Source organism: Lonchura striata, chromosome 1 (genome assembly GCF_046129695.1).
Source record: "Lonchura striata isolate bLonStr1 chromosome 1, bLonStr1.mat, whole genome shotgun sequence".
Classification (NCBI taxonomy): domain Eukaryota; kingdom Metazoa; phylum Chordata; class Aves; order Passeriformes; family Estrildidae; genus Lonchura; species Lonchura striata.
In genome coordinates, this window is record NC_134603.1 from 14312586 (window position 1) to 14556378 (window position 243793).

The window sequence follows — 243793 nt, forward strand, 5'->3', positions numbered from 1 at the left end:
TTCATGTTCCTCTATTTTAAGTAAAAATCCATGAACTACCAGTAATTTAGGCCATCTGGTTGCCCTTAGGTCTGAAATGTTTTCTTACCATTTCTTGGCTGGTTTGATTTTTTAGCCTTTTCCAATTGAAAAATTATGGGTCCTGGTTTTTGTTTGGTTTGGTTTTGTTTGTAAAATATCTGATGATCTAACAAACAGAAAACCTTAACAAAATGTTCCTTGGAAAGAAATTCTAAAAGTCATGTCTGATTTGCCATAGGTTTCACCTTGATATAAATAATATTTCTTACAGCCAATAGGAATAAATACAGCAGATATTAGAGGCTGATCTAAAACTATATGATAATGACACTTGAATTCCTACTACTTTCATGGAAAGTCCTACTTTAAGTTTTGCTAATCAGGAAACAGGAAGCCCTACATACTTCTTTAAATGCCATGGTTGTTAAATTTCTGCTTTAAGTTCCCTTTGTTTTCATTTTTAGCTGTGAAAAGATACTCTGGCTTTTATGCACACATGGATGCCTTGCATTGCTATCCAGAGAATATGACAGAAACATCTCTTTCTGCTGAGCAGGAGCATCAGTCCTTCAGGTTTTAAATATAAAAGCAACTGTGTGGTATTATTAAAAAATATATTAAAACCAACTGAAAAATAGCAATAGATTCTTGAAGGGCAATGAGCATTATGGCTGATTTTACTGCTGCTCATTCTGTTAAGTACAGCTGTCAGCTGCTCCCCTCTAGGTTTTTGTCAGAACCTGGCCACAAGTCCAACTTGAAGGGCCCATCCTGGTTACTATAAACACTGACACAAGGGTGCTCAGCTTGGTATCTCACTCCCTCCCTCACTGCACAGGCATCTGAAATGTGCAGTAGATTCTGCACTTGAACAACTCCTGCTGTCTGGACCACTGATCTGAGTGGGTCCTAGTAGAAGCTGGAAGTACTAGATCTCTCTGTCATGGCTCTGACCTGGTTAAACACACACAAAATTCATCAGGGTTCATATTTTTATAAATATTTTGGGGCAACATAATTTAGGCCACATTAACTGAATCTCTGCCATGGTATTTCCCCCTTCTACTGAACTACAATTCAGTTATTCATACATGTTAATTAATAAACCTTCAAGAGCCAAAGCATAATACATAATTTATTCCTTGATGCCAGGAAAATTATACAAGAGACTTTGTATTCATTGCTCTGTTGCCAGTAGAACTGTACTCAAAAAACAGAAAATCAGGGAAAGACAGACTGCCCATTCTGTAATAGCATTGAAGGCATACATCAGACTTTACTTATCGTGTCCTTGAACAAAAATACATAGCCTTGATAGTCAAATGGGAGACTTCAACAAACAAAGCTCATATAAACTGCCAATTCATTTGGAAAAAAACCCAAGTCCTTCCCAGGTCACTTTTCTTTCTTATCTGATACTAGAACTTTTTAACAGGATGCTTTAACCACAAGCCTCCTTAAATGAGGACTACTCAGCAATGGCTACATCACAGCTTTGAGATAAAGTCTCCAGCTGTGATTTAAGGACGGCAAATACATCTCTCCTGCAAAGATAAACAAAGTGAAGCTTTCCCAGCAGTTTCTGTTCCAGTCTGGTGGAGAGGACATAACTCAGTGCCTATGACACTGCTCCTCTGCTGCAGCCACCTCTCTGACACAGCAGCTGAACTGAGCATGCAGCATCCAGGGTGGTCAGGCTTGCCTTCACACACAGGCCATGGAGCCAACAGTTAGGTCAGTTCCTTTAATTGTTCATATCTAAACATTCTCCTGTAGTGGTTCGCTGTTTTCTTACATCAATCTAAAGGACCTGTTTATTTTTTGTACATTTCTTCTCCCCATGTGTCAATGCAAAATTAATCAAATGGAAAACTTGCATAAACATTTATTAAAATGTTAATTCTCATTCAGCAAAGCTATTTATCAAAGTAATCTGTTCCTAAAACCTCTTTTTGAAAGAATTTTAACCTTTTAAAGGTTAAAATAAGGAATTCTAAGAGATAATGAAACATAATTAATGTAGTGGTTGATTAATTAAAAATTATATAAGATTCTTACCTGTCAGTGAAGAATGGCTCATCTCCATCCTAGGATGTTTATTTCTCCCTCTGTCCCCAGATAGGGGACAAAGATAGTATTTGTTTTGAGAAGGTTTTACATCTATGTCCAAGTGATGACTTGACTATATAAAGATAAGGGTCATTCCTCAAGAAAACAGTTTCTCCTACAAGACTGTGTACTATTTGGAAAGCACCCAAGTAAGATCTTAAACCTGTCTGGTTTTCTGGTGGTTTTGCCCTCAAACAAAACAGATGTGCTCAGGTTTTGCTGCCCTCCTCGACTGCAGGCACAAGTACTGCGGTAGGGAAAAAAAAATCTGGTAACCAAGCCTTTGATACAGAAAAACCACATGGAGTTGAGTCATAAACTGTGGACACAAGACAACTAATTATGGGTTGTGTTAGGCTTGAGGAACAGGTTAACTGCTACATAATTACAATTGAGATGGCTGTAGACACAGTCAAGGAAACCCAGTTAATAGAAAGTAAATGAAAATGCATTGGTACCTATGAAGGAAAGCAAGACCTGTCTGTTTTCATTAGCTTCTTCAGTGTTTTCAAATGTTCTTGACGCTTTATTGCTGCTTAAACATCATACTTATAAAGCCTAAACAAAAGTTTATATTTCACATTCTGCTATTTTTCATGTGAATGGCAGGAAAGGAGTTAGCAAAGATTTCTTTAATAAAGAAAGTTGAGTGAAACTCCAGAGATGAGTGGCACAATACAAACCGGGAATGTGTGAAATGGAAACTCCTGTGAAACAGATAATCAGGTGGTGAAAAGGAGATGGGTGGTCATTCCACAAGTGTGGGTAGTCAAAAGGCTGCGGGTGACGGAGGGGCACTGGGAGAAGGATGTGTTGCAGGACGCCGTGGACAGCAGAGCCTGTGGCTGCCCTGGGCCTTCCTGCCTCAGCAGCCCTCCCAGAGCCAGGCCACCGAGCCAGGCTGCTCTGAGGCCACCCCTTGTGGAGAAAAATCTTCTGACAACATCAAAGGAGAGAGGAAAGTGAGGTGAGCATCCAGACGGGCTGCTTCCCCAAGGTTTCCCTGAAGGCCTGACTCAGAGTAGTTTGAAGGCTTCCCCATTTCCTCCCAGCTTGGTGGAAACTTTTTTCCTGGTTCCTTGAACTAGCCCTCTGAAAGTACACACCATTTCTGGGTATTCACCTATATATAGCCTCCTTCTGCAATGACGCCTTCACCATCACAGGCTGCTTCCTGTTGACACCAGCTAAATGTGGCATTGAAGTCTGAGCCTGAGGGGTCTCTACCTGAGTGAGCAGGCAGGCAGCCAAATGGACATCCAGTGTGCTTGACCTTTCTGTGGTGTCCCAACTCGCGCAGTGGAGTTGCAATCATACACTGTGGCTCTCTGGGTTTCTCTGTTTGCCACAACGTTTACACTTTGGTACCACTGCGGGGATGCCGTGGGTAAGCCTGGGTGGTACTGTGCATGACAGCAGCACAGGGTATTCCTCTGCCACACCAGGCATTTCCTTCCAGCTCTTTGGCTGGGAACGTACTCTTGTGCAAGAGACCCAGGTGTGATCCTGGTCTTTCAAGCACCTATCCTGGTTTTTGATCTGTAGCTGTAAAGATACAGGTCTCTTCTTCAGATAATCAAGGAGGATGTTGCCATGTCCTTGAGCTTTTCCATAATTTTTTTTAGCAGTTTCTGGATCCTATATACAGAGAAGAAGGTTTTTCTGTTTAAAGTACATTGACAGCAATGTATTTACACAAGTTAATCATGTGGGAAATTTCCAATGTGTACAAATCATTTAGCATCTCACAAGCTTCCGTAGTTTTTATTACTGAAACAACTTAGTCATCTGCAGACTTTAATTAGCTGGCTCCCTGCCTCCTCCTGCAGGTCATCCATGCCTGAGATAGCCCCGTCCCAGAAACAACACCTGGCTTTATACCATGATTCATTTATTTTCTAAGCCGAGGAACAGGCTTCCACTGTTTAACCATTTCCAAGCCTTTGCCAAGGTTTCTTGCCCTAAGGTTACTTATACTGCAGCCATTTGTACTGTGGATATTTGGAGCATCTATTAAAGAATTATGAGGGATCTTCTGTGAACACTAGTCTAAATTGTATTTTCCAGATCAACTTTTCTGCAACTTGCCTTCAGGAGGTACTATTCCAGTCACTGACAAACTGCTGTTTCTCCCCTCACCAAACTCGTGACTTAGAAAGACAGAAGCATCTTCTGATTCCCCTCCACATAAAGAAACATCTCATTTCAAGAAGTCAGGAATGAGTTATGAGCCTAAGAATTTTGCAGCCACTGTGTATTAGAAATAACAACTAATTACAAAACTGCAAAGCGAAACATGATTACTAAGGAAGAGTATTTAAATGTCACCATAGTTTATTTTGACAGATGATCCTGTCTTGAATATAAGAGATTTCCCAGAGGAGAAATAAAGATTCTCAGGTTAGTTTTTTATCTAAAGGCAATTTCTCTCCTTTTCTTTTTATCACCTCCTTTAAAAGGAACCATGATGCAGTGAGGCACAGGGTTAAGGGTGGAATGAACATTAAAGGCTCTTGTCACGGCAACAAGACACTGGAAACCTGTGAATTTTTTGCTATTTCTCCCAGCAATAGCGTGATAGAATTAAAAGCAAATTTGGGCCCTGATGGATGACAACTTCAGCTTCAAGACAAAAAACAGAGATGATTTCAGAAAGTCTTTATATGACATCAAGCAAGGACTACATACATTAGGGTTCAGGGGTCCACTTCTAAGTATTCTGACTAAGAGGAAAAAAAAAGGTAAAAAAAAATGAAAACAAGAAAGCCAGCACTGTGTGGTACCTGGGAGATGTTAGTCACCCTGACTACTTCTTGTACATGAAAGTGAAGGCAACAACTTTGATGATGTCTGTAGTCATTTCTATAGCTGAAGTACATGCTTGGTTGGGTAAGTTACTCAAGATTTTGTGAAATGCAGGTGATCACTACCAGCTGTGTGCTCTGCCCCTAACTTCAATGCTTTTCTGGGAAATGATCTTGAAATGACACACAACCATAAACACATAGATTTTATGTAATTATTTTAGGGATGTGAAATTGTTTAGGCCATTCCATGTCTCAGCTAAACTAGTACATGTTGCAACACTAAAGCAACTGATTGAAATATCCATCCTTAAACAGCTCTCAAAACTGAACAGAGTATCTGTCACTCCTAGCTTAATGCCACAGCACAGCTCTCCCAAGACAGTTCACAGAAGTAAAGCTGGTAACTTCATATACGATTCATATATCCTTTCATATATGCTGCTTAAGTTCTGACCTCTCTAAGCATTGTCCTTCCTCTTTCTCCTTTTCTTTTTTTTAACTTTCAAGTTTCTCTCCTTTTACAGTCTTATTTTGGTTTCAGGCACCCATTTCCTTCATGTTCAATTTAGGTATGGGCCACTTTCCCAGAACTAAAATGAAGACATGAGTAAGGAAAATGGCATGCAGAATGTGAGCGCTGGTGAGGAGTAGATGCTCTCCATTACTTCAAGTGAAGCATTTATTATCACCATCACAAGCCAATTCAGAGATACCAAGGCAGCTTTAGTTTGGCATAGGAGAAAATAATTAGTCAGTTCTTAAACTGAGTTTCAATTTTATAGATTATCACAGGGAGTAAAAAAATTGCATCTTCATTTGGGCCAGACATGGAAGGACCATTCATCTGGGTATTACAGGTGTCTCATAGAGCATTGTTTAACTTTTAGGCTTCCTCCAGAACACCTAGAAATTTGTGGGATTGATCTGAGCACTGTTTTTGGCCTCAACACAAATGTGCCATTTTATGTGCATGGAGCTACATCACATGATCTTCACCTCTGCTGCCTTGATGAGTTCATCGCTCGGACTCCAAAGCCAGAGCAGCAGAGAAGCATGCACCCATATTTCATACTACTGGACAGAGAAGGGAGAACCTGGCATGTTTCAAAAGTACCATTGGTTCTGCATCCCACAAATATCTTCCTCTGGTGATTTGTTCTCCCTTTGGGATATTTTTACTTTTCTTGCCATTAACCATATCACTGGGTCCAACATATGCCTGATGGCTGTTTCCATGAAGTCCAGTAATGGCAAATGTTGGAATTATATCAATGAAACGAAACTGTAATTTTTAAGGAAGCTGAGAAATGTGTGCGTGCAAGTGCTTAGGGGCTGAACTGCTTTTTCATCCCATCATGGAGTAATATGTATCCCGTTGAAATTCAATTAAAAGGAGTCAGCATACATTTTTAAAAAATTTAAAAGAAAACCTAATTCCTTTTTCCAAATTCATTTGCTTATTTACTAAAACAAATGGGTAAAACTATCATCAGGAAAACACTGGTACATGACCATTGCCCAAAGTGTATTCTTACCACTGGATCATAATTCCCTTTCTTTCCATTCCTTAAAAGTTCATTCAGTTCTAACTTCTACAGTAATGTTTATCTAGGGTACCTAATTATATAGTGCAACCTGCATCTGGAGTGCTGGTTCAACATTATTATAGTTCTCCACAGACATAACAAAAATATTATTTTAAACTTATCCATTGAGGAAAAATGGCTGCATTTTACCACCGATAGGAGCATATGAATGTAAAATAAAATCATTGGTACTTAAGAAACATAACAGTTTTGTCTATTCAGATTAATTCTCTCCATGACACTTGCTGTCACAGAAGTATCTCTGTTTCTGCTGCAGACATAAGATCTGTCAAACTAAACTTAAAATAAGTAAATTAGATGTATAAAATTATGGATTATAGTTATAGGCAAATAAGAAATGTGAATTTTTTGAATGCTTGTCAGTACATATTCCTTGTTGGGTAGATTTGATAAGATTAATGAAATAGGAATAATGGAGTAGAATAATAGTTTGATAATTTCTCAGTACTCAGTAGCTGAAAAAGAAGCTGCTATTTGATCTATATCATACTGATTATACGCAGAGCACCATTACTTTTACTACAAAGAAGAAAACTTTCTTTGGCAACAGTAGAAGGAAAGTGGGTAGATAAAACAAACTCTTTAATTCATATGTCCTTACTCATAGGTTTCCCGTCAAGCATGGTTTCTTCTTTATTTAGAATCGATACTAAGTAAGGAAAGGATAAATATATAAATCGCAAAACTTTTTCTGTGGGTGTATTCGTAGCCAAAGTAAATTGCCTGAGGTTTGGAGAGACCATGGCCTTGTTCTTTATTTGTTCTAAAATTCAGAAGTGATGAAGAAATATTTTGCTTCAATCCCTAGAATGAGGGCCATGAGCCCTGCAGGAGCACTGGCCGTGTTTACAACATGCAGCATTCCCGACAGCATGCTCACTCCCATAGCATTCATGGCCTCTATGGAAAGGGTGAAGTCTCACACACAGCCAAAAATGGGAAGTCACGATCCTTTGGCTGGAGCTCAGTTATCATTTCTGCCATGCCAAGCACTATAGGACACTACAGAACACTATAGGACCTTCTCCTAAGGGGTTTAGAGTGTGGAAGTCTGATCTTGCTACCTCAGGTAGCTATTCAAGTGCAAAGGTAAAATAGTCCTTTAAAGTCAGCAATTACTTTAGTTAAAGAATGTGATTAAAATTATTTTACTGACAGTGGACTGAATTAATTGTACTCATACCAGCACCCCACCTCACCAAAAAAAATTACTGCTACCAGGCAAGTCACTTCTATTTTGTCCATGTCAGTGCCCTTATGTGAAATGGATGCAGTAAAACACCCAGGTGATGATGTGATAGAGTTGTGAAAGTTCATATTTTTGGCTTTTCCTATGAACTCCAGAAAAAGTTAAGCAACAAGTACAGAAACTCTGATTTTTAAAATAATGCTTCTGGCTAGTTGCTCAGGTAAGGCAGTCTTCAGATAATGAAGTCAGTTGGGAGGAATCACAAGTTTATTAAAGGTATGATTTAATGCTACTTGAAAGCCCCTGGGGCTTTATGTGTGTGCCAATATTTTTTATTCCTCTTAATGATCAGAAAGAGCTTTCACTTTTATTTGGGTAAAAATAGCATCAATATTAGAAAACGTTTGGGAACATGGGAATTGATACTTCAAGGTATTTGAAGTAAAGTAAATTTAAAAAATAAGGAAGTATGAAATACATATATATGGTATAGGTACTTCGCCCTTCCTTTAAAATCAGGCATGTTCACTCAACCAGGTAGATAAACCTGGTCAAGTCACTGCAAAAAACTCCATCACCATTCATAAAAGGTTTTAACATGAGAGGCTAAATATCACTTGAAAACATCTAAGTAGTCACCTACAAATTGTCAGAAATGGATCAATATCCTAAAGAATTATTGCTTGCGTTATGTTAACGTAATTTTTGATCAGTCTTCCTTCCTTCCTTCCTTCCTTCCTTCCTTCCTTCCTTCCTTCCTTCCTTCCTTCCTTTCTTCCTTCCTTCCTGCCTGCTGCCTGCCTGCCTACCTTCCTGCCTTCCCACATTTTGAAAATGGCAGGAAAATCATCTGAGCACACAGGATGACCATGAAGCTTTACTGGGTCAGCTCCAAAGGAAATTAAATTACTTTGAGGAAATTTCAAATTTTGAATAAAATTTGCTGGATGCCAACCCACCTGTTAGATGTGGGACAGATGAAAATTACTGTCACAGGAGATGTGGAACGTCAAACCAAGACAGAAATCACTCCTTGTGCTTGTGACCAACAATGACAAAAACAGGAAGGAAGTGGTAACATAAATGGGATAATCTATGATTACAGGCTGACAGCACTGGTGAAGTGTTTTTATTGCATATCTAGCCATAACTAAAAACATAGTTCAATTTTCATAAAGTTGGTCCTTACACTTGTACAAAACTTTCTGAAGTCATTTGGTTTCAGGGGAACTAACACTGATTTCACACAATAATTTCTTTATGAGAAAAAATGCTGGTGTAAGAATGGAGATGACATGAAAGCAGTATTAGGGGTAGCTGGGACAGAGAAGGGAGTGGCTCAGATCTTAGATGACAAATGTTCAAGAATTTGATTGCAAGTTATTGGAAGAAGGATGCAAAAAAACCTCAACCAAGATATCTTATGGAACAAACACAAGAAAAAAAGTCATCATTCTAGAGTGCAAATTCTGAAAGATGGTGACATTTCCAATCTTGTTTTCATTGTTTAGTTCAACTTTTAGAAATATATTAAGAAAACTATTTGCTCTCTACACTACAGCCCACTGTACACAGAATAGGGCAAATAATAAGTATGATGATGTTTAGTCTAAAATAATATTAACAGTGGTCTCTTATTTGACATTTAAGACCACCCCCTCAAACCCTTAAGAGCCCTATGGATCATAGGACAAAAAAAAAAAAAAACTTAGAAAGTGTTTGCTGCAGCAAGATTAGCAGGCAAAAGGTGGAACGGGTCTTTTTGAGCTTGGGACACAGTAAGTGGATTTCTTGGAGCTGAGGAAGTGCCTTATTAGAAATGCCAGGAAAGGAAGGAAATTTTACAGCCCAGACACAGAGTATGGCTAGTGGACACATGCCAGACTGGAGCACATAGGATGCAGGAGCTAGGGATGAATTTTTGAGTGCAAAGGGATACATGAAAGAAAACATTTCAGGCTGTTAATCAAAAAAAGGTGGGAGAATTTCATCCCCACCAAATAAATCGTAGGAGACCTTGTGGTGAGATCATTATTTACCTAGAAGGTGTGGTAGGACCTCAACTAAGCAGAATGCTTTCAGCCTAGGGCTCCATCCACAGAAAGTTTGCCACAAAGTCAAATTTTGAAAGCAGCCAAGCTGAGGCCAGACAGGTTCAAATTTGATAAAATAGCTTAAATCCAAAGACACCCCACATTTTTTCCAGACTTCAACAAAGCTGTTACAGAGGTGATTGCGAGAACTGGCAAACTGCTGCTATGACATGAAACTCTTCCTGAGCCCACGTTAAAGGAAAATAGCAATTAAAATTTTTTAAAAATCCTTTCCTACATTCACAGTACAGAAATCAGGGAAAGCTGAAGAAATCAATCCAATGCAGTACAATATCAAGCATTCCTCTTAGTCTGAGACAGAGCTCTATAATTCATACACTGTATAGCCATCAGTATTTTTTAAATTACAAGGAAAATGGTTTTTCATATAAGACTTGCACATGAGATAAATGTTCACATGACAGCAAAATACTCCCAACTACACTAGGAAGGCTAAAAATAATTGCTTATTATCTGAGCTACCATAGCTCTTCCAGGCCCTCCTGCCATGCTAGCAGAGTGCAATAGATGGGGGTGTTTTTTGAGAGTTGCACTTTGGGCTCTATCTGGCAGGTTTTAGAGTGCATTCCCTTATTGTCCTTTTCAAACCTACAGTCAAAAGCTCCTGAAGACTGTCACTGAATTCCACTGAGAACAAAGCAAAAAGAAAGAGACGAAAGGGATGAAACACCAGCCTTTTGTTTTCTTTGTTTTTCTATTTCCAATAATATCAAAATATGTGAGAATCATTTGTTCCAAATAAGAAGTAATGTAAATGATTAATTTTGTTCTACTTCAAGCTAGGGGACAATGGGATTACTGTGGAAAATTTGTCCCAGTTCTTTATTTTTTCTTGAATTCCACTAGCAAAAAATAAAAACATATTGGAACTTGTTTTTTCAATTTCAAATGCTTGAGAAATTTTCATTCAAAAAACACAACACAAACCATAAAGCATGTGGGTACACTGGCAACCTGTTTGGGTTTTAATGAGCATTGTGTATATTTTTACTGGGGAGAAAGAAGTTCCTGTGTTTTTTTCCAATATACCATGGCTTTAGTGGCAATCAAATGTGAAATGAAACCATCGTGTTAACCAAGAGGATACCAAGATGATAGTGTTCTTTGGTTGTTCCCAGCACTAATACCCACTTGAAAGCAGTTAGGAGACCTTATTTCCTTTTCAGGGGGTTTATTTTAGCATTTGAAATATAGTAGATAGCATAATTGGATTTTAAATATCTGATCCAAATTTATTTCAGGGGACTGAGTCAAAACAAATACAAATTCAAGTTTGTGTAGTGCATCTAAAAACTGGCAGCACACACTTTTCAGGACCTCACCAATTACAGCACTTCACTTATTTCTGAAATAGTTGGCTGCATATTATTTCTATCTGAAACGTGGTCCCACACTTTCAGGGCTTACTTGTGGATTCGTAAGTGTTTGTTCTATTATTCAATCAAATTATAAAATGAACCACATTTTCCAATAGCTACTTCATGTTCCCTATTTAATTTTTAATTGCGGCGTTTCTTCAAACATCAGTTCTCCCACAGGATTTCAGTTTTGGACCACTTTTGCAAGCCACAAAAAATTATGAATTCTTGAAGTTTGCAATCTGAGCTCTCTTCAAGTCCACAAACCAAATTCTTATCCAAAACCATGTAAAAGAAGCCAGAACAACCATACCACTTCCTAGGTCTCAGTTGCATAACAAATAGGTCTGAGCCCTCCCAAAAAATAACACAGGTCCCCTGGCCTACTGCATTTTTAACAAACAGAGAGTTATCTCAATATTCATAGTGCATTGTCTTGCAGCATGTAAAGATGAGCCTTTTTCCATTGTATCTGGTTTTTATTCTTGCATTTAAAATAATCTGATTTCCTGTGATCTGATTACATTATTTGTCCCTCAAATACAGAAAAAAAGGTTTTGTGATGAGTGACAGGGTAGTTTTTGTCAGCTAAACCACCTTCTAATCTTTGTTTTAATTTCTGAGTGTCCAAAACTACCCAGATGCTTTTCCTTCCATACCCATACCCAGTCTTAAGAACCCTCCTCTGCCCTCTGTTGCAACCTCTAAGACATCCCACACTCTCTCAGGGAAGTATACGGGTCTTTCAGTGTAGTCCTAAAGGATTCACAGAAATACCTCAGGCTAGTAATTCAGCTTTCTGAGGAAAAAGACAGAACATTATTACAAAGTCCACATGTAAAGAGAACAATCAATCATCATTTTCTGCTGGAATAAAAAAAACAATGCTGGTGAGGATGAGGTTGCTGCCATATGACTTACGGTGGCTGGGATCCAAGCAGTCACCACATCTCAAGCAGGTCAGAAAGTACAGGCACCTCAGCTACACCGCCTATCACCATTCTGTTTGTAGCTTCTCATTGCACCACCAAAAATATCAAATTTTAGTTTTTCTTCTATGTCTTCAAAACACTTTGAGTAGAATTAGTTTTTTTACCTAAGTTCTCCTGAAAGATTTTCATTCTGGCACCAAATAATGAGTTTGTCACTGCATTGCATTTGAAAATTGACTCCAGGATAAGATGTAAAGTCAGCCTCACATGCTGCTGGAGATGCAGCAGACAGATCACAGAATCACAGAATAAACTAGGCTGGAAAAAATCTTTGAGATCATCAAGTCCAACCTATGACCTAACACCTCCTCATCAACAAAACCATGGCACTGATTGCCATGTCCAGCCTTTTTTAAACAGGCCCAGGCAGGGTGGCTCCACCTCCCTGGACAGATGATTTCAGTGCCCAATCACTCTTGCAGTGAAGAATTTTTTTCCTGATATAAGGAGATGCAGCCTCTTCCAGTTGCCACCAACCACTGTTGGTCAAGGGTCCTGTAACCCACTGAGCAGCATGTGGAGACATGTAGGGAGCACTGAGGTGGTGGCAGTGTTGCCCATCTCCAGTGTCTTTGAACCTAATGTTCTTCACATATCTGCCAGCTTCCTGCCATTATCCTGCTGTGACATGCATAGAGCCCATGTTTTGGTGAGATCCCCTGCATCCAGTCTGGGGAGAACTTGTGAACACTTGAAGAGAAACTGGGGAGATTTGCTGAAGCTCTAATATCCATCTAACTTGGTCCATATGGCAAAGCAAAAGCAAGCTCAGTTTTTGCTGAGCAAACTGAGTTTGCAGTTCATGTTTCCATACAGCACTTTTAAGCCCTAATCTGTATGTCCACTGCTTTCCTACATTATAGTTATAGGTTTCTTAAATTTCCCTTCTGTCACATAGTTGCTCACAATGCTTAGCTGCCTAAAACACAGATCATTCTTGCCTCTTTTAGGTCAGGAATCCTCAGATCTTTCAGGAAGATCAGCCAGAGCAAGATGAGACTGTATGTTTTGCTTTCATGTCCAGTAAGAGGCCAGATGCATTTCTTCCTACACTGTAATGAATAATCTGGTATCTTTGCTAATGGAAAGTCGTGGGCTAAATCCCTTTTTTTTTCCCATTGAAAAATATCTCTTTTATGATCTATAGTCCACAAACAGCAGGTAAATAAATGTGTCTATAAGGCATGAATGAAACATCTCAGAATATGAAAAAATTTTATGTCCATTAATCTCAGCAGCAAGAAGATCCATTTGCATGTCCTGCTCCCTCAGACAGAAATCTGTAGAGTTCCTTGGCTTGGGAGGGTCATGTGAAAAATTTGTAAATGGAAGTACAAAGGAAAAGCAAGAAAACTGCTGAGTATAGAGAAACACAGTTTCAGTTAAGGGTGGACCTACAATCTGGTTCAGCAGTTAGTTCATAAGCTTTTAATACATAGCTCCATTCTAGTCTCAGCAGCCTTCACAATCTTCAGTATATTTATGACTCCTCATCAGAAGAGTATTACAGCAACCTCCTTTTGGGTGGCCAAAATGTTGATTGTTACAGGTTTTTATCTGGCAGAAAAAGTCATATATGTGCCTTATGGGCCTTACATGACCGTAAAAATTGCTTCTGGATCGAGTTGCTCCTGGAGATTCCAGGAGCAAGTATGCAGCTGGAATATGCTGAATGCTGTATTTCACCATGCTACAAGAGTCAGCTATGCTTTCCCAAGGAGAAGTGCTGGTATAAATTCTGCTAACTCTTCTGGCTGCCTTCCCTATTCAATTCCTCCTGTGAGGAATGAGATCTTATGAGTTGTGAGATCTCAGCCAAGGCTTAAGCTTCCCAGAGTGGTCCCTTCACTCATCATCCATGTCAGAAATGACAGTGATGTAGGAACTGAAAATCATCCGTGAATTGAATGCACTAAAGTCAACATCCCTTTATAATCTTCTATATATATGTCTTCACATGAAAGCTAAGCTAGAAACAACAGGATATAATTTAATTGAGGAAAACAAATTATATAGGCACCAGTTAATCTCTTCTCCCAAAAGAAAGACTGGAGCTGCAGACCCTTATCACAGGTACTTTCCTAAGATTTCCTAATGTTTGCAGATAGTCACAGTAATTCTATGTGAGCTTCCAAACAGAGGTACAATGCCACACACTATAATGGACAGTACAAACTAGTGCTTAGCAAGATTGTTCTACCATGGAGTGCATCAGACACAGCATCTGGACTGTGTCCAGCTGGGCAAGGGAGGGACTGTCCTGCTTTGTTCTTCACTAGGGCAGCCTCACCTTGTGTCCTGGGCGCAGTTTTGGGCACCACATTATTAAAAAGACATTAAAGTATTGGAGAGCATCCTGAGAAGGATGGTGAAGGGTCTTGAGGGGAAGCCTTATCAGGAGCAGTTGAGCAGTTGAGGCCACTTTGTTCAGCCTGGAGAAGAGGAGACTGAGGGGAGACCTCACTGTGATCTTCAACATCCTCACCAGGTGAAAGTCAAGTACTGATGCCTTCACGTTCATGACCAGTGACAGGACTCAAGGGAATGGCACGAAGTTATATCATAGGGAGGTTTCAGTTAGATATTAGGAGAAGGTTTTTCATCCAGAGAGTGGCTGAGCACTGAAACAGGCTCCCCAGGGAAGTGGTCACAGCATGGAGCCTGCCAGATTTCAGTAAATGAATTCTTGGGGTGCTCTGTGCAGGACCAGGAGCTGAACTCAATGATCCTAGTAGGTCCCTTCCAAATTAGAATACTCTATGATTCTTTTCTTATTCTCTTTTTAATTATCTACAGTGCAAAGTACCATATGACTTCTATATGCATATCTATATCTGGTTGAAAATGTAGAAAATTAAAGCAGGAAAGTAAATTCCAAGGAGAGCCATTCTGCAAGCAGCTGCACAGAACTACATTAAATTAAGATTACAGTTGGTATCTGTAATTTTGATAATTCTTAGCCTCTAAGAAACTGTCTTGCAGCAAGCTTTCTTTATATGAAGACAGGTGGGAGTGTTGTTTGCAATTTTTAAGGTTTTTTGAAAAGCCAGCAAAATCTTCTCCTCTATTCCTATATGTGGAATCTTATTGATAGCATGGACCATTGGCAGGGCTGAAATTTCTACCCAGAGAAAGTAAGACCAGTCACCTTCTGGGTGGGCCAGCTTTCTAAGGGAACATGAAAGGCAGTCTGAAAGTGAATTTCACAGATACTTTTTACATGAAGACAGAGCAAGTCTCAGCTACTGGGTGTAATTTCAAGTCTTCATGGTCACAGATAATGTGTACCAATTAACAAGGCTTTTCTTTCTTGTTTTTCTTTTCTCCCTTGACACGTTCACGACCCTTTTTTGCTTTATTCCCTCTAATCCTTCTTATCACAAAGCTTCTTTTTCCTGTTTGTCTGCATGGGAAGTCCCATACTCAAACATTATTGAGCATAACACTAAACTTTCTGTTCCCATCCACAGACTCCCCTGTTTCTGCTATTTCTTACAATTTCATTATTCTTTGCTTTTGTGTACATGATCCTGGCTCTACACCCAGCCTCACCAAATTAGTTCTGTATCTAGTGAATCTGCTTTCCACACACTTTTTTCATCACCTAGGGTTCTTTTTTCAATCTTTCCTTTCCTCCAACCAGTTCTCACAAACTGCCATTCCTAATCCTCTCCTTAGGCTGCTCAGTCATCTCTCCCTAAGTCTCTCTTCATCCAGACTGACTTCTCATCTGCTCTGCTTTCTTTTGCAACTGGCTCTTCATTCTTACAGTGTCTAAAGGTGACATATGTCCTCGCTCTCACCCTTCTTTATGGCTTTTCAGGTGGACAGCAGGAGTTTCTTTATTCTTGTCTTTGTTCTGTTCTGATATTGCCAGTCTTACCAGTTTTTTTATATAGCCATTCTTTCCTACTGATTTTAGATTATGGTCTCCTTATCCAACAAGTTAATCCTTTTATTTTCTTTTTAACAAAATGTACCAACTCCCATGCTTTTCCAGCTTAAGCCCTTGGCTCTTCCTAGATATATATCTGAGATCCTGGTCTTTTCTCGCCTGGACTGAAGAGAGATGGTTTCTGCTCTCTGTGGACCTGGCAGTGTGCAGGCACAGGAGGCACCAGTCACAAGCCTTGCTGCAAATTTAAAAGTATCTGCAAGGAAATCCTGGGTTGGTAAGAATGCAGAAGGCATAAATTACTCTGTGAATATAATGCAGTTGGCCTGCAAAAGGTAGCACATGCTCAGGACAGACAGAAATTTTGATGAATTTATCTGCCAAGCTCCACCATATTACTAAAGAATAGGGTTTAAAACTCAGCCAAATATGGGCAAGTGCTTATGTGTCTGGCACCAGGGGGCCTCCAGCCTGCCAGCCTCCAAGTCAAACCATGGAGGAGCTAGCATTTCCAAAAAGGAATTCTTACAACCAATTCATTAACATTGGCAAAACATAATCTTTTTTCGTAATCTTTTTTCTGGGAAACAGTATAACCATTTTTGCTGAAACTTTCCAAAAAAAATTGAAACATAGGCAGACACCCAGCATAAAAATTCACAAAGTTATAAATATCCAGAATAGGATTTTATAATTAAAAGCATCGAATAAATTTGCAGTATTGGGTAGCATAGTATGGATAACAACTACTTTTACTACTGTAGCCCAAAAATGCTGCTCATGGACCACAGCTAAAATGCATGCAAACATGGAACAGGGATATGTCTGCAATATTGTGTTTCCAAATAGTTTATAATCCAAATTTTAGAAAACAGAACACAAATAGATCCAGAGACATGGAGAGTGCAAGAAAACAATAAGAAAATCCTATTCCATGTGACTGGCAAACCATCCCAAGGTACCATCAGTCTACGTATTTCCCACTTATCATTTGGAAAAATAAGAGCCTTTGAAGAAAGTGAGGCTTGATCAGAGGACAATGAGGTAGTTCTGCAGATACTTATAGAGGTGTGGGGTCAGGATAGGAAGAAGTATGGAGGAATTTAAGTGAAAGTAATTAGTCATGCTGTGGACCTGTGGGACAATGACATCCAGCAGTAAGAAAGAGCCAGTGGGTAGAGGGACAGGGGCCTGGAAAACAAGCTAGTCAAGGACAGCACCCAAGGAGTCATCCTAATGGGATTTCCACATGTCAGCATCCCTGTGACTAGAGGGGACTATACGACTTAAGGACTATTATTTCTCTTTCACTTTCTTGTGAGGGAACTGTCTGCTTCACTCTTGTGTGCACTGGAAGGATCCCGAAGGTCCTATTTTTTTGTCCCCCAAAGGAGACTGGTTGGAGGTAAAATAAAACCCATCTATAGCTCTAATTAAAGCGGGAGTCTTTGGGATAGACGCGACCTTATCAGCTTCACTCCGAAGTCTGGAACTCTCCATCCTAAGCTGTTCACAGGCTGTTCAGCGCGGCTGTCGCGGAGCCCGGGGGCTCTGGGCGCGCAGCTCGGCCCTTCGCGGCGGGGGCGGCGGGGGGCGCCGATGTTTGAGCGGCAGAGACGCCGCGCCGGGCCGCGCTCGGACCAGCGGGAGCAGCCCGGACACCGGCAGGCAGCAATGGGCGAGACCGGGGAGCGCGGGAGGATCCCGCGGGACGGGAGCGGGGGAGCGCGGGAGGATCCCGCGGGACGGGAGCGGGGCAGCGCGGGGAGGATCCCGCGGGACGGGAGCGGGGCAGCGCGGGAGGATCCCGCGGGACGGGAGCGGGGCAGCGCGGGAGGATCCCGCGGGACGGGAGCGGGGCAGCGCGGGAGGATCCCGCGGGACGGGAGCGGGGGAGCGCGGGAGGATCCCGCGGGACGGGAGCGGGGGAGCGCGGGAGGATCCCGCGGGACGGGGCCGGGGCAGCGCGGGAGGATCCCGCGGGACGGGGCCGCGGTGAGGCGGGGCGGCAGCGCCATCTGCCGGGCGGGGGCGGCGCGCGGCGCTCGGCACTGTCCCTGCCCGACACCTCCTGCCACCGCCCCGTGACACGTGCCTGGGACATCATTGGAATAATGATGCACACTCATGGGATTTGCACTCTTTGTACTAGATTAATTTCAGACTAAATTAAAGTTGCACCAAAAAAAAAAAAAAAAGTTGGCAAGTGGTAAAATATCCCACTGAGATTTTAAAGACTCTTACCAATGATTAACTGCTTTCTTAAAACCATTTAACTGCTTACTTCTAAAACCTTACCCTTCAGATCCTTCCCCGTACAGAAGACCAGTACCCAAATCTCCACTTGCAATCCTCTTTTATTAGTGTTCCTTGAAGCACCTTTTGGAAAACATATGAATGGTGGTTTCAGACCATTTGTAATGGTCTTTCTCTTCATCAGAGTCCCTCGATGCATCCTTCCACCACACTTTAAGAAAAAATTGTGTTTAAAATCACTTGCAAATAAAACAGTACAGCAGAGGTGAAACGGAGACCTTAGGCAAAGCATAAAAACTGGTGCTCACCTTGGTGGGACATTCCTTCCCAGTAATAGAAATTAAAGCTGGCATGTAAAAGCTTGCTTTTTTTCTGTTTTACTCTGCTTTTTGTATTTTTTTAAATGATGAGGTATCGTTGTTACAGCTAACACAGTAAGGGGTTAGGGTTGGCAGAGTATGAACACAGTTACTAACTGCTTGCTCTGGGCCTGCCCATTTCCAACTTCAGTAATGCAGTTTGAAATGCCTACTCTGGATCCTAGCTGTAATATCCCTTCCTTCAGTGAATCTGCACACCTAGAAATATGAAAGTGGGAAACCTTTCAAATGGGTGTAAAAAGATTGAAACCACAAGGTTGCTCTTCTCTTTCAAAACATATCCTTCTAAAATGTTACATGGAAGGCATTATCCAAATCATAAACAGGGTGAATTGACCTAGACTTCATTCTTGGAGAGAACCAGATCAATTATTTCATGTTGGGAATAGAATGTTTTCTTACATTTGTCCAGTTGCTCAGTGGTTTTGTCAACTTTGCTACATTTAGCCCAAGGCTATGGGCATAGGTGAGTGTAGAGGCAGCAATGCACTGCTTGATTCTGTTGAGTGTACTCTGACCTCCTAACGAGGTACAAGGAGACTCTCTACAGCTACTTGTAAGGCCAGTTTTGAAGATTAAAGCCTACACTACTTAGGAAAGTAAAAAAACTGCTGCTAATCGCTATGAAATTGTGTCTTCTCAACATTGGTGTAATCAACTAACTCAAATTTCTTCATTGCTGAGAACATTGTAATATTGTCCTGTAGGGAAAAGGATATTTCTGATCTTCATCCTGGTTGCACTTCTCCTCAAGAAATAATTGCTCTGCCTCTTTCTTCTCTTCCCCTTTCCTCCCTTTTCTATGTGTGTTGAGGTAGTCTACCAAGTTTATTGTGAATTGCTATAAATAGTAATGCTCAAGGAACCTTTCTGATTGTCATAATCCTGGTGCCCAGGACTCCCTGTATGCAGACTGCACCTACATTGACCCAAATAGATTAGTCTAAACTGGATGTAATGCATCTTTCAACATTTTTTTGATAGAAAAAACCACATGCTATTGTGGACCATGCCTAGGGTTGACAGGGGTGACTTTGAGTGGTAACCCCTACCAGGGCAAGGAGTGATCCGGGAGGAAGGAGCCATCCTGATGCTGAATGCTCTGCATTTTTGACTACTTGGAAGCATTAAGCAACCTGACAGGTTGTCCATAATTAAATTATTTACTAAGATACGTCTGTGATAGAGTGACTGCAATGCTGAGATGCAGCAGCACTTTTTCCTTCTGCTATCATTTATATTTACTCCCAGGGGAAAACCAGTTGTGCTAATTAGGACTTGTAAGTCTAAATGCCAATATGTAACTGCAAGGTAGAGTGGAAAAAGCTCTTCAGGAATGATTTCTTTCCTGTACAGAAGAACACACAGCAAAACATTTATGTAAAAGGTTAGTTTGAAGCCAGCGGAAAGGCAGGAAACAACCATTTTTAAAATATACTTAGTAACATTTATCTGTTGCAGAATGAATTTTAGACATTGCCTCTTCTTGAATAAACACTTGTTATTTGTTAATTCCAAAATATCCTGCAGTACATCTGAGTTGCTCTTGTTTGTATCAATGGAGAAGGGAAAGCGAAAGGAGAAGGTAAAAGATATTTTGTCTAATTCTAATGCTAAAGGTTAGACATTCAAGAACACAGAGATTTGCTTTTTTTAATCTCCCTGAACTCTTACCTTTCCATGCAATTGAGATATGAAATAAATTACTTAAGAATAGTGAGATAAAAATAATTTCCAGTAAACTGCATTTTTATTAAGTGGTTGGTTAGATATTGATGTTTAAACAACTGTAGAAAGAAAATCAATAATGAATGCAGCAGTTTTGAGGAAAGTCTTTAAAAATAACATTTCTTTTAATGTCCACGGTGAAGGAAAAAAAAAATCAGTGATACTATTACCTGTCTAAAATAGCCAACCTATAGCTAACTTCTTTTGTTTGATATAAATATGATCTCAAACAAGATATTTTTACTTTATTTGATACAACATAGCTTTAAATCAGTATTTATAGAGCATGACAGCCAAGAATTGGAGGCACTGATTAAAACCAGCAGCAACTAAGGCCCAGGAAACAGGGTGAACTGTGAAGTGCAGAGACTCCCAAAAGATGTACAACACAATATTATCCTTCTTTTCTTTGGTAAGAAACTGAGACCTGCAGATTACTTGCAACATTTTAATGCAAAGACTCATGCAACTAAAACAAATGTTCCTTTAGTGCTATGAAATTTGGGATATAGATTTCTCGAAACACGCCTGACATACATGAGTCTGCTCCTCATGCCCACCTTCACTGCCCACTGAATCCAGGCTCTCACCCATGTTAGTCTTAGCCATTAATTTTCTCCAGTCAAGCATACAAAACCCACTGACCCCAGCTTGGATATGCTTTAACTCAAGATGGATTTAACACAGAGAAGAACCTGCTAATATAGTTATAGAGACTGGGAAAATCCTAGTGTGTCTCAACAGATAACACACTTGGACACTCAAGGAATGCAAAGCCAGCCAGGTTATAGTAATACATGTTGTACTTTGTTGTCCATTCTAATCTGAGGTAACAGAGATTCTCAAAATTAGGTATCTGTCATACAAGCAAGAGCTAATACTCGTTCTCATCTTCTGCCTGAAAATAATGCATTGTGAAACACAACAAGAAAAAATTTTGTTAGGATATTTGATTTTCAAGAAAAATGCAGGTTTGAAGTCTGTATATATCTGTAGCTATGACCTAACAAACCTATAACTTGCCAGATAGAAGTTTGTAATAACAATTTGGGCCCTAGAAAAGTGATAACTTCCAGTTGAAACTATTTAGTAACAAATATTTTCTTGGCAAAATCAAAGTATTTTATGGTAAAAAATAACAACTTCATGAAAAATAGAATTTTCTACAGAGCAGAAATGAAAATGAAGTATTTAGTTTCAGGTTTACTTGGATAAAATTGTTTTGTTAACCAACAGCATGTTCCAGTATCCATGCCCAGGACACACAGCTGCCGACGTGCAAGCAGCAGCTCTGGTCATGGATGCCAGAACTCTGTCCCAGAGCAGAAGGGAGGTGTTTAATTCCACAGAGGAAGCACAGTGTTTGAACATGATGTTCTGATTATTGTTCCTGTTGTCTAGCTTGCGGTCTCTCAACCTCCTTCCTCCTCTATCCCATGCTGTCAATCCTATTCTTGGATTTTGGGCTGTTCCCAGCCCAAGTGCTCAAGCAACGCCCTTGGGTTTCTGAATTCCTCCCAGTGAATGGGGCATTCCTTGCCAGTTTGCATCCAAATCCCCTGATCTTTCCATTCTGTTTACTTACCCCAGGTTTTAATCTAACATTTTTTTCTCTTGCTCAATTTCCTGCTTGCACTTTTCCTCTTTCCTTGACTGGTGCTCTATTCAGTGCCTTCTGGGCATAGTTATTTCCTCATTCTGTTGACTAATCCTGCACCCATCTTTGTGCTATTGGAGAGCTTCACCCCGTGTATGTACATGCCTTTTTCCAGGTCATCACTACACACTGGAGGCAGTCTAGCTGGCAATATTAATCCTGGGTAACTGAAGCTGGATTCAGTCTGTCAGAACTTACAGGACAGAAGACTTAAAGAGAGAGCTGACAGCAAGAAAGACTGGAGAACAAAATATCTCTTGAAAATACAGAGGAGAAAAAGATGGAAAACAGTAGTGAAAGAATAATCAGTTTCAAACTGACTTTGAAACCATGGCATGAAATCTAAAGTAAAAAAAGAAAACACTTCCAACTTCCAAAATGACATGATATTTTCTATTAGGGAGCCCATTGGTCTTTAGGATATACACCCCTTTAATTACCTTGAGAGTCCCTGTCTTAGGAAGACATTAGAGATTTCTGAAGGTCTTTCTGTGCTCACATAAAGTTATTGTTGCCAAAATAATATCTTATATACACAACTACTGTCAGCACAAGAATTTTCAGCTTGCAGCAAATGCGTAAAATTTAATCTAGTTTAACCCTCTGCACTGAGGCTGACCTAATTCCAGTGGCTATGCATTTGTGGTGGGTTAAAATGCACACACAGCTGCTGTGATGAGGATGACACGGAGTACATCACCCCATGATTTACCATTTCCACAGATGTGTTTCAGAGAGTCTACAGCCACCTTGTCCAGGCCTTTTAGACTCAATGGTAACTTTTGCCTTCATGTGATTGATCCTCAGGATCAGTCCTGCAATGACAAAAGAGGCCACTTTCTGTCTAATTATCCCCTTGTCAAAATACTTAATATCTTCTTATTGCAAATGTGCAATCACTGGTTGGGGAGACTGCTTCCAGTGCTGAGGTGATTGATATCACTAAATGACTTCTGCACGCTTGCACTCTGCCAGCACTGTGCTGTCAATACAGGTCAATAACAGACTTATCACAGAGTAAATAAATGATATGTGCCTGTGGTAAGCTGCAGCTTCAGTCTAGGTGGAGCAAGTAATTACAGAGGAAAACAATTTCTCCTTCAGACAGTTTTTAAGAGCACAAAGGATAAGTCAACTCTGGCACTGCTGATTTAGCAGGATTCTGGTGGACCTCACTAGAGGAGAAATATTAGCCCTCCTGCCTCTGGGCTGGTGGTAGAATTTTAACAAGGAGTTCCCAATTGACCCCTCAAAGCACATCACTGCATATAATTCATTAGCTCAGCTGCACCTGAGGTCTTGGATTTTCTGGACAGGGTGTGCTTCTGCAAAGTGACTATAAAAAATAGACACCAGGCTCAAGCACAAATCTCCAGAGGAAGTCCAGATGGCTATTGTAAAAACTCCATCAAAAAAAGCCTCTGGCCTTGATAATTTGTAGACTGAATTTAATAAGAATTATCAGAGCATTTTCTCTCCCAAATTATGAGAGGATTTTTCAGCACAAAAATAACGTTCTGTCACTCAATTAAAATTTGTTTATGCAACAAACCACAGAGAAGTGGGATGGTGAAAGGTTGTCACTGACAACCCAATTTGTCAATTTTATTATTTTGGATTGGTTTATTCTCTTGTTTTTTCTCTAACATATTTAAAAATATTTGACTAAATATTACAATAATTGTGGGAAGTTTTGAGGAAGAATAAGTTTAACTAGATTTGAGGAATTCAGGGTCTGAGCAATTAACACTTTAGTCATGGCTGGCCAAAGATACAATTTCAAAAATCTTAGTAGGTGCAAAGTGATGCTACATGGGGAGGTGGTACAAGTCTCTGTTGCAACATTACAGCACTGAGCACTTCCTAATGAAGACACTGGTAACATTTGGAGGATATCAAGTAACAAGTGTTGGCATACCTTTTGAGAAAAAGTTGCACAAGAGCTTATTTTCTAATGTTTGTGCATACTGTGGCCAACAAGAACACTCTTAACCAAAAGGAAAAGATTAATAATTAATGTCTTATCTTTCACAATGTATAATTAAACTGTGACACTCATTTTTACACAATATTGAGGTCAAGAGTTTAACAGCATTGAAAGAAAGATTATATCTTGCAAGGATAATACTAAATCAAAAGGGTTGGAAAAAAAATTCAGGTAATACACAACCTCCCTGCTGCAGGCACAGACATCTCCTAATTAATAATAAGACAAATATTCCTCTTGGTAGGTTATCCTGTAAGTGATCACTATGGAGATTCTTGATGTCCTCTCCCTCTGCCAAAAACAAACTCCCTGAGACAATGACCACACCAGCAAACCACCAGTGCACGCCCATGTGCCCACGTACTTGAAAGGATTTCACCTAAAGAAGGGCCCATCAAAATTACTGTCACTTTATAAGAAAAACACTGTCTCAAGCATGACCAGGAAATTACTTTCAGTTCTTGTATTGCCTGTTTTGTCCGAGAAATCAATATTTTGTTCTAAAAAGGGCCAAACAAGATGGGTAACTACTGGTAGGGGATGGGATAAACAGGGCAAGGCATCTTGCCTGTACAAGGGGGCTAGCACAGAAACAGACAGAGTTCTCAGGTCTCTGAAGTGTTAATTGACACACACACACAATTTGTTCTTTAGCTTCTTCCACTGTCACCCGTAAGAAATTTGTGGTAATCTGAAAAGGCAGTGTTCTGCTTCAGATTGTCATAGAATAGTCATTCTATGGGAACAAAAATTAAAGCAATTATCTGTGAAATTTTATATACAGAAAGCATTGTGCAAAGGTGGACTCCCACAAAGAATGGCAAAGGGAGGACAGAACAGACACAGTACATAAAATTGTGCTTTTGTTAAAAGCATTTTCTAAAAACCAAAATAGCTGACCAAAACATAATTTACTCAGGCATAAAAAAAAGTAAACAAAATTTAAAATGGAAAATTCCAGTGAAATATTTCATTCAGCTCTATGCATAGTTATGCTCCCACATATAGTGACTAGTAATGAAGACTACAAACAAAAACACATACTGAGTGGGATGCATCAAATCAGTCTATGAGACCTGGTCTCATTTGCTACTCTGATCCATTGACTTCTCACATGAACACAACTCCTCCCTGGATGCCCAGGATGCTATCATGCCTCTAATTTACTTAGACTCCAGTTTCATACTTCCCCTATGAGAACAGCATTATACTAAATCCTAGGGATTGCAGTTTTAGCACGAGACTCACTGTGGAGCTGCCTGGGAGATGAAATTGTGACAAGTAGTGGAGGAAGCTTCATTGAAGGATGAGACCCTCCATGTGAGAATGAAAGCAAGGCCAGCAGCTACAGCTCCAAGGAGGACATTCAATGGGCTACATTATATGTGAGTGTGTTAAATTGGTTGCTAAGTGCATTAAGAAAGAAATTCCCCTCTCCCATTCAGCACATCCAAGGTGGAAGAATGAAGGAGCTGCCTACCAAAGATTGCTTTTCTCTGACTGCTTTTTTCTTCAGCACTGCCCATGAGAGAGGCAGGAGTGTGGCCTTGCTTCAGCGTCCAGTGCCATCCAGTCCCAAGTTCAGAGGAAACACATCTGCCTCTTCAGGATGTGCAGGGTTTGGGTCACGTCCACCAGCTCCATGCAGATATCTCTGATGCTTCATTGAAGACCCCTTTAAATGATATTCAGGCACCCAGACTGAGCCCTTAGCTCCATTGACTGAAATAGGAGCTCAGACACCTAAATTTAGATGCAAATGTCATTTTCTAGAGGTGCAACTGGAACCTGTAATGTATTTTCTGTGGCTGAGTGTTAACTGCTCTGTGATTAGAGGATATATGATGGTAACATAGTAAATCCTTGCAAACTAGAGTGCAGGATCTCAAATGTCCTTACATTTTTGTGAAGAGGAATTACAAATATTTGGTCTGTAAATGAGGTTCTGGAAGAAGAAATTACAGTGCTGCTAAATATATCCTTTTAATCTTATCCTGTGAATCTCAGAAGACCTAGGTAGGCAGTGTTTTCTCAGTCAGAATTTCCTCTGCTGCTGATGGGATGATGTACTGTGGCTGCAAGTACCACTGTGGGCAGAGTGGGAAGGAGAGGTGAGCTCTGCCCATAGGCATGGAGCAAAGCCAGTGAGCATGACATTCCTTCCATGCAATGATTTGGGCCTCCGGGCACCCTTTGGTCAAGGGGAATCTGCTCTCACCTTCCCATGCTGCAGAGACAAACTTTTTCTGCATCCTCTCCACAAGTTAATGGAGCACAAGGAATTGGATTACATTCACCTCTGTGTCCATACAAGGGAGGACAAAAGACTCACTCCCTTCTTCCTGGCTGCACAGGCCCAATGACATCCTTGCCCTGGGGTGCTGTCTTGGCTTAAGTAAACCCTGAATAAGCATGGACAGATCTGACTCAAACTACTACTACTTAAAACATTTTTTTTAAGGGTTAATGAGCAGTTTGAAAATCCCACATCAAAGACATAAGTCTATACATATGGAATAATGCAGAATGTTTCATTTTCAGATGGATTTGCTCCATTCTATTTAAATTCTGTGACCTTCAGGGAATCAAGTTAGTTCTAGCTTTTAGTTTATAGATTTTGTGTTTGGTATTCAAGGTTAACTTCTTGCTTGATTAGACACAGGGGAATTCTTGCAGCTGCAGTACCACAGCAGAAATGTGGCCATACACCACATTTAGTCAGAAATGTCAAGAACCTAGTAGTTATCTACAAAGAACTCATTTTGTCTTCCATTAGGAGTATTAAAGTAAATTTGGTACTGTTTTGAGTTTTTTTCCATGTTTTACAACATAAAAATATCTTAAAGTGGAACACATGAGGAGTATCAACAACAACAAGGAGTACCAAGCTGTTGTTAATTCATTATCACTATCAATACAGAAACAGCAAATGAAAGTTCAAACAATTTGGAAAAATATTTGCCAGCTAATGCAAACCATCCTGGCAACACTGTAAGTGGATGCTAAAACTTATAGAAGGTTGAACAAAATAAAATCCATATTATATGCCACAAGAACAAAAGAAAATAATCCAAATACAAAGAAGCAAGACAGATTCAGAAAAAACAGCGGTGTTGTGTTTGCCCCTGATCAGTTGCTTAAGATGCCCTGGTGCTGGCACAAGCTGGCCTATCCAAACAGTTGCCTGTGCCAGTGTCTGCACAGTCTTGTAGGACCATGGTATATGTCCTTTGGCCACCTAATATCTGCCATGATTTGTGAGACACCTTTTACAAATGCTGTGTCAGACACAAGTCTGCACCTCCTGTGATTATGAGGTGCTCCAGATGGAACCTGCTGCACTTGAAGCTGGCTGCTCCCAGGGGCTGCCAAAGCTGAAGGCAATCTCCAGTCCAGCTGAAGAAAGTATATGCTCAAGACTGTTTTCAGGCTGCTTCAGATCTCATTTGCCTTGGTAGCAGAGTGTAACAGGGCTCTCTGTTCTAGGAGGGGGCCATTGCTGTGTCTGCTGATACGAAACAGTGATATGAAGCCAGGCCAGAGGAAACGGGTGAAGGTGTCAGTGAGTGCCACATGCAGGCTGGGAGGGCAGCCCTCAAAGATGCTCTAGTATTGCCCTGGCAGGTATCATTATTTTGCCCCAGAGACATTTCCCAAAGCCTTGCCTATGAATTGGTCTCCATTGTATAGTCATGTCAGCATTTCTAGGGAAATATCACTGTTATACAGCTGTTTCATGCTCCCAGCTCCAGTGTGAGCATCAGCTTCAAGTCTGACCTTTGCCTTACAGTGTTTGGTTTACAAATATTACTGACTTTATATCTGAGTAAAGAGAGAAAAATTTAGTTTGCAGTCAAAGTAAACACCTTTGAAATGACCTTGGCTAGTACACAGCTGTTATGCATCAGTTTGAAATGAGCTTGACAAGAGAATACACATTGGCTGCTTCTTTTGATGCACAGTTCAAGTGAAGACTTGAGAGCTTGTTGACTGGGAACATTGAGATACGGATCAGGGAAAGAATGTTTTCACATGCAGCTTCCTCCTCCACCTTTTCTTTAGTTCCTCTAATATGATTTCCAGGTATTTCCCCAAGACATTGACAATAGTAGTTGCTACATGGCAAAGAAACCCTATTTAGAGTTTTTACAAGCCATTCTAGACACATAGTCAAAAGGTATTTTGATGCTACAGGAATATTACTATTTTTCTTCAATTTCTAAGTCAGGATTCAACCAGCTTTTTTTATTTTTAGGAGTTGCCAGTGCAAACTATAGTAAAGAAATATAGTTTAATGCCTTGGTATTTGAAGAGATCTGATCTTGCAGCATTGCTACTAAGGTATATAGTGTGCTGAAATTTCAGCAAGATAGATAAAAAGTACTCTTTGTAGGGAAGTTCCTAAAATTGTCATCAGAATTTCAACAGCTCTCATAGCTGTCTGTGTGAATACGCAAAGGATCTTCAGACTCACTTTGTTTTTTGAGGAAGATAAGGAAGGAAGATGTCATCTAGAACTCCACTGTGGCTGTCCACAAAATATCTGTAGCTCAAAATTGTCTGCAAGTGTCAGGGGGACCAAATAATATGCTTTTGATGCCATATCTGAGAGTGTCCTATACCCATCGGGGGTGGTCATCAGTGGGGTTGGGTAGGCTGTAGGCTCTGACATGTGAAGTACATGGCTCTCCTAAGGCTTGTTCTGCCTCTGTCTGTGGACACACCCGGTGCAACTGTTCCTTTCTCCTTGTACTCTTTGTCTGACAATGCCTTTCCCATCACTAAAGATGTGAGTACCTCTCAACTGTGGTGGTTGAGGGATTTTTCCCCATTCTGGGGACTGAAGGTCTGCTAGATCAGTCCCACCCTTGCAAGCACCCAAGGAGCACAGGCTGCTCCAGAGCAGATTGTAGAGCAAATGTAACCTGGTTATGTTGTAGTCTGGGAAAGGTTAAGTTAGTTTTGCTTCTGGGCTACTGTAACCAGCATTGGCCTCCTCACAATGCTCAGGAAAGCTGAACTTGCCAGTATTAAATCACTGTGCTGCTCTTGGTGGTGGGCTCAGCTTGTGCTCTGCTGAAAGCTGACAGCATGAATGGGGCTCTGACTGGGAGGGAGTGTTTGGACAAACTCCTGTAGGGTTGGCTGGTGCTACATTTGCTGAGCAAAGCATACAGTCCTGCTGCCGAATTGCCCCAGGAGGTTTTCCTCTGGAGCACCATGAAGATCCAGAGGAAGAAATACACCGAAACTTCATGTGATGTGGAAACTTCTCCCACTGGGCCATTTTTATCATTCCCTGTAGAAGGCCCATCTCCCCACCACAGAGGGTTGGCTTCTCCTCTGGGCAGCTGTCATGCACAAAGAGCAGTCACCTTCCTCCTGCCTGCTCATGACTGCCTTCTGACAGCAGTATCATACACAGTAGTTTGCAAGCAAATAAATCAAATAATTCTTTCATTGTAGTCTGTGACAACTGTGTTGAACATGACAGTATTGTAGGTAAAGCAAAGCAGCAGCTTCCTATCTTAGAGTTGTCTTAAATGATGGACAGGTGCTTTTAACCAGCATCAGCACAAGCTCATGCCACCATTCAAAACTGAGGACACTCAAAATACGAACATATGTGTTGGTGATCCTGAAGAAGAAATATCTCAGCAAAGTGAGGACTAGGAATAAAAAAGCTGAAAGTGATACAGTAGACACAAGGAAGTCCAGGGACAGAGTCAGGGTTAAATGTCTGGGTTTCTGAAAAGCCTAAAGGACCACGATTTGGGGCTAAAAGCTAACAAAAAAGGAGCACAAGAAGACACATTATGCTGTATCATTCAATCATTTTGGGAAAAGAAGCAGGATTCTAAGATCAAATTTGCCAATGAGACTATTTCATGGCATTGCCTAATCCATGGACCAAAATGTTTGGAGCTTTACCTTACAGTTGGTGGCCGATGATGCAAGTTCCCTGGATGGCCCAATCTACTGATTTTGTGCCTGGTAGTTCAACTGCATCTTGTTTAAAGCATGACATGCAGCACTTAGATCCAAGTGATTAGTGACTGATTCATATAAATGTTAATATGTACACAGAGGTGAGGTCTTTCCTTTCCCCAACAGAAGACTGCAAAATAAATTATAGATGTTAATGTTGATGTTTTGGAAGTGAAAGCTAAAGTAAACTGTCAATGAGACTTATGTAAATGGCTCAAATAATTTTGTTTTGAAGAGAACTCAAACTCTTAGCATCAGCCAGCTGGCATGTAAAAAGTCTGTAAATATTAAAAGTTTTCTTTGGCAAGAATACCAAAATATTACCGGTATCTCTGGCATGTAATTCAAATAAAAATGAAGTCAACTATAAATGTTAACAAACCTTAAATAGCTCTTATATCTACTAAATTGAGAGTTTCATTATGCCAGGCTGATGTGGCCTCAAGTAGTGCTTGAATCATAAGGAATGTGTTGGGTGATTCCTGGGTAGGTGCATGAAATGTTTAATGAGGCATGTTTTCTTAGACAGCTTGGTACCTTGCCTTTTATGTGGCTGGCTCTGCAGTGATAATCCCCCTCCCCTCTGGCTCTTTCTGCAGCAAGCCCCAGGCTGGACTGCTACACAGCCTAGTTAGGCTTTCCTCTTTCTGGTTCTTGATATTGGAGACATTTTGAGCCTTTTGCATAAGACTAAAAAGCACATGCACCCTTCAGAGAAGGTCAGCACAGCAGCACATGCACTGAATGCTGATGCAGTGCATGCACTGAGGATTTCTGGATGTGCAGTGGCCCTTGATGCACATGTCCAGCCTGATCTATGAGCACTTTGCGCTACTGCTTAGTGCATGGGATGAGGTCCAGACATTCAGGAAAGAATTTCAATTAGAAATCCTATAGAAATAGAGCAGTTGCCAAGTTATGTGTGGAGGAGAATTGAGGAAGATGATTCTGGAGGCAGCTGATTATTCAGTAGCCTTATCCATTCCTGACTCCTGGAAAGCACATCCCTTGCAGCCAAGTAAGGATGTCATGCTTGTTAGCTTCACTTGTGTTGATTAAGTCTGGTATGTTTGCAAAGATGGCAGTTGGACCATTAATGCACAGGTCATTTCTCTACTCTGAGCTTAAGAACAAGATGCAAAACACTGCTTGAAGGTTGCTTCCCAAATGTCCCTGTCAGCAGGAAGGAAAATCAGGAAATCTGATGGCTGCTGGCAGCCTGGGCTGTGATGTGTAATTCCTCATCAGCCCCAAATCTGCCTGTATACTACATGAGCAAGAATTTAAGTCCAAGCTAAGGTACTGTATGTTCCAAGGTTCCTCATCCTTCTCCCCTCCTCAGACGTCCAGAAGGGTAAAAGGAAAAACTTGTGGGTTGAGATTAAGACAGTACAATTTAGTAAAGCCAAAGCCATGTGCACAAGCAAAGCAATACAAGGAAGTGATCCACCACTTCCTATGGACAAGCAGGTGTTTGGCTGTCCTCAGGAATGAGGCTCCATCATGTGTAATGGTGACTTGGGAAAACAAGCAAGACTACACTGAGCGTCTTCCCCTTCCTCCTTCTTCCCCCAGCATTAGATGCTGAGCAGGATGCCATAGATTTGGAATGTCCCTTGGGTCAGTTGGGATCAACTGTGTGGGCTGTGTCCCATCTCAACTCCTTCTGCACTCTCAGCTCCTCACTGGTGGAGTGGGATGGGAGGAAGAAAAGACCTTATGCTGTGCAAGCCCTGCTCAGCAGTAACAAACACATCCCTGAGTTATCAACACTGTTTTCAGCACAAATCCAAAGCATAGCCTCATACCAGCTATGATGAAGAAAATCAACTCTATCCTTGCCAAAACAGAACAGTCTGGAACCGAGAACCATCAATCTAATAAAAGCATGGAGATGCCCCTTTGTTAGTAAGCCCAGAAACTGTGCCACTGTGGCTTATTGCATATGCTCCAACACACAAGCAGCTACATCTGTGCAGGAGCCTGGCAAACCCCAGCAGAGCTCTTCATGGCACAGCACTTAGCCTGGGAAGACCAAGACCTGCAGGATCTTTTACTTAATTTTTACAGCTCTGTGTTATGGAATGACGAATCTAGCAGACATTAAAATTTTGTATTATTGAAAAATAAAAAAAAAAATAATGTCCATGAAGCAGAAAGAATACATTGTCAGGTGCAATTATTTTTGTACAAAAAGCAATAGGAGTTGGTGTAAGAAGTAGACTTTCATTTTTTCTGTCTTTTCAAGAATCAACTTGGCAAAGGGTGAGGTATACATAATGCAATATTCCATGGTTGTGTAAAAGAGCAACCTGTGCAATATGGCATCATATTTTTCAAGGCTATATAATGAAAGAGGCCAAAACTGTGTCTAGATTATTTTTCTGCAAGTGAGTAATGTGGAGGATAATAAAATATTTATGTTACATAATGGGAACCCTCTGGTTATGCTTTATTTTTGGAAGTGTTAAAAAAAACAAACCAGGATTTCTCTGAAATGAGCATTTACTAACTTAATGGAAATACAGTGTGGATTTAGCAGAAACCATGAAAAAAGCAGAAGACTGAGGTATCAAGTGGAGTGCTCCAGAGTTCTGCGGCATTGTACTTGCTGCAAGCCCCTGTCACATGGAGGATTATGTGCTTACCACATTTGCCAGGAGGGCAGTTTTTTCTCTGTGTCCCCACACAAATGTGTCTCATGTATGCTCCTAAGGCTTTTAACTGAGATGAAGTATGTTCCCACCCTGCAATACCAGTGAGTAGTTTATACTCTGCCAGGGAGCAATGCAACAGAGGAAAGCAGAGCTCTGAGCACGCTGGTGATGCCCACACTTTCCAAACAGGGTTGGAGGCTGGTTTTTCTGAACTCCTGCAAACGAGGAGGTACAGGATCACCTGCTGCTGGTGTTGTTGAAGTGCTCTGACTGCAAAATAGGTTTTGAAATGTTCTCTGATAACATCAATCATTACAGGCATACTTGGCCTTTTCCAAAATGATGCAAAAATACCACAGAAAGATAAATACAATACCACACCATGCCATTATCTATCTCCTGACAGGATATTATCCTAGGTAAGTGCTCATGCATCCTGCTGATAAATTTAATAAGTAAAGAGATGCAGGGAAAAAAAAAAAAAAAAAAGGAGAAAAAGGAGGAAGGACCACTTAGTGGAAAAAAGGTTGGTAGAGAGCCAGGACCTCAAAATTTCAACTCTGTTGGTGATCAGGTTAGGAAGACTGGACTCACACACAGGCCTATGTCATGTTACTGATCTCATTTATTAAATTAACAGTACAGAAATTAAAACAGCCTAATGATTTGTTACAACAGGCTATGTGACACTCAGTGGTTTTTAGCACTGGCAGGATTTTTTCACCCCTAATTTAGCAGTTGTTTGACTGAGGACTGCTTCCACCAGCCTGCGACTGGACACACTGGCACTGGTCAATGGGAAACCCAGATTTTTCATCTTCTCTGGCCAAGTCTGTCATGCTGCGTTATGATAGCCAGGCTGTGCAGAGCTGCTTTTAGGGACAAAACTGGATAATGGTGGATAGACAGGGATTGTTGGTGACTGCTCGAGATTTATATTAGGTTTTCCCCCCTTCATCTGTGGAAGTGTGTTCCCCAACACTGATTGAGACAATGTGGTTTCTTCCACAGCTCCTGTGTTAGAAGTCAAAGTATGGGAAAGATGAGTGATTGGGACAGGAGGTTTTTATGGAGCCCTACACAGTTTGTGCTCACTGTCATCTGGAGAAGGTGCTGTTGATTTTCTGCTTATTCTCTGATATCTGTGAGAAGGAGAAATGTCTGCTGTAACCCAATGTTACACAAGCAACACAATACAAAGTAAACATCATCTTGGATCAGGAAAGTATGAAGTTCCCTGAGCCCATGAGGAGCAGAAAGATCAGTTATCAATATCTGCAAACTATTATTACAGATGAAACTCAGAAAATTCACTGCCCCTGGCTGTTGGCAGATGGAGGGTGTGTAATACAGGGACAGAGACAGAACAAGGATAAACCATCAGCTGCTCTACTGATGGGAGCCATCATCCCACATACCCTCACTTCTGTGCAGTCACTTACTGCACTCACTGTGGCATTGTCCCATGAAAATATTTCAAAGGCTGGCGGAACAAAAAAACCCCAAGTGTTTGACAAGCACAGGGATACAGGGAGGAATGGAAAATTTTACTAACATATCAGGATGCCACAAATCATGCAACTATTGAAAAGCTGGGGGGGCAAGCTGCAGAAGTGATTAGTAGCATATTAGGATATCTATGAGGATATCTATTAGATTCAGCTTTCTGTACAGCTCAAAGGCTGCTAGGCATCTGTGTCACCATGAATATGTTGTTTTCTGATAAGGATACCAGTATTTGAAGAAAGATTAAGGAAATGTGATAGCAAGATCCTACTTTAAATCTGCTACTACAATTCTGGGCAGCTAAGGAGAGGAGAGAGCCCCACTCTATCCAAATAAATAGTGCACCACGTGGAAGAAACATATACTTAATTGGCAGGTAAGAGACAACTCAAAAGATTTCCAAGCAGCTGAATTTTCTAAAATTTGCCAACAATGCAAAATCAGAACAGCTTAGGCATGCTCTGTCCTTTCCGCAGCTTTCTGCCCATTGCCAGTACTTTCTATTTAAGACCATTCACGTCCCAGTTCAGCCAGGGCTGTCTGTGTTCCTGTATCAGCAATGTGCCAGTGTATGGCTTGAGCTTTACACAATTAAAAGTTTTAGAGGCTTGTGATACAGAAGGCAAGTTCCTAAATCAAATAAAAATATTTTTCATTTGCTACAGACTGTACAATAATTTGTTCCAAATTTCATGCTCTCCATTGGTCCAATTTACACAAACTCACATTAATTAGCTGCAGAGATTCTTTTAAATTTACAAAAGCAATCATTCTCTGCAATATCTTGATGCTATGCCCAACTCCCTCTGAACAGACTTTAATGACACAGTAACCATGGCTACAGTATATAAAATATGCATCCATGAAATGGGGAAATGTAACAGCATAATATAATTTTCTCTGGAAAATAAAGGGGTTTGGCATTTTTGCATTAATTAGGACATCACATTAAGTATTTCATGTTTGCATTCATTAAGAAAATAAAGTCATAACAGGCAAAGTGATTTCTGAATTCTATTCAGTGGCATACAGTACCATTGGGATAGCATTTTCCCCTATAAAATGGGACATTTTAATTGGACATCTATAAGTGCCAGTCTGGTAAATTGAAGTCATAGCATGTTGGAAACAAGAGGAGAGATCCACTGCAACCGGAGCAGCCATATGTCACAGAGCTCAGGCTTTTAATCAGAGTGGCCACTGGGAGGAAGCAGCTAAACCCCTCGCCTGCACAGCTCAGCAGGTAGCAAGAAATCTGTGAAGCAGTACAGCAAACCAACTCTGGCTGCATTGTGTTTTCAGGCATTCTGCTTTCCTGATGCAATTTGCTATTACATCTGCTTAATTGGTATAAAATAATCTATAGCACACAAATCAAGACTGTTGCTAAATGATAATCTGTATATTTGAAAGCTGCAGCCCCCTTCATCAATGCTTGCATATATCACACGACCCTCTTGCATGGGGGTTGAGGATCCTGAGATCTCACTTCTCCTGACAATATGTCTCTGCAGCAGACTTCACTGTATTGGTGGGATGGATATAAACTACAGCATTTTATCCCTACCATCCATACCTTCAACATCTCTATTTTGGTGCTTTATTAGGAAAATGGGGGAGGATGGCCATCTCAGGGCAAAGGGAGAGGCAAAACACAGCCCTGCTCTAATTTTTGCTCTAGCTGTATTTCATGCTACCATATACATGAAAAATGCAACAGGTTGGGTGCATCCTTCACCTCTAGTTTGGAATTGTAGAGATACTTTGAACCAACTTAGCTGGTTAGCAGTGACTGAAACTCAAAATCTTACTTACAGCACAGATGCTACCTGTCGCTCTGTCCTGTCCAGGGGACAACTTCAGAGTGGTCCTGCAAGCCCATCTGCTTGCAGGAGATGCCACAAGGATTGGCAAACAGCCTTGAAGTGACAGTTTTTATTAATACAAAGGCAGTTACTTTATTTTCTCTTGAAGCATTCATCAAATGACATTAGATGAGGAATGTATTTATATAATCTGGTCTCTTCATGACAAACTGATTGCAAGAGAAAAGATTAAATTAATTGAAAAATATTGATTATGAGCAGGTCATTTAGTTCTTGCCTCAAGCAAACCACTTCCTTATGAGACAGGCATGGAAAGATGCTCTCAGTTCAGCTGTACCTCTTGTTCTCCCAGCTGCAGCCTAGTGAATGAATTACAAAGGAAGGAAGTTTAACCTTAGAAAATACAAAAGGATGAAAGGTTGGTGAAAATCCTTCAGTTCCATTTAGGTCAGGCTGGCATTCAGCAACTATTTCTGTCCAATTAGGCAACTGGAGCGAATCTGCTTTTTGTCCCCATATCTTGTGCAACATTATTGCAGAAACAGAAGCGGAAGATAACATTTTTATTTCAGTTTCAAAATACAGATATAATAAGATTCTGTTTAGGGAAATGAGACTAGGTTTCTCTTTTTTTAATTTTTTTTGCTAACATGTTATCTTTGTTTGTCTTTGATTACTTTTTTTTCCTACCATCCAGAGAAGAACACATAGAAAATGCAATTAAGATTGACATGTATATGTTCTTTAAAATCTTGTACTGGTGCAGAAGGGACAAAAAGAGCAGGACTCCTTTCTGAATCTTCTCTGTGTTGAAAGGATTTATGAAATAGAGTAATAGGATGGTTTGGGTTGGAAGGAACCTTAAAGATCATCTACTTCCAACATCCCTGACATGGGCAGGTGTACCTTCCACTAGACCAGGTTACTCAGAGCCCCATCCAACCTGGCCTTGAACATTCTAGGGATGGGGCATCCACCACTTCTCTGGACAACTTCTCTGTTTCAATGTCTCACCACCCTCACAGGAAAGGATATCTTCTTTAATTCCAAACTAAATCTATTTTCATTCAATTTAAAGCTATTCACCCTGTTCGATCACTACATGGCCTCATAAAAAGTCCCTCTCCAGCTTTCCTGTAGCCCCTTGATGTACTAGAAGCACTGGAAACTGCCATAAATTCTCCCAGAACCTTGCCTTCTCCAGGCTGAACAACCCCAATTGTATAAGCCTGGCTTCAAAGGAGAGGTAGCCCTCTTGTAGCCCTCCCTGGACTTATTCCAACAGGTACAAGTCCTTCTTATGTTGGGGCCCTTGGAATTGGATGAGGACTCCAGGTGGGAACTCACCAAAATGGAGTAGAGGGGCAGAATCCCCTCCTGGTCACACTGCTTTTGATGCAACTGGGGACACAATTGGCTTTCTGGGCTTCAAGTGCACATCATTATGAGCTTCTTACTCACCAGCATCACTAAGTCCTTCTCTTCAGGCTGCTCTCAATACTCTTTCTTCCCAGCCTGTATTTGCGCTTGGGATTGCCCTGATGAAGATGCAGCACCTTGTACTTGGACATGTTGAATTTCATGAAGTTCACACAGGCCCACCTCTCAAGGCTGCCCAGGTCCCTCTGGATTTCTCCTCACAGCACAGAGCATCTCCTTAAGATATTTGCAAAGTACTTAACCCTGTGAGATCAAACTTAAACATCAGAAAAGCAAAGGAAAAACTATTTTCTACTGTATGCATCCAAAGAAAAAGAGCTAAGTAGAGCACCAGCTCCAAACTTCATTCTAGGTTTGAGCTCATTTCTAGCAAAAAACACTAAGGACAACCATCTTCCTTCCTCCCTTTCTTTAATGAACATTACATCACCAAAGAAATCAAAGGACATTATTTGAGAAAGTAATGACTGTGTCCTGCTCTACCTAGTGTGATTCTGATAAGAACCATGGTAAAATCCTAATCTTCATTGAGTCAATACCAAAATTAGCATTGATTTAAATATTTTTCTTTTCATGTGAAAGGCAGATTCAACACTGTCTTCAACACTGACATTTGACATAAATACTTCATGACTCCTGGCCAGTAGTCACCCAGAACTGTTAGTCAGAGAGCCAGAACTCATGATGGTCAGGAGTTCACGGCCCTTCTGAAGTCTCAGTGACATACTGATGTTGGTTCCTGCTCTGTCAATACTGTCCCACTGTCCCAGTTCAGCTCTGCATCTCACAGAGGGTGGTGGCAAAGGCACCTCCCACCCCTCTCTTACCCAGACACACAGCACTGACATGCCCTGTTCACTGAACAACGTGTCCTCAAACCTCCTTCTGGTGTTCCCAGAATTCAAACCTACTAAAAATAGATGTCATTTTAAAGAGTAATTACACACTATTACTATCCTGTAGCAACTAGAGCCCTGCGAGGCCTCCCTGGTGGTCACTTGCCCAGGGTAAGAAATGCCAAGTCAGGATGGCTGTGCCAAAGGAGCCCCTCTTGTGCCCTCGGACCCTCCTTATCTCTCTGTAAGACCATAGGTCATACTCGCCTCGACCCTTACTATTGGACCATTTCCAACACCTCTGTACCCTATATAAACCCCATCTCTGCCCAGTTTGGCAGAAGAGCTGCCACTGAAACCCTTCGTAGGAGCTGCCAATAAAGACACGGCTGTGGAACCTCATACAGCCTTCTCTCTCATCCCTGCATCTGCCAAGACACTGAGCAAGCAAAGGGCTGAAATCACTGAAGAGGTGAATGTACAAAGAGCTGATTTCACCTAAGAGCTGAGCTGCTTGCTAAGATTGTCCATGGCTGGGAGCTTGCCTGAGGGACGTGGACAGGTTGCACTTATCAGCCCAGCGCTATCCAGAACACCTACAGCAGCCGGGGTCGGATGGACGCTGGGAACCCCAGGCCGTAATACTATCCTTTGAAACTGTGTAAGTATATCAAATTATAGCAAAAAGGGCAAAGATATAGAACTGTGAGCCCCTTCTTATTTTTTACTGCTATGTTTTTGGGCTATACATTTCCATATGCAATGGGTTCTGTACCAATAGCAACTTATGGTGTCATATGGTATCATGGTTTCTTCTCCAGTCCCATTTCCATGCAAAAATGTCAGCCAGGCACATCTCGGAAGCTGGTTGTTTGAAGACTAATACATGTTGTTTGATATAATGTACCATTAATAATGTATCATATACATAATGTATTATGCTCGTGTTTTATGGTCAAAACCAGCACTGACCTCATCCAAGAACATCTCCTTATTAAGGGCTGCCCCTTGTGAACAGGAATTGACCCATGGCATTACTAAGGAGACCCTAAGAAGATCAGGTGATGCAGTATATATCACATCCAGACCTGCAATAGTGCTCAGGTTCTCCCTCTTCCTCAGCTCATGTTGAACTGTATTTATGCTTTTTTTGGTTTTTTAAATAACTCTGCTGGTAGATCTTTTTCAGTTGCTTGGAATGAAGAAAGTCTTTGCTTAAAATTGCTGCATTGCAACATCGCTACTCCCAGCTATTAAACATCCCACAGCACGAAACCCCGAGTCCACACAGGCCTACCTTAGCAAGTGCTCCAGTCAAGCACAACATGAATCATCTTCTGAACTACATCTGGATGATTTGTGAGGAATTTGTAGGTGTGTGTGTTTGTTTGGATTACAAGGAGACTATTTCAAGTGGAGACAGAATGCTTAATTCCTGTTCCTCAGTCTCATATCCACATTGTATTTGTCACTCCTGTCAACAAACATTTGTAAACTAAAAATAATGAGTTAAATATATGTACTTTATTACACTGCTCTGGAAGCCATTTCTGCTTAGAACTTGAATTTCAGCATATGGTTGTCTCCTTTTTTCGGGAAAGCACTCTCACTGTGCCATTGTAAAGAAAGATCTGTCCCTCTCCCCCCACCCATTTTCAGTTTACACACCCTTACTTTCAAACTTCCTATTCAGAGAAGAGCAACATCTTCTAAAAGTCCAAAGAGTTTGTAGACAGCCTTGGGAAAACTGGCTTGAATCATTTTTCGGGGCAAATTTGTGAGACCTCATTTTCCACCAGTGGAAGTTACATGCAAGCAAATTACAGCCTAACCAGGACCCTGTCAGGTTAAACAAACATGCTCATCCTTTCCAGCACAGGCTTTCCATTTGCTCTGTGTCTATTTTGCTGGACAGCTCAGACTCTCCTGAAATAATTGTCTCATTAGGTACACAGGATACAATTTGTAAACTGCATTCTGTCACCTCACGGATGAATTATCCCCAAACAACTACTGAACAGTGAGTGAGAACACAGTCTGACACATCTATTTTGCATGATTTTTGGAACAAGCAATATCTATATGTAATCATTGCCATTCAGCTAGTAAGGTCAAGGTCAAATCCTTTGCATTGCCTGATCTCTTCCAAAGGCCATGCTAAAGGGGTGCAATCATTATTCAGCATCACCTAACAATGCATCCAAATATTTTTATGAAAATCAGATCAGATCTGATTATTCACAAGATCTCCCCAGTGGCCTTTCACAGGTGCATGTGACACAGGTAAGAAGAGAGGTGAAATGGGCAAAGTAGGAAAAGTGTCTTAGAAAAAAAGGCAAAATTAAGAAGGAAACAAAGAGAATTAGGTGAATGTTAACCAAGGATTCAAAATGAGATAAACAAATAAAAATTCAAGCCAGAAAAAAAAAAAAAGAAGTGAACAAGCACAGGATGCAAATATCCTAAATTAAATAATCTCAGATGGTTGTTATTATAGACAGCTGTCTTCCCTTCAGCAGATGCTCCAAGAATTTTGCTTCTGAAATTGTCTGACTGCAATTTAGTTGTACTTCAAGCATGCAACAAAGTGTCACAAGTGGAAATAGAATATACAATTATTTTAATTTTTCTTAATTAAAGCAAAATTGCATTCAATTTATACCCTTTTTTTTCTGTAACACTTACAGGAAAAGATGGCCAAAATGATTGGACCTTTTTGTCTTTCATTGCGTCTTCCCCTCTCAAAGAAGATAATTTGCCCCTCGGTGGTTTAAGTGTTTGATCGATGAGGAATCCCAGATGTAAAAACACACAAGAACTTCATTAACAGAACAGAATGAGAATGAAGTAATTTAGTTATGATTTTCCTGAAACGGACAGCATGAGCAAGTGGTCCATAGGCTGTAACAGGAGTGCTACATCTTTAATAAATGACAGCTGTGCAATCTCAGAAGTCATACAGTAATGTATCATTTTGCTCTGAGACACTAGTTCCACCTACCCAATTTTCTAAATGGTTCTGATAAGCCATTAAGACCTTCCCCCCTCTCCAGTCCTGCTCATCAGAAAATGTCACTGAGCTCCGATCACACACTACAACATGGCATGGGAAAATGTGTGGGCATCCTCTGCTCTTCTCTCATGGTGCCTAAGGCAGATGTGCTCTGATAGTGTGACTTGTCACCAGCTCAGTGCATATGTCATTCTTGGGAGGAAAGGGTTAAAACCAGAAGATTTGGCAAAGAGGATATAATATCTTCTCTCAAACTGACCTTGTCAGTGTGGGAAAACTCTATGTTTTGTGGCTAGTATTGTTCTTCCTCTGCCTGTTTTGAGAGGTGGAATTCCTGTGTGGAGATAACTCTCAGAGATACACTTGAGCTTCCTGTTGAGGGGGAGGGAGGGAGAGCAAGAGAGAGAAGCATCCTAAAGGCAGAGCCTTGTGATAAAGTGTGTGTGTGAGAAGCCCCTTGGAGCAGGCAGTGCCTACTCCACTGCTCCACTGCAGCGTGCAAGGATGACCTGAGCCTAAGGGAGCCCGTGTCCCCACGTGTCTCTGCTGTCCAACATTGTTAGCCAGGTAATGAAAAAATCCCAGTCTTTGTATTCAGCTGCAGTCTGGGGTCACCGTGGTTACCTGTATGGGTTGATTCACGCACTGGCACGGGTGCCCATTAAAATAGCCTCAAGATGTTTTCACTTGTTTAAACTCTCAAGGGAAAGTAATTTTAATTTGTTGCTTCTTTTTGCCTTAACTTGCTCTCTTAACACTTTTTTTTGTTAGGACAGGTCAGTTTGGGATAGCACTAATGGGTTCTTGATTCTAGCTAGACCACCGCTGTCAAATAAAGTGTTTATTTTTTGACAAACCAGAAGGCTGGTGTGAAGCTCCTGTTCCTTTGAGGGGTGTGCACATTGCAGAGCCATGGTCAAAATGTTCTGGCTCTTACAAGTGCTGCCAACAAGAGCAATGTGCAGCTGCAGAGATGCTTGTGTGATGCTCTTCACTGCAGCCCGTGCCCCAAAAGCCAGACTCCTGTTGCTGAATCTCTGCCATGGAGTTATTAGGGATAATGATAAGAAAATTTTTTCTTCAACTAATATCCTTCCACTTTCCTGAGATATTTCTGATCAAAGATGGTATGTAGGAGGAATAAGAGGAGAAAGCTCAGGAAATCTTTTTGTACCAAGCACCACTAGAAAAACACTTGCAGAAGATAATTTCTTTCAGCAGAAGACACATAATCTAGAAATAGTGGTTTGTAGAGCAGAATGTGCACATAGTTATGCAGAAAAAAAGAAAATTTTAGAAATGAAGGAATGAAACTCTAATACTGTGGGATTAATGAAAAACTCCAAGGAAACATTAACTCTGCCTGCAAGAGGGGGTAGACACGTAGCATGCTGAAAAGCATTTCTGTATTATTCTAAAGGAGTAGCAAGGGAAAAAAAGAAAAAAATAAGCAAAGGGAATTGAAGATTAACTTTGACATGCAATATTCATAGCCAGAGAAAATAGCTATTATTATTTATGTAGGAAAGATAGACAATATAGGATTCTTGTGGACATCCAGCCATTTGTCTAATAATGAAAACTAATTTCAATCTTGTTCTAACCATAGACAAAATAAGCCCAAGTATTTCTAATACTCAGATGAAATATCATGAGCAAACAACAGAACAACCTATTTCACACATACACACCTTCTTCTGTATCCTTGCCTCCAAGGACTGAAAAGGTTTTGGTTTGTGACCCAGCAGTCCAGCTGTATTTGGGAGCAGCCTGGGGCCACCCCAGGCTGAGCATTTCATCCTGCTGGTCTCCTCTCTGTGGGGCCATCAGATTGGATGGAGGGACACAGTTCAGCCAAGGAGTCTGGATCACAGAGGAGCAGCACAAAGAAGATGTCTAGAATTTAGATTCCTGGATCATTCTGTTCTAATATCCTCAGTCTTTTTTTTTTCTTTTCTTAAGAATTTGGAATTAAAAATTGATTCTTGACTTAAGGCATTTGCATTATTCCTGTTCAGTGGTATTGTTTTGTTTTGGTTTTTTAATTGGTTTTGGGTTTGTTGTTTTGGTTTTTTGTTGCTTTTTTTTTTTTTTCCCAACATTAGTATTTTCATTTGGGGAGAAATCTTTAGCTAGTGAGCTCTAATTAAATGTGAAAGTTGGTTTGTTTGGATGACTAATCAATACAGATGCAGGAATCTGGGAGTGTTGCAGATGGTCACACCATGAGGCAGCTTCAGGAATCCCAGCTGCTCAGGGTGATGTCGTTTTAGGATAATGCTAATCCCGTGATGAACAGTTCCAACCTTTGTGCAATTTACATGCTTCTGAAAATCAATATTGTCATTGAGGGACATTGTTTCCTTGAGGGAGACATGCCAGGTATGTGGCTGAGATGCTAAAAGGTTGCTGATGTTTTGCACCTGGGTGATAGGTCTTCTGTGTATCAGGAATTGAAATTAACTAGCTCTGCTCACAGGGAAGGTGTAAATCACCATTTCTGTGTTTGGGGTTTTATTAAATGCAATTTAAGCCCACAATGAAAACTACTGAACACTAGAAATGAAGACTGGCAGAGGCATACTTCATGGGTAAAGACCATCCCTGCTGCACTCATGCTGGCCCTTTGGCAAGCTGCTGAGAGTAAAGCCCTTGTGAAAATTAAGTCACTTTTTTGGGGGTTTAAAATAAAGTTTTCCTTTCAAATTTTCATTTCACACCTAAGTCTGTGATAGATAAGAATCTGGCTAAACATCCTTCCCACATAAGGACTCTCTGAAAACATATGAGAAGGGTTCAGGCAATTTTTTAATAGATTGGTATCTATATCACAAAAACAACAAAAAATTTGATAATTTGATTTTCTTAGAGCAACATGACTATGAAGTAAAATGGCTAGTCCATCTGAAAACATTTGTTACTAAAGCCCATCTATCCTGAAAAGAAAAAATACTGTGAGAGTCAATAAGGAATAGAGTTTATAAAACTTACAGAAAAATTCTAATAGAAAATGCATGTTATTTTATAATAAAAATCATAGATGATAACATCTTATGCCAAACAAACACCAACATTTATGTTAAAGCCTGAGAAAACAATGACTTAGTAAGCCCTTTTGTTATATGTGCTACAAAATAAAACACAACTATGTACAACAAACTAACACAGGCTTATAGCAACAGCAGGACTAGCAAAGTTCTCTAAAATTGGTGACATTTTGACTGTAAAAAGACAACAATGCAAGGCTATGGTTAAGCCAGAATATGTTTGGGTAAACATCTGTGGTAGAAGAAGTACTACAAATACAGGATAAGAAGATAAGGGATTTCCTTTGAAAAGGCATCTTTAAACAACAGTATCAATTATGTTATTTACAAAACAACAACTGAAATAACTAATAGTGCAAACTGTACAAAATTCTTGAATTTCGCAACATCAGTTGATTGGAAACTGCTAGCAGCAAAGGTCAGAACAGAGCAGAATAGTGATTTCTTTATTAAATGTTCAATGAAGGACCAGGAAGCAGTGGTGATATGGATTCTATTTCAGTGGGTGTGAAGCTCTTGTAGAAAATGTGACTATAAAAATAACTATGGATAAGTTATATTCTTCATGTTAAATGACAATATCCATAACTAAATTAGAGAGCTAGGGTTTCCAATGGAAAAAAAAACCTTAGACCATATGATATAATAACATTTAGGATGTAAGAAATTCCTCTTCCATACCATTAAAAGAACTGGAATGTCAACTGGCAAGTCCAGTAGAAGGCACTTGGTGAAACCATAAATGTTGTATGAAAGGCTGCAAGTGTAGTACGTATCTTCAGAGAAGACATGATTCTGAGCAACACCAGGCCTTTCAATGCAACTTTTACTGTGCAAAATTTTAGAACAGATTTTGGAGGAATGCATAAGTAAGAGCAGATAGGCAATACAAAGTAGACTAAATTGCAGCATGATTTTGTTAAAGATAACTCAAGACAGACTAATATTTTTTTCATTTCATGTCAAATTGGTGAGTTACTACATCGAAGTATACACCAGATATAATCTAGATAGATTTATGTGCTCCTTACAACACTTTCTAGGAAATTACTATTTAAGTTGAAGATATGAGGGATTAATGTGAAATGGATAAAGAGTTGTTTAAGGGAAAAAATTGCCCTAAATCATATTTTGGAAAGAGTTTTTAGGCTGACAGTGGTTACAACCTCAATGCTCAGTATTGGGACCTATGCTCTTCAGATTAATGGCCAAGGAGACAGAATCAAATTATTTGCTACTGGAATTTAGAGATGACACAAAGTTGGGAGATATTATGAACAGCAAGAAAGTAGAGAGACACACAAGAAAACCTTTTTGCAGAAGACACTGAAATACTTTGGAATATAGTGTTCTATTCTCACCTATGTTGAAGAAAAGCAAAGCAAAACAAAACTAAACTAAATTGGAATAAGAACAAAGAAGGCTTTGGAAAATGGAGTTTTCATTTTATAGGCAAAAATGAAAAGATTATGGTTTATTTATCTTAGGCAAGTGAAAGTTGGAAGAGGATTGACAGATTCTTATATTCAGGGGAAATCGCTAAAAAGATAGAAGAATTCCTTACATTAATTAAAAATGCTGGTTTAATATCAAATGCTATAAAACAATTATGAGTATTTATTAGCCTAGAAATTTAGAAAATTACTTCTAAATATAGCAAAAATTAAATTCAGGATGAGTTTTCCAAAAAAAAAAAAAAAATGCGAGACACAGAGTCTGAATTTATTTTCAGATGGAACCTGGCAAATTAATAGCACTGTTGTTTGGCAACCTAAGATGGCTTACTGAAAACTGAAGTTTTTCATATATATATGTATTAGTCTTTGGTACTGGAATTTTGGGATCTTCAAGAGACTATGAAGGATGGCTTGCTGGTTGTTTGCATTATATTTACACTGTATCTACATGACATACATGTTAGTCTATATTTAGATTTAGGTTACTTAAATTTAGATTTAGATTTATTCATATTTAGATTTATTTATAAGAGTCATTCTTAGCAGAAGAAAGGAAAATGTTGTTATCCTGGATAAATATCATCCAGCTTCTGCAGTGGAATGAATGTGAAAGGGGATTATGTCATGTTTTCATGAAACTCTGGATGTTGAACAACCTAAGAGAATGTAAATGAAAGACAGTGGTGGTTCTAGTGTCATTAAATTCTTAGATGATTGATTGATATATTCTGTTATAATCTTCAGTGGTAAAACAAACGTCAGATTTGGAGTGATACTGGTGCTCTAGGGAAATTGAAGTATTGCTCTTTCTTTTGTCTACTCTGCAACATATAGTAGTAGGCCACTTCCCAGTTTAAAGTAAGAGTCTTATTTAATATTTGCCTTCCAGGGACACTGATGAGATCTTGGGATTCTTTCATTTTTCCTATGGTCCATTATAATGGAGCTCATTCTTTATCTAATATAGGCTAAAAGTTTAAGATGCTGGGATGCATTCTTATACTTTAGGCTGTAGCCTTGTGCGGATTAGGAATTAGACAAATTAACAGCTGTTACATGGTTTTCCCAACTGGACAAAACAGAACTGAGTAACCCCTGTGGGTCATTATTATTATATTCCTATTCTTTATTATTATCAATTGTTATTATTATTGTTTCTTTGCACCACTCTTTTGTAATTGGACAGATGTTCAGTCAGTATTAAGGGAGACAGGTAGGTGGGTTAATCCCTTTTGTCGCCCTCTGCTAGACTTTCTCCAAGAACTCTTTGTCTCTTAAATCCTGAGGAAACCAGACCTGGACACAGCTCTCCAGATGTGCCTCACCAGGGCTGAGTAGAGGATCAGGACTACTCCCCTGACCAGCTGGCAATGCCCATCCTGATGCATCCCAGGATTGCATTGGCTGGCTCATGGATAACTTATTGTCCACCAGGACCCCCAGGTCCTTCTCCTCAGAGCTGCTTTCCATCAGGTCAGCCTTTAGGCTGTGCTTGTGCCCGGGGTTATTCCTCCCAGGGGCAGCACCCTGCAGTTGTGCATGTTGAATTTCAGGAAGTTCTTCTCTGCCCATCTCTCCAGCCTGTAAAGGTCCTTCTGAAGGGTTCACAGCACTCTGGGGTATTGGCCACTCCTCCCAGCTTTGTGTCACCAGTTAACTTGCTGAGGAACCATCTGCCCCTTCATTAAAGTAATTGATAAATAAAGGATACTAGGTCCAGTATTGGACTTTGGGGAAAACCACTAGTGAGAGGCCTCCAAGTAGACCCTGCATCACTGATTACAATTGAAACAAATAAAAATATTAGAATAATAATGATGATGATTATGATAATACCAGTAGAAATGATAATACTACTAATAATAATTGTGATTAAAAGGAGATGAAGACAGGGAGAGAAACCCCAAGAAATGTAAGTGATGAACAATATGGTTGCTCATTCCTCCTCCCACCTGATGCCCAGCCTGTCCCCCAGCAGCAGCTGGCCCCTTCCATGTAATTCCCTCAGTTTATACACTGGGTAAGACATCCTCTGATATGGAATATCCCTTTGGCCAATCTAGGCCAGCAGTTCAGGCCATGCTCCCTCCCAGCTCCTGATGCAGCTCCTCACAGGCAGAGCATGACAAACTGAAAAGTCCTTGACTCAGGGTAAGAACAGCTTAGCAGCAACTAAAACATCAACAGTGTGTGTGTGTGTTATCAACATTCTCACACTGAATCCAAAACACAGCCCTGTACCAGCTACTAAAAAAAATTATTTCTACCCCAACTGAGATCAGGACAGCTTGCTACACTAGGCGCTTTCCTTTCTGTATTTTCAGATACAGACTCCAGTTGTTCTTTGTCCCCAGACCTGTAATCATCAATGTTCTAAGCATGAAACCCACAGCCATGTGCCAGATGGGTGTGGTGAGATGTGTACCATTTAGGCTAGTTGCACACCAAGTCTCTTCACAGTTTTAACTGCTACTGTAGGCTATATACATGCAGATATTTGCTGATATGGTTAGTGAGAAAAACAATAATAGGAAGGTTAACAAAACTGGTCTTGATGCTCATGTTATTATTATTGAAGTGGACAATTGAGAGCCCTACTTATCTTAGAAATTGTCAATAGGTGTTGGCAGTATTTCAGGACAAACCAGCTGGACAAAATTCAGTATCATATTTTATACTCTCAAATATTTATTCCAGTAAACACATTATTGGATTTTACAAAAATCTAGTTTATAGAATAGGTTGTCTTCTGCCCACAGGTGAAGAAGGTGAGCTTTGTGTTTCCCTAAGAGTCCATGAAGATTTCTGCTGGAGAAGTCAGGAGCATAGTTCCTCTGAATCTTACATTATTTTTATCAGCAGGAGGTAATATGCTCTGCCAATCCCATTTTCATGTAAATCCAAAAGCCTAAAGGCAGAGATTTACAGTGGACTCTGTGAAAGCAACTTTGCAATACTTACCTGGTTCTGTACTTTATTAGCTTCTGCAGAAATGCAGCTCATAGTTACTGCAGTATTAAACTAAATAATGGATTTAATAACATAGCAAAATATATTCAGTGCCCTATGATGCAAAATATATTAGATTATTTCAAAGACAGGACAATCTGTGTCTCTGGAGAAAAACAAATGTAATTAAAATTATTTCTACTCCAAAAAATTCACTCCTCATTACAAAAGTTGCCATGAACTCTTCCCAATATAATTTTTATTCAGAGTTAGAGATATTAGCCTTCCTGAAAGCTACGTTATCTTACAACATAGTGCATGCCTTGCCCTGAGTGAAAGACAAATGGGAAATAGATGCTAGATTGTGTCAGATGACTTTCAGTCTTCACATTTACATGTTCTCAGCAGGAAAATGTAGTAATTGCTGATGCAGAGATGGGAGACAATCCCATGTGTCTTCAGAGTGCAATTATATGGCATTTAAGGAAGTTATTAAACATATGTGGAAAACATTACGTAAGAAACGAAGGAATCTAGTCATAAAAAGTGATGTCTACTAAACAAAATCCTCAGATTATGTACCTGAGAATACCTTATGATGTGGAATCAGGGCCAGCAGCGGCAGGCCATTTTATTTGACTTTCATTCATTTACACTTTATTTTCTTAATTTAAATTTTCAAAGAAAACTAAAATTAATTTAAGAGATTCATAGGGACTGTGAGTATAAAACATATAATTTTCACTGTTATAATGAAAGACTTTGCTGAGGAAGAAATGTACCTATACTTTTTACTTGGACAGGATACTTAGACAGCAGTAGCTAGAAACACCACATGAAAATACAGCTTTACAAACACCCACTCCTCCACAAATAATACATTGAAAATGCTTCCTCTGGGTGACAGGAACAAGATCATGATTTCTCTAAAAGGAGACTAGAAAAGGAGATGTTGATATAGCAGGGAAGAGCTACAAGGCAATAATTACAAAACAGTTGATACAACTATAATTGATATAGTTAAAATTACTTTGCCTGTGGGAACTCGGAATAAGCTCGAGATAGATATATGGTTATCTCTAAAAAACAAAACAAAAAAGTCAACTCCAACAGGTTCATATTTTTGATGCATAGCTGAAAAAACGAACTATATCCAAATGTACTAAAAATACAGTATATTGATGCAGAGTGATGTCACAAAGCTCCTTGATGGCAACTCACTGAAGAACTGGCAACAATCCAGCAGCAAATGTAAATATAGACATTAGCAAAAAGATTTGGTAGAGATCAAGTGGGATTTCTATTTTCTTGTTCCCCAGCCAATCTTGTCCCGTCAATCACCTGCTCTCAAATTCTGCATTTTCTGACCATTGTCATTTCACTGCTAAGTAATGACTAAGCACTGTTTACAACCACCTGTACAGTTTTTCAGTGAAACCCACAAAATTGCTTCCCCCCTTTCCACTTCTCCCTCATTCCCACGGAACAATATGAAAAGACACTCCATCACCTGTAGTGACAGATGACTCTCACAGATACTGCAACCCAGTAAGCACTTTGTGGTTCTACACTCCCAATATTTCCATCCTCTTTTCCTTTTTGGAGGAAGAGTGTGAGTGTGAAAGAATAGCAAATGAGAGCCCTCCACTGTGATTAGAATCAGCTGCCTTCAATAACAAGCAGAATCCTTCAGATCAAAAGGATGGAAGTAAATGTTGTCTGGGCTCATTCAGCTTCTTGTAGAGAGCCAAACATCCTCTTGCAGGAGAATCAAAGCCTATGTTACTTTCTGTTTTACTGTAGCTTTCTAATGGCTGCCGTTAGACATATAAATCAAATAATCTAGAAGAGAAGATAGCCCAGCAGTTCCAGTTCTATGTGGGGGAAAATACTCATCTACCAAAAAAAATGCAGTTGGTGTTCCCCTTGTGAAGGGCATTGATCAGGCACCCCTGGGCAGCAGGGGAAGGACAGACCCTTTCTCCTGACTGCCCTGTCTCTCGGTGCTTATTGTTAGTCTCTTTCTGTCATGCAATTGCTGTGACCATGTTACATCAGTACTTTTATACATTTAGAAGACGCACTATAAAATGTGGATTTATCTTCTGTCAAGATGCCAAATGATTTAGAAAAAAAGAACATCAGTGCACATGCACATGCACCATTTCTGCAAAGTCTGAGAAAATCTTCAATTTGTGAACATTTGAAAAATAGATACTTACAATACATAATATTAATCTTCCAACATAGAAAAAGAGACATTCTCTGTGCATTAAGCTGGAATGCAGAAAAGAGGCTTCAATCCCTTTTCTTGGTGATAAATGTGAAATGGTACTGGGGCTGTTAGAGAACCTGCTGCTTCATGCATTGCTGCTTTTATGGCAAGTGGTTACAGGTGAGCTTGCAAATGTGGCACACAAAACACTGAAAGATCTGCTTGCAGAAGAGTGTCTCAGCTTTGCTGCAGAGAGCTCATACTGCCTGAACAAGATGTGGCATGAAAGAGCAGTATAGTCATTGCCATCCAGAGAAAACTGACGGCTGCACAACTAAGTGGGCAGGTGATTCACAGCTCACACTGTTCAAGCTGTAAGAGCAGTACTTGTTCTTACATGTAAGCAGCAAGGCTTACAGTATGGCCAAGAGAAAATCACAATACTGCAAACACAACCCTCAAGCACTGGGGAAAACAGAGGCACAGCAGGAACCAGAGTGTTGCCAACATCTCAGAAAATCTTCTTTGTATGACTTCACATTCTTGTGAAGAAAATTTGATGGGAACACTGCAAAAAAACTGGTACTGACATGCTTGGGTGACACAGATCAGTTAATGTTTGGCATTAGCACAGAAACAAACTCAAATGCAATGAAGACACAACACCTCCTCAGTGTTTCTGTTGTGTCATCAGGCAGACAAGAGGTCTATTTAATTAACAATGGATGCTGATTATTCACTTCCTGTAACATGAAGCTGCTTACTTGGAATCTTTAAGACTTGCCCAGTTTATTTGTAGCTTGTTAACTGAAGATGAAATTCCTGAGTGTAGTTGTTTGCATGTAGATGTGCCAGTAGGTTTGATTTGTGTGCCTGTTGAATTCTTTACTAGAAAAGCACATAGGGACAGGTCCAGGACTACCACAATAAATAAGCAAACATGTAATGGGAACTGCACTTCTTTATCATGAGATGTTAATGCAATGCAGAGTCCAGTTATTTGAGTCACAGTTGAAGGAAATTCTGCCAAAGGATTTGTTCACAGACATAAAATTTATCTTAATCAGATACCATGTGACAGAAGTTATTTTAACAATATGTTACAGCAAAAGATGAGCAGTCAGAAAAACTTGTGCTATGTTTTATGAGAAATTGAGTCTTGTGAATGACAAAATATGATCTGCAATGATAACAAAGTCATAGAGCACCAGATGGGGCCTCTGTGAAACAGGGTTCTGGTCTGCAGAGCTTGGGCTAGGAGGGTTGTTTGGAAAACTCTATGGTAAAAAAAATATATTTCAGATTGAATGAGTAAAACCAAGATATAATGATGTTCATGGCAAAGGACTCCAGATGCTGCTGCTTCACCATTCGCTTTCACAAGCACCAGACAGAACCCAGGGTTTTCAGAGACAGTGGAATGGTAAAATCAGGAAAAGGAGTAGAAACTGGAAAATGTCTATATAACAATTTAAACTGTATAAAATCATCATCATCACTATTATTACTATTATCACCATTATCACTATTGACAATTCCTTTCTGTGTAAAATATTATTTTTAGTAGGTTTTCCTCCTTCTGTAATACTTAAATCTGGGCCAATAGTGATTCTTAAATGAATCTATTAAGATTTCTATTGTAAAAACATACATTCCTGACTTTACATAAAAGGTGTGTTTCCTCTTTGTCCATAGACAAGCAATTAAATTTAACTAATTGCACAGCCTTCTGGGACAATTGTTTGAGTGCTTCTCAGAAATAGTGTCCATGTTTTTCATTAAATTGTCTAAAATCCAGTATTTCTTGGATGCAAATTTAATTTAATTTTATTTTATTTTATTTCATTTTATTTATTTAATTTACTCAGAAGGAATACAGAAGAACAAGCAGCAGAAGCACTAATCATTTTATCCTGCACCAACTCAGCATTACAGAAGTTGAACTTCACCAGATAACACTTCAGATTGAGAGAGTAATCTTTTCTTAGGAATGTAATTTTTCCAGCAGGACAAGAACCAAACCTTGACATTACAAATAGTTTGCAGGTATCAAAATTTAGAACTGTCAGGAAAAATAACAGGCAAACTGTTTTTTCAGGCTTATTTCTTCCACGTTGTTAAAGAAACTTTGTCCTTAACTCTTCTTGAGGTGTAGATCAGAATCACTTCAGAGAATTTCAAGCCCACCCTGAACAGACCCATAGAAACAGTGAAATCCTGGATCATAAGTAGCACAACACTCACCTTATTTCATTTTGTGCAACTGCAGCTCTGATTCCTCATGCCTCATAGTACAAAGTCAGAACTCTGCTCACTTAAGCCCTTTGGGAGAATAGTAAGGCCATTATATTTGATGCAAGAACACTTAATAAAACCAAGAGAGAGCATGTTGCTCTTGAAAGACTCATGTACTTAAAAACAGACAAACTACCCCTCAAGCCATGGATGCGTACAGCATACAGATTATTTTCTTCTGTGAACAATAGAGGGATTCAAATGAAAGATTAAAATAGCTAATGGTCAGTGAGTTAACTTGAATTTACAGGCATAAATTCAGATCCTCACTGATATAAAAACCTCATCAGAAACTGAACACAGGACAGATGTCTCACACATCTTTATTTTTACTATGTGTCTGAACAATGAAACCTAATTGTTGACAGTACTGAATCGCTATCGCAATTATTTGAAAGAGAATCCTTATCACATCTGATTCCACAGAAGTTAAGTGGCTTTCTGGCAATAAAATGGCTTAACAACCTGAAGCACCTTAATTTAAGATTGAACAAATGCAGTTGTGCAGTGTTACTCAGTATCTTCTAATTTCATTAAATTGGTTCACAGAATATCTACTGTGTAGCATGAGATACACTTCATTTTCCCAAGAAAAACATGGCAGTGGATTGTGGATTTAATCCAATTCAAATTGGATTCTCTATTTGAATTAATATGAAATATTTAATTACTTATAGAATTCCTAAGAAGACAACAGTGACCAATATGCCCCTCTTGTGGCCTGACTGACTTAAAATGTTCATCAAGGCATGGCTGACATGATGGGCCTATGAGCTGATGCACCGCTGAAATGTGGCCCTGCTCTCCTCTGGCTAGGAAAGGACTAGAAATGGCTCTAAGAACAGAGAACACACCTGCTACTATAGCTCAATTTTCTTTCTGCTGTTTTCAGCCAGGAAGAAAATCTCAGAGAATCAACATCTGACCAAGGATCAACAAGTCACCATCTTAGGATGTGAATTTCTTCTAAAGGAAGAAAAGCATGATGCAGGGGCACCACTGGAAGCTTATCTACAGGAAAGCAGAGAACCTGAGAATGTCAGTAGAATTTTGAAAGAAATTATTTTCAGGAAGGCAGGAAGGTCTTCACTGGAGATTTTCTAAAAGCTTTTTATGGTATAATGGCAAGAGGCATGTTAAGATGTGGCTTGCCAAACATTTTTGAAAGACCTATTCAGCCCTCAGTCAGTGAAAGGGTCCTTGCTTCTGACATGGGGTGAACTCATTATGGGGTTGAAGGTCACCACAAGGCAACACTGACAGCTCTTTTGGAGGCTTGCCCAACAAAAGGGTAGTTTTAATTTTGTGGAAGATACCATGTATTTGCTCATTGGTGAAGCTGCAGCACTTTTCTCACACCATATTGCTGTGTACTGCATTGTCTTTCTCATACAGTGTCATCAGATAAGAAAAGAGATTTGTGTAACAGATACACCAGTGAGCATCACCCATGTTGTGGTAGGAATCTTGCATCTACATTCTGCAGCTAATAGGTATTTAGCTCTAAAGGCTTTTTAGTATAATTCTGGTATAGGCAGAGGTGAAATATAGAATAGAGGCTTTAAAGTTTAAATTACAAAGACTTAAGAATTCACTTGGAGTATAAACTGCAGCAGCAACAGAGGAGCAACTCAGAGCACAAAGGAAAAATGAAGCAGTCTTATGAGAGAAACTGAAGGAGGCAGATGGCAATTAGGTGTCAGTAAGTTCTCATTAAAAGTGGATGGTTTTCAGACTCAGTTAAAAGAAAACTCTTTCAAAACATTTTTTTGAGCAGTAGAAATAAAAAAGAAATATTAAACCCCTTACAAGGTAGTTGTGTATTACAAAATATTTTGTTTTCACTTTTATTTGGGAAAAGAGCGAAAAAGTTATATGTGGAATCTGTAGTTCTGTCACATAACTCAGATTTTTGCTGCTATAGGCTTAAAAACAGATGTGTTCAAACTAGTAGAAAAAAGGCAATAAAGTGGAAAAATAAAAGCATAACTAAAAGATTGTTCTTTGCTTTCTTCCTGTGTGTTAAAAATAATGAAGTCATTAGACCTGACGTTCCTAAAAATAACCTGCAGTAACAATCTTGTGGAGAAAACACAGATTTCTCACCTGTAAGACACAAAGTTAAAGACTCCTTTTGCCTATTATTCTCAACAAATAATGCTGTGAAAGCTGTTAGACTCAGAGCATGGTTGCTTACTGTCCTCAAAAATCATATCAGTAATGTAACACCAGCTCAGGCTACTATTTCTTCAGCTACATGAGCTGAACCAAGAGCATCCACATGGATGACTGCAGTTTGTGCCTGGTCTGCACACAAAATGTGCTCCCCAGAGGGCTGAGCATGGTCAGAACCGTGTCCCTGTGCACTGTGACCTCCAGTGGCTCTGGCTGACCAGTGGCCCCACGCTGAATGCACGCTGGGCATGTGCACGGCCACATCTCCTCTGTCCTGTGTGCTGGGAGGAGCACAGGCTGACCAGCTGAAGGCTACCAGAACCTTCTGAAGGCTACCAGCAGCCTCTGAAGGCTACCAGCACCTTCCACATGGGGTTGAGGAGGAGAGAAGTGAACAGTTCCCAGCTCTCTGTTGTTCCTGGCAGGCATTTCTGTGCAGCTGGGACAACAAATGGGAAGTACAGAACCACTGGGCACAGCTGCTGCCCAAGAGGACAGTCACACAGCTTCTGCTGCTCAGCAGGACACCAAACTGTGATGGAAAAGTCTACCACAAAGACTGCCACAGATGTCAATGAAAGAATCTCAAAGGATACCAAACACTTGTGTTTAGACAGCTGAGTTGATGCTGGAACCTCTACACACTAGAGTTACAAACACCACTTGAATTTCTGGGCTTATTGCATGTTTCAGAGCTTCTCTATTGCAATGTGTCAGAGAAGGGCACTTGGGGACACCTTCACTGGCTTTGGTACAGCTGCATCATGTCTGTAAGGGCACTTAAGTAATGTACTCAGCCTGCAGTGCTGCTTGGCAGTGCTGTATTCCATGATCTCCCCTCTCCTGTCCTCTTCCCCAAGGCTTTTCAGCCAAGACAGGCACAAAATAACTTAAAACTTATTTCTTGCTTATCTTTAGGATGGAAAAATCCAACTTTACATTAGAATGGTTTTGCAGTTACCATAAAATGCTGGGCTAAGGAAGCAAAATGCAGGGGATTGCAGGAGGTTTCACACTCATACAGATGGAAATGAAAGAACTTCATATTCTCTCACTAACAAGACTGAAGGAACCTTCTCTCCTGTCCCCAAATAGACCATGTTCATCTCCACATAGTCTTGGGGACAGAGAGAGACAGCATGCATCTTTGGGCACAGGGAATCTTGAAAAGGGGCCAGAGAGCTGGAGGGACAGCTCCAAAGGGCCTTGGTGAGCTGGGTTTGTTTCTTCTGCTGTTGGGCAATAATGGGAAAGGTGCAGTTCCTCCCCAGAAACCAACACCTCTCACATCCCAATTCCTGCTCGGACAGCAGCAGTGCCTAAGCTGGTCACATGGCTATGTGCTGTTTCCCAAACCAGTCTTTTCCCCTGCTAGAACAGGAACGTAAGTATCACAGGGCATTATTTGGGTGATTTCTATCACCCCAGCAGTCTGTAACCTATCCTTGGAACTGACAGTAAGACCCATGTACAGCCAATTCAGCCAGGCTGAACAGAGATTTCTGTTCTCCTGAGCTGTGGGTAAACTAACCTGTTCTAGATACTTCACTTGAATCCTCCTCTATCTTCTATGCCAACCTAATCTAAATCAACTCCATCTACTTTCCTGGGATGATGCTTTGTGTGTGTAAGTAGGAATTGAGGACTTGGCACTCTGAAAGCTTGTCTTATTTGCAATCATTAGTTTAACTTAATACACCTGAATGACTTCATTTGTACTTAGCCTAGCTTTAGGGAGCACTGGCATTCAGGAAGCACCACTCCAGCTACTGGAGTGATTTGATTAGCAGTGCTGGCTGATTAGATTAGCAGAGTGGCTGGACAGACCGTTAATTACTTATTGTCATTCCAGCTGATGTAGCCCCACAGCACCAGCAGCTCGAGCTATGCATTTACATAGGCAAAACCTGTGCTTATCTCCATAGCTTGTAATTCACAGCCTTGCCTGCAGCCACTGCTTCTGGTGCCTTAGCTTACATATCAGAGGTCTGTATGAGCTGCAAACTCCATTGTTAGCCAGGACTGGGATCATTGCATGGTGCTGAAAATGTCAGCAAGAGAAACTATTGGTTCTCTGTCATCACTCCAGCAGAGACTTATTTCAGATTCTCTGGGTAATGCTGTTTCTGGAGTGATGTTTCTTGACATGCAAAAGTGCCTCATTGCAGAATACTATAGTTTTTTGATGCTGTTACAAATGGCAGCTTTCACCATCTCTGAAGTTCTCCTATGTTCCACTTATTGCAAAAAAGCTTCCTAGGAAATAACCCCAGCTTTAACTTTGGGGTTCCAGAGACGTATGGGCTCACATTCTATTTATGATCATTTTTGTTCAAGGACAAATGAAACAAAAGTGAGTAGGAAGTGAAAGATTTCTCTCTGTGAACCTAGTCCCCTGTGAGCTACATGTTTAAAAGTTCATTGGTCACCTGGGCTGCTGAAGGCAAGCAAATTCAAAAGGCAGCATTCAAAAAAATGCTGCTTTTCCTCCATTTGGTATCTTCTAGGAAATGCAGCTTTATTGAGTGCTTGATGCTTTTGTAGCTGAAGTTCAGTGAGATGGAAACAGACCTATGCTGCTGCTCCTCTGCCAAGAAATAGCAGACATTATGTTTCTCCATATGGAGCAGCGCTCTGAATTATTGTGGAATTCCCTTTCTATTAAAAAGCAAACCAAAATAGCCTGTTCAGAAATAATTCAAAGATTTTTAAGAATGTGGAAGAGGTGTTTTTCCAGGATGTCAGAGCCAATTTCATGTTCTGTTAGATTGTTATAAATTTCCTTGTCTCTACAGGTAGTAAAAGCATGTAATGTACAAAGGTAAAACATAAAGTAATGCTCTCATAAGAAAAAGTAGCATAAGAAAAAGCAGCTATGCACTGCTCCTAGCAGTTGATTTTTGCACAGTAAAAGCATAAAATCTTGCAATACTGGACCTACACCTCCTCTGCACTGGGAATTTCACTATATGAGGTGTGAGGCAATGAAAAATCAGGGCCATAATATCCTACTGAGCTTCTGAGTCATCTTATTGCACTGAAGTAAAAGCACTTTAGAAAATACAAGCCATCTGTGATGTTAAATGCAATTATCTGATTTGCCTTAATAAATGCTCAGAAATCATTGCCAACCACTTCAATTTTTCAACATCATTCTGAGTCATTCATAAGCAGGTAAAGGTCATTGTGCTCAGACCTTATCAACTCTGATCATTATCAAGTTATTATTTTCTGCAATAACACAAATGCTTCCCTCCAAATCCAGCACATAAAAGACCTTAAAAGGAGATGTAATTTTTTTTTTTAGCTCTGTCCTGGTTTCAGCTTCAACCATGACAGGTCTGACATTCAGAGGATCACACTAGGTATATTACATCTAAATCAACACAGTATTGACTATTACTTATACCTTCTTCCTACTGGCATCAAGGTAAGTGACAAACATTACTGTTGTTAAAGGTCAGATCCCAAGCTCTGTATTTCAGATTCTTCATGACTGGAGCTTCTGTACATCGGAAATTATCCAGATATGTCCTTCTTCTATTTGCACAGTAATCCTGCCCAAGTGTGAAAGGGGCACTGTGATTATATGAATTATATGTTCTGATTATAAGTGCATTATGCTTGGGATGTGACAGCCCCATTGGGCATACACAGATCATGTTCTAGGCAGGCTCTGTACAGATGCACAAGTCCCACACTGCTCAGGTTCATGTATTTCTTGACAGGGAGACCTAGAAGAGCTACAGTGCCCTCTAAAGCTTTATTTCTCAGAAGTTATTTACACCTGTAACAAAAGACACAAGTATGAATAAAGCCATGTTATATAAGTGTAAAAGTTTTCAGCTGGTCATCAAGAAAAGCTGCATGTTCTACCCAAATCTGAGCACACTGAGCACAAATATCAGTGCACACACTAGCCAGTGTCTAATGTGTGAGCATAGCAGGAGTGGTTTGAATGCTCAACCAGTAAAAACAGTATAGTAGCTCCACTGCAGACCTGGTTCAGGTTCCTCAAAACAGCAGAGAAAATAATTGCTGTAACCAGCAGGAAACACTGTCCAAGCATGCAGAGGTGGTGTTAAGAATGCCAAAGCCCACCTGGGGATGTATCTGTATAAAGGACAACAAGAAGAGCTCTTCATCTATGTTAAGAGGAAGACTGGGGAAAAATATGGGTCTGCTACTGAATGGATAGCAGGCCGTAGTGACCAAGTACATAAAAAAAGCCATTGTACTCAATGCCTTCTTCACTTCATCTTTCCTTGTAAGACCAGCCTTCAGGAATGACAGGTCCCTAAGAGCTGTGAGAATTGACACAAGGAACACAAACCCTGGGGTGGGTGAGGATTAAGTCAGGGAACATTCAAACATACTGGATATATATAAACTCAGAGGGCTTGATGGTTTGCACCTGTCAAGTGCTGAGGGAGCTGGCAAACACCAATGCAAGATGACTCTCAATTATCTTTGAAAGCTCATGGCAATTTGGGAAGATTCCTGATGACTGGAACAGAGCAAATCTGGACAACTACAGGTCAGCTGGCCTCACCTTGATCCGTGTGAAAGTGATGGAGAAACTAATCTGGGAAACCATCTCCTGTATCTAGGACAGGAATACCACTGTACTGGAATCCATGGTCAAAAATGGATTTGCATGAGGGAAATCAAGCCTGACCTGACATTCCTGACCTGACAGCTTCCTATGAAGAAATAACTGGCTTTCAATTCTGTTCCAATAACACTGTCTTAGAAAACCAATAAAGATAGGTCAGTGGTTGGTGAAGTGGATCAAAACTGGCTGATATGCTGAGCTCAAAGGATTTTGATCAGCAGCACAAAGTCCATTTGGAAGCCAGACATTAGTGGTCTACTTCAGCAGCTCATAGTAGGGCCAATACACTTCTATCATTAATGAGCTGGGATAATGGAACAACGGGCACCTTCACCAAGTGTGTTGATAATCTCAAACGGGGAAGAGTGGCTGAAACACAGGATGGTTATACCACCATTCAGAGGAGCCTGGACATGCTGAAGCCTGTCCATTGAGGACCATGAATATGATTAAGTAGTACCATCTTCAGGAGTATCTTTTATTCAAGAAGAGGCTAAAAGAGATAGGCCTATTCAGCTCATAGAAGAAAAGTCTTTGGGGGCATCTCCTAAGTGTGTATAAATACCTGATGGTGGGGAGTAAAGAATGTGGAGACAGATTCCTCTCAGCAGTGTCTCAGACATAAGGCAATGGCCACAAACTGAAATAGAGAAAATCCCATTTAAATTAAAAACGAAACTGAGGAGAGATCAAACACTGGAGCAAGTTGCTCAGAAAGGCTGTGCAGTATCCACCCATGGCAAACTCAAACCGAAAAAGACATCACCCTGAGCAACCTGCTCTAGTTGCCCCTGCTCTGAGCACAGGTTTAAACCAGATGATCCTTAGGGCTGCCTTCCACCCCCAACAGCTCCATAATTCAGTACTTGCAAGTTACACTACTGAATTGTTCCAGGCCACATCAAGTTGCAGTTAAGCAAACAATAGCATTAGTCAGGATTGTTTAAACAAGTTATCCAACAGTTTGCCAGCTGGTCACATGGACCTGCTATAGTAGACTGCTCCTCTAGTTCTGTTTAAATACACATCCTCTGTTAGGCATAGTTCTTCCACTTTTTATGAGGAATGCTTATGTGGTAGAATTCAGTGATTCACACTCTCCAATCATGAGCAAGGAGGGCACTCAATGTGTTACTTTTCTCTACAGGAAAGCGACACAAACACTTCTCAGGAGAGCACAGATGTCACTCACTGCTCTCAGATCTCCAGTACAAACTAAGTTGTCTGAGGCTATCACTGAAACAGCCAAATTCTGAATCAGTGACACTACCCTCTCTTGTTCCCACCTCACACCAATCAATTCCTTGTGCTGCCACACTGGGCAGTCACCAGTGAATAAGAGCAGGTAACTCACGGGTGTAGCTCTTAACAGGCTTTGCACCAGATTTCAGAAGAAAGGAAGGCTGTTCAAGGTTAATGATAGCAGGAAGGTAAACCCACCACTTTAGACAGAACACACACACTTCCCTTCCCTAATCATCTATCAAATGAAGTGAAACACAAAATATTCTATGAATTTTCTGGGTATTTTAACACTCACATACCATTTTTCTTCCTTGAAATTGAGAACAGGGATCATGGATCTTTAAGAATATTTTAATTCTTTTTAAAAATAAATAAATGAAAAAGAGAATCAGAGAAAACACCAGATAATTATATAGTAATGATAAAACACACCTTCCAGACATCCCATAATTGTTTTTGAGTCTCCTAGAAATCCCTAAATGCACTTTCTGTAGCATTATGGATTATCATGCAAAATATTTTTGACAAATAGGAAATGTAGGTGTGCAAGATAAACAATACTCAAAGTATATTTCAGTAACAGTATGCACAAAGAATATTAATGACATAATTGGACTATTACACTAGTAAAACCCAAATTTAATAGCCTTAGTGACATTTAAAATCATATTACATGTATTTTAAACATGTTTATCTATATTTTCCTTACTAATAGCTCTTCTGAAGTCATTCTCAGACACCAGAATGCTCTTTCTGAACATTAGCCCTTACACTTTGACATCTACCATACTTTGAGTCTTTCTATGGTAGTAAGCCTGGTTCCACACTAGCATAAGAATCTGTTTCCATGGATCAGAGCATGGGATTTATATCAAAAGTCTGTTTCTCCCCTTTTCTCAGTATATGCTTACATGAGTTAAAAATTCAATTAAAAAAAAAAAAAAACAAACAAAACACAACCAAACAGCTATGCATCCAGCATTTTCTCTCTGTGCCTTTAATGTATTTGCATGAATCTCAGCACTCCTAGAGAAAAAAAGAGAATCCAGAAAAACTGCAAACCCTCCTCCTCTCACTCCAGACCTGGCACCCACTATTCCTCAGACTCTTTTTTCAGCTATGTGATTGACTCTGACAAGGGAGGGGAATTGTAAGGGAATTTTCTACTCACTGCTTCCACACCTGAATTTCCACCTACCTCCTTCACTGCAGTGTCCACAAAACTTTATTGTTTTTCATTAGCAAACAAATGCAGCTCCTGGCCTCGGGTGTGTACTGAGAGTGTGTGTGAACAATCTACAGCCCTTCCCTTTTCTTCTTCCAGCCCTCCTTACTGGCAGAGGCACTGCAGTGGAAAGCTCCACTTCTCCTTCCCTATCAGTATCAAATCTGTATAGTCCCACACCTCCCACACCTTTTCCCAATCTCAACATACTTTTCATCAGTTACCTTTGAAATACACACCCATTTCTACATGCTATTCCCCAGGAATATGCAAGGCAATATAAGAGTCCAGATACTGAAATTTTAGGCAGATGGTACGGTCCTGTTTCTGTCATACTTCAGTTTGATGACAAACTTTGAATGGTTTTTATCTCACCATCACAGTTTAGGCCCACTCAGCTAAGCAAATCACAGCCAAAAATATTCAGTCAGGGCTGTGCTGCTCTTCACTGCCAGAGACACGTGGTGCCTGACTTGAGGTCAACGATTTTCAGATGTTTCTTAAACTGTTCCTGAAGACTTCTCCTGTGCATGTGGTTTGGGCACCAAAAATAATTGTGTTTGAAAATCTTGGGTCACAATGATATGGCAGAAGTATCTCGTTAACAAGATCATCAGATGAAGATGAGTGAGAACTTCACTGTTTTACAGGAAAGACTTGGGAGCACAAGGGGTTGCTTAAAGCTAAATGACTGTTGAATTTCTGAAAGGTGAAAGGGGAAAAAAAGAGAAAAATGATGATAGATGATGTGAAGTATACAAGTCTAACATCTTGTTTATACTTCAGAACTCTTGCAGTAGAGCAATGCTGTTGATGAACATTAATCAACTGTACTTTCATCTGATGTTAGCTGGCAGAAGTCCTATTCAGAAATAATTAGAATGGCTAAGGAGCCTTTGGTCAGTATTGCCTTTTCATCTGGTGACCTAGGGCAAAGTAAACAGCAAACTGATTATGGCTGTGACAAACCAAGTCTGTTTAAAGGAGGTTTGCTACACTTTTAAGAGAAAGTTTAGAAGAAATCTCTCTGAAGTGAGGCAAGGTAAAATGAGAAGCAAGACAGAAAGGCAGAGAAAGCAAGAAACAGCTCTTTCTAAGCAGAGAAATATGGTCTATTTCTGCACTATAATTTAACAGGGCATTTTAACAAAGTTAGCTCACTCTCACCTGATGCTTCTGAAAGGTCTTCTCAAAACAGATTGTACTTTACCATAGATTAATTCAATCAATTCACACAACCCCTTGAATCAATTCACAGGCTCATTTCTCTAATGAACAACATACACTAAATTACAATTTGTCTACTTTTGACTGGAATTTGTTAAGTTTCTGATGGTTTTAGATATTGTTAAATATTATGTTTCCCTAGCTATTAGGTATCACACACTACGCCTTTAAACATCTGTCATGCCTTATTTGCTATCTAGTCACAGCCATAATTTTGCTGTTCTTCAGCAGGCATGAAGTTATAATTAAAAACTACAGGGCTGTTTAAAGGGCTTAGTAAAATTGATTAAATGATCCCCCCCATCACCGGGGATGTCCTCAGGGTCCAGAGCTGAAATGTAGTTACCAGTCAGAAATTCAGCATACTAATGGGGATAGGACTCCAGTGCTCCATGTCCATGCTACTTTTAACTCTGCACCTTGATTTATTCCCTCTGTGGCTCCCAACTCATTCTAAACAAGAAAGCACTGCTTCACATATGCATTAGCCAGGTAATTACTCCAACATATCTCCAAATATTGTCACAGTCAAATAAATTACTAATATTTGAATATATAAGCTTAATATAAAATGTTATCAAAATCACAGAAGCTTATTATGCATTGAAGGCTGTATGTGTGTATTACATATATTTGAGTATTACATATATTTGAAAACTGTGACATCTACGAATATCCTGTTTTCTCCACAGAAAGCATGTGAGCATCAGTCCATTCTGCCAGCTTATGGGATCAGGTATTGCACTCGGGAGGACCAGCATATCCTCTCCATTTTTTCACTTATAATGCACTGTGAGTACACCTGCCACTTTGCAAACAAATGAACGACAAGGCTACTGCTCCAGGACACTTGTATCTGCACTCATGTACAGCACAAAGGCTAATAGTTCAAGTGCTTATGAGAGCAAACAACGGATCAGGTCTTCAGGGCAAAGTTGGTTATTAAAAAGGTTTATGGAAAAAGTTGGGCTTCAAGACATTTCTTATAGGTTCTGAGATTCCTTCATAAAATAAATAATGAAGACATAGTTTTTAATTAATTTAGATATCTTAAGGATGCCAAAATTCTTGGGGTTTGTGAAGACCGTATTCACTTGCATTAGGTATAATCTTGCACTCTAATTTGAGGTTTGTTTTGCAGAAATAACCTGTCACAAATAACACTTATTAGCCACATTAGCCAGTGCTAACAAACAAAAAGAACACATGGCACTCTTTTTGTGCCCTGTCTGGGTTTGCTCTTGTATACTCAGTTCCTTTGCTGTTCTCTTGATTTTAATAATGATATAACTTTGGTGAATAGAGTAGACTGCTTGTGGGTTGTTAATATTTACTGATACATTAAAGTGAAAAAATATCTACTTCTGAATGAAAAAAAAAAAAAAATCTTCAAAACCTTTGTGATGTCTCAAGATAAAACTGAAAAGTGCACAAGCCCACAGCTGGTTTCCAGGACAGATCTGGGAGCAGCAGGCTGTTTGGTGTAAGATTTCTGGAGACCTGAAGCAATGGCTCTGCTACTGTGTCCCTATCTCCTTCGTTTTTGGGGTTTGTTGTAGGACCTGTCAGGGTGGGTAAGGCGGACAAAAACTGAGGGCCTGACTCGAGGGTGAGGTGCTGACTGATAGTTCCCGGTGCTGTGCGTGCCTTTTTCTTTCCCTGCGGACAAACTCCTCCGGCCGGCACCGGGGCGCGGTGGGGTGGGACAGGGACAGGTCGGACTAATCCTGGAGCCGTCAGCCTGCAAGTCTGAGATCACCGAAACCCCGGAGAGAAACATCCCAGCTGCGAATGAAGCTTCCTGAGGCAGGGTGCCGCGCAGTCCCTGTCCCAGAACGCCCGTGGGGGCCCCCGGCCCTGCCGCCCCGCAGAGCCACGGCCGGGCCCCGCGCCGCTCTCCGCGCCGGCGGGGACGCTGCCGGCGGCAGGGAGCGGCCGGTGCCCGGCGGGGCGCCCTTGCCCGGGACTACGTTTCCCAGGATCCGCGGCGCGGCCCCGCCCGCTGTCAGCGAGCGCTGCAGGTTGATCGCCGCGGCTGCAGATGAGCGGAGCCCGCGCGGGCGGGGGGGCGGCCGGGGCAGCGCCGCCGGGGCCGGGTCGGCGGCCGGCGCACTATGCGAGGCCGGGAGGATGGCGGTGGAAGGTAAGGGCTCCGCGTCCCCTGCCCGCCGCCCCCGGGGTCCCTCCCCTGTCTCCTCCCCCGGGCACTCACCTGCGCCGTGGCGGAGCCGCCGCGGCCCGGGCCGGCAGTGTCCGTGGCGGGGCCGCTCTGCCCGCTGCCCCGGCCGCGCCGCGGGGCATGCCCGGCCCCCGCGCCCCTCGGCCCGCCCGCCCGCAGCGCCGCGGTGCCCCGCGCTAGGTGCCGGGGAGCCGGGCCGCGGCTGCCGCCCCCGCCCGCGGCGGGGCCGGCGGCAGGAGCTGCCCGGAGGCTTCCATCGGCAACTTCCCGGCGGGCCCGGAGGTGCCGCCTAGCCCGGCAAGGGCGGCCGACCTGCGCCGCCTCCCTCCGGAGCGGCCCCGGCCCCGGGCGCCTTCCCCGCCCCGCCGCCGCTCGGTCTCCGCGGGCGCCGGACGCCGCCGTCCCTCGCTGCTGTCCACATCCTCCAAGTGCCCCGAGACCGCAATGCCCGCGAAGCTCCAGCGTGCCCCGCATGGGCGCAGAGCTGTGCTCGGCCCCTCCTTCCCTGACAGGGATGGAGAAGCCAAAGGGCCGAGATGCTCAGCTCCTGGGCAGCCGGGAGCTGCAAGGTGTTCATAAGGTGCTCGGCTCCTGGAGAAGCACCCGCTAAGGCGGTAGCTGCCAAGCCTGGGCAGGTGGATGCTTTGCTAGGGCTTCCAGTAAATGCTGGGCTCCCCTTAGTCTTCTAACATTGGCTGTGTGCTCCCTTTCCATTGGGTCTTTTGGGAAGTTGGAGGAGACAGGTGTATGAGGAAAGGCAAATATGCTTTCCTGCTATCTGCTTCCAAGATTCACTTGGTTTTCTAGTGCTTTAGACTGAGGCAGTGACAGTCCTGGGGTTTGTGCTTGCTTTATGTGATGCCCTTGAGAAAATTTAAGAATCCTGTGTAAACCAGCCACCTGACCCCTTCTGTGCTTAATTTAGTGTCTCCTGTGCTTAATTTAGCACGTCAGTATTTTTTTGTGTTCATCTTGTGACTACCATGAGTTTTGTTTCTTAGTTATACTGAAATCTCCAATTCTATCAGAGACATTTGCTTTATTGCTGAAGCTGTCTTTTGCTGAGTACCCAAGTCAACAGCACAAATGATAGTCCAACAAAAACTTAAACGTCCTGGTGGCAGTGGGGAGCTTAACATCCCTGAAAAACAGCTTCCTATCCAAATTCAAGTAAAGGCAAACAAGACCACGTATCTCCAAAGGTGTCTGTCAACATCCCAAGTTCTTCATTCCACGTGTAAGCCTCTTCCTAAGGCAAGCATTCCTTAGGCACAAGCTGCTTTACTGAATGGCAGTTTTGAAGATACAAAGAAGGAAGGTAGTGGTCCTGAATAAAAGCATTATTTTGGTGGCAAAAGCATAATGACGTGCACTGGGCATGCGTGGCCGGTAGTGGGTAAGTAAGTAAATGAAATGGACTGCCATGCACCAGATGGTTCATATGCCAGCAGCAACCCCTGTTTCAGTGTGCTCACTAATGTCATCCCACTTTATTTACTTGAAGTCCTTCTCAGTCTGTTTGCTAGGTCTTTTCAGGTCTGTAATAATTCCTGTCATATCTGCAGTGCCCTCCATCTGAGAATCTCTAAAAGCTTTGTAAATATTAATGAAGGAAAGCTCTGCTAAAGCTTTGGGAAGCAGTGCCTTTCCCTTCTCCTGAGATGGAATTTTTTTCTTTAACTCCTTCTTCCCATTTCCTTCCCCCAGGATGCATCCTGCTGTGGTGTGTCAGAACAGGCATTCTTGTCTGTTCTGCATTACTCCCATTTTGGTTTTTTCCTCCCTCAACTTTCTTGCCTTTGCAGGGTTCTGTTGCCCTCACACTAACACAGCACTATTTCTGTACAAGTAGCCATGTGGCCATGATTGCTTTGTGTGTTTTTAGTGCATTCAAATTTCAGGCCCTTTATTATCCATCATTTTCTGTTGGAACCATGTTTCTTTGTGTGATTATGCTTAAAAGCTTGCTTTTCTCTTAATGCATCTTCTGCCTTATTGGTGTGAGCTGTGTTCTGTTCCTGAACTGTGACTTTTGGCAAGGAACATGAGACATTACAGCTTCTCTTTGGAAAGCTGAGAGGTTACTTGTTCCTCATGACTCCGATCATCACAGTGTACAGACCCTGCTTTAGTCTAAAGCAGAGTTGCCATTGAATCTCCTAAACAGATAATTTTGTAGAAAAATATCCTGGACTCAGGAAGAGCAGACAGTTGGGATTTTTCTGTTTTCTGTTATTTAGATTTGTTTATTTTCTTTGGAAACATGCTTTCCTGGTTTGCAGCTTGCAATCTTGAGAGCATAACCTGCTGTACAACAGTTTTGGAAGCTTGGAAATAAGGTTTAAACTGAGGTTGTTCGGCCTTCCAATCTCTGCAGTAGTCATCTGGGACCTTGGCTAGGATGGGCTTCCTGGGCTTTCTTTTATGGAGTGTTGCAAGGCCTTTGAATGGTTGGGCCAATTGGCTTCTAGTGCAGACTTGTGAGTATCTGGCTCTGGGATGCAGCTGGAGGGGAGCGGGAAGGTCCCTAGGGCACCAGAGGGGCAGGGATTCTGCAGCACAAGAGTTCCTGACTGGAGGGAACATCCACTGCCCCACCAGCTCCACCAGGGCTGTTGTTCTATGGAAACTGCCTGTTTGTCAGCTTCAGCCATGAACCCAGAGTCTTTGATTTGTTTTTCCTTTCAGAAATGCTCTATGTGGCTAAGGTGAAAATAGTTTGTATCTTATACTTTTTGGAAAATCTTTGAAAAATTTATTTTATCTAAAAAATTTGCTGAATTCTTCCTCAAATCTGATTATTTTAAGCAAATCTGATTATCTTAGCATGGTGTGCTGGCATTTAGCAATGTCAATAAATGTCCATCGGTTTACTTAAGGAAAGTATCCCAGCTTTTTTACTGAGATAGCTGACAGTGATAGACTTGCATATTTGAAATAGGAATTTGGAGAATACTGCACTTCTTTGCCAGTTATATGTAATACATACTTTAGTGTCCCAAAAGAGTTTATGTGGGCTGGGAGGTCCTTTGGGCTGTGTAGTGCCAGTGCTTCCAGATTGATGAAAGGATTGGTGTGTGTGTATGAGGAAAGTAAGTTTGCACTCGTTAATATGAGCCCGTTGAGATGGCAGCAGTGCCAAGGTAAGTCTATTTTTAGACTCAACAGTTTTGACAATGTTCCTTTAAGTGTTTTTTCTCCTTCTAGTAAGAATGAAAGAACTAGGTCAGAGCCAGTAGAAAAAGGCTTTTGATCTCTGCAACAGTGTTCTCATTTTTTTTTTTCATTTGCTCTTGTGCAGCAGAGGTAAAGGGGAGAAGAGGGAAATGGTGATTTTTTTCCCTCCCACCTCTAGTGTTTATTGCACAGGAAACTGAGAGACTGACAGCACCCATCAGATTATGTCTGCATGCAGGTGATCCCACACAATTATTTGGATCCCCTGCAGCTCTGATTTGTGGTGTTTCTGAGATTCCTTTGCAAAGAAAAGTGCTAATTATATCTTGGACTTCTTTCATGGCAAGTGTTTAATGAAATTTGGTCTAACACCTTCCTTGCTGTGTATAGGCTTTGGAAAGTGCCACAGAGATTTGTTGCAGGTCTCCTCCTGGAAGTTTATGTAAACTTCCAGTCTGCTATGGCTCTTCTGTAGTAGGCTTATGCTATTGAGACCCTGGATCTTCCTACAGGATAGTACGTTTTACTAAGAAGTGGAGCCTTGCTGACATAAAATGACAATGACTGGCCTTATCCCTTGGTAATCCTTAAGGAGACTAAGACTCAGAGGAGGTTAGGGCATTCTGTGGAGTGTCATCCAGGTTAACTGCTGCAGGACTGAAGTTATTTGCAGCTTGTAACCAACTTCTATCAGAGTGATCCTGTGCATTTCAGCTATGTGATGTACCTTGGTTGAACGCCTGCAGTGCCTAGCAACTCCATGGATATTGAATGCTGCCATGTGTTTCTTCAGAGACTTGAAATATGGTGAGCTCATAGATGTGCTATGCTAACTCTGCCAAGAATGTCAAAGCAAGTTCAGGATCACCCAGAGGACAACTTTGAAGCAGCTTTCAGTGTAGGTACCTATCATGCTGTTCCAGGGTGTGCCCAAAAGTACAACTCTTCTGACAGGTATTCAGTTACTCAACTTCATCTTATTTCTACACCCACTTTGAGCTCAGACTGGGTATGTCTCCATATCTAAGTTTCCAGGGAATGTGATCCAATAGATGGTGTTACACCACACTTACTTGCCTATGGAGCAAAGAAGTAACAAGCCCTGTGATTCAAAAATAGCACATGCTTCCATCATGTTTTCAGTTTCTTCAGTAATTTCTAACCACTTCTTGGCTTGAAGGATTCGGACATGTGGCTTGGAAATAGCTACCAGTTGGAAGCAGGACTTAGAGAGACATCTCGTTCCAACTCTCTAGCTGAAACAGTCACATTGGGTCATAGCAGAGAATATGGATAAGACCAATGCTGGAGGTGTATTGTACAGTGAGGCATAAGATTTGAACAGCAGCCTTTGGTCTTGTGTTCTGTGTGTTACTTTCTGACCATTTATTGCAAAAATGCATCAGCAATTACAGGATTCCAGACTGGAAGATAGATCTATCCACATTTATGTGGCATCCTTCTTGCTGGACTGTAAAATCTACCCCCTTATTTCTTGCTCCACAACAGCTCGACCTCCTGCCCACCCCCACATTGTGCATACAGCTTGGTGGTTTTATGTGCCTCTGTGCTTTGAACCACTGCCTAGAGCTTTCCAATCTATGTTGCAACATTTGAAAGGGAGACTGTGAGCTGGAGTTCAGAAGGTGCACTCCATTGTGGAGATTGGAGAACCGAAAATGAAGGTGTGGCAACAAAGAATCACCCTGCAATAAAGTGTCTGTGGGTGTATTCACCTTGAGTGGAGGGTGGGTATTATGGAAGTTATGTGATCATTTTACCCTCCCTGCTTTTACAAATAAATCCAAATTAGTCAGGAATCAAAGTATCAAGTTACCAAGTACAGAACTTGATGTGACACTGTTTCCTTTGCTTGAAATTTGGTTGTAGGATAAGAGTGTTTCTAGAAACTCACAAGTACTTTCATGTCAACCCGTTTAGATACAATTCCTTGAGTGTTTGACCTTACCCTTTAAAATACTTGGAAGACTCAGAAGCTCAAGGAGGACACTGATTAATATAAATTTACTGGTTCAGTACAATTGAATACCATCATAAGGTTAAAACTTGTCAGATGGTGGTAATATGTGGGTAAGGAAGGAGTGATGCTTTGAAAGTTTGTGTGCTTTCTCCACCAAGAAGGGAATGCAAGTGAGCGAATTACAAGAGTTAGACTTTGGATGCATTTCCTAATGTACTACTGGAAAGTATTGACAAAACCTGTAGTAACATTTTAAGAGCTCTTGTTTACTGCTTATGTGGAAACTATAAATTAGAACTGTTCTCAAGGAGTTTTGGAGGTTTTTGTTCTTCTGTTATGTCCAAGCATGGCAGGCAACATCCAGGAGGTTGTGTAGCTTTGTTCCTCTTGTTTACAGCTGAGTGTATGAGGTCAGGGCAAGCTGCTTAGAGCCAGTCTCTAGTGCTTCCCAGTATTGCAAGGGCCATGGCAGGAGAACAGCAGGGACAGGCTCAGAGCAAGGACTGTAGCTGGATGGTGTTGGAGTTGCAGGCTGGTGCTGGTTGTTGAGCTGATAAGCATGGAGAGGTTTCTATCCAAAATACCTTGTGTGCAGGCTTGCTGATAGGTACAGAACTAGGTTTATCTTTTGCCCATTGGTCTCTGAAAGTAATACAGCTAGTTTGCAGAGGTAATAGAGCTGTTAAAAGGTTGCTTTTCAGTTCACTCAATATTGAGTTTGTGGGTCTGTTGGGGTACTGTGCCCGGTTTTGGAGCGATGTCTGTTGACCTGACTGAGACAGCTTTACCCTCTTGTGCCCTGTTTTGTCTCTTTGTCTCTCCTTTTGTCCCGACTGTGTGATCCCTAATGCAATGCTCCTTGCATTATGCTTGCAATGCTCCTAAAGCAAGAGATACTCAGAGCTTAAAACTGAGCAATCCTGTTGTGGGTTATTTCTCATGAAAGCTGTTGTCTTTGAATGGATACAGTCATTTACTTTTGCAGATTGACAATTTAACAGCTCAGCCCTCAATTATCTGCTCAAAACATGCAGAGAATGTAGGGAGTAATTCTGGAAGGTGCCAAAGGCAAAAGGGCTAAAAAATGGAGTAATTTTGAGGTTTGTGCTATCTGGTTGGTGCTGGTCAAAATAGCAAATAAGATATCAAGAACTATGAGGAGAGCTCTGAACAAGACAAGGGAGGTCTTTGTTTCTGTATCATTGCATATTACTCTTGTATTGTGAATGTTCCCTGCAGCTTTTGCTTGCCACACCCTAAAAGGAGGGGACTGGAAAAAATACAGAAAAGAACAGTGAGCTGGTCAGACACATGGTGTGTTCTCTGAAGGCAGGTTACAGATACTATCATTCTTTAGTTTGGAAAAGAGATGGGCAGGTTACAAAGATTCTGATTCTTTAGCTTGGAAAAGAGATGACCATGGAGAGAATCCTTAGGCCTTGATAAATGGTGTGGAGAAGGTGGAAAAAAGAACTAGGTCACAAGGCAGAACATTGAAGCCATAGGGTTTTGTGCTTTAAATTAAAAAAGGAAATAGTTTTTCATATAACACAAGAGTTCCCCAAGTGCACTTTTAACCTTGGGAGTTATTCCAAATGTGCCAAGGCTGGATCAATTCATGTATGCCCTGCTCTCAGGCTGTTCCTTAAGCAGTGGGCTAGACTTCTAGTCTGATCAAACTATAACACCCAGCTTGATGACTTTGATGACAAAGTCTAGCTCATCTGCTGTGTGTCCAGAACAATTCCACTCACCACAAAAGTTTGATTTGCGTTGAGTAGCTGAGAGGGAAATTTGGTCAGGACAACCCAGAAATAGAGAGGAAATGGGGAATTAGGCACTGAGCTATAAAAATATTAACAGGCAGGGTCATGATGCATAAGATATGTAGCTTTCTTTTTCTTAGTTTATAAGAACTGATACTGCTCTGTAAGAGGAACTGTGTGCCATTGTCTGGTCAATGGGATTTGGAGAAGGAGGGTCCTGGCATTAGGCTGCAACTGTAGAAATGCCATCCTGGAAAATATTGATTCTCCACAGCAGGTAGGGTTAGAAACACCTGTACTAATCTCTCTAAATGAGGTAAAGTATGGTCTGAGAGAGAGGTTCAGGAAAACCTGAAGCAGATTAGATCTATAGATGTCAGCCTTAGCGACTTCTGCCTTGAGTAGGTTTTGTGTTTCCTCACCTTTGAGTAGGATTCTCCTTCTCTCTCCACAATTGTCCTCTTGCAAAAGAACTACAGAAAGAGCGAAACAGTTGCTGTGAATAGTTGCATGTTCTGTGTGCAGCATAAGGTAAACTTGGCATTAAAGAGCAAATTTATTGCTTGAACCGGTAAGAATTCTCCCTAGTTTGTGCTCCTGGATGAAGCACAAACTGGGGAGTTCAGGGGTCTGAACTTGGGCTGAAGTGAACCCTGTATTCAATTACAGGATCTAATATGCTTGCATGGAGTATGTGATTGACAGAAATAAGAGTGTAAGGAAGACAGTGTGGATTTTAGCTGGTCTTTAGTACAGCCCTATCCATCTCTATATAACATACTAACTCCTGTTCTTCAGCTGAACATTCAGGTTATTACTTCCCTCCATTCCCTCACTCATTTGCTTGCCTCTGCCCTGTCTTTGTGGCTTTTTAAAAAAAATTTTATTGTCTTCCCCCAGAGGGGATTTTGCTTGAGTTGATTTGCTTCTCTGCAAATAACGTAGTAAAAGCAAGAAAGAGACTTTTAATAATGCTGTTTCATAAACATAAAGAGAATTGTAATGTGCATCAATAGAAGCTTTCTCTCAGACTGTCCTCTGCATTCTCTTGGCTATGGATTGTTGCTACACAAATCATCTGGGGTACTAGAGTGAGTAGGATACAGTGGTATGAACAAGCAGTAGGAGGTGAAGAATTTTACTGGGGGAAGGAAAAAAGGCATTTCCAGACTCTTCAGTTAAGTGTACAAGGGAAGGGACACCCTTGAACAATGATAAAGGAGGTAACATTTAGGCAGTTGAGAGAAAGCCAGGACCGAGAACAGAAGTCAACTGTCAGATTTCAAACTAGTTATGCTAGTGAGGATGAAGAAAGATATTTTCCTTTGCATTTTGATGACTATGTCTCATTCATGAGACAAGAAATAAAGCCCAGATCCACAGGTGAATTGCAGCATTTCTGTGCCACATGTTCAGCAGACAGCAGCTTTCATGAGTAGGATGAGGCAGGGATCTGTGATGCATGTGTGGGACAGTGTACCTCTGATGCCATAATAAAGACTTGTTTGTGTCTGAGCTGTTTTTTGTGTGCTGGATAGGAACGTTAGCATTTAAAAATTGTTTTTGATGTAATATTGGCTGATTATAGAATTGAATAGTAGTACTGTTAGGACTTGAGAAGAGGCAGTCTCAGACGTGTAGCTTGTGGTGAAGCATGACTATCCAACTTCCTAATCAGTGACTGCAAGACAAGTTTCTTCCAAGATCAGTGGAACTAATGAAGACTCATGGCATACCCAGGGGTGTTATTACTCTTTTTTATCTCCTGCAAAATCCTTAGGGCACCAGTGGTACCTAGTTTGAAGTTTGCCTAAGTTGGTTGGTGACTGACAGTTGTAATATATGGTGAATACTTTTCCTTATGAGAGAAAATTATTTTAGGTTTCTGCCTCTTTGTCTGCCAGTAGAGAGATTTTCTTTGTTTCTCATTCTTACAATTCTTATCTGTTGTAGCACCCTCTTTGCTTGTAACTTTGTGCGACTCACAATCTTGAAATCCAGAGTTCCTCACTATTCAAGAGAATCTCTGTAGAGGCTTGCACAAGACTTTGTATTGACTTACTAGTTTGCAAAACAAATGACCAATTATTTTGTATTTCAGTCCATTGCTTAAATTGTTTTCTCGTGTGCAGGTGATGCATGTTACTTACTGACCTTTATTACTTTATTCACTAAGATCCATTTTGCTCTAAGTTAATTGCATAGTTCTCTTAGTCCCCTTATGTGTCAGTATTCTCCTGTTCATCTCTACCTGTATAGGATTTGTGGTAACCTGGCCTTATTTATTCACTGAATAGGTTCATTTTTCAACGAGTCTCTGTTGCTAGCATGAATTCAAGAGCTGCTTGTACCAAGTGTACTTTTATTAAAACAGAAAGAGAAAATGCTTCAGAAATAATTTTGCTCTCCAATCACTGTGTCTGCTTTTTATAATGAAATCTTGTTGCTGTTATAAAGGCTGAACTTGCATTACTGAGACACCAAGGTCTGTCTAGCATAGTGATGACATACAGTCTGTCTCCTGAAAAGCAGGTGTAAAAGAAACTGTTTACAGCGTTTGCTAAAGTCTATAAGATAAGAGATGGTAAGTGGATATTGCCATATGTAATATAAATAGTTTCCAGTAGTAAAACTGTAAAAAATGGAATAAGGAAATTTTTTAGCTGAAGAAACTTAATTACATACATATTCTGGTGGGATGAGGGTCTCAGAAGGCAAACTCAACCCATAGAAGAAGATAATTTCTTATTCTGGGCTTAGTGTTTCTGTTCTGTAAAGAACTAAGGGGTCTCTTCTCTACACTCAAGATTTTTTTGGCCTTCAACCAAATTATGAGTTTAGTTTGATTCCAGATATGAAAGTTCTAAGTTACTAATTTGGATTTCTTGATATTATTTCTGTTGCTGCACAAGAGTTTACAGCTAAAGATTGTTAGAGGGATATATGTGAAGTGTAGTAGCTTGTCTCAGAAAACATACTTATCCTGTGTTCTTCTTTGGCTTTAGTTTTGGGTATTTTTTAATCGTTTCTGGAGAGAGCAAATGGCTTATAGTAATAATTGGCTTGATACCATGGGATGACACCCCATTGTCCAGCTAGAGATGTTCAGGGATAGTTGTCTCAGGAATGCCATTACCTTAAATTTTATTGGTAATAATAGTTCTAAGGAGGTTAAAAAAGCAAAAGCCCAGCAAGTCACAGGTACAAATTAAAATGGATGCTCCTCCTCTGAACACTTTATCCCCTTCTGCCTTTATCCACTTTTTACACCTGTGTCCCCTTTACTCTGCCCTTCCTTCCCTCTTGACCTGGCTCAATGTTCACTTCCTTGCTGCTGAGCTGTCACTTATCCTGCCCAGCTGTTGGGCATGTCCCACTGCTTTTCACAAAGACTTGATTGTAAAATTCATATCTTGTAATTAGCCAGGTTTTTTTTTAAATTTATTTATGATTAGTAGTCATTATAATGAGAGGCTAGAAAGACAAGCAGCTCACTGGAGGGTCCTGCAGGTACAGGTGTGTGTCTGTCTGCCAAACCTTGCTGCCTGTGTCTGTCTGAGCTTCGTGTGTGAAGCTCCAGGTACAGCTCATCAGTAGCAGCAGTTTACAGTGCACTCCACAGCTCAATACTGTCCTGCCTTTTGGCACAGCACCTTTGGAATTGCTTGATGGTGCTTTTTGATGCTGACCAACAGAAGCAGATAGCTACACAACTAATATTACTTCAGTTAAGTATTTTGGGATTTCAGCCTTACAGGAGGTTTGTGATAAATTGATGTGACTTGTACCGAAGTAGAAAAAGTCCTGACTGATTTGCTGGGCTTCTTTGCTTTGTGGGAGTGCTGCTGATTCAGTGGCCATTAGACAGACAGATTTGAGGAACAGAGTGGGCAAAATCTTGAATTTACTTGCTCAGCAGGTTAACAGCAGTATTTACTAGGTTGCAGCATAAGCAGCAGATTGTATTCAAGTGAAACTTTGCATTTTCAGGCAGTTCCAAGTGATGTGTTGGGGGAACTGTGCAAATTTACGTTAGGTGGAGAGAGGACTGTATGGAGAAGTACTTCTGGTAGGCAAAAGCCAGACAGTTTCTCAAAACTAGAAGCTGACTGATGAGGCAGATGGACCATCCATAGGAGTTACAGAAACTCATTACTGTGAAAGAAATTTCTGCCACAGAGTAGTCAAAATAGTCCTAAATTTTATAGTACAAATTTGAGCCATCTTTATTTGCTGTTTTTAATCTTGGTTTTTTTTTACTATTGTACAAGTGGCACTAACTGCTCAGGTCAGATATTTTTGAAATAATAACATTTTTTTTAGGGATATGCAGAGCTGCTAATGAAGTATAAGTTTCTTGAAATACAAGAAGGGCTTTGCAGTGCAGATCTGTCTTGTTCATTTGGTCAGTGTGAGGAGGCATCTCAATCTGAACAAGACTCCAGTGTTTTCAGTGTGAATGTTTCCTCTCTGGTCAACCCAGGTAAAGCGGGTTGACAAGGCAAGCAAAAAGCCTCAGGGGTTCTGTCTGATTACTCTGGATTGAAATGTAGCCTCTGGAAGTGTATAGAACTAATTGAAAATGCTGAGTGCAAAATTTGATGTGATTGGAGGTTTTATTTGCTTTTGACAAAGAAATGGGCAGCAATGGAAGGAACAAGTCCAATGAATGCTGCTGTCCAAAGGTCTTTTTCCTTAGAAATACTTGATAAATCTCTGTGACTACTGAAATGACTGAAAAGATATTTGGACCTTTTTTATAAGGTCCCTGCTATGTCCAACCTAAGTTTGTTAATGTTCAAGCTATACAGATGAACTTTGTCCTTTTCGACAATGTGACATTTTATGGTGGGAGTAGTAGGTGGATTGTATGGACTTACCTCTTAGCATTGTACAGCTAAATCTGTGGAATGAGTACATAAAATAGAGCTTGCAAGGTTGCCAGTATTTGACACATGAAAGTTTTGTAAGGATTGTTAGAGCTTGGGTGGGTATCTCCTGTGCCTGCTTTTTGTCTCTGAATAGCAAAAGCTAGCATATGACTATGATGCACACAGAACAGGGCACATGAGTAAGAAGATGCTATTTTTACTCGATCACTTTTTAGAATAGAACAATTGTTATTGCATGTAACTCAAGTACTTGCCAAATACGCTTTAATGTAGCCTTAATTGATCTGCTTAAAGTTTTAAGCAGCCAGCAGTATTCCCAGTGAAACATGTAGTTATGAAAGGTTTGACACAGAAGGCAGTGAGTGCACAGAGGTAGCAATTGATCATAGATTTATCTGCTAAGCCTTGAGACTCCAGATGGAGAGACAAAGACTTTCCATCTGCCCATGCAAAACTTTGGATATATCAAGGCTGTGTTTTGAAGAGTGCCTTCAGGCTTTTTTCCAGACAGGATTCACAGAGTACCCTCTAGGAAAAGACAAGGCTTGCCCCAGATGCCAGTAACTTAGAGTGTCTCTTGGTGACTTCTGTGTACCATCAAGCATGCTCAGACAAGCTGTCTCTTGGCTGCTTAGCATCTGGGAGACAAGCATGCATGGGAGTAAGGTGGGGGTGGCATGGGGCAGAGCATTCACCTTGCCCTGCAAGCTCTTTTGAAACTGCATGTGCACCCTGGAGAGATCTGTGTGGGCATGAACTAGCTCACATGTATGGGCCAGCTTCTGCAGGGCAACAAATTATCTTGCTCTATATACATGGAAAGACTTGGGCTTGTGTTCTACCATATATTAAAAGTACAAAATATATTGAATTCTAGTTTTTTAGGACAGATGTGGGGTCATTTTGACATTTTGGATGCACTGCTTACTACTTTTCTCACGAGCTTTTCACTCTCATAACTTGGCAGATCTCAGCAGTCTTTTTAGATTCTGAGAAAGTGGATATTTTTCATTAGATTCAGCTTTACCATTAAGTTAGGAGTACAAGAGCACTTAAGTACCTTTGTTTTGCATAATAGTTTGTTTCATAAATGTAATCTTTGGATCTATGTTATTGTGTCAGTCAGCACCATTCATTATGTACTTGTTGCTGTGCAGTCAGATCTCTATAGAACATCCACCCTCCTTCCTCAAAAGGAAATAAGTTCCCACCACAGAAAGCTTTCAATACAAGTTGAACAATTGTTGGGGGAGCATGAAGAGAGATTAATCAACTGAGGTGGAGTTTTCAGCATGGAAAGGAGAATATAAGTGATCTGAATCTGGATGAAGGGCTGTATTACTGAGATGAGGATGGTATATGAATATTGAGATTGTATGGAAGAATATTGGAAGAAGTTCTGTTTCAAAATCTGGTGATGCTGCTGATAGTGGTGTTAGGCTGATACTGTGAGCTGATTTGGAGGGTGTTAGTTGTCTTGATGTACTGTTAAAATTTGGGACTGATGAGGTTGACACAGTTTGGTAGAATGAAGAGGTGGTGAGGCAGCAGGGATATTGTCTAAGGAGCAGTGTGGGAAAATGGTCTGAATGCAGAGGACAGGGTGAGCTAGTGTTAGCCAATACCAGGGTAAGGAGGAGTAATGGTCTGAACAATATTTTAGCCAGAAACTATTTTGTCTGGAGAAAGATTTTTTTTTTTTTTTTTTTCCAGATGAATGCCATTATGTCCTAAAAGAAAGTCAAGATGTGTCAGCTAAGGGAGAGCGCATGGGCTGTGGTGAAATTAGTGATTTGTGATTATTTTCTAAGAGCTGTTTAGACTTAGTTCTATGGGATGTTAGCCCTGGGTGCTGTCAGCCTACCAAGCCCCATTAGGTTTGATAGTTGATCCTGGGTTTTGAGCTGACCGTATCTAGCTAAAATTATATAAGATGTAGATGTAAGGAGAGAATAAATTATTGACCAAACATTGACCTCTTTTACTGCCTTTAACAAATCCTGAAAGGGAACCATTTTGACTTGTATTGACATTTGAAAGGAGGCAAGAGCTCCACATCTATCTGCCACAAAGATGGATCTATGTATTCTGTGTGGTAACAGGAAATAACAGACCTATGCAAGGAAATATTCCTTGCCCCTATTCTCTGTGTAGCTGAGGGTTGGAGATAGCACTAGAAGAAAATAATAGAGCTGGCTACCTAAAGATCTGTCATGACAAAGAAAGATAAGCTTTGCCAAGTGGCTAAGATACTTATTCTTCTTAGGAGATTAATACCCCTACAAAATCAAAAAGTTTTCTCTCCCCACTTCCCCTCCTTCCCCTTCAATTTTAGCAACTATGGAAAAGTCCCCTAAGACAGCCTGTGTTTCTTTTAACCACTCACCTGTTTTCAATTAAAAGGCAGTGGGCATCTATGTAATTGCTAGCAACCTCTTCCATTTTTTCTCTTTTGTATCCTGAAGGAGCTCAGTAAAAGGCATTGCTGAAAAAGCACTAGCATTCATTACTCTTGAATGCATGATGGGCTAAGAGTCAAGCAGCATCTTGCCAAGTGACTTTTTTAATTTTTAAGCCATCCAGGTACTTATAGATTTGTAAAGCCATTGAAGTTGGAAAAGAGCTTTAAAATCAAGTCCTAACCTTAACCCAGTACTGACAAGTCCACCACTAAACCATGTCCTCAAATGCCATGTCTACATGTTTTTTTAAATTCAGGGATGTTGGCTGCCCTACTTCCCTGGGCAGCCTGCTCCAACGCCTGACAACCCTTTCCACAAAGAAATTTTTCTTAATATCCAATCTAAACTTCCCTTAGCCCAACTTGAGGAGTTTTCCTCTGATCCTGTTGCTTGTTACAGTGGGAAGAGACTGACCCCCCACCTGGCTACAGCCTCCTTTCAGGGAGTTGTAGAGAGTGGTAAGGTCTCCCCTGAGCTTCCTTTTCTCCAGGCTGAACACCCCCAGCTCCCTCAGCTGTTCCTCTCAGACTTGTGCTCCAGACCCTTCCCCAGCTCTGTTGCCCTTCTCTGGATGTGCCCCAGACCCTCAATGTCCTTCTTGTAGTGAGGGACACAGCATTCAAGGTGTGGCCTCACCAGTGCTGAGTGCAGGGGGACAATCCCTGCCCAGTCCTGCTGGCCACACTGTTTCTGATCCAGGCCAGGATGCCATTGACCTTCTTGGCCACCTGGGCACACACTGGCTCATGTTCAGTCCCTGCTGACCAGCACCTCCAGGTCCTTTTCCAAGGGCACCTTTTCCAAGGGCAGCTTTCCAACCACTTTTCCTCAGCCTTTAGGACTGCACGGGGTTGTTGTGACCCAAGTGCAGGATCCAGCACTTGGCCTTGTTGGACTTCCCACCACTGGCCTTGGGCCACTGATCCAGCCTGTCCAGATCCCTCTGTAGATCCCTCCTACCTTCCAGCAGATCAACACTCCAAACCAACTTGGTGTCATCTGCAAACTGTCTGAGGGTACCCTTGATCCCCTGATCCAGACTGTTGATAAATATTAAATAGAACTAGCCATGGGGAACACCACTTGTGACCAGTCACCAGCTTGATGTAACTCCATTCACTACCACTCTCTGGGCCTGGTCACTCAGCCATGTTTTTACCCAGTGAACAGTACACCAATCCAAGCCATGAAAAGCTATTTCTCCAAGAGAAGGCTGTGGGAGACAGTATCAAAGGCTTTACTAAAGTCCACATAGGCAACTTCCACAGCCTTTCCCTCATCCCCCAAGTTGTCATGTGGTTATACACAGGAGATTAGTCATCATGGTATTGAAACCTGTATAATTTGCTCCCTGTAATGCATGGTAAATTAGCGCTATAAACCAGAAGGATCTCCTTGTTCAACCCATGTCACCCTTCCCCCTAATCTCTATTGATTCAGGGTACTGGGAAGGGAGGAGTTGCAATTCACAGGAGACTTGCTGCTGGCAGTGTTCTTCCAGGCAGTTTATGTCCCACTGTGCTACTTAATTTCTATTTGGTGAGCACTGGAACTGGGCTGACAGTCAAAAACTGCCTGCTTCTGAATGTTGCTGTAGTGTGTTAGGGTTCCAAAGGTGTCTCTAGGAGCCTTCCTATTCAGCTAGGGAAAATCCTTGCCAAAGACAGAGGAATTTTTATGGATCATATTTGATATCAAATGTCTTTTTGCTGCTGATCTGCCCCTGCTGGAGCAGGGTGTGCTGGGAGTACTTTTTCAGGTCAGTTAAGATACATTTACATTTTTTGTACAGGGAGGAATTAATTAGGTTACTAACAAAACAGTTTTCATTCTCATTGTGCTGTGAAAACAGTCAGTCTTGGAGGATCACATCTGTCTTTCTGTGGCCTGGAGGATAGGCAAATAATTTGCTAGTAGTTGTTTCTTTCAGGTGTGTAGATATGATCTAGAGGAGCTAGATAATAGTAAGGGGATATAATCTATCCACAATTTTTTTCTGTGTGTCTTGAGGCACACTGATGTAAATATAAACCACAGAACAAATTTCTTTTTAAGTTCCTATAGGAGGTGTTCCTATCCTTGGCTTGCAGATGTATGTATTGTAGTGGTTGCAGAGATCACTTGTCTTTTAGAAATATTTGGATGTTTATAAAGATTCCAAGGGAAAATGGTCAACATTTTGGCCTCTGCTTTAATTCTGTATCAAGGAATTCCTGTAACTTAGGCTCAAAGTTGTCAATTAAGACTCTAGGATTTAACCTGAATAGATTTTCAAAAGGTGCTATAGTTAAAGAATCCTTTGCTTTTACTGGCAGCTTGAGCCAGTTTCCTGTGAGAGGCTTTTAAGGGCTGATCTGTAGCTGGTAGAAACTGGTAGTTCTGATTTCTTCCCCAGCTCCCCATCCTTTGCTTCTAAATCAAGCAAGAGTAAAAGGGCAGCTTTTATTTTGGCTGTACATTGTAGTTTAGGTTTCTATTCAGATCTGTCAAACATTGCACCACAATATCTGAGTGAAGTTCTTTTGTACATAGGGGAAGTTGGGACCATTAATTACAAGTAGTGCTAAAAGTAGCCCAGTTATGCAGGAACATAAATGCAAAAATCAGTCACATAAAGGGGAAGTTGTCTCAGGATCCACACATTTTTTAAATCACTACTATGTGTGTGAATGCTGAAACTGTGAAAATTTGGGTAGAAAACAAGCTATTCCCATAGTTCTAAATGGGCATTTCTCTTCTATGGTTTGCATTTGTTTTATTTTCTTCTCTGAAAGCTTTCCTTATTCTGCTGTCATTAGTCTCTACCTCATTATATACTCCCAGGGAGTACATCTCTCTTGCTTGTTAGGATAGTGTAGGTGGTAACTTGCAGTGGTACAAAGAACTGAAGGAGAGATAATCAGCTGAATAAGTCATTACTCTGTGCAGAGACTGACTTGCTGATTTTTTTTGTGCATGGCTTACTTATCCCACATTCTTTAAGACCTAGAATGTTGTAGGAATTTAAAATATAATAGAAAACCTTCAACTTGTTTTCCCAGTAAGGGAAAAAAGGTATGGTTGGATGATGAACATTTAATAAAAGCTCTAAGTTGAGGGTCTTGGATGCTCCAGTGAATCCAGCAGAGCACAGCTCCACAAGTTAGCCTGCACTAAATAAATTTATGCAGTGCTGCATTCTTCTCACTTTCTCAAATATCTCACCTTGAATGCACATCAAGGTGCAGATGGTTCATTTGCTTTGGTCTGACACAGCTCTGGTTACCACATGGCACTTCTCAGTAGTTAGTGCTAAATGTTTGAACCATTGGTTTCTTCTTTCCTAAAGCAATGTTTCTCATATTTTTTCCCAGCTATCCATTGCAATCTGAATCCAAATGGTATTGATCACCCTGTCCCCACAGAAGGTATTAACCTGCAGCTTGAAGGTGAAGGAGTTGATTCGCTGGCAGTTAAGAACACTGGTACTCCAAAAGGGCCCGAGTCAAAAGACACCCCCAAGAGACAAGTGGAGCCGGAAATATCTAAGGTAGGTAGGATTTCCTTCATATTTATTTTGGTGAGTCTTTCAGAATCCAAGCTTCTTGAAGTTTTGGCTTCTGCTTAAATAGAATTTATCATCCTGTTAAAGATATATAAAGGTGTAAAAATAGCAGTATGAGGAAGTGGGTGTTACAGAAGCAAGGTACTGCTGTGGATTTGTAGCATACACACTCTTGGATATTGCACTGTTCTGTTTTTCTCTAAATGAAGATAATTAAAGTAATGGGATCTCTCTTTTTCAGACACTGGGGAGACTGTTTTTTCCAAATGATTTGGGTAACAAGCAGAATGGGCGCAGAAATGTTTTTCTTGAGGTTTTGTTTGTTTGTTTGCATATTTATTTTTTCTTGGGGCAGGTAAAGGAGGAGAAAAGTTCTACGGATATATGAATATATGGATTTTTATATAGGGGACTGATTTTAATAATCTGTTACTTATTTTAGGTAAAATACCAGGCCAGTTTTTCCATGTGTGATATGACAGTAAGCAAACATAGTTTAGAGATGAGTTCCTGAAAACAAATGTGTCTGTTTTTACTCATAATCTTCTACTTCTTGTATGAGTGCAGCAGACATAACTACCAAGTGCAAGTGAATGTGTGTACTCAAGATACTCTGGTATAGGACAATAATTTGTCATATTAGATACATTTTTAACTGGAATCACAGAATATTCTGAGTTGGAAGGGATCCCACAAGGATCATCAAATCCAGCTCCTAAGTGAATGGCCCATACAGGCCACAAGCTTGGCATTACTAGCACTAGGCTCTAACCAAGGAAGGTGGTCTCAGGGTCAAAGGAAAGATAAGAGAATGTTACGAAATAATTGGGAAACATTCTTTAAAAGCCTTATCAGTATTTTTGGTTCTCAAAGGCCTAAAACCAGGAGTCTGGGGGTAATTTCTGCAGAGTGGAAAATTGAATCTTTATTGAATCTGACACATTGAGAGTTATTAGAGCAAATAAAATTAGTGTCTTTTTTTCTAACAGGTTCAAAAAGGCAAGAGAAATTATTTCAATGACTGAACAAATAGGAGTATTTCCTACTGCCAACAGTACAATAAACTTAAAATATAATACACATATGGTTGTGATGTATTTTTCTTTTAGAATCAAATAATATTAAATGTTTGGAGCAATTGCCTTGACAATAAAGGCTTGGTATGAATTCTCCATTCTAATTTTTATCTACAATATCTAGTTTAAATTTAATAAATTTAAATTAATACAATTTAACTCATTTCATTCTGACTTAATGCATCAAACTAGATCCTCCATTACAGGCTTGCAGCAATTAAAAACCCCCTGCTACTTGTAATCTGTTTGGTGGTCATTTATTACACAGAATCACAGGACCACTAGGTTGGAAGAGACCTTCAAGATCATCAAGTCCAACTCATGCCCTAAACACCTTAACTAAACCATGGCACCCAGTGCCATATCCAGTCTTTTTTTTAACACATCCAGGGTTGGTGACAAGCACCATTTATCAAGCACCTTGCTGATTTGTCATGAACCCTTAGAGAACAGGTTTGTGGTTACTGCTTTGAAATATCAATTTGATAACAAGACCACCAGATTTTGGATGAGTTTTGAGACAAAGCTCAGCTAATAAGGCATTTGTCCAGCTGTTTGCAAAGGCAAGATAACCCTGCTCATGTTTCAACATCAGCAGATGAAAATCTGCCCTGTATTGAAAGCTGAGGAGGTGTATTAAAATTTGGAGACATACAAGCTTGGGAGTGAAGAAGCAAAATGGTGCAACAGGGCTCCCAATTAAGAATGGGTTTGTGTAGTTGACGTGGAATACAGTCATTTCAAAAGACTTATCCTTAATGAAAAATCAGAGTGAAATACATCAGTGATAGTAAGGGAGTCTGCTTTCAATGTCTGAGCTGTGATTGTTGGACTGATGAATATGAAACAGGCTGTCCTTGCTGGAGATGGTGGGGGAAGAGAGGAAGTGTGCTCTCAAAGGGGAAGGTGCTCTCAAAATATTGAAATCCAGTATTGGTTTCCCACATCTGATTGCAGTAGCTTTATTTAGAAAACTGGGCATGCTTCAGATTTAGAAACAAACAAACAAATGGATTTTTTGCTTAATGGAATAAGCTTAGCATAAGTGAATCAAGCAAATGGAATGGACTTTTTTTTCTAAATGTATTGCTTTATTGCCTTGTTAGTAACTTTGTGTTTTATGTATGTAGTAATTTAGTGATGTTTTTCATCTGGATTCATACACTACAGCCTGAGGTGGCCTGTCTTTTCTGGCTTACTCTGCCTTAACTTTAAATGTTGTTTTGCTTTGTCCTCTAAAATGTGAATATGGAGTTGGACTTCAGTTTGTGTAGCTTTAACAGTTGAATTAAGCTGCCATTAAGAAACTTCATCCATGTAATCATATATGTGTAGTGGAAAGATGAGCAGGAATTTAGGAAAGTTTTGTAAATAAAACACTGTGATCAGAGCCATTTGTTTTATATTTCCATTGCACAGTTGTTATTAAAAGGATTTCTTTGTAGTTCTGTGTATTCAAATAACATCAACACATACCTCATATTCACACTAGTGAGACCTGTGTTGCACAAAGCAGTGCAATGTATTGAATATAATTTAAGATGCCTACTGTTCCTGCTTTCAGCTTTCTAATTTGTCATCAAGATCACTTCCAGCACTTTAAACATCTGGTTTTGCTGTCCAAAGAAACAAACAAAATCTCCTTTGTAATGAAGTATGTCCTTCCTTTTCTGTCCTCAGCTATGGGATTAAAGTACAGTAGTAACTCATGGGTTACAGACAAGTTTAAAGTTCCTTTTTATGGAACTACTGTAATGTAAATATGGGAGTACAAGTGTTTGATTCTATATTTGGGATGCAGACAACAGAAAGTGTAGCTCCAGTGAAGGTTCATTCATTTATAAGTTCCTGATTAATATGGAATCTAGTATTTATAGGCTGACTGAGGTAGAATTATAATGCAAAATGGAATAATGATCTTAGTCTCCCTCAGCTGGTTCCCTGAGGAACCACCTTGTTACAAATATGAGCAAGTCCAAAACCAGCAAGATTATTCAGAGCTAAACTAATGTCTATAATCTAGTCAGACTCTGATAATACACAGGATATAATACAAATTAAGGAAAAGATATGAAGTGTAAAAATGCTTCATTTTTTTATTCAGGTATATCAATATACACATTTTCTTGAGTAACTGATTTTTCAGCATTCCTGATAGATAAAAACAATTCAAACAGTTGAGTGGTCACTTTCACAGAGCAGTAAAAGTCACTGGAGAAAGCAAGAATGGTTTTTAATATATGTTTTACAAATAGAAATTCTTTCTTTACCAACTATATTTAACCACTGTTATGTGTTTTTTCTGGAATTCTTATATTTTTTTCATTGAAATGCTACTTCTGGCTCTTATGTCTCATCTGTTTGGTTCTAATGCCATAGTCATACAGTAGAGTTCTGTTAAAAACAAGCTAACAAAGATTCTGCTATACTTTTGGAATCCTGTACTTCTCTGAGTATAGGCTTTAACAGAAGGCAGCTTTTCTAAGTAGATTCAGAAAATGAACTTTTGCAGCAGTGTTGATTTGTAATCAAGTCCTCCTGCATGATGTACTCACAAAGCCTTGTTGATGGTGAGCATGAGACCCAAATCTGGGCTGATACTCATTAGGAGATTATTTATTCAGGGAGTTTTCTTTCCTAAGTAAGGTGTGCATACCTGGTGGCACATTTTGTCTCATTATGTGGTAGCAGCAATAGCAAATAATAGAGGCTTCTTAATGGCAACTACTGCTGTTAGGTTTTTTGTGTTGTGTTAGCAATTGCAGGTTTTTTTATCTGACTCAAGAGAAATTAACAGTCCTTTAAAATGTTCATGAAAACTATGAAAAGAAACTGGTAAAAGAAGTGAGAAGCTTTTACCTTGTCTTCTGTTGATAAGTGCTATATAGGGATCAGTAGACTATGTTTTGTTGCAGTGTAGCTCATTAGTTCTTTTGGTTGCTTTTGCTTTCTTAAAAATCCCCCTTTTTTTGAAATTATATTGAACAACACTGAAGGGCTGACTGAACTCAGTACCAAGAGGATAGGAATTCATCTCAGCTTACTGGGCTCTGTTCAGCACTGACTGGGGTGGAAACAGCTCCTCTGGCTTTCCTGGGAGGATCTGCTCTGATCAGCAAGTGTTTGGGAGGGGTGGGGGGTGTCAAGCATGTGATGAAAAGTTGAAGCATGGAAGAGTAAGGATTTTAAGTGATAAAGGTGTTACAGAATTCCTAGAAATATTAAAATTTTGTCAGTTATTTAAATTTTTTAAAAAGTCTTGGTACTGTTGTCTAACAAGAGACTAGGAAAAGTAATTTTCTAGAAGATTTCTCCATTTTTTAAATCAGTGTTTTCTGCTTCACAGTGTTTATCCTTTTTGGTCAAGCTTATCAAATGGGTTGGATAAGAAAGACTCTATTAGGCCAGTCTAGGTGAGGCTCTAAGCAATCTGATCTCATGGCAGGGGGGGTTGGAACTAGATGATCATTATAGTCCCTTTCAACCCAAACCATGCTATGTCCCCCTGCCGCTGCCCCACTTTTTTTTTAACCTTTTTTTGCAGTTGAGAAACACCAATGTCCACTGAAATGGGGCAATGAGGTTTTACCATTTTGAGTTGTCTTCCTATTGTCTTCCTCTTGTGAGATTTCTGGTGGCCACAGGATATGGGGAAAAACCCCCACATTGGACTGATTAAAGTTAAGAAGCATTTTTCTGTTGAAGTGAAGGTTCAGCAAAACCCCAGCTGGGCTGTTCAGTTCCTCCCAATTTTGCTTTAAAATTGTGTGTCAGGGTGTATGAATTGCATATCTCTGTGTGTTTCTGAGTGAGGTACTGACTCTGGATGGGGAAATGTTATTTTACTGATAGATAGTTTGTTTTTCTTAGCTTACTTTTGTGGAGAAGTAGTTAACAGATTTCCACTGTCCACATCAGATCACCACAATGAAAGTCAATAGATTAGGTGTGATTGTGAATTTTTTTCCCTCTCCCAACTCTGACTGTGATAGTGAAAACACCACTTACAGCATTGGGTCTTCTTTATGACTAATAAAAATGGGCACAGAATCTCAGTGTAGACTATATCTGAAATAGGTTTAAGAACATTTGGTAAATGTTATTATCACATAGCTGACTGAAATAATTGCACTTCAGGACAATGTGCCTTTCTAGTGTCTCATTCTGTGATTATTAGCAATGCACACTAATCAGTGTGCCTGCTTCTATCCTAATATTCAATGCACTTTTCATGTGTTGCATAGTTATAAGTATTCGTGTAAATCAGGGGCTGAAATGTTTGATGTGTGTGTATCCCTTCCTTTCTCAGCCTGTCATTCACAATTGTGACCTCTGGCTGAAGCCTGAAGTTTCAGAACCATGCAGTGAACAAAACTCTTATCCTGAGCTGTGAAACAGCAGTGCTGGGTGACTTTGTGCATTTCAAGCCACTGAGAATGATGTTTTGTTTATCATTCTGGGATTTCTCGGGAGAGAATGAAGTGCTGAAGTAATCCTACCTGTAGTGCAAAATACAGCTGCTTAGTTCAGAATCCACACTCTCGCAACCAAGGAAAACAAGAAGCACCTCTGTTGGGGTCCTGTAAGCCAGCTCACCACAGCAGGACAAATGTCTGATCCAAAATCCAAGTATATTCTTGTTGTAGCATGATTTTTGCCATTGCTGTATCATCCATTCTTGCTATAAATCGTTTAATATGAAGGCCCACATTTTAACAGCAAGGTTTCTCCATTCAGCATAAAATATCTGCCTTCTCCTGTTCATTCTATTGACAATGACTGCATGCCTGGGGAATCTGGAAAATGTCATCTCCTCTGCTGACAGCAACTGTTTGGAAGTGGGAGATCTTGACAAGTTAGTATGTTGTGTGTGCTCTGTCCAGCAGGTGGAAAGGACCATTTGAGTCTTTCTCCTTTGCCCCTCATCTCAAAGTGGGATTATTTTCTTATTGGTTTTCTCCCCACAGGAAATCAAAATAGTGAACTCAGACTAATTCTTAGCTCTTAGGTGGTATAAGTACAACAGGTGAAGTTTATTCACAAAGACACTGTTGATTGGCCTTCTGAATAAAAGGCCTTTATGAAGTTCACCTGTACAAGCATGCTCTGTTTATGACTTCAGTCCATCAGGTGATATTAGGAAGAACAATTTGTTAGGATTTTACAGCTAGATTTTTTAACAGTTGGACTGTGGGTTTCAGAAAAAAATCAAGGATTAAGACATTTTGGGTAGTTGCATGCACACAAGTGCTTGCATGTGGAGGACATCAAGGTGTTGGCCCCTGGGAAGTGGTGCAGTCTGTGACCCTGAGGTGTGCTTGGGGCTGCACAAACATGCAGCAATGATGTGGCTTCTGCTGCAGAGAGACAGTCCTTGCATAGGGCTGCCTTGAGCAGATGGTTACAAAGAGGCAGCTGAGAGAGCATAAGGAGGGAAGTATAGTCTGATCTGGCTCCTGTTGTCCTGTGAAAACTATCAATGTGAAATTTGTGTTCTTTCCCATTACAGTAGTGTGAAAAGGAGCAGAAATTGCAGTACATATTAGCAAACATAAGCAGTAAAATGCTGTGGTAGTACTCTAGAAATAAGTGGGATATCTAATACTATAGACACATGTAGAGACAGACATGTTATTCAAAACAACTCTGGGGAAAAAGAAATGTAGATAAAAAGGTGGAGAGGCTTTTAGAGGAAAAAGCAATTACATAGAGCATGTGGATGCATATTGTACTTACAGTGCCAGTTTTGCTGCTTGCCTCATTGTGCAGCTGTTTCACAAAGCCATCCAAACCCTCTACTTCCACTTTTAAGATACTTTAAGGGCTTCAAAACTAAAGTAGTATTTTAATAACACAGCTACCTTGTTGGGGATAGAAAAATACAGAATTGCCTGGTCAAGAAAATCATAGCATTGTGATTAGAGGGATTATAAAATGTATTATGGAACCAATTTAGCTTTTAAAATGGAAAATGCTCCACTGCTGACACCACAGGTCTGCAAATGGTGTATTTTGCCTGAGTTATAACTTATAAATATAATATAATAAAATAAGTTATTTTATTAATCTGCCTCATGTGTTTGCAGGCAGTTGCTGTAGTCACTAGGGAAACACAGAACCATTTGTTTTGGAAGCAACCATAAAGATGATCTTGTTCCAGCCACCCTGGCATGGGCAGAGACACCTTTCACTAGACCAGATTGCTCAGAGCTCCATCCAGCCTGGCCTTGAATACTTCCAGGGATGGGGCATCCACAGCTTCTCTGGGCAACCTGTGCCAGTGCTTTCCGCCCTTACAGTAAGGATTTTTTGCTAATGTCTAATATAAACCTATGGTCTTTCAGTTTGAAGCCATTCTCCCTTCTCCTGTCACTACATGTCCTTTTAAAAGTCTCCTTCATCTTCCTTGAAGGCTCCTTTCAGGTACTGGAAGGCTGCAATTAAGTCACCCAGAGCCTTCTTTTCTTCAGGCTGAATAGTCCCAATTCTCCTAGCCTTTCCTCACAGGAGAGGTGCTCCATCCTGCTAATCATCTTGGTGACCTCCTCTGGACTCCCTTCAACTGGTCCATGTCCTTCTGTGCTGGGGACCCTGGAGCTGGATACAGCACTGCAGGTGGGGCTTCACCAGAGTGGAGTAGAGGGGCAGAATCACCTCCAGCTTTCTTTACAAGTGGGAATTTTTGTCCTTTCCATTTCAAAAAAATAACATAATTGTGGAGAACTGGGAGTGAGAAGTGTCATAGTCACAAAAGGAGTGTGGGACTGATTGGTGACCTCTTGTGTGTTGCATCAATCACCCCTTCATGGAGTCAGTGCTAATTATTACCCAGCTGAGGGCCTCTGGGAGTGACAATTGGTGACCCCTCGTGTGTGGATGAACACGCTGCCTTGATTTTTTGATGACTCCTCTGAAGTGTGTCCGAACATGGGCCTGACATTGCTGACCCCTTCGGGCACAGACAGACTGGGGTGACTACTGCTGACCCCAGTCGTGTGTCTGGCATGAACTGGAGACCATCTGGACCTCTCCATCAGAGGAACTCAGACTGACCTCCAGCATTCCCTGCAAGATGGATTGGACACCTTCTGCCCTCCTAGAGAGGTAACTGTGATCTGTCTCCGGGGGTGACAGTTGGTGACCCCTCATGTGTTGCATTGATCACCCCTTCATGGAGTCGATGCTAATCATTACCCAGCTGGGGCCTGCGCCGACAGGACTGTAGTGGTCTTGATAGTGTGTGGAAGGAGTTTCTTGGGTTATCACCACTAAGAAGGAATTTCATTAGAAGAGCCTGGAAAAGGGTGGCCTGGGGCAGAGTGAGGTCTGTCTTTTCCTGAGTTTCTGTGGGTAGAGTTCAGTTTGCTGATGAGGGCAACTTAAATTACATGTCTGTATGTAAGCTAGGTGGAATCTTGTCAGTGTACTCAGAGGAACAGAGACTGATTAGGCTCGGTCTGAGGTGAGCACCTCTCACCTGAAGCTGTCTACATTTTGGGGATTGTTTTGAATTTAGATGTTTGGATCTCAAACTTGGTTCTTTCCTCTACCTTACTGGCTAACCAACCTCTGCATTTGATGTTGAAATGGTTATCCATGTCTGATGGACATGAAACCTTGCATTAGGAGACTGTTTCAGAAGCTGCATTTACCACATAAATCATACTTGGAATAATTAGGATAGACTACTCACATATATATGGTTATGCTCAAAATTATATTCTGGCAAGCAAATACCATGTAATCTGAAAACAAGTGTCTTAACTTTTGGATTAAAAGCAAATTATTGGAGTGTGTGTGTTTAATTTTTACCCTCTTAGTTTAATTGGTCTTGGACTTTTAGAAAGCTCTTGCTCCTCTCTAGAAGTGAAGCTTTTGCTGTCTGGCTCAGTTTACCCAAATATAGAAGAATGTTGATAACTAGAAGCAGTTAAAACTATTGTTTCAGTAGAAATCTGAGATATGGAATAAATTTGCTAAAAAAATTAGAAACCTGAGATATGGACTAAATTTGCTAACAAAATTTTGTCTCTTGCATGTGTATGTACATTTAATTGGTTGCTCAGGTCAGGTTGTCTGAGAGTAGCAAATGCAGCAGCACATTTGCTGTTGTTCCCATTCTTCTCTGTGGGACAGATTCTCAAGCTGTTTTCCACAGTAAGTAGTGGTAGAGGCTTCTACTGGCACTTTGTCATGCCTCTGATTTTGATTGGAAGTATTTGGTGGATGGAGACTGAGGTAAACTAGTGTTTTGCTCTGAGAGGCCTCTAGGCACTGTAGAAATGCCAACAATAATGACCTCTGATGTCAGGGAGGATTTTCAATATTCTCTCATGTCATACTTTTCAAATACCAGTTCTTTTTAGGTGTTTCTGAATGTGGACTTCCGAAGTGTTATGGTTTTATCTAAATTCTACAGTCAACTGCAGATCATTGTGTTGCTGATGTACCACTGCAGGGAGCAGGGAAACAACTCTCAAATGTTAAAGCATGCATTTTCTATGATGGTGTGTATCATCCGTGGGGCAAGCAGAAGATAAGATGAATGTTGTATTTAATGAGAGACAAGTCTTCCCTTTTCCTTTTTATTTTATTTTACCAACTCATTTGTAAGTAGCATGGGTTTTCCTTGGCTATAATACCATTAAGTGAAACTTTGATATAGTGATTCAGCCTGGGGATGGCTTTAAGTGCCTGTGTCCTACTTCTAGTACTTCTGTGCTTCTAGTAATGTTGATGGTGTGCTTTTATATTGTCATTAGCCGCTCTTGGAATTCACAGGGTTAGTTCAAAAATGAGAATGATGTCCAAGTATGACAGACTCTTGAACTGAAAGAAGCATTGCAAGTCCACAATGAGAGAGCAGCTGGAGTGAGGAAGCAGTACAATAGCATGTTTCTTTGAATTTGGGAGGTGCTAATGTGCAGCTGAGACCTTTGACACTTGTGGTGAAGAAACTTTCCTGTCTGGCCATCCAGGAGCCACGCTAGCACAGCCTGAGCTGGGACTGAGGCCCCTTCACAGCCACACACCCAACACTGAGATGGTCGGACCAGGTTTCCTTACTGCCTCTACCCTGTCTTTTCCATAGCAGAATCTCAGACTTTCATCATGGTGCAATAGTAAAACAACAACTCAAGCTGCTGCCTCTTAGGAAGCAGCCCAAACAAAGGAAACCCTGGGCTTCTGTATCCTTATGGTCTAAGCAGAGGAAAGTGTGGGCTCTTCCTGCTGAGTCACTGGCTCCTCCTGTGTCTCTGAGTCACCTGGCTGGTGCCACAGGTCCCTGGGCCCTTTGCTGTGCAAAGGGTCAGTGCCAGATCTCAGCCTCTTGCCTCGGCCTCCTGCCACCCAGAGCTCAATCTGTAGCTCTCACTGCAGCTGCTCACCGAGCTACCTGTGCTGAATGTAGTCCTGAACACTTGGAAAAGACAAATACTATTAGTGATAGTGTCATGAAACATCGCAAGTAAATTTCCTTTTAGGGATTAGGGCATGTGTATCCAATTCTATCAATAAATCAACAGTTTAAGAAAAGAGATTACATTTTAGGTTTTTTCTTTAGCTTTTGAACTGTCTCTCGTTCTGTTTGTGGAAAGTTGTGATGCTTTCCTATTCTCTGACTATTCCAGCTGCCATCTTCAGTCTGCCATCCCTGTCAGACTGTAGAGATTGACACAGAGCCATCTCTTGCCTGCCAAGCTGTCACCCCTAAAGCCTAGATGAGGAGTATCTTCCCTCCCTATATGATGAGTGTCTTGTCTCATCTATACCCTGTGGAGAGCAAAGGGTTCACGTGAGGCAGGGTTAGCTACAGCAGTTAAAACTAATGTAATATTCAATCTTGCTTTGCAAACTGTTGCCTGAAATGGGAGATGCTGATCCTCATCCCTGTGGTGCAGTGCTGCTAAACCCCACCACCTATGCCCGACTCAGAATGAATAACCAGAAGAATGTGCCTGGGGCTTCCCAGCAGTCTGTCTGTGTGTGTGCAGTGGGAGAAGATCAATGTGGGTTTCAAGAGGCAGCTGTGCCCATCTCATGTCCCTCAGCAGCTCACAGATATGATCCTTCCTTCAATCTCAAGAGCTGCAACAGTAGAAGCAGTGAGAGTTTGCAGCCTTGGCTGCTGCGGAGAGGCCAATTCTTTGGGTTACAGGAAACAGTTATATTGGGCATTTTTGCTAATGTAAGCATTTAATTTCCTGCTCACACAACTGCTAGCAGTCACTAAATGGTCTGGAGCATCAATTCTTCCATCTCCCTTACCTCCTAGTTCCTTACCAGAGATCATAGGTGTTACTGGTAGAGGCTGTTGCCAGAAGATTTACTTGATAGAATGAATATTTCTAATTCTAACAATGTCTAGTGAATATTTGAATAAGCTGCATTTCTGGGGTTAAATGTGGCTTTAATATGCATATCTAAAAATAGAAAACCTTCAGCACTGAACAAGGTAGAATTACTGCATATCTTGAGGCCTTTTTTCTATCTTTAACAAAGAAAATCTTGTAAATGGGTATTATGTTCTGCCAATTTTCCTTTTTCCTCTAAAGTCTGTAAGTGCATCCATCAGCTTGGCTGACCTAGACACCTTGACTTTTTTTGCCTTTTTTTTTCCTTGCTTTAAACAGAAGCATGACAGTAGAGTCTGTAGCTAATGGTTTTAGAACTGCTATTAATCCATCTTTCATTCAAGGATGATTGCTTTCAATCTTAGCAGCATGCTTTAGATTGTGAAAGATGTTGTGAATGTCTTTTCATTATTAAAAGGGTAGATATGACTGAACTTCAGCACACCTATGCTGAGAATACCGTCTTCTCTCTAAATAAAGTTTGTGATAGGTTTGAAGATGTATTTTTAAATAATCTATATTTTTATTGACTGAATAGAAAAACATTTCTGGAGGTAAAGACTATCACAATAGTATGTTCTTGTTCAGATATGACTGTTTCAAGCTTACTTCTCTTTTAGTAAGTTGGAACTTTTGCATTTTTTTTAGGTTTGTCCTGAAGAGTAAATAGCTTGTCAAAATTGCCAACATTTCAGCATTAGGTGGTAATATGTGAAGCTGTTGAGGAAAACTGATGAGGATAAAAAATGAGCTAACCTGCAAGTGTACTAAACCTTCCTGAAGTCTTTATTGTTGACTGTAGAAGAAGAATCTGAAGTGCTTGTTAAGGTTCATGCTCATTTAACTGTCACCATGGATTTCTTTTTCTGTGGGGAAGCTACTTTGTAGCTTGCAAACTGTAGTTAATGGTCCATAGTGACTGGCAGCAGATTATTTTGGAAAAGTTTTTTGCCTGAATAATTATCAGCTTTATTTTTCCTAGCTGCTGTTTCATGTTCCTCTACTTTCTCTTGAAATAATTCAGTACTGGAAGGTCTTAATTTTTAGAGTATTTTCTAATGGGAGAAAAAAAATAAAGAACAGTGCCAAATAAAATGCTTAGATCAGGTAGGTGTTCAGCATGTTGATTAAACTGCCAAATTCAGATGAAATTCATTTAGTTGTGTGCGTCCATTGTACATACTGCACCTTCTGCTTTTTGCTGTGAAGAAAACAGTATAAGATATTAACTATCTGTTTGGTTTTGGTTGCTTTTTTGTTTTGGTTTGGGTTTTTTCCTGATGACCTTTTATTCCCTGCTCTGATTTCCAGATTCCAAAGGACACAAGAATGCTGATATAAGCCAAAAAGATGTATAATTGGAAAGGAAGTAGTCTTAGCTTTTGATTCAAAAAGAAGACTGTACAGTGTAGTCAGGTTAAGTGAGCAGGGCTGACTTTTGTGAGGAAAAAGCCTACACCAGAGTACATGCTATTATTGCTCTACAGTATTTTATGCAAATTTCTAAAACCAGAAAATAAACTGAACAGATGAAATTGAATTTGAAAATTAAGCTAGCTTTTCTGTGCAAAGCACAGTGATGACAAAACTGGGTCATTGTTGATGAAATTCTTATTTAACGCTTTTCTGCATGTTCATCACCTTCTTCCTCCCAGAACCCTCTCCCATGGTTAGGTTTTTATTCTGGATTTGTGGATTGTTGTGTTGTCATGTGTTGCCACAAACCTGCTTCCCTTCAGGATCTAACAAAGGCTTCAACAAGGCCGAGAAGAGATGGCATGCAGTGGAAGTGGAAGTGTGTCCTAGCTCAACTAAGCTGATGATGGAGCACCCCATGTAATGATGTAGCACATTTCAGTCCCCAGCCCCTACTTGCTCTTAGTTGGCAGCTCAGCTCTGACTTCAGTGAGTTGATCAGTTTTTCATTCACCTGAATTATCTCATTTTGGCTTTTATTAACAATAGGGTACTCTGTACTGGTAGATCAAGAGTAACTAGTGAGAGCTGTCCCCTTTGGCAACATTTCCTTATTAATTTGGCTTATTTTAACCACTTTGCCATGCTGGCAGTAGTTAAGGAGAATACTGCTTTGCTGCTTTTGCTGCTGGGAGGAAACTCCATGGAAGTGCAATCTAAATAGAGCTAGTGGATGACTGAATCAGATTTGGAGGACAAACAGGGGATATCAGTCTTAAGAGAAGTAATGTTAATAACCAAATATATTTTGATTTTTCACTATTTCACCATCTTTACCAAATGCTTCAGTTTGTTCTAATGCAGAAGAGATGAGAAGTGGATGATCTTACAATGAAACTTTGCAAGTAATTTTTATGCAGAGAAATGTAGAAGCCCTCTGCATCCAGTGTTACAATTACGTTAACAATATAGTGGGAAACAGTGGAATATCCATCTCATACACTTCAATATATGATTGAGCTCAAAGTTTCAAAAGAAAAAGCCAAGGAAAGCATCAGCTGCCTGCAGGGATAGTGGGTGCATGATGGAGATTGGACAAGATAGCAGGTTATGGGCAGCAAGAGGGAATTTGTCTGCAGAGGAGAAAATGTAGTATAAAGGAAGAGTAATTTCTAGGATGAGTCTGAATATTCCACCGTATTTATAAATCTTAGAATTGAGGAGGAGGTAAAAACAGGAAATTGTTGCTGCTGCATACAAATACAGAAGAATAAGGCTGCTGTGCTGACATAAGCCAGTAAGACTATGAAACAAGGCAGAACTTGAAACTTTCCTACCTATTAGAAATTTCCTTTCATAGTTTTGTTAATTGTTGTTAATCTGCCACATATATAAACAGATTGACTGCAGCCTCTCCCTTAGCACAGCTCCTATCAGTTGTTTTTCTTTTAATCCTGGTCTAACTAGATTGACAAGGATTACTGTGTAAGAACAGTAACTTGAATTTCATTGACCTTTGGAATCAGCATGAAATATAAGAATGTAAGTGATGAGCTTGAGGTGTGTTATCAATGTTTTAATCAGTGAAGCAAAACAAAACAAAAACCATATAGGAATATTTCTTCTCTACTTTCACTTTTCATATTAATTAGCACACAAGGTTTTTATGATTATTAGTGAAAATCTTTAAGACCAGTGAATTTTGTTAGAAAAGTTACTCTGATTTCCTAGTTTTATGCTCTTGAAGCATATATATAAAGGATTTAGCTCTTACACTGTTGCAATGCAAATCTCACATAAGTAATTGCGACAGTGCTAGCAAGTACTTTCAAATGATGTGCAAGAGTACTTCAGTGCATCTTTACTGTGTTTTATGCCTGTGTTTAGAAGTGATCAAGATGTTAACATTCCTAGAGGTTTTTTCTGATAATATTAGCCAAGAGAATTTGTAGATTTTGATAATATTTTCTCGTGTGTCAGGAAGCAGCCTTTTCTTATGTGCATCTGCTAATAATTTTGTGTAGTAAAATAAAAACTGGTTGTAGTACAAAGAAATAAAACAGCAGCAGGATACAAGGGAGGAGGAAACATGCATCTCTATGTAATCTTCTCCATGAAAACATAGAAGCATATTTCATTGCATGAAGTAAACCTTCAAAGAGGGTGATTATTCCTCATCTAGGGACAGTTCAAAAGTTTTTGACTTAAGTGTGGAAAGCCCTTGTTGACTAAGGAAGTTTTGGAAATGTCCTCATAAACAGCTGGTGACATGCTAATTTATAATTGTAAGGTGGTATACAAGAGGTGATCATCTCCATGTGGGAAACTTCAATCACCAGGTGAAATGGGAAGCAAATGGGGAGGTGTGCTACTGCACCTCAGAGCAGCTGGGCTCTGGTGAGCCACGAGCAGAACAGCTTAAATATATTAGGTGAGACAGGGCAGGTGAGAAAATGTGAGAAGTACTGACACACCTCTTAGACAAAGCTGAATTCCCAAAAGCTGAAAGACAACAGAATGCAGTGCCTTGCAAAACTCCCTGGGGCTGTCAAAGTGCTGCCTGTCAGTAGATGGTGCTCTTTATATCAGCTATTTACTGTTGCTGCCTGTGTTTGGCCATGTTTTCATCTAAAAGGTCTGGTAACATTCTTTAACAGTTCATTTCTCTGAATTCTGATGCGTGGGAGATTAGAAAATTGAGTCTTTTGAGGCACTGCCAAAATAAACAAATCTTAAAAAGTGTTTTCTACGTGCCTTTGAAGCATCCCCCATCCTTGATTTTTTTCAATGACTTTTGCTTGTGTTTGTGTACTCTTGAATTTGGACAAATTCAGAAGCTTTCAGTATAAAACCCTTGAACATATATTGTGAATTGGAGAATATATAGCAGACTAACTCAATTTGGCAACTGACCTGTAAAACACTGCAATAGCATGGTCTAAAATAAAATTGCAAATCACATTTGTCAAGCCATTTGCAATTTTTAAGTTTTCTTTTGCATGTTTACTTTGTAGTTTCACCTGCTGTTTCTGGATAGATAGGAATAAGTTTATTTTTAAATGTAATGCTTCTTAGAAAAGGACTTAAATGAATCAGTACAACTGACCATTTTACCTGGAATCATTCATGCATCAGTAATTGGATGGATATAAAAACCTGCATAAAAATGAATATTTCCTTATTAATGTGGTTAGAATAATATTGGACCTGTCTGTATATTTTTTCATTCAGAAAATATGCCAGCTCTGAAGGAAAATATGTTACATGTGTTAATTGTTTAAAAATGCCACTTGCCAAAGGCTGCTGTTGAGACAAAAGCCCTGATCTGGGTGACAGAACAGTATGGCAGACCTAATGGGAAATTTGAGATGTTTAAAGTTAGGTGTGTCTTTATGCTGTTGTCTTACAGAACATCAGCTATTTAACCAAGAGTTAAATTTTGGCTTGTAAAATGGACTTGCCCCTGGAGTAAATCTTGAGAACTGCCTGCTGTTCACTGCCTGAACTACTAGTCTGTTTGCAAACAGAAACTGAAGAATTAGTGTGAATTTTTCATGTAATCTTAAACTGCAGTCAAATGGTCCAGGAAAGAGAAGGAACTGAGTTACTTTCAGAAGTCTAATTAAAATACTTCCAGTTCTTATTCAGGGCCCATTTGTCTTCCCTGGACATTCATTTAGTTATCCCTTCACAGTCTCTCTGCGGAAAAGATACATATGCAGTCAACACATTACAGCAGATGAATATTGTTCCTTATTATGCTTAATTTACCTTCCTTTAGCCCTTGTCTCATTTTCATCTGCTTATGACATAAGTTCCTCATATTGACAGGTGGGCATACAAATCTCCAGGAAGATGCTGGTGGTACATTTTGGGCATATATGGGCTTTATTTTTTCATGATACCTGGAACAGAAGATGCAAATATTCACTGGTATTCCTGCCCTGCTTAGCCTCCCTGAAGGTGCCTGCTGGATATTCCTGGGAATGTCCCATTTTCCCATGTGGGCTGGTTTTAACACCAGCAGGAAATCAAGCTCCAGATAAGCCATTCTCCTTCCAGTAAAAGAGGGGCAAAAAAGGAGAGACTATGGGTCTCCTATAGGAATTTGCTAAATGCTCAAAGCAATGGAATAAGACACACACAGTAACAACAGTATTAACAAAAGGTCCTGGGTTTTGTGTGGGGAATAAAAGGGTATTGTAGTGCTTAAGTTCTTTTTATGAATGTAGGACTTCATAAGGATGATAAGCAAATACAGGAATTCCCTTATTAGGGAGAGAAGATTAGTTTCTCAAAAGTAATTAGCAATAAATTACATTGACATCAGAAGTGCTCTGCTTGTTTTGAAAAATAAGTAATAGATCTACCTTCTAGATAATTTATTTGAGAAATCCATTATGACCTTCTCTACATGGGCATTGCAATGCTCTTGCATGAATCAAGGCTAATGCGACTCTTCTATCAACAGCTGCCTTTTTTTCCTCCTGTTTTTTGCTGGAATTCTTATTGGGGAAGCAAGAGATTGACCTGTCAAGTCAGGCTCAGACCTTTTCTTACTTGTACTTATGTACTATAAAGTCATTCTCCTCAAAATGTATTTGGCTCAAGAAAACATAGTTAAGAGTCAACTGGCAAAGATATCTAGAAAACTTTGATTACTGCTGGGGTCTAAAATGCCTTGGCTGCTGCATCTGCCTTCTGCATATGAATGAGCCTACCCATAAAGCCTGAAAGTTGGCATGGAAAGGTTATCCTACTTCTTACAGTGCAAACCTCTTAACTGGCACATCTGCTGGAAGCAAAAGTGCCAAAAATGTGATTCACTTGGAAGGAGTAGACCTTATAAGAAAGCCTGTCATTTAATCGGGATTAAGATCCTCTCAGGATACTGGATGTTCTCCTTGTACAGATGTACTGTTGAGCTAAGGGCAGAATTAACCTCACTTATTGCTAACACGGAAGTAACAGCTTTTATAGCTCTTCTCTCATAGAAATGCTTCAGTATTTGTGTGTTTAAGATGAAGAAATGAACCGTCTACCTCTGATATACAGCAGCTGTTAAAAAATACACAGTATTGAATATCTTCTCAACAGAATAATTATAAATGTAAGGAGTGAGGTGTGGTCTGTGCTGCACAGATTTGTTATGACAGGGAAATTCTATTAGTAGATCCCCAAAATAAAAAAATAATAAAAATTGCCAGTATCATTATGGCAACTCCCCAGAGAAAGGTAATACCACCTCAGCAAAAGCAATATTATGCCATTGGTGTGTATTTCTTTAAAAAGCATGTCACGAAAAGCAACATAACCCCCACTGACACTCTTAACTACATGTTTCTGAGGTCAGGCTTAGCCTGTATTTGAACAATCTTTTGATTAGAATACCCTGAACATTTTGTTTGCTAACAGTGCTATCTGAAATGTCTGGAAAGACTAGGGTACTGCTCTGTACAGCCTTCCCCCCCACCCCTGCCCCATTAAAGACCTATTTGTATTGTAGTTGAATCCCTAGTAAAGAAAATTACTTTTATAAGCCTTAGAAAATTCCACTATTAATCTACTCATCATAATTTTTAATTGCTACATTTCAGCCCATGTTAATATGGATAATGTGAATATGAAACAAGTATATTTAAAACTATCATGGTCCTGTCTAGTTCTTCTCATTTCAGGGCAGCTTGTTTTGTGATTCATACCACTAACAACTGGTAATTGAGCTGTGCTTGAAAGGATAGTTAGGTGACTGAAGAACTGTAGATAAGGTATCATCAAATACATGTACTTATTAGTCAAATGTAGTCTTATGATTTACAAAACAAATACTGGCTGACCAACTTCCTTTAACTCTTTTTACTGAATGTGCAAGTTTAAATTCAAGACTTTGTTCTGTCCTTCAGATCTCTACATTTTTAGCACTTGGTTTTAGCTGCTTATTTTTCTATAAATAAGTAAGTCTATAAGGCAATAAGATTTTAGTGTATTCTATCTAAGTTTGTGCTAATTAAGCATTTTTCCAGTCTAGTTTGACCAGTGGATTTTGTTGCTCTACAGGCTGTATTTTAGTTAATAAATTATTCTGTGTGACAATTTTTAAATAAGTTTGTGAGAAATTCTGAGAAAATCAGTGTACCTACTTATATACCTGTTTTGTATTTATCCTAATGGAATTCCTGATATGCAGTCTTCGTTTGGTTCAACTCTAGATATAGCTGCCTAAGCTGTAACTTGCAGAGGTGCCAGAATTGGCTTAAAAAAGGAAAAAGTGGGAATGGAAACTTATTTGTAATTTGTCCGTTTTGTAGTATGGGTAGATTTTGTGTGTAGTTATTTCTTTTAATTTTTATTTTAATCTAGACATGGAGAAATTATATTTTACAAATACTGAACTTCCTCAGAACTGGAATTTTAGTTGCTGGGAAAGTATTTCAGAATTCAGAAGAATCTGTTGAGAAATGGGGAGCTACATTTCATCACCATCTTAGTTATTGCATATTCCTGTTTTCTTTCCTGTATGCACCTGAATGGGTTTGAACTTACAGCTCTATCAAGATGGGGCACTCTCCTGTGGCTAATCCATGTCTGAAGAGAATATTCTGTGATGAAAACTTATGCCATGAATCTTCTTCACAATGGGTGTAGTTCTTAGTCCATGAGACAGGACAAAAAATGATCTAACCTGCGAGTTGCATGTGCCATGTCAAGGATGAATATCTCAGATTTTTATTTTTGTTGAGGTGGATGGTTAAGTGCAGTAAAAAAAATGTGCTAGTAGTTAAGTTAATTACTTGTTGTAAATTACTATTCATCCAACATCACCATTTAAAATTCATTCTGTTTCTTCTTTGGCTGAAGAGTTTTAGTAAGCACACTAGAGCAGGTCAAGGAGGAACCTTTGGTCTTCATAGCTGTACAAGGCAGGTTCGTTGGGCACCTCTGTGTAAGCAGAAATTGTTCTCCAGATCTGTGTAGGATACAGAGTAAGTTTCTGTTTGTAAAACAAGAAGGATTTGTATTTACTTGTGAAGACTGTAATTGGTTATATAAGATAGTGGTGTCAGAGCCAGATTTTGACAGGTGTGAATTATCTGAGGTAGAGAAGGGGAATCAGAACCACAGGAATGAAGAAGTGTCAAAGAACTGTTGTGAGGTAGCAACCCCCACCTCAACAGAGAAACTCTTCCTCTCTTTCTTTTTCATTTTCTCAGCAAATATCCAAAAGCAAATATTTCATTTTTGAACTGGAAAGAATCCACTGTGGTGAGTGAAAAGGCTCTTAAATTTGGCAAGATTAAAAATACAGGTTTTTTTTTTTAACATGAAGTGAATTTTAAAACATTAAATGTTTTGATTTGGATTTGGAGGACAAAACCTAAAATTGATGGTGCTCCTGGTCCTACTTATGATTTTAGTGTTGGCCTCTCTGTCCCAGATGTGGTTTTCAGGATTTTTGCTAGCCATTAGAATGATGTTAGGCTTTTGATGATGCTGAGGAGTGCTCTGTCTTCTCCTTTTTCATTCTGACATTTCAGTTCTTCACAGTTTGCTGATAGTGCCATTGCCATTTATATCAACACCTGCATCTGCCAGTCATGATTCTTGCTTTTAGAGTGGGATATTTCATGGAGAGAGAGAACTCTTGTGGGAAATGCATCATATTATTTATCTTTGCCTATTGTTTTGGTTCTGTCTTTATCCTGATGAGGATAACGCTCGGTGATATTAATTTGATACCTTTAGCCTTTCCTATTGGTGGTCATACTTGCAACAACCTTCAGAGGACTTGACTCGCTCTTACCAACTTCTTACTTTTCAGATGAGTTTCATTATATTTCATAAATTGTTTCTCCCCCCCTCCCACTTCCCTCCCTTGCAGTCTGTTTGTAGTATGCCTGTTTGTGGCACTGGTACAGAAGGTAGTCCTGCTGTTGCTTGAAGGGCAGGGAAAGCCTCCCTCTTTGTTCAGTCTTTGAACTAATGGTGGTGCTACATGGATTTGGGACCCTGGGGTAGAAGTTTCTGCTTGTGCAGAGCTGGCTTTAAACACCACCAAGGCATTGTCTGGGCAGGGGCAGCTCTTTATAATCCATAGTCTATATAGTCTTTATATAACTCTTTATAGTTGGAGGCAACAAAAATCAGCTGGTGAGTGAGTTGGGTCTTGGTGGTGTGAAAAGATGGGAAGAGACAGGAGGAAGGGAACCACTGCTGCTAATGTAGGAGGGAGTCCTGTAGTGTGGCATTTTTCCCTCTCGTTTTCATTCAAGAAGAGGAAGGATAGGAACAGAAAATCTACTTTACAGTACTTTTTCCACTTTTCTCCTACCTTCCATGACTTCCTTCCCAGTCTCCAGTCTTTCCCCTACATGGTCCTTTCTGGAGAGGGCTATCCTGATCCTGTTCACTGAGTGCTCAGTACCTTGAGCTGGTGCTGCCCCAGTGTCTTCATCTTCTTGTCTAACTTTCTTCTTTCCCCCCCAATACCAGAAGACTGTCACCATCTGTTCAGTGTCTGGATTTCTGATCCAATTCAAGTTTAAACATTCAGTCTTTTATCAGCAATCTTTTTAACATTCACTCTTATGAAAGATAAGCTGTCATACAGTATTTTCCTAGTTTGCTTGTTTGTTTTGTAATAAACACATTTCCTTTGGTTTGTTGTTTTCATGTCTTAGCATTAAAATTCTCAACAACATAGATGGGAACCCAATACAATGGAGATTTCAGTGGTTTTATGACATTTCTTGTTAAAGTAATTTTCTTCTGTCTTTGCTGGAAAAATCTGTAAGTATAAATGATCTGACTATATGAGAAAATGTATTTCTAAACAAAAATGTACCCTTTCCAGATTTTTCAGTATTTTAGATAACACATTCACAAGTGTGGCTCTTTTTTTTTTTTTTTCCTAGATGTAAAGCCACATTTATGTTAGCCATTGATTCTGAATTCTGAATAAGCAGTTTAATGTTGGAGAAGTAATTTGGAATATATGATTTTTTGTCAGCTTTAGAAATATAACTCCAGCATGTTTTAAAAAAATCATGGTTTTGAAATTCTTTCTTTCCATTGCTGTTCCTGCTGCTTCTTGTCATAAAAGGATGAAAATGAAGCTGTTAGTCTTGCTTCTGGAGCAGCCTGAAAGATTTCATAACTTAGATCGCTCCTGGAGCTGCGTAGAAAAGTTCCCTGCTTTATGTATCTGTGTCAGATAAACATAAAATTTTATTTTTATAATTGTTAAATATATCATTGGCCATTTGTATTTTGCTTGCAGGAGGCATTATGTTTTGGTTTAAGAAATATATCCTTCTCAACTTGATGTATGAAACAATCCCATTTCTTTCCTTCCAGTTTCTTCCTCTGAGCACAGACATGTCAATGTTTTTCTGACCCATTTTAATGTTTTGTGCCCCAGCTGACTGTATTATTCTTGTGACAGCCACCCATACTGCTCTTTCTGTCCCTGCTAGGTCATAATGACCTTACTGCTTCTTCCCTTTGCTTGTCTCATATCACCCCTCACAACTGAGTCCCCTTTGCCCTCAAACTGCCTGACTGGGATGACATAATAGTTCAGCATTGAGCACTTGTGTCTGAAACACAGCTGGAAGAACCCACACTGCTGGTCTAATAAATTGTGCTGCTTCTCCTTGTAGCTATGCCTTGTGTTCTGTTGTATTTTCAGCTGGAATACACTTGGTTTTCTTCTTAGTCACTGGTACTGTGCTGTGTTTTGGATTCAGTAAGAAAATAATGTTGGTAACACATGGATGTTTCAGTTGTTGCTAAGCTGTGCTTGCCCTGAGTCAAGGACTTTTCAGTGTCTCATGCTTTGCCTATGAGAAGCTGTAGCAGGAGCTGAGAGGGAGCATGGCCAGGACAGGTGACCTGAACGGATATGTTCCACACAGTATCCATTTTCAATATGACAACCTGGGTTTTCATACTAAAAATGAATAGCCTATGGAATATATTCCATTGGATATCATTTTTAGTATGAAAATCTAGGTGGGTGTTGGCCAGTGTGCTGGTTTCATCTGGGGTAGAGTTAATTCACAGTGGATAGTATGAGACTATATTTTGGATTTGTGCTGAACACAAAGTTGATAATATAGAGATGCTTTTGTTATTGCTAAGCAGGGCTTGCAGAGAGCAAGGGCCTTTCTGCTTTTCATATGGCCATGGTGATAAGGAAATTGGGGGTGCCTGGGAGGTTGGGAGGAGACACAGCCAGCACAGGTGACCCAAACTGGCCTAAGGGAAATTCCAAACCATATGACATCATGCTCAGGATATAAAGTGTGGGGAAGAAAGGACAAGGGAGGATGTTTAGAGTGATGGTGTTTGTCTTCCCAAGTCACTGCTGCATGTGATGGGGCCCTGCTCTCCTGGAGATGGCTGAACACCTGCCTGCCCCTGGGAAGCAGTGAATTAATTCCTTGTTATTCTTTTCTTGTGTCTGTGGCTTTTGTTTCCCCTATTATTTTTATCTCAGCCCATGAGTTTTCTGGCTTTTACCCTTCTGATTCTCTCCCTGACCCCACTGGTGGGAGAGGGAGTGAGTGGCTGTCTGGGGCTTGGCTGCTGGCTGGGGTTAAACCACAAAAGCCAGAAGGAGCCAAGCACTGGGGATAGGCTGAGTATTGCTGAGCAAGTGGTCAGCAACTGTATTGCCATCACTTGTTTTACTGGAGGGTTATTTTCTTTCTCATTTTTCCCTTCCTTTTAATCACTATCATTAGTATCATCATCATTATTATAATTGCTACTATTAACATTAATATTATTATTATTTTTTTTTTGTTTCACTTATTAAACTCTTCTTATATTAGCCCATGAGTTTAACTTTTTTATCTGGTTCTTCTTCCCATCCCTCTAGGAGAGCGAGTGAGTGAGCAGCTGTGTGGTATTTACTTGCTGGCAGAATCTAAACCGTGACAGTCCTTTGACCAACACAGCTGTAACAAAATTGGTTCTGCTTTGTCTTTTTCTAGTTAAACTCAAAATCCCAGAGCAGAGTCTTTCAAGATGATTGGATCAGAATCTGTCTTAATGCTTTCAGCAGTGTCTTTTTTATCCATCTGTTTCATAAAAGAAGTGGTAGGGTCTGACTTGGGGTAAATTTGAATGTAAGTACGCATTGACACTGCTTACATGTCAGGATCAGTATGTTGGCCAACTAGGTGTTGAAAAACAGTATGAGACAGCCTTATTCCACCAACCTGCAGCCCTGTTTGACTGAGCACCCTCATCTTCACAATCTCTGACTTTTGTAATCTGAGCAGGTTTGTAAATACACAAAATGTTAGAGTTGGAGAAGCACTTTCAAATAGCTTGTCTCAAAGTATGTAGAGTAGTTTAAATTATGCGACCGAATCCTTCGTCACTCAAAAATACAGAGGCCCTTTCTTTCTGGAGTAAAATATGGTAAATAAAGACAAAGAAATTCTGGTGAATAAATTGACCTTCAAAGCTGGCAGGCTTGGTAGAAATTGCACCTGGAAGGCTGAAGAGATAACTTGTCTGTCATTGCTTAGGAAGAGCGTGGCTTGGTAGCTGATGCTATTCTGAATACTGAATTACACTCTGTAGTAATGCACAGGCTGTAAGTTTGATTTGTTTATTTATTTATTCGTGAGTTAGTGATGTTGAGTACTATCTTCCCTGCACCGTGGAACAAAGAAAGCATGAAATTTTCTCAAGTAGTAAATATGGTTTTTATTCTTCTTGGCAGTCATTTTTATATTTTGAGATACATGTAACAAAAGCTGGGTTTGGGAAATATAGAAGAAAAAAATTATCACAAAATCCTGAAGAAACAGGTTTTCCTTAAAATATACAGGCAAAGACCAGAATACTGTAGACTTCTATTCTCATTAGATCTATATCTAACACAAGACTTGGCATAGCATTTGGCAAGATTAAAACTATTACAGAGTTGCCAGCAAAGGGTGATATTAGGATGAGTTTATGTCAAGAAAATTAAAAGGAAGGCCAGATCAAAGGTATTTTTTTTAATACATTATTTTATTTTAATCAGCTTGGGCCTATTCTTTGACTGAGCTAATAAACAGAAATAAAGTAAAACATAATATCTTTTTCACCTTTGTAGGTAGTTCATATGTAGTTAATGTCTTTTAGTAGGTATGTTTAGGGTACAGGTAATTTTTTTTTGGTTTACTGGGAGGTTTATTGTATGAGATCTAGCCTTCTCTTCTAGGGAAGACACAAATAAATGAATTTTGTGGGAGGAAAGCATATTTTTAGGAGCCTTTCATTTGGAGCATCTGGTTAGAAAATATTTTGGGTATGATGTTCCAAAAGTGAAAGCGAATACATGCTTTATTACCATTGCTTTAAACCCCATTTATTCTTCTAACTCATCAAGTCCTTATGAATTAGAAAACGAAACCTAACATTTGATGTCCATGTAGAAATGTCCTCTTTGGACTGTAGTTACAAGTTTTAATGTTTCTATCATGGTTCCAAACATTGTAGAAGTCAGCATGTATGCTTGCTGTGCAGTGATCTGTATATTGCACGGCATAAAAGCTACATTTGAAACGATCTTTCAGTTATGTAGGCACAGAGGGATGTGTTAAATTTGTGCTAGAATTATTAATAAACTTGTACTTCAGATATTTAACGTGATGGTGCTTAAACCTTTTAAGAGGACAATAGTTGCTGAAGTGAAAAGAACAGCTTCTTGGTTTAAACAAACATTGGCACTGCTTGTGTACTTTCAGCTAGGAATAAATAGATTGTAAGTCTATAGCTAGCTGTATATATTTGTATACAAATATTTATTATTTAAGTAATTTATGATGTACCAGAAAAACTATTTATTTTTCAAGGGCGGACAGACTTTTCTCTAGTCTTCAAAAATTCTAATGCAAAAAAAATATATCTTAAAATGTAAGTAGTAACACATAGAAAGATAGACAGTGAATTCTTGAGCCTGTTGTTCAGGGATTTCTATGGATTCAGAGAGACTGCTTGTGTCACATGGCTATTTTTACTTATTTCTTTGATGTAATTTGAGGAGGACACCCATTTATATTTGTGTATAACAAAAAATCAGCTAACTGATTGCATAATAGTGGACTCCTCATTGAAATTCAGTTTCTTCTTTGACTTAAATAGCAGTAACAAGAGGACCAGAGAAGTTGGAGGGCTGCTTAATCTCCAGAGTTGCATGAGGAGCTGGGAGTTACAGGGCAGTTGCTCTCCTTGCAGAGGTTGTGCCTTCTCCAGACCAGTGTAGGATCCTATGTGTGTAGAAGACTGATGAGCTGCTCAGAAAGTGTAGTGGTAGGGCAAGTGCTGTCCTGGTTTTTGTGTACCCTCAACACCTCTGGAAGTTTCTTTTTCTGTGAAGACCAAGTCTATCAGTCAAGCTTCTGTATTTTGGTAGGTGGCAGCAGCAGATGAGACTCATTTTGTGGTGGTTTTGTGCATTATTATTATACCTTTAAATATGGATGATGCCTATTTAGTGTGTTTGAAACAGGATTCATGTTTCTGATGAGTTTATTTTTCTTCAAACCACAAAAGGCTGAGCTAGGGGATGTACATTGTATTATATATTTAACCATGATTTTCCCACAGTTTTTTTTTTAACTTCTACACAGGCAATAAAAAAGAGATAGGGACAACTGGACATGAGAAATTCAAGACACATTTGCCTGCTGGATTTTTAGGTCTGCCATAATCCCTGGCCCTAATTTACTATCTTTGCATGACGTACTTTAGGGACTTGATAGGACATGCAAACACTAGCTTAAAACTGCTTTGGTCTTAAGGGCTTCTAGTAATTAAAAGTTTCAAAGCAACTTTGTGAAAGTCTGTCTGACAAAGTGCATCTGAATAAATGCTGGGATAAACTCTGGCTGGTGACATTGAGGGAGTCTGCCATGAGTCCTGATGGAGAAGATGGGTTGAGATGACATTCCCCTTCACCTCAAATTTGTGAAGAGAAACTTCTCTTGAAACTTTTACACCACCAGGGAGCTGGAGGACAGTATTCTGCATGTATAGCATTGAAACAGACACTGATTTTATTCTCTAGACTTACTCCTTGGCAAAATATGAAATAAATGTATACATGGATGTTCACACTCACTTCCATCAACAGTATCCAGTGAAACATTTATTGTTGCTAATACATGTCCATCTGTTTAAAGTTTCTTTAGTCTTCTGTGCAGATCGTGTTGCAGAAAAAAAAAATTAATCACTTAGAATTTTTTTTTGGTTTTTGCCTACTTTGACAAGAGGTTTTAAATCCCTGCAGTTCAGGTAGCTTAGAAATCAGCATTCTTACACAGTTAAAAAAAGTGTATCTGCAATGGTGAATTGTTTGATTAAATGAAATGTGACTTTATACATATAATAAGGCAATCAATTTATGAATATTTATTTATAAACCGATAATCTATTATAAAACTGAATTCTAAGAAAAGTACTGAATGGTGTTCTTTTTAAAAATTATTAGTCATTTATAAGGGATCAACTGATTAAAGTGGGAGTCCTACTTATTTCCTGTAAAAGTGATTGTAGAAAAGTTAAATGTAAAAATGAAGCAGAAAAACTATACCTGCTTGTGAACATCATTCAAATTAGGAATTTTGTCAGTTGAAATGCTCAGTATGAATCAATAACACCAGCTCCATGTCCATTGGTGTGTAGTCTCCTCTTCCCAGGCAAAACCAGTCTTCAGGCTTGTTGGCACTAAAGGCCTTTGTTGCAAGATCTATTGTCATTGTAGTTGAGGACCATGCCTAGCCAGAGAGTACTCCTGGTCTTCTGTGATTATATCCAGACTGGGACACAAATGTACAACTCACCTGTGAGTTTGAACTACTCAAAGTGTGCATCTGTTGTCCTTTGGCTATAGTCATTGGTCGCTCTTAAAACTATTTATTCAAGTGCAGTATGGTTCTCTGATGCAAGGAACGTGAATGCAATGGAAAGTAATGTTAAAGAACCTCCCACTGTGTGTGATTCCTGTGTGATGTATTTGAACAGCAGGGTCTTGTGTAATGGGTTGGCTATTACTGGACATCTGTCAGAGCAGTTCCTTTTTGCATTTAGTATTTTAATATCATATATGGAGGTCACAGATTAATATTTCTGAAATTTGTGTGTAGACTAAACATCATTTCTGTTCTTCATTCTTTTTTCCTAGTCTGGGACTGTGAAGCTGACTAAGCCTGTGGCGTTATGGACCCAGCAGGATGTCTGCAAATGGCTGAAGAAACATTGCCCTAATCAGTATCAAATCTACAGTGAGTCATTCAAAGAGCATGACATAACTGGTAAAGTATGCACTATCAGCAATATTTTACTTACTTAAAATGTGGTGAATTGTTTTACTTTGCTGTTAATAGATTGTGACTGTGCACTGAGGCTTTTTTGTTGAATGTGTGACTAGAGAGTTGCAAGGTTTAGAGCAGAGGGAGTATTCCAGCTTTCACAGGATATGGTAAGTGATATCCTCATTTCTTCAAAAGACAATTTCAGAGAGTTCAGGGTCAATATAATAAGGAAAGAAATCATTCTGTATGTGGGAAAGGCCTCATCCTGTTCATTCCAAATAAAAAAAACCAAAACCCAACCATTAAGAAACATCCTGTGAGGAAAGTGTACTTTATGTAAATTTTCTCTTTCATTGAGGTGTTTGACCTTGCATTCATATTCTTTTTTTGTGCCTCTCCCTACTCTTAAAAAAAAAAAACAATCTTTCTGTTCTTAACATGTTGGGTAGAAAGTGATCCCAACTGAGCCCCTTTCTTAGTCTGAAGTAGGATCAATACGCAAGTTCATTTTGCTGTACTGATGTACTTGCTAGACAGATGTTTGTCTAGCTTTGTTCTGGAAAACTTGCAATGAAGCAGATTTTTGCATCTCTCTATTCCAGTATTTTATGGTTCTTAAAGTCAGTATTTTCCTAGGATCAATCTAAAATCAATCTAAACTATTATTTCCAGCTAAAAAACCTGACTCCTGTCCCAAATGTGGCTTGAGTACAACCAACCTCTCTTTCGTACAGTCTTTCCTTCACCATATAGGGTGCTGCTTCTCAGTTACACATACTTTCCTTGCCTAGTGTAAAAAATATTTCTTTGTTCTATCATGGTTACTCCACAAATACACACAGGACCTCCAAACCTTCAAAACTGTCTCTCTTTTCTTAAAAGAATATATTGAATGTAAAATTGTATTGTTTTCTTATTTACTTTAGAAATTGATATTGATCCTGTTGTGATCCGCTTGACTTGTTAACTCCTACTCAGTTTGCTGTAGTTGTCTTTTGGCTGATTGCTTTGAATTGGCACGAGTTTAGCAAATGTAACTTGGGAGTTAAATAGCATCTTTGCTCATATACCAACTAGTAATTAGTCTGTAATTAATTGTAAGTTTAATATGGAACACTGATTTGTTCTCTGCAGTGGTGGTATGCAAAACTGGAAATTGGCATTCAGCCATTTAGCGTTAAGCAGGAATTTGAGTTTCACATACAATTCCCAGTCTTAACAATAACACGTTGTTAACTAATGTGTGTTTCAGTCAGTTTCTGATCACGTACATGTGTACTTGTGTTGTTTCCAATTTTGCCTTCATTCCTGTTGCTATTTTCTTTCTGATAATATGTGAATGATTGCAGACATGACAAACTGCCTATATTTGTTTACTATGTAGCCATGAGTACATGCACACAAATGTAAGAGGTGGTTTGTATTGGTTTGCTAAGTGTTAAGGTTTAGTACATAACCATTGTGCCCATTTCCTCTCAGTCACCATCTGCTGAATGCAGTCTGTGGGAATGTAGTCTGTGTCTCCACCCATGTGTGCAGAAATGACTGCATCCAGAGCACTACCAGAAGAAAATTAAGCTATTTTGAAATATTTTCTAGTACTGCTTTACTATATTCTCTTTCTAGAATTATTGCACTGTGAGATGAAGTTGAAAGGAAGACATTTTTATTTCAATATAAACACTGATGGAAACCTTGGAGTTTTGTTGCAGACATGCAAAAATTTGAACTTTATAGACCTCTATGAAAAGGAGGAATTGTGATCAATCTTTCTTACTTTACACAACAGAGGTATAGGGAAAATACTGGTATGAGTGTTAGAAAGTAAATCCACAGGAAAGAACTTAATTTCAGCAACTATCAAAGAAGAAACACAATCATTATCTGTACCTTGAGATTTTATGAAAGTATATTTGATAATATTTTGAGTGGAATCATTATCTCAGGAGGGTATTTCCAGTGTTGTTGGTCCCCGTGACTCTGATTTTTTGAAATCTAATCAAGAGAAAGAACAGATTTGTGAAAAAATAGAGCATGGAAGGAGCATGGAAACTAATGTGAAGATTAAGCCAAGGTAGTATAACTATTCCCAGATATGGCTGTAGAAAACTCATGTGATTGTTGAAAACTTCTCAGTGATTAATGTGACTTTACAGGCTGTTTTGATACAGAAAAATATGATGGAAAAGTTCTTAAAGAAAGTGACACGAAAATTATATTTAAACTTTATTTGAAGATAAAATCTAAGGCACGGTCGTAAGCCAGGAAAATAATCTTGAGCAAACATATCTAACAGTTGTTAACCATAGGTATTGAGAAGTGTGGCTTTTACTTGAGACTCTTGCTGATTACAGCTTATCAAGTTGTGGACAAAGACACAACCAAAACTATCTTTATCTTTGTGGAGATTTATACCTTTTTACCAGTTCTGACAAAGAGCAGCTGCAGATGTATAAGAAAAAAAAAATCTTCATCTGGAAACTTACCTAGAAAGAAAAAAGATCTTCATATTAACAGTGATCTTGAGGATGTTATGGAGTGTACAGAGTATACTCTCATCAGATTTGCAGATGACAGCAAATGGTGGGTACCAGTCTCTAGACTCAAGTAGGGACAATCCCTAGAATCTAGCCATGGGGACCAGACATAGGCAAGAATGTATTAATAGGATCCTTATGAAATTCAATGAGGACAATTGCTAAGTTGTGCTGCTGGGAAGGCCAAGGCTCTTGCATCCCACTGAAACTGGGGCTGATTGACTGGGAAGTGGCTCTAGTGAAGAGGACCTTGATAGTCAGGAAGGCAAAATGAGCCGGTGTTGTGCCTTGCAGCAAAGAATGCTGTCACTGTCAACAGGAGCATAGTAACCTAATCAAGAGTAGTCATTATTCCCTTTGCTCTGTACTTCTTAGACTACAGTTCTTAGATATCCAGTGCAAGTTAGGGTGAGGGCTGCAAAGATGCTCAGGGCTGGAGTGGATTGAAAGAGCTGGGCTTGTTCAGACTGGAGAAGAGGCAGCTTGCCAGCGTGGGATGAGGGCACTGGCAGCAGCTCCCACTGTGCAGAAGGATTTGTCAAAAAGATGGAACAGGACCCTTCGCAGTGATGTAGGAAAGACACGAGGCAGAGGCTGAAAATAAGGAGAAACTTTCTTCCCCTGTGAGAACTTTTGAGCTTTGGAATGGGTTGCTCAGTTTCTGTTCTGGGAAGGTTTCAAGCCCCAGCTAGAGAAAACCTTGAGAAACCTGATCTGATCTCATAGCTGACCTTGTTTAAAGCTGGAGGTAGGGCTAGAAATCTTCTAGGATCCCTTCCAATCTGAATTCTTCTATGGTCCTATGATTTGCTTACTGAGTACTTACTGAGTACCTCAGAACCAGCCAGTGGAATGAATTTTGCAGCCAGATAGGGCGAATTAAATATGGAATAGTCTAATAAGAAACTGTGAGACTTTTTAATACATTAAGTCCTTGGATTCAAGTAGTGGAGCATGTGGTTGAGCCTTACTCAGCCACAGGTGAGAAGTATTTTTAAGGTGTTGAACCCAAAGATAGAACAGAAAGAATTTGAAGCAGTAGTACTGAGCAAGATCTAAGGGCACCTGACAGGAATTAGCAGTGGTAGGAAAAATAAGAAAAGGGAGGAAAAAAATGACGGTGGCCTGTACAACAAAAAAGGCATTGCCATGGTAAGGTCCTGTTACTAGAGGCTCTACAGTGGGTTGTTGGCATTTACACCAGGAGGAGGAGCCATAAAAAGTTGCATTGACCTGCCAGTTTTTATATTGATATATTCCTGGAGATAAAACTGAGAAATGGACCTTGCTCTGTGTGTATTTGTTACTTCGAATTTGCTGGGCAGCAATACTTTTAGATGACTGGTGAATTTTATAGAGATGATTTCTTTGATGGTCTTATCCTGTACCATTGAAGTAAATGAAGATTTTTCCAATGTCTCAGCATTAACAGGAACAAGACTGGGCATAAAATGACTAAGGAATAACTATTTGGGGGAAATGGTCCATTGACAAAGTAAGAAAGCACATGTCTAAGTAATTTTTTATGGATGTATGATTTAGAGGGAGGAAGGCAGGAAGTCAGGCAGGAAGGAAGGAGGAAGCCCTGCTTCATGTTTTGTTTTTACACCATGTTCCCCAGTGTACTAGTGCATGTCTTCAGAGCAAGAGGTTTTAATGCTATGATCATTAAATAAACCTCATTCTGTCAAATGAATACTCAAGAGGTACCTTGGTCCGATTGAAGAAATTTGGTAGGTAGCACTTGAAAGGACTGAAGCCTTTTAAAATTAAACTTTTAAGAAGGAAAGGAACAGGATTCAAGAAAATATCATTTTAGTTTTAGAAGGGCCTAGAACTTCTGACTATTCGTTAATTCCAAACGGCACCTTGGAAAATGAAATATGAATTGAGACTGAAAACCTGCTACAAATAGTCTTAAAATCTGGCTAATTCTAGATCTTCTAAAGATGCTTTCATTAAATAAGGTTTATTGACATAAATAAGCTTTATGACATGAAATTAATATAAAATCATGCTTTCAAAATCAGCATTGATAATTTTTTTCACTTCAGTATTATATTCATAGATGTTAAGTTTATAATATCAGATGAAATGTTCAAGTTATTTAGCATTTTAATGAAGAGATAGTCTCATGGTTTAAGATACTACACTGGAATGTGGAGATTTTTTGTCTCTATTTCAGTTTGCTCTGGTAGTATACTGGAAGTTCACTTTGGAAGCATACTGAATCCTCAGGGTCTAAGTTATTCTTTCTCTATACACAGGAAGTTTTGGGGTTTTTTAAATCAAAGCATTTCCAGATATCTTTCTGGTTTTTAGAACATATATAATTTATTTCTGCCCTTTTTTCATGGGGCTCAGGTGAGTTTTGTGGTGCAACCAGTGCAGTGACTTGGAATGAAAGGTGTACAGTGGACTGCAGGGGCTTGTGTTTCATTCCTAGCTCCAGAGCAGGAAGGGTGACCAAAAGCTTGTGGTTCTAGCAGGTGTGGTGAGACCTCCTGAACATGTTCATAGAAAATTTTGAGTGAAAGTAATCTTCTCTCATGTCTCAGCAATAGTGTCTGGATCTGTCTTTTCAGTCAGATGATAGCTCATAAAACATTGGCAAAATTCCACAGCTTGGGACAAAGCTGTGATGGCTGCCGAGAGATCTGGTTTGGCCAGGAAGGCTCATCTGCAGCTGAGAAGGGGACAGTGAGGTGTTCAAACACTTCATGGGAGTTGTAACTTGAGTATTAACATAGTTGATTATTTTCTGATCCATTGTCTTTTCTGTGATAAATAATCTGTGGAGTTCATCAATTAGTAATGAAATAGATATTTTTTCTCATCTGTGCACAAACTAGTTGTGTTTGGTGCTCTTATTTGTTACATAAAATTCTGTGTGGAAAAAGTGTTAATATAATCTGTTCTGTTTGGTAGAAAAGGGAACTTGATAAAGGGCAATGGAGGCATTTTTTGCCTTGCTCATCAGTGATGTTAAATTCCATATCTGCTAAATTCAGAATGAAGTTTCCATGCTCCTAATCCATTATCAGATGTGAGATCTGCTTTGCAAGTAGCTGATGAATGTTTTGCACAGTTTCCTGTCTTAGTAGATATTTTTTGGGTCAAGCAGCTTTTCCTTGGTATGCTCTATCCACTTTACCTGGGAAGATCTCTCATGGTCTCAGTAAACAGTTGCTCTACAGCATATTTAGAAGTGAATTGTATTCTAGCTGCCCCTTTTTCTTTCCTTTGGTATTCAGTAAAGCTGTGGTAGCCAGATTTGCTGTAGCTGTTACTCCTGCCTGATGTAGGACACAGAATCCAAATAATCTTTGAACTAAAAAGCATCATTCCAGTCCTTCAGCTTCAGATCTGAAATTCCTTGTCAATTTAGCACAGATGAGTTCTTCTGTACTCTTAGAGTATGAGCATTTAGGGGAGAGAAGAAAAAGGTATATTGCTTTTCATTTGAAGCAGTGTTTAATTGTACCTTGGTACTTACTCTTCATATGCTGTCAGATGGGAAATTAATGTTTCATAATTATACATGCAATGATAATTGGATTATTCCTTCCCTCTAACATGAGGGTTTTTTAATTTTTAATTTAATCTTGTTATATTTACTTTAGTAATTTTTTCCTAACAACAGATCATATCATATTTTACTATGCTCCTTGGAAAGATCTTTTTTGTACAGTCCTTGTAAACCCAATTCACTGTATTCTCCACAGAACACTGATTCACATCAATATCGCATACAATGCACCACCAGAAACTCTCACCATGGCAGCCAGTTTCAAAATCAATTTCTGTTCCTTACTCAGAAGAGATCTAAAAATGTGAATTAGGGTGAGATATGGAAAAGTGTATCAAATGTCTTAGCAAAACCTATTTCAGGAATTCTCAAACTATATTGTAAAGCTTTGTGATATTTCCTAGTTTGCTGATAAGACTGCACAGTGTATCTGCAAGAAGAACTGAGCACTGACTGTGATCCACTGACAGAGCCAAAAAGCTTAAGAGCACTGATGTAGCCTTTGGGTGCTTAACTATCTATCTTAGGTAAGTCAGGCATCCACCTTCAGAGGAATTTGTAAAACCAAGGGTAAGAGGGTAAATTACTGAAGTAGTAAATGGAGAAGAAAGGACTGCCTCCAAGCAGATGAATTTAGTAGACTTAATATAGCTAAGAGAAGATGTTATGAAAACAACTCTTTTATGTTCACCCTATCCTTTGTTTGCCTTTTGTTTTGTGACCCTTCTCATGTTCTTGACAAAGCTTGCTTTTTATCAACTATTTCATCTTTAGCTGCTTTACAGGGATATTGATTACTTTATTTAAAGTTCTAACATTTTGGCCATCAAAACTCTCATTTTAATTCTTAGAATGTTTCTTTATTTTTAACATTTTTGGATCTATCACTAACTAGTTAGTTAGAGTTCTCATTTCCCATCAAGCTAGGCTTCTCTGCAACACTTCAGAATTTTGGATCACATTCTGGTGTACCAGGAAAAGAAATGGGAAATATTGCAGGGTCTCCTTTCAGGTAGCTTTGCTATTGTTTGGGAAGAAATATTTCTTGCTTTTGCTGTGCAACTACGATGCCAATTTATGGCTCAGATGTAGGTAAGGAACTCTTAGATGAGGAAAACTAGACTGATTAAGTGGAGGAGTTGTTAGAAGACCTTACAGTTCTTCATTTTGAAAAAGTGAATTAATTTGCTGCTTAGTGGGTGTGTGTTTGTGATATCAGTGAGCAGCTAGAGCTGATTATTTTTATTTCAGCTTGTTACTTGTCAGCATGTGCTATTCATGATACAGAGATTTAGTCTTAGTGTAATCTTAAAATTATTTAGCAGTGTTCCTCAGTCTAATAACACATTCAAAGTCATGGTGAATTGCAGAAGGAAGCTCCTGATATCTGAACCTGGATGAAGCCATGGCTGAGATTTTGACTTCTGTTTTGAACAACCAGAAGAATTTCTTCTCTGAAAGGGGTGGTCAGGCATTGGAACAAACTGCATAGGGACGTGTTGGAGTCCACATCCCCAGAAACATTCAAGAAATGCGTGCACACGACGTTTAGTTTAGTGCTGTATGGTTTTGTTGACATGGTGGTGTTATTTGCTCAAAGACTGGACTTGATCTTGGAGGTCTTTTCCAACCTTAGTGATTCAGTGATTCTAAGCGTGTATTTAATCTCTCTCATCTAGTTGGTTTGCAATAGCCTGTGTTCCTTCTCTCACCTCTGACTTGCTGTTGCCTCCAGATGCCCTCCGCCAATTATGCTGTGTTTCCAGCTTCCTCATGGGCTGTGGTTTATAATATATATGTTGACAACTACTCCAGTCTTGCACCAAGTCTCTGACAACTGGATTAACCACATCTGTCACAGCCCTGTGTTCTCAGCTGCGTTTTGTTTCCTCTGCCGAGACTCTAGGCACAGCCGCAGGAATTGGGCTGCCTTCTGCAGCTGCCCTGTCCCGAGCGCCCCCGGGGATTCCGGCCCCGCAGCCCGGGGGATTCCGGCCCCGCAGCCCGGGGGATTCCCGCCCGGCAGCCCCGGGGATTCCCGCCCCGCAGCCCGGGGGATTCCCGCCCCGCAGCCCGGGGGATTCCCGCCCCGCAGCCCGGGGGATTCCCGCCCGGCAGCCCCGGGCATTCCCGCCCCGCAGCCCGGGGGATTCCCGCCCCGCAGCCCGGGGGATTCCCGCCCCGGGGATTCCCGCCCCGCAGCCCGGGGGATTCCGGCCCCGCAGCCCGGGGGATTCCCGCCCCGGGGATTCCCGCCCCGCAGCCCGGGGGATTCCCGCCCGGCAGCCCCGGGGATTCCCGCCCCGCAGCCCGGGGGATTCCCGCCCCGCAGCCCGGGGGATTCCCGCCCCGCAGCCCGGGGATTCCCGCCGTGCTCCCGCCGCCGGCGGCTCCGGGCGGGCGCTCGGCCGGGCCGGGCCGGGCCGGGCCGCCCGGGGAAAGCCGCGCCTCCGCTTGCCGTGCGCAGCGCGCCAGCGCCTGCAGGGGGCGCCTCCGCACCGGGAACGGCCCGCGGGCGCCGCAACGTGCGGGAGCCGCGATCCCGGAGCGATGCCGGCGCGATCCCGGAGCGATCCCGGCGCGATCCCGGCGCGATCCCGGAGCGATCCCGGCGTTCGTGCAGCCCCGCGCAGTTGTGATCACTGCGATCGGGAGCGCCGTCCTCACCCGAAGCCTCCCCGCTCCGCTCATGAGCTTGTCGGCGCCTCGTTTTTCTTGTCCCTCCTTGATTCTGTTTTTGGAAATACCAGCCCAGCAACTGAGTCTTTTGCAGAGAGCAGAGACTGGGGGAGAAAGGATTTCTTCCTTCTCTACCTCCCCCATATTACAATAAAAATAAAATCCAGAGGCATTTGTGTTTTTTTGTTTGTTTTTTTTTTTCCTTTCTTTCTGGTTGCTGAAGTGCTAAAGCAGCTGCCCTCTACTAGTCGTGGTTTGCCAAAGGAATAGCTTTCACTGAAAAGAAGTGCCTCTTGGTGCTCCAGTGGAAATTGTTTGATTTGATAAAGTTAATTGAACAGGTTCAAAGTCTGACAGGGTCCTGGGCAGTGCACCTGACCCCAGGCTTCATCCTTGTTACAGCAGAATGCACAGTGCAGGGAGGTCACAAACACCTGTCTCTTCAGCAAACATGTAAGGACTCAGCTCCAGAATTTTCCTGTGGATTCTGTGAAAGGAGCTCTTGGAATAAAAACATTATAAAATAAGTCTGGATTCCGTCCAAGCCCTTACTGCATTGAGGAATTGATTTTCATCCCTTTACCCAGAAAGGATCTGCACACCCTGAGGAGTCTTTATCTGATTCCTCAAATCCCATTGGTAACCAACACTGAACTGATGCAGAAGAAGGCTTTCTGTCCTTCTGTGGGCATCCAGACAAATGTTCAGAAAGATGAACTAATACAATAAACTTGTATCTTTTAATTGATTCTGTTAACTGTGAATCAAAACCCCACCCTTAGAGATGTGAGTCTACTGACACAAAACCTTATGATTGGTCTGAAGCATGCACATATGGATTTATCTGTGAACCTTTTTAACAAGGTGGACTGAAGACATGGTTCCTTAAAAGAACTCATGACAGAATAGTCTTCCTTCCACTGAGGTTTCATTAATGTTACTGATCCCCAAAGAACTTGTTAGAGGCAAATTCTTGTTATACAGCAATCAACACTAAGTGTTTGGCCTCAGATAAAACTTGGGGGACTCCTATTCCGGTGGCATCTTGTTCACTACAGTTACTATCTAACTTAATCCAATATATGAGTGCTTTTATTTGATAGCTGTGTTGCTGCCGAAAATCAGGCGCTCTGTTCTTCAGTGGCTGCAGTCTGCTGTGGATTTTAGTCTTTCTTTAGTCTTGATTTTAGTCTTTTAACCCTGCAGAAAAGGATGAGGGAAAAACCCACAAACAAACCCAAATTAAAAAAAACCCAACAAAACAAACAAACCAAAGAAGACCAAAAATCATGTCAAAACATGAGCTGTCCCACAGAAGTTTTCAGAATCTCAAGAGCCCGCAATCCATCAGGCTGTGCAGACCTTACCCTGCTTCCCACTGTTTCTGGTTGAAGCATGAGGAGTTCATGCCTGTGAGGTTGGTAAGAGAAGCCCCCAAGTTCCACAGACAGAAGTGTTGCTTCTTATTCACTGAATAAAAAACCCAAATGTTTTCCCAAGGGGAATTTGAGGCTTTGTTCAGTTTTGTGAAATGCTGAACAATGATGCCCTTGAGGAAACGTGTATCTTTTGTCAGTGTGCCATGTGTTTGAGACAAGCTGTCAATGTAATCCCAGTCCTGTCATCTGTACTGACAGGGCACCTGCATTGCACAGGGCCTGGTGACATTGTGCTGCAATTACAGGGAGGTCTTTTACTTAAATGTTTGATCCTCAAAAGAAGTTTATGTGTATAAACCCCAGTCAGTCTCTCTGCAGGTTCTGTTTGGTGCAGGCAATTGCTGAATTGAGATTATTTACCTGTTTGCAGGTCAAAATAACCAGATTCTGTAACTATTTTGGTTTGAAGTGTCCTTTTGAAATAGTCCAACCTCCTTGCTCAAGCACGTAAAACTAGAACAGATTGTTCAGGAGTGTGTCCAGTTGGGTTTTGGATGTCGGCACAGTTAATCAAGGTTTAATCACATTTAATAAAGACTTTCCTTGACTACAACTTTGAAGTTGTAATTTTTAATGTTTGTTTTGCATAGGTTATGTAGATTTTATCTTACAGTACTTGTTCTTGATCTAAATATAACATCTCAGAACCTGAAGATAGATTAATAAGGTTATTCAAACAGTGCCAAATGTGCAATGATCGCAAATGGCCTGTAAGGAAATGTTGCGTGTTCCCAATTTTTGTTGCTGTTTTAAGGTATAAATGCTGTCTGGAGAAATGCCAGGAATGTGGCAATGTGTTATGAACATATCAAACCTACGAAGTACTGCAATCCAATCTGCTGTCAAGCTCTACTTGAAGTGCCATGCAAAATTGCTCATGTCCATTGGTTTATGGATGCTCTGTGCATATAGATAAAGCTTGTCATATATTGGCTTATCAATAACAAACAAAAGACAGCTTGATTGTGATAAATGTCACCTGTAACCATTATCCTAGGCTAATCTACTGCTGAATTTGCCATCCACAGCTGTGTGCAGCCCTTTTTATGTCCCATTAAGCCATATGCAGACCCACATCATAGTGACTCCTTCCAAGTCTGTCTCATGGAGAAAGCTTCTTTCTGTTAATAAATGATGGTCTGCAGTTTTTTTATTACTCTCAACACAAGGAGCTACAGACCTGCTAGCCTCTCACCAGTTCTGCCAAAAGAATGGAACAGTTAATTTGGGCTTCTGTCAACAAAGAATTGCATTGTATAGGTAATATCAGTTATCTTGATGCTCAGCCTGTCAAACTAACCTGGCAAATTTTTATTTCTTTCTTTTGGTTTTTTTTTCCCATTGGCAAGGGTACAAGTTTAGTATTTAACAGCTACCATGCAGACTCCATGCCTTTTTTTGCCCCGAAAGCATAGAGCTTAGGATCACATGGCATCTTAATTAAACATGTGCCTTTTAATTCCGTATGCTGCATGCTGGAATGAGGCCGGTCATTGATAGATGCCTGTTTGCAGCAGGGAGACACTAATGAAAAGGGCCTTTATTGCTGTCCCCTGGTTTAGCTGGTTATGCAGCATCGTTCAGCCTTTCTGTGTTGGTTGCCTAAGAGTAGCAGTTGATGTGGTAGCAAACAATCAGCAGGGTGTGTTAATGGTACAGGTGTGGTATAAATAATCCAGCTAAATGGTTCTGAGAAAATATGTTTTACTGAGCCAAATGTATCAAGATATATGAGAAATCCCTTTATCCTGTGGGTACAGCCTCTTCTCCCTTGGAAAACAGGCTGTCAAGGAAAAAAATGATTTGGGAGTTAGTGTAGGTAGACATATTATATGTACTCTAAATGAAAAGCTAATGGGACTAATGTAATCTCTTGTTATAAAAGTTGAATTGAGTAGCAGGGATTGTTGTCATGTACACAGGTCAGGCTGTGTAAGTCTGCAAGGATGCTGTGTCCAGTTGTGATGTTTTGATTCTAAGAGTAGTGTAGAAGTAGATAGAAAGCAGAGCACAGACTTTTCCCAAGCCTGGAAGGTGAGCCTTGTGTTGTTGTGTTACAGGAGATGAAGCTGCTGAAAGGAAGGTTGATAGGTGACTTGATAATTGGATAAAGGGGCTTAGCAGGACAACAGTGTGTGTTCAAAAGCTGAAATTGGAAGCTTGAGAGATTCAGTAATCAGAAAATGAATCCTGGCTTTGCAGGCCATTCAGCAGTGGAAGTACTTATTAGGAAAAAGGGTAGACTTTGACAAATTCAAGTTTTCAAAAGTGAGAAAGGTGGGTGGAAAAATACATGGTAAGCATGTGTACGTGCAGTACCCAGGCTGCATTGTTACAGGGATCCTTCAGCAGAAGTATCAGCAATCTCTACATTCCAGTATACTCTGCAACCTCATTTTGTGAATTTGGGTTGGGAATGATTTATATTTGCAGTTTTATTTTTCTGATTCTTGAGAGTCTATGCCTTTAGAAGCAAACACCCCTCAGAAGCTCACATGAGCGTTGAATTAGGCACCCAACATAGCAAGAGAAACTAGTTAGCAAACAATCTACCAATTATTCTTTCTGTGCTCTACACATGTTTTTTTCCTACTGGTTCAATCAGTATGTCAGACTAGGTCTAGGGTAAAACATCTGATATACAGGCATTTGCACTTCAGGCTGATTGTGAGCAGTCCTGCATACTCCTGAATAAAGCCCTGTTGTAACCATCATGTTTGGAATAATATTTGTACTTAGGGAGCTATATAGTATTTTCCTGACAGCTCTCTCCTATGGTTTGAATCTCTTATATTCTCCTGTGTTTGTCCAGAGAGGAAGCTAGGCTAGATGCACATACTATGGAAAATCTAAATCTGAGATTTGATGTTCTTGTCTGTCTACTCTTTGAATTCCCCTGTGACTTGCATTTTGCAAATATATCAAATATGATGTGCAAAGATGACATCTGTAAACAATCTATTACACATTTCTTAGGAACCCAGTTGGGTGCTGATGAATGCTCACATACCTGCCATTCCTTTAATTCTCCTCTTAGGCATCATTTCTGTACAAGCCTATTAATACCATCTGTTTTGCATGTCTATGTACACATTATTATTAGAGCAGATAAACATTTTTTGCTGAAGCTGTATGAGATACTCTTTTGCTAGGACAGGTAACAGAACTTGCAGTCTGGTAGGAGACTGACTTCTCGACTGTCACCTGGGAATTTCTTTACATTTGTCACTTCAGAAGTGGCTCTTGCACTGTCCTAAAAAGGATAATAAAAAATAACTATTGAAGACCATTTCTTCTGAAAGCACAACCGTTTGAGTATGTTTTCTGATTCAGAAATGTGTGGCCATCAGCTAATGTAGGTTGGATCAGATCAACAGAAGGATTTTAGCCATGGAACTATCTTTGGCCTCCATATGCTACATGCAGTATTGCTATCCTGTGTTGCTGGGATGGGACTTAGAGCTGCAAAGTGCAGACATCACATCAATGTGATAGAAAGCAAGGTTCACACTGGCTGTGTTTATTGCATTTCTAGGCAAGAGCATATTTTACTTGTGCAAATGCCCTTATCTTTTTTTTTTTTTTTCTTCCCTGGGTTTACAGCTTCTTTGGGATTAAATAGAGCACATAAACTCAGGGTCTGAGATTTTGCAAAAGCTCTTGAGGGATTCAGATTGTGAAGTTTGGGTGTTCTCTGATGTCCATTCAGAATAGTTCAATGACTGTACTCTTCCAGGAGATTTTACTTTGCTGTGTGAATTTTCTTTAACAAAAGCAGAAATAGTTACCTACTTAGGCCAGAGAATGTTATCCATAAACCTGGATGATATTGGAAATCTTGGAAATCTGTCCAAGATTTTTTCTTGGTAATAAGGCCAAATCTTAAACTACTGCATAAATGGTTCAAGGAGAGATGGAGTCATCTGAGAGTCTAATTGCCTGGACCTTGTAATTTTACATCTGCTTTACTACAGCATGGCACAGCTTTGCCTGAGCACAGCTCTCAGGCCAGTGAAGGAACACATGGAGTATTCATAAGCAGTCTTTTCTCTGTGCTGTGAGCAAGGTGGAGCTTTGAGGCAATGGTCTGTGATACTGCAGTGGAGGAATACATTCTTCAATGCACCTGCAGACTGCAGCTTCAACTCAAAATGTTGAACTGCATCAATTCCCACATTGCTCATTATCAGAGCTGAATTCAGTGGAGCTGTCCTTGACTGCTTACAGTGATTACAGATGTAGGTTATAGTTTCCAGTCTTCTACAGGGACCAGTCACTGGAGGACAATGAGGGCTTTATTTTGCCAATGAATTTCACAGCCACTGGCTGACAGTAGAGGAAGTATTAAGAGTCTTCTGTTTCAGATACTGATTAATGTCCATTTAAAGCACTGCAAATTCAGGATCTAACTAGGACCTTCCAGTGTTTTTTCATTCTAGACTTAGGGTTTTCTGCTTTCTGTTTCAAGACTTTTTGCCCTTCTGTTGAACAGTCTTTCTTTCTAGTAGTGGAAACCTTTAGAAGTACAGACATGACAGTTCTCTCATTGTATCCAGCTCCACAAAGGCACTACCTGGCTTGGATGACTCTGTCCCTAAGCCTGGGGCTGGAGCATGCACGGTCTCTTGAAATGACTCTTTGAGTGGGTCTGTTGAGTGGTTGCAGACTGACATGCTTTGAAGGTTCTAACATGAGCAAACTTACATTGATCTTGTGCTGAAGACAGCACACTGGCACAAAGGTTGACTATCACGTTGTACTTTACAGTTAGAAACTGTGGGGTATTTTTCTTTTTTCCCAACATTTACTTAATTCTTTTAACTGAACTGCAAGTATTTTCCCTGACTTGTATTGAAAATCACTGAAATTTTGGTAACAATAATTAAACCTAAAAAACCAGTCTGATACAAATAACTGACATGGAAATTTTCAGTCTCAGTGGTTTAAGCAACACTTAATGATTATGAAAGATGTCAAGCAGCTATAATCATAGTCATCAACACCTGTACTGTATGTGTGTCCCAAAACATGTATTTGGTCTCCTTTGTAAAAAATATATGTAATGGCTCATTGTTGCAAGTCTTTCTATTTGGCTGCATTGCACATTTCTGTCTGTAAAGGGAATATGCATTTAGAGAGACTGTTGCTAGTCTGTGGATCAAATGTATACTTTTATGGAAGCTTTCATTTTCTTCTCATATTGCTTTATTGAACAATGAGTTTTTCAAGCTAGAAATGCACTATCATTCCTTATGTTGAAAATAATTAGCAGTAAACTATATTTCTTATGCATAATATGTTATATATGCAGTTTCTGTGTGTAATGATTTTCATGGATTCTCTCTCAATACTAAGCATACACAGTTTTCAAATCTGTTCCATATGCATCTTTAAAGCAGTGACATAGCTGTAGTTATGAGTGTGCTACATCAGGCTGAAGATGCATCTAGAGTAGAATCCTCTCTGTCCAAAGGTAATGCTTAGGAAGGAGTGTGAATATGGGACAAACATATTTTCTGCTAATACCCTCCTGCCTTCCAACAGTTTGAACACATTATTCTTCGAACACATAGCCCAGATCTCTGTGGTAATATGTATGAGTAAGGGACATGGAACCCAAAAGCTGACATTTCCTGATCACTGAGATCTGAGCAGTGCAGCTTAACACTGACTTTGTGTGTGCTGGTGGTGGTGTGTTTTGTACTAGAAAAGAGGAATATTTAAAAATGCAAGGGAGTAATAAGAGTATTAAAAAAAAAACTTTAAAAAACCCACAAAAACAAACAAAGCCCACCAGGCTGATGAATTAGAAAACTGTGTGCTCCTTGAGCTTGTTGTTTTTTATTGCTATTTAATTAGTATTTTAGTTTAAAATTTTATTTCCTGGATTAGTTGATGGCAGATATACTCTAATGTCCAGAAAATTCCCTAAATGAGCAGAAAATGCAACCAAAGTCCTCCTGTGAGTGTCTTTCACTTTTCATACATGATCCAGGTTTGTAGTGCTTGATTCATACAATGGTTTTGGTCGCAAGAGCTCCTTAAAGGTCATCCCATAAGGATCAAAAGTCCAACCCCCCCTGCATGTCCAGGGACACCTTCAGCTAGATCAGGTTGGTCAAAGCCCTATCCAGCCTTGACCTTGAGTGTTTCCAGGAATGGGGCATCTACAGCATCTCTGGGCAGCCTGTTCCACTGTTTCACCACCCTCACTGAAAAAATGTTTTCCTTGCATCTAGTCTGGATCTATCCTCCTTTAGGTTAAAAAACAGGCCTTGCTAAAATGTTTGACCCTGTCTTTCTTATAGGCCCCCGTTAAGTACTGAAAGTCAGCAATAAGGTCTCCCTGGAGCCTTCTCTTATACAGGCTGAGCAACCAGAGATTGAGATATTTCTGTCAACAGTGATGGAAGTTAGTTTTGAAGAACTTGTAGTATTTACTTACAGATCCCTACTGCTGCAATACAGTTCTGACCTTCAGAGACACCACTTCTGAAGAGCTCACAGAGCCTTTTTATTTTGTTGAATTTGATGAATGATGCCTGGCTTTAATTTCCCTGACAGACTGTTTATTTTCACCAGGTGTGCTTCAGGGCTGACTCTCTCTTTGTTTGTTTGTTTTTCTCCTTTATTAGAGAGATAGTTAATTGTCAGTAAAATAACAATTACAGTATCTGAGCATTTATTACTTGTTCTGGAACGCCAGATGTCAGAATGCATCTTACAGAAAAAAGATGGAAACTTTATCTCTTTCTAGTCATAGTAGTCTTGAAAATATAAGGCAAAGTAGAATATGGCTTTTTTACATTCCATCTGAGTGAATCCTTCAGTAGTAAGCAACTATTTGCATACTCTTTATGTAAGCAAGCTCTAGCTAAACAGCATCCACTAAATCTTGTGCAGTCTATTGCTGACTTGCAAGAATTGCTGGGAACTGTTACACCAATATGATCATCCATCTGGCAGAAAAACGCTGTAAACTGCAGTGCCATTAACACTTTTGTATAGCAAAAGCTTTGATGTGCTGGATCCATTCTGTACCTCAATGAATTACCCACAGTAAAAGAACAGTATGAACAATTGAAGTCTGAAACACTCCCTTGTACAAACCTGCAGTTATAATTGGTAGTGAGAGACTGTGGGAAGCAGTATCTTTCAATGCTATCTCTCAAAAATATATCAAAATTATTAAACAGATTTCCCAATGAATTTAAGGACTTGCTAATACTAGACCAATATGTGATTTTCAAAAAACCAAGCATGCAGCTTGCTGATTTTCAATAATTAATGGCTTTCTTGAGTGCAGAAAAGTGAATTTGCCAAATTTTACCTTGGACCAAAATTATAGCTAGAATATTGGATTTGTTTTGTTTTATGTAAACCACAGTGATGAGTCATGTAATTGTCCTCTGTAGGAGTTTATTGGGAAGTCCTTAAACTGACTGCAATTGCAGTGGCCCAACATGGACAACAAATCAGTTTAACCCAACTTCAAATTGTTTTGCACTAGCAAGCCCTGTGACTAAACTTTGAGTGTCATCTAGCTGAGAGCCCACATTGGAAGTGGATTGATTTGGATGTGGGTTGGATTTGCCCTCCACAGTAGGCATGGATGCCCTTGTGTCCTCTTGCAATTCTTGCAAGCATACTAAGTGTTCTGAGTAGTTCCTTATAACTCATACAGCCACTAATGCAGTAACTCAGTGCAGATTGATGTGTTCTCTCCTGCACCAGGGTATCAAGGCAGGATTTCATCTCCACTTTTAAATATTGGTGTACAAATGTAACCATGCAATTCAAGTTTGTGGGGAGATCACGTCTTTGTGCTGATTGGTCCCAGTTGTGCCTCAGGCAACTGTATTGTGGTCATGTACTGGAAATGCTCGGTGTCACTGACCCCTGGAGAGGGGAATTTTATCTTTGCCAGGTGTCAGGCAGAAGTTTAACAGAGCTATAAAGTCAGGAGTCAGGTGGGTTCCGAACAAGGAGGCAGCCAGGGCTCTCTGCCTTTGTAAAATGGAATAGCTGTGGTCACACTCTATTGACTATTGCCTCTCAACAATGCAATGAGAGGTGTGATGCTCTAACTTAAAAATCTTCTGCATCTCTTGTTAGAGGTGCCATATTGCTTTTAAACCTTGTGGTAGTGTGAATAATATAACTTTTATGCAAACCCATGTGCTGCTGCAATGTGGAGCCATAGAAATCTTTAGTGAGCCCAAGTTAGAACAAGAAAAACGTGGACTGCAGCTCTCTACCTCAGCCAGTAATGTTTCCAATTCCTGTAAGTATTTAAGACCATGTAGAAATAGAACTTAATGGAAGAAGAATTTATGTACTTAGAGCCTTCCTGCCACACCACTGCTGGACTGAATGCACCATTTGGAGGGGATGCAAATTCTTTATTCTTCTTTTAGAGTGGTAAGAAAGCTCAGAAAAGCTATACTTGTCTTTCCATTGTGTGGGTTTTTACCACAATCCAAAAATAATAATAAAGATTAAAAAATAACAGTGTCATCTGATTGAAAGATTCTTAAGAAAGGTACTGGAGATGGCTCATGTGCTTTTTTTCATTGTAGAATCAGTGTGGGAAGATAGAAATGTAACTGATAGAGAAATAATTTAGTCTCCTTAAGCAAATACTGTTCTAGCTTTGGACAGCCTTAGGACTCTGCAATAAAAATGGTTTAATATGAACAACTATTGAGATTTTATTATTAAAAATAATAAAAGATATCCTGACATGTCTTTGTATTTGTCATTTAATGGTTTTATACTCCTCTCTTTCTGTTTTGAAGCACAACTGTCATAATATCCAAGCAGGCCCTATAACAAACAGAGAAGAATTATGTGAAAATAACTTTGTACATGACAGTTCATTAAAATTGAAGCTGTAAAATATGAGTGAGAGCATGAATGCCTCAGTTATGAGTAACACTTTGTATGAGTTCACACTCAGGTAGGTAAGTGTTGTCCTGATTTTGGCTGGGATAAAGTTAATTTTCTTTTTACTCAGTGGTACATTGCTATTATTTAGTTTCAGTGTGAGGGTAATGTTGGTAACACACTGATGTTTTGGTTGTTGCTTAGCAATGCTTGCCCAGAGTCAAGGACTTTTGAGGCTCTCAAGCTCTGTCCCTGAGGATTTGTACGAGAAGATGGGAGGGAGCATGGCCAGGACAACAATGAACTGGCCATAGGGATATTCCATACCATAGAACATCATGGCCAGTATATAAAGGGGGGAAATTTGCCAGGAGGGGCCTAGTATTTTACTTTGTTTAAATTATTAACTCATTCTTGTCTCAACCTATGAGACTTTTTCCTTTTCCTGCCATTCCACAGCTGAGCTGCCTGCTGGGGTTAAACCAGAACATTTTACTTTATCACCCAAGTAAAATTTCTTATCTAAGAACATGGATTTCCCATTAACACCTCCTGGATTTGAAATAGCAGTCTCTCTCTTTTTAAAATCACTTCATTTCATAGTGCCTGTTTCATGTAACTGAGATGATCTGATACTACATGTTGAAGTGCAGATCTCTCTTGCTTTCAGAAAACTCTTGATCTCTTGATTGCATTGCTGAAGTCAGCCATAGCAAGAAACATTTCTATGTTAAGAGCCTGGTTAGCTGCTCTCTAAAAAGCCATTTTCCTTGATTGTTCTGGGACTTCTTAAGGCAGACTTGAATTGATTCTCTTTCCTGGGCAAGGGTTCAGTGGAAGATTTTGCAAACTTGGGGAGTGCATTGAATACCTGGCAGACCCAAGATGCTGCAAGTCCATACTGATCTCAGGAGATGTTCCTCTCTGTAGATACAAATGTTCTTCTTGTCAGCATGTCTGTGGGTGTTAAGTCAGAATCTTTATAAAATCCCAGCATTGTGGTACTTTTTAACCTTTTTCATCATCTCTCCAGGTGATCAGAATGTTGCTTTAAAGCTTGATGAAAATATCTGTGGTGAATCTAATGAGTGGAAAGTGGCAGTGTTTCTTATTAACAGTTTTGTACCATTCAGGAGCTCTGAGAGACCAAACCATTAGGAGCTGTCTTTGTTTTGCCCACTTTTGTGACAGCAGAGTAGTTTTATTGTCTCTTACAGCAGTCCTGTAGCAGGTTTGCTGTTACCCAGCCACTCTTTAACAGGAGGAGGCTCTTGGTGCTTTCCAGTACTGGGGAAGTTACTTAGCAGAAGGTGTTCAGTCTGTGGATTGTAGGAAGGTGATTTACTTTGATCACATAGTGTTTATCCCAAGTCTGGAATGATATCCCAATAATTATTGTGCTTAGGTAAAAACCAAAACCTGGTGACTATCTCTAGAAGTAACAGATTTTTGTCAGACTTCCTTTCCTAGATCTTTTATTGTCCTTGCTATAAAGCTGTTCCTGTGGAGACTGTGCTAGTGGTCTAATTGTACTCATGGGTGGGAGGAAACCAATGGCATTTTATCCATGTGTTCTGACAGTGCTTGAGAAACAGTGCTGGCTTAGAGGTCAGGATTGCAGAAGACATTAAGAGTGTTCCAAGAATTATGAGTGAACTGACATAGGCACACCCTACAACTATAATTAATGGTCTCTGTGAATCAGGCAGAATATATGTGTAAAAATCCTTGACAGCTCTTCTGACTTGTGCTATATGATATGCAGCATGTTGCCCTTCAGAAGTAATCCAAAATTGGACTTGACATTACTGCTTTTTGGGCTCTTTTTCACACATTATCTCTTACAGGACTTCACAGAAGTAGCATTCCTTGAAGAAATGTGTTGCTTTCCTCAAACACAGTATCCCAGTCATTTACACCTCTTCTCTTTCTCCTTCTCATTTCCAGTATTTGAAAATGTTGGAGCAACTTTCTCATAAGTAAGACCTGAGACAAGGCCTAAACCAGCAGAGTTCTTAAAATGCTTAGAAGTGAAAAAAATAAAATTGCCATAGTCATTAAAATCAGACATATCTTTTCCATTGCTTTTCATAATTTTCACTGTTGAAAGAACCAAGTCAGAAAAGTTTAGAACAGATAGAAAGAACAGGTAAAAAACAGCAGAGTAAATCCCTTCCAGCTGTTCTGGCTTGTGCCAGTGGACACAGAATTCATGAGGAAGGAGGTAATTTTTTCTCACCTCTGATTTCTTAGAAACCAGCTTGTACTTTTCAGGAAGAGTGAATGAATCCTGGAAGTCTTCTTGTCTTTTAAGATTGAACAAACCTTTATGTAGCATATGTACTGTGTTAGTAGAGCTGGTTGGGTTTTGACAAGAGAACTTCTGGCTCTGTAATGTTGCCATGTTGATGTCAGTAGTGTTTTTCAAACATAATTTGACACTGAGGCTAATTAGTAAGCAATTACAACAACTTGTGCCCATGCTGCTAGGGGTTCTTACTCTTAAGGAGAGGATGGTTGTGTTATGCCATCTGTGGGAAATAGCCCCCAGTCTCTGCTCATTCCTGAAGTATACCTGGGAGTTTCTGAGGAACTGTTAGATGGCCAAGGTCAGTATCATCTCATGAAATCTCAGGGGTGATTTGATAGTACAAACAACTGAGTTCCAGCAGCTGAACCTTGGTGGCAGTGGTTAATTTAATGGTGTGGACAGCAGTGGAGAATGGGTGTTCTTGGAACCAGATGCAGTCCTCTTTTCAGAATGGGTGACATCAGGTGACCTTCAAAGGGCTGAAAAATCCCACATTTTATAAGCCTAATAGGGTCCATCCTTCTGCTCCTCTAACCTTGCTATTTATAGCATTTTCTTTAGAGAAATCCAGTGTCTGGATGCTACTACTGCTGAGGGATACTGCAGGTGGTGTACACTTGTATCTAAACAATTTTGAGGGTAGGTAGGTATTTTTTCACCTGACTCCTTGGTTTTCACATTTCAATTTAATACATTGATATACAAATTACGTAAGACTCTCGTATTCAGTACATGCTAGCTGTGACCTTGCTAACTCTGTTGAAGCTCAGGCTGCCTGATTTGCTACTCTGTACCTTCATGGAATAGAATCACAGTCACTGTGGTTAGAAGGGATTCTGAGGGTCATCTTGTCCAACCTATGCTCAAAGCAGGGCCCACTAGAGCAGATTGTCCAGACTCGTGTCCTGTCACTTGTATCTCCAAGAATGGAAACTCAGCAACTTTTCTGAACATTTGTTCTTGTGTTCAAGCACGCTCAAAAAAGGTTCGTTATGTTTAAATGGAATTTCCTTTGTTTCAGTTTGTGGCCATTATCTCTTTATTTCTTCTGTTAGGTGTTTACACATGTTGGAAAACTCCCCCTGAGCCTTCTCTTTTCCTGTCTGAGCAATCTCAACTCTCTCAGCCTTTCCTTACCTTACAAATGCCCCAATCTATTCATCATCTTTGTGGTCTTTTGTTGGACTTGCTCCAGTCTGTGTCTCTCTTGTACTGGGGATTCCAGAACAGGACAAAGTATTCCAGGTGTGGCCTCACCAGGGTCAAGTAGAAGCAAAGGATCACCTCCTTGTACCTGCTGGAAATTCTATGTCCTACTGCAGCCCAGGAAAGCCTAGAATTCTCAGTAACCAGGGTTCCAACAGCTGACCTTCTTGGCTGAAAAGGCACATTCCTGGCTTACATTCAGCTTGGTATTCATCAGGATTCCAGGTCTTTTCTTGCTCACTGAATAACAAAAATATTTCTTACACCATTATGAATAGATCTTATGTGATCTGATCCTTATCATGTAAGTAGAACATAACTGCTGAGAGCAGATACAAGGTCCTGAGGCCATGACTGGGATTACCCATGTCTGGCTGTATGTTGCAGAAAGAATCTGGTTTTGCCCATCTTCAAAGGTCATCAGAAAATTGCTTGGGAGTGGACAGGAAATAACTGGATTTAGATCAGCTTCTTATGCAACTGTGCCAAAGGATTTGTAATTGATACGTCAATCTATAGACAGCTGTGATCCTACATACCATCCAGCTGATTTAATTCAGGGGTATTTACAGGAATTCATACTGTCAGTGCTTACATATGGCTTAACCAGGGAATCTTTGTAGTCTGCAAAAACGGCAGGAAATAACTTGTTTCAGTAGGAAGAAAACAGAAAAAAGCTGGAGAGAAAAACCAAGCAAAATGTGTATCACAAAGATGACTCAAAGGAGAACAGTACAAAGAAATAGAAGTGAATTGAGTGAAGAGTATATACAAATCTGGATATTTGATTTAGAATTTTAATTATGCACTGGAAGATGAAGTAAATAATTTATTAGTATCTGTTGTCACTTTTTTTGGTTTATATTGCTGCTATTCACCTCTTGATATCTGAATATTGCTACTTGCTGGAGTTTCACAAGACATGTGTCTACAACTCAGGGAAGAAGAGTGTTAAGCCTAAATGTTTATTTATAACATAGAAACAAGAAATTGTCTTTTGTGCATAATCAAAATCACATTTGAAACTAACTCTTAAATTATTTGGCTTTTGTATTGAATACTGAGTGCAAGCTAATGAATGGAGATGAAAATAAAAAATTTAGTACTTGAGTGAGGATTTAATTTGTGGCTCAGTACTCAGAAAACATTCTCTAGACTCTTGTGGTTTAGGAAAGTTTTGCCAGGCTGAAAATGATGTTTTCCTTCTCTGTGTTCTTTGTATGGGTGTGTGGAAAAATTATTTTGCATATTTGTGTCTGAGCACTGATATGAGTGACAGCACCTTCATTCAAGCTGTTGGAATAGTCCCTCTCTGCATCAGTAAAGCATCTCACCCTGCACTAAACCAGTGTGCCACTGGCTCCTAATGCATATTCTGTGGGTAAAAGCACTGTGCTTAAACACTGTGACATCTGCTCACTGCGTGAGGGTTAGTCTGCAGAGTTACTGTAGGAAATTTCTGTGATAAGAGTTTCCAGTCTTTTCCTCTATATAAATTATTATAGGCAAATTGTTGATAAGGGGTATAATACACTCACTATCCACAGCTGTTGCTTTTTCTCTAATCTGATTTTATAGGTTGATTAGTGTTTGTTCAACTCAGTGCCTCTTTAAAGAAAGACTTAAATGTGGATCATGTCATTCATTCAAATGTTTCCTCTCCATATATTCTTTCTAAAAACAAGGTGTAACTGAAGAGTTATATATAGTACAGTGATTTAATGTTTGCTGTTCTGTCAGAAAGGAAAAATTTAATTGATAGTAGAAAGAAAACATGCTGAAGCTATCAGAAAGCTAATATAATATAAAGCAGAAAACCACCCCATTTTACCTGAGGTTTGGGAGTTTAGTGGTACTTGTTTGATTTATATAAATTTCCTTGTCTTCCTTTTACTCTTTCCCACGGTTTTTTCCCAAGGCCTTTTTGAATGTTAGATCTCATGCAGAGATAAAGAGCCCTCCACTTCTGCTGCCTCCCTCTTGTACAGACCCCAGTAACCTGAGCTCCTCTGAACAGTCTCTTCCAAAACCTCCATTTCAAGACCACAAAGACCTGAGAATCACCCATTTCACTGCTAGGTGGCTCTGATTGTGAATTAGCTTTATCTTTTAACTAGTGTTTCATTTTAATTAGTTTGGCTTTACCTTGCAGCACTTTTTTCCTTGTTTTGCCCCTTCCTGCTAAATCAAATCATATTGGAAATGGCAGAATTATCCTGCTGTTCTAAAGTGTTGGTGAAATTCCTCTCACAAACAGCTCTAAGTATTGCTATAGTCACTGGAAGCCATCCACTGACCTTAGGCTCAGCTGTAGCTAAAATTATCCAACTTTGTTTTTGTTAATTAGTTGCTAAATTACAAGCTTTTGGAGTATGAGAGAGTATTTTGTACCAAGCTCTTTTTTAGACATCTGCTGCTGAACAGCCAGAGTGAGTGAAACACACAGATCCCATTATGCCTAACTCAGGTCATAGGTGTGACGCTGTGGATTGAAAAGTGTACTCCTAAATTATCATCCAGAATAGTCCCTTTTGTGGTTTCTGAAAAAGCCTAGAGGCACCTAAACATCTTGTTTCCCTTTTTATTTTAGCCATGAATTTACCTCGGTGCCAGCAGTTGATTCTTTATGCGTGCCCAACATTGTCCCAGTCTGAACAGAAAAGCAGAAGGGAGAATAAGTCTGTCTTTCCCTTCAGACTGATGGCTTTCAAATCCTGCCATCAACCTATCCACCTGCCAGGACAGTTGGCCCTTTCTCTAGCAGGTAGGAAAGGGAGGCCTGTGTCTGTAAGACAGTGCCTATGATTGAGTAGAGGTAACTTTTACAAATGGAAAATTATTTTTCCCTGAGTTATAAAATGGGCAGCATAGACAGTAAGTTCAAGGCATATCAGAGATGATGTGTGCCACCTGACAGGTACCAGGCTTCTAATTAAAGCCCCCAAAGAGAAATGCTAGAGCAAACATGCATCTGGAGAAATGTGGCTGATTCCTCCTTCAGTTTAGGAGAGCTGAAGCAGTCTACAGTGCTTCACACTTATTGGCATGTTGCTTTAAATTTTCCATTTTTTTATTAGTATGAATTATTAACTACATGAATATTAAAAATACCTTTGTCAATTTTATTTTTATTTTAAAAATGAAAGATTAAGCTGGTATGGGTGTGGAAGAAAGCACCACTGCAAGCTGCTTGAAGATAATAATGTGGAACAGGAGAGAGCTAGGGATACAGACTGGGAAGTGTTTTAATACTCTATGTACCTCAGCTTTGGGATATGAAATAATATCTTAATATTCAATAAAATTTTAATTTTTCTCTTTCTCTTTTAAATAAAGCAGTGATTGAAAAATCTTATTAGAAAATGTAAGTTCTCAAATTTGGGTGTGCTGGAGCTTTGATGGCCCACAGACCTTCCGCAGTGCAGTACAGTAAGCTGTCTGTTCACATAATGTCGGTTCTCCTTGCTTCCCACAAGTTTGGCATTAAAAGAAACTAAGAAAATGAATTAAACATGTTTCAAATACTTCTTCTTTGAGTAGGTTTTTGGCTAAATGCTGTGTGCAGTTAGAGTAATCAGGAGGGAGAAGGGATGGCTTTCCCCAGCAGAATGAGTCAGATGGTCCCCAAGATCTCCTTCCGAGGCGTGACTGTGGTGGGTTGATCTTCACTTGACACCAGGTGCCCCCCAAGTCTCTCTGTCGCTCTCTCCTCAGCAAAGCGGGGGAAGAAGAGAAGATGGGAAAAAAACTCGTAGGCTGAGATACAGGCAGTTTACTAAAATAAAATGTGATGCTCACGAAAAGGAAATACTCCTAAGTTTTAATTCTCTACATCCCATCAGGAAGTCATGTCTGGTGACTTCCTGGGAAGCAGAACTTCAGCACATGTAGTGGTTGCTCTGGAAGGCAAACATTGTGAAATAATGAATGTACTCCCTTCCTTTTCCTATTTCTTAGCTTTTATATCTGAGCATATGTCATGTGGTATGGAATATCACTTTACTCAGTTGTCAGCTGTCCTGGTTATGTCCTCTCCCAAGATTTTGCCCATCGCAAGCATGCTGGTTTGGAGGGAAATGCTGAAAAGACAGCCTGGATTCTGTGGGAGGGAGCACTGCTCAGCAGTAGCCAAAGCACTGTGTTCTCAGTGGCTTCCCAGATACTGCTACGAAGCATAGGCTCTGAGAGCTGCTGAGGGGAAAATGAGCTCTACCTCAGCCAGACCCAATGCTTGAAAACAATGAAAGATTTTGCTTATAAATGAATTGTCTTCTGTGTGATTTCAGGGATTTTCCAGTTCCACTTGGGTTGGTCACTTCAAGAATGAGTGTTGGGGTCTTTTGGTGTGCATGTTTTTTTATGGTTATTTTTCTTGTGGTAATAAATGATCCCTTTTTTCTGCAAGAAATCTGATTTTTCTAAGGTCTACTATTAGGCGTTACAGCAAGTTCTTGTTCAAGTTTGCTTTAAAGACTTCAGTCAATTTTAATGCTTTCCAAATTGTCTTTCCCTTTCCTAATCTGCTGTGTGTAGAAGCTGTACATTATAATATATGAATGCATGTCTACTCCTGAGTAAATTGACAAGATTCTTGCTAGCAAGAATGATCTAATGTGATTTTTAAAAAAAGTTAATAAAGAAATGGGATATAGTGCATAATGTGATGCACAGGGATCAACATTATATTAACTAGGAATTGAAGAAATATGTGTCCTGCTGATGGTAAAAAAACCGAATGTGTTGACAGATTCACTCACTCCATCATGAACAGGAAAGACCTTGGGGATGTTTATTTGATTAGGGGGACCATAAATCTAGCATACAGGTACCAATGAACAATAGTCCTAGGGTTTTTTCTTAAAAAATATGATGTGCAATATAATAAAAGCTCATTATTATATGTCAGTATTATCTCTATATATAGCTGTAGATAATATATAATTTTATATGTTCAGGAAGGAGGTTGGCAGATGTATATACAACAAGCAATGTTGATTTATAGGCTGCCTGCTAAAGGTTTACATTTATCCTTAATTTACTTTGTGGGTCCTATTGGGTCCTTCCTAAGAGCACTAAAAATGGTTGTCTCACATTTTACAGTATGCTTGAAAAATGCTGTAATATGATTTGTGCCTGAATTTATATTTCAGAAGGGAATTCAAGTTATTACTATTTCCTCCTATTAAAATCATCAGGTGCTGAATATGTTCATCTGAAAAACAGGACCATCTAACAGTCTTTTACTCAAGACTTGTAAGAAATCAATATAGTTCCCATCAGTACAGTAAATTACCAACTGAACCACTTCCAGTAATCATGATGCACAGTCTCTCATTAACCCCTTCCCTTCTCTGTATTGAGATTTGTATTCTAATATTGTCTTAGAAAAAAGGTATTTTTGGATACATCTGTAAATCATTCAATACTAGAGTAATTGATTCATTAATTTAAAAAATTATAACTAAGGATCTTACATGTCTGTAACAGTTCTATTTAAGACCTTTATTGATGATCTGGACAAAAGGATTGTGGACATTCTTGGTAAATTTGCAGACAACACCAAGTTGGGTGGGAGTGTTGATCTGCTGGAGGGCAGGAAGGCTCTACAGAGAGATCTGGACAGGCTGAGTTGATGGTCCAAGCCCAAATGTATGGTTCAACAAGGCAAAGTACCAGGTCCTGCACATGGGTTACAACAGCCCTACCAGCGAGGATTTATATTGGATATTAGGAAAAATTTCTTCCCAGAAAGGTTTGTCAAGCACTGGAATAGGCTGCCTAGGGAAGTGGTGGAGTCACCATCCCTGGAGGTATTTAAAAGGCAGGTGGCTGTGCCTCTTAGGGCATGGTCTAGTGTTGGTCTTGACAGTGCTGGGTTAACTGAAAGGTCTTTTGCAGCCTAAATGATTCTATGATACAAGGATGTTTGATGCTCCCACACAAAGTATGCAAAGTACTTCCTTGGAAATGTGTAAGTCAAGGAGCAGGAATTGCTTGCTTTATATATGGGAAGAGTTGGGAATCAGAAGAATTTCACTTCTGGAGAGGGATTTTTGTCTTCAGCTAGTTTTCAAGGTACCTGGACTCTATTGAACTACTTGGCTGGAAGTATCCACCAGGGACAAAGAAGCATATTTTTAAAGTGCAGTTCCTAAATTGAATATTCTAGATCCATGTTCTGTTAAGTCACTATCTTTCAGTATTTTTACATGACTTCAGCATTACTGCAGGTGTTTTGGTTTTGTTCAATAGCATAAATCTGGTGTGGTGTGACTGAGCTGATGGGTGTGCCTGAGCCTCTGTCAGGAGCATAGCAGCCTCCAGGACTCCAGGAGAGTGGCCTGGGGAGAAGCAGCTGGGGGAAGCTACCTGGGAGACATCCTCTTGAAGAGGCAAGGAAAACTGAGTGTCAGAAAGACATCTCCTAACTTGAAATTTCAGAGGCCATCATTGAACAGGATTGAACATAGCTCAAAGGATGGTATCAGAATTAAGAGAATAGGAAATGACAGGGGTATATGATAGAATATAGATTGAATTGGGAAAGGCAGCACTAAGGTGAGAGGAAGTTACATTAAACTAAGTCATCTGAGTTAAATAGCTTGACAGATGCAACACTGACATCTTAGTAAGTTTGTCAGAAGCAAATTTAGAAAGAAAGCCATGTTGTGGTTATTGCTGGTTTTATATTTGATAATGCAGCTAAGTTAAAGATTCTGTTGAGTTACTTTTCTTTCATATTCTGTTCATGTTTGTGGTTTGGAAGTGTGGAGGAAGGATGGGATGGTGCAAGAAAACTGTGACCTGGGAAGGGCTTTATGGAAATAAATTTGTTGTATTCTAGATTTATTGACATAAATAAAAATAGTCATAATTTCATCTTGTCAGAACTATAAACAGACATAATGTTAACACAAGGAATGCAAATAATATTCAGAAAGTGCCTTTGTTTACATAGCTGCTTCTTTGAGTTTTATCAGATGTTTATTGACCAGTATGACCAGTATGAGTGTTTTCTTTGAGAAACTCTATTATAGAATGGGTGTCATCCAGATCCAGCAAATAATAAGTGAGAAGGATACAGAGAATCATCTTTGATGGTGTTAACAAATAAAGGCAAGTCCAAAGCTGGTTTGGTACATGAGCAAATTGATATGTGAGCCTTCCTAAGGTTTCCTGTGCTTCCTCTGGAGACATACTGGAGATGTGTCTTATCAGAAGGTAATTCCTATGGCCTCATGGAGGCTTAATGATTTTGTTAACAGGATGAGAAAGTAGAAGAATGCTGGCTCAGGTGTTGGAGAACTTCCTCAGCTGATCTTTAATATTCTTCAAGGTTAAATAGTCTTCTCTGCTCCTCCTGGTCCCTATCATTAGAAACTATTGTTCCTTCTTCTTTATTTCTGTACCAGAATCCCTTATGTCTCCTGTCTATTTAAGCTGGTCCTCAGCTGAGATTTTGTCATTACATCAGAAGTACCAGGTAGGTGCCAGTAGTAATTTTGGGAGCTGCCTAGGCTGGCAGCTGCCCTTATGCTAGGTAGATCAATAAGGTGTTTGCTTCTATGGTAAGTCTGATGAAAAATGAATCCATTTTTACTTTTAAAGCAAGTAAGTCTTCCCTGATTAGTGACATATTAGATATCTGAAGGGGGACAAAGAGGGTGGTAATGCAAGTTGCAGTTTACCAAGAGTCTGCATTAGTCTTAGGGCTAAAGTGATTAGTAAGATAAATCAGATCTAGCTGCCTTTGCAGGAAGAGCTGTAGATTTGCCGCAAGGCATTGATGACAAAGTGGCTGATGTGTCTGGTTGACTAGTGATGAGACAGGCATGAGAAGGAGAGACAGGCTCTTAAATTCTCATGGGAAAAGCAGAAAATGTAGGACTGTAGAAGATCTGGTAGATTATCCAGAAAAGCATCATGAAGTTATACCAAGTTTGCTCTGAAAATTGAATTGATTTCTGGTTTGCGCTGTTTCTTTTAAAGGGTATTTCTGAACTCAGCATCTTCAATTGTATTCATATCCATTTGTTTTATTTTCAGATTAGTTCCCTAATATATATAGTCAGGGGTTATATGTATTTTATATATATATATATATATATAGTATATATAATCAGTCTAATAGTTCTTCTCTTTTCCCAATATTCATCTCCCTCCACTGCCATCATGACGCTAGTCTCATTCTGTAGATGTCTTTTCTTTTTCTTGCCTCCTCTCATAATTTTGCCATTTCTCACTATGAAATTATAGTCTCTCTCTCTGCCCATTCTTGTTTGCATTCTTTCCTAAATATATGATGAGAGTTTTATACTTGTGTCTCACCAGCACCTGAACAATGATATTTATGCCTGTGTCTCTGTCATGGAAATTTCTTACATGATATGTTCAGGGCAGTCAAGAGCAGCCAACAATCAGCCTGTTTAAACAAGAGGAAAGCTGTGATCAGACTATTTCAAGTAAACACAAAAGCACCACATTTGAAAAACTAGAGAAACACACTATTATCTATTAATTAAGAATAAAATGGTAATTGCAGCATTTAAGTATAAACATAAATTAGGAGCTTAGTGAATCTCATCTTCCTATTTTTTCAGATTTTGCAGGTAAGTAAACTGAACATCTTGGCTAGATAATCAGGTATACCTTTCATATTGTACTTGGAAAGCAAGGTCATCTGTCTTGGCCATATTTCACACCATCATTTGTTCCCACTAGTGGTTTATCATTTTCACCAGCTTTAAATTACTCATAGTTTTCATCAGGGTTTTGTATCATATCAGCCTCTTACTAGCTATCTGTTCTTGTTTCCCTGTATTTCTTAAGTTCTTTCCACATGTTAAATAAGCCCTTTCTTACCTGTCCCTTCGACTGCACTGCCAGTGTTCTTCCAGGGCTTCTTGCAAGGTGTCCCTCTGTGTGTCTGTAAACTGGCAGCTGGGGGAAGAGCAGTAGGATATACCAGTGCAGGGCAGGCTGAGTATTTCTGATTAGGTACAGCAGTCTGTGCTGCCTTCCTTGCTCAAGGGCCAATGCCAGCCTCATTGGACCAGTGCTTATACTCATGCTAATATTCTGTGGCATGCAATGTTTCTCCCTCCGTTCAGATTTTCATCTAATCCCAGCTTGATTCAATGAGATCTGTAGCAGCTAAGTCATATTAGAAAGAATTAGGCCATCAATCTATTATAAAGCATTTTATATTTTGTGTTTGCCCTCTGGGTAGCTCAGAACATTCCACGGCTGATCTGCCCTGAGTATGGAGGGCTGGGGTTTAGGTGTTAAAAGATGTGTACAGATACTGAAGGAACTGTGAAGTTTTGTTTAAAAACATTTGGTTTCCAGCCTTGCAACTAGCTTGAAACAAGGCCTAGGTGTTTGTCAGTGGGACCTTTATGGTTCTCTTAGTTTCGGTGCTTTCGAAAAAAATGTCCTGTTGAGAAAAAATATACCTGCTGGGCAGGTAGCTCCTACATCTAGGAGGTAGTGTCTGTTCTGTAGTGTTGGGAGATTTTCCTGCAATGGTAGTTAAGTTCATTCTACTTGTGTCTGAGCAAAGATCAGTATATACTCTTGGAAAATGTATAGAATAGATCAGTGTATACTCTTAGAAATGTTCTGCTTTTGATAATGTATCTGCACTCTCTGAAAATTAAAAATCTACCCCCAGTTTTACTGTATAGCTGTCTCTCTGTTTGATCATGTTGCTAGATAAAATGGCCATCTTTTGTGTACTCTTATTAATTTCCTTTGTTAATCTTAGCTTTTTAAAAGAAAATAGGTATTTAGATCAAGATCCTTCATGCAGGTTATTTCACAGAACAGATGATGCTGGAAGACACCTCTGGCAATCATCTACTCAAAGCAGGGATGAGTGCAGCTCAGGACCTTGTCAAACAGGTTTTAAATGCTTCCAAAGACAGAGACTCCACAAGTTCTCTGGACAGTTGGTTTCAGTGTTCAATAACACAGAGTTCTTAGTACGAAGTGATTACTCTTTCAGATATGCATAATACAGGAAGACAGAGAAGCATCCAAAATCATTAGATGAATTGTCAGGATCTTGGCCTTAGTGACTAATTGGCTTTAGTGACTGGTCCAGGCACTAAAAATATCTTTTCAGAGGCATGATTTAGTATCAGAATGAAAATTATTCCATTTGTGGCTTGGATGTTGTTGTTCAAAGTGTTGAGAGGGAAGAAGGTATTGGGAGGGTTGAATTTTCACATTCAGGTCTCTTAGGATATTTTTGAAATGCCACATCTGGATGTTTTCTTTCTACCTCATCACTGCCCCAGCATGTCACTTTGGATTTGCTCAAGAAAGAGTTAATTTAAGGCAATTTGTGCAAGCTACTACAGACAGTATGAGCCAATAGCATCGTGCTTTGAGCCTAAGCCGCAGAAGAACTGACATACCAATAGTTGGAAAAAGACATCTCTGTTTTGTGCACATTCAACCTCCAAAGCCAATGACTGTGGTAGAAAAACCATTTGAATATGAACTAAAGAGTTGCCCAGAGGAAGGAAAGAGAAATTACTATATCTATGGCCAAAAAGAGGTGGAGGGCACTGGATGAGATGCATGGCCTCTGTCTGTTCTTTCATATTACTGTTGCTGACTCCCTGCCCTAGGATGACATATGTGTTGGCACTCTTTAAACTGGTGTCTTGTATTTTTATTTGCGTTCAGTTGCTAATTTGACATTACAGACCATACTCTTGAACTGTTGTACATCCTTTATAAATTGCTTTAAGATGTTTTAGTGAGATAAGACAATATAAAAATTGAAGTCATTATTGCTGCCTTTATCACCAGGAGAATTAGACAGCTGGCATTGATCTGTAAGAGATTTAATTTCCATAGTTTGTTATTACATTAACCCTTAGAATTCTTCTTGTTTGTGATTTCAAATAAAGGTTTCCTAGTCAAAAGGTCATCCTTTGTAGCGTGTAGTGTTTGAGAGACACAGAAGGGCAGAAAATCTATGGATGCTGTCATTTTTATCTGATCAATAACAACTTGCTTTATTAATAGTAATATCCCAGTATTTTACATTGTGTCATATCAAGATCCTATGGAACTGCTTGTGAGTAGCAGTCAAGGTCCTATGGAACTGCTTGAAATCTGGCAGTTTGTGAAAGGCATACTGCTAACTCCTTGGTTTAGGGCAGATATTCTGTGCCCCTTTAAATTTTTGGCATTTATCTTAAATTTTTAAATTAAAATAATTAGAAAAATTCTCTACTCCTTGCTATTTTGCAAGGAAAGATGTTGAATAAGGGCCTTATCTTTCTGTGTTGAGAAACACTTTCTAATGAGCTAAATTTTACCATTCATCCAAAAGCCACAGTAATGGTAGCACAGAGGCTGCTGTGCTGCAGAGGGAATAACTTGCTCTTTGCTATCTTCTTCTGGTTTCAGAATAAGGCCTGAGAAGTCAAAGAAGGGATTTTTCATAATGAAAAAACAGAGGAGGTAAAAAGTTGAACCTGTTTAAAAAAGTGAACCAAACATGTCATTTTCAAGGTAGTATCAATGTAGCTCCAGTTTGATTTGTTTTTATTGGCCAGGATACCTTTAGATAGGAAATGTATATAGGGAATCAAGAGTCAGTAGAGGGCTGCACAACAGTCCTCCCTGTACTACCTCACAGCAGTGGGCATGACCAAAGAATGTAAGTTTTCATTTTCTTCCTAGGGTAAAATTCTGCTTGATGCTTTGGTTCTCTGCTTGGTTCAAATACTTCCTTACTGTTGTCTCAGCCAGTGTACAGCCTTGCTTCTGTTATTTATAGCATAACCATGCCCAAAAGATGGAGTCAGAGTTCCACTAGCAAAATCAGGAGAATGTAGATTGTTTGATTTTTTTAACATCTACAGTCTGCCTGGGGCTGTGTTTTAGCATTAACCCAATACTAAAGATAAGTCACAAACTGGGAGTGAATGCCTGCAAAGACCATAGGCAGATGGTTTTTTATAGTCAGACAAAATATTCTTCAGGAATGGTTTAGATATAATTGATAGAGATCTCTGGTTTTTGGTTTTTTTTTTTTTTCCAATTTTGCTGTGATAGTTTGCTGTTAAGAGGGATTTGGAAGGCTGAACCATGAAGTACAAAGCCATCCTGGGAAATGGTGCTGCTAAACTATAGACATATCTGAATTGCAACAATATTCATCCTTCATATATCTTAAATTGATATAATTTGTAAAACCCACAGTCATAGGTTTTCACTCACTTCTTGACATGATGTTTGAAAATAGGTGAGAGTCTATTTAGGCACCTATGTCAGTTGTAGACTTATAGGGGTTGTCCTACCCATGGAAGACCAACTGGCCCTTAAGAGCAGTGATTGGTTGTCTAAAATGGCACAAGATACCTGTTTTACATGCCTGTATCTCACAAAGCACCAAAACAATACAGAAAAACAAGAGAAAAGGGAGGAGTAGCACGTAAGTTTCTAACAGTAAGGGAGTACCTAACAGATGGAACAATATAAGAATAAGGTATTTCAGGGCTGAGAATTTTTTCTGTAGTGAATTATCATGTCAGAGTGAGCCTATTGCACTAATGGAAATCCTTGGGTGATTTTTCTTCTTGGCTTTTTCTTCCAGGCCGTGCTTTGCTGAGACTTACTGACAAAAAGCTTGAACGAATGGGCATTGCCCAGGAAAGCCTGCGACAGCACATTCTGCAGCAAGTCCTTCAGCTGAAGGTGAGAGAAGAAGTCCGAAACCTCCAGCTGCTTACACAAGGTATGAAAAATATTTTTGACGTGGGCAGTTACTGAGATCAGATAGAAGAAGTTTGCCCGAGGGCATAAAAGGTGACTTGATGTTCCTCTACAAGAAATGATGCGTGAAAATGTCTCATAGATTCCACATGCTTTCCAAGGGGGGGATCAAAAGGTAAAACAATGCATAAATAAATAGAGATGTTCAGCTGCCTGTTTTGTGTGATGAATAGGCTCCAGCTACAATTTGATGGTGGTCCTTCTTAAGTGTCTGCTTACTAAGATGAAAATAATTATGTATAGAGGACCTACTGTCTTTAAAAGTATTGTCCATTTTGCATTAATTGTTTACTTTCAGATACACAGTGTTAGATAAAACAGTGTAGTTTTTGTCACCTGTTTTATGGTAAGAGCTGTCAGTGGAAAATTACCTGTTAGACTATTTTTTGCAGATGGCTGATTCCTTCTTCATGTTGCAATAATTTTATTGACTTGAATTGAGTTGCTTCTAATTTTTGCTGCTAAGAAAAAACAAAACTGGGCTTAATATTAAGTCTAGAATAGAAGACAGAGAAGAAGGAATAACAGAAAAGGTTATATATATTTTCCAAATCAGGTTTAGATGTTTTATGATGACTTTTGGAGTTAGCTTTCTAGTAATGGCTGTGGTAACATGGAAGAAAAGCAGTCATTGTGGCAATACTGTAAAGGAACTTTTAGACATCCTCTACTATATATCTGCAATACTTTCTCAATGTTAAATGTTGTTTGGTAGTCCAGTGGGATAGCATAAACCACGTACTTCTGTGGTGTTTTGGTTAGGTGCCCGTTGTATGTCACACTGTATGAGAAAAACTGAGTTCCTTCAGTACATGCAGTGTATTTTTAACAAAATGTCCTTCACACATTACATTCTGTTCCTAATTAAGCCTTGCTCACTGTGCTCACAGGGAAAACTTATTAGTTGAGTAAGCTGCATTTTATCTGAAAGAGCCGAAGTCTCAACTGAATTGTTTCTTCAAGCTTGGTGTCTGATTGTGATGCAGAGTTTTAGGGTTCCTTTGTTTTTCCATGGCCTGTTAATAGAAGCACACCTCATCTCGTGTCATGTCAAAGATGGGTGCACATGTTGAAGCATGAATGTTTTCCTCAGATGTTTAGAATTCTTCTTTTCCCCTTTATCCATTCATCAATTATTCCTACATCCTTTCCTTCAGTGTTGGCCAGGTTCTCTCTTCTACTGCATCTGGAATATTACTTAAGAGTCTGATGGACTGTGAAGGTCTGGTCATCCACCATCACTGTGATTGGCCTGCTTATGAAAGTTGGGATTTGACTGATATGGGACAATGAAGACTCATGAGCTATAAATTTGGATCAGTTGATCACTGCTGTCCAGATAGATTCCTGCATAGACTTGTATATGCCTTTGAGAACTATGTATTTCCTGTGCTGTGTATTGTTTCTCTCTGGTTCCCCTCTGGACACATAACTGGTGCATGACTTAGGCTCAGTCAGGCAGCAGGGACTCCCAATTCAAGGAATTCAGGCCAGAATCCTTTGATGCTGCAGTCTTTGCCTATGCAGTTGAGGATACAAGTTTGGACTTTGGTAAGAGAAGGAATAAACATGCTGGGCTGTGAAGGACAGATCAGCACTGAATGCATGGATGTGTGTTTAATGTAGTCTCTCTCTGGTTGTGTAGAGGGAATGTTCTTAGGTACTCTCATTCCATAAAGACAAAACATCGCGTGCTTTGCGAAAGGCAGCACAAGCTTGACAAAAAGCTGGAGGTCTGCAGCTCTGGCTGTCTTCCCCCACAATGGTGTTGGCCATTGTGCTGCACTTCAGAGCCACTCCAGTACAACCCTGGGGAAATGGCTCAGTCTGAGAACTTTTGTCAGAAGAATTTATTCCTTGCTTTGCTGGGGTCTGTTACAATATAACCATGTGGGCCAGTACCCACCGCTGGTGGTCGGGTGGGTTAGCTCAGAGAGACAAAACACGCTGCATTCAAAGCTATGGTTTTCAGGGCTGGGTGGCCACTGGTGTGACCACCAGCCACAAGAGCTTGTGGTTGCCCTGTGTTCCAGAGCTCAGCTGAGAATGGCTGTGTGAGGGAGCAAGAGCTCTCTGTCCTTGTGGGGAAGAAAACAGTGGCACTAATGCAAACTCATATCAGTAAAACAACACACAAATACCATTTTAATAAACCTATCTCTGAATGGACCTGGTGGATTGTAAAACTTCTTGTCTGAAAGCCAATAATCTTCATGTCCTATTGGTCAATCAAGAATAATATGAAAGCAGGCATCTCCCAGGTGAATAATAACAGTGCTTAAGCAGACTCTTAAAAAGCTAGGGGAACCAAAACTCTGTTTACTTTCATCTTCTTAAATAGATCTGAAGTTATGGGCAGAACAACAGTTTATAAGAATATCCCCCTGTGCAGTAAAGCTGTGTAAATTGTATGATTCCAGGGTGGGGGAACAGTGAGTGACAGGATGACAGCAGTGCTCTTGTCCCTTATCACATCATTTACACCAAGCTGGAGTGTGTGTCCACTGAAAGTGCTTGATGGTAAAGATATTATTTCTCGACCACAGTACAACTTGTAAAGCTCTTGGTATGTCAGTTGTTCTCCAAAAGTGGTTCTGTCCATTTTCCCAGTTTCTCCAAACTGTGTCCACTCATATTCTTATTATGATTTATATATTCCTGATCCAGGTTGTTACTGGAATAGCTTTCTGTAACTGTTTTGTTTTGTTTTGTTTTGTAGAATTTTTAGAGAACATTTTTTCTCTGTAAAGGTATTTTTGCCTTTTGGAAATTGCACTCACAAAGTCAAGATCACACTGTATCTATTGCTATGTTGTGCCTTGCTGTCCTCCAAAAAGAGGAGGGGGAAAAGCCCTCTGTCTCTCAGTGCACAGCTCAGGAGACTGTTAGGTGAAAGAAGCTGTTAAAACCCATTTCTGAATTAATGTAGCACACAAGCTGGGTTACAAGCAATGGGGTCCTAATTCAGAACCCATTGATGTCAGCAAAAGGACTTCCACTGACTTTAGTACATACCCCAGTTGAAGCTGGATCGAACACAGAAAGTTTTAAAAAAGCATTATATAATAGTTACCAGATATTTTAAGTGGCTTTGTGTTCTGTTGTCTGCAGAGAAAGCTAACCTCATTTTTAAAACTCAATAGCATTCTTTTCTACTCCTGCTTCAGAAAGTGACTTAAAACCATTTCATTCTTCTTCATTCAAGACACACCATCCAGTCTCTTAAAGTCAGAATAGTATGTGATTGTGTAATTGAAGTCTTGCCTTGAGTTTTAGGAAGACTTTTCTTTGGAGCAAAAACTGCCTGATTGCCTGATTGAGGCTATTATTGGTAGAAACACTATTCCAGCCTCCACTAGGATAGAAGGAGCACAGGCCCAGCTACTGATCTGTGCTTTTTTCCCAGACTTAGTGATGTTGAGGAACTAATTTGACAAAATATCTTCCAATGTCTACTGGGGAGAACTGCACACTGTTGGAAACACCATTATTATACTGTTATCACTGTAAGCCTGAGTTGAAAGATCATTTTTTAATAAAAAGCCTTACATAACTACACAGAGAAGAAAGAAGTTATTCTAAGATTTTTCAATGTGAGTCCTGCTTTGGCTAGCATAGAAGAGGCTGTCCTCAAAGTGGTACAACAGTGCTGTGTATGTTTCTGTGCAAAGTATCCACAGACAGCAATCTGCTCATATGACTGCACTTGAGTAGCATTTTTGGATTTGGATTAAATGATATTATGGTATTTAGGATAATGCTGGTCCCCCTTCTAAGTTCCTCTCTGAGTTTCATACAGGGCATAAGTGCTGCTTGAATATACTGCCAGGACAGTATTTCTCCTCCTAGCAAAACATGTTAAGATAAAGCTTTGTGCTTTGTTGAAAATTATCTCAGTAGTTGATACCTGTTGAAATTATTTCTTCACTAAGTTTTCTGCTCATCCTGTGCTGACACTCAGTTACTGAAATACATATGTGCCCAATGGGAGCCACATATGTTCTGGTTCCCTCCCTCCCTCCCTTCCTCTTATTTCCAGCATAGTCCTTTTCAAAACCTGTTAAGGAACTCTAGCACTGTTTTCTTCCAGGAGGGAAATTGGAGGGCCTTCAGAGTTGCATCTCATCTGCATCTAAATTCAGGAGTGATGCATCCTAACAATAAAGAAATCAGGCAAAAAATGTCATAAGGCCCACATGGATAAATGAGGAGCTCCTGGGCAAACTCAAACACAAAAAGGAAGCCTTACAGAGACTAGAAGCAAGAACAGGTAGCCTGGGAGAAAAACAGAAAGTGAGAAGCAGGAATCAGGTTAGGAAAGCTAAATCTCTGATAAGATTAAAGCTGGCAGAAATGTCAGCAGCAATAGGAAAATCTTCTATAGGTGTACCATTAATAAAAGGAAGACTAGGGTGAATGTGAGTCTTCTCTGGGAGAAAATGGGAGATATGGTTACCCAGGAAATGGAGAAAGCTGACGTACTCAACAAATTTTTTGCCTCAGTTTTCACTGGCAAGTTCTCCAGCCACAGAAGGCAAAGGCAGGGGCTGGGAGAATGAAGAACCAGTTGTAGATCAGGATCAAGTCCACCTAAGTAATCCTGAAGGTGTATCCACAGGTCCCGAGGGACAGATGAAGTGGCTATGCCACTATCCATCTTATTTGAGAAGTTTTTGCATTCCAATCAAGTTCCAGTGATGGGAACCCAAATTTTTTAAAACGGAATAAAGGAAGACTGGGGAAACTACTGGGTGGTCAGTCTCACCTCTGTGCCCAGCAAGATCATGGAACAGATGTTGAGGAAACTTTTCTGTCTGACCATTCTCGGGCAGTCACACTCTTGCTACCAGAGATCTCAGTGCTGAAGCAAAACCCCTCCACAGTGGGCAGCTCCAGGCTGATGTGTGCACAGCTTGACTCCCTACGCACACATGACTCTCACAGGCAAACAAGGTTTCCTTACCAGCTCAGCCCAGGGTTTCCCATAGCAGAGTCTCAGACCTCTGAAATCTTTAAATAGCTTTATCACGGTACAGCAACAAAATAACAACTCAAGCTGTTGCTTCAGAACAAAGGAAACCCTGGGCTTCTGTATCCTTATGGTCTAAGCAGAGGAAAGTGTGGGCTCTTCCTGCTGAGTCACTGGCTCCTCCTGTGTCTCTGAGTCACCTGGCTGGTGCCACAGGTCCCTGGGCCCTTTGCTGTGCAAAGGGTCAGTGCCAGATCTCAGCCTCTTGCCTCGGCCTCCTGCCACCCAGAGCTCAATCTGTAGCTCTCACTGCAGCTGCTCACCGAGCTACCTGTGCTGAATGTAGTCCTGAACACAGATCCTTCTGGAAATTATGCTAAGGCACATAGGAAGTAAGAAGGTGATTTGTGTCAGCCAACACAGCATTGCTAAGGGCAAATTGTGCATGACAAATTTGATGGCCTTCTACGATGGGCTGATGGGTAAGGAAAGAGCAACTGGTGTATTTAACTGGACTTGTGCAAAGCTTTGAGACTGTCCCACATGACATCCTTTTCTTTAAATTGGAGAGACATGGTTTGGATGGATGGATGGACATGGTCTTGATGGATTACTCAGTGGATAAGGAATTGGCTGGATGGTCACACTGAAAGAGATGTGATCAATGGTTCAATGTCCCAAGTGGAGACCAGTGGTGAGTGTCATTTACATTGGGACTGGCACTGTTTGACACCTTTGTCAGTGGCATTGACAGTGGGATCCAGTGCACCCTCAGCAAGTTTGCCATTGACACCAAGTTCTGTGGTGCTGTTGACACCCTGAAGGGAGGGGATGTCATCTAAAGAGACCTGGTCAGGGTGGAAAGGTGGGGCCATGCAATCCTCAGGATATTCAGTGAGGCCAAATGCAAGGTCCTGCACCTGGGTTGGGACAATCCAAAGCATAAATGCAGATTGGGTGGAGCATGGATTGAAAGCCTGGGGAGAAGGGCTTGGAGTGTTGGTTAATGAGATGCCCAATGTGAAGTGGCAATGTGCACTTGTGGCTCAGAGAGCCAAACATGTCCTGGGCTGCATCAAAAGCAGTGTGACCAGCAAGGAAGGTGATTCTGTCCTCTGCTTTGCTCTTATGAGAGCACCTGGAGTGCTGCATCCAGCTCTGGGGCCCTGAAGAAGAAGGACATGGACCTGTTGGAGTGAGTACAGATGAGGACCATGATGATGGTCAGACGATGGAGTACCTCTTCTATTGAGACAGGCTGTGAGAGTTGGGATTGCTCAGTCTGGAAAGGCTCTGGAGAGACAAGACCTTACAGCAGCCTTCTGTGGTACCTAAAGGTGACCTACAAGGAGCTGGAGAGGGACTTTTCAGGAGCTGGAGAGGGACTTTTCAAGGGCAAGGATAGGACGAGGAGTAGTGGCTTCAAACTGAAAGATGGTAGGTTTAGATAGGATATAAGGAAGAAATTCTTTGGAGGTGGAGGTGATGAGGCATTGGAACAGGTTGCCCTGAGAAGCTGTGGCTGTGCATCCCTGGAAGTGTTCAATGCCAGATTGGAACCTGGTCTAGTACAAGTTGTCCCTGCCTCTGTCAGGGGTATTGGAACTGGATGATCTTTAAGGTTCCGTCCAATCTAAAATATTCTATGATTCTGTAACTGAGCAAATAACAAGTGAGAGCCTTGTGTTCTAGTGTTGGATCATTGACTGGGTTTTAGATGATCTTTGTAACAGAAACATTGCCTTCAGGATATATGTGGTGAGTAAGTCAGGACCAGGAAGCCCTCCTTAACAGAAGTGTTTTACTAGGATTTTGGCAGCATTATCAGCCTGTTAGTACTAAAGGCAGGCTTAATGAAAATTTGGCATGGAACCCTCCCAGTCTATCAGAAACATGATGCCACTTCCTGTTCGCCCTATCTGCTTTGTCCATATGGATATCAAAGCTGGGAAGAACCTGAGCACTGTCATACCAGGTTTCATCACTCCATCTGAAATTTATTGTCATTTTCCATAATCAAAACTTTAAAGTACTAGACTCAGTCCCATCTTCTGATTTCCCACATAAGACCTTTCCTGCTGTGGTGGCTCCAGTAGACAGCATGAATGATTTGGAATTACACACCTGGCTGAAAAGGGGCTTGAGTGGTCAGAAATTTTGAGAACATGGGAACTTGCAAAGCACAGGTCTAGAAGGTCAACAAGTTAAGAGAAAACAATTGCAGCTTGCTGGCCCCCTCCTGTAGACTTGAGATCAGCACATTTCTTTCTCACCCCTGCAAAGAAGTACATTCTGGACTCAAGGTTTTGGCATCCAAGGAGCCTTGGTTTCATATACTTGTGGTGTTTCAAGGCCTGCAGCAAATCTTCACTGTCTTCCTACTAGACATCACTTCTTTTGTTTTAATTTTTTTTACTTAACCTTTTTCTTTCACCTAACCCTGAAGCTTCCAGCTAGTCAGGAAAGGCCTTTCTTCCCAAAGCACAGAGTACTATGCAACTGTTTCTTGCATATGCTGCATACATGGCATCTGTCTAAGGCACAGAAGAAAATACTTGCTCTTACAGAAGAGCTCCAGAAAGCTTAATTCTCAGCTGGTTTCCTTTGCTCTGTGCTCCTGTTATGCTCCAAAATGTCTGAGAGACCTTGTGAGTTGAAAACAAAGTGTATCGTGAAAGCACTGTCAGAAATTACCCAATAACAGTAGTTTATCCCTTGTCAGAGCATGAAAACTGTGTTCCAGAACTCAGCATGCTAAATTGCCTGATTACAGGTAAAGAAATCTTAACCTTCTTCTCAATATGGGTTTATTTTCACTAAACGTCCATATTCCTTTTACTCCTTTCTATTGTATGTCCTTTTTTCCTGTACAACTGCAGGAATCATTGCACTTGTTCTTAACACTGTTTTCCAAGACTGTAAAATGACTTTGCTACCACCCATTAGATTACAAAAGAGCAGTCTTTATTGTATTTTTCCCATTCCAGTCAAGGACAGTTTCAGCACTTAACAGAGGATGTAGCTCTGGAATCAGAAACTGTGGTTGCTCATAAGAGGCTTTTCAGACTTTAGGCATTGTAAAGATGTCTGAAAATATCTTTTTACAAGTATGCATTGAAGGGTTCTGTATGTTTTTAATTTGTTTTAGCTGAAACACAATATTGTATGTGGAATGTGTATCTGAGTAGAGATAAAATCTAATGTACATGCATCAGTGATGATAAACATAAAATTTCATCTATGGCTTCAGTTACTTGAATTTCAAGTGTCTGGCTTCTAACCTGAAGAATATACTTTCCAATGCAGTCAATGGTCCCTGGCCGACCATTGCATTGCTGTGGGACTGTTAGTTACCTTTAAGCTACTGCTGTGATGCTAATATATATTCATATCAAATAACCAAGTGATTCAGCTGACAGGTAAAATAAGTTCCAATACACTGGACAATACATTGTAATGCACTGTGGATAGGTTTAGCACAGAATTGTCCTTCAATATGTGTAGTGTATTCATTTGGAATATGAATAAGGAAACATGGGGCCTATGAAATTTGTATTGATGAACTTGTCTGGCAAGATTTTAGCTGTATAATATTATTATGTGCTTGCATTTTTATGTGTTTCTATAAATAGTATTGCAACTCAGTCTACTGCTAATGTAGCATTAGCTGCTTTGTATGACTGCAAGACCATGATTGCAGTTGTTTGCTTTTTTTATTATTTTATTGATGTTGATTTGGTTTTTTTTTTTTTTTTCATTCCTGCTTTTCAAATTTCTCAGAAGTCAGCCTACTGGTCAGTTTGGTCTGGAATGTTTAGTCCTTCTGAAATAATGCATACCCAATAGTGTCTTAGATGCTTGGTGAATATATATATTACATGTATATAAAAACATACATATATATATATATATATATATATGTCCTTTTTCACTCATGTGTAAATTGGAAAGAGAAAAAAATAATTTTTCTCAAAGTTTATTAAAAAAAGTAAACTATTGTTGTTTGTGCTGCAGCCAGCCATGAAAGACTTAGCTAAATAAGAAAGCTTTCAGCAGTCAGTCTGTTATTTAAAAACAGCTGTTTGTGATCAGTGCCAGTGGAAATCACTTGTTTTCACCATTCACAAAGAACAGGCTGGTAAAAGGGATTCCAGGAATAGGTACAGTCTTTCACACAAAGTTTAAATAAATCACATTTACAATGTAACATAATTTTCATTTCTAATGAGATTTTTCCAGAAATCAGACATAAAATAAAATTAGGATTGTTTATAGAATGGTCTGGGTTGAAAGGGACTTTAAGACCATCTAGGTCCATCCCTCCTGCCATACAGGCACACCCAGCCACCTTCCACTAGCCCAGGTTGCTCAAAGCCCCATCCAATGTGACCTTGAATAACTCCAGGGATGGGGCATTCACAGCTTCTCTGAGCAACTTGTTCCATTACCTCACCACCCTCACAGTAAAGAATTTCTTCCTTATGTTCAATCTAAAGCTACCCTCTTTTCAGTCTGAAGCCACTACCCCTTGTCCTGTTGCTACATGCCTTTGATAGTTGTTTTATAAAAGAACTGAGGAAATCAAAGCCCTAACTATGCTTCTGACCCCATAGAAAGTATAAAATTTTCACTGCTGTGTTTCTGTTTCAATCCTGACTGTCTCCATCAATTAACACTTTTTTTTTTGAGCGTATAGCATTGGGAATAAGAAGACAAGAAATGCCAATCTCAGTTGGATCCAGTATTCCTCTGTCTCACTACTTGGTGTCTAACAGTCGTAGGTGATGTTTAGGCAGATCCTCGTATCCTGTTCCCTCTCTGTGGTCCCATTTCCTTGGGCTCTCCAGCATTCAGAATTGGTGCATTTGGAAGAGTATTGCCCTGCCTAATTTTTAAGTATCCATTGAGAATCTGTCTCATAGTCTCTTAAGAAGCAAGTTATTCACAATAAGTTTTTTACTAACTAAAATATCATCACTAGAAGCCTCAGCAATGACGAAAGTGCCAAAGCCTAACTTGTCATGCCTTCAGTTGGGTTCTTCTGCCTTCCACAGAGACTCTAAGCAATCCTACTATCATGTGCATGCAGTAGCTGCACATCCTCTGTATTTGAGATCCAGTAGTCACACCCCAGATGCATCAGATGAATTATACCTGCAGCACTCCATTGATTATTACAGACAATTGGAATGGCTGGCAGATATATTTGTCTACACAGTAGATGACTAAATGTGGATTAGATAAATTCCGACTTGCTAAGCCTAGATGTAAACTCCCACGCTAGACAAAAATTGGTCTGAAAGCTGGATGAATTGCCCTCTTCACTCAGATCAGTTTTGCTAACATCATCTTGCTGATTTTATGAAACTGGTGGTGCTGTGCCTACACGAATGTGTCCTGTTTGTAAAGTGTTTGACAATATTGGCAGTTCCAACAAACATGAAAGTCACTTAAAGCTTTTTTGAAAATGTAGAATAAAGTTTTGCTGTTTTGAATCCCTGAAGGTGAGTGTTGCCAAAGAGTTCAAAAGCATTTTTCTTCCTGTTGTTACTAGCATTTATGGCCTGTGCAATAAAACTTTCTAATTACTGGAAAAATTCAAGTGAGGCAGGAAAAAACCCTCTCCTTTTTATGCCTTTATGAAGTTGCTTTCCTGTGTTGTGTAAAAAGAACCTGTTTTATTTAAAAGCTTCTCTTTTTCTTCATTCACATTCTTTAGAAGCTTTTCTGTATTGTAATTTTTAAAATGAATGTAGTTCTATTCAAATAAAAGTTTACTCTTAATGGCATTTATGCTTCATATGATAGAGCACCTTCATTTACTTAGTTATACGTAGGCAGTCAGCAGTGTTATGAACTGTTTCTTTTTACTAAGCAGTATGCAGATCTCTGGCATATTCCACAAAGGAAAGGGTGGGTTATTTTATTTGACTTGATCATAAAGCATGGGTACTAGCCTAGTGTTTTATGACATGCTCAAGTATGATTAATAATTTTAACTATGTTGGTTCCCCCAAAAGATCAATATTATAGAATTTTTCCAGTCACTATTTCAATGTATTTTAATTGAAATTGATTTCCTATAAAATAATAAATAGAAGTCTATTAACAATGGTCTTGTGTTCCTTGACATTCAAGTTCTGACTTCTAACAAAATTCCAAACAGTTTTTTAAAAATACATTATTTACCTCTCTACAGCATAAGTACTATGAAGCACCTGGAATTTTTTGGTGTTAATTCCAGTAGATGACAGCATAAATTCTGCAGCCTTAATTTGAAACAGGAATGTGAATGAAAAAGTGGCAGAGAATTGTTGTTTTTAAAACAGCTTATTTCTCTGTTGGCAGTTCGGCTGCAGCTCTATTGTATGATATTAAAATTGAAAAATATTTTTATCAGTAAAAGTGAATGCCAGTCACATGAATTATTAGAAGTTACCTGTACAAAGAAAAGATACATTGAGAAAATCTGCAGCGAGTAGCTCTGTAAGAATTTATTTTTTTCCAGAGGTATCATCTGGAGGGCATTGAGTCAACATTTGACTATTTTTCTCAGGGTCAGAGTGATAAGTCGAGTTTTAGGCAGTTTGTGCTTGACAATACCACAGTTCTGAAGCTCCTCAACCCCACTAAGTTTTTGTCCACATCTTAGAGCTTATTCTTGGTTAAGTTTATCCACATTGTTGGAATAGTTTGTTTATGTACATTTGGCTTAATCAGTGGCTTCCACCTGAAGACAACCTGATTAGAAAATACTCAGGGTCAGGAATGGCACAGTTTGTTATATCCAGCCAGCCTGGTATAATATATCTGGACTCTGACTTGGGATACTTGTTCAGCTACACAAGAGGGCTGGATCTCTCTCCCCAGGAACTGTAGAGATAAGCATGTTAGAGACTTTTGTATGTGAGCAAAAAGACATGTCAAGATTCCCTTGCAAGCTTGAGCACAGTATGAAGGCTTGTACATTGACATGATCTTGGAATTTTGAGTGCTCTCCACTAGAAAGAGGATTCACATCTTCCCAGTCCATTTGTCTGGCACACCCACCTGCCATCAGCTGGCAATTCATGAAAGGAGATGGAGTTGAAGGCTGTCCAACACCTGGACCTGGAAACAAGTAATTTTGTTATATTCTTTCTTTACTGAGACCAGTTAAGAGGCTTGCTTCTGGTAGCATCAGTCAGCAGACTCTTGCTTTTCCACATTGAAAGTACACTGTTGTGTAGGACTTGCAGGAGGTGGATTTTGAAAGAAAGATCTTGAAGAAGAAAAGGTCTTGCACAGCAAAAGGAGGAGATTCTTACTGATTTTGCTTTCAGCGATGCAAATCTTCTGTTCTTAAAGTTTACTCTCCAAAGCCCTCTAAGTCCTCCAAAGTCATATGGTTTTTGTTTTCTTTCCATTGTGGCATATTGTCAGAGGTAGAGATGGAAAGAGAATTGTGATCACATTTCTTTCATTCTTTAAAGTGTTAGGTAATTCCAGTCTTCCTTAGGAATAAAGAGAAAAGCCTTCTTTCTTAATTTCTTTTAGTTTTCATTCCTTTAAGAACTCCTGAGGAACTGAGGATTGTTGTTAAAGTTGGACCAAGAAATTAATATCTCCTGCTCTAGTTTTATTTTATTTATTTTCCTGTAGTCTAAATGTTTAGAGGGCTGATTAGACTACAGTTGTCTGCTGAAAAATTTCTTTACTTTGTTCCAGAGAGTGTAGCTATGTGAAACACTTTTCAGCAGTTCCTTGTAATTTTCTGTCATAGGCTGCCAGGATGGTCCAGCTGTATTTAATGAGTATTTAAAGAATGTTGAATGGTGGAAGGAGCAATCATCTTAGACAATGGATCAGATTTTAAAAGTATCAGGCCATTAAGGATGCAGATAAACCTTTGAAAATTCCCTACACTGATCACTCCCAGTATCACAACAGTTATAATTCTCAGTCTAAACTTGAAGGACTTTGAAGCAAACTGTATTTCAGAAGAAAGAGATAGGAAAGAGGAAGGGAAGGATACTTCTACCTCTAAAGCTCCACTGATAAATCAGTTGTCACCTGGGTAGTTCTGAACAGATCTTTCTTTAGATTCCAGAGATGCTTTAATGCCCATCTGTGTGGCTCCCATCCATTCTGTTACAGCAGTTGACTGTGGCACTAAATACTGATATTGTTGACTTTCGTGTTTCACTGCTTAAACCTGGAAAGTTCTGAGGGTCATCAAAAGGCAGCCAGCCCTTACAGCCCATCAAGGTAATGAATGTTTTTTTGCTGAGATGTATCTTCATACATTGAGACACCTGTGAGCTTTTTTGTCTTTTTCTAGAAACGTTTCCTTTAGGTGTGGAGGTTTATCTCAGATTGCATAATAAAAATTGTGGTTTATTTTCTTTTAATCCTAATAAGCTCTTTCCCAGTGAATTATTATTTTTTACTGATACTTGCCTCCTAGATCTGTTTGTTGATAAGTTTTCTCTCTCCCTTCTTAAACATAAGCTGCTGTGATAAGCACTAAAATGTGTGACTGTTGCTTCGTCAGCAACTCATGTTTTCCTTTATGATACTGTTACTGCTGTTCTTGACAACTTTTTGATTCTCTCTAGTAATGGAAATGTTACAGTGGGAATTTTACTTTACTTCTACATGGCTTAGCTGATCACAGGATAATCTGATGTGAGAATATGTGTTTTACAGATATCTACCATTTTCTTTTGATCCAGATGCTCAGAACCCAGACTGTTTAAGTGAGGAATGCAAATAGATGCTGGGACAAGAAGAAAACTCCTTTTATCAGGGATGTGTCTAGAAATTAGGAGCACCTAAAGATAGTATCTTCCTTAAGTTTCTGCTGCTTATAATTAATTTGACTAGAGTCTTTGGGAAAGTCTTTAGGTGACTTAAAACTGATCCTTACTTTTTGTGCACACATTCTGTACCAATTCTAGCACAGTAAACAAATAGCAAGGGTAGCAACTCTACTAAGAAGAATCTAAATTTATGTCTACCACCAGCTGTGATTTGGTTTTATCCCAATTATCTCCCTTTGAAAATTGGAGACCTCAACTTTGCTCTTGGTTCTTTGTGGGCAAATGAAACAGTAATGCTCCATTGATTTCAGAGAAATTGAAGCTAGTGAAAATGAGAAGAGGATCAACCCCATTTTTTCTCTACAGCATGAGACTGTAAAGACCATTCAAATCAATAACGGGTACCAATGACTTTGCTGACCTTTGAATCAAATCCATAAACCTTTTCATAACTTAAAACCACAAATACAGAAACATGAAGGTTCTACTCTCTAACCCAGCATAGTCTTTGTCAAATTGAAAAATGCAATCTCTTGCCAGTTTTATTGTATCAAAAATACAATTTTGATTTTTTTTTATATTTAGAAGTAGTTTCTTATCTATATAAGACTTATTTTTCACTTGGTCTCAGAATCTCCTTTGACGATGTGCACTGCTTATGTTATTTGCAATCCTAAATTCATAATCACTGCTGGAAATGAAAGTAAAAGCTGTACTTTTATCTTATATTTTATAGTCATGCTTAATGCTAAAATGCCATAATCAAAGATAAAAACAATTATACTGTCTTTTAGCTTAAGCAGTTTGAAGAGTCTTTGTTGCATCTTGCCTTATCCAGCTAAAACTTTGGTGTCCAGCTGAGCTCATTGTTCACATTCCTCAAATAATCAACAAAGAGCAAAACCCACCCCCGGAGATACTCTGTGCCCTTCTAAAACAGGTGCCTGTGATAGGTGGAATATATTGTCCTCTGGAACTTCCTTCCTCTGTAAGATGGAGGAGTTGCCATTTAATGCAGGACACTTGTAATAGCGGACAAATAGGCAGTAGCTTTTCCTACTTTTTACTTTTCAGCATCAAGCATGTAACAAGTGACGTTACCCACTGCTAATTTGACAGCAAACTTGCCTTAGTATAGTAATTTATTTCTTTATCTGTACCTGTTAGCAAAATCTGGCTATGCTATGCCATTAAATTGCACTTTTTTTCTGCAAGTGATAACATCATCTTTCATATTCTATTGCTTTTTATTAACTTTTTTTTTAATTGAGCCTAATTACTCTTCACTGGTAGTAGAGTTAAAGCAACACTTAGGTGTTCATAGGTGAACATTTAAAGAATTGCATGTTCTGGGTTAAAGGTTTTGAGATTCTTTTAGTTGTAATTTAAATAATTCTTTAGTCAGAAGCAGACATGGTTACATTTTATATATTGTCTTGGGGTAGGTTTATAGCCTACCTTCACTTCTACAATTTTTCTCAGACAAGAGTGCTTTAATAACTGCAGTTAGATCTTAGTCTTCCGAGTTCTTCTTTCATCTGGATATGGTTGAACCTGATATAAATATTAAATAAGTTTTGGGGGTTTTTTTGTTTGTGGATTTGTTGTCTCGGTGGAACTGATGCAGTCTTAGACAGGAAGGCTAGGACCAGGCCGAGAGCCCCTGGAATGCCCTCTAGGAATTGAACTTTTACCTTGTAATTCATAAAACTTACTGAAAACTTCTTCTGTTTCATATAATTAATTAATGCATAGTTTCAATTAACCAGAAAATCCAGTAAAACCTCTCAAAAATGGAATAGTGACACAGAAGGGTGACTGAAAAAAACAAGCTTCTTCATATGTCTTTTGTTTGGGCTTTTTGTGTCTTCTTTAAAGCTCTCTTGCATTCTCTTGCAGCTCATTCTTTTTATTGAATACTAAAGCCTTTACCATCTGCCAAAAGGTTTTATTTTGGGGTTTCCTCTTATGTGGGAGGGTGATTTCCTCCTTCCCTTCATGCTAGTTTCATTGCTATCTTTAGGACTCGGAGCCTACTGGAGACCTTCCTGTCTCCTTTTTATTGCACAGTCTCCTCCTTCCGTGCTGCAAGTTCCTGCTCCCGGGGGCAAAGAAGCAAACAAGAACTGAGGCTGTCTTTGAGCTGCCTGGCTGATGCCAGCAGCTTTTGTTTTGAACACAGGAGTGCAGGGCTGCACTGGCTCCTCACCAGCATCCCGGCTGGGTGTTTTTAGGAACAGTTCCTGTGCAAAGGCTGGGTGCAACTTCCCTGTGCTTTGGCTGCAGAGTGCAGTGGCTTCTGAAAAAGGGTGCTGTAATCTGTAGCAGTTACTCTAAAAGCAGTTTATCCCTCTCTATTTGTTAGTCTTTTACCTCAGCACATTAATCCAACCTGTTCTGCCATTGTTAAGACATCTATAGCTAGAGCCCTGTAGTTTCTTCCTCTTATGGGAACTTTAGATGTTTATTTTTTCTATGAACATATCGATTCCCTATCTTTACCTTCCTTGTGCTGCAGAGAAAAAGAAGTGAAATTGAAGGTATTATATTTGCAGAGGGATAGAATTACTTTTTTTTTTTTTTTTTTTTTTTTTTTTTTTTTTTTTTATTTCTGAGAGCAAAATAAAGCAGATGGCAGTCTGGGTTTTTCAGCATAACTCTCAAGGCTGCAGGGAATACATACAGCTGTAGAGGGATGTGAGTGTTGAGGTGTTGAGCCATGAACACAGCAGAAGAAGGCTATGAGCCCTGGTCATGTACCTCCATTTAAACCTTTGCTGTGGAGCTCTTCAAGGTCTCTGCCACCATCTCTCCTTGCAGGAGATGCTACATGGGAGAAGCAGAGGCTCCTGCCTTTTCTCTTACGCCTCTGCCTGCTCGGAGTGAGAGCAATCTCTGTCTGAGGATTGTGCTGCCTGTCCTAATTTGCTGTACAGCTGAGCCTTTGACTGGAGGCAGTGTGAATGTGGATGGCACAGGAAATTGTGCTGGGTGTCAGATCACCTCTTGAGGGCTCTGCCAGGATCCATATCAACCAAATTATGTCTCTTTTTGAGTGCATTTCTGGCACTTTTTTCTTTGATTTTTAGTTAATCACTGGCATAACACCAAACAGCATGTCAGGTAGTAATAGGAATGTAATATTATTTTATTTGTTATTAGCTCATCTCTTGGGCTCTGAGATGTTCTAATCTCTGTCCTTCCATCATCATCCAGGTTTCTTTGGAGCTCTATAATTTGGTTTATTTACTCTCTCTCTGTAATTGAAAATTTTATACTGTTGATCACCATGAAAAATTTTCCATGCTTAAAAGTAAAAGGTCCATTTTCCATCCCTTCAGTGCATCTAGTTTTTCTGACTGCAGGAATCTAATACAAGGTTGAAATGTGGATGAGAAGGATGAGGGTGACCCAGGGTGTTGCCTAAATGCCTGAGCTACAGATAAAAAGCAATGCTGGGATTTCTGTTCAAGAAAGTGCCATAAAAACTGCCTAGTTCTTATCACTGCCTATTTTAATGACATTCAGTTCCAAATTCCAGGTACAGCATTGCACAGAGAGGTCAGTGATGCCCATTTCTAACAGCAGAATGGTGCAACATAACAGCCTGAGATAACATTCTCCTGGAAAATAAGAGGGCTATGTGAAAAAATTTCAAGCAGGAGACACATGTATCTCATAATTTTGAGAGCAAGGCTTTGTACTTCTGATTAAATGCAGATTTCCATGTTCTCCCTGTCACAGATGCACACACATGCACATACTCTAATTGGATAAAACTGTAAACAGTAAATTAAGGATATGATTAAAAATTAAACAGCCACTGCAGAAACCATCAGTAGTAAATGCTTATTAACTTACACATAACAGCATGCTGGTTGTGGTAGCTTCAAATTGCTTGCTGAAACTGATTTGCAGCAAATAAGGCCAGCTTTCTAAAAGATATTTCTGGGTTTCAGTAATCAGACCCTCAGCTCTGATTGCTTGGTTTTTTTCCTTCACAATTTTTGTTAGCCTTTTTTAAGCAACTGACTTTCTTTAACTACAGTGGGTGAGGTCCTTAATTCTTTGCTTCTGCTGCTTAGCAGAATGAGTCAGTATGGGTCTGATCCTGCTTTGTCCTCATGCATTGCAAGACTTCTGTGGTTTGCCTGTGTTTTTGTAGGGCTTCACCAGAGCCTCTGTCCATTCTAGGACCCACCTTGCTAGCTGTTTATTTACATGCTGCATGATAAACTGGAGGGCAAAGCAGATTTATACAAATTCATTTGCCCTTCTGTACTAGTTTGAAAACAAACCAGTGGGAGATTCCAAGTCAGAACTACAATTAAGCAGGAAAATTAAAATAAAGGCACAAAACACTGTCTTAAACTGACAGACTCAGGATTCAACCTGACACCCTGTTTGTCAGGGTGGTGGTAGCCATCCAATTAAATATTGGCTGCTGTTCAGTTGAAGTGATAGATGTGGTTCTGTTGAAGCAGTGATCCTTTAGAAGGGTTTGGCCTTCCTCTGAAGATCCACTGGTGTTTATGTAGCTCTTGTCCTCTGGGAATCCAGTAGGTAAGGCTACTTGTGGTGTTCCAAACCACAGATTATAACCAGGTAGGAATGTTTTGTTCCTCCCCCTGGGCAGAGCATTTCAAATAGGATGATGTAATATTATGAGTCATGCAGTGAGACTCAATGGCCCATTAGTAGAAGATAACCCCCCCCACCAAGGGAGTTATCAGGGATGAGTCATGGAAGAGATAAAGAACACTGCCCCACCTGGTTTTAACAGCTTATGAAAATGGTGATAGAATACATATGTTTGGTTACATCTTACACTGTCACCTAAGACACCATCCAAGTGCCACATCCATGCATGTACACTTGGGATCTCCAGACTAGCTCTACCTGGCAACACGTGGCAGAGGCTGCAGTTTCTAGAAGGGCCATCCTTCCAACTCCATGGTCCCTTTCCATCTCATCTCACAACATCTATTTCCTACTCTCGTGTCTGGCATGTGGAGTCCATTGTGTTGGACGACAGGTCCTATTTTGTGAGAATTAGCATGTTCCCAGCCAGAGTAAGGAATTCTCATGAAAGCTTTTACAGCCTTTGTTGAGCACCAAGAGCTCAATGCTAGCTTAAAGTGTTTAGGGGAAAGTTGAAACAAGGTTTAAAAATCTCTCAAAATTGGGACTAATCTGGAGGGGCAGAGAAAAGCAGAATTTTTCCAGTGAGCTGTGGCTTCTTGGACATTTTCTTTTCAGGTAGGTTCTGTAATATGGATATTTAACCAGTATATGGTATAAAGTAGCCTTTGCATACTTATTTCTTACATTCATGTGACCAAAACTGGGGGCTGCTCTCTCCAGAAAGAAGCTGAACATTTTGCATTTTATCTGGGGCTCCTGTGTTCATTTGAGCTGGAGACCTACTTCCCTCTTTTCTTCTGCCAGTCAAAATCAAGAAATAAATGGGTGTTTCTTGAGTGAAAGATAATTATAGTCTGTCCAGTATCAGAGGTGTATATATCCTGTAAAAAAATCTTTAATTCTACCTTCCTGTGAGAAAGTAGCACATCCCCTAAATTGCTGCCAAATGCCTTGAATGTGGCTGCAGGTGGCTGAAATGTGACTTTTATTAAAGCACTGCTGGAAGATTATTTCTGTCATTAGCACCTCAGGCCTCTCAGCTGTTTCTGTGCTTGTTCTGCTCCAGCTGGTGTGGTCCATATTGGAGCCATGCAGTGGGTAGCTCTGTGTTAGCTGCCAGTGCTGCAGCTCAGCGCTGGCTTAACCACACTCTGGTGAGCTGGGCAAATGGTGGCACACACTGGAGCAGCTGTTGTCTGCTCAGGGTTGCCTTCAGGTGTTTAGACCACTGCCCTGGCACGTGAATTTACAGTGTGAGTTTCTGCAAATAGGAGGAAAACAGTGTGAGAAGGGATGCTGTGGCTCTGAAAAAGGAGAGGACACAAGGTGTGCAGACTAGGTCTGAGATGTCGAGTAAAGTGCCTGTGGCTACAGAGTGCCACAGCAGGAGCCAGGCTCCTGGGCGAGGTAGGTTCAGTATTGGCTTCACTCTCATTTTCTGGATTTTGTTTCTTCACTTTGCAAAGCCTTTCCAGTATAGTTACATCCTTGTCCCAACAATCAATTCTCATGACAGAGAGGAATCCACAGCTACACAAAATGCCCAGGTGGAACACAGGGAGCAAGGTTGGAAACCTACTGGCTTAGGCTGGTGGAGCTGAATTGCTGTCAGCAGCAGAGGGAAACCTCTCCAGAGTGGTCTCAAGTGTACAGAATACCACAGGGAGCCATTCTTTTTCTTCTCAATGTCCCAAAGAACAGATGGATCTGACATGTTTATTGCCATAAGCTGTCTTGTTTTATCAGCACATCAGATCTAGGTACTTGACAGATGTGCCAAACAGAAAATAAAACCCATCCAGCCCAGAGTTACGTATTTTCACATCTGTGTTTTCTATTCTGAACTGGTCTCTTTATTGTCCTGTGCAAAATTAGGAGGAATTTTTATTTATAATTAAGGTAAGATAGAGATAAATAAACTATTACAAGTACACATCAATTTGTGAGGTTTAAAAGCATTGTTTGGCACATTCAGTTTTTTGGTTCAGAGCTGTGTCTGAGATAGCAAAAATGTCAGATTTGATGCAAAGAGGTCAGGTTGAGCCATACTTGGCAGTAGTGAAGCAAGATGTATATATTACAGATTGAATAGCTTGATATTTTAAAACCTGTGTAACAATTGCAGAAACATGAAGTAAAAGCTTTTTGAGGCCATCAACATGTTTGCTCAATTCTGAATATTGAAAGATGATTTTATTCACAGCTATCCCATTAGTGTTTCTTGCCCTCAGCATGCACTTGGATTCTTTGAGGGATGAGGAAGAAAGTGCATGTCTGTCTTTTTTCACAGCAAGTTCTCTGTCATGGGTTATTTTGTAATTCCTCTTAACCCCACAAAAATAAGGGACTAAAAATTGTATTAACATTCTGCAGTATTTCCAACAGTTATGAACTGTGCAGTGCAAAGTGGGTATGGAATATTTAATGTGATTTTAAATTAAAACTGTGCTACATATTTACTTCTATAAGGAAAAGTATATTGGATTTATTTGAACTTTAGACAGCAGAGTGAAGTTAGATCATACAGGTTCTTGTAATTACTCAAATTTCTATTTATCCATGTATAGCAATGGCTTCTGCTGAAACACAGTCAGACAGCAGACTTGGTGAAAGTCACCGGTTAAACAACTGTTGTTGAAGAGCTAAACTTTTTCTACTTCTGCAGGTGCGGAGATAATATCTTTTTCATGTTTGTTCAGCTATTTCAGTTCAGTGACTGGTTCATTCAAAAATAAGAAACCACTTGGGAGGAGAAAAAAAAAAGCTGAATAGCTTGTTTTCTTCTTTGAGTCTATAAACAAAATCTGTGTGGTAGAGGATGAGATCTGCCAGTTCTACACTCTTGAGAAATATGGCAGCCAGAACTGACATGCAGCTCACCAAGGTAATGCTTCCTTGCTTAATGAGACTGGATACTTAAAAGTTTAATGATAAGCTTATTTTTGCCTTAATTTTGTAGCTTATTTGGAAACTACTGTTCTTCAGCATTTTTACTGGATTTCACTTTTACACTAACATCTATTTTATGACTGGAACTTAACATGAATCCCAAGTAATAAAAACATTACCTAGAATAATCTATCCTTACTCATGTCTAAATATAAAGAAACTGTAAGGAATGGAAATCAATTAAGAGTTGTGCGTGAAAGTGCAAATCATGTAAATAAATATGTGTGGGTTTTATTAACTGAATAAGAAATGCTGTGCATATTTATATACATGCTGTCTTTAAATTTATATCAGCAAGCTGAAATAATTACTAACATTTGTTTCCTACTGTCCACAAGCTTAGGACAAGTCAGTCACAGTCAGCATGGCTTCATGAGAGGAAAGTCCTGCTTGTCAAACCTGATTTCCTTCTAGGCCAGGGTAATCCACCTAGCTGAACTAGGAAAGCCAGTAAAATGTAATTTATTTTTAAAAAGGCAAAGCTTTTGGATACTGTCTTTGACAGGATCCTTCTGGACAAAATGTCCAGCACACATCAGAGCAACCATGTTATATGATGGGTGGGCAACTGGCTCATGGGTCAGGCACAGAGAGTCACAAGTGAATTAGGGTCACATCAGACTAGCAACCTGTCACTTGTGGGGCTCCACGGGACTCCTTCCTTGGCCCTGTGCTCTTCAGCATCTTCATTAATGACCTAAATGCAGGACTGGAAACAATACTAAGTAAATTTATTGAAAATATTAAATAGGAAGGAGTTGTTGACTCTCTCAAAGGTAGAGAGGCCCTGCAGACAGACCTGAACAAGTTAAAGGGTTGGGCAATCACTGTGAAGTTTAACAAGGGCAAGTGGTGGATTCTGTACCTGGGATGGGCAGCCCCAGCTGTGTGTTTGAGAGGCTGGAGAGCAGCAGTAAGGAGAGGGGTCTGGGTGTACTGGTTGATGGAAAGATGGACATGAGGCAGCAGTGCCCTGGCAGCCAGGAGGACCAACCCTGTCCTGGGGGCATCAGGCACAGCAGCCAGGCAAGGCAGGGGATTGTCCTGCTCTGCTCTGCGATGGCCTCACCTCAAGTCCTGGCTACAGTTTTGGTCACCACAATATAAAAAATGCATTAAGCTGTTGCATAGTGCTTTGCTGGAAAATACCTTGGGGTCTTGGTAAACAACAGCTTAAATACAAACAAGCAGTGTCCTCATTGCAAAGGGGGACAGGAACATCCTGGGCTGTACAAGCAGCAGTGTAGGCAGCAGGTCAAGGGAACTGATCATTCCCTTCTGTTTGGCACTAACATGATGGCTCCTTTAGCAGTCTGTGCTCACCACAGGAAAGACAATGACAAACTGGAGTGAGTCCATGGAATAGATCCCCAAGGCAGTCGGGCTCTGGAGCACATGATGAAAGAAAAGAGGGTGAAGGCTGGATTTGTTCAGCCTTCAGGATTCTGCAGGAAGGGTCTTATATCTGCAGCAGTCTGTTGGGAGAGTGGAGAAAAAACAGAACCAGACTCTTCCCAGATGCACACAAGACCAGAACAAGAAGTAATGGATCCAACTTGTAATGCAGAAAATTTGAACTGAATATAAGGTGGGGAGAAAGAGTGATGAAACAGTGGAACAGACCCAGAGAAGGTGTTGATTTCCATCCTTGTAGACATTCCAAACTTGACTGGACACAGCCTAGTACAACCTGCTCTACCACTACTCCTGCTTGGAGTTGGACTGGAGACCTCCAGATGTCCCCTCCATCCAGCACAGTTCTGTGATTGATAAGTGCCAGTGTGTGAGCTACTTGCCCACTGTGGGTCACTCTAGGAAAAAATATGAACCATTTGAGATGTTTCATATGATTTTCTTTAGGCACTTACTACATTGTAAGTTAAATCTCATTCTGGGAGAGCCTGGTCTCTTCTCTGGGGTGACAAGCTGAATACATGCCTACCGTTGGTCAAGTGAATCTTATCCAGGCTGCTTAACAAGTGTTAAATTCTAAAGAGGTTTACTTTTGTTTCTGAGGGCAAAGGAAATTAGTGAAAGAATTTACTTTACGCTTTATTCTGAGTCATAAGAAGAAAGTGGCTAGAAGACAATGTGAGTGAAAATGATCACAAAAGAGTTTCTGATCTGAAGGAAAGAAAGGAATGAGTAAAAGCAGCTGAATAATGTCAAAGGACTTTAAAAGAGCTTGTTTCTTTGAACTTTGGAATTGATAGGTAAGGGCTAGGAAGGTAGGGAAGAGAAAGTTCAAAGGAACTGGCAGATGTTTAGAAGCCAAGATTCTACAGACATGGCAGCAGACTGTTCCACTGAAGAAGGAAAACACAAAATATCACAAGTACTTCAGGCCCTCTGCAATTACTTGAAAATCAGGAATTCTCTAGCTAATGACAACAAAATGCACTGGTAAAGGAAAAATCTAAAAAGTAACACTAACAGCTTGTTCAATGAGTGACAACTACAATGGGTATTAAAATTCAGGTGTTTCAATGCTATAGAAATAAGGGAAAGATGTAGGTAGTTAGACTTCTGTTACTTCGTGGACAATGAGAGGAAAGCTGGTCATGAAGAAGAGGATGAACACCAGTCTTTCCTGGGCTCAGTTTTTCCTAAACAGGCTAATTGCAATGGGGTGCTTGGAACAGTTTAGGTTAACTTCTACTGAGGGAAAAGAACACAAGCTAGAATGGGGGACAGAGATGAAATAATGGAGAGAAGCTGGACACAATCAAATCATCAATGTCTCTTGAAAATGTCCTTTGTGTTCTTTAGATGAGACCATCCCTGAACTTTAGCTTTTAAGAACTTGTGAAGGATGAGGAAGGGCAAATTTAAACATGAAAATGAGGAAGCCTGTCAGCTAAACTTTGATACATGGTGAAATGCTCCTGAAAATTATTAATCAATTTGTAAACACCTATAGGGTAATAAGCTGATAGAAAAACAGCAAGTGTGGATTTATTAGGAAAAAAAAATTGTCGAACATTTCTAATCTCCTTTTGAGTAGAATAAGAGGTGTAGGAGATAGGAATAGTAGGTATGTCTTTAGTACAGCTTTTGGCAGTGTTGTGGAAAGCTATGTAGCCTTCTTACAAGTAAACAGGTTAAAAAATAATCCAGGTGAAATTACTGTGAGGCAAGTGAAGGACTCCTTGAAGTCCTTATTGTTCATTTGGCAGATGTGGAGGCAGCCTGAAGTGCAGTGCTGCTGTTGTTACATTCTACCCAGGCTGGTGCTGCTCATGGTTTTCATGAGTGTCTTGAACAATGAGCTGGAGAGAGCAGTATGCAAGGGACTAAAAGCTCCAGCAGGCTTTGGATATTGTGGAGATCAGGTTTAGAGTCCTGAGTGGTCTTCATAAAATGCAGAAATGGTTAAAATTAGTAAGATGGGAATTCAGCAAATATAACTAAGGCCTTCAATGAAGTGTTTTCCCCAGGAAGGGAAAACAAATGTGTGTATGTACACTAGGGATATCTGAGTAACAGTGAGAGAGCATGTGATGCTGGGATATCACAAGCTGAATATGAGTCATTCTATGATATGGCTGGCAGAGAAAATGGGGAAGAAACCAGACTCTAATCTAAGTCGGAGTCTGGTGTGTAAGCCATAGGACATCCTCCAGTCTTTTCTGCTGACTGGCTGTCGCTCTGCTGGGATAGTGTCCAGAGCTGGCTTCACACCATGAACAGTATAGACTAACTGGAGAATGCCAGAAAAAGAGCAGTAGGAGGGAGCAGAGATTTAGAAAAGACCAGTGAGAAAATATTGAAAGAGTTGGGTCCAGGATGTAAGGACAAAGATGGAAAGAGAGGCAACCTTTGAAGTATATTAAAGGTTTTTTAACATTAAATCATAGGGTGTTTTGCCATACCATCTCCACCTAACCAAAGGTAAGAGGAAAAGGAATTAGTTCAGTTTGCATTTAAAGAGGTTTAGTTTGGATATTTGAAACTTAGCATAAGCATATTATAATGGAATAATTGGGGAAACTGGAGTAGAGTGGTAGGTGTGAGGAATAAGTAGGAGTCCCCTGTGTGGATATTTGTCATTGCTTCAAGTGCAGGGGTAGACTAGATGATTTTTTGAAGTCCATTTCAGTTCTCTTTTGTGGTTTAGTCCACTAAAGGAGTATACAGATTAAAAATGTAAAACAAGAGTAAAACTGATTTAAACCAAGGGTTTCTTTGTGTTAATTTGAACTCTGATTATATTGAGCATTTCAAATATTCCTGGTTTAAATTAATCCCTTATGTTGCAGTATTAGTATTGTCTATTTATGGAGGTCTTTTACAATGCTTTTTTATTTATTACAAAAATACTCCTTGGTGTCATAATCTTTTTGAGTGTGAGTTATACAAGTAATGATGAAGAGACTGCAATGTTCTTAAAATTGTTCTCAGGTATTTGGTGAATGCCCTAGTATTTCAGTAAATTGGTTGAATCCATCCTGTAAAAACTAGACACCTTGTGAGACAATATGTACAAATAAATGCCAATTTCTTAAACATGTAACACTTGTATAAAGAAGTATCTGCCCTCTAAAAATGAGCTGCTCTTCAAACACACAGCTCATCCAGACAGTAGCCTTGTATATCTTCCTTAATTCAGTGTTGTACTGGTGACATTAATTCAATGAAGAGACCAAAATGGAAGCATGATAGTTATTTTTCATGTTTGATTTTTTTCTCTATGAATTTATCATAAATATGTTTATGTTAAATTAATTATGACGTGGCTTTTTGTTTTCTGCTGCTGGGTGAAATCATGTGGAAGGATTATTTTTTTCCCTTTTCCCTGAAGAATGGAACATTCAACCACAAATCCCATTTTGTACATTAGATAGAGAACCTTGCTGTCTATTACTGCAAGTGATTTATTACTACCTAGGTCACACTGAGGAAGAGTGACTAGCCAACAGGACACAGAAATCACACCACACAATGCCTGCAGAATAAAATTATGTTTGATCTTTGATATTAACCCAGACTGTAAAATAAGACTTAAACAAGAATCCTCAAAAAAGGAAAGCCAAAAAGAAAACAGAAACCAGAGAATTTCTGGGATAAATTTTCTTCTTACAGGAAATCTATGGTGAGCAGAGTGTCCAAAGCAGGGGAAGAGCTGCTTTTTGTCCTTCTGCATTCTGCTGTACCCAGCTGTCCTGCTTCCTCTGTCTCTCTCTCTGCACATATGTGCCACCCACCGAAGGAAACAAATAGAAATAACTGGTCCCAGTGTAGCACTTCAATCTTTCAAGTTGATTCTGGCCAGGAAGACTTCTTGTGTATAATAATAGTTTATTCACACTCCCAAAGCCTGTGCTTCTCTCATTGTGGGGGGCACATGCTCACCTGCTGGCACAGAAGCCCTGTCATCCACTGAGCTCCGTTTAGCCAGATGCCAAGCACCTTTCATCTGGGAATAAAGGATCCTTAACAGCCACAGCCAAGGATGTTACTGACTCGGATAATGTATTAAAAGCAGGGATGAAAGAGTTAATTCATTTTTCCATCCATAATTTTTTTCTTTGTAGAACTGATTTGACACAGTCTAGCAGGGTGCTGTTACTGAAAAATTGAAGCACCAGGTGTGATTAAATAAGACCACACGTTTCATTCTCTTTTTAATTTCACATCATCGTTCAGCAGCTGTACTCTTTCCTTTCTGCTAGTTGCAGAGCACATTGCTTTTACAGCAGGCAGCTTGCTGCATTGGTAGTGTGTACCATTGGGCTCTTGTGAATCAAATCTATTTGTGCACACAAATTATTTATTGTTTGATGGACCAAACTTAATAATCTGTTTTCTTCTCAAGTAGAAAATACAGAGTGCATTTGGGTAATGGAGACAAACCTAGCTTGGCTCCTTGGTATTTCCTGAGGTTCATACATGCAGCAGAATGTACTGTAAAGGGAGTAAAAAGGTAAAGATAGTGGTGGACTTGAGATCTTTCTTCTGTTTCTATGAATCAAAACTCTATATGATCTGATTAAGTCACCTGCTTTGCTGAGATTCTGTGGCCTGCCACTGACACAAGGAGACTGACTCACTTCTGTCTTGGCCACTGCAGGGCAGTAGTACTGGTACAGTGCAGAGATTGTACCCTTGTCCCTTTGCTGCTGCATCAGAAAGGTGGCACTGAGGCCACAATGGCTATTAGTGGTTAGAACATGATGCCACAAAAAGAAAACAATCACAGTTTTAACTGTCCTTTGCTTTAGAATAGTATTCCTATGTAAAACTGAATTGGATCCTTAGAATATTGCTGGTAGTTATTCCAGGCAATGTTTCCACTTAAAAACTTTGGCTGGCCACACTTGTCAGCCAAGAGCAGTTCAACACAAAACCATGTGTTTTGTTTTGTTTGTTTTTTTTCCTCAAAGGAATAGGGATTTTTCTGTAATACTGTGGCTGTTGCCTGCAGTAAAAAAAAAAAAAAAAAGTTGTGCAGAAGTGACACTGACCTGGTCTGAGATGTTCCAGTGCAGCTCTGCCATAACTAAACCAAAGAACAGAAGTGTGTGCTCTGTTGTGCATCAGTTAAATCTGATGTATTGTTGTCCTGTGGTGTCAGCTCCAAGGCATACAATTCACAGGAGCACAGGTCTGGGTGTTTCTAAAGAGGCCTGCTGCTGTAGCTTTGGCTGCAGCTTTCTCCTCCTGCATCTCTGGGTCTGCACTCCATTTATTTCCTGCTGCACTCAGTGGAGATGTTCACACAGCTGTGCAACTGTTCTGTTCCTGATACAATGTGCTGGCCCTTCTCAACAAGTTTGAGCAGCATTTGGCTGTTGCCTTTTTATAAATGTGACTGTGCAGCAGTCCTGCCTGTCCTCCAGCACCCTTAGCCCCCTGTGTAAACCAGCCAGTTTTGCTTTCTGAAGACTTGTCAAAAATGCACCCATCAAAATTAAACAGATGAGTTAAACAAGTAAAAGGGTGCCTGAATACTATAGCTCTTTTATTCCCAAGTAAACAAGGTTTAGTATGCTGTAGCATTATTCCAACATGAAAGAAAACAGATACCAGGGGACAGTGACAGAAGAATTTGGAGGTTCTAGAGATGCATCTGGGCCTGTGTTTCAGTATAAATAATGCCTGTGAACATCTGGCCCTTCTTAAGTTTGATCTTGGAAGGAGCACTGGGACCAGCTCATTCCATGTCTCTTCTTTTTTATATTGAACTCTGCAGATAAAACTGGCTGCCTGTAAATGCAAGAGTGTCCTTAAAAGTGAGCTGGCATCTGTGCAAACTTGACTTAAGTTACGCAGGAAAAAATACTCTTTTAAGAATCTGTGAGAAAACAGAAATTAAAACTGCATGGAACTCCAAAGGAAATTTTTTTTTCTTTTCATTAGTAGACCAGTCTTCATGGAGATGGAGAAAGGGGCTCTGACCTTTGATCCCCTTTGTGATAGAACATCACTGTTTCATCCTGAGTTGTCTTAAGTTTACTGGTGTTAACACAAACATTATTATTTCTTCACTGTGTATTCACACATACACAAAGAAAGTGTTTCAAAAGGTGAAATTATATTTAAGTAATTGTTTCTTTTTATGCTGAGGAATGTTTTAAATTATTTTTTGAGGTCATGATGAAGGGCTTAGGGGGATCTTTTAGATTGTGAAAGTTACCCAGTAATGTCAACCTAAAGTATTTAAAAATACAGTGTTGGCCCCCTTCAGAAATAATGAGGTTTAAAAGGAAGCCACATTTTGCTCTGGATGTTTTGGGAGGTGGGAGTCTATAACCTATTCTTGGTTTGAGGCTGAAGCATTAAACCTTTTATAAACCCAAAGTAAACATTTTCATGCCATTCCCTGTTTTGCAGAGCTGTTGATTTAAGGGAAATGCTAGATTAATACTGGGAAAGTCAGCAGTAGCCCTTGCTTCTCTTGCCAATGCAAAGCAAGGTGTTATTTTCCCTACTGCTTTGTCCATATCCCTTCTTTTCTTTAGGGGAATGAACTTCTTTCTCTACCTCAAAAAACTAATGCTTTTACCATCAGTGCTCCTTTTCCATCAAAGTCCTTTAATGCAGCTCTTTTCCTCTCCACATGCAAAGCAGCCTTCACTCACACCTGCTCTGTGATAGGATCCTTCTCCCTGAGGAGAGCACAACATCTGTTTTGTTTCCTTCATGGAGAAAGAGAGAGACACTCTCAATAATTTTTTCTCTTTTCCTACTTGCTTTCAACCAAAGAGATTTTTAAAGCTTTTGGTGTTTCTGGAAACAGGAAAAGACAGTAGAGTACTAGACAGGAAAAAACAGCCATGGAAAAGTAAATTTAACGTAATTTGAGCTATAATTAAAGGTCTTTAAAAGAAGTTGAACTGCCAAACTAGAAATAAAAATGTGCATCTTGAAATGAAGTACCTTTATGGAAGGATGTGCTTAGGATTGTAGTGTAGGACTGTTCTTTGGGACATCTTGGCTCTAAATCTGCTCTGAGCTTTTTGGGTGATACCAGACCAGAAACTTAACCCTTATTTGCTTTGATGGTCCATATGTAAAATGTGGTGGAATTGTGACTTTTGGTGTTTTGTAGCGCTTGAAAGCACAAGGAAATGAAGTTTCCTAAATAGAAGCAGCTGTGCCATTGCAGTGATGGCAGTTTTTTGTGTATTATACTAAAAAGGGTTTATATCCTTTCAAGTATGGGAAGCATTGTGGAACGGTGTATTACTGCATCCCTGGGGAATCAGTTTGTTGTTAGCATAGTGGGACCTGCAGCTTCAGCAAGGGGCCCACTTGAGAATGAGTTAAAAGGTGTAAAGTGAAAGAACTTCAGAAGGATCCTGTGCTTTGCCTGCTGCCGTCCGTGCACGCTGCACAGATTTTGGAAGCAGTGGATTGTGTTGCATACAATCTATTGCTAGTTAGAAGCCACACTGAAACCAAAGGCTCTGAGCTGAGCTGTTTGTGGGCTGGATGGGGGAAGATTTCATATCTCTGTGAGTGCTTCTGCTGTGGCACATAACAAGAAGCTGTGATCAGTGGGAGATAGGGCACTCTGGCTGCTGCCTGGAAAATCCACATGTGCAGCTTTAAGCTACTAAATAAGCATTGCAACCTACCGAAGCTCCCATTTGTGATATGGCTTGAGCTGGTGTCATACAGATGACTACTTCCATCATCCATAAATTCTTAAACACATATGAATAAATGAAAATATTTTTATCTTTTAAAGTTGAACCACAACTCCTTAAACTCTTTCATGTTTACAGTTTAATACTTCAACAACATTACCAATTTGAACCCAGCACATCTGGAATTTTTAAGACTAATGTCTGTAATGTGCTGCAACTTCCTCCTGCAGTAGCAATCAAAATAAACCAAAGATACTCTGTTTTTATTACTGATATCAAAACTGTCTCCAAATCAGTATGGAAGTGTGTTTGGAGAAAAAGTAAGATGTGTATTTCAGTGGCATCTTGGTTTAATATTTTTATAGTTACATTAGCAAAAATGCCCATTCCTTGGTGGTCATTGTGTGTTTGAAGGACCAGTACAAATAACATTTTCAGAAGTGTCAGAGTAGGATAAAGTTGTTTGTAGGGCCCTCTTAATTCACCACACATATTATTTGTACATCTTTCTGCAGATCAGTTAGACCAGTCTTCTCTTTTTAAAAAGTCACCTACCAATATCACAATTTAGAAGCAATCTTGCAACATGGTATTTGTCCTAATCTGATGAATTTGGGACACATGCTGTGGTTGAAAACAGTCAGGCTTTTAGGTCCATTTGCTGTAACATTTCCACAGCATAACATTCGGGCCACTGGTGGCAGTTCTGTCCTCTCTCCAATGCTCATTGTGATGGCTGTATACATTTCCCAAACATGCCATTCACTTCCATTGTTAGTTGTGTTTTTTACTAGAGAAAGCCACCAGATTTCCACCATCAACATCTACATGTCTATCACTGCAGACAGTATAGCTTGTGGATAACCAACATAAAACAGGGGAGCAGAAACACTTGAAAAAAAGAGTAAGTAACAAGCAAAGAAATTCTGACTGCTGGAAAGAGAAGATTGGTTGAGTTGTAGCAGAAGTAATGAAGTGTGAAATGTGCTATTCCCAACCAGTACGCCATGCTGCTTTAATTTACAGAATATATAATTATACAACATTAACATTCTGGTACATCAGTCTTTGACAAAAATTGAAATGAAAACAGCAAAATGCATGAGTCTATTTTGAAGACAATTATTGTAATAATGGTGCATAAGGCTACAAACTTAAATAATTTTTCTGATTTTAGGATTATGTCTTTAAGAATCTTTGATTTTGTGCCCTGATAAATCTTTGCATACTGTTAAAAAAACATTTAGTTTAGCAACCTTTACTGAATTCTTGTGGAAGTCCTTCCAGCATACATTGAATCCCCCCCCCCCAAGAATTAATCTGTTTTAAAAATCAGATTAACTTTTATCTTTCTGGTACTCGATAGTGATTTATACTAAGCCCATAGACAACCTAGGGGACACAGAGTGCATATCCACAGACCTGGCTGGGTCAGGAGCTGACCTTTCTGACTTGCTGTCTCCGGAGGAAGGAGCATTGTTTAGTCACTGAGATGCTAACAAGGCGGTGCTGAGAGACAAACCAATTTTGGTAGCTTCATGCAGAAAAAAAAAGCCCCTCTGAAACTTAATGACCTATAAGGGAAAAAGGCTTTAGGCATGAAGATACAAGCAGAATTCAACAAGGCTGTCATCTGGGAGAGAATACAGGAACAGAAACAACTGGAATTCACTGTATGTTCTAGTTAACTAAAAGTTATTATTTTGACATAAGAGCATAGTTGGCAGAGTAGGTAAGGTACAAAACCATCACTGTATTTAAAACACAGCTCTTGATCTTTAGCAAGGAATAAAGTGGGATTATGAATGAATGCCCAATGTCTAGATGTGTTACATGCACATCATCAAAGGCATTGAATCAATGCAGCACTAAATTCTCAGAATCATGAAATAGTATATGCAGGAGGAACCTGGGGAGCACAGTTAGAGGTTTTAGTGAATTTGGGGAAGAAGGATGCATTTCTGACAGGAACAACAGAAAACTCCTGTTATTGAGTTTATTTTGAGTCAGATAGCCAGACTTCTATGTTTTTGGACATATAATACTCAAAGAGGCAGATGGTTTAGAGCAGCTGTTCTGAGAGTGTTTAGACTATTTTTATGAAGAAATAGCTTTCTTACATGTTCAGATTATGTCAAGAGTGGATGGCAGCATGGCATGGGGATATTTCTTAAGAAAAATGTCTATAAAACAGATATCCAGGTTTTACAAACATGTAGTCCATCTCTTTGCACTGAAACAAAAACAGTGCGTAGAATTTGTAATTCTGTCTGGAAAATGGATAGAATTACTTTTAGTTGGCAATATTAATGGTTTGATAGTGTATCACAAAAGTCAGTTATACAATACTAAGTGATCGTCTCATGTAGCAGCCATACAGTTGTAGAAGGACACGATAATGGGATGGTGACTTACTCAAATTAATTGGTAGGTCACCAACCCTTGGCCATGCACTTTGGTGGTGACCAAGAGAAATAAGGACATTCTTATAGCAGCAACAACACTGCAGATCTTCAAGAATACAAGCCTTTGTGCTGATCCTGAGTATGTGACTCAATGACATTTGTCTTATACCACCGGGGGGGACTCTGATACTGGAAGCTGTCTTAATGCAGAGATTGGGATATTGTGCCAAAGCTGTGACTCAGAGAATGAGTTGCTATGGGACTTCTCTAGCTGGTATTCCACATTACACAGGTGGTGCTGGTCTCGCTGAAACTCCCAGTGTGCAAAAGGCTGAGAAATGCTTTGGACTGACAAAACAATAATGCCAACTTTTTGTAGTACATGTACCATAGGAATTCAACATATCCCTGAACTAGCTCAAGTCTTTCTATGTTCTATTTAAGGGATATTGACAAAACAGGCCACATTATCACTCAAGTGATTAATATGTAAGCTAGAAAAGGACCTGGACAAAAAGAATAAATAATGGAAAAACTCTAAACCAAACCTATTTTCTGCTCCTATGCTCCTACTGCTGGTTATGCAGAAGCAGTAAACAAGCCCTATTCCCAAAGCTGTGCTGACAGCACTGATGATGGTGGTGCACAAATTAGGAGGTAAACAAAAAGCCGTGTTAATTTCAAGCTCCATTAGAAACACAGGCGGTTAAAAAAAATCAATGTCTCCCAAACAGAAAAGGTCAAAATTAGTAGGGAAAGAAAGTTGGTTTTCTCGTAGGTGTAAGACTTTTTAATTGTTATTATTATTACCTATTTTAAATTGTGTGTAAGCAAGAAGAAACTACTGGTCAGTGTCACATTAGTGACTAAAACACTGAAAATAAACAACTAATATTTTTTTTTTTAAGAAAAATATACTCATCTTTGGCTCAGGTTGAAATTCTTGTATTTAAAAGCTGGTTTCTATTTTAAATTTTGCCTGTAGGTTCTGTGGATATTCAGTTACATTTATAGTCTTGGCATGACACATTTGAGGGATCATTCTTTTGAAAAGTGTAATCATCAGATTTCACTGTTTTCTCTTGGCATAGTATATTCCTGGATTCAAATCCTTGGGCCTGTTAATTTAAATTTTAGGTTTTGTTGTGCATCCAGATTAAGTCTGGAAATACATGTGTGTCATTTCGTTATCAAGTTGTCTAGCAGAGGATGACAGGAAGAACAAATACTGCTTTGTATGTTTTTGTTTTATGGTAGTGTGTCACCTTCAACTCCACTCACATTAAATCCTTATCACTTCATGTGATCTTTGCTTTGCATATTAAACTAAGTTTCATATGGCCATGTTAAATTATGTATGGAGATAGAGTTCTGTGGTATGGTGTTGGGAACCATTTCTTCAAACACCAATGCATATGTAAACACCTTGGAATATTAACATGACAGAGTTTGATCTTACAGAGCCAAGTTACTCACTAAGTGTTTGAGGAACTGGTGGCCTTACCATGGCCACAGATTTTCTGAAAATTGTTATTCTTACACTTATAATTTATAAAACTGCTATAGTTATACATATTTAGTAACCTCTTTTGATCAAGAGGAATGTTGTGAAAAAGGCTCCTAATGCTTCATCCTTTTGCACTACCAGCTAGTCACAGCATTTTTCTAACACAAATGTCCCTGTGTAGTGGACAATAATTTGCTCTACAGAAAAGGATCAAGATACAGGGAGTTCAAAAACCATGGTTTATTTACAAAAATGTATTAATGTGATAGATATTTAGATCGGTTTTTAACCATTTTCCACTAAAGTACAGCCAATATTTTTGTAGTAGAGTCAGGATCTCTGGTAGAAACCAAAGGTAAGATCCCAACTCAACACAATTTCCTTCCATACAACTGCATCTCCTCATTGTCTTTTCAGCTCATCCTTAAGACACAGCTTGCTCTTCTAATTGTCATTCCCTTCAGTGAACATTAGCATACTTGTTAAATTGGCCATTTGTGTCCCAGAAATCCCCTGCTTGTCCGGTGACTCACTCAGATCTGCATTTTGCACACCCTGGGGAGGCATGGAACAAGAACAAGTCATCTCAGTGCTTTTAGCTCCAGGTCCTAGAATTGTTGAGCATCAAATTCAGTCCTCCCTTTTTGCTTCATTAACTGGCGTTGTTGTTAGGGAAAAGAGAGGCTTTTCAAGAGGAAGAAGTCTGAAAGAATGTGTTCTCTCCTATGGATTGTTTCAACATCTTCTTTGGGGATTTTTGTTTTTACAAGTTACCATGGGCCTCCTTCCTCCCTGGCCGTGATGTCCTGCCAACCTTACCTGCCTGCCTCATGTTTCTTAACATAATCACCACCAAAAGAGACCTACTCTGTCTGGCAGTGTTGCAATTAAGGCATGAAGGTGACATACAAAAATCATGGAGGTGGCATATAGAAATCAGTTTGCCCATCCATGGTTGCACTGGGAATGAATTGCTAACAGCAGTCAAATCCTGTTTAGCCAGGAAAGGAAGCAGTAGTGTGTTGCGGAAGATAAATATAATTATTCACAAATAATACAGCCAGGATGAGAACAGTTCTTCCAGCTAGCCGGACAACACCCCTGCCTACGGATGGGTCCTGGGGTCAAGTGGACTGTTCCATCTCACCCTCTAAAATGTATGCTTCACTCTGCACCTGTATCCCTCCCCTAAAACATCAAGTGCCTGTAACCCCATTGGCCCGAGCCTTGTTCCAGCCCACCTTGAAGCTCCTTGAAAAGGGGGCTCTGAGGGGCCACACACCCTCTTGGAACTTCCTCCCCTCTCTTGGAACTCCCACCCCTCTCTTAAAACTCCCCCTCTCCTAGAGCATCCTTTTGTCTCTCCCCATCCCCACCCTCTCAAGCCCTGCCACGTGCTGCGTCTGGGAGCACGAGGCAGGACCTTTCTGCATCCCCAATAAACCTCATCCCCCGAGAGCAGCCTTGAGAGATCTCTTGTCTACATTCACCCAAACCATCCTGGAGGGGCAGCAATTTTCTACAGTAGTGATTTGACGCTGTAGAAAGCCGGTGTGTTCAGTGCCAGCTTTTAAAAGTTGCTGTGATAGGTTTACTTTCATGTTCATTCTAGCTCCCCAAGGTAATGATCGCTCATTTTGAGAACAGGACATTTATATTTGTTTCAGAAAATAATGAATTTGTTTTCCTAGTGACAGTGTTGTCTTCCATCAAAATTTTACACACAGCCTCCCATCCACATGTCTGAGGCCAAATACTGCCCCTTGGAATCATCAGAAGTTAATGTCAGTGAGTCTTGGGGCAGCTGGCTGGCTTTTGTCCCTGTCTGATAATAAATTAACATCATGTTGAAGACTTTGTGAAACTACCCTTCATGACATCTAAGAAGTAATGACTTCAGTGAAGCTTGAGGGCAAAGTGCTCACCATTTACTACTGCAGTAATTCTTTCATAAGGCTTTCCTCTCTTGCAGCACAATTAATTTTACATTTCATTTACTGACATTGGCATGCACTTAGCTTTATAATATTAGTTAAAATTGGTTATTTATGTCAGTTTCATTTTTAGCACATTTTTAGCACATTGAAAACAGGGGAATAATTAAAGTGTGCTATTGTACAATTTAGGGCTTGTGGTGGACTTGGAGAGGTGAGTATTGCCATTCCTGCTTCAACTGACCTAGAGGGAATAACTCTTCTCTTTAACATTTCATTGTTATCTTTCTGATGATACCTCAAAATGTCAGCTTGTGCCTCGTAGCTTAAGTTAAGGTCCCAAAATAACTTCTGATGGACCTAAGAAGTTTAAAAATTAAGTCTCAGTGATATATACCAATAATATTTTAATATGAAAGGCAATTGAAGTTCAGTGTATAATTTATATTAGTTTAGTTCTTTTTTTCAGTTCAAAGTTGTCCCTTGGAACTTAAGCTGTAAATTGTCTCTGTATGTTAATACTAACAAGTTGGCTTTATGGTCTGTCACAGGATACTCTGCTCATCAAGCTGAAAAGCTTTACCAGCCTATATTCTAATGAAGTCTTAGTAACTTTCTGGGATGAAAGGGAATGAAGACATATTTGGTCTGGAGTTTTCTTGCTTGCTTTACAGCATACTGCATTGGTTCAAAAATGCCTGTTTTTCTAATTCAAGTAATTTTAAGTTTTTCTATGAAGAAATTAATGCATTAGGAGGTCAGTCAAGTGCTGATTAAAATCTGGTTTGGGGCTCATACTGACTTCTACAACCTTCCTTAATTCTTGACCTGGAAGAAGGGACATTCATAAATGTTTCCTATAAGGAGTGATGTTTCATCAGGAGTTTGAAGGAGGAAGAATACTCTGAGATATCTCCATGTGAGTGGCATCCTACTTGACTTCCCTTCAGGGAAAAAAATGTATGTAGATCATAAGGTTGGTCGTATCTTTGGAGTTTATGGAACATTTGCCACTGTGTTTGCTTTTCCCTATGAGATAAAGCAACCACTGGAAGGCATGAAAACTCAGTGTGTTAAGAATGCACAACACACAGAGCTTGAAGAACAGGAAGACCTTCATCAGCTGATCAAAGCGGTCCACGTGCTGGGCTGACCTTACTCCCACTTTTTCTGTTAGAGGAGCAGGTTATTTGCCAGTAATTCTGAATCCTCACTATGAAACACAGTTTTGCTGCTGTGCTTGTATCTAAAAGCTATCTATTTTTATTGCTGTCCCCATCTGAAATATTTCAGGCTAATGAAACAATATGATTGTTTTTATCTGCAAAGTACTTCATTTCTACTGATAAATGTCATACACAAGAACTCAAATCTAAATCTGAGTGGTTATCTCTGCTAAGCTGCTTTTATAAAATGAATTTTCTTAGTAAAAAGCTGGCAAATACATGCCAAACGTTTTGTGAGGACCGCTGATGGTGAAGTTTTGTTAAACTGCGCTTTTTCCAAGCAAGTACAAAAATAGCAACTTTGGAAAACATGAAGCTGAGTCTTTTGCACAACTAAGGCTATTATGAGACTGCAGGTAGCATTCTTTTTCCCTCTTTCCCCTTTGAAAACTGAACATCATTTCGGAAGTATGAGAGAGAAATAAGGTTGATTTATGCTTAATGTGACTGACTGCCCAAGAAATAGGTACTATTTGCTAATTTAAGCATTAGCCAGTAATTAGGATCTGCAGCACTGAGTTTCATTCTCTTGTCATTAATGAGGTCATTAACAATATATGATACAGTCTTTTCCTCCTTTTAGCCATGTAACTGAAATAAGTGAAAACTTCAAATATTTTGAGGCCAGTGTTACAAATTTTATTAACCTGCTTCTGTGATGCCTGTCAGCACAAACAAAGTGAACTTCTGTAATCCTTGGGAAACTGCCCCCCAGAGCCATTTGAAATAATTTTCACACCTGAATCTTGAGTATATATTAAACACAAGATGCTTCTCTTTTATTCTTGGGCTACCATCCTCCCAAACAGCTTTATGGATTATGAGGCCATTCCCCATTGCTACAATGCCACCACCCCCCAGCCATGATATCACCTATGCTCTTCCTTGGGAAGAGCTCCCTACCACAAAGTCACCCTGATCTCCACACACCGTACCTGGTGACTGTGTCTTGCTGGCTGAAAGTCTGCCAGCATTTGAGCTACTGAAGAGTGCTGACTACCTGCTGCCTTGCCAACCTGTGGCTCACTGTTTTCTTGTGTTTCTGCATCTGTTGTTTGTCTTGTCTTTGAGTATGTCTGTACTGCCTTCTGCAGTATGTCATAAAGAAAGATTACCCAGGCAGGCAGCTTGGAGGTGCTTACTTGCAGGAGGGAAAGCTTTGTGCTCTGCCATTGTAGCTCCTTTTCTTGAGCCAGCTCATTTAGATTTGCGTCACTCTACTGTACATGAAACTCTAGTACACAAAGTCTCTGTTTTGCATTGGGAATGCACTTGACATGAGGAGTAGGGGAATAGTTCCAATATTAACAGATAAATATGTTTTCACATGAACTGGACAAGCAATATATTTCTATAAATTTCAGATATGCACTACAATGACAGGAAAAAACATAGAATCAAGAATAACAGGTTAGAAGAGACCTCAAGGATCATCTGGTCTAACCTTTCTTGGCAAAAGCATGGTCTAGACAAAAGGACCCAGCAGCCTGCTAAGCTAAGTTTTAAATGTGTCTGATGTTGCAGAATTCACCGTTTCCCTAGGGAGATTATTCCAACAGCTGATTGTTCTCATTGTGAAATATTTTCCTCTTGTGTCCAGTTGGAATGTCCCCAGAGTAACAAGTATCCATTACCTTTCCCATTTTCCCTGTGACTCCTTGTAAAAAGGTAGTCTCCGTCTTCTTTATAGCCATCCTTTAAATAATGAGATACAGTATTAAAGTTCCCCCTAAGCCTTCTTATCTTAAGGCTGAACAAACACTTATCTCAGCCTTTCCTTTTTTGTGTCCCTTCTCTGGACCCTCTCCAGCCTGTCCACATCTTTTTTGTATAGCAGGGACCAAAAGTGATGGCAGTATTCCAGGTGTGGCCTGAAAAGCACTGAGTAGAGCAGGATAGAGACTTCTTCATCCCTACTGGAGATGCACGTGTTGATGCAGGCCAGCATTCTGTGGGCTTTCTTTACCACTGTAGCACACTGTTCACTCATATTGAGCTTGTTGTCCACCAGGACCCACAGTCCCTTTCCACAGAGCTGCTCCCCAGACAGATCTGTCCTTGTTTAACTTTGTAAGGTTCTTGTTAGCCTACTGTTCCAGCCTATCCAGTCTTCTTGTAGGACACTTTTTTCAGAGTGTCCACCTCCCACTCAGTTTGGTATCATCAGCAAACTACATTGGGGCACAATTTATCCCATCATCCAGATCTCTTATGAAGATATTAAGCATTGAAATGCCCTTTATTTTTCCCTCACTGGTGTGCTTCTTGTGCCTTGTCTGATTTGCCTTGCCAGTCTTCAAGACACACATAGTGTATTGTAAGTGTAGCTTCCTGTCAGCCTTCCATATCTTACAATAATACAGTTACTAAGTGTATGATGTAAGAATTTTAATTTCTGATGTTGCTGCCCAAAGACCATTACAGAATGAACTCTTAAGGAAATGGCTTGTTTGGTGGTTCCCTGTCTTTTGTGTGTTTTAATAAATGTGTTATTATAGAGTTCATTTCCACTGTTTTTCTCCTTGATGCTGTTCACATTGGACCTAAGAAATTCCAAACTGCTCTGCAACGTTGATTTTTCTTACTAGCTGGCTAGAAAAGCAAGGGGGAGGGACAGAACACAAAAACGTGACATTTGAAGATATTTTCCAGCTCTTTTAGCTATTATTTTGTATTGCTGTTATACTTGCCACCTCCCGGTGAGAATGGCTGCATATGCATGGTAGAAGGCAGTGGGTGTCCTGCAGAGCTTACCTATTAACCAGGGCAAATGGTAGGAAGTGTCACCTGAGGGTTGCTGTGTGGGAAAGCAAAGGCTTTAGGTGCTGGAACCAGAACAGAACGGCAGCTCAAGGTTCCTCCAACCTCCATTCCTGAGGAAAAATCCTCCTCTTTATGGTTTTCAAAACCCCACCAGTGAAACTAATTCTCTGAGAGTCCATATGGGCGAAAGCAAGAGCAGTGCCAAGCCCAGTGGCTCCCTTCTTACCTTTGCACCGCTTGCAGGAGCCCCAGTGAGACCTACCAGCCTTTTTCATCCAACCTATCCACTGAAGACTTGAGGAAGATGTGATTTATTAGCCTGGACCAGGATGGATAGCATCATAAATCTCCCCCAGACAGCAACAATTAAAGTTGCCAGGGCTCTCTGCATTGCCACGTGGAGTCCAGGCAACTCTGTCCAGATTTGACTGGCTTATTTTGCTAAATGAGAGGGTTGAAATGACCATCTGGATTTTGTTAATAAGTGTATAAAACTGAACTATAAGGAGAAAGAAGATGAACTGGTGCTAGTATATCTGTGACATATACTTAATAATAAAACTTAAACTCTTATACAGCCTGATACAAATTACTTGCTCTACTGCGCCAGTTCTGCCACAGCCACACATTTCATTTTTGTGATATGCTCTGCGACTGCTCCACTAGTAAGTGCTGAGAAGGGAGAGAAATAGAAAGATAGATGCATCTGGTATTTATAGAGGACTGTTTTAATGGTGCTAAAAACTGATGTGCTCAGCATTCCTTGCAGCTGCAGTTGCGTTCGTGTCAGTAATCATATCAGGAGGGTTGCTGGTTTCCAGAGTAATTAGAACCCTGAAGCAAATAAACAGCAAATGCATTCTCTTCTTTTGAAGTTATCTTCTTTTTACCCCCCTTTTAAATAGCCATTCTCCTATAATTATGTACCATTCATTATAGCATTAAAAATAATTTTAAGTGAATGAGTGCTATTTTTATTGTTGTTGTTCATTGCTAATTATTATGAACTAATTGTAATTTAGGATAGTCTTCTGAAAATCTCATCTCATTAGAGAATGGCTACTGACTTAAATTGTTTCCTGCCTTGATCCCAGGGAGAGGCAGGAGCTCCAAGCTGGGTTCATGTAAGCTGTGCTGCTGGCTTACAGCACATGTGGGTAGAACACAAGTTGTTGCTCAAAGCCTTTTTGATAAAGTTCTGCTCTTCTAGTGCTTCAGCCATAGGTAAAATATAAATTCAGAATAGCATATGCTTGCCACCAGGGAGGTGATGACAGAGATACTACATGATAATATAGGGAGGTAATAGCCTTCCTATCTGCCTTTTTGTGACTTTGTTTGGGATAATACATTGTGCCCCAAATACTCGTTCCTGAAAAGTTACTGGTAGGAGTTCAGAGGACACTAACAACCGATGCAGTTGTCTAGGGAGGGTTTGACTCTAGACAGTGGTATCTTCACCATTTATCTGGGTTATTAATTTTGCAACATTTGTGGCTTTAGTCAGATGTTTTCGATTTGTGCTCACGTATGCTGAGTTACACAGTGTGGGCACTGTGTCATCGTTGTGTTAAGTCTCTAGTCCGGTTTGCATTTTTTGGCTCTTGATTTCTAACCAGTTTCAAGATTAAAAAACAGAATAATAAGGATTACTTACAGCTGCATAAGCAAGTATATATTAATTGATGTTTCCTGGTAATGAGGTATGGGAATGAAAAAAGCCCACTCCACCTCTGAGATCCCAGCTTGAGTTTTTAGGATGGCTGTTAGAAGAAAAATGTCTTTGTACTCACCAATTACACACATTCAGCCCAGAGTTATTAGCACATAATAAACATGGAAACATCTAGTGATGCTTTCTTTAATGGATTCATTCTTTAGACTAGAACCACAGCTTTTATAACTCAGATTCTTAAAATGCCTTTTATAATGTTGTGTCTTAAACAGCCTTAGCTTCTGTTGTCCTGTAATGGCAATTTTTTCCTACCACGAGGGCCAAGACAGCACAGTGCTCTGGCCATAACCTGGCAGGTTCAGAGATACCTGAGAAAGATGATGGAGAGACTAAAGCTTCTGGGGGTTCAAATATTTCTAAACTTCAGTTCAAAGTGGAGTTCAGGAGATATTTCTATAGCATTGACTGTGCTTTGGACTTCCCTCCTTTCCTCACCCTTCCTGCAATTATTTTTGGGTGAGAGATTTATAGCAACAGAGCAAATTGCCATGTTAAATCTGAGCTCAACTTTCAAATCAGTGGTCACTGAGCAGGACCATATATACCCAAATACATAGGGGAAAGATAAGCCAAATCTGCTAATGCTTTAAGTCAATGCATCTATGATAGAGCTCATAAAATTCTCTAAGGAGAATTATGATGTTGAGAGTTATAACTACTTTATGCTTGAATGAAAGCATCCCCTAGCTGGCTTGAGGGACACAACCTCCTACACAGTGACTTCATTCTTTAGGGTGATTTATCTTAATTCCCCTCAGTGTTCCCATATTTTGAATTTGAATTCATGTATGTTGAATTATAGTGTATAGACCTTGGGTCATCTTTTTCTGAACCCTATATTTTATCATGCCTTTTTTACCTCTTGGTTTTGAAAGGCATTGCCAGAGGAAAGAATGTAGTTTTGTGCTTGTGATACATCTCAGAGGCTTTTTAGATGATGGTTTCTTGACAAGGAGGTGCTTATGTTTTGGTTTTTTAGTTTTTGGTTTTTTTTTGGCTAAGTGGTTTTATTCCAATTGTGATAAATTTGTGATGTATAACAATGAAAATAAACTCCCTATAGTTTCTTTTAAAACGAGCTTAGGAGTGTGCCATCCAAATGCCTCATGCTGTCAGAAAAACCCTTAACACCTACTGTTGCTGACACATGTGCTGATCCAGGAGTTTCTAAGCCAGGAAAGCAAGCCAGGAAAGCAAGATTCTTCACAGATGTGTATCAGCCCCAAAATGAAGAGGGGATACATTTAAATGAGAAAATTTTCTCTCAAGGAAAGAAAATGAAATTACTGCAGAAAGTCTTGTGGTGGTCTGCCAAGCAGCAAATCCCGGAAAGATATCTGATGACAAATGGCACTGTATGTCTGGTACAGGCTTCTGATTGATATTTCAGTCAGCTAGATAGAAGTGAAGATAAAAGTGAAGCAGAGGTAAGGAATCTAATCATTCCAAAAACACATGCTCACACAACATTATCTCTCTTCTGAGGGAAAATGAACATAGCAGCTCACTTATACCCATGGCAGGCATGAGTAAGTAGTTTCCTAGTTCAGAGAAAAGTTAACAATGTAGAATAATATACTCTTAATAATTTTTACTCTTAACAACACAATAGAATTTGAACAATTTAGATGCAATTAATGGGACAAGGAAATAAATGTTAAAAACATAAGCAAGGCTGTGATACTGGGCTCCTTGCAATTATTTTTAATGCTAAAAACACAGTGGTGAGAAAATTGTAATTTGTAGTTATTGCACTAAAAAGAGCAGTGTGATAGCCCATGCCAGGTAAGTCCTCAATGAATAAACCAGTTTTTTATTGCATTGTGCAATGTTTCATTCTGACAGTGTATAAAAGGACTGAATTTCAGTGGTGATGTAGGTTCAGTAAAAGACAATCATTCCAACCTGTTCTGTACTGGTTTTTAGAAGATGGAGAAAGGGGAGGGGAGGAATAGCAATGTCTGTCATAGAGAAAAAAGGCAATGAAATGTGACCCTCTTTTAATTAAAGGGTCCCACAAAGTAATTTCCCCCTTTAACTTGTGATAATATGGTTTTGGCAGGAAGAGTAATGTGAACAAAACACTCTTCTTTATAAGCAAAATCAAGGAGGGCAGACAAATTGTATTCAGTTGCAATTTGTTGGGGAATTTGTCATTTGTTTTTGAAGAGTGCTTGGAAATGGACAGCAGGAGTGGGGTGTTTTGCTTGTGCCTTGTGAATGGCAGCAACAGTGGGGTTTGAAAAGCTTTTAGAGAAGTCAGGGGATATTTTCCCATGGGAAATTATAGAAAATACCTGTCAGTTTTAATGGAAACTCATCATTCCAAAAGGAGACTAATATGCTCTTTGGAAAGGTATTTTATCAGCTCAAAGTCCTCTTTGTGGTAACATAAAATAGGGTAAATATAGTCAAGGCAGGGAAATCTTATAAACATCTCTTCAGCTTGAGGAATTTAAAGAAAGAACTGTACAGGTTCTCACTGGATTTTTGAAGAGGGTGTAAATAAGTATAAAATTTGTCTTTTTTTCCCTCTATTTTGATAATGTCTGATATATCTATTCCTTATTTTCTGCCCATTTATGACCATACTGAATCAATATGCTTTATTTCCTTGTGAAAGGACTATTAAGGGCATATGGCCAGAAGAGGTGGGGGCTCTTGCTTTTCCCTCACTGGTTAGTTACACTTCAGTCTGTATCCTTAGAGCTTTTAGAGCAGTGCACCATTCTTTTATATGGGATGTAAGAAAAAATAAAACTGATGTAACTCAATTAGTATAGCATGTCTCTCATTGTAGGGTCTGGCCTAGGAAGGTTTTTTATTAAGGTGAAATGCAGCATCTTGTTGAGCAGAGAGGCTGAATGACCCTGAAGTGGGTCTGCAATTAGTGAGCCACAGACAGGAGAAACTGTGCTGCATCTGACACACAACACAGTGTTTTGCAGCCAGAAGAGACACATGCACAGTGCTAGGGAACAGCTGACAGCAAGCCTTTCTGGAAGAACAAGCTGTAACACAGCAAAACTTAATCAGTGCTGTCCTCCCTCTTTCCTGCTCTGTATGTCTTTATTTCTGCCTTGTGCATCTGCTGCTTCTATTGAAGACATTATTTTAGACATTAATGTCTAAACCAGGAATCCTACAGAGGAGTCTTGCAGGGAGATGGTTTTGGAAGGTTTTAGGAAATGGACAGAGGTTGGAGATGCAATAGTTGTTGTTACTGACAAATCTGTTAGAACCAGAAGGAAATGGAAATGTAAAGACATGAAGAAAGTATAAGTGCTCATACCAGATTTTACTATCATAATGATAATGGCAGGGTTAGGTTCAAATAGCCTACCTTAAAATAAGTGGCAGCAGAGTCCTTTCCTTTGATCTGCAGATCCATTTTGGCCCATTTTCTTGAGTAATCTCACCATTAAAACAAAATATAAGCATCCTACTCTTAATCTAGCCATTCCAGAGCAGGTGAGTTGCTGTTGTTGTGCTTGTCCTGCAGCCAGGTCAGAGAAGCAGCATACACTCCCACGTGAAAAGAGGGGCAGAGGCAGGCTGGTTCTGACAGCAACTGTAATTAAACCACTTCATCTCCCTGAGCCACAGCTCCATAACTAAGCAGTGGATGTGTCCCACAGTAATGCCAGCTGGGCTTTCCTCTAGTGCTCTAGACAGATTTTCACTGCAGAGATGCTCTTCTCTAGCACAGCTCAAGTAAGAGTGGTCCCTGTGCAGACAAAAATGGAGCTATTCTACTGGAGTCACACAAAACCATCTGTCACGTACTTACTGGGTAACTACTCAGATAACCCTGATGGAAGATGTACAGAGCTGTCTAGTTGTTTGCATATGTCACAAGATGATGGTGGGGTTGTGTTACATTTTTAGGGACTGCTGCAGTTCCAGAAGTCTCCAGTGTCTCCCCTTTAGTTTCCAGAGGACACTCAGTCATGCTGCCAGACTGAACTGTGGAAGGGGCACTAAGGTAGAGGTTGCTGCCCTTTTTTAGAGATTCTCCCTCTTCCTGGCCCTCCAAATGTGCTTAGTCTGGCAGTGAGGTGGCTGCATGTTTGGTGGAATGTGAACCAACCTTGAAGACAGGCAACAGTTGCTGCTTTCAGTGCTGCCCTGAGCCTGATGATCCCTTTGTGAATCTTTAATACTAATGCACAGTACTCAGGATTGTTTGGGTTTTCTTCTGTTGCATCAAGATGTATTCTGAGCCTCCTTCCCTTTCAAGGGAAGAGAGGACATGCAGCAGCTCTCCCATCCAAACCTTCTTCCCATTTGCTGCCTGTAGCTCTCTCACCCTACTACAATGACTGGATTTCTGGCCCAGTGCCTTTGACTTCCTGAGCATCTGAAGCTGTTACCTGATTCTAAGGCAGGATTACCATCTGCATCAGTCAGCATCTCCCATATTTTTTCCCCACATTTAAGGATGTTTGGCTTGCATCTGTTTTTGGGAAAGGTGTTTCTGTTCTGTCATTTATTCACATTTCAAATGTTCCTGGGACTGTTTCTCTTCACAAGTCCACTGGTTTCTTTGACAAGGGCAGAGGCATTTCTGGCTATCTACCAGAAATACCAGAGAAGAAAGGTAAATGGTATCTTCACTACCTGAACATCATCTTGCAAATTTTAAAATTTAATATCAGGTCTTCCATTAATAATAATAATAATAATAATAATAATAATAATAATAATAATAATAATAATAATAATAATAATAATAATAATAATAACTATAATAATAATGTTTATGCTTATATTTATGTTTATGTTTATTTATTTGGTTTCTTAGTTTTTTTATGAATCTCATTACACCTAATTTGTTCTGGTTTTTGTGACCCACCATATGGCATCAGTGGAAACCTGGTGAAAATGTATTTATCCTCTCACAAAACATATATAAAAATGTCAAACACGTAATTAAATTAGAAGAAGTCATTCTCTTTAAGATATAGTCTTTCCAATTAGTCATTGGGAGCTTCTGGACCAAGTCTTATCAGCTGTCTGGCAGGGGATATCGTGAAAATATGTGTCACGAGTCAGGATGCGGTATAGAGGAACTGTAAAAGTAGTGCTATTTCAGGTATCACAAACCAGTTTGAGCTCTTGAACATCTTCAGTGAAGTATTTAATTCTTATCACTTAGGAAAATCTCCCTTGGAATAGAGCAGCAAATAAGGCACAATGGAGAACTGTTTTCTTGGTGATGGAAGTGCACAGCAATGCCATAGTACAGCCTGGGGATCTCCCACCAGACTTGCATTTTACATCTGGAGTTGGGAGTCAACAAACCTCTTTTAATCCAGAGATTCAGATATGCTTCCAGAGGGCAGTTCACATTTGAGGAAGTATTATTCCTCCACTACATATAATCAGGTTCTAAATTTATGTAGTAATTTATTTAAATGTTTTCAGTTTTGTGGGATGAAGCCAGCCTGTGAGATCTATCTCTGCATCCTGCATTCTTTGCTTGGACAAGAATTTAGTTTCCAGGGAGTGAAGAGTTTATGGAGAAGACAGAGAGAGCCCTCTTTAGAAGAGGAGAGCTTGCTCCACAGCTCTCAGTTTATGAAACTGTTTAGTACTACTCCTCTGCCCAATACTTAGGTCAGTTGTTTCTCTGGTTAAACATTCTTCCTTAAAAGTCAATTACTTAATTAATTCTCCATGCACTAAACAGGAAAGTAATAGATTTATTTTTTTGTTTTTATTGCTGCAAATGTTACATAAATTCATCTGTGAAGCCAGGCTTGGAGCAGGTCTAGTAAGCATCTGCTTTCAAACGCTGTGCCCCTTCTGCCGTAGACATGACTGTGGTGGCAGCAAGATCCCCATCACAACTTTCCATCTAACACAACAATGGGAATATTTAGTACATTAGTTCCATTTTTGAGGTGTTCCTGTAGCAGTTTAATGTCATCTGATGGACACTGCTGCACCTTGTCCATCCCAGCTTCTGGCAGGTTTCTAACTCTTCTTTTGCAACTCATACAGCAGTGTGGAGTACTGATTTAATGAGTTGATCTAGGCAGAAAATAGCCACTGTAAAGACTAATGGCTACTAAAGCATTAGGGAGTTTGTGTACTGAAACATCTTTAGCAAGCTTTGCATCATGCAAGTTTGTTCTCATCTCCTGCATGCACACAGGCTTGTTCATGTCCCATTTGGAGTGTGGGACTGTAGGGTTTCTGGTCCATGTTCCCACTTTCCTCTCAGAGACAGAACTGCCAAAAGCAGAAAACCCTGTACTTTTTGAAAGGTGGCACCTTTTGTATTTGAGCTTGCAGGAATAGCTGCAGACATTCCAGCTCCCTTTCCAGACCACCCTGCTGTATGCACTGTGTATTTGTGGGAGAATGGTGCATGCTGGAGTTGGCCTTCTTTGAAAATCTGTGCCAAAATACTTGCCGTCAAACTGATCCAGACTCCAGCGGTGGAGTTGCTTACCCCTGTAGCACCAAGAGCAATGTCATTTCAGTTTGCTTCCCGAGTGTCCACTGTATCCTCTTGTTGCAGAGGCAGGCAGGATAGATCAGCTGCAGGTTCTGTCTGTGGTGAAACAGTGTTGGTCTCTTGCCAGGTGAAGGACAGGCAGTTCAGTGTTTCCCTCCATCCACAGCTGCCTCTGTCAGGTGGTGTGGATGAGAAATGATCAGGTGGGCAGAAGTAGTGATGGGATAACCCTGGGGTAGGTCACCAGACCTCACCTTCATGTGGGCCTCTTTTTGCACTCAGAAGACAAATAGGCAAAAGTTCATTCTTTGTATATTTAGCAGTTGTTTGGTGGTGTTAAGAGGACAGTTTAAAGAGGGGGCTGCTTTTCCTCATACCAAAGCTCTGCCCCATGACTTTAGTAATGGCTATTCACTGTTAAAAAGTGCCTTTCTTCTTTTGTGATGTTATTTAGCACAGGCTTCAATTAAAAGCAAGCCCAGGGAATATAAGGGGTAGTTGCCTAGTAACCAATTGCCTTAGGATCTGGAAAGATACAGCAGAAATAAGGGTTAATTTTTGCAGGTGAAAGTAGGAATGTCCAGGGATGTGGGTGGTGGAAGTTTTAAGCTAAAAAGATCTAGGACATGGTTCAGAGAAGCAGAGTTCCCACTGGGCTCTCTCTCCAAATAACAAGAGAAGATGAACGGTGTTTGTTTAGTTAGAATCCACACCCTTGGAAAGTTAGAGAGAACACAGGATCACTCTTTGAGGGTGCTTCCTTGTGTGTTTTATTTACATAATTTGCCACAGTATTACAAGGTTTTCTACCTCTGCATCTCATTCACAGTTCAAAGCTTGCCTTAAATAAGCAGCTGCACATGGCCGCATAGCCTACAAAAAAATAGTGACTGCTTTTGTACACATGTTCCCTGGGGTAGCCTTGTTTCCTCAAGATACCCACAAGTGTCAAAAGATCAGTGTTAAATACTTAGAGGTTTATTTTGAGAGAGTCAAGGCCTGCAAAGAGCTTCTGGAGGCTTCATACCTCTGAATATCAAGCAGCAACCATGCTTCTTCAAAACTTCCTATTCTGCTTGTTTTCCCTTCTTTAGTATATTTTAGGTAGTTTTAAAATAGGGTAAATAGAGAAGAGAGATGGTTTGTGTGACAGTTCATGCTGTTTATGAAAATATCCTTGACCTATGTGTCTAAATCATCTTGAACTGAAGAGCATGAATCCAGATGTGGAGCTGAGTGACCTTTTGGGATGCCCATGTCCCCACCCCCAGTGGAAAGAGCTGAAGTGAAGGAGCTGAGAATACAGGAAATCAGATGCGAAGGTACCTAAACTGTGCTTCAGCTTGGACTCTCTTTGATGGTGTCATCATGAGGTGTGAAACTCCTCTGCAGATATGCAGCTGATTCCCTGTGAAGGTTATCAGTCATCCTGTGAAATCCTTTGCACATTAACTGCTACATGTGCAATATGCAGTGGTTATTTTGTCTGGATATTAGAATCCTCTTTATCTCACTGATGAAATCAGAGGGTAAAATGAATCCTTTTCATATGCTGTTGTTATTTCTTTGTGCATAATTATGACAGCATTTTAGAAGCCCTCCTTGTGGGCCCTCCCTGCCACGCTTAGTGCTTTATGGGTATGGACTGCAAAGACTGCAATAGATTGCATGCTAACTATGTCAGAAATCATCAGATAAATGCAACAAATAGATGTGGGAGAAAAATAAGACAGTAGCTCTCTCTTAAAGTAAGTCATGATCCCAAAAAATCTGCCAGTTTTTTTGTAGACATCATGGTAAAGGGAAATATTTCTAGATTTCTTCCAAGATTTTTCAAGAAGACAGTAAGTTGTGGCCTTACAGGTGTTATGAACAAACTTTGCTCAGAAGTGGGACCCTCTCAGGAGAAGATCTGATTGTCTGATTGAGATTTCTTTGACTGGGTAGCAGAGACAGGTATTTCTATCACAGTTAGGATCAATAGCTTGGTAACAAATGAGAAATTATGGGTAAAGACAGGTTCCGCTCAGAGGGACCATGAGAGTCTTCAGACATTTCTGAGTTTGCTGTTGCAAATATGTATCCATTATTATCAAAGCAAGGAAACAGAAAATAGTCTTCATGGCAGTGTTTAGAATGGAGGGAAAGCAGGACCAGGAGAATATGTGAAGTGCTACAACACACAGTTCATGGACCTGGTTTCTCAAGATAGTCATAAGCTTGGACAAATCTCCATTTGGAAATGAAAAATATTGTAAGGCTAAGAGGGAAATACTGCCAAGACTTAAATATGTTTTTAATCTGCACAAGATTGCCCAGGTCCTTGCCAGAGCACTGTTTGAACTGTTAAAATGATGACTGGATTGTTGTTCATCAGATTTTACATCCTTTGGGCCAGGTACAGGTATGTAAAGACATCCTAATGCTATAAGCTTCATGTTGGGTGCACCCTGGGGAAGAGGAATATATGAGTTTGGAATTTTTTTAGTGTTTTGTAGTAAAATCCTTTGAAATATAATTTAAAATACTGTATCTCTTCACTCCTTCTCAGAGAAGGATATATGTGCTGGGATTTTGTGTGGTATCCCACTTACACCACAACAGCCACTCTGTAGAGAAGAGCTATCCTGTGGGACAACTGTATTTTGCATTGACATTTACCAATGGCAAAGCATTTCCCTGTTTCCCCATTTCCAGTAATTGAGGTTTAAAAGGAATCAACTTGTTCCTGAGCAAAGAAGCAACTTTATTCATGATCATATGAGCTTCTGAGCACAAGGTGTGCTCGAGGCTGTTTATGAAGGACCTACATGCAATACGTTTTTTTAATTAAATTACTTTGACCTAGAATGAGATTTAATTAAGTACTTTATTAAACAGACTTAAACAAAGAGGCATTTAGTAAACCACTATGCAAATTTAAAGGTAATTAAAATTTGAAATCTGTCGACTTTACGTTATCTTTATAATTTATGCTAAATATGAACAGATCAAATACATTTTTTAGTATTGTTTCTTTTTTTAATTTTATTTTGTGCAAGCTAGGATTGCTAATGATTCCCTTTGTATTATTAGTGTATCTATCTGATCTGTTGGATTCATCATTAGAGTGGGTTTCTTTGGGGTTGGTAGTTGCTAGTTGGTTTGGATGCACCAAAGGAGTCTTGCATAATACAGAGGTTACAGGGCACTCATTAGAGAAAATAAGCTGAAGTATTAACTGAAGACAATAATGAAGAAAGTACTTCTAATCAGAAATTTTGACTACTGACTCTCCAAGTTAGGCTGAAAAGAGAGGCTGAAATGTAAAAAGTACATTAAACCAGTAAAATAGAAAAGCATCTTCCAAGAGTTTCTAGAATTGGAACTGGACCAATTCCACTAGAGCAGGACTGTGTTCAGTCGACCCAAGAGAGCTGACTAATGTAATTTTTGAGACTAAGGTCAAGAAAGCACTGAGCAATATTCATAAGTTTCTAACCAAGAATGACCAACCCTTGCTTTGAGTGATAAATAAGCTGTGCGCATACATCAAAAGCCTTTAATTAATGGTCCCAGATGTTGAGAAACCTGGTTCTGCTGTTTGAACCCATAGATAGTATGAGTGGTGAAGGGAGTCCCTCTCCACTCAAACCTCACAGGGAGTCAAAAATGAGCGTGACGTGTGGGACCAGTCTGTGTCTGCCTCTGTAAAAGCCGAGGCTTAACTAAGCCAACATATTTCTGTACTGGTGACATCTGTTACTGCTGCTCCTGCTCTGCAGCAGCTGATGTGACCCAGCTGTGGATCAGCATTTATGAAGGAGCCGAGGATTATGCGCTCAATATCTTTTCAATACATCCTGCTGCAAACTCCGCTGATTTCCAGGGCAACCTCTGGAGAGCAATCCAAATGTTCAGAAAGCTGCCAGCTCTCCCTCTTGCTGTCCTCTGCATTGTCCTCCATTCCTGCTCCCCCGCCTGGCCCCCCTTACCTTGGGAATTCATCCATCCCCAACCACCTCAAGAAATGATTGTGGTTTTTGCTTTCAGAATTGAAGTGTGTGTCTCAGAAAATCATAAAATACCCACAGCCATTTGAACAGGCAGAATTTAAGATGACCTGCAAAAATCTGGGGAGAATAGAATATAACCATAGATAAAAATTACAATTAAACTTCTATTTTCTGAGAGTGAAAAACCACACGAAAACAATGGGCTCTCCCATTTACCCTCCAGATTACAAGGTAACAGAAATCAGTTCTTATTGTATCGAGTCCTTAAAAAAGATCTGCCTTTCTCAGCATATTTATAAATTAGTCTGACTTTGAAATCGTGGCATGTGAATGGTTTCAGAGGTGAAAAGATGAACATTATTTGCATAATAAAATCACAAAAGGAGTGAGTATGCAAAATGTAATTTATTTAAAATTCACCCATCCAACATGCTGGGCACAGGTGCAGAAGATTAATAACAAAAATAGTTACCTTCTGCATATAAATTAATGGCAATGTCCAGAACTAAGAGCTTCCTTTCCCACACTCAGAAAAACCTTTGGAGAAGGGATATTCAGCATGATTTGATGTAATAGATCCTGTTAGAGCAGGGAGGGTGAGGGCAGGCATTCCTATGCTCCCCTGTGCCAGCAGCAGATTTCCTGAATACTCTGTGGGGTTCTGGATATGAGCTGCCATGGGCCAGGGTGGCCAAACAAACAGGTCTGAGTGGCAGCAGTGCCTCTGTCAAATGAAGCACATTATAAGTGTTTTAAAGGATCTGCTCTTGTGTTCCAGAGACATTAGTTTGTCACTTTTTTTTCCCTTAATCAATGTCTGTGCGGTTGGTTGATGCAAAATGGATGACTGGAGGGTATTTGGTAGTTCCAGGATCCTGTAAAAATAATTTCTTTTTTCTATTACAAGCAAAGGTGACTGTAATTGTTTCAAGAATGACACTACATTTCTGACAAAAACTTGATTAAGAGATAGGGTTTTATTACAGTTTATTACAGTTTTTGTGTTACGTGGTTAGCGATGCGTTACACTTGAAAAGCCCAGACAGGGACAGCCTAAATTCCTCCTGCATGCCCTGTATTTTCTAGTAAATAGTTTCTGAAGCTCTTACCTCTAGGGACTACTTGGACAAGGCACAGGGAAGGATGTTTGAGCTTGGATGTGATAAAGAATAAGTTTGAGCTCTTCTCTCCTAACTGTAGACCTAATGATGTGACCTACATCTTGCCTAGTTTAAATGTCTACCTCCAGATGGAATGAGATGAGCTACACACCAGAAATGTCTGTTGCTGTCTATTGTGGAAGAAAGGAAGGTAGCCACTGACCTCTTGGCTGTTCTGCTCTGTGGAACGCTGCTGTTGGCTAAATGAAACCTTTCCTAAGGGGATTGAATGGTGGCCTGGAAATGGTCAGTAAATGGTATTGGAAATAAGTCTGTAAGGGCGTGTCCTAGGAGGCTTCATAGCAGAGATTAAAGCGTCAGAATATCAAAGTGTATGGGAAGAACAAAGCCTACTGTTAGATTTTAAATGGGTTTATGTTTTGAATATATGATTTGCAAATATTACTGCGTTTATTTCGGCTGAGGTTTTAAAATCAAGCCCATGCTAAAAAGTGTGTTTGAAAACTCCACAAACAGCTTGAAATAAACAAGGCTTGTCTGTTGATCACTGTTTTGTTTATTTTACTGCTGTGTCATCCATTGATATGAACCTCTCTGCTCAGTAATAATGTTGGTGGTATCCATACTGCATCTATACTGTGGGATCTGGTGATGCTTTTCAGCACTTGGGTCTTGGTACTTCTCAGCTCCACAGTGGTGGAAGGCTCTCATTTCCTTCTTTCAGTGGACCCAAAAACTTTAGTTTACATATAGAGAAAGCCCAAGTAGCAGAGCATCACAGGACACTCCAGTGGGCCTCTCAGGTTGGCCATCAGAGGGGAATAACTATAGAATCATAAGATTGTTTAGGTTGGAAAAAAATTTTGTTGTCAAGTTCTGCCCTTAACCCATCACTGCCCAGTCCACCGCTAAACCATGTCTCTAAATACCACATTCCACACATCTTTAAACACCTCTAGGGATGGTCACTCCACCACTGCCCTGTAAAGCCTGTTCCAGTGCTTGAGAGCCCTTTCTGTGAATAAACTTTTCCTAATATCCAGTCTAAACCTCCTCTTGCAACCTGAGACTGTTTCCTCTTGCCCCATTGCTTGTTGCTTAGAAGAAGAGACTCGCCTCCACCTGGCTACAGCCTCCATTCAGGTGGTTTTAGAGAAAGATAAGGTCACTCTTCTGCATTCTTCCTCCAGGCTAAACCCCCCAGCTCACGCAGCTGCTCTGCACAGAACTTATGCTCCAGCCCTCTCACCAGCTCCATTCTCCTCTGGACCAGCTCTAATCCATCAATGTCTTTCTTGTAGTAAGGGGCCCAAAACTGAACACGGGACAATTGTGGCCCAGGTACATTTTATAACATGATTCTGCCCTGTATTATCATCTGAGGCCTAGATCAACACAAAGGATAGTACTAATTTAATGTTTGGCTTTGCTCCCAAAGTCCATTGTTCAAAGGTTCATAGAACAAATCAGCTAAAGTTTTGTTACGATAAATAACAGGATAAATTTTCTTCCTTCTTTGCTTTCTTCACCTTTCCATTTCTTGTCCCTCTCCTGAACTGGTCCATATTGCCTCTTTCTGCTCTGCTTCCAGTTCTCCCCACAATGCACAAATGCCATGTGAGTGTCAGCTGTCCTTTCCTTCTCTGGTAGGGTTAGCTGCTACACAGGTGTTTGCAGCACCAGGCCAGGGGCTCTCAGTTTCAGTGACTGGAAAATCAGTAGATGGCAGCTGAAGTGAGTCTGCAGCTTGGAGGGAATCAGCTGAATGAGAACTGGGGAAAGAAGAGTTGTACCCTAGACATGGAGTTGTTCCACCCAGGGACCTACTCAGAAGCAGCAGCCAGAGAAATGGCAGTTACCATCTCCTGGCTATTATTAAATGGGACTGATCAACAGGAGCAATGGTTAATGCTAAAAAAGCCCTGGTTTGGGGCAATTGTAGATGTTCTCTCCATTCAGACTATGAGTTTCTAACTGGGGGACAAGCAAGCCAGGATAAAAGGAATGTGTTTAAGTTGAAAGATCTCTTCTGGGCACATTTTGCCTAGGTCAGAAGGGCATCCCCATGTGGGAAAGTCAGAGATAGGCTGAGGTGCTGAGTGTATGAGGGCAGGGCTGTCAGAGGTTTATAAAGATGATGGCCCCAGCAGCGACATTTGGAGTGCAGAAGCAAATCACTAGGCAGTAGGAGTGGAAGAGAAGCAGGCGGCAGGCAGAAAATGCATGATGTGGTCAGAGAATGAAGCATATATTTCAGTGTTGACAGCATATAGATAAATAGATCAGCAGGATCTGCACTGATAAAGCTGACACCAAATGCTGTCACTAAGAGAGCTGCACAACTAAACGAGAATTTAAGAAGGGAGGCAGCAGTAGGAAGAACTGACAGAGTAGCACACAGGTAAAATGAGGCAGAGAGACATCATTCAGCTTAATTCCTCTGACTTTGCTACCTTATTTCTACACCTAGGAAAAAAACCTTGAGGAATGAGACAGGAACAAAAACAATTATCATAATTTGCCATAAATCTCCTTTTGGCCCTACTTTCTCTTTCCTATGCCAATGGCATAATGGGAGATCATCTCCTGAGAGCCTTTTCTCTACCAGGTTTTTAGAGGGTGCAGAATAAATAATTCACTATGAAGTACGAAATGTGGCTGATGCCCTTTATAAAGGAAAATTGTTAAGGGAAGATTTGAGCTTTAATAGTGCTGGTAATACATAGCATGTGATGCTGTCCAGATGTGGAGAACGGCTTCTTATTTATTCTTGATCTGGAAAAAGTATGAATGATACTAAATACTGCCTGCTTCTGAAGAGATTTATGGTGTGAGCTTAATGTGGGCTTCTCAAGAAGGTACAAGAGGAGAACATGAAATGAAACATGGTTGTTTATAATTGAAGAACATTTTCCCCAGGGGATCATATCACAATTTTTTAAATGAAAATTCAGTCAACTATATATTTAGTTAGCCCAAGGAAATGTTTTCAGTTATCAATTAAAGGAAGTATGGGTGTTCTGTAGCTTGAAGATGCCATATCTTAAAATGAATCAGGATGCTGGATAATTATAATTTTACTCCTTATTAAATTGCTTTTTTTCCTCCAGCAGTGGCTGTAGCAGCTGTTTAGCCACATTCATTACACTTGTAGAGTAAAAGTTTTTATTTTAACCACAAATACTAGGACTAACATTAGTTTTTTAAAGTTAGTTTTTCAGCTGATAGTTGAGTACTGAATCAGTAAGAATTTAATCCATTTACTGTTAAAGTATAATTTAACATAAAGGCAAATTTCTGAATGTGAGTTAAGTTTGGAAAGGACTTAATTATGAAGCTGCTGTTAGTGCTGTGGTAAAGATCTGCATTTTTGAAAGTTTGCATTAAATATGCAAAATAATTTGCTTGCTTTTTAAAGAAAGTGAATTAGAGAAAAGGATTTGTACATGAAAGCTGCTTTTTCCTGAACATTAATAAGGCATGGATGAAAAGAAAATATGTATTGAGCATTCACTCAGAATTTAAGCCAAAGTACATTTCTGCTATAGATGAGAAGATGCTTCAATGCACTGGTCAAGGTGGGATTTCATTGATATTCACAATTGCAGGATGTTTCAAAACTTAGTGGTCATGGAGTAATGCACTGAAATAGTCCTGCAGAAAAGTGAAGAGCTACATATCATGCACAAGAAAAAGCCCTCAACTCTAACATTTGTGAGTATCTATGCGTAATAAGGACTAAAACAAACTAGTATGCACAGGTTTTGCAGGGGCTAGGTGGTAGCTCCAGTCACTGTCTTCCACATTCGCACGCTGACTCTTGGCCTTCTTTGTCTCAGGTCTTGTCCTGAGCCTCCTATGGGTCTCATAGGGTGTGTAAGTTCTCTTTCTGAATTTTATCTGAAGACATTTCTAAGCAGTTTGAGATCTGTAGATTGAGGACGACTACATGCCCTAGATGATGAAATTGAAGGATGATATGCAAAGAATAAGGACTTGAGGAAACTGTGCAACCATAAGGGCACAATTAGGTACCTTACGGGTTGTGTTTGCATTAAATGCATTTCTGCTTTAGTCCTGAAGTATCACTGCTTTACTTAGAAAATTAGAGGCTTTTGAGTAATGTACAAATCATAAACTAATTTGCATTGTCAGAAAAACCAGTTGAGAACAAAAATAGCTGAGGTGGGAAGGGATCTCTTGAGATTCTCTAGTCCAAGCCCCCTGCACAAAACATGGTCAGTACTTAGGACTATGCCCATTCAGGTATTAAATCTTTCCAAGCATTCAGACTCCATAACCACTTCAGACAATCTGTTCCAGCGTTTGATTACCAGCACAGTGAAAAGGTCCCCTATGTTTAAATAGAATTTCCTTTCTGTCAGATTCAAGCCCATTGCTTTTTGACCTGTCACTGGGTGCTGCCTAAAGGAAACTGGCTCCATCTTCTTTGCCTGAGTTGTGTCCTGGTGCCTGGGGTTATTCTGTCCTGGAGGCAGGATTTCATGCTTTCCTTCACTGAAGGTCATGGGACTGACATTAAAACAAGAGATTGTGAGACTCACTGGAACTAGTTTGTTTCCTAAGGAGAGGTGGACAAAATACATTGAATGTTAGATAAAATTATATGATTAAACTTTGTCATTCCTTAGACTGGCAGACCAGGAACTCGTTTGCTGAACCGCCAGCATTTGGCTCTCACAGTCAGATGGAAGTTCCTGATTAAGAAGCCTAAGCCTGCAAATGCTGGAAGTCTGTGGGTGCCATTCCATGAGGTGGAATGTGGGAGTGATCCATCTTTGTTAATGCTGGGTCATTTTTAGATGCAAAAATAGTGTGGTTGGGTACCTAACTTTCACCTCCTCTTTCTGCAAGCTTTTTCTTTCAAAAAACTTAAAGAACACTTTTAGGCTGATGCATGTTCATATCCAGATAAGCCAAATGTACTGCAGCTTTCCCAAAAACTGCAATCTCGATGTTACAGCTTTCCTGGCATTCACAGCCAGTGCTTGAAGGCAGTCTGACATGTTCAGTCCAAGTGAAGGTGTTGTGCATACAATGAAAGACCTCTCATTGTTTTTAACCTTAACTGTAAAATAGTATCAAGCAAGTGCAGGCAGGTTTTTCTTTGTGTGTTTTCAGCTTAACTGTAGTTTGAAAACAGATTAACTGAATTGCAATGTAGAGGAGAGGACAAAAAAAAAAAAAAAAAAAGAGAAAAGCAGTCAGAAGGGTTATGAATAAGCGTCCACGCAATATTTAAGATAATTATTATGAAAAATATTAAGATACATAGGCATTGTATGCTATTAAAGATTTAGATCATAGTTGGACCAAATATTTTTCTGAGCATATTTGCTCTCCAAGAAAACTATTTGGCAAGACTGAAAGGTGTCCCTTCTTCAGACTTGCCCAAAGGCACCCAGTAGTTTGCCTTCTGAAACTGTGATGAAGGAATGCCTTCTACTTAAGGAAGGTCTCATGATGAAATGGCTCAAAATCACTCAAACTACCAGTAAGCCTTCATTTTAGCTAAAAGTTAATCTAGGATGCATGATGCATCATGAAGAGCTTACTTTTGCCTGTCCTGAATAACTTCAGTTAAAATCAAGTTCCTATTTTATATTGTCCTCTGTTTACAATCCTCCCAAAAATTGCACAGCAAGTCCATTGCTGTGTTGACAAGCCAGTTGTGTTTTCTGTTGGGGCTCCTTGAAACAAAATCTGTGATAAATCTTTATGTATCAAGTCTTCTGTAAATGAAAGAATGCATGCAACGCTCACTGTCCCAGGACCAGTGTTGCTGTATATTGTTTTGAAATGTAACACAAAGCCCAAAGAATCAAGATTTCTTGGCATGATAATATATATTCAAAAAGATGTTGGCTGGTGTCAGGACTTGTTTTTAACTGTTTGGAAGGGGCTCAGGGAAGGAGACGGGGAGCATACGGGGGATGGCTATCTTTTCCAGACAGTTGACTGATGCTGTGAAAAACCCAGTTCACGCACAGGAGGCACGACTTCACAGCTCTGCTTTTCACATGTTGCTGTCAGCAAGTCTTTCAGAAAGGATCAGGACAGAAATAGGCAGGTTTGGTGCCCGCCACCAATCCCACCCTAACACCATCTGGTGAAAACAAGAAACCCTGGGGGCAGTTTGTACAAATGGCAGATAACCTCACCTGCACTGCCTGTGAAATGCTGCCTGGTGTCATTTTATCAAAGGATAATGAAGAAAGGGAAAATATCTTGATACTACAAAAAGTAAATTCTTGAACAAATGTGCAACCTCATATTTAGATCGAGCTCTTCTTATGCTATGAGTTTTTAATTAAATTAGTTACACAATCCCTAAGCAAAAGCAACTGAGTATTTTCTTTTAAGTTTTGAAATTTTATGTGGTTTAGCATTTATTTTGTTTAACTTAATTTATATTCACTGAAATACAGGGAATAATTTAGATTCTATTAGGAAGAAATTCTTTACTATTAGGTGGTGAGACACTGGAACAGATTGTCCAGAGAAGTTGTGGATGCTCCAACCCTGAAAGTGTCCAAGGCCAGGCTGGATGCAGCCATGAGTGACCTGGTCCAGTGGAAGATGCCCTGCCCATGGCAGGAGGTTGAAACAAGATGATATTTTAAAGTCTTTTCCAACCCAAACCGTTCAATGATCTTGTGATTCTCATAGGGTTGAGATCAATATGTTTCAGACATCTCTTGCCCTTTTTGCCCAGACCCAGCACAGACTGTGGAGAATTGAATGGGTCTGGAATTCTTTATTGAATGCTTTTTGGTCTTTTGTTGTCCCTGAAATTGCAGTCTGAAGTACAGGTGTTTGAATGCATTATTTCCTGTGTAAAAGAATGTAAAGCCGTTGGTGTATTTCAGGACACAGGGCCTTTATATCATCATAAAATAGGTTTTAGCAAAAACTTTTTAATAATTAGATATTTCATATTTTCTAAAATTTCATCATCATAATTCATTTTGCTAAACAGAGCAAACACTGGGAGATATATAGTGAAATTCTTTTACTTTTTCTCTGAGATGAGAAGTTAATCTTTGGACATTAGTTGGGCTTTTATTTTTCTGCTTTCAGATCCACTGATTAATCCAAGCTTAGCTGTAAATGAACATATGACTCATTCTCTAGACAGCAGTTTGGAAGAGGAGTCTTTACATGCCTAGCTTGCTACTCTTTCACTTCCTTCGAATATTGTAAATTCTGCCTTCAATATTAAAATAACTGTAAGGGGAACATGGTACTTTTCCAGAACCAGTCTTTACCCTAAAAGTTGTTTTTGTAAACAGAAGTGTCTGCTGATCTTTTAGATGTATTGATATTTTTTGTAAATTCTGCATTGCATAATCATGGGAATGGCTCTTTCTGTTTTGATATTGCAAATCTTTTGTCCAAATTGTCACTTTATGAGAGGAAATTTTTAAAAGTTCAAGGAAATCAGTAGGCTGGAAAACAGTAGAAAAAGCACTAGAGGGCAAATAGAAGGGGATTAATTTGGTTTTTAGTTCTAAATACCTGGTATTGCTGTGTTACTTTTCTGAATCAGTCATATATTACAGTGGAAGAAAAATTGAGCCAAGTGCTTTTGAAAGTAACCCCCCCACACTCTGCACAAAATTTAAACTCTCTAATCAGAACAGCAGTTTAAATATTGTAAAGTTTACTGACTTAATCATAAAATGTTGCAATACAGTAGCAAATGCAATCAAGAACCAGGAACTACATCTGATTCCGTGGGAGAGCATGGGATATCAGATGCATTACTTCCTCCAAGTGAAATCTCCTACCTGAAAATATTTTTACATGTACTGGGTAAAAGCAGGTGAAATTAAAAATAAATTGTGATTGCTGCATTCCCTGCAGAAAAGTTTATAAAATATCCATGCAATATGGAAGTTCTTTATGGAATCACAATATTCTCTCTTTTCTCCTATGAAAAAATTATTTTCCTGATTTTTTTACATCTCTTGCCTTGCTTAAAAGTCTGTCTGCATGACTTGTTTCTGAAGATAGCACTTCAACCCTCGAAATCTTAAAACTGTGACCAATTGTATGGTTTATTGTGACTGTGACAATATTTGTTATTTCTCTTTGAGCCACTGCTTCTGAAGTCATGTGAAATTATGAGTTTTCAGCTTTCATTAAGCAATAAAAAAGAAGTTTCTGGCCCTGCATGGTCTGGAGAGAACAGCTTGGAAATGTGACTGATAACAAGTAAAAAATCAGAAAGCGGGTCAATCTCTTAGATTGATTTTTCACCCAGCCTTATGTTTTTCTGGAGGGGAGTCTGACTCTCATCTTCTGCCAAGACTGACAATATTGTCAATATTCTGTGATCTCTGGCAGTGTATTTTATCATGTGTATCATCAAGATCAGAGTTCCAAATTTTATACAAAGATAAAACTGTTGATAGACAAAGTTATGGTAGAAATATGGAAATAAGTGAATACTTTGAAAAGTAATTTTCTATGTGTGCAAAAGCTTCTGTTTTTAAATGTGCCCTGAAAGTTCCTTTTCTTCTGGATTATTTATCTCTGCATTTGTAATTGTGGGTGTACATGTAAGCATGCATTATATATCTATATATATAAAATAATTTTACATATAATACATATAAATACACACATATATGTGTATGCCTGTGGTTGTACACACAACTGGTCTTGCAAGAGACAAACCTGCACAGTCCTGGATAAGGCTGTATGGAGATTAACTCAAGGCCTTTCACTGCTCAGATGCTTTGAGATTCCTGTCCTTTAGCTTGGTTTCACATAATACATCCAAACTTGTCTCCTCCAGCCAGGAGAGAAAAGTACAGGGCAAAGTTTACTATAATTATAGATGTAATAAACCATTTTTATATTTCTTCAGGAGCAGTTAACTGAGAACACCCAAAAGCTTAGATGCAGCAATCTACTATTTTAAGATTGCCCGGAACAAGTTAATGTTAGGTTTAGTGCTTTGTAATTTAACTATAGAAGTGCACCTAAGTTTTAGATTGCGTTTTTCAGGCCTTAAGAAGATTTACTTCTCTATTTGTATTTATTATTAAAGTGTGCTTGATAATTTGCTGTTAGGTGCACAAAACTACAGCTATAATCCCAGGTTAGCTAATAGTAGTTGGCAGTGTCTTTGTTTTTTCTCTGGGCTTTAGAGAGAAACCTTTTTCTCTGGGTTTTACAGATCCTGTGCTGCAATCTTAGCCTGATCTTAATGAGATCCAGCCAGGAGTTATAAGAGCACTGTCCCCTGCATGTAACACACACGTGCTCCAGGAGTACTCACATGGTTGTTTTATGGCTCAAAGCAGGGACTTGGGAAGCTGCTGCAGGCTCTGGGAGCTGGGCTTTGCTGTGTGGGGCTGGGGAGAGGTAACCAAGACAAGACTGACTCTGGCCACCAGGCTTCAGGCTACAAACCGAAGTGGGCTAAAAAACTGAGCTTTCAGCTAAATCTAGAGGAAAACATCTGTCCATAGTACAAGACTAATCTGATAGTCCCCACTAGAAACAACCCTGCCCTCAATCCTGGCTTAAGGGAACTCAGCCCTGCTCCTAGAGGAAAGATCCCACTTGTGGAAGCAAACAGCCCTGATACATTTACAAGCTGCTCACCTTATACAACAGCAGTGTAAGTTATCTAATAAATAATCACTGCATTGCATTTATTTGCACGTGGGAAGAGAGCAGAGCCAGGGGAACATTCACTGGTATGGTTTTTGTTGTAAATGGCACAGAAGTGTGAGTCACGCCTGAGCAGCTCATTCATGAGGCTGCTCTCAGTTTGATGTGGACATGGACTGGTTTGAACCAAGGGCTATCCCACAGCCAGCCTCCAGCTGTTAAATTTAACTGTCCTGCTTGGAAACCTGGTTATCTGAAAGTGTCTTTCTACACAAGAGGATCAGGCTGGGTGGAGTGCATGGCATAAACTTCTTTCCTCTGCCTGTGGGTACCCTTCAGACAGCTGACATTGAAGAGGAAACTGGTTTCCACAGATACAGGGAGGCAGAAAAAAACCTGAAAGAATGAATGAACTCAGGATGAAGGCCTGAATGTCTTTGACTGCATCTTACCATATTAAGTAGAGAAGAGTTTATACCACTAAAAAAAAAACAACCCAAAACTTTTTAAAAATCCCAAAAGGAAATAAAACCAAACCCCAAAAAAAACCAAAGAAAAAGTAGAAGAAAACATGTTTGAACAGCTAAAGGTGAGTCAGCATACTGGAAGCTAATGCACATGACTGATGAGATTATCTGTAAATCTCTTTTTCCACTTTCCCCCTCTTTCCCTAAATTACAGTTTAATGACTCTGCTTTTTAAAGTTTGTTGCTTTCCTGAAGCTCAAAATCTCCCTCTGTCCTGCAGAGAGTTTAGCTCCCTTCTCCTGCAAAGCACAGAGCTACATGCCCATAGGCTGGGGGCAGATTTTAAAGCCCCAAGCACATGTTAAAGCTCATCTGCTAATTATTAGCTACAGGAGAGAATAACTTTGATTTCACAGTAAGTATTTTCAAGGCCATTGTTTTAACCTTGCACAGAAAGGATATTCAGTACCTTCAATCATGAGTGTGTGTAAGTGAGAAGATAATACTGCAGGGCCTGGATTTGTAGCATCTGCTGAGGCACCAAATGCCAAGGATAACCACACTTCTAATTGAGAAGCGCCATCATTAATCCAGGTATCTCATGTAATTAAGGGTAATTAATAATCATCATTAGTTAAGGTATAAATTATTTGGGGTGAATGCAAAAGTAAGGTTAGGCTCTGGTGGATCTGATTTTTCTGTGTAATGGAGGAAAGGAGTCTCAAGAAGATCTCCAGCTCCCATCCAAAGATCTCCTGTAATGTACCTTGCACAGTCACCAATGCCTAAACCCCTCACAAACCCCACACATCCCTAATTCAAGCAGTCAGTCCAGCATCTTTCACAATTGTTAAATCTTTTACTAGGGAGGTGGGGAGCTGGGATTTTTTTTTTCCTTGCTTCTTCAGAATAGCAGTACTTGCTAGAAGGGCTGGAAGCACATGCACCGGCAAGCCTGGTGCGCTAATCCCCATGGGATGCCCAGCTCCCTCATTTCCTGAGTACATGCTGTTCATCAGCGTAGGTTGGCTGTGATGCAACTCCAGCCAACACCCTCAGTGTTTCACAGTCTTGACATAACTTGATTCCAGGAATGACTAGAGCCAAATCTGCTTTAACTTTTCTCCTTCCTCATGTGCGCTTACTTCCATTTTGTGCCTGTGATCCAAGTTTGTAGATTCAAACCACTACTGAGGAGAGGAAGGTGTGGCTTTCTGCTTTGTTCCTCCAGATAGCCTTGAAACAGGAACAGGGAGAAGGCAAAATTTTTCTTCCCTTAAATTCAAAGTTAGGTACTTGCTAATGTTTATCAGCCCGTTCAAACAAAGCTCCTATGACTGCTTTCAGGTCTAGAACCTTGTTCCTGGGTACCAATGAAAATTTCCAGTGTGGGAAACATAGTACCACATTATTAAGCTTTTAAATAAAATAAAGTGCTTAAATGAGTGGCCCCACTTCTCTGAACACTCAAGCTTCGGTATAAATGTTTGAAGCAGTGGTAGCTGCTGTAGGTTTAGCATTGTGTTAAACAAAAAAACCCAAAACCCAAAACCCACCACAACTGCCCTTTTCTGAAACCCTGTTTGTGCCTGCAAGGCACAAAATGCTGGTTTCTGTTCACTCCCAAGCAAAGGGTAATAGCGGATGTTGTGTTACTCTAATCTCACTGATGACTATTTTTACAAAACAGGCTACAGTACATTTACTAGTACATGATGGAAGGGCATAAATAATTTAAATAATAGTTGTCAAAATAAATGAGCAAAGTGCATTTTGTGATAAATTACACTTGATTTTTTAATGTGTTTCTCACTTAGTTGGAAAATTCAGTAATTTGCAGTGGATCTCCTAATCTTTAAAGTGAATTAGCAAGCCTCTTCTCTCTTAGCCATAATTTTAACCTTAACTAGAAAGGAATTATTTAGTGTTACTTTGGCAAGTGTTCCTCCTTAATATTCTTTTACAGCCATACTCTTACGTTGTAATGTAAGTTATGTATGTATCCCAGGGACTTGGATTTTGGAGCTGAAAGCTGACTGTGGACAGTAAAGAATTTCAGCTAGCATAAGTATATAATTGTTCTAAATAGAATTTTAACAACAATTCATATCACTGACTGCTTCATTCCTTCCATTGGCATGTATATGCCAACCAGATTCATAGTGGTTTAAGGAGTGTGTAATTGGAAGTTACTTTGTAGATGTGCAATACCAACATTAAGGTATACACAGAGCATACATCTACTTAATTTGTCTACTTGCATGTTTTTAGATAAACAAAAATAGTGGAAGTCTGTTGTCACCAGTTTATTTTTTAACATTTATATGCAGCTTTGCTTGTTCTCCTTTATATTTGGGGTTGCTTTTTTCACTTCCTCTCTCCTGAAACTAAAGGAGACTGATACATTTGAGCATCTCTGCAAATCAGAAATGAAATCCTTTTTCACTACTGTTCTGTGGGTGCCTATAATGGATTTTGTTTTGAGACTGGCTTTAAAGAAAAAAAAATGGCAGACAACCTGAAAAAATGGCAGTAGGTTTCAGGTGCAGTAATAACAAAGGTGCAGGCTTTTTAAAGCATTTAGCTTGCATGGGCTAGTTATGGAGATGAGAGCATGTTTTTAAATAAATCCTCCCTGGTTAAGTATTACTGTGAGTCCATTTTAGTCTTAACTTGAAATCAAAGAGCAAATTTCGTATGTGTTACTCAGACAAAACAGAAGGACTTAAATACAGACTTTCAGAGGTGAGTCTGGCATGCATCGTGACACACCAAGGATAATCTGGAAAAGTGAAAAATATTTTTGTTTGGATCTGCTGGGAAGGTGGGTGTGCACAGTAATCAGTGCCAACACAGAGAGACAAGATAAAAATCTGACATCAAGACAGATAGACAGGTGTCAATAAGAGGCAGATTTGATTGTCTATACAAAGTGCAGTCTTCATGCCATATGCCTAGATGTCATGTTCAGAGGTATTTTTGTCCTTCCGGACCTTCCATCTTGGCCATCAGAGACTCAAACTGGGGCAAATCATCAGCATTAAAAAGACCTTTGTTTGAGGGAATAAACCTCTAGAAGTACAAAAGGAATATTCCCCAATCTAGATATCCTACGTTGAAACTGAATGTAATGTTTCTACTGGAATGAGACTGGCTGTTTACATAATTTAATTTCACATTCAATATTAAGTTTGCAGACAGTTCCAAATGTGTAACACGGGGAAAGGGTGTCGGATGACATTAGAAACCAGTTTCTGGCTCTTCTCTGATGCAGCACAGTTACAGGGGATGCTTTTAGATCTCCCAGAATTGCTGGAGAATTTGCTATATCCTCATTCATAGAGTCTGCATATGTACTGATGCCTTGTGAAGGCTGACCTAGAACAGAGAGAGACTAGACAGAGCTAAAGAATAAAGTAGGTATTTATTAAAAGGCCTCAATGGATACACCTGGGACAACACAAGAGCCCCAAAATGGTCACAAAATGGATGACCAGTCACAGGGTCTCACACTTTTTAAAGTTCTGGTCTATTTGCATATTGGAGTTAATTGTCCAATTACAGCTTTATAAAGTCCCATCCTTCCATGAAGTCCCATCCTTGTTTTTTTCTCTTCAGTCCACGTTGTTTATTCTCTTGGGCCTGAGCTCTGGATCAGTAATCCTTGGTCCCCAGCTAGAGAAGGAATTGTTTTGGCTACTTACTCTGTGAAGAGAGCTCACCATCCCCTAATATGAAGCCCAGACCCTTTAGACTGCACTAAAGAAGTACAGAATCTGAAAAATATTAAGGCTAAAACCTGAGGCATCAGTACAAACACAGTTCTGTGTGCTCGTTTTGTCCCTTACATTAAGCAAGTGCTATGGCATGGGGAGATTTTAAGTCCAAGATTATATAGTTCAAAAAACTAATAGGATCGAGAGCTACTCTCTGTTTAGGATGGATGTGCTTCTGGGTGAAGAAAGCTCCATCAGTACCAGTCAGACTAGAATGAGGTAATTTGCTGTGCAGTCATAGCAGGACATTTTACTGCTGGCATATAGCTGGTATCAGACCTTCACAGATTTTTATGTAGAGAAAAGACAGGTCCAACAATCAAGGAACCTGTATGGTATTAATGGGGAAACTGGTCAACAGGGCACAACTTCTATTCTAGTCTTCTAAAACCTTTGTCTGGTCCTTAAAATCTCAAATAAAGTGTTATCACAATTTATAGCCAGCACTAGAGCTAACAGTGATTTGTCATAACTTAGTATTTAAGCAGGGAGTCTTGGTCATTCCCAGCAGAGTCAGTAATTCTGCTGCCATGCAGAGATGCAAACACCAGGCAAGCTACTATCAGAAACCTCCATTTCAGGGAGACTGTTTTTCACTTTTGTAGTGGTTGTCATGGTCTTCAAAAGGCAAAGTTCCCAAATGTATTCTGTCTCTCACAATAACTTCTACAGAACATTTCTAGAGTGTGCTATTACACATCAGTATGTAAGAACTGAACTGCGTTACTCAAAAAAATCTGTGTGTCTTCAGATCTATGCATTGAGCCTTGGTTAACTAGAATAGTTTTGTTACTTTTTCCCCCCTCAGCTCTGTAGGTACAGCACAGATCACAGTTCATTTTCTCAAATGTTAACTGAAATTATGGTTTCAGGTCCATCCATTGGATTAGATGATCACTGTAGGTCCCCTCCAACTGAACTATGCTCTCAGTGAAAACCTTGCTCTTCTGCATCACTAAATCAAATTCTGAGGTTCCATCTATCTGCAGGTATGTCCCAGATTTCTTGGTGTTCCCACTGTAGCCAGCAATAGGGATCTCCTGAGAGCAATCAGGTTTACTGCTGGGGACCAGAGGCAGGGCCTGGCCCTGCACTGTGTAGACAGTCTGCAGACATAAATAGTTAACAGCAGTAGGTGTCTAAAAATAGTTGAATGAATCTGGGCCACACTTTCATTTGCAAGACCTTTGCTGGTACAGCAGCCCAAAAATACCAAGTGTGGTAGGTAGACTTTGAGTTGCATGTCTTACATAATACAAGTAACTAATGTTGTGTAATGAGGAGCAGATATTTTAAAATATCAGCTGCTGTGAACTTTAGTGGTGCTTCTGTCCTGGGTTTTGGTTTTAGAATTGATCCAGATCCCTACCACAGATTTTAGACCGTTTGGAGAGATCCAATTGAACTTTTGGCTGTCAGAATGGCTTAGTTTTCGTGGAAAAGGTTATCAAGCTTTCCAAAAACCTCTTAGAGGCTGCTGCAAATGTTTTGGAAGATGAGTGTCAGAACAGGGGGCAAAAACATGGTCTCAGAACAGTTTTTCATGTTGGATCAGGTGAACTGGAGCTGTGTGAAGATGTTAGTCACTCAGTCCTGAGCTAATATCCTAGTCACTTGTCCTGCAGGCAGTCTACTCTGGGAATAGGGGTCGTCTTCTTTAAAGGTCATTGCAAATGATATCTTGGCATAATGGTATGGACAAGTTGCTGGATTTGTAGACTGTAAGTATTTAGTCCTAATCACTTGTGGTCATGATCAGTAGATTTTATGTGATATATATGTGTGTGTGTGTATATATATATATATATATATATATATATATATATATATATGTTTTTTGTGACATTTTAGCTAGAGATACTGTAGACATGTAGCCTGTCTAGATTCTAGGCACAGAACCTGTCTATATTTTGCATTTATTGTGCAAAAGTGTTTTTAAAGTGCTGTGCATGCTTCTGAGCACTTCATGCTGTCACAGCAGAGATGATGGCTGTCTAGTGATAGACACAGTGAACTCCTTTGTTCATGGGCAAATGAGTATGTGATTGTGCAGTTGGTTTGTAAAGCACACCTGGATGAACAGCACTTGATAGAAGCAAGATAATCACTGTTCACTAAAATTTGTTTTAAGGTCATGTACATATACAGACTTTCATTTCTTTGTATTCTACTCCAAATCAGTATCATTAATGAAACTGAATAATTTGCTGTTAGCTGGCAATGTGTTTTCTGAGTAGCTAATTTTAAATATCAGGACTGTAACTGCAGTGCATATTTTACCCACGTAATTTCTTTAGAAATGGCATATGCCCCATTTGTCTAATCTCTACTTCTGTGGTTACAAAATAGCCAGGTTACATAAAAACAACTAAATTACATATTTGCATACGATACTGCTGTGGCTCTGCAGAAGCCATTTTGGGCTGTTCAATGCTTACAGTTTCTTTCATTTAAAGGGCTTGTTATTTCACCAGCAGCACTGCAGTGTTGTTCCAGTCTTTGCTTGGAAACATTTTTTTTCATCATTCTACTCCAACGGCTGCATATGAAGTAAATAATATTTAGTAAAATAAGTAATAAAATACAATAAACCAAAGTACTGCTAATGTAGTTCTTTCTGCCATTTAAACCTATGGGATTTTTGTAAGTTGGATTTCAGAGTCTTTGGGCAGAAACCAGCCTTTATTTAAGAGTTTCAATAGCACAGTGGGACCCCAATTCATGGCTGTGCATTGACAAAGTAACACTACTAAAAATAGTTTGCAGAGTTGGTCCCTCCAGTAGCAAAAGAAAAGTCAGAGAATGCATAATTTGAAGAAATGCTCTGGCTGTTGCCAGTGGGTCTGCTGTCCCTATTGTTATTTAAAACCAGAATTAGCTGTGCCTGTTATCTACAGCACAGTCTATCCATTTGCAGCCTGCTGGCTTCATTCTTTATTACCTTTCTAAATCTAGTTAAACATCTATGTTCTTTAAGAGACCATAGTCAGCATTTGGGGAGACACAAGCCAGGACTCCACGTTATGAAGACGCAGGTTGCAGAGCTGGCTAAGAAGCTCCTGCTGCTGCCTGTGGCCATTCCTCCCGCTCCCTGCCAGGACCCTGCAGCCGTGGTGGAGCTCTGAGGCAGATCTGGGAAGTAAATTGTTTTAAAGCCTTGGTCTGGCTTTTCTGATGGGCTTACTTCACAGGACCATTGTATTGTGCAGCAGTGCTTCGGGCCAGCAGGAGGGCAGTGGAGGAAGGGGAAGAAAGACTGGAGAACTGTCTCCACCACTGAGTGATTCATCACATGGAACTGTGCTCCCAGTATTGTGTGCAGGCTGGAAGCACAGCCATGGTCTTCAGCCTGCAGGCAGAAGGCAAATGTCTTTCCATTGCTTTAAGGTGCAAAAAGAAATCTGGTTTAGAAGTGAACAGAATGACTCCCATCAGGCACCCCCAGGGAACACTGAATGTGCACATTCTTAACACCAGAGACACCAAAATGCCATGAGGAGTTTGCATAGGTAGGGATAGCCCAGTCTCAGCATTGCATAAACCATGTTCTTTAGCATAAAAAGCTAGAACACACATAAAAACTTGTTTTCTAGGAGAGAAGGGTAGTAGTGGATCACCTGTTTTAAATACCAGATTCAGAAGCCTTGCCTCTTTACCAGCAGTTTCACAGGTTATTTCCTGATGAAATTCTTGAGACTGAATCAGAAGCAAAAAGGCTTTTTTAAAAGCTTTCTTTTTCCTTTCTACATAAAGCCATTAGTATCTGCAAGAGGAGAATCTGGGGTGGATTTGTAGCAGTGGATTTAGAAGTGCTTTCTGGAGTGGCCTGGTCTGTGTAATAGCTGTGAACAATAGTCATATGCAATGAAGAAATATATACTTTTCACCTGTGTTAGAAGATGTAATTTCCTGAGACATCAGAATGACTTTCTCATTTGGAATCTGGGCCCGGAGGTTAGACAACTGTTCTTGTTGGCAGGCAGTGCCCAATGATCACAGAGAAATATCCTGAATGCTACATTAAGGCCACAGATACAGTAATCTCAAGGGATTCTCTAACCAGAGAAAACTGGAAAAAACAGGGAGCCCTGAGCTGCAGCAGCATGTTGTAGTTACACCCTAGTGAGGTGAGATCATTTCTCTTTGTAATCTCAGAATGGAAAGCAGAAGCTGAATGATAGTGTCATTAAGAAGTTGATATTTAACACATTTACAGCTCTCCCAGTTCCCATACCCTTAAGGGCCATACTCCAGAATCCTCAAATCTGAGACTTTTCCAGAGAAAACCCTTGTATTAGTAGGGCAGACTGGCTATTCCTGAACATCTCACACTGTTTTTCTGATAAAGCTGCTGTTCAGTTTTGCAGTCTCTGCAACATCACAGCTTCCTTTTTATGTCCATTTAGGCATTTTATGAGTACAGTGTTTAGTGACTCTTCAGGAACTTAGGGCATGGATCCTCCTAGCTAACCTTTTAGCCAACCAGTCCCAGCATCTATTTCTTCATGATTCACCCAGCCTTGTCCAGCCTAAGTGGGGATGAGCAGCAAATAAAAAATCCTTGAAGGGTGTGTTAGAGGTGATGAGAACAAGTTAAAAAATGGCTTAGCAAAAGATGTTCTGTTGTGTTTATTCTTGGGCAGTGTGAGATGGTGGCTGGGCTTGTGAAACAAATCTGACAGCGTGGCTACCTGAGCCAGGTGACAGTGAGGCCACTGGAGGATGGCCATTCTCTCAGGAGTGCTGAGCACATGCTGCTTGCTCCTCTCCACTGGCAGTGCACAGCACTGCCCCGTGCTTGCCACGGGGCGAGGGCAGACGGGCGCAGCAGAGCATCTGTTGTGCTGCGCATCCAGACGCCCGTTCCCTCGCAGAACTGTGTTCACAGAGGCATGCCCTTAATTACCCTAAACAGACAAATGCATGATGCTGGCTGAAAATTCCAGACATATGGACATGCCAGAAGTTTTCTGTCTCTTGTGGGTGAGGCTTTAGAAATGTCTTGAGGGGTTACCAAAACTTGTTGCTGTCCCGGATCTGCTTTTGAATGTGTCAGCACTTGTTTAAGATAAATATTGAAAGACTTGTAGGCATCATCAGAGAAAATTTTCACAAATAACTTGGAAATCAAAGTCTTGTTGACTTTAATGAGACTTTGGTGTGCAAATTACTTGGGCGTTTTTGAATATCTTGTCCATGTTCTTTCTAGCCAAAATCTGTTTTATGCTCCAGTGGCAGAAATCCTTCCTTCCTTTCTTCCTTCCTTGAAGCAACAATTTAATTGGGATGCTTACTGTTCTGGCACTGAGAGAGAACTACCACAGCCCATTACATATTTTTCCCTGAGTTTTGAGGCACGAAAGTTTGTCTGCACATGAACTGTGATAAACTGTTTGGCCTGAGATAAAATGGTAGAACTTTTCCAGTTACAAGTGCTTACCTAATTTCCTACCACAGCTAAAATATGAAAGGTGTTTAATAATAAACAAACCACTATTTTTGTTTATTCAAATTTTATTTGCCTATGTGAATTTCTTTTCATTTGTTCATATATTCCAAGTGGAAATGAAATCAGTGGCAAATCGAAACAATTTGGCAGTATAGGCAAAATAAATTAATCTGGCTACAAAATTACACCAATAGTGCTTAGTAAATAATTACAAAACTTTAGTACTTTGTGGATTTTTTGCAGGAAACATCTCATTATCTCAGTTATGTGTATGAATTTTTAAGAAGGATATTTGGTATGTAATTTCCTTGTCAAATTCTGATGTCCAAGGCCTCAAAGGAATTTAGGGCTCTTATCCCTCACCACAATTGATATGGTTCTTGATATCAGTAGAAATGTAAGCATTGAACGTGCTAATCCTGAATATTGTGGTACCTACACTTCACATGGTAATTGGAAGTTGTAACAATCAAATTAGGCATGGAGTTGCAATTCCTGTCACCTCTTGTTTGCCATTTAATTGGTGGATAACTACTCTGAGCTCATCATTCAGCTTTCTTGGTAATCAGGGAAGAGAGGAGCTGCCAAGGAATCGTTTATCCATTATGACAAGTAGGTAGGTGGGTCACTCTTCGAAGGGCCCCGTCTTTCTCCACTGCTTGTGGAAGAAGCCCAGATAACAGTGTAGGCTGGTTGCCTGTCTAGGACAAGTAGAATGAGTTTGTTCAGCCACCACACCAACTTCAGAGCCAAGTGAGCTGGTGCTCTGCACAGCAAATTGCTTCTCGTAGCTCAGCACAGGCAGGGATGGACCTTCCCATCCCACTCCTGTCTGTGTTTTGTATTTATCTGGGCTTCCAGTCTGCAATTATGCATGGAAATACCCAGCTGGCTTTAATCAGACTATCTGCAGAAGTTAAAGTGAATCATCTCAGAAATCCACACAAGCTTTATTTATTTACCTCTCTAACCTTAAAGACAAGCTTCCAGGTGCGAGAGAGATATGCTGTATGTTTTTTTTTTATGCTGTTCCAGTTTGTGCAGAACAATTACGTATTTATTGAACTAGACAGCAAAGGGAAGTCTAGTGATCTGTGATATGGTAGATAAGACCTTTGCCTTAACCACTGAGATGCTGCTCTGCTGCATATTTCACTTTCTTGCATCCATCAGTGCATACTGTTATGTTCTACAAGCAAAGAATCTGAATGATGAATGAAAGTATTTTTCCTGGTATGACATTTAGCCCCAGACCCTTATCTTTAAAGTGTAGCAGTGCCCTTCTGTCTGACTTCTAAAGGTCAATTTCTAACTGGTATTGAATTATTTTCTACCACCAAGTACATTGGTCCCATCCTTGATTTACACTGGGTATGCTCTGCTACAGCACCTGGGAGTGTGTCCCAGCCCTGGGTGCTGGATGCCCAGCCTGACCAGTGATGGTGGCACATGAGGGTGAGGATGGGGGCCTGGTCTTCCTTGGGAAGGAGACAGGGCAATGTGGAGAATTCCATCAGGTCCTGCAAACTGTCCCACAGGTTGATACCACTTTGCTGGCAAAGGGAGAGATTACACAGTGTTTTGCTTGGGATGGCAGCAGCCACACACAGCATCATCTCCACAGCATATGGTGTGGTCTGTCACCATTTGTATACATTTCTGTGCAATCATCTTTTCAGGAACATGTGCAGGATTCAAAAAGAGAGAGAAGAATATGCAGGTGCTTTGGATAGCCTCCAAATTAAAATGATAGGAAACGGGCAAATCAGAGTAAAGCACAACTTGCAGCCAGTCAAAGAATCCCTGTGCTGAACAGGAACTTCCCAAAACCCTGGATGACTGAATAGCTCATGCATTCTGAACACTGGCTTGCTTTGTTTTATACATGTCAGGTTTCCACAACTGACTTACTTGCTTGGCTCTGTGGTCAGTACAGCCCACATAATTTACTTAGACTTCATGCATGACTTAAGAACTTCTTTGATGCAAACTGTCCATCCTTTGTTTATCAAACCCTTCTGCCAAGGCAGAAGCATTACTGGTATTTAGGATCTCCTCTGGGAATGCATCCAGATCCAGTCTTAGTAATCACCATGTGGACTCTTCAAATGTGGTAACTCATTGTGATCACTGTAGTTCACTTTCCAGCTGTTTAGACAGAGACATGAAGCCTGATGTGCAGAGGGAGAGCCCACTCTGCTGCCTTGACACAGCATCAGTCGTGGGGTAGAAGAGGATCCCTGCCTTGGGTAGGACCTGCCCTCTCTGCAGGTCTCCCTGAGCTTGATCCTGCAGCTGGGAGGAGACTAAGTGCCTTCTATTTGATTTTATTTTTGAAGCAGCAGTGGTGTATGCATCATGCTAATTGTTGTGTAGACCTTTCTGAGGATGCCTGGGAAGACTCGGTCACAATCAGATTGATGAGGCTAAAATAACATCTCCTTTTTTCCTGTACAACCCTGAGATTCTGGAGGGCCATGATGGATTGTTAACATTGATGGTCCAGCAACTTCACTTTCAGATGACAATCAGTAAAGTACAATTTTGAGATAAAATCAGACTTTGGGCCAGATTAGGAAAAGGCATCACTGGCATTCTGGAGTATGTATTCCAGAATCTTTCTCAAACCTCCTTTCCTCAGGAGCCCCACATGGAAGCCTGAAGCACTTGTGGATGGAGACAGGAGCTGACAGACAGCACCAGTGCAGCCTTGCAACTCTCTTTGTACTTAACTAGGAAATGCAAAATAAGGCCATGTCTTCTCACTGAGGTATTTTGAAATTCAGGCCTTTTTTGGTGACATGTTTAGACACTGTGTTCATAGGAGCAGCAATAATTATCTTCCAGATGGAGGTTGGACATCGTGCATTAAATGAGGTGGTGGGGCACATGCTGAACTGCAAGAATAAAGCAAGTACCAAATGGTCCCAAAATGCTCTTTGTCTTCATTCTGTTCATTTGGTTCTCAGAGCACTGCAAGGGTCCTGGAGAAAACAGTGATAACACAATGTGATAATATAGGTATATATTGATTAATTCCTGGAAAAAGCTAAACAAATTTACTTGTTCAGCTAACTAAGGGCTGGGGACTAGTTTTGTAGGTTTCACAATGCATTTTTGTTTTATTGTGTGGTAAATGCGTGTGTGCATGTGTGCAGTCCTTTGGTGGTTTTAGTAGGTATAATTTCCCTTTTTGCTTGGCTAATCACAGAATGCAAATTTTCATTTTAGGGAATCTCACAGTGAATATCTCCCTAAAGATGGATAGTTTGTTCCACCTATTAATCCTGTATAAGCTCTGCATAACCAGTGAGGGAGTTGTAGCTCCAGAGAGTTTCCAAACCCTTTTGCTATTATATTTCCATTTTCCAGTGAAATCTTTAGTTTCATCTGATTGTGTTAATGTGTATTTCACTGAGAATCCTAAAGCAAGTAATATGCTGATCTAATGCACAGAACTGATAATGCACAGGATAATTCCCAAATGCTGCTGCATGCATATGAGCAGAGCAGAGTAGGCTTGAAAGTGTGCTGCAGAATCTGCACAAAAAAGGCAAATACAGGTTCCAGCTGGTGATCAGAGCAGCCACCAAACCACTGGGGACTGTGTGGTTAAGAACCTTACGTGCATGCTGAAGATACCACTAAAGCAATATCTTCTTTGAGTTCACTCAGTTTGTGCAGTTCCTGGAGCTTCATTTTAAAACCCAGTCTGTCGAGGTGAAAGCAATAGAAATGCAAAGGCTCACAATGCAGTGCAAATAGCTGTGCAGAGCCACAGTATGGAGAATGCCATTCATCTGTGACAGCCTTTTTCACTTCCTGCAGAGCACCCCAGAAGAACTTGGGAGACCAAGAACTGATTACAGCCAGGCAGTGAGAAAGATGCATAAAGTCAGCAATCTCACATGCATTTTCAGTTTCAGACAGCACCAGATAGGACTACTGGACTCATTAGCATCACATTCCTTTAAATCTTTGCTTGGTACAATTTGTGTTTCTTAAGCAGAACGCTTCAGGACAGCCAGTTCACTGCTCACACTCATAGGTAGCTGTGCAGTAGAACAAGAGACTTTTTTGAAAGGACCTATAAGCATTAAGGAAGCAGTTGCATATAATTTTTCAAAATATTTTAACTGCTTATTAGTTCAAGGATATCATCATAATCTGTTGAATGCAATTGTTTTTCTGTTTTCTTTGAATGTTTGCAGCAGCAGGTGGGTGGTGGGGTGTATGAGGCATCTTGAGTTGAGATGAATGAACCACTTCAAAAGAAGAAAGAATCTCTAGTAGGATTTTTCCTGATTTTTGAACCAAACTTCTAATCTTGGGAAATTTTTACAAGCTGGTTAGGCACAGGCATAGAAAGGGCATCATTTCTTGGGACAGATTTTTGTCCTGAGGTTTTCAGATTACACTGTAAAATCAAGTTCAAAAGATTGAAAAGTCTTTTAAGATATTTTTCAAAACAAGCCTAGAATGTGAGCTTGAGTGCTTTAGAGAGTTGTCCACCAAGAACTCTGATTTTTGAAGGAAAGGGCAAAGAACCAAAATTCCTGTGAACAGAAATCAATGTGTCCTCATTTTGTTTAACCTAGTAAAGTTGCTTTGGTAAGGAAGCTGGGGTTGTGTGTGACTCATAAAGAGACTCTTGGCTAATCTGACTATTTGATAGCTTTGAATAGCTTAGTAAAACGCATTTTGGACAACTACATTTTCAGCCCATTCTGTGTGAACCAACTGTGTTCCACAGAGCAGCTGCAATAACCTCTGACTAATTGTCTTTTCAGAAGGTTACCTGCTGAGAGCATCTGCCACAGCATCCATTCTCCCAGAAATGTTTCATCTCAGAATTGCCTGATGCAGGCTGGAGAGCCCAGCATCACAGGCAAGAAGGGAGTGATCTCTTGAGACAGGACACAGAGGATGGGATTTGCCTGACCCTGTTTAATGTTCATCATATGTCTTAAAACTCAGGGCACCCTGTCTAAACTGCTTTGAAAGGCACCCTGAAGCCTTCCTTGAGATGAGATGTGCCATTGATCTGGACAGCACATCTAGGAGTGAGCCAGGATCCCACATACCCACGTACTTGCTGTGCCTGAGCAGGCTGTCCCAAGCTGTGTTCCAGCTGCCCCCTCCAAGCCCTTGTCTGGGCCTGGAACATCAGTGAGCAGTGTAGCAATTCATAAATAACACCAAGGAGTTTATTGCTTGTAATGTCATTCTTTTCCCTAGATCTCATGTGGGAATATTTATTCAGGAGCGTTTTTATGGTGATGGTATCAACAAATATTAAAGCTCTATCCAGGAGGATTAAGCGTACCTGCTTATGGGAGCAAGTTGTCCAGAAGAAGAAAAAGAAACCTGAATTTATCCTAGCAGAAATAGCAATTAATATGTCAGCTGCTGTTTGTTTTAAGGACTCTACTCTTGGAGTCTTGTGATGATACATCAATGTCCCTGATCATTTCAACAAAAAATATTGTTTCATGGTTGGGTTTTACAGTTAATGACAAATATGTCCTAACACTCCCCTAAAAAAGCAAGTGTAAAGGGACGACATTTGATTCTACATATTTTTGGCTTTTACAGTTATTTTGCATGGACTCATTAAAGAATATCAAACACTTAGGATTAGGATTACTATGTTAGATGCTGTAGGTGTTGTGCTCACAGGCCCACTTTTTCTGTCAAAGGTACTCCAAAATCAAAATCTTAATTTCTTGCTTGGCAACCAAATTAAAAATACAAAGTAATAAGATACTTCCTTCCTAAAAATTGGCAGTTTTATCAAAAAGCATCCACATGTCTGTATTCTCTCAGCTGCTGGGTGTTGCATTCAGTCCCTAGATTAATGTGCCATTGTTTAACACAGGCTGCTGGGCTGTGGTGCTGGCTCTGCAGCCCTGAGGCTTGGACTTGCAGCCTGTGTGAGCCAGAGCTGCTGATATGAGAGGAGGGGTTAGTGGGTGGATGGAGGGGCTGGGGGGCACTGCTTTGTCACCCACTGCTGCTGGGTCCACACATGCAATTGTTTGAGGTAACTTTGGATCTCTGGCATTGCTGACTCTGGTTATCAGAGACCTGTTACATAATGAGGATGTGCAGCAGGAGCTGCATTTACCTGCAGGTTAAAAAACCAGTGCTGTTCTCCACCCAGGGCAGAAATGGGATGGGTTTGTGATAGAGTGAAACCAAATGCAGGTACAACTTCACTGGTGAAGTACAGGGGCAAATGTTTCCTGTTCCTGCCAAGGCTGCCCCATGGCAGTGCTTCCCAGCCCCTGCCAAGTCTCCTTCCTCCATGGTGGCAGACTGGTGTCAGCAGCTCCCCAAGGTGGTACTTTCATTTTACCTGAGACTTGAACTTCCATGAACCTTACAGAGAGGTCTCATTCTCTCACACCTCGGTGTTGATAATAATTCAATGCACAATAAAGAAAAGGGTAAATCCATGAGTGGGCTGCCAGGAATTTTCTTTTATTGATGTCCAAAACTCTTCAGTGGTAATGATATTTGTTGGGGGCCCCAGAGCTGGTCACACACACCATCTGGAGTACTGTGTCCAGCTCTGGACTCCCCAGTAAAAAGACATGGACCTATTGGAATGAGTTCAGAGGAGTCCAGAATCCCTAAATTGATCATGGGGCTAAAACACCTTCCCATGAAGGCTGGCTGAGCTGGGGCTGTTCAGCCTGGAAAAGAGAAGACTCCAGGGAGACCTTATAGCACCTTCCATTACCTTAAAGGGGGTTACAGTGAGGCTAGAGAGGGACTTTCCACAATGGTATAACAGGACAAGGAGCCTTAAACTGAAAAGAGCAGGTTTAGATAAGGTTTTAGGAAGATGTTCTGTACTGTGAGGGTGGTGAGGCCCTGGCACAGGTTGCCCAGAAAATGGATGGGGCTCTGAGTAACCTGGTCTGGTGGAAGGTTCCCTGCCCATGGCAGGGGAATGGAACTAGATGATCTTCAAGGTCCCTCCCAACCCCAATCATTCAACAATTATATGAACTCTAATTAGTTAATAGCAAGATGCAACAAATCAGCAGTAATATATAGCATATTAAAATGTCTCAAGTGGCATGAGACATGTGAAGTGAGATATATATGTCCTTTCTAACACAGAAATAAATATTTCTAAATTAAGCTGAATGCAGTTTTTCACAGACTCCAAGGAATAGATGATAGAAAGATGTTTGGAAATAGACATTTTTCATTATAATCCTGTGTTTGAAATGTGCTGACTTTAGAAATATGGTATAAAATTAGTTCCAGGAGAGTAAACCTAGCAAAGATAATAGATGCTTGTTTTCTTTATTAGAATCCCTCAATTATGGAAATGTGGCAAATAGGTAATACCTCTAGGTTGAGTATAATTAACATGTGTTTAAAATTAATCTAAAATATGTCCCTTTCTCAGACAAAACTCACACAGCACAGATACTCAAAAACTGAAATACATCTCTGGCTTTGAAATGATAGTTTTTTTCCTACATCAGCTTATTGAAAATGTCATGTGAGATTAGATCTGTTCACTGTTGTGTTGGTAAGCATAGACACCTCCTGCAAAGGACTGTCTTTGTTTTCAGAGCTTAATGTCTCAGGAAGGGTTTTCAAAAGCAACTGCTCATTTGTGATATCTTTTTATAAAGATTTTTACTTTCAGTAAACACTGGATATGTACTGTTATAAAACCAAGGTACTTAGAGAAGCCTCCAGCTAGGCACAAAAAATTATGCAGGTAATGAGGAAGAATAGGTGCTTCTAAAGCCCTGTTCTCAAAAGTCAAAGTGAGAAGAAACAGGCTGTATGACCACTAAAGCCTGAGTTTGCTTGCTCTAAATGCAGAGCTTGGCAGAACCACTGCTGTCTGCTTGCTCAGTGTCACCACTTGTACCCAGACCCTCTGCATGGCTCGAAGTGGTTGTGCTCCCTCTGTGGTGTGGATGGAGCTCAGGTTGGGATCAGTTCCATTTCTCCTCATTCATGGGTTTCTGTCTGAAGGGCCAGATGGCTCATTTCAAACTTAAGTACAAATACAAGCTAATGACTGAGACAATGGGGATGATTGGGGAATTTCAGCATGAGTGCAGTCCTGAGGCCTGACCTGATATAATTAGCCAGTTTACCCATTTTATTTTAGTCCTTCAGCTCTGTGTCTGAGCAAGGTATTTTCCATTGCTTGGGAGAGCTTTTGAAATTTTCCCTTCTCTGCAGCAGATGAGCTCAAAGAAAGAGAGACAGGCCTTTGTGAGACAGGCTTGTCTCCACAGATGCTACTCAGATGGGAGACATCCTCTAATTCACCTGAAATCAAATACTTTTGAAATTAAGTACCTGTTTGCTGCTCTCCAATTTTAAAACCTCCCCATAGATTTGCCTTTTGTCTTCAAAATTGCTTATGTCAACATTGCTTTCTTTTCTGTCTTTGGGGACACAGTCAGTTATCTCTCTAGACCAGCTGAAGGCTCAGAACCTTCCTGTACGTTCTTCCATGGTATGAAACCAGTTGCTGGGTCTGAAATGTGTGCTATTCTCAGGCCACTATTGATGTGGGCATCTCACGTAGCGGATGACAGTAGGTAGTGTTGGGAAGATTACCCTAGAAAACCTGGAGGATAAAAGCAAAGCAGTTATAAAAACAGAAATCAAGAGTAGCACTGTAATCAGGTAAATATGCCCACATTAGGAAGGAAATAATTAAGGAAACTGTTTTTTACTCTATTTCATAGGGCATATTTACACTCAGGGGTCAAGTCCTCATGGCAGGGAGTGGGTAGTTTTTTTTGGTCTTGTGCAATACCTACTGATTTATCATCCCATCCTTTCTGTGCTCAATCAGACCTTCATGCCCATTGCTACAAGAGCTTGGGGTTGGTAGAGACAAATATGGGCAAAATGACAGCTTGGCAGGGCTAGTCAGCCCACACCCCACAGAGAAGAGCCTACCAGGAATGATTTTGAAGGTCTGAGAAGCAGGAATCCACTGCCAGCCTGAGTTTCAGCTGATGTGAATGCTGCCTTGGCAGCATCAGTATCCTGTTACCTTCACAGTTAGGAATCTGGCCCCCAAACCCCAACAATCCAGCTCTTCCCACACATACAGATACATGCACTCATGAAATAAGCAGGATGTGGAAAGGGTGCAAAGCCCGTTCTGGTGAGTCCCATCCCAGCACTGCCATGGGCAGAGATCTGATCTGTAAAATAGGTGATGGGTGAGGGCTGTGTCATGGACAAAGCTGCATCCCAAAATATTTTTGTGGTGGCCTTGGCAGTGCTGGGTTAACACTTTGACTCAATGACCATAAAGGTCTTTTCCAACCTAAATGATTCTATGATTCCATGAAATAATGTGGTGAACTTGTCTCTGCATGGCTCCTCGGCCCCAGAAGTTTGAGCCTGTGATGGGTTTACAAGCATTTATGTGCTACACACTGAATTAACACCTGACTGTGCTTCAGCGTGAGCAGTTCTGCACAGGCACTCATCTCCTGTTCAGAAAGGCAGAACAAGAAGCACAAATCCCCTTCATAAAATGTACAAGCTTAAAAATATTTTGGTTGGAAGAGGCTTCAGGAGATGGCTCCAGTAAACTGTGGTCAAGGCAGGGCCACATCAAGTTGTGTAGGGACTCATCTGGTTGAGCTGCAGGTATCTGTGTAGGTGAAGGTCCCACCACCTGCTGAGGCAACTTGGTCCAAAAGGTAACCACCCTCACTTGGAAGATTTTTTTTTCCCTTGCATCTAACTGGAATATCTCTTGTTGCTTCTTTTGTCCATTGCCTCTTGTCCTTTTGCTGTGCTTCTCAAAGAAGAGCTTGGGTGAAGGGGAGAAGATACAAGTAACCTCCACATTCTCTTCCTTTGTGGTGTGATTGCTGTACACCTCTGCAGGGGCTTTCAGGCAGGGAATAGCAGCCACCAACACCGAGTGTGCTGTACTGCTCAGCAGGGGAAAGAAACTCTGCAACCTTCTCATTATCTTATGGGGTCTGAAGTGGGGAATTATATGGGAGAGCTGTTTTCTATGCACCAGTGGCCAGTTCTTACCATCTTAGCCAGCAGAAAGGGTGCAGGAACATCAAATACTACTTTGGCAGAGCCTTTCCAGCTTTTGGCTATTAAGCCTCCAGTAGGTAATGCAAATCCAACCAAACAGAAGAGCCCTGCTCCCTGGGACTCAGACTACAGGAAGAATAAGCAGTGCTTTCACATGAGACAATAAAATTCAAGTAGGATTTGTTAAATCATGCAAATGATTGCTAGTCTGCACTTTATCTAAGGAATGGATTAAGAGTTTTTTGGTTGGTGAGTAAAGTTGATTAAAAAAGTTCTAGGGTCACAATATATATTCTAGGAGTACATTTACTAAGCTCAAACCTGACTTTTTTCATTTTAGTTGAAATGCATGATAATTTCTTTGCTCTGTCCTATACTTACAGTCTGGTTTTGGATTTTTATTTTGTTTCTCACAGCCCCAGCAGAGAGCTCTCCGTAAACATTTCCAGCCTCTAAAGCTGCTGTCCTGCCACTTGATATGAAAGTGAATTTTCCTTCATGAAAAAACCACAATTAATGGCGCTGCCAGAAGATGACCATGGAGGATTGAAGACAAACTTGAAGTAAAATCAGCCCACTCAGCTGATACATTCTGGGGAGACCTGATTTGCTGTGGAGTAAATATGTGGTGCAAAATATCCAAAATATCTAATTTGTTGAAAACAGTCATTGACAGACCTTTAGCTGGAAAATTTCTTCCAGTCTTCATCACTGTGCATAACTTTTGAGTTCCCTTTAGGGGACTGTCTATGCCCTTCACTAGAAGTCCTGTTTTAGCATGGCAACTACTGGATTCTTTTATTATGTATGCAGATGGCATGATGTTTTAGGAAAAACTTACAACAATTCTCCAATCTCAGTGGATATGTACACAATATTACACCCTGATAGGAATGTAAATGTCTTGTATGTGTTAGTTTTGCAGTCTAATGGTATTCTGTTAAACAATATCAGCACTTCATATGTGCTTTTCTCACAGAAGTAGCACAGTCCATATATATATATAATGGTCCTTTTTTAAAATACTGAGGATATGTTTCAGTGTTTGTGCTGAGACTGCATCCAAACTGAAGCCCAGTACTAGCATCCCTTCACTGATTCACGGTAGGTTGTGTAGATAGATTTGCACGTGGCAGAGATGTGACTTCTTTTTTCAAGACTTAAGAGAACAGCTGTCACAGAGGTAGCCAAGAGCAGGGTAGTTTGAATGAGCTGTAGGATACTGTGTCTGCTCTCCCTCTCACCCACCAAATATCAAAGGGCCCTGTTTCTGGTGTGCCAGTGTGTTTTCTAACTCAGTGAGGGAGAGGCAAGGGAGAGAGCCTTTCTCAGACATGTATGTGACCCTGGGTTTGGTCTGCAATAAAACCAGAGTAAACTGGAAGAATTCAGGTTCTTTATGCTGGCCACCACTTATGTTTTGGGCAGGGCTGGGAAATTGTAGTCCAAACCAAACTCTCTAAAAAGGTAAAGTGTAAGACTATACTTCTAAGGAGAAAGACACTCCCATTGGAGAGGGCAGATTCTTCATTAACTTTTTCCACTTTCTACTCAAAAGAGTATTTTGGTAGGAGCTGGGAATAAGCAAATGGTTCCAATAAGCCTTTCAATATACTGTAGCAGGCTCATGACTGTTGCATTCAACCTGAACGTTGTTTTTTGTTCAGTCTCTGAATGACTGACCTCATCACTGGTTGTATCACAGCTGGCTGTGGTACTGTTTCTTCCATGGGGACTCAGTGGAATTAGTGTCTATCCCTCACATCAGGACCTTCTTGGCATACTCTTTATAATGAACTGATGTCATCAACACACTGAGGGGGCTTACCTCTTTGTTCCTTCTTTCTTTAAAATTAAAGGGAGCTTTTTTGTGTACTTAAAGACTGTCACACTCTCCAGCCTGAGTAGAGTTGCTGTTAGCATTTATTCCAAACTCTGGGTGAGAGAATGCTGTGTGAAGATGCAGTGATGGAGAGAATGTGCAGTTAGAGTAACTCACAGGCACCTTTCTGGAGGAAACTCCTGTGTTGTAATTCTTAAAAATTATTGTGCAGTTCATTGCTAGAGAATGGAAGGTCAACCACTGAGGGTGCCTGTACAACAAACAGATAATTATCTTCATGGTTTCATTTTTTTTTCAGATGGTTATGGGCTTAGGTTTCAGCTCTCCACCCATCTCAGATTCAGCATAGTGGATACTTCAATAGCACTCAGTGCAAACGCAAAATATTTTTACTGGTGACAAAGATTTTCAGAAGTTGCTAATGATTTTTAATAGTTTGCGTATTTCCATGGATTCTCAAATGGAGCTCCCAAGAATTACAGAGTAGTAAGCTTCTACATTCTCTTTCTGAAAATCCTGGTCCCTAATTTCAAATTAATTGGTGTAAAAATTCTCCTTAAAACGTAAGGATCTTTGCCAATTGCAACATTTGCACTTTTTAGAGCTTTTCATAGGGTTGCAGGTTGGAATCTGATACCAATAGAGCCGGCCATGTGCATGGCACAGGTCCACTGTAAGCTTCAGCAAATTTTACAGCTCTTTCTGCTACAGGTTTTAAAAATGCACTCTGACAACTGACATCGATTTCATGTTGGTAAAGCAATTAAAAACAAAATACTTTGATTGATATGTTAAATTAAAAAGAGAATGCTATACTTCTATAGTAGGAGTTCTCTTATTTTACTACCCGATGAAAAAATCCAGAATAATTTGAATGATAAAAGAAGAGTTTATCAGAGAGTGTTATCTTAAAAGGGTGTGTGAGAAAAAGTTGCGTTAGGCAGAGAGCCACTCAAAGCTTTTTTTGTACCAATGTTACTTTTGAACATCTTCCAGTTTATGGGCATGAATTTAGATGTGTGCACTTATCCTGTTAAAACAGTTTGTTTTAAAAGCTTCCCAGGATTTTAGCTATGGTGACCTAGAAAAGCAGTGTTATAGGCCCTGAGAAATGTGAAAATCAAGTCCAGACCCTTGAGTAGCCAGACTCGGAGAGACGTCTGCTGTAGGTGCCTATCGGACAAACCTCCCTTGAAGCTGGTGTAGGTCTCCATCCTGCAGCCAGCCTATGCATGTGGATAACTGCAGGCATAGCTCCCCTGAGCCCCGTGACACTTCTCACATGTGTAACTGTCTGCCAGAGCCATAAGGAAATAACTGTACTTTTTGGCTTGTATTTAACTATTCATTGTGTTTGAATTTTTTTAATCACTGTTATTCTCCCAAAGTAGGCCATGCTTCCTCAGGGATATTTATGAAATTGTTCTACATCTCCTGAACAACTATCTGGATCCCAGCGTATTCTTCTGAAAACTTTTTAATATAAATAAACATGTGCGAGAGATCTTTGTTCTTATGAATGGGGGCAGGTACTGTGTTCTCGGAAAGGCTGTTGAGTGCAGACAATCAAGTCTATTGCATTTTTTATGCTGAACACCTTATAAATACCAGACATATCCGCTTCTGCCTGGGTCGCAGGAACAGTTCAGGGGAAAGAATGCTTTATCTCTAGTCAATAAATCATTTATGTTGAGAGTGCCAAAGACCAAGTCAACATGAAAAGGGAGCAAATAAGTTATTCCGGCAAAGGAAGCGAATTTAAATATGCTCAGAGCCATTAGTTCGCTGCAAAAGAGTGGAAGACTAATGCTATTTTCATAAAGCAGCCATTATCAGCCTGTGGAGATAGATAAATTCATAAAGGCTGTGCTGCTGTTACATTGATCACCAGTTATTATCTCTGAGACAAGGCAGGGTTGTGACCAGGACCCTGTTCCTGTGCAGACCTGCAGCTTTCCTCCCAGCCCGGAGCCTTGTCCTGCTGCCACGCTCACCTGGTTTCTCTGTGTCCAGGCTCAGCATCAAAGCCTGCTAAGAATCCCTGTCAGAGCTCAGCCATTCCGACTGCTTCACACCGTGAGAGGGCCTCTGCTAGAAACCTGAAGGGACTGCCCACCCCAGCGAGCACGCTGCAGCTGAGATCAGCCTTTGCACCCTTTTGTCCCTCACTCTTTTTAACTGGGTGGCTTTCTGTGCCTGAACACCTGCCATGTATTCTGTTTAGGGAAAAACAACCTTCCGAGAGGGAGTTTGGAAAAGCTCCATGAGCTCTTTGGTTTTGCTTGTCCAGATGCATGGCAGTGCTGTACCAGTGAGTCCACCCCTCCCTGTCTCTTCCTTAGGGCAAGTGTTGTCACTCAACTGCAGCTGCAATGTCATTGAGGAAATGAAACTATTAAAAATGACAAAATTCTAGGTTTGCCCTGAATTTTCAGAAGACCCCATGCCAGACCCGGGCCGACCTCCATTGGCACTACTCCATTGCAGGCTCCAGAGATGTGTTGATTAGTGCCAGCCAAGCAGCCATCACTGAGGTGGCATTTTTTTGTGATCACTAAAATGAACCTCCCTCCACCTGCCACAAAGCCAAAAGATCTGCATTATTCAAAATAAAGCAAAGTAAAACCCTGCATCTTTCACATTGGTCCCCTTTAACAGTTGCCATCTCTGCCATCAGTCTCCTTGAACAGCCCTGCTGCAGGACTGCAGTTAACCTTGGTATATATAGGCTGTCAATAAGATTTTAATTTAAAAAGAGAAGGTCCTCTGGTATAATTAAAATTGATGGGTGAGGGGAAAATATAACCAGCATTACCTGTAACCTCCTTAGTAAAATTCAGGAAAGTAATCTGGAGTGCAAAAAAAAACCCACCAAGATAATGCATGGGTGATTAGGCAGGCTCATGAGGATAAATCAGCAAGTAAGGAAAGTAGGTGCTTAATGAAGGAAGCCAAATATGTATGGGAAGTCAGTGGCAAATAGGTTAGGGCTGGTTACCCCAAAGACTTTACATATATCCTAATAAATACCACCATAACAAAGCTAAGTGTGATGTTAGACAGGGCCAGCACAGAGATTGCTCACACTACATTGGAAACCCAACAAATAGTCTTGTTTTGTATTTGAAAGCAGTGGAAGGCGGGAGTCAGATTACACATTAAAATGTAATTCCTCCTACTCCATCAGTAATTACAGGTAATATTAAGCAGTAGTTATCCAAACATGATTTTAAAGTTGTAGAACCATTAATGAATCCAAAAGTGAAGGAAAAATTTGCCTAGGATTCTTCAGAATCAGAAAGCATAAGGGAAGCTTCAAATGACACCAGACCCACAATAATTCAAAAGAATGAGTGGTTTGATACTGAAAACTATAGACTCAGTATCTTCCTATCAGTCTTAGGCAAAATCATGGAAAAGTTGATATGGTGTAATCATTGCAGGAATTAAAAATTTATAAAGTCCTCCATTTTATTTTTATAGAACTATATCATGCCAAATTCTTATTATTTTTGTGATATCAAAGGATTGTTGAGAAAAGAAGCTCTGCTGGCATACTATACTTAGCCTCCTATAGAGCATTTGATTCTGATAACAAAATAGCGTAATGCAAAATCAATATCACCCATATTTAATGGATTAAAAATGGATTACAGGCTGATCACAAAAAATAGCTGTAAATATGAATTATCCTCACTGAGACTATTTCTGATGAGCTCCTCCCAAGGTTTGCTCTATTTTCAGTGTACCCCCCAGGGAAAGAGAAAATTACTGTTGGCAACAGCCAGAGATGACAAAAACAGGGACACAATAAATAATGATCTGAGCAGGTCAGTAGTGGAGAATAACCCGGAGGACAGAAAAGTTAAAAATCCAGGAGGATGGCAGCAAGTCCATGTAGCATGGGGGAGTATGTCTGCAATAATACAGTGGCTGTGAAGATGTCATAAATGATCTGTTCAGCATCATCCCCAGAGATGCTCTTGCTAGCTGGGATGTAGGACCTGGCTGTAGTGATGCCATTCCAGTTTGTTTGGTCACTGTCAGTCTTTCAAAAAAGGTATCAACAACTTGGGAAGATTATTTCAATAGTTCCCAGTGTCATTCAAGGGCAGGAAAACAGGTCTTATTATAGAGTCAAACTAATGAAGCTCAAGCTATTAATTTATCAGAGGCAAATTGAAGAGATGACTTGATCTCCATCTGCAATCACAATCTTCTACCTGGGCAGGGAAGTACTGTCTGAAGGCAGGTAGCTCTTTTATTTAGAAGAAAAGGGAATTATGTGCTCTGCTGGTTGGAAACTGATTTCAGGCTAGAAATTAAGTGCAAATGCTCAACAGGGAGGATGATTACCAGTGGAGACAACTTACTCAGTTACCTGGTATATTCTCCATCACATAAAGTCTTTAAATTATGCAGAGTATTTTTCTAAGTCAATAAGCTCTACCTCAAACTGAAATCCAGGCTCAGTGCAGCAATTACTGGATGAAGTTATTAGGCATGTGTTATGCAAGGATTAGACTAGATCATCAGATGTAAACTTCTGAATTAAAAATATCCTGAAGTTTCCAATATTACAGGAAAGCAGGGCAAACGATATCCTTTTTCTTTTTCCCTCACACAAAATGGTATTAATTTAAACAGCTTCTGTGGAAAGCAGTGCATTCGGTATGAGCATCACTAGGTCTGCTCACAGCTGTAAGGTTCTGCTGCACATAATTAAAGGAAGACTGCTGGACAAGAAAGAACAAAACCCTTGGACAGACCAAGGGTAGCCTTTCAATGATGGCAGCCTGGGACAAAATGCTACATGCAAGTGATGGGACCATGTGGATGTGTAGTCAAAGCAAGGCTAACAGCTGTGGGTTTGCCTCTTAAGGAGGTAGCATCTTGCTGGCAAGAAACAGATTTTTGTGCCTGCAACAACTGGCAGAGAAGCTGCAGTGCTGCTGGAGAGGGCAATGGTCTCGCTGTGCAGCTGAGCACAGGGCACAGGTTCCTTGCTTCAAAGGCAGCAAATTTCTGCTCTCATGAGGAGCCCCACTGGAGCTGGTTAATGAAGCCCTGGCAGTGAAATTACATCAGTGGGATTACCCAGAGAAATGACAGCTGCTCCCAGCAGTGGGTTTTTGCCAGATTGGGTCCTGTTACCACTGGTGGGTTTGAATGTTGTACTTCAGAAATAAGCAAAGGAGGAGTACTCAGTGTCTGATTGAGATTTCACAAAACCGCTGTCAATGTGCACAAGGCAAGTGTGAACCACTGGAGTCATCTTCCATGTGCATCATCAAGTAGTGGGGAAAGCACAAACTGGGATGTACACTCTAAGGAGTAAAGAGTTCACACAAGCAAGGGAATCTATAAAAGGAATACTTACTGCAGATGGGTATTAGACATCTTGCAGCTCTGGAGGAGAGCACTCCATGACAGGCATGGCTGGAGCCAGCTGGGCAGGGGCAAAACTGAACTGGCACATGACTGTAACATCTACTTCTGCCATAAGAGTAGGACTGACAGCATTATCACAGCTCAGGCTCAGACCAGGCTCAGTCTAAGAAGGAAATGAAAAGCTTCTTTCTGGTGCTAATTCCAAATATATCTAAACAGTTTATCAGAAAAAAAAAAAAAAAATTCTCTGTAGTTGTTACACCTCTAATCACATTCCTTCTATTAAAAATTTGCCTTGAATTTATCTTTTTAATATTGTGAGTCACCAAATTAAATAGCAAAACACAAGGTTTTTTTTTATAGCAGAGATATTGGTATTGCAGCAAAACTGCATGTAAGCAATAAAAAGCTGTGCAGGGAAAGAAAAAAACCTCAGATTGTCCTATCAGATGCTTAGGGGACTTGCTCAGTTGGTTGGGGTTTTTTTCAATATTGAGAGGGCAGCTTTACATCTAGGCAGAAGTTTTCCTTACCGAGCCAGGCCGCAAAAGCGGATGAAGAAATGTTTGGAATCCTTTTAGCACTTTGTCTGCTTCCCTTGTATGTAAGAGGCTCCTTCTCTGCACTTCTGAGAAAGGTGGGAAAGAGATTAAGTGACAGTAGAAAAAGAGGGACAGGAGCTTCCAGCCTATGCAAAGCATCTCAGCATGAGACTCACATCTCACCCTTCTCCCCTGAATCCAACACCACTGGCCAAGGGGAGGAATGGAGCAATGCTGGGCTAACCCACAGGCAGAGCACAGTGTTCTGTCTGTGCTGAGTGGCTCCTGCAGGAGACATTTCCTGGCAGGACTGGACAATCCCCTGGTGATGGGAATGACCAGCATTTCCCCAAAGAGGATGTGTCCTCTGAGGAGAAGACTCCTTTGCTTTGCACTAAGCTGCAGGGTGCTTGGCAAGGCTAAGATGTGTATTTTTAAATTTCTCACAGATATTGCAGAATCTGAAGGTGGCAGGGCAGTACTCTGGGACATGCTGGGCTTTGCTTTCAGTTTCTTGTAGGGACTGCAGGTATCTGGACCTGCCTTGAAATTATTGTTTCTTTGTCACTGTCTGGGTAAGATGGAGGGAATGCCTGCCTGGCTCTGCACACCATAAACCAGCAAAGGGGGCTCTAAATTTGGGGTCCTCTGCTTTGGGGAGTTGAATTTAAGGTTGTTTGAACATGACCCTGAGGAAAGCAGGCAGCTGGATTGCAGTTGCACCTGAGTTGTCTCCAAAAGCTGCTTCCCAAAAAAGGAGCCCATGGGCAGAATCAGATACCAGGCTGTGCTGGTGCATCCACATTGGCCACTGATGATGGACATGAGCTGCAGGGAGTGAGAGGGAGGCTGGCACTGAGGTCCTGGGAGATCTGCTCACCTGATACAGGATAGCTGGATACAGACAGGCTGACTGCAAGCCCTTGGCCATGGTCAAAACAGTCACTTGAAGCCAGCAAGTTGTGTCTGGTCCTGCTGCCTTTGGACACAATTCTGGTTTAGATTCACTAAGGAAATACTCTAAGCCAGTGATCTCCTTTTAATGTTAACTTGGTTGATAACCTAGGAAGATGCCAGCACTCTACTGCTTATAAAGTGACACACTGTTATTCCCAGTACATGTATGGCTGAAACTTTTTAATGATGGAGCCAAATGAGGTGGCATGAGACAAAAGTGTGCCTTTTTGTTTGATGTACACTGCATTTCCCCAGGCATCCAAGGTGTTCAGCTGCACAGCAGTGCTTTTTTCCCAAAACAGAACTTATCATGCAAACTAATTTTTAGTATACAAAGTGGCCATCACTTAATTCCACCTTACAGCTTTTATATTCAGTATTTACTTCCTTCTGTTTTCAAAAGCCAACAAAAAATAAAGCCCAGGCGGGAGGGAGGAGTTCTTTTAAACAATAAAATTAAAACCAATATCAAGTTTTTGGTATCTTTGGGCATGATCTCTGGAAGCTTTGGGTATCTGCTTTATCATTTTGTATATTTGACAATTTTGTACTCTGCATTGTTTGACTTCATTTGTGCATGGCAATGTATTAAAACATGGAATTTTTATTATACAGTAAAAGCATTTTGTTTGATTTAAATAAGGTCAAGCTTGATCCAGGTCATGAACACGAGGTGAAGAAAACCCAGAGTTTTTTCTAGCAACAACTCTCACCTGACAGTCTGAGCATTCCCATTCAGGTAGTTTCCAGCACCTGAAGGTGGGCAGAGATTTTTGCCCACCCGCAAGTCTCCTTCCCCAGCCGTGGTCCCTGGGTCTGTGCAGTGGTTGGCTGCATGGGTGCAGGGGTTGCCTAAATGCAGCACATCACAGCTGTTACCTGAGCAAAGGGCTCTGCTCTGCTGGACAGGGTTTGGGTCTGAATCTGGACCGACTCTTCTGATTTTGCTTTAGTGCAGTGCAACAGCGAGCAGACACTGCACATGGTGAGGAAGAATTCTCCTTTCACTGCCCTTATTTCTCAAGACTTGGGGAATGCCCTTGTCAGCAGTGAAGCATCTTCTAACAGGACCAAGCTGCAAAAGAAGCAGGTACTAAACTGTTTATGCTGCAAGGCATTTCACTTCCATCCCACCCACCCCATTTGTTCTCAGTATTTATGGCATGCAAGCAATTTAAAAGTCAATGGATTAGGTAGCTTTCACAAAATTGCTGAAATTATGAAATTCCAGCATATTATGCTCTTCCATATATGTGTTTTTTTTATTTTCAACCATAATTCTGAATATTCTCATATTTGTAAGGCAGAGACTGATGACATGTTTTGGTCAAACACAAAATGTTGGATTAATACAAAATAGTAGAACAAAATTATACAGTGTAAGCTATAACTGACAAAATCAAGATAATTTGTCATCTAAAAAAAAAAATCAAAAATCATGTTGTTGATTTTAACATCTCATGATGGGGCTGCAATTTACTAAATTCTGTTTGTATCTTTAAAAAGCTTTTTACTCCATAAATCTTGCCAGTGAGAAGAATATGTTAGCAGGGAAAGTCTCTGTTTTTGAACAGATCTGTGCATGTTACTTCTTGGGCTGAGGGAAATAAGAACAATAAAAGTAAAGACAAAGTTGCTATGTCACATATACCCTTTTCACCATCAGAGTCACCCACGGGCTTACAGTGGTGCCATATTATTACAACTCTGTGTGCTGCACACTAGGATTATCTGCATTATAAACAATATGCCACCTAAACCAGATCTGCTTTATAATGATACAGCAGCTGTCATGATCATGAAATATTTCTTCCTGGTGACAGAGAAGATATTAGTTGAAGCTGTGGACAAGGCGTTGCCATTTGTGCTCATATGGGTTTAGCCTTACAAATCTTGGGGATGGGGTTGCAGTTTCTTTACACGCAGTTTGTTACTCAGAAACTGTCAATGGATTAACCAGATGTACAGTTCATTTTCCTGGTCATTTTTCTTACGATGACAATCAGTCCTTGATGAACTTGCCTGACCTTGTGTTATACCCATGTACATCCAGTGGACCATCAAAACTTACCTTACCCTGAGGATCTATCAGGGAACAGGCCCCTTGTGCTTCTCGGAATGATGCCTTAAGCTGTAGCTTAAGACCCTTGGGCTAAATGTCATGTCCCTGTCCAAAAATTGTATTCTTGAACTAAGATTGTGTTAGCTGAGCAGATCTGTGCTCATTTGATCAAAGCCTTCTGGTGAGACCACATATCCTGAGTCCATAGTGAAGTCCAGAGAATGAGGTCCAACCCTAGAAACACACAGGATATTCCCAGTCCCGCTGTTGACGTTCCCTCACTGTCTCTTCATGTCCCATCTCCTTACTGTAGAACTGGAACTGCATTTACCTGTCACTGTTAAACCTTGGAAGTCAACAGAGGAACTGCAAGTCTTCCAAGAAGACTGTGTTACCAATCAGATTGTTTTGAACAGGCTGGGCACTGTGGTACAAAAGAGACACCTTATCTGGGACACAAGAAGATGCCCTCCACAGCTCCTGCTTCTCCCATGCCCACCTCTCCCTGTCCCCTGGTGCTGATCTGTGTGTGCAGTGACACTTTCACGGATGAGGTGTCACATCATCCTGCTCTTGGCATGTCTGTGGTCTGCTCCTTTTTTATGCACTCCTTTGTCTCATTCATGTCGCTGCCCTGTCATTGCCTTCTTGCTTTTCTGCACCTGACATGATTTCTTGCCTTCTACTGTTATTAGCATCACATGGGAAATATACTGAATTATTGCATGTGAGAAACACACTGTCAAAAAGAAGAGTTTTCCTTTAAAAAAATGGCACCAAGGCATTGGACTTGGGAGGAGATAAAGCAGAGAACAAATTGCTACAGGTTTTTTTTTTTACAGAGACATGGATTAACCTCATCTCCATGTCAGTGATGGAACAACAGGCTAAAACACCAGCAAGGATGCACACTGGACACTTTCTAGGAACAACAAAAAAAAAAAAAAAATCCTTTTTAGGAACAGGGATGCTGAAGCAGCTGCTTAAAAAGGATGAAGAATAGCTTTGAAAAGCATCCCTCAGCAATCCTGACCCTGTGGTACAACAGGACCACCTCTTTCTTGGTTCAATTTTCCTGCTGGTAAGACTTAAATGAGAAGCAAAGTGTTACTTCTATTATCATTACTTTACATTTCAAATGGAGCTGCATCTTCATTTTCTACCTCTCCCAGGTAAAAACCTGCTACTGTGTAGCTATGACTAATTCTGGACTCATTTAAGTCCATACCTCCGGCTGTCAGCTGAGAAACTGGGACACGTCCCCTGCCGTGGCCAGTTCAGATGCAGAGCCAGAGCCTGGGGTGACAGCAGGGACCGGGCCCACCTTCCCTCCAAAGCCACCAGTTCCTGTGCTGTGCAGTGACAAATGCAGCTCTCACTGAGACTTGCAAACACAAAAAAGGTGGCACCCTGCAGGACCAGGGTCAGCCCAGCTCCTTACATCCAGACTTTCATCTGGTCTTTACTAGGCACCATCAGAAAATTAGGGATAGGTAGAGAAAAGCCTTGGAATTAGGGGTTAAAACAAGCAAAAAAAAAAAAAAAAAAAAAAATATTGGGCCCAATTATGATCTGAAGAGAGGTGACATTTTATAGCCAGCTGGCTGAAGCCTCGAGAGCTTCAGCCATCCGTTACAGAGGGCAGGCTGAGGGAGCGTGCGCGGCCACCTCCAGCCTCCACCAACAGCTCTGGGCAGATTAGAAAAACTGCTTTTCCTTCACTGGGGAGTTTTACTGCAGAGAAATGAAGCACTTCAGGGCACATCATAAGTCTCAGCTTGAACACTCTGCCCTGGCACTTTCCAGGCGAGACGGGAGAGCCTGGTTGGTGCTGAGCGCCGGATGCTCAGCCTGAGGGGTGCTTTGCTCTCCTCCGTGCTGTGAAATGGGACAGAGCAGACTATGTGGGAGGCAAATTGTTTTATGGAAAATATTGGAAACTGTTGTACTAAGCTGATTAACTCATTTTTACAATTTTACTTAGCTGCAACAGTTGCCCCACATGAAAAGTGCAGCTGCAAGGATTTGCACAACAGAAACACTCCCACATGCAGGAAAGCCAGATAAGCCCCTGCCTGTCGTCATTACAGCAAGGAATTTTAGTACTCTGGGGACATGGCAGGGTTATTTCTGCCTCTGTTTAAATTTTAATCCAGAGCATGGAGGGTACTCTTATGCTGACTGATTTTGTCCACATCCCTTAGGTTCCAGACTCAGCCTGGTTTTGGCAGTTCTTGGCAGATAAAACTTTTGTCAGGAACATGAGAAATTGTGGGATTCAGGGCTCCCACTGTCTAATTCCACCTGGGGACAACAGCTGCTTCTTTTACCCTGAAGCAGTATCTCTTCTACGCTCCCCCACTTCCATGAGTTGTATAGTATTTTGCAGGGGAAATTAGGCTTCCTTCATGCTTCCCCTCTTTCTCCATGTTACTAGTCCCATAACAAGCTGCCTCTTAATCTCAAAATATGAACCTTTTGGACAATGTTCTGCCAATCCCATGAGGGACTTGGCAACCAACAGGAAAACCAAGATTGTCTGGAATATTATCCAAACACGTTGGACCAGGGACCACCCTCAGCCTTCAGCATTTCTCTTGGGTCACCAGTCACACAC

The 243793-nt window shown here is 40.2% G+C and overlaps 1 protein-coding gene across 2 annotated transcripts; it reads left to right on the forward strand.

Moving 5' to 3' along the window:
* Positions 1-65849: 65849 nt before the first annotated feature.
* Positions 65850-239734, forward strand: SAMD12 (sterile alpha motif domain containing 12). 2 transcript variants are annotated; one of them, XM_021546420.2, is made up of 5 exons: positions 65850-65959; positions 83627-83802; positions 111852-111981; positions 147188-147328; positions 230798-239734. In XM_021546420.2, exons 1-5 carry the CDS (start codon positions 65947-65949, stop codon positions 230818-230820), a joined length of 483 nt encoding a protein of 160 aa, XP_021402095.2. In that variant the 5' UTR covers positions 65850-65946; the 3' UTR covers positions 230821-239734. The 2 variants fall into 2 exon arrangements, with proteins under 2 accessions (XP_021402095.2, XP_021402094.2); XM_021546419.2 differs by lacking the exon at positions 65850-65959 and adding an exon at positions 69079-69138.
* The last annotated feature ends 4059 nt before the right edge of the window (positions 239735-243793 follow it).

Bases quoted from the DNA above. Each gene is read 5' to 3' on its own strand.
- SAMD12 (XM_021546419.2), top strand. From the start codon at position 69,108: ATGAGCCCGTTGAGATGGCAGCAGTGCCAAG. The intron at 83,803-111,851 runs GTAGGTAGGATT...CTTTTTTCCTAG, and splicing joins TGGAGCCGGAAATATCTAAG to TCTGGGACTGTGAAGCTGAC. The intron at 111,982-147,187 runs GTAAAGTATGCA...TTTTTCTTCCAG, and splicing joins CAAAGAGCATGACATAACTG to GCCGTGCTTTGCTGAGACTT.